This window comes from Rhinatrema bivittatum, chromosome 5 (genome assembly GCF_901001135.1).
Source record: "Rhinatrema bivittatum chromosome 5, aRhiBiv1.1, whole genome shotgun sequence".
Lineage (NCBI taxonomy): Eukaryota > Metazoa > Chordata > Amphibia > Gymnophiona > Rhinatrematidae > Rhinatrema > Rhinatrema bivittatum.
Genome location: NC_042619.1, coordinates 201,896,521 through 202,184,878, shown reverse-complemented (window position 1 = coordinate 202,184,878; position 288,358 = coordinate 201,896,521).

The window sequence follows — 288,358 nt, the reverse complement described above, 5'->3', positions numbered from 1 at the left end:
TCAATTGGCCTACCAGTTCTCCCAGTCCATCTGCAGCTCATGAAGACTCTCCTGGACCTTCAGCCTGAAGGTCCCTCCTTGGAACGGCCCTGGCCTGCCCCTTTTTTACACGTTCAAATTTACTCGCAGTCCATGATTTACTCACGTATGTTGTGGTTTTTTTTAAATAGCATATTTTCATGTATATGGGCACCTGTGTGCTCATTTTAAAGTTACCTTTAGGGATCCTAATTAGGCCATACAACTGTTTGAACTTCACTCGATGTGGGGAATTATGAGCTTTGCTCCTGATGGCCAGCAGGCCATGTCAGGGGTTAACTCTAACTTCCCTTCTCTCTGACCTTTGCACTGAATGCAGCAAGACTAGCACATCTTAAATCTCTAACTTATAATTAACCCTCACTGCCTAAGGAGAGGATACCTAGCTGCCACGTATTCAGATGTGGTGACCAGAGCTGCATACAATACTCAAGATGAGGTCGCACCATGGAGTGATAGAGAGGCATTTTGATATTCTCTGTTTTATTATCCATTCCTTTTCTAATAATCCCTAGCAGTCTATTTGCTTTCTTGGCTGCTGCTGCACACCAAGCAGAAGATTTCAATGCATTTTCAATGATGATGTCTAGATCCTTTTCCTGAATGGTAACACCTAATATGGAGCCTTACATTATGTAGCTAAAATTTGGGTTACTCTTCCCTAAGTGCATCATTTCTTTTTAGTGCATACTAATTTTGATTTAGCATGCAATATTTTAATTTAATCCTCACTATTTTGTTTTAGTATGCACAAAAAAGTAAAGGTGAATTTTCAAAATGTTATATGCATAAAATTTTGCAAATATGTGCATTAGTAGGCTCTACTCGTATATTCCATATTTTATGAAAGTAACCATTATACGTATATGTTCACTTTCACGTGCATATATATATGCATGTAAAAAAGGAGCTGTCTGGGCATTCTGGGGTTTGGCTGACAATTATCCACATAGTTTGCTATTTTAAAAGACACTTCCATGTGTACATTTTCCAACTTACTTACATATTTTTACACCTGCTAATTATCTGGTGTAAGTGAGCTTAAACCTGTTTATCGTGTGTTACTGACTTGGTGGAAGGTTTAGGGGGTTTTGGGGCAGTTCAGGTTGAAGAACCAGGATTGATGAGATTGCTTTGGGCTTTAAAACTTGGAAGGGACCCTTATTTTTTACACCTGACATGTAATGGGGTTAGTTTAATATTTAAACCTTTTTTTTTAATAATTTCATTTATTTCTATTTTGGGCTGCAGTCCCGGAAGTGACATCGCCTCCCTTCTGGGTCTATCCTCATCTTCAGCACCAGGGCTTTCCCCAAGACCCCTGGTGTCATGGCCCGCTGATTTTAGCTTAGACCTTGGTGGCGCAATCACCCTGCTGCTGCTGTTGTGATCTGGAAGGCAGCAGCAGCAATTGCAGCACCTGCACTCTGATACCCCCTCCCAAATTGGAAACAGTGGGGGGAGAGAGAGCCAAGAGGCTCAGGGAGCAGCGATTGCTTCTCCTCAGCCTGGCTGCAGCTCAGCTTTGTCTCTTCTCTGTCTTTTCAAGTCGAGGGAATGCTTGTTTTAAAACAAAATAGCAACTCTGCAACTGTCAGCTCTGCAGCATGATGCTGCTGCTGCTGTCTCTTGCCAGGCTGACTTTCTACCTCCTCATTTGCCTTGGGCAATTGGACTTGGACAGTCCCTTAAGAGGCCCTGCATCAGGTAATACATGTATTTTTCTGGGCTACCTTATTACACATGTGTTTTATAAAACATGCACATATATGTACATATTATAAAATACTATAGCAACTATGATCACGGCCACATGCATGATTATATACTCCACCTTGCACAGTTTGAAAGTTAGCCTCATAAGTGCACAGTAAACAAAGCTAAATAAAGACAATGAATGCACATCCCTAGTGTTTTACCTTAAGCTTAAAGGGAGCATTATCCTTTTCAGAAGATCATGTAATGGCTGTCACATCCTCTATTTCATCTAGTCCAAGCATAGTTCATGCATGGTCATCTGTGAGGCTTACTATCCCCATAGCTATTACTACCTTAAACATATCTGAGAGGGCTCCTAATCTTTGCCCCACTGCATGACTCTTGTTTTTGAAAAGTTGACTCAAGTCTGCCACTGCTTTATTCCTCTTTTTGGTCTTTTACTGTTGTAGGTGATTTTATATCTAAGTTCAGCACCAACCTGCCACATCTGCTCTCACCATTGTTCTCTGCAGGTGTCTAAAGTTTGCTTTGGTTACTCTTCCACTTGAGGCTATTACTCTCATCTGAGTCTTCTCTTCTCCATTTTTATAACATCACCCCCTTATGTTTTATATAGAGAAATCTCTCCCCCTTTTCTACCACTTGAAAGTCCATTGCTGAACTAAATTCTTGAAGTGAGGTTTTACTAGTGATCTATACCAGGGAAGTGTTACTTTCTTTTTTCCTGCAAGTGATACCCTAAGGATAACATTATTCTTCACTACCACTTTATTAACCTGACTAATAAACATCAGGTCATCTGAGATTATTTATTGATTTATTTAAAGTTGTTAAACCACAAGAGGATTGTGAGAACTTTCAAGAAGACATTGTGAAACTGGGAGACTGGGCATGCAAATGGCAAATTAAATTTAATGTGGACAAGTGCAAAGTAATGCACTTAGGGAAGAGTAATTTAAATGTTCTGCTCAGTGTGCAGCAGCAGCCAAGAAATCGTATAGAATTCTAGGGATTGTTCAGAAAGGAATGGAGAATAAAACAGAGAATATTATAAAGAGTCTGTATCGCTCCAAGGTGCGACCTCATCTTGAGTATTATGTGTAGCTCTGGTCATCACATCTCAAGAAAGATATACCAGAAAACGTAAACTGCTGCCCTGTGTTGAAGATTCCTTCCCACTATTAAAGTAGTTGTTAAAAAAATGTAGTCATTAAGCCACTATAGAACCTTAAGATGTTACACAGGTGACAGTTACAATGCCTTCCTCCCTGTTCGGTCTCCCAAAGAAAAGGGAATAGAGGTCCGAAACCCACCCAACAAGTTTTCCCAGGTCAAGAGGGAAGGCAAGAGAAAATCAAAGAATAAGTCCCTAGAAAGGTTTTTAAAAAATGTAATGTTTATTTTTAAGAAACTATGGAGTATCCATGTTCAATATATAACAATAATGTTTGATATGTAGTAACAATGACTTACTTACAGAAATAATATTAAACAACAAATAATAAATATAATATTTACTATGTTTTGCTTTCTTTCAGGCTAGAGCTATCTCTTCAAAATTCTATCTTGACAGCAGAATATCAGATAAGTATTAACACAATTGTAATAACTTTTACTTTACTGTTCTATTTCTATCTTGTAACCTCAAGAATTGATTCTTTGAATGTATTCTATTTTTATTTTTCTGAACACTACTGAAGATTTCACTGGCGACAGTCTCAAGAGTGCTTTAAAGGTAAGAATAGTGGTTCTCTCTTATTTTCTGTCTTTCCTCTTTTTCTTTACTACTCTTCTTTCTTGTTGTCTTTTTTTCCCTCTTTTGTTAGTGTTCTTTTTTTCTGTAATTCACAGTATTTATAAAACAGATCTGTATGTTAAGGTGGTGTGTACACACCTATCTTAAATGTTCTGTTCTTTCTTGTAGCTTGTTGATTTTTGGGTTTGCTGTTGAGGTGTGTTGGTAGTCTTAACGTCACCAGCTTTGTTTCTCGCTTCTTGGCACCTACTGCCTATCGCTTTACAAAATCATTAAAAGAATCTAACTCCTTTTCACCGCTTTATCTTCTGATAACTACATGTGTTCCCTAGCATGTAATGTCTTCAACATTTTAGTGTACTGATCATGCTAACTAATAAAACAAATGATAATTATATAGCTGTATCTAAGCCGGTCAGGAACAATATGGTGTCTTTAATTTTAACCTAAGTTGTTCTCTTTTTTCACATTTCATCCTGCTTTTAGGGTTTGTATTTTTCTGGTTTGGAAAAATTTCTTTATGAGTACACCTTTTATCTTTTTTTTGGCAACAAGTGTATAGCTATTCTCCCTTGATCCCTTTGAAATTTCTCGTTAACATATAGTTGAGAAGTCTTATTTGTATTCAGATTCCTGGCTCAGGGTCTAGCTTTGCACTCTAGACTCTTCCCTGCTATCAAGTTCCAGAGAATCTTCCCTTATCAAATACTAGGGAGTCTTAAATGCAATTCAAGTGTTTCAGGTGTCCCATTCACATTTTCCAACCATACCTCACACTCACACCCTTTTCTTATCAATGCTGACAGTATTCTGTTAGATGCTGTGGGAGGCCGCAGCTGGCCCCTCCTACTTCCTCTCCGAGAGTTGGTGGGGAGTCGCTCCTGCTGCAAGCCTCGGGCCTCCACGCCCGCGGGTCCTGCCGTGGGATCTGTGCCACACTCCGCAGCAGCCGGGATGATTCCCGACCCCCCTCTTCATGGCACCAAGCTACAGGCCTCCGTTCTCTGCAGCCCACGTCAGGCAAGGCCCTCCCTAGGTGCGCGGCCGTGTCTCCAGAGCCTCATTCAGCACCATTTGGCTAAGTTCACACTTGTAAGGTAAACATACACCTGCATGTCCTCTGAAAAATCAGTAAACAATATCTATCGAATCAGCGATCTTAAGACAATGCTTAATGCCATACTATTAATTTATTTTCAACAATCTGTTTTATACCAATGTTTTACATAAATAGTCTATAACATCCAATGGACCATTCCCCTATATCCTCTATACCCATTAACTTCTAAAAAAATATTATCCCATCACACTCAATCTTTCTTTACCTTCCAATCACTACTACCATACCATACATGTATCTCTCATACTCATTCATTCATCCTACATATAAAACCATATTCATGTTAAAACTTCCATTACACAAGTATAATAGTAATAATCTTAATATGCTTATGACACACTATAAGTTTTTCTTCCAAAAGTAATGCTGTTTTTACAGTGAGAATTTTTTCTCTTTTACTTCTCAGGCAAACCAAATGTATTCCTGTAGTTATGTTATACTGTCCTCAGATATTCTTGTTACCTTAGTCCAATGAGAGCCTTGTTTCACTCTGCTGCTCAGGGCTTCTTCAGGGACATCACACTTTTAACTTTCCAGCATATCGTTCTTTGTTGCCTTAGTTGTCACATTAAACCAATATATAGTGGTCTACCATATGATGCTGTTATCCTTTCAAAATCTACAATACAGTGAACATAATCATAGCTACTCATATGCAGCAATTATCAACTTTGTACCATTATTATACGTGATTGGAGGGTAAAGCAAGATTGAGTGTGATGGGATAATATTTTTTAGAAGTTAATGGGTATAGAGGATATAGGGGAGTGGTCCATTGGATGTTATAGACTAATCGTGAAAAACATTGGTGTAAAACAGATAGTTGAAAATAAATTAATGGTATGGCATTAAGCATTGCCTTAAGACCTCTGATTCGATATTGTTTACTGATTTTTCAGAGGACATGCAGGTGTATGTTTACCTTTTAAGTGTGAACTTAGCCAAATGGTGCTGAATGTTGACCTCTGAAAGCATATAAAATTTACAAATTAAAACAAACCACATAATTACAGTAAATGAACATAATGAAATATATGCAAAACTAAAATGAAAGTGTAATCTGTATCTAGCTGCAAATCATGAGATTAGGAAGACTAGACTACTCCATATGCCAGCTCGTCATGAATGTCTGTTAAAAGCCTTCAGTTTTTTCCTAAGCATAGAATAATTCTGAATGCCCCACACATCTGGAGGAAAAGCTTTCCATAATGTGGGTGCAATAACTGAAAAAAATGAGTCTATGCTGCTTATTGGAGCATCTCACCAATAAACCATATGCCAGACTCTTTCATTGTTAAGCAGTTGCTAATTTCTGTTCTAAGTGAGAAGTGACTAATGGTTTTTTGCATCCCAGATGCATAATTTCACAATTGGTCACACTAAAGTACAGCTTCCAAACTCTTGACCATTTATGCAGTGTTTTCATGTCCCCTTTCATTTTTAACACCCCCTCCTGCTGTGTCTACAGTGGCGCAGATGTTTTTCTCTTCAGTTGCTCTGCAACATTGGCAAGAAAGATATTGAAGAGAACTGGTCTCAGCACTGAACCCTAGGATACCCCTCAGGTCACTTTACTTCCATCTGAATGAATGCCATTGGCCAGTGGCTCAACACTCTGGCTTCTGATTGACTCTAACTAGGGGCATTAAATTGTCTGAATGAAGTTGTCACTGTTCCCCGATACTCAGTTCCATTTTAAACATTGAAAGGATTCTAAACAGAAAATAGAATGATAGAAAAGATAAGACATTTTAGTTTGCTCAATACACACAGAGAGACAGAAACCAAACTGCTGCATCAGGAGCTCTTACATGGATGTTTTTGTGAGTTACTGCAGAACAGTAATTCCACATTACAGGCTCAAAATGAATCAACATAACTGAAAAAGCTACATAGCTTTTTACTTCAAAAAAAACCAAAACTGATTGAAATCAATCTTGTTTGTTCTTTCAAGAAGTATTAAATGCTTTTCCTTCCAGAAGCAGAATTCATCTCTGTGCATACTGTAAGTAGTTGATTGGCTTCAATTATTCCTTCAAACATCTACAGTAAGAAAGACAAATCATAGACATAAAAAGCTCCTTTGCTTTTGCATATTCATAATGCCTCAGTGAATGACTGGTCCTGCAGAGCATCTGTCTGAATGCTAATGAAGAGTCCACATCCAGCTGAAGTGTAAAGCAATACAGGCATACTCCAGTCTCTCCCCTTAGATCATACTCACTCACCCTGTCCACTTCACAGCTGCAGTAATTGCTTTTCTTAACTTTCTTTTTTTCATCTCTTGCCCTCTTCCTTAAAGATCTGTTTACACTAAGGCAGAAAGAGTTAAAGCACAAGCAGTTTTCTCTTTGGAAATTAGCATAAAGTACATGTTCTGGGAGCATCCTTTTTAGCCATGTGCATGCATGAGCACGTACACCTGTAAGCATGTGTGTACAAAGTTAGGCCTGTGCTTTATAAACTGGGTGGTGGGAATTAGGCATTTTATAAAAGATCGTGTGAAATCATTGTAACGTGCACTAATTTATAAAGCAGGCGCATGTTCCCCGGATGAAAATACTAGTGCACAAACTTCTTAATCACCAGTTCACCCTAAGCACCCACCCAAAAACTGCAGACAAAAACCAAAAATGATTGCATTTCCGTGACTCAATTAGCAGGTGTGAAAGCATGCAAACCAGGCTGGGAACAAATGTGAATTTATCGCTTACTGGTAACTGATGCACAAGCTACTGAACTTCACCCTGGATCACCTCTTTATTTCATTTACTTTCTCTGTGACGCTGCTTTTACATGCAAACATGCATGCTCCTTATACATATAACTTCCAATTTTACATGCTGAAACCTTTCAAACATTGCTTTCTACCAGCGGCCATGTACTTTGCACCTGTCATTTTGTGTGGATGGTCAAGAAAGGTAAAATAGCACACTTGCTTTTTGAAAATGCCAACTATGTACACTACATTACTCTCCTAACCTAAGCTCGCCCAGGGGAATGCCTTTTTCCTGCGGCAGAAAGTCTTGACACTGCGGGAGTACATGCGGTTTTTGAGCCAAGCAATCTAGGTGCATGAATCCATTTAAAACATGATTGGATTGCTTTGAGAATTGCCCTCAATAAACATATGTATGTAGGCAAATCCCAATGTCCCTGTAAGTCTTTTGCATCTGAGTGGAACCTGGCACCTGTGTCTAATGCTCTGCAAACCTACAGGCCCACACAGTAAACTGCGCTGGAGAGTTGGCGCTCCGAGGCAAGCGCCCACTCTCCCAACATGCGCCCAGGGACCTTTCCTGGGTGCACGATTCAGTATTTAAATTAGGGCCCGTGCTAATAAGGAGGTGCTAGGGACACTAGCGCGTTCCTAGCGCCTCCTTATTGGCGGAAGCGGAAGCTGTCAGCGGGTCTGACAGCCGACGCTTAATTTTACCAGCGTCAATTGTCAAACCCGCTGACAGCCATGGGTTCTGAAAATGGACGCCGGCAAATTTGAGCGTCCATTTTCTAACCCTTGGGCTGCAGGCAGATTTTTTTTTTGTTTTAAAAAAGATTTTTATTTTTTTATTTTTGGGGCCTCTGACTTAATATCGCTATGATATTAAGTTGGAGGGTGTACAGAAAAGCATTTTTTTTCGGCTTTTCTGTACACTTGTCCGATGCCGATTGAAATTAACTCCTGCCTTTGGCAGGAGTTAATTTCCGAGAGTAAAATGTACTGTTTTGCCACACATTTTGCTTTCTGTATTGTGGGTGAATACCTAATAGGCTCATCAACATGCATTTGCATGTGATGAGCGCTATTAGTTTCGGGGGTGTTGGCCGTGCGTTTTCCACGCGCCTCTTACTGTATAAGGGGTAATAATAGCACGTCAAAATCGTGCGTCCAAACGGGGGCTAACGGTGCGCTCGGCCGAGTGCACCGCTCTGTATTGGCCTGACAGTTGGCACCTACAGACTGCATTGTGCCGAGCTGGGACGAGGTGAATGAGGAATCCATCCCTGCATGAGAAGTAAAGCCTCACATCCACTCCCAAGATTAGAAATAACCAGAGGGTCACAAAGTATGCTGTTCTGTCGGATTCACTTTTCAGGATTCGTGATACTTTATATATTTCAATCAAAAGACATTTAGAGGAATATTAACATGAGAACTGAGTTATTAATGACAGAGAACAGATAGCAGCAGGTCCCTGAAACCTGCCCATGGCATTACCTGCTGCTGCACCACTGACCCACCCTGCCTCATCTATGGTGTTATCCTTAGCTTTCTTACATGGTCTCCACTGGAAGGCTCTTCTACGCATCCAGCTCCCTTTCTGGGAGGTCTTTCTTTCTGCTATGACTCCCGTGGCTGCTGACCTCCAGCCTCATATCATGGCCCTCTGGTCCAGAATTCCATCTTCACTGAAAAATGCCTGGAGCTTCTAAATTATTCATATTATTGAGGTAAAATTCAACACCCTCCCCCCCCCCCCCCCTCCAGATAATACATACAGTAGGGATGTGAATCGTTTTAGGACGATTAAAATTATCGTCCGATAATTTTAATATCGTCTTAAACCGTTATAGAACACAATACAATAGAGATTCTAACGATTTATTGTTATAAATCGTTAGAATCGTGAGCCGGCACACTAAAACCCCCTAAAACCCACCCCCGACCCTTTAAATTAAATCCCCCACCCTCCCGAACCCCCCCCAAATGAGTTAAATAACCTGCGGGTCCAGCGGCGGTCCGGAACGGCAGCGGTCCGGAACGGGCTCCTGCTCCTGAATCTTGTTGTCTTCAGCCGGCGCCATTTTCCAAAATGGCGCCGAAAAATGGCGGCGGCCATAGACGAACACGATTGGACGGCAGGAGGTCCTTCCGGACCCCCGCTGGACTTTTGGCAAGTCTCGTGGGGGTCAGGAGGCCCCCCCACAAGCTGGCCAAAAGTTCCTGGAGGTCCAGCGGGGGTCAGGGAGCGATTTCCCGCCGCGAATCGTTTTCGTACGGAAAATGGCGCCGGCAGGAGATCGACTGCAGGAAGTCATTCAGCAAGGCGCCGGAACCCTCGCTGAACGACCTCCTGCAGTCGATCTCCTGCCGGCGCCATTTTCCATACGAAAACGATTCGCGGCGGGAAATCGCTCCCTGACCCCCGCTGGACCTCCAGGAACTTTTGGCCAGCTTGTGGGGGGCCTCCTGACCCCCACGAGACTTGCCAAAAGTCCAGCGGGGGTCCGGAAGGACCTCCTGCCGTCCAATCGTGTTCGTCTATGGCCGCCATTTTTCGGCGCCATTTTGGAAAATGGCGCCGGCTGAAGACAACAAGATTCAGGAGCAGGAGCCCGTTCCGGACCGCTGCCGTTCCGGACCGCCGCTGGACCCGCAGGTTATTTAACTCATTTGGGGGGGGGGTTCGGGAGGGTGGGGGATTTAATTTAAAGGGTCGGGGGTGGGTTTTAATGTGCCGGTTTTGCGATTTTTAGATTTTTCACGATTTTTCACGATATTTTACCCCCCCAAACGGCAACAATACGATTCCCTCCCCCTCCCAGCCGAAATCGATCGTTAAGACGATCGAGGACACGATTCACATCCCTAACATACAGTATGTAGCCTGAAAATGTAACATACAGATCTAATATTTGAGACGCCTTCTTCTGCAGCATTAGCTATTTAACAGATCAACAAACCAGTGCTGGTAATGAATTCAGCTCGCTAGAGGAAACGGTTTCAAACCATACAATAAAGGTTTCCTATTTTTTTCCCCCACACATTAGTTTTTCACTGTGCTATATTTTTAGAAAACATGTAGAGCTGAATTATGTTTGTGCTTCCAGAAGTGCTACAACGCTGTTAAGGATGAAACCGACATTTTATGCTAAAATTCTGCATGACTTTACCCTTTGTACCTTTGGCGTATAAGGCTGTGCAGGGGGATTCATTTTGTTTTGTTGTTGCATTGGTCGAGCTTTTTCAGTTTTCAATAGCGCACACTAAAACATTTCCACCTCTTCAGTGATAAAAACCTTTTAGATAAGTCTCCCATCCCCCAGACTTCTCTTTTCCAGCAGTTTACCCCATCTGTGGATGCAAATGGGGCAGCAAGAAACCTCAGTCGCTCAGGTCCTGCTGACGTCATATTTTAGAAATGGCACCAGCTAACAGCAAAGGAGAAAGGATCAGTAGCAGAGATGCAGCCAGGGCGGGCCAGCCACAGTCATTCTGAAATTCATCTGCAAGTGTAACAGGCACTCAGAGCTCATTTCAGGGTCTGGATTGTTTTCCTTTTCCCTTTCGGTAGCCACTTACCAGCTACTCAGAAAAACAAGTAGAGAGGGAAAAACAGTTACTTGTTTTAATCACAGATCTAACTTTATTTATGTAACTTACACTTGAAAAAGACTGAGGTCTATATTCAACAGTTATCCGTCTAAATGGCAAATATGGCACGTTCAGCCACGTATCCATCTAAATTACAGCTGGATAACTACTTCTCCCACTATAATTTAGCTGGATAAAAAGGGGGCGTTTTGGGGGGTATTCCAGGGAGGGGCTGAGATATCTGGCTAACCTGGCCGAATATCAGGTATATCCAGCTAGGTTAGCCGGATAACTTTAGACCTGCTTCTGTGCAGGTCTAAAGTTATCTAGCCTTGGGGGCCGATGCAATACAGTCCGCTCAGCCGAGCACACTGTATAACCCGCACTCCGACACAGGTTAAATAGGCGCTAATCCACGCCCTAATGCAATAGGGGGATTAGCTCCTATTAACCCGCATCGGACGCGGAGTGAATGCAATAGTGCTCATCACGTGCAAATGCATGTGAATGAGCCTATTACTCATTAGGGATGTGAATCGTTTTTTGACGATTTAAAATATCGTCCGATATATTTTAAATCGTCAAAAATCGTTAGGGCCACGATACAATACCAATTCCCCCGATTTATCGTCAAAAAATCGTAAATCGGGGGAACGGGTAGGGCAGGAAAACCGGCACACTAAAACCCCCTAAAACCCACCCCCGACCCTTTAAATTAAATCCCCCACCCTCCCGAACCCCCCCCAAATGCCTTAAATTACCTGGGGGTCCAGCGGCGGTCCGGAACGGCAGCGGTCCGGAACGGCCTCCTGCAATAGAATCGTGTTGTCTTCAGCCGGCGCCATTTTTCAAAATGGCGGCGCAAAATGGCGGCGGCCATAGACCAACACGATTCGACTGCAGGAGGTCGTTCCGGACCCCCGCTGGACTTTTGGCAAGTCTTGTGGGGGTCAGGAGGCCCCCCCAAGCTGGCCAAAAGTCCTTGGGGGTCCAGCGGGGGTCCGGAAAACGATCTCCTGCCGCAAATCGTTTTCCGTACGGAAAATGGCGCCGGCAGGAGATCGACTGCAGGAGGTCGTTCAGCTGGGGACTGGAACCCCCACTGAATGACCTCCTGCAGTCGATCTCCTGCCGGCGCCATTTTCCGTACGGAAAACGATTCGCGGCAGAAGATCGTATTCCGGACCCCCGCTGGACCCCCAGGGACTTTTGGCCAGCTTGGGGGGGCCTCCTGACCCCCACAAGACTTGCCAAAAGTCCAGCGGGGGTCCGGAACGACCTCCTGCAGTCGAATCGTGTTGGTCTATGGCCGCCGCCATTTTGCGCCGCCATTTTGAAAAATGGCGCCGGCTGAAGACAACACGATTCTATTGCAGGAGGCCGTTCCGGACCGCTGCCGTTCCGGACCGCCGCTGGACCCCCAGGTAATTTAAGGCATTGGGGGGGGGGTTCGGGAGGGTGGGGGATTTAATTTAAAGGGTCGGGGGTGGGTTTTAGGGGGTTTTAGTGTGCCGGTTTTCCTGACCTCCCCGTTCCCCCGATTTATGATTTTTTGACGATAAATCGGGGGAATTGGTATTGTATCGTGGCCCTAACGATTTTTGATGATTTAAAATATATCGGACGATATTTTAAATCGTCAAAAAACGATTCACATCCCTAGTAGTTACCACCCAGGAAAGAGATCTAGGTGTCATAGTGGAGAATACATTGAAATTGTAGGCTCAGTGTCCTGTGGTAGTCAAAAAAGCAAGCAGAAAGGTCTATTTGGTATGCCATTTTGTATTTGAATTGTCGGAAATATACATTGCAGCCTTACATTGCACTTACAAATTACTGGCTTACTTCGATTGTTTTTCGTCTCAACTTATTTATGTAATAGAATGTCCTTGCAATCTTTTGTACTTTGGTCAAACTAAATGTTGTGTGCATATTCATATTTTAGAAAACATGACTTGTATTCGTACAAATAAGGAAGGCACCCCACTTGTTGCCCATTGTCGAACTCTTGGTCACATTGTGGAAAATCTCCGTTATTTTGTTATACATCAGATTAAGTTATATCAGGGAGGAAACATTTCCAGAACACTTGTTCAAAAGAAGCTGAGTTTTATTTATGAATGGCATACTATTGAACCTCATGGGTTAAATTTAGATGTCACAGAAAAACTACTTCCAAAAAGGAAAAACTCAAAAACCACCTCTCCGTCTCTTATCAACACTCAAAATATTTGCTGTAATAGATATTATCAATTTTGTATATACCGCATCAGCAAGCCTGGCAACGTGCCTACCCAAAATTGTGTGGATGTGTGCATATTTAAAGACCCTAACCGCAAATGATTAAAAGACCAGACGGCCTCCTTTAAAAACTTTGGGTAGGCACGTCGCCAGGCTTGCTGATGCGGTATATATAAAATTGATAATATCTCTATTACAGCAAATATTTTGAGTGTTGATAAGAGACGGAGAGGTGGTTTTTGAGTTTTTCCTTTTTGGAAGTAGCTTTTAAATTTAGATGTGCAATGAAATTCCTTTTTGTGATGGTATTATATTTATTTTGCGTTTATGCAGCGTTTATATTTGCATTCATTGGCTAGTTGGTATTATGCCATTTTTGCATACTGACATCACTATAAGGATCTCTATTTAAACTCCCTTTACAATTGTATATGCATGCACATTGTTTTTTTTTTGCTGTGGGCTCCATGCATTTTCATCGATATTGGAAACTCTTTGGGATGTGGTAAGTTATACTTCAGTCTTGGCTACTTTTTTCTTTAGTTGAGCGAGTTTTTTCATTAGTCTAGTTATTCATCGGTTATTATTGTTTATGCAGGTTACTTGGTTCCATTTGCTGTTCTCAGCACAGTTGTCATGTTTTCAATTGATTATGGTGAGATATTTGGGGTAGTCTTTGTACCTTTGAATATGGTGAGTACTCTTGATTTATATATTGTTTTTTTGTTTTAGGGGATGAGATATCTCCGCTCTTGATTTCCATTGTTAGGGAGTCAGCCCTCTAGCTACTCTGGGAGTCCTTTCTGACTACTATTGGTGATATGGACTCCTGTGCAGAGAGGTAGCAGAATGTGCTGCACGTGAACCCATGTAGCTACCCTGACCATGGGCAGAAGTGCCTGGGAGGAACCAATGGGGGCTTCACCTGAACCAGCTGTTATTCCTGCAGGTTTAGCCCTTGGTGCGGATGGTTGGCAGGACTTAGGCAGTTCTCAGTGCACAGCAGAAGAGAGAGTCCAGTCTGAGTACAGGCTGGGGCAGGTGGTGAGCAGCGGAGTCCAGAAGGTGGTCCAAGGTCGTGGCAGGAAGAAAGAAGCAGAATCCAGAAGGTGATCTGAGGTCAGGGCAGGCAGGGGAAATCCAGAAACCAGTCTAGATCAAGGCAGGCAGCGAGTAAGAAGAAGTTGGATCCAGAACTGGAATCAATACCAGGAAGACAGAGGCAGAAGACAGGAATTAGCACCACGCACTGAGGAGCAGGTTACTCAGGAGTCCTGTTGCTGAGGTGCTGGCTGGTTGCAAGAGATTTCCTTATATACACCTAGAGAATATGACAACATCAGCGAATGCCACAGAAAGTCCTGGATAGGGGACCTATAAAGGCCATCCAGGTTTTCAGAAAGTTCTATCCTGGGTCCTTGGAACTGCATGCTGCTGGAAGCTACATCAGGGTTGCTTCGAATCAGAGGTGAGGGGCTTAGCATGGAGAGGCGACTGGAGCCCAACATTCATACCCAAAGAGATAGCTCTTCCTTCAGTAGCCAAAGTCTCTATTAGCAAAATAGATTCAGTACTTGGTTTTCTACTTTCAGAATCATCAGTTTCTTCTTCCCTAAACAGAATGATTGCCAGAAATGTTTCATAGAACCTCACTTCATTGCTCTTGTGGTTTAGATCAAGATATCAGTTTTGCAACACTCTCTCTTCTATTTTTAGAGTCTGAATCCTCAAGTAGTACACCATGGGGAATTCTGGACAAACTGTCTATATCTATATTCTCTTTTCCAGTTTTATGACTGATGGAGAAATTGTTTAAAGACAGTGCTGCCAACCAACTGTGATTTTCTGCATCTAACTTGGCAGTAGTAACTAAGAATGTACATTAAAAGGTTGGTATCAGTAATCACATCTGATCCATATAGGTAGTCATGAAATTTCTCTGATATGGCCCACTTTAGAGCAAAGAAGCTCTCACCCGTGGACAGGATAATTCCTCTTCTGCTGAGACCTCTGCTAGCATATGCAATAACTCATATTTTCCCATCTTGCATTTGATAAAGTACTGCTCCCAGCCCTTGAAGATTGGCATCAGTATGCATAATGTATCCATTTAGCAAAAGCAAGCACTGGTGTTGTTGTCAATTTCTTCTTTAAACAATCAAAAGCCTGTTGACATGCTTCAGAACACAATGTGTAATATCTTGTCTTTGCCTCTTTTTCCAGCTGGTCTCTTTCTTACTAGCCTGACCTTCCAGGAAAGCATTTAAGGGCTTAATAATAATACAATACTTCTCCACAAATCAGGGATAGTAACCTGTAAAACCTAGAAAGGAGCAACATTGTTAGGCAGTGGTAGGCTATCCAAAGTATTTCACAGATCTCTTCAGGACCTTCATCAAATGAGTTTTTCCAGAGTTCCAGATAAAAATAATCAAATCATCCAGAATGGCCACTACCTCTGTCAGAATCAGTTCACCAATGACCTTCTCCATCATCTGTTGAAATGTTCCAGAGGAATTAGATAGTCCTTGTGCCAATTTCACATAGAAGTAGTGAATGCAGTCTTGGGGCAGTCACATTCTTCTACTTCAACCTGATAATATCTGCTTTTCAGGTCTAACAAGTAAGGCATCTACAAGTAAGGCAGATGTTTCTTCTATTTGTGGTAATGCATAAGCTTTATTTACAGTAAGGTTTTTCAGCCATCTGTAATCCACCACCATTTGAAGAATTCCATTCTTTATCAAAACTAATATTACTGAGGATGCATATGAGTTCTCAGATTCTTTGATAACTCCTGTATTCAATGGTTCATATATATATGTGCTGACATAGAACTCAAAGTTTGCTGGTAGGGTAGTACACTTTGCTCTCTATTTAAAAGGAGTATCATCAGTCAATTTAATTTTCTGAGTAACACCTTTAACATGTCCACATCTAAATCATGCTTGGAAAAAGCATCTCAAACTTCTGCCAGTTTCTTTTTCTCAATGTACTGACAATAGCTGGTATCCAGTGTAGAGTTATCAAAACTGAGCTTCAGGAGAATGTTTTCTTTCCCAATTTCAGTGCCAGGGAGCTGTCCTTTAGGGGCAGGTATTGGTTTGACCCAATACACTGCTTCTCCACTAACTATGACTTTCTGGGGCTAGAGGACAATATCTTTTAGCGACATGTTCTCGAACTATAGCAAATCTTTTTTTAACACAGCTGCCCCTAGGAACCTTCACAAATGAATTCTGAATCACTATGCCTCCATGGAGAGTTCCAACACTGGTTGGAACTCAGTCACATCCCTCTGTTTAATTGGAGTCCTGATAGAGAATTCTGCCTCTGAAGTCTCTCCCTAGAAATTCTCATTGGTTTCCTTCCAGCATCTCTCATCAACATGGGGGTTACTCAAAAGATTTCTTCTGCTTTGACAAAATAGGCAAAATAGTATCCAGCTCAGGCCAATCATTGGCCAGAGGAGTTTTCTTCAAGAAATCATGACCTTAGTGGCTTGGCACATTAGGTGCATCTTTGTGGTTATATTTGTGTCTGTTATTACTGGTACAGTCATGTCAGCTTTATTGACTGAGCAAACAAGGGCTAAAACCTCCATTGCTTTTCCAGTGCCACATTCTGATTCAGGAAATTGCACAATCAGATAAATTCTTCCCATGTAAGGCACTTCCTGGACTCCTGCTGCCATAAATTGGATAAAAACTTTCTGAAATGCAGGTCAGTTGTGATCCAGTATTTATAAGATAAGTGGCTTCTTTTGAATTTGCATCCACATAACACTGTAACATGTGTAGGTACTCCCATCAGGTCTTTTCATACCAGCACACTACAGGGCTTCTCCTTTAGTGTTTTTCATCTGATTTTGCACTGCCTCAGTGACCTTAGGCAATTTTCTCTTTCTTTTTTGTCCTTGAGCATGCAGCTTCTGCAACACTAATTGCTGAGTATTCTGGTAAAGACTATTTCAAAGACAGATGTTCACTCTCTCCACAATTATAACAAAAGAATTGAAGTCCTTTGAATATTTGACTACTAGGAGCTGGATTTCATGCATACTGCTGAGGTTTCCATCTGTTCCAACTACTTGATTCTAAACTTGAAACTTCACAAGATGTAGAACCATTTTTGTCTGCTGCCATTAATTTCTCTAGCTGAGATATTCTCTTTCTGTCCTCAATTCAGCTAACTGCTGGTTTAACTTTTTTATCTGTCATGTTCTCTGAGCCTCTGACTCTAGAGGAACCAATACAATCTATAGACTATATACAACTTTGGCTAAGGTAGTTGGTCCTTGCTCAGCTCATCACTAGTTAATTTTCTTTTCTCCTTAGCAGATTTGTCTGATTTCCAAATCCTGAGATTTAGTAGTAATTCTGAATAAGAGTTCCTCTTACCTTGACTCTTATCCAAATGATTTCTGTTTTTATGTAACCCATCTCGAACCTTGGAGGGCGTAGGAAATAAATTATTTTATAGAAATAAATAAATAATCCTGCAATCCCAGCTTAGTGATCATAATTTCATCCCAACATCTATTTATGAATTGTTGTACACCCATTGTTCCTGATTTCGATCTATTAAACTATCTCTTTCTACTCATTTCTTGAGATGTAAGTGTAATCTGCTCAAAAACTGAGAGGGTTTCTCCCCTGTGAGTTGTTGGCCGGACACAAATGGTGTATACAGAAATTGTGAATCTAAAACAGCTCCATATGCCTTTCCAGCTCAAGAATACAGTCCTCTGCAGGGGCAACGACACCCAAACACAAGGCAGTATTATTTAATGCTGCTGGCAAATAGAGATGTGAATCATGTCCTCGATCGTCTTAATGATCGATTTCGGCTGGGAGGGGGAGGGAATCGTATTGTTGCCGTTTGGGTGTGTAAAGTGTGTAAAACTGTTCACTCTCTCATTCCTCCACTTCATAAGAACATAAGAAAGATGCCATAACGAGTCAGACCAAGGCTCCATCCAGCCCAGCATCCTGTTTCCACCAGGTTACAACAAGTACGTGGCAAGTACCCAAACATAAAATAGATCCCATGCTACTCTTGCCAGTAACAGCAGTGAATATTCCCTAAGTCAACCTGATTAATAGCAGTTAATGAACTTCTCCAGGAATTCTTCCGAACTTTTTATAAACCCAGCTACACTAAGTGTCCTAATTACATGCTCTAACAACGAATTCCACAGCTTAATTGTGCATTGAAAAATCATTTTCTACAGTTTGTTTTAAAGTTGCTACTTTTAACTTCATAGAGTGCCAAGGGGGAGCAATTTTAGGCAGCAGATTTTCAGGGCTGGCCTCACAGTCTGGGAAAAAACTCTTTTTACTCCCACAATGATATTTTTCAGATCTATTTTATTCTTCCTTATTCAATTAGAGATTCACATATTCATGCTGTCTACATACAGTCTACATACATATACTCATGTGGTCTTACATATCTCCATGTGATTTATTGATTTATTAACCGCATGTTTATTAACGGTTTAATAGTATTTACTATTTGCTCACTTCTATTAATTTTGTTTCAAAGTAAAAACTTGTTTACTTCGTTTGTTTCAATGTAAAAACTTGTTTACGTCTTTTGCTCAATGTAAAACTTCGTTGTTTAATCCTGTTCTATGTAAACCGCTAATGTAGCGATTGTTACTGTTCTTTGTAAACCGGGGTGATATGTATATTATACAGGAACCTCCGGTATATAAATTATTTAAATAAATAAATAAATAAAGTATCGTGAAAATCGTTAAAATCGTGAGCCGGCACACTAAAACCCCCTAAAACCCACCCCGACCCTTTAAATTAAATCCCCCACCCTGCCGAACCCCCCCCCAAATGCCTTAAATTACCTGGGGGTCCAGCGGCACACTAAAACACGGCACACTAAAACCCCCTAAAACCCACCCCGACCCTTTAAATTAAATCCCCCACCCTCCCGAACCCCCCCCCAAATGCCTTAAATTACCTGGGGGTCCGTAGCCTTAAATTACCTCCGTAGCGGCGGTCCGTAGCTAAATCAGGGGAAGGGGGAGAGCAGAAAAAGCGGCACACTAAATCGTGTAGTCTTCAGCCGGCGCCATTTTGCAAAATGGCCGCCGCAAAATGGCGGCGGCCATAGACCAAAACGATTCGACGCAGGAGGTCGTTCTGGACCCCCGCTGGACTTTTGGCAAGTCTTGTGGGGGTCAGGAGGCCCCCCCAAGCTGGCCAAAAGTTCCTGGGGGTCCAGCGGGGGTCCGGGAGCGATTTCCTGCCGCGAATCGTTTTCCGTACGGAAAATGGCGCCGGCCATAAGCGTATGGCCGGCGCCATTTTTCATACGGAAAACGTATGCATTGAAAGCCTCCCTGTGGCACCGGATGGCTGATGAATTTTCAAAGGGAAACTCTGCAGGGAGTTTCCCTTCAAAAATATCTTAGACATCCTGAGGGCTGTCTCTAAGGGGATCATTTTCAGTTTGGCCACATATCTGCAAAATCTGCATGTATTCTTTACCCATGCATTTTGAATTATTTTTCAAAGTGAATGTATGTGCTTACTTTGACATTGAAACTTGCCCAAGGAAAATTTCCCTCACACATTTACACCTGGGAGGGTAATTTTTCCGTGTAAAAATCGTCTCCAACTGCTAGCAGGAGTACACTATACCCATTGGTCCTGAGTCCATCTGCTACACGCTAGGAAATACCTAAATGCTCTTGAAAATTCAAAAGTATAAGTGCAATTCCACACCTTGCCCCCAAGAATGACTCCCAGCACTTTGGCACTCTGTATGTAATTTTACTTGTGTAGAGGGTGGGGAATTTTCTAAAAGCCCATTTCCATGGGGAATGCCCTGTTTTTCCCATAAAAATGCCTTTGAGAATTACCTCTGCAGAAGGTAATTTTAAATCAGCCCCCATGGGGCTAAAGTCTCCACACACTTTTTACCTGTAGATTCTAACCCTAATTTTGAAAGTGGATTAATGTGCATAAACTTGCTTTAAAAATGTGTGCACTTGTGTAAATCTTTTCCCCATCTAAATTCTGTCTCCATGAAGGCACAAAAGTATGTTTAAAACCAAGTTATGCGAAGCATAGAAATATGATGACAGGGAAAGACCATACAGCCTATCTATGCCCATCCACACCACTGTTCAGCTCTCCAATCCCTCAGAGAACTCCTGTGCTTGCCTCAGGCTTTCTTACAGAAACAGGGAAACGTGACATGGTCTAGTCTACCCATCCGTGCAACTGCTCAACTCTATAATCCCTTCCACTCCCTCAGAGATGCCCTGTGCTTGTTCCGGACCCCCGCTGAACGACCTCCTGCAGTCGATCTCCTGCCGGCGCCATTTTCCGTATGGAAAATGATTCGCGGCAGGAAATCACTCCCGGATCCCCGCTGGACCCCCAAGAACTTTTGGCCAGCTTGGGGGGGCCTCCTGACCCCCACAAGACGCCAAAAGTCCAGCGGGGGTCCGGAACGACCTCCTGCGTCGAATCGTTTTGGTCTATGGCCGCCGCCATTTTGCGGCGGCCATTTTGCAAAATGGCGCCGGCTGAAGACTACACGATTTAGTGTGCCGCTTTTCCTGCTCTCCCCCTTCCCCCGATTTAGCTACGGACCGCCGCTACGGAGGTAATTTAAGGCTACGGACCCCCAGGTAATTTAAGGCATTTGAGGGGGGGGTTTGGGAGGGTGGGGGATTTAATTTAAAGGGTCGGGTGGGTTTTAGGGGGTTTTAGTGTGCCGTGTTTTAGTGTGCCGCTGGACCCCCAGGTAATTTAAGGCATTTGGGGGGGGGATTTAATTTAAAGGGTCGGGGGGTGGGTTTTATGAGGTTTTAGTGTGCCGGTTTTCCTGCCCTCCCCCTTCCCCTGATTTACGATTTTTTGACGATAAATCAGGGGAATTGGTATTGTATCGTGGCCCTAACGATTTTTGACGATTTAAAATATATCGGACGATATTTTAAATCGTCAAAAAACGATTCACATCCCTACTGGCAAAAGACTTTTCATCAGTTTTCTTTTTCTATCACTAGAGGTCAGATCGGGATCTGTCAATACCCGTTGGATCTGTATTTTTCAGAGATCATAATCAACCTTCCCAATAGGTTTAGGGTCTATACCAGAAAAACTTTGCAGTTTGTAAAAAACAGAATTTTAAGGATTAACATTTTGAGTTTTAACCACATGCTCTACAATTATCTTATGCACATCAGTAGGCCTTGTAATAACTAGCTGGTATAGAATGAGCAGGTATAGTTGTGCTACTAATTGGTTTGTGGTTTCTACTTTAAATCTTGGAGTTTTACATTTTTCTATCCCCTACTTTTATCTGAAAAGCTTCGGGTAACAGGTGGCCATGTGAAGGACCTTCCTTCCTTCCCAATGTGTCAATATTCTTAAAAGCTCAAACAACTTTCTCTACATTGGAAAAATTAGTAGGCACTACTACTCGCCAATGAGATTTTGGCTTTCTTTGAGAAGGATCAGCATTTGGATCATCACAGTGACGTAAGATTCTTGCTGATATTGCCCCTTTCAGGTGTTCCAATTTGGTCACATTTCCTTATTCTTTAAGAAAATAATGTGCAGCATATAATGATAAATCAGCTGAGACATCATCTATCATCACAGAGTTTTCTGGATCATAGTGAAAACACTTACAGGCACCATAAGCCAACTTTTCATGGAGTTTCTTCATTTACCTCTCAAGCTATCACTGAAAAAAATCTGGCAAGGGAAAATGTAAAAGCCAATTCAAATGCCAGTTCCTGTTTAGCCACCACTTTTTATAACAAGTCTGGATTATTTTTAGTTTCCCTATGGTAACCACTTACCAGCTTCTCAGGAAAAATTAGAGAAAGGGGAAAACTATTTATTTTAACCAAAGATATAACTTTATTTATGTAGCTTACACTTCAGAAAGAAAGTTTTCTTCATCAGCTATGAAAATATTAAATCAAGTAGTCATTAAAAGAATGCAAATAATCATTTTTGTACAATTATCTTTCTGATTTTTTTGTAAAAACAGTCATAATATCCTAATTGCCAGTCCCTTTCTTCAGAGGTCAGACTTTTTGTTAGCTGTAACTTTCTTCCTTGATAGGGCTTCAGTTCCTGAAGCAATTTTTTCCTTTAGAAATATTCCTCTAGTTCCACAGCTTTTAGGAGTCCATTACTCTATTTGAAAGGAAAGTTTCCATAACTTGAGTCCTGCAACCCCCTCAGATATCCACTGTTCTCTGGCCTACAGCTATCCTGTTAGTAGCACAAGTCTGCCGCCTTCTCCGGGGTTGTGCAGGACTGAAACAACCCCACCTTCCTGCTGGCTATATGCATTTATTCCAAGTGCAGTTTCTCCAACTACTGAGCATGTGTATTGCTCTTAAGCATGGCTGACATAAAGCAACAGCATCTAACTGAGCATGCTCTGTGCCCTTCTTTCTCTCAAGGCTTCTTAAAGAGAAACTCACTGTGCAAATACAGTCAATGGGGGCTACACAAGTACTTCAAAGTATGCAATGAAAGCCTCCCTGTGGCACCGGATGGCTGATGAATTTTCAAAGGGAAACTCTGCAGGGAGTTTCCCTTCAAAAATCTCTTAGACGTTCTGAGGGCTGTCTCTAAGGGGATCATTTTCAGTTTGGCCACATATCTGCAAAATCTGCAAGTATTCTTTACCCATGCATTTTGAATTATTTTTCAAAGTGAATGTATGTGCTTACTTTGACATTGAAACTTGCACAAGGAAAATTTCCCTCACACATTTACACCTGGGAGGGTAATTTTTCCGTGTAAAATTGTCTCCAACTGCTAGCAGGAGTACACTATACCCATTGGTCCTGAGTCCATCTGCTACACGCTAGGAAATACCTGAATGCTCTTGAAAATTCAAAAGTATAAGTGCAATTCCACACCTTGCCCCCAAGAATGACTCCCAGCACTTTGGCACTCTGTATGTAATTTTACTTGTGTAGAGGGTGGGAAATTTTCTAAAAGCCCATTTCCATGGGTAATGCCCTGTTTTTCCCATAAAAATGCCTTTGAGAATTACCTCTGCAGAAGGTAATTTTAAATCAGCCCCCATGGGGCTAAAGTCTCCACACACTTTTTACCTGTAGATTCTAACCCTAATTTTGAAAGTGGATTAATGTGCATAAACTTGCTTTAAAAATGTGTGCACTTGTGTAAATCTTTTCCCCACCTAAATTCTGTCTCCATGAAGGCACAAAAGTATGTTTATAACCAAGTTATGCGAAACATAGAAATATGATGACAGGGAAAGACCATACAGCCTATCTATGCCCATCCACACCACTGTTCAGCTCTCCAATCCCTCAGAGAACTCCTGTGCTTGCCTCAGGCTTTCTTACAGAAACAGAGAAACGTGACATGGTCTAGTCTGCCCATCCGTGCAACTGCTCAACTCTATAATCCCTTCCACTCCCTCAGAGATGCCCTGTGCTTGTCTCAGAAACATTGAAACGTGACAACAGAAAAAGACCGTACAGCCTATCTAGTCTGCCTATCCATACAACTGCTCAGCTCTACAATTCCTCAGAGATCTGCTGTGATTGTCTCAGGCTTTCTTATAGAAATATAGAAACGTGACAACAGAAAAAGACAATACGGCCTATCTAGGCTGCCCATCCACACAACTGCTCAGCTTTGCAATCCCTCAGAGATCCCCTTTGATTGCCCCAGGATTTTTTATAGAGACAGAAACGTGACAACATAAAAAGATGACATCACTTTTCTAGTTTGTCCATCCACACCTCTGCTGTCCCTACCAGTGCATATTTTTATAAGCACTGGCCCTCACTTGATTGTCTAAACTGTATTTAATGTATATAAATCCTTTTAAAATGAACCCCTAAATGTTTTGATGAGCAGTATTTTAAATAGTATGCACTAAAAACAAAAATCTAAATAAAAAAGGTATGAAATGTAATTAATAAGGACACAAAAAAAACACAATTAAAAGGAAACAAAATGAAAAACAAAATAAAATGACAAAAACAAAGTGTGCAATAAACTTAACTAAAATTTCAAAACCAAAATAAATCTAAACAATTCAAAACAATCAACAAATGCTACAAACACTTTTAATCAAAATTATACAAAAATATATCCTTACAAAAAACATCTAATCATATTAAACAATTAATAATTCATTCAGCATATATAACAGAATATATCAACAAAATATATCAATAAGAAATCTATCAATCATAGAGAGGCCCATAGACACATAAAGACACAAAATATAAAAACACAAAAATGCAAGGCAGTCAAAAACCAAAAACAATTAGCAAACTCATTTCAAATTAATGTTTGATCTTAAGATGGTAGCATTGGTGTGTTTGTGATCACCATGTTAAGAGATAAAATGGGAGGGGCCGATAGCAGCCAAAAAATAAGGCAGGGTGACACGAGTGGTATGTGATTAAGCTGGTGGTGGAGTCTCCTGAACAAGCCATTTGTGAAACGTGTTGGAACTCAATTTTTGCCACCTCTGACTTTGAATTTATAAACCTGCTGCTGCTGGATTTGAAGTCTGCTGGTGCTGGTTTCCATGGACAACATCAGGGGTGGATTGGCCTATCGGGGGATCGGGCTTCCCCCGGTGGGCCGGTCGCTCCAATCACGTGATTATTTTTTTTTTTAACTTCCCGGCTAAAGACAAGAAGAGAGTCTGCTGGCGCTGCGGCCCGAAGAGAAACCTGCGGCAGGGTCGGTGGAAGCACTAGGCCTGGGCCTGGGGCGCCGCGAGCAGTGGTATCCTAAGGGGAGCCAATGTCCCTGGGCACAGGGAGGCTCATGCGGCGCTGCGACAGGCAGATCGGCAGGGCCGTGGTGAGGCTCACGTCACCACGGCCTGAAGAAAAAGATCGCGTTTAAACGCGCTGATGCTCCTCCTCCTTCCTGCCTGTGCGGCCCCGGAAGTAAACGCTGCCGGAGCCGCGTGGGCAGGAAGGAGGAGGAGGAGCATCAGCGCATGCAGAAAAGGAGCAGCGCTTACGGGCCGCAGCGAATCCCAAGTCACAGCGGCCTGAGAAGAGGAAGAGGCCTGGTATCAGGGCCGCCGCAGAGCCCGAGAAGATCAGGGCCGCTGCAGAGCCCATCCTGCAGCGACCTGCGAAGAGGAGGCCCAGAGGTGAAAGAGAGGCTGAGGGTCTGTAGAGTGTGTGTGTGTGCGTGTATGAGATGAGTTGAGAGACTGTGTGTGGGAGTGAGGACCTGAATGTTTGCAGAGATAGCACGTGAGAGCCTCTGTGTGTGTGTGAGAGAGACAGCATGTGACAGTGAGAGCCTGTGTGTGTGAATGAATGATTGTATGAGAGAGAGCATGTGACAGTGAGAGCCTGTGCTTGAGCAAGACAGCATGTGAGAGTAAAAGACTGTGTGTGTGTGTGTGTATGTGTGTGTGAGAGAGAGAGAGAGAGAAATGCATGTGAGAATGAGAACCTGACTGTGTTTGAGGGAAGAAGATGGAGAGAAAAGAAACAGAAAAAAAAGACATTAAAGGAATTGGCAAAAAAAATAGGAAAGGGAAGGTGGAAAAAAAAGCCTGTGACTAACCAAGCCTGTGACTAACCAAGATCAGACAGCAAAGGTATAAAAAAATAAATAAATTACTTTTTAGTGATTGGCACATGTAATCTTTGGGAATGTGCAAGAGTAGCACTTTCTCTATGCGGATCTCACAATGTACGAGATCAGCATGGAGGAAGTGGAAGCCCATGGGGCCTGCACAGAGGAGGCAGTAGAATGGGCTTCAGTGTCAGTAGCAGCAATCGGCACCTCCCCAATAGCCATGTGGCAGCAGTGACAGTGGCAGCAGAGGAATGAGAGAGGTTCTGAGGTTGCTGCCAAAAGAGAGGGGGGTCTGCCTTTAGTGTGTGCATGTGTATGAATGGGAGTCTGCCTGGGGGTGTATGTGTGTGAATGCATGGGTGCCTGCCTGGGGGTCTGTGTGTGTGTGAGAATGAATGTGTGCATACCTGGGGGATGGGGAGGGTGTGGTGTGAAAATGAATGAGATCCTGCTTGGGGGTCAGTGTGTGTGTGTGCGAGAATGACTGGGAGCTTGCCTGGGTGTGTGTTTGTGTGTATGTAAGGGAGCCAGTGAGTGTGAGAGCATGAGTGTGTATGAGAAAATCCAAGGGAGTAAGAGTTTGTGTGTGGAGGGGGAGAGAGTGTCTTAGATCCTGAGAGTGTGTCAGTGTCAGTGAGAGCGAGAGGTTATGGTGGATATAAGAGCATGCATGTGTATGTATGTGACAGTGTATGTGTGAGAGAGAATGGACATGTGAGTATGTATGAGAGAGAGAGGATAACCTCCTAATCCTCGACAATATCAGGGTGACTGGAAATCAAGAGCTCCCACAGAAGAGGACAGCAGGGGCTTTTTAAAATCCTTATTAGTTTTAATTATTGAATATTATTTGATGTCTGCTCTCTTTGAAATATTTTATTGGTGTTATATACAAATTTTTGAAAATTTCCCTGAGTTAAATTACTGGAGGTTCTATTCATCAGCAGTTTTGAAATATATATTTTTAGTATGATTTTCCTATTGTGATGTTTTATGGTTCTTGATTTTGTTTGATGTTTTATGAGGAATGATGGTATTTTCTGTTTTTCCATTGCTACATTACATACTGTCTAACTTGTTGTGATTTCCAGTTCAGTTTGTCTGTGCATTTCTGTGTATATTTTATGGTCCCTTTATTCTGTATTTGGTGACTCACCAAATTGTATGTGTAATTGGGTACCCATGGGCCAGTAAGGAGAAAAATCCCCGGGCCACTATTTTCCCACAATCCGCCCCTAGACAACATGGACTTTGAACCAAGTTTAGTTGGACTGTTTAAGTAGATTTTGGATTTATTAATAGTTGCAACATTGTTTAAACATGACTTTGCTATATCCAATTCTGTGATCATATATTTTTTTATTTTTATTGTTCCAGAGGTGCACTGGGATTATTTTTAATTAGAAGCGGGTTCGTTAATTGGTTTTGGTTTTTAATTTTGGTGTGTCTGTCTTATGTTTTTGTTGTTTTGTATTTTGTGTCTTTATGTGTCTGTGGGCCCTTTAAGGTAGATTTTAAAAACCTGGAGCATCAATTGGGGATGCACCAACCGAATTTTAAAAGCCAACCAAATACGCATGTCTCCCACCATGTGCACATCTCACTTGATCTAAAAAAGGACGTGGACTGCACTAGTGATGAGCTGAGCTACTTATCTTATAGCCACTTATAAATACTTTAGCCAAAGTTGTATATAGTCTATAGATTGTATTGGTTCCTCTAGAGTCAGAGGGACATTAGGTGTTTTGGGGTGTGGCCAAGAGATGTGCATGTAAATACGTACATGTCCCGACGTGTACCCAGGTCCTCTTCCACATAACTTTATTTCTGATATGGAGGAGGTATAAGTGTAAAAAACACACACAACCCCCCCCCCCTCCCCAGCAATTTTGGAGAGGTGTAAAGAGTCTGGGGACCTGGGGTGAGTGCAAGCTATTAAACCAAGGGGGTTTGAAGGATCTAGCTCAACACTGGGTGAATTGGTGGATGAACTGGTGAAACTGGTAATGGCAAGGATGCACGCCTGTTATAAAATGCCTGACTTCTACGTTAGAAATTCTATTTATGTGTCTGGGTGCGCACACACAAAATTGTGCACACGTGCACATGGTCAGTCTATTTTATAATGTGTGTGAAAGTTATAAAATGGGCACATATCTAGTCTCGCACTAGCATACATGCATCAAAGTGCAACCGTATGCCAGTTTGAAAGTTACCATCCCTGTGGGGCGGAGTTTAAGAGCCCTGCTCGCCTAAATCCGCCCAAATCCGGGCGGATTTAGGCGAGCAGGGCCCTGCGCGCCGGTGAGCCTATTTTACATAGGCTCACCGGCGCGCGCAGATCCCGGGACTCGCGTAAGTCCCAGGGTTCTCCGAGGGGGGCGTGTCGGGGGGGCGGGCCCGGGTCATCGCGGCGTTTAGGGGGCGTGTCGGCAGCGTTTTGGGGGCGGGTCCGGGGGTGTGGTTACGGCCCGGGGCGGTCCGGGGGCGTGGCCGCGCCCTCCGTACCCACCCCCAGGTTGCGTCCCGGCGCGCTAGCGGCCCGCTGGCGCGCGGGGATTTACGCCTCCCTCTGGGAGGCGTAAATCCCCCGACAAAGGTAAGGATGGGGTTTAGACAGGGCCGGGCGGGTGGGTTAGGTAGGGGAAGGGAGGGGAAGGTGAGGGGAGGGCAAAAGAAAGTTCCCTCCGAGGCCGCTCCGATTTTGGAGCGGCCTCGGAGGGAACGGATGTAGGCTGCGCGGCTCGGCGCGCGCCGGCTATACAGAATCCATAGCCTTGCGCGCGCCGATCCCGGATTTTAGCAGATACGCACGGCTCCGTGCGTATCTACTAAAATCCAGCGTACTTTTGCTTGCGCCTGATGCGCCAGCAAAAGTAGGCCAAATCGCGCGGTTTGAAAATCTACCCCTATGTGTATTGATATATTTTTATTGATATAGTTTGTTGATATATTCTGTTGTATTTGCTGTATGGATATGAATTGTTTAATGTGATTGGATTTTTATTTTTTTTTTGCAAGGATATATTTTTGCATAATTTTAATTTAAAGTTTTTGTAACATTTGCTGATTATTTTGTATTGTTTAGATTCATTTTGGTTTTGAAATTTCAATTAAGGTTATTGCATTCTTTATTTTTGTTATTTATAGAGTAATAGAAGCAATTTTTGAACCACATTTTTGCATGCACCCCACAGGATACATGGTCTCTTCTCAGAATTGGGATATCCCAAGAAAACAATATGTTGCACATCTGATGCTCCTCTGAAAGCAGCATTGCTACCAAAGAAGTCAAGCCTGAATGAAGCTAGAAGTCCCCACCCCAACCATATTGCATTATGCAAGATATTGCATAACAGTTACCTAAACCCCCTGAACTCCAAAGACATGAAAGTCTCTTCTTTCTACCATAAGACCACCCACAAAACCCATGACAGGAGCAATAGAATCCAACATAACCCTAATCCCCCAAATCCAAACCCTTCATCTCCATGCTGCTCTGAACTCTTGAGCACCCTCCCTCTAGCTCCCTCCCTCAAAAACAGACACTCTATGATCACTAGCATATACCACACCAACAACCATCTGGATACTCTCCTTGCTGCCTGCACCTATCTTCTCCTGGAGATCACCACAGCATCTTCCACATTACTGCCACCCTGAAAGTCAGTCTGAATCTCTACTCTTGCAAAGCAGGTTGGACCACTCGTTTGTTGGCAATGCAGTTTATGCTAAGGGGGGCATAAGTACAAACTTAGGTCATGATTTACTAAGGTTTTTCTCCCATTTTGTGTCTACTGAAAAAAGCTTAGTTAATGAGGTTCTTAGATTGTAAGCCCTTTGAGGATACTGAAGTACTTACTATAAATGAATGTAACTTGCTTTGAGCTACTAATGAAAAGGTGTGAGCTAAATCTAGAATAAAATCAAAGCTTGTAGTGGCAACAACCCATATAACTTAGACCAGCATGCGTCCAATGCTTGACTAGACATAGTGTGTCCTCCTCAAGCAAACTTGAACTGAAGACCCAGAGGCATACCCTGGAGTAAATCTGCATCGTCATTGACTGCACTCAGACCTATAGTCCTTCTGTCCTGTTGCAATTGCATCTCCCTTCTAGTTTTGAGCCAACTAGTTCACAGATATAGGGGACTCAGCCACCTGAGTCCACTGATGCAAAACACCCATCACCTGACTGCCACCACCCACCATCCTAACCACCTTCATATCCCACCTGTGGAGGAGCTGCCATCAACACCATTGATACTCCCAAAAGCTAGCCTACCTGCAGGTACATAATTTGTCACAAAAAGCAAAGGCTAAGCTTGCCTTAGCCACTGTTTTAGGAACTCCAAGACCTGACCTGGAATGACTGTGAACCTGGAGTTCCCTGCCCCAGCAGCACCATCTAAATGGGACTGGATCTGGATCACCATCAGGGCTCCAGTCACCAAATAAAAACCACAGGTGGAGATGGGAGCCCATCAGTTCATGCAACCAGTGACTCTGGTGTGACTGACTGCATATTTATACTGTTGCTTCTTTTCCTGCAAAATAATGCAAACATCTAGCCGAATCATCACTACCAGGGTCTGCAACTCCACACACATTCCCTCCTGAGTTTCCCTCCTGTGGCTCTTAACCAACTAACCACAGAAAATCTTTTGTACAGTACAAAAGTGCTGGAACTAGTCACCTTGTGCACATTTATTATTCACTAGAACTCAGGCTTAGTGAAGTATTGAAGGCCGCACCCAGCAGCCTTATTATCATAAGCTAGGAACCCAGCAAGGATCTTATAAGTCTAATGTTTCCAGTTCAGTACTGATACCTCATGTGACATGTGATGGACTTTGAAAAGTAGTAAAAGTAATAAAGAGCAGTCACACTGTATATACTTGTATTCTAAATACAAATTACACATGTAAAAAATTGCAGTGTTTACTTCCTTATTTACACATTGAAAACATCGCAATGTATTTTACCTGACTGTGCAATCTACTATGCTAGAAATCTTCTGGCAATCAGTTGGTAGTTTGGGGTCAGATCAATGACTTCATTGAGGTCACAGTGGGCAAATGTGACAATCACATCAAATCTGTAGGATGACTATTCTTCCCTGGAAAGCAAGAAACTAGTGACTCACCACTTAAGGAAGCTATAATGAAAGGTAATGCTTGATGTTGCTACAAATTGGAATATATCTTATTGCATTCTTGATTTTATTCTTGCAATTTGTTTGGGCATGTGGTGATAAAAGTCAATTTATATAAAGAAAGCTGCCTTTGTATGCCTGTTCAGTGACTTTCAGCTCATATTTGTTCCCTTTGCTGGTACAAATTGTATTTTTGCACTCTATAATTGCAGAGAATAGAAAAGATATGGCTCAGAATGATTTCTCTCTGTTCTGTAACATGTGTCTAAGCTCTTCAGTGTTTGACTATGATAAGTGTTTGTACATAAATTAGAAGTCCTTCTTTTAAAAATCCACTAACAAAGCAATAATGAATCCTCTCTTTATTCCATAACATGGCATGTCATTCATACAAACCTCATCTTCTCATGCACACACGCCTGTGACACAGATCTGTGTCTGGTTTTATGGAGGCCACGTGTTTGTAGATGTAAGGTCAACTAAGGAATCTGTTCTGTAGCACACACAGCTACAATGTACACGTTCCTAAGAGCATTGAGATGGGTGGGGCAGAATCTGCTGGATGTCCCTTCAGGGCAGCAAGCACGTCTAGCTGAGCCTAGGGAAAGTACACTTTTTGTTGCAGGGCCACTTATGTGGCATACTCTACCTGATGACATTAGATCAGTTAGGTGCTACTTAACTTTTAGAAAACATGGAAAAGCATTTTTTTTTACCCAAGCATATTGTGCAGGTGGAACTTAATATATTTCTTAAAGACATTGCTGATTGTTGAACAGAGGGAAGAGACATTTATTGTCAGAGTTTTGTGAATATATGTCTGTATTGCTACATGTTTTTATTACGCATGTATGATTGTAACCAACCAAGTACAGTTAATTTTTTGCCTGTAAAAAGCACGTTGGATCGTGCGGGCTAGAAATTCATTTCATATTAAATTAAAGACTACATAGACACAATTTGATGAAAGATGGGACTGATGAGATAGACTATTAAACACTGAGGCATGCATGCACTAGCGTTTTCCTTGCATATGGAACAGCATGCAATGCACTTGTCAAGTTGGGGCCCCCGCAGTGATAAAGATAAAGTTATGCAACGGGCGATATAAGAATACAACTCAATTTTCTATTCCATCACTGAAAGTCTGGGGCAACTATTTAACCCCAGGTCAAGATCCACTGTAAAGGGACAATAATAAAACTCCATGGGTAACCTTCACTAGGAAGGTGCCTGAAAAATGCAATAAAAGGCTCCCTTTCATCATCTCATTTCAAAATGAAACAAAAAGAAAACTCCGACTTTTCCCCCATTTCTACCTATGACCTTTGGTCAGGGAAAGATGGGTCTGGGGAGGGTGAGAGGATGGGGGAAGAGCCAGGGGGGGGGGGGTAAGGGAAGGAGGAATCTAACCCTTTGTTTCCATTTCTTTAATTGATTTTTTTCATATTTTTTTGATGTGTGTGTTTATTTTGTTTCAAATAAATGAAACAAACTGAGGTAAACATAAAGCAAAATTAAAAATTAATTTAAAAAAAAGTAATAAAACAGCAAATGTTGTGAAGAGCAATTTTTTTTCCATGCACTTCCTTACTTCTTACCTTCAGGGTTTTCACCAGTCATGAAAGAGAAAGTATGTGAGTGGTTTTATTTGCTTTGATGATTGCCCCATGAAAAATACCCAAAAAAACATGTGCCTGCTTTCTCTGCAAGTAAATTTTTCCAATAAAACAATGCACATAGTTCTGATTGTACAACACAATATTATTCCATTCGCTTCCATCTCCCTGCCCATGACAATGCCTCTTTTCATTGCAGGCAAAATTATCAATATTGTAGAAAACACAGGTAATTTTGCCAGCATTGATGGTGGGTAAAGCTATTTTATCTACAGAAAGGGCTTTCATTATTCTCTTCCAAATCTTCACAGCATATACTGGAACAATACTTCAATACACAATGGGATGTGCAATTGTTTGAAATGAAAGTGCAACATGAGATAAATAAGCCCGTTTTTGCATGGTTTCAAACAAACCTAAAATTAAAACAAAAAAAAGTACATTTTTCATTTTTGGAAAATAGTTCATGTTATTTGCTAAAAGTACACACTATTTTCAAATAGTATGCCCTATTTAGGTTATTTTCAAAAGATTTGCATGTTTAAAACTGAGCTTTAGGTGTAAAAGCACGTTCCGCATGTAAATGGCTTTTGAAAATTGATATGATAGTATGTTCATTTACACACGTAACTCCTTTTAAAATTACTTCCAGTACTGATCATGTGCACTATTTGTGCAAAATGAAAAAGTAAAAAAAAATAAATCCAAAAATATAAAAATTCCTGAAAAAACAAAAACAATCTGTAAAATAAATAAATGAAACCACAAACCACAACCTAGACTGTCTTGAATTCTCAATCTAATCAATCACCTCTCCTAAGATGCAAGTCTACAAAATCAACCACTTTAAATTTTCACAAATCCTTTATTTTTTATTATTGCAAACTGTCTCATCTCAATTATACCATTTAAGATACTACTCATTTAAATATTCAAAGCTGACATCTTGTCTTATTAATCTAGTAAAGTGCATAATTCTCCCACCAACCCACCCCTTATAAACCCCACATTTGCTCTGAATACAATTCACATAGACCTCTCCCCAAGGAATGAATGTGATGAGAGGTATGTGAGGATTTTGTTTGAGTGAGTGTGGGGAGAGGTCTGTGAGAATTGTATTCAGAGCGAATGTGGGGTTTATAAGGGGTGGGCTGGTGGGAGAATTATGCGCTTTACTAGATTAATAAGACAAGAAGTCAGAAGCAGAAAAAGTGGGGAAAACACTCCAAAGCTCCAAAAGAGGGCACCAGCAACAATGCCATGAACCTTGATGGCATCTCAGTTGGCAAACTGGCACTGAAAGTGATTAGTGCATCCTAAGGCAGCATGAATGGGGACAAAGCAGAAAGGTGGTAATAAAACTTCCAAGGCAGGCACTGATAAAGAGGCCAAACAGCACAAAGATTGCTTGGAAGGCTCCAGAGCATCATGAGAGGTGCAAAGCAGCTCCCCCAGACTGGCAAGGTGTTAGCTCTGGGGTACGACAGCAAGGCACACTGGCAAAGGGAACTCCAAGGTGTAAGGTCTGGGCAAGGAAGCAAGGCCGAGTGGCACAAAGATCCCCAAGGTGCAGGGTGGGATTTAGATTTTCATGTGGAATGGGTTTGCCAAATGTAAAGGTTCTTATCACAATTAAAATATCTCAAAGGGTTCTCTAATGATTGTGGAGTGGTTTTCCAGGGATATAGTGAGGGCTGCTTTATTTAGAGACCATTTCCCATATCATTGAGCTGCCCTTAACTTGTTCCATTTCCTGATTTTCTGGTTTTGCATGAAATATCTGGCACTACTCTGTGTTTTATCAGATGGGTACATCAAAATGGTTTCTCTTGGGTATCTTTTGTGTTGTGCTAAGTATAATAATAACCAGACCTTAGACCTTGAAGCCTCTCTTTGTGTTACTTAGCTCCTTTTATCAGAGCCTGCCTTTGAGGTTTTACTGCCATCTTTTCTGTTTTGTTCCCCTATTCATGCTGACTTAGGATTGCTAATGTCACTTTCAATGCCAGTTTGCTACTTGAGATACCATCAAGGGTTCATGGCACTGTTTCTGGTAAGTAGCAATCTCTTTTAGATCCTTGAAATGTTCCTCCAATACTTGATCTCTTCTTGATTTGCTATACTGGGTTCATGCTGGTATTTCTAGTGCCAGTGCCAATGCCAACCAGGCCACATTTGGACATATTTACATTTATTTTATCTGTTCTGCCTTTTCCTTTACCTGACATGATATTTTTTATTTCACTGGATTTGTAAAGATTACAACAATTATTTAATATTTTACATTGGTATTGTAATTCCACTGACTGTGCCAGTACCATGCTGCTGTTTGAAGAACACAGAGAAACTGCTGTAGTGAGTGTCACACTGTCTGCTCTGGAGTACTTCTCTAACAGACAGGCTTCACAACGCAGCCTGTTATGCTGCACTCTCTGCCCTACCCTCACTGCTCACTTATGCCCACTGCTTAGTGTCCACTGCCCACACTGTGCCCACTGCCAGGAAAACAAAGAATAAATGACTAATTTCAAATGTACCTAAGGCTTCAATCACCAGAAAGGTAAAACAGAACAGCAACTGCAACCAAAGCAACACAAATCTGTTACGAGACACAGATATTGTGACACAGCGCTACCTCACTACCTTCTACTCTTCTGTGATTGAGTGACTACTGCTGGCACAAGGAGACTATAAAATATGCTGCAGCAAAATTCTTTAGCAAGAATGAGAGAGAGCTCAGAGCATATCCTTTCACATAGACAATGTATTGAGAAGCAATGCAGAACAAATCTCTGAAATGCTCAGTCTTCAAGATCAGTGTAAATGTCTCCAGTCCGCAGTGATACGTCAGATTGGCAAATTGCTTCACTGTGATACAGCATTCCTCTTATCTCCCTAATAACATTCCCATCCTCCCCTTCTCTGCTGACTGCTTGTCCTACACTATCAATTTCTAACTGTACACATGCTCCTATTCCTTTCCTATGATTTCTATAAGTCCATTGATTATAATGGCTTATAGAAATCATTCTATTTAAAATGAATGAAATGAATAGGATTACTTTAATTCATGGGACCCCTTCAATTCATTTAGGGACTCCATTAAAAAAATAAAAAATTGGCCCCTATTCATTTCATTTTTCTATTTCATTTTAAACTCATGCACATGCCTACTCTGTGGCTCTTCATATAAAACTGAGACCTCTAAGCAGACCCTTGTACAAAGCCAGCAAAAGCACATTTTGCCTAATAGCATTAAGGCCCACCATGACCTATATTAACTGATCCGACGTGCAAATATATAACTTGTACACACATGTTAATGAAGAAACAAAAGATGCAAATTATGTTTTAGCAGGTATGCAGAAATAGCATGGTCTGTTCTCATTTATTTGCATTACATTTTCAAAAGAGTCACACACATAAATGTAACAGACTATCGTAACAATTTTCAAAAGCAATTTATCCATGTTAAATGCATTTGACACAGGTAAAGCCTATGGAAAATTCAATGGCATATATTGCAGCAATTTTCAAAAGGCCACTTAAACAGGTAAAGTGCATTTACACTTGTAAAACCCAGTTTTAAGCATATAAATGCTTTTGAAAATCAGGCCCTATGACTTAAAATTTAATTCCTGACTCATATCAGGTGCGTGCTATTTGAATTGCTCAGCTACCAGCAAGTATTGATGCTGAAGATCATGTACAAGAGATGACATTAAAAATATTTATCCAGAGGCACATATTTCCCAAATTCCCTTTAAAAAAGAAAAAGATACCAACACACATTGAGACCTTCCCACTCAAATCCACTTTTATTCATATAAAACACATAAGAAGTGGTTTACAAGGACTAAACCACAAAGGCATGATGGTCTCTAATAAAGGTATGAAGGTCCTTAATTCTATATGATAAGTAAAAGTGGAAGAATGAGTAGTGATTTAGGTGGCAGTTTCTAATAAAGGGCCATTCCATATGGTGCTATAGAATGGAATTACTTTGATGATCATTAATGTCATTGCTATGGTTGCAATCTAAATCCTGAGCCAGAAGAGCGATCTGAGCAACAAGAGCTTCTTTTAGGTCAGCAATTCTTTTTGTCTGACTGAAGAGTTCTTTTTTTTAAAGCTCAGAGCTCTCCCAGAAGCCCCTGCTGTTTCAGCTTTAGCTAGGGCTACAACTTCAACCGAGCCCCCTACATCCTTTTAGACTGTTTCCTTCTTGCTGTTGCAGCCCCAGGCAGAGCAGAAACTGCAACCTCCTCTTCCCCCTACAATATCTTGTGATTATTATTAATACAGGGCACTACTGTGGCAACAGTACAGCATGCTCATAGAGGGTGGACTGATCAGATGCTTGTGCCTTCTGGCATCATGGCTGACAGATTTCCCTCCCTAGCATCAAAGGAATGGATGAGCCAGAGCTAGCCTAGACACTTTCTAATGCCTGTCCTTTTCCTCTTTGGAGAATCTCCTAAATGGATGTCATATGAGGGTATGGGGCCATCATTCTGGATGTGTGGCCTAGTATCCTGGATGATGCTGTCACCTCTCTACTCTGATTCTTCTACACATCCACTCATCTTCTCTAGATCTCTACCTCCTTGTTAAGCATCTGACACATATGCTTTTGGTCTAGTTTTCCCATCTTCTGGAAATTGCCCATCTTCCTCCTTCTCGTCTGGGTTCCAGATTCGCTCCCATGTCTGCTCTTCACATTGATCACTAGCCCATGTGCCAGTGTACTTTTATACAGCTTTGTAGCAAGTAGAGATGTGAATCGGAACCAGAATCGGATCCGATATCAGTTCCGATTCACATCTCTAGTAGCAAGGGGGTTGAGGGAAAAAGATTTGTGTGCATGCTCAGCTTAGTACATAGATATTAATATGTGTAGTGTCTAGTGTCTACATACTAGTGATAAGGTGCATATAGCAGAGAGAACCTATTCTTTTTTAAGTTACCATCTATATTACTAGCATGAGTAAGCTTTAGAAATTAGTTTTCAGTGTGTGTATATGCTAAAAAATGTAGTGCATTGCATGCTAAAGGGCCGACGCAATACAGTGCACTCAGCTGAGCGCACTGTATAACCCATCTCAGATGCGGGTTAAATAGGTGCTAATCCACCTCCTACTGCAATAGGGGTATTAGCGCCTATTTAACGAGCGTCCGACGCAGAGTGAATGCAATAGCGCTCATCATATGCAAATGCATGTGAATGAGGCTATTACTCATTCACTCCGCATTCAAAAAAAAAAAAAGTGTGCGTCTCAGACCCACATTTATCTCTCAGATATTATTGCCGGCCTGGAGCAGACGTTAATAGCTGAGCGCATGTAAAAGAAGTACAGAAAAGCAGAAAAAAACTGCTTTTCTGTATATTTTTTTACTTAAGAAAAAAAAAAATACCTTGGCAGACCGCCAAGTTATGAAGACCGATGCCATTTTCATTACTGGAAGACGGCCGTTTTCATTACTGGAGGAGGGCCGGTTATGAAAACAGATGCCGAGTTTACCGGCGTCGGTTTTCATAACTGGCAGCCGTGGTGGGGTCATGTTAGCAAGGAGGCGCTAAGGTCACAGCGCCTGCTTTCGCAGCTGTTTTTTGCATCGGCCTGTAAACTGTTTGTGTGCATGGGAATTTTTTTTCACACAAACACTAAAAACATTTTAGTACAGGTTTAGTGCAGAGGACCCATAATCAGAGACGTGAAAGTAGAGGTCAGTGGTAAAGAAATGCTCTGAAGCGATTAGGTGTGATTGCAAGCTCTTCAGTTCTAATTATCTTTTAAAATATACAAAATTCAGGAATAAACTCAAGGCAAAAAATGAGTGAGTCAGAAAGAGTACATCTTCCTGTAATAAGGTTATAACGTCCTCTGGGATATGTCCAGAGAATGTAAATCATAGAAAGATGTACAGTACAGAAGTCTGCTCATACTGTACTGCTCTGACTTGTCAGCATACCAGCAGATATGAAAGTGCAATCTGTTAGATGTGCTTTTGCTAGCATTACCACACTTGTGATCTGACTTGATCAGCAGTTTTAATCCTAATAGAGTTGACATCAAGAATGACCTAGAAAGTCATGTGTGCTTTTGCATGCAATTATTTAGGAGCCTATGTATTAAAGGGCATTACTACTAACATAAGTGTTGAGCACAAGTTTAATGAGTTAATGCGTATTAAATGCGTATGATAAATAATACATTTTTGGGGTTAATTTTATAACAGCCTTCCTGAATTAGGCTACAAAATCATGCATAAATTACAGCAATTCTCAAGGCAGACTTAAGTGCATAGACTGCTTTGGAAATGATTCCACTAAATTTACCCATACACTTACACCTGCATTATATGCATGGGAAATTTTCAGGAAATTTCTTATGCTCTTATGTTCTGCAGTCGTTACGTGATGCTTCTCTAATGGCCTCCCTTACACTTGACCTGGTGGGGATGAGTTGACACCATAAAAGTGGTTCTTGCCTCACAACTACATTTTGTACTTTCTATGATACTCATTTTCTTTTCCAAGGATTTTTATCAACAGGTGGAGAGATTACTTTCCCGGTTTCTACTTTCTATTATGTAATAAAGCACCCCATATTGTTTTTTCCAATCTAAAACCAGATAAGAATAGAGGGGGAGTTAATTTTCCGGACTTCTACTCATACCATCAAGCCTTTATGTTGCAACAGGGGTGTTATCTGTTTTTCCAATCCCTTTCACCTTCGGATTGTCCTCGCTGGCAGTCCATTGAAAAGGCATTCCTCTCTCCTTTTCCCTTTGAAGGCTTCCCAGGGATGTATCTCGCATATTCCCGTACTTATTACCCTCGGACTTCAAACGGTCATGCACTTCTAGTACACCTCAATGGAAGCTCTCCCGATTTGCCCCCCTGTGGCACAACCCCTCAATATCTGTAGGCGGCCACTTACTTAATTGGCATATCTGGCAATGTAAAGGCATATGGTTTATTTCTTCTGTGATGCATAATGGAGCCTTTTTACCATTCTCCAAATTACAAGAGGAGTTTTCTCTGCCTCGCTCTCAGTTTTATGCCTGACTTCAGCTTTGCAGTGTGTTACAGACTTCTCCTGTGTCTCTTTTTTGCATGAATGACCATCCCTTTTGAGGAGTGGGCCGATTTTAACAGAACAAAGGACTACCTAAAGAGTGATTGTAAATGGGCCCCACCTTGGAGAAATACTCAGGGGTAGCTAGGGATATTATCATGCTGTTGACATTTATTTTTATTATTATTTAAAGGCTTTTATATACCGGTGTTAGTGGGGACATCGGTTCACATTAAATGAAAGGATTGGAAATTACATTTTAACAGGGAGAGGTAACTGGGACTGGGTGGGGGGGGGGGGGGGGAAGAACTAGACGATACAGCGTAGAAAAGATAGAATATACCAATATCTTTATCATAGAACCATTAAAACATAAGCAAAAAAGCATTAACACGCATTAACATAATATAAATACATCAGTGTAAGAGGGGTGAGCATTTGGGCATGAGCAGTGGGTAGAAAGTGTTGTTGTGTTGTAAGAGCAATAGGAAAGGTTTGGTGTGAAGGTCTATTCAACATAAGCTCGTTTGAATAGCCAAGTTTTTAATTTCTTTTTGAACTTGATAGTACAAGGTTTGAGGCGCAGGTTATGTGGCAGGGAATTCCATAGGGAGGGGCCGGCAATAGCGAAGGCATGGTCACAAGTGGGGCATGGTGGGCAGTTTTTAGTGATGGTACAAGTAGAGAGCCTTTGTTGGTGGCTCTGGTGGGCCGGGTAGATTGGTGTGGGATGAAGGGGATCTCTAACCAGTTGGAGTTGTGGGAGTGAACAGCTTTGTGTACAATGGTGAGGGCTTTGTAGTGAATACGGGATGGGATAGGGAGCCAATGTAGATCCTTAAGTATGGGGGTGATGTGATCGTATTTGCGGGTGTTTGTGATGATTCTTGCTGTGGCATTTTGCAGCATTTCAAGGGGTTTTATCATGGAGTAGGAGAGACCCAGGAGGAGAGAGTTACAGTAGTTGAATTTGGCGGCAATGGTGGCTTGGATCACTGTACGGAGATCCTGAGGGTATAGCAGGGGTCTGAGTTTCTTCATGATGTTAAGTTTGAAGAAGCCATCTTTAAGAATGGAGTTGATGTGTTTCTTCATGTTCAATTGTGGATCAAGGAGAAATCCGAGATCCCTGACAAATGGTTGGGCTGAGGTAGAGTTAATTTTGGGATCGTTGGGGAGAGTGGAGTGGAGGGGGGAATGCGCAGAGATGAGTAGGAGCTCAGTCTTGTTGCTGTTAAGTGCTAGGTGAAGGTTGGTAAGGAGGCCGTTGATGGCAACTAGGCAATTTTCCCAATGCTTTAAGGCTTCAGTGATGGTAGATTCGATGGGGATGACGATCTGGACATCGTCAGCATATAGATAGAATTTAAGTTTAAGGTCGGAGAGGAGATGGCATAGAGGTATGAGATAGATGTTAAAGAGGGTGGAGGAGAGGGATGAACCTTGAGGGACTCCTTGTTTTAGGGGGTGGGGGGAGGATACTGCTTCGCCAGTTTTGACTGAAAAGTTCCTGTTTGACAGGTAGGATCTAAGCCAGGCAAGAGCTAGGCCTGTGATGCCAATGCTTTCCAGGCGTGTGAGGAGGTGAATGTGGCTGATAGTGTCAAAAGCCGTGGAAATGTCGAGTAGGGCAAGGAGGTAACTGTGGCCTTGGCCCATGCCCCTGAGGAGGTGGTCGGATAGGGTGAGGAATAGCGTTTCTGTATTGAAGTGTTTCCGGAAACCAAACTGGGAGACATGGAGGATTGCATGGTTTTCAATGTGCTCTGTGAGTTGTGCGTTAACAATTCTTTCCATTAGTTTGGCGATAAATGGGAGGTTGGAGATTGGGCGGAAGTTAGCGGGGTCTTTCGGGTCTAAGGAGGGCTTCTTTAGAAAGGGTTTGACCACGGCATGTTTGAGGGAGTCTGGGACAATGCCATGGGAAAGTGAGCAGTTAATGATGTCCGCTAATGCTCGGTTATGACGGTAGGAACAGCCAAGAGGGCTTTAGAGGGGATGGTGTCGCTGGGGTGGGAGGCGGGTTTGAGTTTTTTCAGGACGTTTTCAACTTCTTTGGATGAGATGAGGTCGAGGGCGGCCATGGTGGAAAGAGATGGTGTGAGGAGTGTAGGGGGGGGGGGGGGGAAGGGAGGGGAGGGGAGGGGCGGGGAGGAAGGGAATCTCAAAAGAAGGTTAGTAATTTTACTCTGGAAGTATGTTGCGAGTTCTTTGCATCTGGTGGTTGTGTCAGAATCAGGTATAGAGGAGGTCATGGATTTGGTGAGGCTTGCGACGTAGGAGAAAAGGGCTTTGGGGTTGAATCTGTAATCATGGATTTTCCTGGCATAGAAGTCTCTTAAGTTTTAGTGTTGTGATTCTAGCTGTGTAGCGCTGATTTGAAAATGGAGGAGTGTTGGGTGGTTGGGTCCTTTCGCCATTTTCTCTCTTTTTGTCTGAGATTGGTTTTTAGAATTTTGAGCTCAGGTGTGTACCATGGGTTTGCAGATTTGGCGGTGGAGCTTAAAACTCGTTTGATGGGGGGGCAGAGTTTATTTGCTATGTCTCCTGTGAGATTATACCAGGAGGCTAGGACTGAGTCAGGGTCCGGGCAGATGAGATTGGGTAGTGAGAAGTTTAGTGCAGCAGCTAATTCATCATTGGGGCATGATTTCCTGGATATGATAGTGGTGTTTTGGGCTTTGTTTGTGGGGAGTGGGGTATTGGTAGAGAGGAGGCATTCTATTAGGTAATGGTCGGACCAGGGAACAGGGGTAAAGGATGGTGTGGAGTTGGACCGGACATCGGAGTTGATGAACATCAGGTCCATCCAGTATGTGGCCAGCATTGTGTGTGAGTGATGTTATAATTTGCTGGAATCCAAGTGCGCGTAGGGATTTGATAAAGGTTTGGCATGATGGGAAGGGGGGGTGAGGAGTCTACGTGGAGTTTGAAGTCTCCAAGTAGGATGGTGGGCATATCGGTGCTAAGCCAGTCAACGAAGTATTCTATGAGGGGTGAGGGGTTGGACTCTAGAAGGGTGGGAGGGGAGTAGACTAGACAGATTTGGAGGTGGGGGGATTTGAAAAGCCCTATTTCCAGCTTGGGAGGAGGGGTAGTGTGGATCTGTTTGAGTTTTAGATGTTTCGTTGCTGCTAGGAGGAGACCTCCTCCTCTTTTTTTCGGTCTGGGGATAGAGAACATTTCGTAGGATGAGGTAGGGAGTTGGTTGATTAGGACAGTGTCAGTGTCTTTGAGCCACGTGTCGGTAACCGCACAGAGGTCTGGTTTGCAGTTGATTAGAAGATCGCTGAGGATGGGTGTCTTTTTGGTGAGGGATTGTGCATTAAAGAGAATTATGGAGAGTGTGGTGAGGCCTAGGAGTTGTGTAAGGGGGGAGATGAGGATGGGGATTAGGGATTTGCGAGTGGGGTTGGAAGGTGGAAACAGGAAGGGGGTAGTCGGGAGAAGGGACGGTGGATGCGAGGGATGGGGTACATTGTCAATTGAGTAAGGAGGGTGGTGGGGGGGGGGGGAAGAAGAGTATGTCCCTGTGTGGGGGGGTGGGGACGAGGGAGCTGTGGGGATGTTGCAGAGTGGTACAGTAAGTGACTGGAATGGTGCAGCGAATACCACTGTGGGGTGATACAGATACACAACGCTAAGAGAATGATGCTGCCTGGAGCTAGATGTGATAGCAAGTGAACAGAGTGGAGTAGCAAAAGGCAATAGCACAGTTAAGAGAATACGATACAGTTTTTATTGCGCCAGATCATGAGTTGCTGGAGATGAAAGTGACACGGAGTGTTGGTAGATTTAGGTCCAGTGTCCAAAAGGGTCAATGTGGGGGCAGCTGCAGTGCTCGTGATCTAAACTTGCAAGGCTGGAGACCTATTGGAGCACAAAGGGGACGCACGAAGGGGCGCACTAAGGGGCAGGCCCCTTAGTCGCGCTCCTTCGGCGTGCGGCGCCTGGAGGTAGGGCGCCTGAATTTAAATTCCCTTACCACGCTGGGAGTGATGTCCTCTCCGGGGGTGGGCCTTGGGGGCCTCGCAGTGGTACCGATAGTCTTCCGGGCAGGCAGGACGGGGCGGCTGGCCTCACCTCCATGGATCCCGATGGGTCTTCGCTGATCGCGGTGGAGGGAGGGGGCAGAGCTGGAGCCGATCACGAAGCAGCAGCGAAAGGGAGTGCCTGGAGGTAGGGCGCCTGAACTTAAACTCCCTTACCACACTGGGAGTGACGTCCTCGCCAGGGGTGGGCCTTGGGGGCCTCGCAGTGGTGCCAATAGCATTCCAGGCAGTCAGGATGGGGCGGCGTGCCTCACCTCCACAGACCCCAATGGGTCTTCGCTGATCGCAGTGGAGGGAGGGGGCAGAGCCGCAGCCGATCACGAGGCAGCAGCGAAAGGGAGCGCCTGGAGGTAGTGCGCCTGAATTTAAACTCCCTTACCACGCTGGGAGTGATGTCCTCTCCGGGGGTGGGCCTTGGGGGCCTCGCAGTGGTACCGATAGTCTTCCGGGCAGGCAGGACGGGGCGGCTGGCCTCACCTCCATGGATCCCGATGGGTCTTCGCTGATCGCGGTGGAGGGAGGGGGCAGAGCCGCAGCCGATCACGAGGCAGCAGCGAAAGGGAGCGCCTGGAGGTAGGGCTCCTGAATTTAAACTCCCTTACCACGCTGGGAGTGACGTCCTCGCTGGGGGTGGGCCTTGGGGGCCTCGCAGTGGTGCCAATAGCGTTCTGGGCAGGCAGGACAGGTGGCGGGCCTCACCTCCATGGACCCCGATGGGTCTTTGCCGATCGCAGTGGAGGGAGGGGGCAGAGCTGGAGCCGATCACGACATGACAACCAATATAAATTATTCTCTAAGGCAGTCACATACACTAGAATCATGTAACCCAGTACAATATTGTATGTTATCTATAAAAGAAGGATCACTTCCTGTATGTGATGAGATGCTGGTAGTCAGTTTGTCAGAGGCATGGCATCAGCATCTCCCAAGAATACTTATATTGTTCAATAAAAAAGTATGCTTTCTACCAAAATCTAAGTGTTCTTGTCTCCCTGGCCATAAGTGTCATAAAAAATGGCATGGCACTTAGCACTTTTTATACACCATCTATCGGGACTTCGGTACCCAAGGGCATTTGGTATCAGGATTTACAAACTTCTGAAGTCCTTATTTCCCGAGCCTCTAGTGGCTCAGGACTTTAACTTCTGACTTATAAGCAGCTCACTCTAAGAGTTCACATCCAGCCTCTGCTTTATTTATACACAATTGGATGTGATTTTTCTCTGAACTTGGTGGTTGGTGAAACAGTTAAGTATGGGAAAATAAGTTCGGAGCTTGACAGGCAGACTATGTTTCAACAGCCTCTGCTGGGTTTGTATGCTTTATGGCTCTCTGAAATTAATTGCCTTTCAGGAAAGGTACATTGGGAACATTTTTGGAAATTTTCTGTGCGTATCTCACTATCTTCCAATTTGACCCAACTCCTTTTTTGTGTCACATCGGGCAGTGTGGACCCCATGGAACTTTTCCATGCTGGACTAGTCACCTCTCACTCTTGCTGGTCATGTGCAGCACCCGGGGCCACATTGTCCCATATGTTATTATTTTGCCCCACTGTTCTGTCCTTTTGGCAACAAATTTGGAACTCGATTTCCAAAATTTTGGGTCTATCTTGTCCTATTACTTTCTGCATTGTCATAATTTGTGGGGTGACCCCGTCTCTCTATCTCTTCCCTCTGCACCGCAAATTGCTTGATGTTTTATTAATTGTTGCTGTGCACTTACTCCTAACTAACTGGAAGCATAGTGATTTGTTATTAGCTCACTTTTGGTGGAACTCTGTATGCCTATATGGCAAATATGAAAAAGCAATGGCAGTTAAATTAACAAAGTAACTCAGTGGGCACAAGTGTGGAAGCCTCTCGATGAGTACATTGAATCTCTGTAATACTATTTTATGTATGCATATTAGTGACTCTGTCTTATCCACTTTATTCCTGACAACACCTAACGATATCATTCATCTCAAATCGAATTCCCCAATTATGCTATTTTTCTTTCTGTTTATTTGCTTTACATATATGTTATTGCTTTTCCCTGTACCTTATTTTGTTCATGGTCTTTTCCTTTCTAGATAAAAATCTCTGTACCTTGATATCTTGTTTGTTTATTCAATTCTTAACTTCAATAAAAAGTTTTGAACTAAAAACAAGGGTCAGGTTATGGAGCCAGAAGTGACAGCTGAGAAGATAAGACTACAATGGCAAGATGGGTTTACATAGGCGTAGGACTTGGGCGTGGCAAGGGCAGTGAGGAAGAGCTTGACAAGAAAAGGCATACTGAGGGCTTCTGCTGGTGGGGATGCATCATTCAGGTAGGATAAGACTGCATAGCAGGCAAAATCTTAACAATCCAATGTTGAAACTCTAACAATTCCTCCTTTGAAGACTGGCCAAAACAAAAAATATTGTGATGAATGTTTGCCAATATTTAATGTGTTTAAATCAATGAGATGAATAAAAAAATGTCTCCTCAAAAGCTATTACAAATAAATTGGCAAAATCGAGTGCCATAGGTTAACCTATGAACCCTTAAAAAAATATGTTGTTGGAATGAGAAAAAATTATTGTACAAAACTAGTTCAGCTGATTGAATTACAAACTCTGCTAGGTTGAAGTCTCTTATCCATCATAGTTTGAACCAAAGCTAATGACTGATATTGTGACACTTAGCATATAGAGACAATATCCATGGTGATGAACCAGCTCTCTTGTGATACATCAGTGATCTGGTTCAATAATGATAACATTTAAGTTGTATCCTTTATGAACGATCGGGTTTCTTGGAGAAAAAGTTGTAACAATTTATGCACATGGACTGCTACTGATAAAAAAAACAAACGAATATCTTGCTGAAATGATAGGTTTTCCTGGAGGTGAGGTAAATGGTTTATGTATCTTCAGAATGATGCAAAGTACTGGCATCACTGGATTGTCTTGTTTTTTCACGGTAACCCACTATGAAAGAAGGAGCATGAAGGATATATATTTTTAAAATAAATAAATGTAGTTGTAGAAGTAAGTGAAGCATTACACATCTCTTTATAAATGAATTGTGATACTGAGATCAGTGTGGATCACGCCCTGGGGCACAAAGATTGGTTACACATGATGCAGGTGATACAAATCCTGAAGCCCTTTAAGGATGACGTTGCGCTGGGAGTGGATCCTTGGCCTGGTGCAGGATTGGTACGGCCCTCCGGTTGGATCCAGAGAGTGCCTGCCACAAGGGGGCGGAGCACAGGAGGAGAAAGAGGCTAGCTGGATCTTCACCAATAGCAACTTGGTGTTACCTGGGGTTACCTAAGCCGCCTGGTCTTAGATGGGCCTCGCAGGGTCTCCTAGAGAGAAAGTTCAAAGGAGTGCCCACCATGAACAAGGGTGTGCGGTCGGTGCTCAGACAAGGATGTCCAGAGGTCACAGGAGGCCAGAATAGAGTGTCCGAGTGTTAAGCGAGAGTTAAGTCAGAGTCTTGGTGCGGATGGTCAGCCAGGCAGGGTCGGTAGCAGAGGTCAGTCTGGACATAGTCAGGTCAAGCAGGAGGTCGGGTTCCAGGTGGCAGATGAGAATAGTCTGTATTCCAGGCAGAGGTCAGGTCAGGCAGCGATCAAGGAGTAGTCGGAGTTCCAGGCAGAGGTCAGGGCAGGCAGCAATCAAAGAGTAGTCAGGGTTCCAAGCAGAGGTCAGGTCAGGCAGCAATCAAAAAGTAGTCAAGAACAAGCAAAGATCAGTACCGTGAGATCAGTCCAAAGGGTATTACCAGGGATGGAGAGACAAAGGAGCAAGAGATGCTGGGACTGGAGACACAGGAGACGCTGGACCGGGAGACATAGGAGATGCTGGAACTGGAGAGACAGGAGACACTGGAACAGAGAGACTGGAACAGGAGACACAGGATACACAGGAAGGCAAACTTGCTATCACTAAGTGATCAACCCAATTGCCAAGGCAAGGAAGTGAAGTGAAGCACTTCCTTTTAAACTAGATTTAATCTGGGTGCTCCGCAGAGCTAGGGCCCGCCCTTGGCCCTTTAAGAGGGCAGTCAGTCTGCCCATGCGTGCCTAGGGGTGGGGCCTACGCCACGGAGGATGCCGAGCCCTGCCGTGAGGCCTGGCTGGAGCTGGGAGGCAAGGCATTGGGGAATGCTGCCGCAGAACACCGTGGCCATGAGGAGCTGGCTGCAGAGGCGAGGGAGGCCAATCCGGGACTGGCTGGTGATGAGGAAGGGTAAGCGGGCCTGGGAGCGGGTCGAGCGCAAGCGGGACACGCAACTTGACACAGAAGATCCAAATTCAAAAACAGCTATCCTGGGCAAGATCATCCCCATAATCAATATCTGGGAGAAAAAGTTAGTATATTGGGCAGAAACAGGGACTGACACAAGAGGTATTGGTATTTGTGGCCTCCTTGAAGTTGCAATTGTAAAATCAGTTCAAACCACAGATGGATCCTTACATGATGGCCACACACTGCTTGACCCACAAGTCTGACACTCTGGTTCAAAGGAAGGAGAAGCTAGGGTGGCTAGGATTTAGGAATGGGAGTAATAGAGGCAAAGGGGCAGATGGAATGCAGCAGAGGAAGGATTGGGCTACTCATGTAGTACTGTCAGCATCAGCAGCATTCTGTCCTCTACCACTTTGTCCCCCACCTTTATCTGCTAGCATCAATGGCCACCACAGAACGGGCTCTCCTGACACAAGCCATAACTTCAGTAGTGGTAGCAGAGGCCAGTATCCTCTTCCAGCAAAGGAGACCCCTGAACAAATTTCAATCACATAACACCTTGCGGAACCCATCAAGGTCATGACCACAAAAACTGTGGTCTGGCCAGAATTCATCAAGGTCTCCCAGCAATTACTTTACTGCTCAACAACCAGAATGCTAAGTGGAAAGGTATTCAAAGGGCAGAAAGGTATTCAAAGGGCAGGGGATATTTTCATGATGGCCCCGGCCGTCCAGTGCTCCTACCATGTGACAGGGGCCGGCCAATAGCATGGTTACCCTGTCACATGGTAAGGGCAAAGGGCCATCGGCGCCATTTTTATTAGTGGCAGCCAACGGCCCGAGAGCGGGAGATCGCTCCCGGGGCCCACTGGACCACCAGGTAATTTTAAAATATTTTTTTGGGGGTTGGGAGGGTGGTGGAGGCTAAGGGAGTGGTTTTAAAGGGTCAGGGTGGGTTTTTTGTTTATCGGCCAACAGCCCGAGCGCAATAGAATGCTCCCGGGACCCCCGCTGGACCGCCAGGTAATTTTAAAATGTTTTTGGGGGGGTCGGGAGGGTGGTGGAGGCTAAAGGAGCAGTTTTAAAGGGTCGGAGTGGGTTTTTAGGTTGTGTCCTAACTCCCGTTAGTGTGCACTAACCCGATTAATGATTTTTTCACGATAAATTGGTGGAATTTCTATTGTATCGCACTCTTTAACGATTAATGATGATTTAAAAAATATTGGATGATATTTTAAATCGTCAAAAAACGATTCACATCCCTACTGCTCAGGTATTCAGCCCTATTCCTGTGGTGGAATCCCCTTTCCAGCTAACTCCCTTTGCTGAGACACTAGCAAATCCCTGTTCCCTTGCTCTAAAATCCCTCCCTCCTTTGGAATAGAAAACCCTGGACCTCTCCCCCCCACACACACTAACCAACTCCCCCCAATCTCCTTGGCCCTTACCTAGGTAGTCCTTATGATCTAGTCTGGCCCAGAGCACCATTTTCAAAATGGTGCTGACGGGCCGCATAGTGACTTTTGCCCCATTACATTATTAAGGTGTTGAGGGGCAGATGTTTTATTGCTCGTGTCTCCTACCAGCTCCAAGAATATTGTCTTTATACAGAAATGGGTTGCATGCCCAAGATTCATTTCCAATTTGCGTCTTGCCTTGAAGTAGCATTCTGATTTTGGTTCAAAAATAATCACTTTGTAATTTCTGATACAAAATGACTTTTGCTAGTTATATTAAATCAGAAATGATTGGATGGTTTGTCCAGATTTCTTTTTTTTTTTTACTTGCAAATCTAGTATTTTGGACTAAATAAAGTGCCATGATGAGGCACCACCATCTGGAGAATCGTCCAAACCATCTTTCCAGGGATACTTTTGGTTTTCTAACTCTGTGGCAATGAAGGTGCTCACTTCAGACCGTAGATCAGCATCTTAATGAGGCTGTATTAATAAGTAGCTCTGGCTCATGGGGAGCTTGCCTTCTAAAGAAACTGTGGGTCACACAGTCAATCATTCTTATGGGTTTGTGAAGAGCAATCCCACATCTCATTATATGCAGGGATTTTCTCAGTAACCACATACATATTCCAGTGTATGCAGCTGAAAGTAGCAAAATATTGTCTCCTCTAATTTGAATGTATATGAGGAACTGTAAGGATAGCCGAGGAAATTTTCATAGGCTGGAGAAGGAACCAAACTGACTCCATTCTCTCTTCATGCTACTTAAACTTATTATCACATTCTAATACAAATATTAGTGGACTGCCTCTCTTCTGCTAGTAGTGTACTCTTACATAAACATCAGTAGCCTGTCTCTCTTCTTCTAGCATTGTACTTCTCAAATTCTTTCATATAGAAATGATTCAGGAGCTCCTACTCCTGGAGACACAGGTCCTCCTAATCCCCGCTGGCTTACATACTTATTCCCCTCCCAGCATGGTCTTACCCACAGATCTCTCTCTCTATCTCTCTCTCAGTAGGATTTAAGGTGGACCAGGCCAGATGCCTGATCCTGCATAGGTTAAGGATGGGTTTCAGGGCCACTCCTTCACAGAAACGTTTTGGTTTTGTAAGGCGGTCTGTAAAATACCACACTTCGTTAAAGTTTAGCCTAGCTGAAGCATCTGGCCATTTTCTTCTGCCAATACTGCTATACATACTTCCAATCATTCCATGGTTTGAGGCACAACTGGAATAAGTTTGCATTCACCAGACAAAAAACTTGCATTAAATTTTACTTGTTGATCAACTACTCTGAGGAAGGCCTCTGTTGCTATTGCTATCTCACTTGCTCCCTAAAAGATTACCAATTGCAACAGATTGGCTTGAGCCTTCAGATATATGCAATCTTGTCCACTTCATCAGATGAGATTTGCCAAGCCTTCTGCTCTCCTGAGGAAGGGAGTGGGTTGTCCCAACCTGCATGAAAACCAAAAGGGTCAAACATTCCATTTACATTTACGAGCACTCCTCTTTTGGTACCAAGGAAGGTCTTTTTGTTGTTTTTTTTTAGACTGAAAGCAGTCCTTTTTCACATTCCTTCCTAATCCCAGGGATCTCTAAACCAGGAGTTCAGTTCCACTAAAGTCTAGACTCTGGAGGTTGAAGGTTTGGTCTCGGGCTGGTAGAACTCTTAAGATATTTGCTAATTAACTTTACAAACTTATGATGATAAATTCATGCTGGGGGGAACAGCTTTCCTATGTTAGAGATGTTTGGAATGGCTTCCTCTACAGTTTGGAATGCTTATAACAAATCATCAGTGTAAAAGCTACTGTGAACCAGCTGGCACGCAGGTGTCTGCACCCTCATCTGTTGCTCTTTTCAAACAATATTGTTGGACAATTAAAGGTGTGTCAGCCAAGGGATCTTAAGCCCTCAGTTTGGGGACACACCCAATGCTGCTCCAGTTATGATCTAGGGGCATAGGCAGCCCCCACCAACTTGACTAGACAATTGCGAGTGTGGAATTGTGAGTCACTTAGTCTTATGCCTAACCCTCAGAGTCCATGCCCAATGCTTCAGGGCTTACAGGTTTGAAGACCGTCATTTGTGATATTTGGATGGTTTCCCACTTCTACAACCTTTGGAGCAGTAGGAGCTAGCTGCAGTTGATTGTTGTGTGGCTATGACCTGTGACTACTGTTGTAACTCAGACTAGGCCTTTGGGTAGGTCAAAGATTTGGATTGGGGTTGAGGACTGGAGAGGGAGAAACATAGGTTTTAGGAGAGGCTTGGAGCCCACATGTGTTAAGTTTTTCAAATTTGCAGGAGTGTGGAGATTCCTCAGGTTGGTATGGCCCATGATATACGTTTTGGGTGGGAGGCATGGGGACAAGTTGGGGTGCATTTTCCATTTTGCCTGACAACATTTTTGGTGGTTTTGTGAGATGGGTGAGAGATGTGGCCTGCTGACCAGGAAATGTTTATTAAAAAAAAAAAAGTGGGCTAATTCACCAGCAATATTTTGAATATAGCTTGATAAGGTGGATATGTATCCGGGTACTTTAGGGCTGCTCTCAGAACGTCCAGACTTAACTGGCTAACTTAATTCTACCCTGGAATGCTCCAAGAATACTTCCAATATATTCAGATACAGTTGTCCAGCTAATGTCTTACCTCGATACAATTTATCCGGTTAGAACGGCTAGAAATGTAAAATTCAGGGTTTGTCTGGGTAACTCAGAAGTTTCCTGGACCCACTTCCTTGAATATGAACCTCTCAGAAATTACAGAACTAAAAAAAATATAAAAAGAAATGGTACCAAAGTGTCACTGAATGTTTTACATTTTCAACCCTGTGTCTAGTCTTTCAGCCACAGAAGAACGTTTTAAAGTGGTTGTTTCATTGATTTTAATTAAGCCTCCCCTGGAGATTTGTGGTATTGATGAGATTAGTGAGTTTGCTGACATTCAAAAGTTTTGCATGATCTCAGAGCTCAGTGTTTCAGCCTTAGAAAGAAGAAACTGAAATACATTTCCAGACAATAATGCACAGCCTGCAACTTGCCTCCAAGACAAGTCGCTCAAGGTATCCTTTCACGGAGACAGGAAGTGTGCACTTGTTGCCGTCCTTCTCAGGTTCCCTTTATCTTCTGAAATACATCCGTTTTTTTGCCATCACCATGGGGCACCTCTGATGTACCTCTGCACAAGAAAAGAATATTCCTGCAGTAGAGAATTCCTCCATTCTGATTGCATTATTGTTCTTGAATGCTCTCGCTCGTTATCCTTAGGGCTTATAACAACTTTAAAAATGAATGTAGTGAATGATTTTATTACACCAGAATCAATTTCATTTCCCAGTGTTGCTCCTTTTCCTACTGTTGTACCTCTTGTACTTTGAAGCAAGTTCTGAGTGTCAGGGTCTCGGGAAAGAGAGTCGCTTTTTCCACTGGTTGTCCCATGAGGACAACAGTACCGTTAATGTAGCGTTCAATAATTTGAGATGACGGGTTATAGATGAATGATAGGCAACTGTAGCAGGCCTTGCCAATGCTGCAGCAACAGCAGCAGCTGGAAACTGAACATATGGAAACTGAGCAAGTGGAAACTGAACATGTGGAATGCTGTAACAACAGCAGCAGCTGGAAACTGAACATGAACTTAAGAATATAAGGCTTACGATACTGGGTCAGACCAAGGGTCCATCAAGCCCAGTATCCTGTTTCCAACAGAGGCCAAACCAGGTCACAAGTACCTGGCAGGATCCCAAGGGGTAGATAGATTCCAAGCTGCTTATCCCAAGAATAAGCAGTGGATTTCTGCAACTCCACCTTAATAATTGTTAATTGACTTTTCCTCCAGTAACTTGTCCAAAGCTTTTTAAAACACAGCTATTCTAATAGCTTTTACCACATCCTCTGGCAACGAATTCCAGAGCTTAATTATGCGTTGAGTAAAAAAAGATTTTCCCTTATTAGTTTTAAATGTATTAACCAGTAACTTCATTGGGTGTCCCCTGGTTTTTGTACTTTTCAAAAGAGTAACCAACTGATTAATGTGTTGTCAGCAAATTTGATCACTTCACTTGTTCCCATTTCCAAGTCATTTATAAATGTATTAAAAAGCAGTGGTCCCAGAACAGATCCCTGGGACACTCCACTATTCACCTTTTTCCACTGGGAAAATTTACCATTTAGCCCTACTCTCTGTTTTCTATATTTAAACCAGTTGGCAATTCACAATAGGACACTGCCACCTATCCCATGACTTTTAATTTCTTAAGAAGTCTCTCATGAGTAACTTTGTCAAATACTTTCTGGAAATCCAGATACACTGTATCAAATGGTTTACCTTTATTCACATGTTTATTTCCGACCTCAAAAAAATGATGCAAATTTGAGAGACAAGAATTCCCTTGGCTAAATCCATTTTGGCTTTGTCCCATTAAACTGTGCTTATCTATATGTTCAGCAATTTTGTCTTTATGATTGTTTCTACCACTTGCTGCTTCTTCATGGATCTCTTTTCCCCTCCTATCACTGAGCATGATCCCTGCCCAGTCTTGCTCCCCCAGTGATAAATTTAGGCTTTTACTACTCCTCGGCACTGTTGATACGTACACATCCCCACCTCTGTCCTTGGAAGGTTAGACAACTCCTGTGAAATCGGGGATCTGTAGAGGATAGGACAGAACCCCCTATAAAAATCTTGTACTTCAAGTTCTATAAACATAAACAGCATCTAACTCCTCCAACAATGGGTGCAATGCAGAAGTAATAGGCTTCACTTTATAACTCAAGCTTTGAAACAGGTTAATTCCAATGTCACCGAAGTCAAAGCATAGAAAATTCCTCCAGTACCAGGTACTTTGGGAAGTAAAACAAAGCCTTACAAAAAAAAGTCACTTAGAATCTTTTTAGCAAACCTTTCATAACATAACAGTTCTAATTCTCAGAACTCAAACAGCAACGTTACCCATAAAAAGACAGGACTGCAAATATTACACCAGCCCTAGAACACCAATATACCTCCTACTGAGAAAACAGAACAAGTCAGACTGCTATACTAAACACTAGCAGAATCCTTCACCTCTATCACACAGACAACATGTTACCACAAACTAGAAATAGAAACATAAAAAAAAAACCAAATGGGAATCCCAAGAAACCAGACTCTACATGCAGTGCATCCCCAAAGAAAAAAAATAAGCAAATGCATTTCCTTTTAAAATGTGCAAAATACTAACATATCAGAGATGCACATTTCCAAAACTGTCATATTTCAATCACTAAACTCGAAATAAAATGCTTTTGTTCCCTACCTTTGCTGTGTGGTCCTGGTCTCTTTTTCTTGCTTTCCTGTTCACAGTTTTCTCCTAACTCTTTTCCTAGAGTCTCCTTTCCACAAATAGAGGCTCTTTCACATACAATTTTTATCTCTTACACACAAACACACATGCTCTTACACACAGACTTCCTCATACTTTCACTCTCACAGGCTTTCTCCCCTACACAACCTTCATCACACATGAACACATACACACACAATTTCACTCTCACATACTTTTAAATGCTCTCTCTCTCTCACACACACACGCACATATAGGCTCTCACTCTCACTTGCTCCCTTTCATACACATTACACACATAGGGGTAGATTTTCAGAGCCCTGCTCGCCTAAATCCGCCCAAAACCGGGCGGATTTAGGCGAGCAGGGCCCTGCGCGCCGGGAAGCCTATTTTACATAGGCCTCCCGGCGCGCGCAGAGCCCCGGGACTCGCGTAAGTCCCGGGGTTCTCGGAGGGGGGCGTGTCGGGGGGCGGGCCCGGTCGTCGCGGCGTTCCGGGGGCGTGTCGGCAGCGTTTTGGGGGCGGGTACGGGGGCGTGGCTACGGCCCCGGGGCGTGGCCGCGCCCTCCGTACCCGCCCCCAGGTCGCGGCCCGGCGCGCAGGAGTCCCGCTCGCGCGCGGGGATTTACGCCTCCCTCCGGGAGGCGTAAATCCCCCGACAAAGGTAGGATGGGGGTTTAGACAGGGCCGGGCGGGTGGGTTAGGTAGGGGAAGGGAGGGGAAGGTGAGGGGAGGGCAAAGGAAAGTTCCCTTCTAGGCCGCTCCGATTTCGGAGCGGCCTAGGAGGGAACGGGGGTAGGCTGCGCGGCTCGGCGCGCGCAGGCTATACGAAATCGATAGCCTTGCGCGCGCCGATCCAGGATTTTAGCCGATACGCGCGACTACGCGCGTATCTACTAAAATCCAGCGTACTTTTGTTTGCGCCTGGAGCGCAAACAAAAGTAGGCTATTCGCGCTCGTCTGAAAATCTACCCCATAGGCTCTCATTTTCACACACATATATGCTTTGGGGTAGATTTTAAGAGGCGCGCGAACAGCCTACTTTTGCTTGCGCATCAGACTCAAGCAAAAGTACGCTGGATTTTAGTAGATACGCGCGGAGCCGCGCGTATCCACTAAAATCCGGGATCGGCGCGCGCAAGGCTATCGATTTTGTATAGCCTGCGCGCGCCGAGCCGCGCTGCCTCCCCCCGTTCCCTCCAAGGCCGCTCCGAAATCGGAGCGGCCTCGGAGGGAACTTTCCTTTGCCCTCCCCTCACCTTACCCTCCCTTCCCCTACCTAACCCACCCACCCGGCCCTGTCTACACCCCCCCCTTACCGTTGTCGGGGGATTTACGCCTCCCGGAGGGAGACGTAAATCCCCGCGCGCCAGCGGGCCTGCTGCGCGCCGGGCCGCGACCTGGGGGCGGGTACGGAGGGCGCGGCCACGCCCCCGGGCCGTAGCCACGCCCCGTACCCGCCCCCAAAACGCGGCCGACACGCCCCCGAAACGCCGCGTCGACCGGGCCCGCCCCCCCGACACGCCCCCGACACGCCCCCCTCCGAAAACCCCGGGACGTACGCGAGTCCCGGGGCTCTGCGCGCGCCGGGAGGCCTATGTAAAATAGGCTTCCCGGCGCGCAGGGCCCTGCTCGCCTAAATCCGCCCGGTTTTGGGCGGATTTAGGCGAGCAGGGCTCTGAAAATCTACCCCTTTACTTTCATACACACACATACATACACACACACACACACACAAAGCTTCTCATTTTCACACATACGCACACACACACAGACTCTCACATGCTTACACACACACACACACGCTCTTACTTTCACACACAAAGACACACAGGTTCTCATTCTTACACATTCACAAACACATACTCTATAAGGGCCTCCCCCTCTCATCTAGGCCTCTTTTTGGTCCTCTGCAGAATAGGGTTCATGATGCTCGTGCTGCACTGTGGCCTCTTTTTCTTCTTGGGACATCATGAGATAAGGTCCACAACAATCCTGCTACACCACATCCTTCTTTTCTTTTTAGGTCATTGCGAGATAGGGATTGTGGTGGCCCTGTTGCACAGCCTTCTTTTCTTCTTGGACCACTGCAAGATAGAGTCCATGGTGGTCCTTTTCAATTGTGGCCTCCTTTACTTCTTGGGAAATCACAAGATAGTCTGCAGTGGCCCTGCTGCGCCGCAGCCTCCTTTTGATTCTTGGACTGCTGTAAAAAGGGCTCTGCTGCAGGGCCTTTTCTTCAGCTATCGAGCAGCACTGACGGGGCGGGCCTGAGCCCAAACTGGGTGGGACACAACCCACCAAGGCCTACCTGAGGCTACACCTCTGGCCCCATGGACCTTATTGAGAGATGAGATAGGAGCATCAGTCTATGGCTACATTGGAAGGGGGAGGGGGGCACTGTTTCTGACTAATTGCCAGGTTCTTGTGGCCTGGTTTGGCCTCTGTTGGAAACAGGGTGCTGGGCTTGATAGACTCTTGGTCTGACCCAGCATGGCAATTTCTTATGTTCTTATATTCTTATGACTAAGCTGGAAGAAAAAGAATCAAGGATAAAATAATAAACTGCCATGAAAATGTTTATTTACTATCAGGGCTTGGCATCCTTCTGAGAGTGTGTGCACCTGAGGTGTTTCTGAGTCAGCGTCCATCTGGATTACATATCAGATCATTGTGAGGAGAATATCCCTGGTAATTCTTTAGAAGAATAAAATACTTTTTTAAAGGGAAAAAAAAGCAGTAGCACTTTCTTTTTGGCACTCTGTGAGGTGGCTGGTAAGTTATCTTGTATATTAGATTGATAAGGGGTTTTGGTTTACACCCTGGAAGCTTATCTCATGGCACTCATAGTAAGGTAGCATAGATAAAGACACATCTGATAAAGCAGTGCTGTAAATCTCAGTCAGTGCTGACTCGGCCTTTCTGCCTTTTTTTAATGCAAGGAGACCAAAGCAAAATGTTGTACAAAAATGCCATTGAAGAAGAGAAAACTCCTACATGGGCTTATTGAGGGTCCCCCTACCCTTTCCCTGCCCCTCTCCCCTCCCCCATAGTGGTAAAGCCTGAGTGTACAACGTCATGCAGATCTGAGGACTTTCAAAGCAAATTCACACTTGTATGTTCACTTTGAAAATCAGTGGGTAACTGGCCAAGTACACTCAGGCAAAGTTAACCTCCTCTACGCACGTACGTTTTACAAAATCAAAAGTGTGCACATGAGTTCTAACACGACTCCTCTGGAAGTCACCAAAAACTGCACGCCTGAGAGGATTATGAGCGCACTTTTACTGACACCGAGTAGACTTTAAAAAAATACGCACATGCGTCCATGTGCATGCGCTACCTGGCGCGTGCACATGGACGCACTATTTTATAACAAATGCCAATTTGGGTGCGCCAATTAAGGAGTGGACTGGGATGGAACTTACCTCCCCCCCCCCACCTACCCTCCCTCCCTCTTCCCCTCTCCTCCCCGACCCCTTTGAAGACCCTACCTTTTGTAATTTTCTTTATTTCGGAACTTACATCAGTTCCTGAGCTGACGAAAGTTGCACACACCAGCAGCCTGCGGTGCGCGATCCCCCGGCACAGCGGCAAATGGCCGCTGTACTGGTAGCCTCCACCCCCGTCCCTGGGACTGCCCCTTGATAACGGCCTGGCTCTTGTGCGTGTAACAGGGGTTATGTGCGCAGCTGGGCCTCTTCTAAAATACGTGCAGCGCACGCAAGGCCTGGCTGCACATAACCCTCAACTTCCCTACATGCACAGGATTTAAAATTTAACCGTTAATGTAGACAAGTGCAAGGTGATGCATATAGGGAAAAATAACTGTTGCTGTAGTTACATGATGTTAAGTTCTATCTTAGGAGTTACCACCCAGGAAAGAGATCTAGGCATCATAGTGGATAATTAATTGACATCTTCGGTTCAGTGTGCTGTGGCAGTCAAAAAAGGAAACAAAATGTTAGGAATTAATTATTAGGAAGGGAATGGTGAATAAAACGGAAAATGTCATAATGCCTCTGTATCGTTCCATGGTGAGACCCCACGTTGAATACTGTGTACAATTCTGGTCACCACATCTCAAAAAAGATATAGGTGTGATGGAGAAGGTACAGAGAAGGGCGACCAAAATGATAAAGGGAATGGAACAGCTCCCCTATGAGGAAAGACTAAAGAGGTTAGGACTTTTCAGCTTGGAGAAGAGACGACTGAGGGGGGGATATGATAGAGGTGTTTAAAATCATGAGAGGTCTAGAACGGGTAGATGTGAATCAGTTATTTACTCTTCAGATAATAGAAAGACTAGGGGGCACTCCCTGAAGTTAGCATGTAGCTGATTTAAAACTAAGCGGAGAAAATTCTTTTTCACCAAACGCACAATTAAACTCTGGAATTTGTTGCCAGAGGATGTGGTTAGTGCAGTTATTGTAGCTGGGTTTAAAAGAGGTTTGGATAAGTTCTTGGAGGAGAAGTCCATTACCTGCTATTAATCAAGTTGACTTCCAAAATAGTCACTGCTTTTACTAGCATCAGAAGAATGGGTTTTACTTAGTTTTTGGGTATTTGCCAGGTACTTGTAGCCTGGATTGGCCACTGTTGGAAACAAGATGCTGGGCTTGATGGACCCTTGGTCTGACACAGTATGGCATGTTCTTATGCCCCCTATGAGGAAAGGCTAAAGAAGTTAGGGCTGTTCAGTATGGAGAAAAGATGACTAAAGGGGGGAATACGATAGAGGACTACAAAATCATGAAAGCACTTGGTTAATGTAAATTGGCTATTTACTCTCTCAGATAATAGAAGGACCAGGGTGCACTCCATGAGCTTAGCAAGTAGCTCATTTAAAACAAATCAAAGAAAACTTTTTTTCACTCATCACGTAGTTAAGGTCTGGAATTCATTGCCAGAGGATGTGGTTATGACAGTGTGGGGTACATTTTAAAAGAGAGCGCACGCGCGTACTTTTGTTCGCGCATCAGGCACGAACAAAAGTACGCTGGATTTTATAAGATACGCACGTATCTTATAAAATCCAGGGTTGGCGCGCACAAGGGGGTGCACATTTGTGCAACTTGCGCGCAACGAGCCCTGCGCGCACTGCCCGTTCCCGCTGAGGCCTCTACGAAATCAGAGCGGCCTCGGAGGGAACTTACCTTCCACCCCTCCGCACCTTCCCCTCCCTTCCCCTACCTAACCCACCCTCCCGGCCCTATCTAGACCCCCCCCCCCCACCTTTATCAGAAAAGTTACTACTGCCTCTGGGCAGTAGTAACTTACGCGTGTGGCGCAGCAGGCCCCGACACAGACCGCTGTGTCGGGGCTCTCGGCCACGCCCCCGGACCGCCCAAATGCCCCCGACCGCCCCTTTTTGCAAGCCCCGGGACATATGTGCGTCCCGGGGCTTGCTGTACCGCCGAGCCTATGCAATATAGGCTCGGCGCGAGCAGGGTTTTTTTTTAAGGGTTACGCGCATACCTTATGCGTGTAACCCTTTTAAAATCTGGCTCTTAGTGTAACTGAGTTGAAAAAAGTTTGGATAAATTCCTAGAGGAAAAATCCATAAACTGCTTTAATAATAAGCAATAGTAGCTTGAGATCTATTTAATGTTTGGGTACTTGCCAGGTACTTGTGACTTGGATTGGCTACTTTTAAAAACAGGATATTGGGCTTGATGGACCCTTGGTCTGACCCAGTATGGCATATCTTGTGTTCGTATTTTCTAAAACTGCCTTCACGAAATTCAGGTCCAGATGAGAGGAACACAGAGTGCAGATGGCTCTCATGGGGTTTTACATTTGTTTTGCACTGTTACAGAATTTGACTGTGGAAACTGTATTGCCTTCTGCAGTAAAGGTGCTACCATGTAGCTGAAGGTGATGACCCTATCACTTAGCACCGCCTCTGTCCTGGGATCACAGTCACGCCATGTGCTACAACCTGCATGAAAGCATGCACTGTGCATTAGGGCAGCATTTCCCAACCTGTGTGCCGTGGCTGCAGAGTCCATCCTGCAACTCATCTTTAAAAAAATCAATGCTGGGAATGAGGCACAAAAACCACAAGTCCCGTGTGCATCACAGCTGCTGAGCGTGCGAGCAGGAGAGAGGGATCAGGCTCGCAGCGAGACACAGCTATACTAACTGCACTAACCACATCCTCTGGCAACAAATTCCAGAGTTTAATTGTGCGTTGAGTAAAAAAGAACTTTCTCCGATTAGTTTTAAATGTGCCCCATGCTAACTTCATGGAGTGCCCCCTAGTCTTTCTATCATGCGAAAGAGTAAATAACTGATTCACATCTACCCGTTCTAGACCTCTCATGATTTTAAACAGGAAACTGTTTTAAGACTCTGCAATGTGCTTGTATGGCCTGAAATCCTTCCTCCCTCTCTCTCTCTCTCTCTGCCCCTTCCTTCACCTAACCCAATCTACAGAGCTCTTTTGTTGCCCTTAGTTCCATTGCCCCATCATAACCTTCCCCTTGCTCATCCATTCCATCCCACTCTTCCTCTTTTCCATCCATGGAGGAATGGAATGGGGCAATAGAAGTGAAGGCCACAGTTTAAGCAAACTTAATAAATATAAAGTAAAAAATAGAGTGCAGTTTTGTTTTTTATTATTAATAATGTGCTGGGACCAATGAGGTGTGTGTTGTGCAGAGAGGGAAGGACAAGGAGCAGGGGTATGGTGGGCCATGAATAATTTTATTTATGTAAGTGTGCCTTAGGCTGAAAAAGGTTGGGAAACACTGCATAAGGCTTGCTCTGGATTGTAAAGGCCAGAACGTCTCCCTCCAGCTTGCTTGCTCACCTCCGTACTATGCTTTTGAGTTCTTTTTGGAGTAGAAAGTAATTATTTGTTATTTAATGTAAACACTTGCATTTTTAGTTCAATAATTAGAAAGTAAACAAAACAATAAAAAATATTCAATCTGTAGCAGAAAGCACATCTAAAGCTTTAGTGTCTGCTGATATCTATCTAAGTAAGCAGCAAGCTGGTGAAAAACAGTTTCCCTTTTATCTCTGAGCCTCCAGAGTAACTTCGGTTTCTGGTATATTCCCAGATTCATCCTGCATAGCAACACCTTAACCAACTGTCTCTGTAAAGTAGCTGAATACCAATCCCAGGCCTTAATAGCAACTGTACCATAACGTAAACATCCAGGGCCGGTGTGTGAAAAATTGCTGTGCTGCCCCCCACCTGTTTTTTTTTTTTTAACACAAAATGTTTTGTTGTTTCCCCCAATAACCAACGCACAATGCATCTGATGAAGTGACCTATCCTCAAGCTCATGCTTTAATGAGTTGCTTAGTCCATAAGTTGCCATCCGACTCCTGCCATTTCAGCACACAATAGAAACTGTTTTCTATTGTGTCTCTCGCTGTGTCCCAATCTCCCTTCCGCTGCCAAAAAAAAAAAAGCCCTGCTCCCTCCGTCAATCAAAACTATGAAAATTAACACATCCCCCAAACCTATTTTACCCCATCCGCAGGTCCAAAATTTCTAAATTGTGAAGGAATGATCCCCAGGAGCTCCTTCCCCACCTACCGGAACATAAAATTGATGCCGGCTGGGTCCTGTACCCTGCACCAGTTTGTTGCACAGAAAAACATGCACTGCTGTGGTTCCAACCATAAAACCCTGCCAAAAAGACACTTGGAACATGTATAGTACTATTGTAACGTGTCTTAGGTGGGGGTTTGGCCCTTGAACAGCCAACAATATAGTAAAAATCATATTCCAAAACAGTACTAACTTCAAGCACTCAAACAGGAACAACCCTGTCTGTGAAAAGGCAAATATTACACTAGGCCCTAACACCTCCTATTAAGAAAGCAGAACAAACCAGCCTGCTCTAAATTCCTACATAGAAACTATACATACTAGAAAAATACCTCACCTACTTACACATGCAGAACACAGACAGAACCTGACCAAATAGAGAATAAAGAGACCATAAAATATAAATAGAAGTGTGTAGACAAAAACTGAACTGGAAACTCCAAGAAGCTAGACACTGTATATTATGAATAGAAAAACAGAAACATCACCAATCCTCATAAATCAAATAAAATGAAGAAATATAAATCAATCATAATAAGCCATACTAATAAAAGGAATATTGCCAAAAAGATGACAAATAGAATAGCATCAAAGAATTAAGAGCCATATAAAAAGTTTTAAACATTTCCAAATGGTAATAAAATATATAAAATATTTCAAAATAGCAGACACATCAAACACCTAATTGTTGTAATTATGTGTGTTTGTGGATCCTTGGGTGCTGTGGAGGTGACCACGCCCACGAGGAGGAGCCCCCGTGAGGAGCCACAGCACTGGGTTAGACTCGTACTACACAAATGCAAGAGTTCTTTTATTAGTCAGCTTGAAGAGAACCACCAGAGATGGCAGTAGTGAGGCAGTCTAGTAGTTGCAGTCTCAGGAACTTTGGCAGAGGGATATTTTTGCTGTAGATATGTGATTCCACCAGGTCTGTAGTAGATGGTACAGGCAACAAGGCAGGGAGATCAGGCCCTCGAGGAGCGAGTAACTGTTCCCTGTAAGGCACCTGAAATAAAGCAGAGGGCCCCCGAGGAGCGGGTACCCAGGTTTGCATATACCCCGAAGGGCAGAGAGAGAGAGCTTCCTGCAGCAGCACGGAAGCAGCAGAGTAGCGTAGACAAGAACGGATTTGAGTCCTTGCTAACTCGAAGAGCTAGCAAATGAGTGAAGGTAATATACCCAGATGGCGTGACGCCAGCATGAGGGAACGCCCTTGAGGTTCGCGCCAATGGTGGTACAAAGACGTGGGTTGCACACGCGCGCGCACCCTAGTAGGCACCTGGGAGGAGCAATGGCGGGAGGCTGCACCATAGCCGTTCCGGGAACGCCAGAGAGGTCGGCTTGTAGACATGGCGGTAGCCATCTTGCCCAGGTACGCGGGAGGAGCCATGAATAAGGTGAGGCAAACGGGGCGTCCATCGGTCAAGGACCGACGGACGCAACATTTATAATTAAAACAAGAAGTGAAAAATACCTCGCTTCTCATACCTGAAAACATTTGATTTCCAGTCACCTTGAGCTTGTCATGGATTAGTTGGGGTGGCAAACATTTTTCACCCCCCCCCCCCCCAAAGCAGGCTCCCATTCACATCAACCTATCCCAGATAGGCTCCCATTCACACCCAACCACCCTCCCATCTCAGGCAGGCTCCTATTTACAACCAACCAAATAGCCAACCCACCCACCCATCCATCCCAGGCAGGCTCCCATTCACAAGCACTCATTCCAGGCAGGTTCTCATTCACATACACAAACATATCCCCCCATCCCCCTAAGGCAAGTTCCTATTCACTCACACACACACACACACACACCCCAAAGCAGGTTCCCATTCATAAACACAGACACCCAAACCCCACCCCCCCACCCCTGGCAGGTTCCCATTCAAACACAAACACACCCAAACCCCCCCTCCCCCCCCCCCCCCCCCCCATGGCAGGCTTCATTCACACACAATTGCTATGCATGCAGGGTCCACAGGTCTCTCTTGCCGCTGCTGCCACACGCTGCCTCATTCCTTAGGAGAGAGCAGGATTCGTCACCTTGCAGAGCTGTAAGCATCTTTCCTCCAGCTCTTCCATGTCCTTCCTACAGCTCCTCCACATATGCAGGACAGCCCTCGGCACTCAACAATGCTAACACTTCCTGTATGCTCATCTCGTGAGATGGCGATACAGGAAGTAGTAGCACGGAAAGTATTGAGTACTGTGGGGCCGGCCAGCACAAGAGCTGGAATCGCAGCATGGGCTTTCCATTTTCTTCTGCTGCTGCTGCTGCAGCTGACGCCGCTGATCTCTGCATGGGCCTCTGTATTCTTTCACCACCGGTAGTATGGGATCCTCTGGTGGTTACATAGCCCTTTCACTGATCCCCCTTCCATCTCAGCCGCCGCCCTACCGGGTGTGCCGCCCCATGCAATTGCACGGTTTGCACACCTAATCGCGCCAGGCTGTAAACATCCCACAAAAAGGTAAAAAACCCCATTCATACAAAACATAATACTGCTAAAATAAACAGGGCTCTATGCTGAACTTAAGGATACTGGTTGCTAGGTGGCTTCCTGACAGCAGGTCCCTCACTGGGCCAATTCAGACCTGCTCTAATCTCCATCTTGAAGGCTGCAGATTGCAGCAATGCCAGCCCTGTAAAACCCTCCTTCACTCTCAGCTCAGGGCCTCATCATTGAGTCACTCTTGCTCCTTTCTTTGACCCTCCTTGCGATTACATTGCCTTGCTTATGGTTCCTGTTTGCCTTGCCTTACCATTGGCCGGGCCCTGTCACATGGTAGGAGTAATGGATGGCCGGCGCCATCTTTAAAAATGGCGTGGGCCATCCAGTGCTCCTACCATGTGACAGGGACCGGCCAATGGCACGGATACCCTGTCACATGGTAAGGGCAAAGGGCTATCGGCGCCATTTTGATTAGTGGCAGCCGATGGCCCAAGAGTGGGAGATGGCTCCCGGGACCCCCACTGGACCACCAGGTACTTGTAAAAAGTTTTGTGGGGGTTCGGGAGGGTGGGGGAAGCTAAGGGAACAGTTTTAAAGGGTCAGGGTGGGTTTAGGGATTGTTTTGGTGTGCTGTTTTTCCCGCCCTCCCCCAAAACGATAAGAGAACCCCAGGAACAAAATCGTGGGGTTCTCTTATCGGGAGCCCCCGATTTCTGACGATTTTGAAAATATCATCCGATATTTTCAATCGTCCGAAGCCCGATTCACATCCCTAGTTATTACCCTTAACAGAACATGGGGATAATCTGCATGGAGCAGCAGTTGCTACCCTTACAGAAACATGGGCTATTCAGCACAGAACAGCAGTTACTACCCTTAGCAGAAGGCATGGGGTAATCTGCATGCAGCAGCAGTTACTACCCTTAACATAAACATGGGGTTAACCTGCACAGAGCAGCAATTGCTACCTTTAATAGAAACATGAGGGTAACCTGCATATTGGAGCAGTTACTATGCTTAACAGAATGTATGGGGGTACCCTGCACAGAGCGGCAATTACAACACATAACAGAAGGCATCTGGGTAACTTGCATGGAGTGGTAGTTGCTATCCTTAACACAAGGCATCCGAGTAAACTGAATGAAGCATCAGTTGCTACTGTTAACAAGAACATAACAATAACCTCACAGAGTGGCAGTTACTAGCCTTAACAGAAACATGGGGGTAACTTGCACGACGTGACAGCTACTACTTGTTAACAGAAACATGGGGAGTAACCTGAACAGAGCTGCAGTGACTATAGTATCCTTAACAGAAACATGGGATAACTTGCACAGATTGGCAGTTACTAACATTAACAGAAACATGGGAATAGCCTGCCTAGAGCGGCAGTCACTATCCTTAGCAGGAACATGGGGTAACCTGCACAGAGTGACAATTTCTACCCTTAACAGAACTATGGGATTAGCCTGCATGGAGCAGCAGTTACTACCCTTAATAGAAAATGGGGATAACCTGCATGGAGCGGCAGTTACTACCCTTAATAGAAAATGGGGATAACCTGCATGGAGTGGCAGTTTCTACCCTTAACAGAAACAGGGGGGAACCTGCACAGAGAGACAGTTATTACCCTTAACAGAAACATGGGGGTAACAAGCATGGAGCTCAGATATTACCCCTTAACAGAAACATGGAGTAACCTGTACAGAGCAGCAGTTACTACCCTTAACTTAAGGCTTTGGGATAACCTGCACGGATAGGTAGTTAGTATCCTTAACAGCAGTGTGGAGTTAGCCTGCACAGAGCGGCAGTTACTGTCCATAACAGAAACATGGGGGTAACCTCCTGTAGAATAGTGCACTGCATATATCCTACACATATGTAGTTATAGCACTATGAAGCACTGATTACTGAACTTGCCAGAGAATTATCCAGCACAGATGACATCATTCCTGGAAGGATGGAACTAAGTTTGTTATTCTAACTGATAAGAAGAGGCCTGTGGCCTATAGTGAGAGCAAGCTAAAGTACACATGTTAAAATATATATCGATTGGCTATTAAAGGTAAAGGGTGTGGATTATGCAGATGACTGATAATAGCAGACCCCAGACCCTTTATAAGCTGATGCACACGTTAAGAGCTCTGAGCAGATTTTAAACAGACCTTGTACACCTTTGCTTGTACTAAATTCTTTCTGTATTTTTCTGCTCCTAGAGGAATTATCCGCCTTCCTCTATATAATTACCTGTATTAATAAACCCCTTTCTTTATTACCGTCTGAAGCTGGTATTTATTCTGTAATTAGACACAGGGGACGCTCCTCTTTTAACATCTGGAGCCACCGCTGGGATTCATAGGAAAGGATTTGCGCCCCTTTCCTGTGACTTACCGGCTACAGCAGTTTGCGGACCTGCTTAAAGCTTTTGACTAATTAACCAGTTCCACTTAGGGTGACCTGGGGTCATTAGCGTACTTTAGTACTGGCAAGATCGTGAAGTGAGTCCGGTGGCTGCCACGGAGGTCACCATTAAACTCTTCTCACCTTTGGATTCAAGACGTTGATCCATAGGGAGAAGTCCTTCAGTTCATGATTGGGTACGTATGGGATTTAATTTTAATTTTTTTTAAAGAAAAAGTAATTGATTTGATTAATGTTTCAGTTATCTATGTCTTCTCTTTTATTTTTTACTATAGTTTGTTAGTCTGCCAGACCTAGTTTAACTTGTAGTTCGTGCTTCTTTTGAATGACATTCCTTACTGTCTGTGGAATCTGCTTTCGAGTACTTTTTTTTTTCCAGCTATGTGTGTGTATACCAACGAGCTAATTTAGCAGGTTTTGTTCTGTATTATTTCAACCTTTCAGACTTTCACTTCAGTTTGGTGTTCTCGTGCAGATTTTCTGCTCCCCCTCTCCCCCTCCCTTTTTTTTCTCTCTGCTGTTCCGTTTATTGTAGTTGTAAACCTTCTGCATTCTTTTCTCCTTTGCCTTCACTTTCTTCCCTCTCTCTCTGACTGTTTAATTTGCTCTGTTTAAATGCTGTATGTTTTTTTACTTTCTCCCTTGCATTTCCTTGCTTCTGCTTGCACTTTCTTTGTTTCTTGAGGCGGGAGACGCCTTCCCCCCCCCCCCCCTTGCATTCCTTTGCATTCCTGTGCCAAGTGGCGACCGGTTTCTTTGTCTGGTGTTCATCCTTCTATCTGCCACCTCGCTTTCCCTCCTCGCCCCTCCCAACTCGCCCCTCCCTTGTCTCTTCTCCGTGCATGTTGGGTAATTGAGTTTTGCTTCCCCCCCTTTAGTTTTGTCCTTTTTTGGTGCTGTGCGTTGTCACGCCCACCCCCCCCCCCTTTCTTCCCCCTCCTCCTGCACATTCCTTCCTGCTTATGTCAGCGCCTGACTCCCTTTGGGCGTTGGCCCCATACCTCCCCCCCTCCCTGCCATGCTTCGTCCTTTGTAAACGCATTGCATTCTGGTTTTGTTAGTTTTTTTTTTTTCTCTCTGTGTCTCTTTCTCTGCCTGTTTGTCTTCTCCTATTTTTTGCTGTGTTGATTTTCTTTCACTTTCGTTTTCTTTGTGTGACTGGCTTCCCTTGTTAGTTTAACTGCAGCTATTAAAGTTTTCTGGCTTCATTGCTCATGGTCTGTTCTTTTCTTGCCTGCTCCCTTCCCCCTCTCTGTTCCGCGCTCACGGAGCGATAGGCGTGCGTGAAAGAGTTGGTGGTAGCCCCCACCGCAGTGTATCCCCTGTGACCGCATTGAATTCTGGTCTTCTTAGTTTTTTCTCTCTCTGTTTTTTTTGTGCCTGTCTATCGCCTTTACTGCTGGCTGATTCCAGGTTTCTGGTTTCCCCGTGAGGCTGAGAGATCGCCTGCTGTGTTAATTGCTGTTCGCTTTGCATTTCCAACGGGCTTTTCTTCCGCCCACTGCTCTGTTCTTCTTTTACTTGTGCTGTCTTTCCATCACTGGACTGCCCCTACTAACTCTGACCTTAAAAGAAAAAACTGGGAGACGTTACAGCATCAGAGATTATTTTAACTGATCTTAAATATGTTTTCCACGTACATCCAATGCTCAGCTTAGTTCTGACGCTGTTTCTACTGTTCTCTGTGATTCCCCTTCCGTAGTTTACGCTCGGCATTTCTTGCTGCTGAGTTAAGTGCCTGGGTTATTTGGACGTTAGTGCTCGTGCCCCACCCTTTGGAATTTCTTTCTTTGCTCAGAGAACGGAGGTGATCCCCCCTCCCTTTTTTCTGCCTGCTGTCATGTTACAATTTGTGGCTTGTTAGCACACAGATACAGAACGCAGGGGGAGCTTCAGCCCCCCCCCTTCTCCTGCCACTGAATTGCTTACTTTCCTTTATATAACAGTTTTTATGCTTTCCTGCCTGCAAATGTTCTGTTCCTTTTTTTTAGCTCCCGTTAGTTTCTGAACCACTTTTGTGATTTACAGTTACTTTCATTTAATTATCTGTTTGATTTCTTACCCTTTTGCTCCTCTGGGATTTTTTGGTGCATGATGGGAATTGCAGTTTTTGCATGGAAGTTGACTTGCCTACTTTTAGCATATGTTACTGAGCCCTGAATTCTTTTTTCTCTCTCAGGAGACGGACTCAATCACATGCATTTATCGCAACTTGAAATCTATGCGGCTGTCCTTCTTTCTTATTACACCCTTCCATTTCTTTGTTCTTTGTTTCAGATGAGAGGCGCAGGGCAACTCTCGCCTTTCCCATCCCCCCAGCCCCTCCCTCGCACATTCCTGTATCAAGGGGAGAGCGGACCCCATCAGTCTGCTTCGCCCCTATTCGCCCCCCCTCTCTTCCTGTAGTGTTAAGTTGTGAATTGAGAGCCTCAGGTACTGGCCTTGCCTCCTGGGATTGGTAGTCATTTTCTTGTGTCTCCTCCCACTCCCTTGTCCCCTTCCATGGTGCTTGGTGGGAAGTGAAGTTTTGTTTCAAGCTCCTTATCTTAGTGCCTCTCCGTGCCTGTCTGTCCTGGCTCATGCTGAGTCCTCTGGCGGCTGACGTCATGACACCCCCTCCCTCTGCCATTCCCTTTATTCCTGTGTTCACTGCTTATTCTTTTCTGTCTGCATTGCTCTGGCCCGTGCTCTGTCTTTACTTGAACATACAAATACACCAATAAATAACTCTTGAACCTTGTGAGCTCTCTCTCTCTCTTTTTCTGTTTATTATTGTCCTCTGTCCTGTGCTATCCTTTCCATTGCTCCCAGCTCTGCCTGCACGGCTGACTTTTATGGCATCATCTGCTAGGACATATTTTCAGGATACTACACGCCGGTTATTTCTTGGTTTAAGGTATTCTATAATTCTTACATTTTGTTTGCAACAGCTATATTTTCTAAGTTCCGCCCCCGCAGGGCTTTGGCCAGTGCTGAGGCCATCCCTAGTCTCCCTCTCTGGTGGGACAATTTACAGGGTGCCGCAGTTTGCATCTTTTCCTTTCATCCTCCTTGCTCTATACATCCTGGACTTTTACTGTTTTTAGGTTTCATTAAATTCTTTCCTTTCATTTGCCTATGGCCACACCAACATACACATACACACAATAACAAGAGACTCCCTTTTCATACTTTGATCAGTTTAGTTTACTGGAAAGCGTACCCTCCCCTGCACTTTTAGTTTTTTCCTTTCTCTATTTATTCCTGACCAATGTTTGTATAGTACTCTTTCCTACAGGAGTCCGTGATCAGTTGGCATTGAGGGCATTATCTGCTGCAGTTTGCAGGGATCTGCCTTCATGTTTCAAGCTCACCGCTTGTCTCGCTGTGCGGTGACGGAGATAGGGTTTCTCACAGGAAGGTGATAAAGGCTGTACGTGTGTTTAGTTTAACCATGGATTAGCAAGGAATTGAACGTTACTAAGACAATTCATAGTTCTTGGGACATTGAGTACAACTTGAATTCTTTAGCAGTCAGGATTCTGTCTCTTTCACGGTATACAGTGCTTTGGTCATTGCGCTGGCATACTTACAGTACAGTCCTATGTCTTTTCTTGCACACTGGAAAATTGCCCTTATGTATCAGTTATATGTTCTAATTAATGATGTTTCCTCCTTTCACAGAGGTGAAGGTTTTCCCCAGCAGCGCAAGAGTTATCCCGGTAACAATGATTTTGTCATAGGTCTGTCTTTCAGGAAAAAAAAAAAAGAGTGAAAGCTGAATATTAATGAGCACAGCGCCTCCTAGTGGCGCAGTTATATTAAAGAACCAACAGTAGCTTTATGACTGTAGTTTGCTGAATTCATATCAGGATATTTAGTTTCAAATGAGCTGTAATTCCTCTAACCTTTATCTGTTCTCAGATTTTATGTTTCCCCAGGTCAATAGTCGTTGGACCATTTGAAGATTACATTTTCTTCTTTTTCTCCGTTTTTCATTGTTTTTCATTTTTCAACTGATTGTTTTTTGCTTTTTCTTTTGTTTTTATTCTAGATCGATCTAGACATTTTCTCAGTACTTTTTCATGCTTTTTTTTGGCCTACCTTTATTTTTGATTAGGGGTTTGAGCTCATCAGCAGTAAACCATGTGTTTCTTGTTTGTCTTCTGTGTTCTGATGAATGAGTGCCGTTGTGTGTCAAAGTTTAATGTTTTTTGTGATGTGATGTCTGTGGTGAACTCTTCTCCCTAATTAATCTGAATTTGTTTTGCTCTTATGGTAGCTTCTGATCAAGTAACTTACCTACTGTCGAACTGCACGGCTCTGTTTCCTGTCCCTGACGCGCACTAAGCTGAATGACCTGTTTTCCCCCATCTGCATCATTGAATTCAAAGATTATCCTGACTGGGACTGTGAACTGTTTTCAAAGACTGCCATCATACATCATATTCATTGTTTTTGTCTTGCTCAGATGCTGTTTGGTCCTATTTGCAAATTGCCATTATTTGGACAGAATTAATGCTGGTTTTTCTAAATTTTGTAGTATCTTCCTTGTCTAACCCCAACCTCTTATATCTTTATATGATTATGTAATATGCTTTTCTTCACCCATTACCCTTGTCTATGAAAGCTGCCTTGATTACATTACCCACATACTATATCCCACTGATTGCTCTCTTAGAACGAGATATGCCCCAGTATGGTCAAATGTTTTCTTGAATCCCTTATCCCTGGACAATGTTTTATCCACTATTGGGCCTACAGATGTTTTGTCACATGACTGCACTTGCCTGATGTTTCAACAGCCCTTTTTCTTTGCCTTCTTTTCTTTGTTACTATTAGTTTGCTTTTGTATTTTCAGTTTGGTATTCACTTTCTGCATTAACATGTTTATCCTTCTTTGTGCATTATACCTTTGGAATGGCATACTCCCTGTATGCACCACTGACCCGAATTGTAATGCTTGCATCACAGTAACTATAGATGGTACGACTAAAACTTCTACTCTGCTATACAAATTCCCTTATGATTGTGAAGGGACAGTTACATACCGTTCTCATAATTCCACACAATACAGTGTATGTGCATACAACCATTACCTGTTTTGACCCTACTGAAGTCCCTGCCCAACAATGGATACAAGTCCATAAATGAGACACTCCTCAAGATCTAGTTATGACATTTGCCCTTTGACTCTCTACCGAAAGGTCGGTTTCCCTCATTTTTAAGTATATTCCCTACCCGCATTCTGGGATTTGACCTATAGATGTGGTAATGATTTGGCTTGGCCATACACGCTCTTATCCTTTAACTATCAGGTTTTTCTCTGGATCTCCCCTTTTCTTATGTGCATATATATTTCTGCTACATCAGAGTACGTTACATTCATGCTGTCCTATTTGCTGTAAGCTATTTCTAGCATTTTCCCACTCGTCTTACTGGTGGTACCTCTGCATCTCTTTGACTTATTCTTTCTTCTGCAGCCTGTACCTATAGTAATTACTTTGCTGGCTTTTTATATTCCAATATCCTATTCCCTTTATACTCTGATTTCTCTGTAACCTTTTTGAACATTTCTTCCTGTAACACTTCCTCTTAGATTTTACCTGGAGTTTGTTTATACCCTCTCACAAATATTTCCTGGTAGTTTTATGGCCTTTGTGCTTATTCTGAGATTGATCTCCTTGTAGAAATTTACCCATTCTAACTGAGGCTTCCTCTCACAAGGATATGCAACTGTACCTACTCCTACCTATGACCAGAACATGCCTTATGTTTTTGTTGTTTTTCCTTCTCCTCCTTGTCCATTTCAATGGATTACCTCTTCATGTTTTCTCTGTACCTTTTAAGAAGGATGTCCAACTGCTCTGCTAGGTTATCCCTCTTGATTGTTATATTTGTGACCCCCATGTGTAAAAGCACCGATCCTATCTCATGTAAAGCGCAGTGGATATTGGCCCACTCCATCGTTGCAACAAAGTGCATTCATAGACCTTACACAGTATTACACACTATAGCTATAGGCAATTCTTCTTGTTTATCTCAATCTTTTCTCAACTATACCATGTAAGCTCAAATGGTAAATTCTTATTGGCTCAATATTGTAACCTATTAGAAAGGCTCTTGGGGTTATGGAACTCCAATTTATATGTTGAATCGTATTATAAGATTGCAAGCTGTTGTTGAAATAATTACTAATGAAACTGCTAAAGCACTGAGAATATTAGCCACTCAGCAAAAGGGTTTTTGGAATGCTATTTATCAGAATCATCTAGCATTAGATTATATACTAGCTGTAGAAAGAGGATTATCTGGTAAATTTAACCTCAGTAACTGTTGTCTTCAAATAGACGACAAGGGTGAAGTGATTGAGGAAATCACTCGGAACATGATGTCTATAGCACATGTACCGGTGCAAACCTGGAAAGGACTTGATGTCAGTGATCCATTTGGATCCCTTGGCTCATGGTTTTCTAGTTTAGGTTCAGGATTCCAAATTCTAATTGGCTCCATGTGTACAATTGCCTTACTTGGGCTAGTTGTTTGTCTCTGCTTACCATGTCTCTGTATCTGCCTACGAAAGATGCCGTGATCAAGTTTCTGCAATGTTGGTAACACAGCCTAGCGCTCGGATCATGCTTAATCAAGCTGAAACCTTGAACCTGATGCTTCTGGATTCTCATGCTGACACTGCATCATTCCCCACCACCTGTAATGACTATCTGTGAAAAATGAGCATATCGGTACGAAGACGGGTAATGCCTCTCGCCAGTAAGGAGTAGCCTTAACTAGGCTGGGCAGCCTAAGACATGGCGATATGTGACTCAGATAGGTATGAAGGGTTCTTAGCCAATCACCCTTCACAGGGGGATATGTAGAATAGTGCACTGCATATATCCTACACATATGTAGTTATAGCACTATGAAGCACTGATTACTGAACTTGCCAGAGAATTATCCAGCACAGATGACATCATTCCTGGAAGGATGGAACTAAGTTTGTTATTCTAACTGATAAGAAGAGGCCTGTGGCCTATAGTGAGAGCAAGCTAAAGTACACATGTTAAAATATATATCGATTGGCTATTAAAGGTAAAGGGTGTGGATTATGCAGATGACTGATAATAGCAGACCCCAGACCCTTTATAAGCTGATGCACACGTTAAGAGCTCTGAGCAGATTTTAAACAGACCTTGTACACCTTTGCTTGTACTAAATTCTTTCTGTATTTTTCTGCTCCTAGAGGAATTATCCGCCTTCCTCTATATAATTACCTGTATTAATAAACCCCTTTCTTTATTACCGTCTGAAGCTGGTATTTATTCTGTAATTAGACACAGGGGACGCTCCTCTTTTAACACTCCACTGAGCAGCAGTTACTAGCATAAGAAGCTTGCTGGGCAGCCTGGATGGACCATTTGTTCTTTTTCTGTCATCATCACTATGTTATTATGTTACAATATGCAAATTGTCTAAAGAAGATGTGCATGTGTTTTGGAGATTATGTAAAGTCCTGTAATTGCCATTTAGTTTACTTGGGATGCATAGAAACAAAGGTAGTATGTGAGACTATTTTAATGGAACAAGGTAGGAGATATGAAGAGGCATTAGAGAGCCTTGATGAAGGGAAAAATGCTCTTGAAAGTTAATCAGAAAGTGTAATAATTCTTCTCCTCTAACTTGTTTATTGACCCATATTTCCATGACACCATTTCAAGAATGGGTTTATATTAAGTATGTGTTCTTGCAGGCTCAATAACATTTTATATCATTCAGTAGAAGGCATAAGTGACTGAGTAATTATATCCAAGAACTGAATTTTCTCACCAGAGAGATTCCTTAAAACTCTTCAGACTACACATTCAAAGCTTGTTCTAACAAGCGACTCCAATAAAATGAAATGTCTGGAGCTGTATTTTCCTGTCTGTGAGCAGATCTAAAGAGCAGGTGTTTGGCAAGCATCTGGGATCCTGCAGGGTATCTCTGATTTCCAGATCTAGCAGTACACAAACCAATATAATTTATTTCATACCCAAATAAGATGACTTCTTTGTCCGTTGGACCAGAGCATAATACTGTATTTATTTCATTGAAACACCTCCTGGGACTCTGAAGAGTCAAACTGCATGGTCTTTGTAGTCCTTTAAAATATTGTAGTTTGTCTGTTGCCAGATGAATAATACGATTTGGTGGACTGAAATAAACAGCATTGTTTTTGTAAACTGCATGGAGGTCTTCCAAGCTGTGCTTGACTCCGGCTGTAAGGGGCAGTTTCCTTTAGTGTTGCAAAGGACCGGATGCCACCATTTTCTTGTTTTCAATCAGTTAAAGCTTGAAAAGTTCCAAAATCTCTAGCCTAACAGTAAAGGCTTTAAAAGATGAATCATAGCCTGATTTATAGGAATTGCTGCATAGGCAGTGCAAGGGATGAACACAGAATATAAGCAAAATATTGACAGTGCGATCTGATGCAACAAAGGGAATCTTTTTTAACCTTTTCTGGAAAAATAAAATACTCAAGAGCAAAACCCATGGAATACAATTTTATGATGAATTCTAAGAGCTGCGGGCAGTCCGGGTAACTTAAACTGGGTACTCAGCAGCTCATTTACTCTGTTGAATAAACCCAGACAAATCATCCATATAAATGTGTCCGGATCACTTTAGGACTGCCTCGAGGCATGGCCGGGCTTAGGGCCCGATTCACTAAGGTTTTTTTCCCATTCTGTGTCTATGGGAAAAGTGATTAGTGAATCAGGCCCTAAATTAGCTGGATAACTTACCTGGATACCTCTGCATATCTGAGGTATACAGGTAACTTGTCTGGCTAGAAGGGTCATTTATCAAATTGCATTAGGGCCTTATCGTGCGAGATAAGGCCCTAACACACACGATAAATACCGCATCACAAAATGCATATGCAAATTAAAAATTTGTGTTTGAGTGGGAGGAGTTTGGGCAGGTAAATAGAAATGAGGGTGTGCTAATGCGGCATGCAATACAGTAATTCACACTATTTGGGATTTAACACAGGAAATAACCACACCTATTTTTTTTTTTGCAATACGGTGAAAAAAGTATTTATCACAGGAGATATCGCGACTATTATCGCAGCGATTATTGCACGCGATAAAAAGGGAATTTTAAGGGACACACCTAGCAGGCCTTCCTGGCCCAATAAAAACACCTGTTCTTACCTGGTCTACCTAAAGCCATAATGTTTGTGGCAAGATTGATTGTTGTGGGATACTGGATGCATCGGCAGGCTTGCCGCAGATGGCAACAAGCTGAGAAATAACCTCAAGAACAGGCAAGGACAGTTCCAAGCCCTCCTAGGGAAGCCCCTGCACCACTGACAGAGGTACGGGCCCCACAGGCGGCCAAGGCAGAGGAGATATAGGTAGCGTATTTTTCCTCCACGAACATCCTTGCTGGGCATACCAGCGTACTATGTGGTTTGCAGGTATCTCCTCAGCTCTCGGGCTATCCTGGAATTATATGAAGAAATCTGAGAGGATTTGGATCTGGTCACATGAAGGTCCCACGCTGTGCCTGGCCTCACCAAACTGTTGGCCACCTTGCATTTCATGGCAAATGGCTCCTTCCAAACGACAGTAGAGGTTGTGGGGGGGAATGTCCCAAATCAGTTTTTTACCACTGTCTGGAGCAGGTCATCACAGCAGTCTCTGACTGCTTTAATCGCTAGATAGCATTTCCTCAGGACAGGCAGGACTTGATGGACTTGAAGAGAGGCTTTTATGCCTTCGCAAACTTTCCCAATGTTCTGGGAATTATCGACTGCACTCACATGGCCATCATCCCACTCCGTGACAGGGAGGAGATGTACCGCAACAGGAAGCTCTTCCAACAATGTTCGAGTGGTCTGTGACCCTCGAATGCGCATCCTCGACGTGGTGGCCAGTAGGGATGTGCAGAGCAAAGGTTTAAGTTCATATGTCCAAAGGGGGTCCCATTTGCGGTCAATATGGACATAAACAGAATTCAATGAGTTGAGTATATGTCCATATGTGCAAATAAAAATTTAAACCCCTCACCCTCCTTAATCCCCCCCCCCCCCCAAGACTTACCACAACTCCCTGGTGGTCCAGCGGGGTCAGGACGCCATTTCTGACCAACTTTGCAAGGAGCACGTGACGTCGGCGTCATGTGATTCCCCACGGGTTCGCGCCGGAATGCTCGTTCGGCCCAAAAGAAACTTTTGGCCAGCTTGGGGGGGCCTCCTGACACCCCCAAGCTGGCCAAAAGGTCCTTTTGGGCCGAACGAGCGTTCCGGCACGAACCCGCGGGGAATCACGTGACGCCGCGTCACTCCGACGTGGCGCCGACGTCACGTGCTCCTCGGAAAGGCTTTCAGAAATGGCGTCCTCACTCCTCGCTGGATCACCAGGGAGTTGTGGTAAGTCTTTGGGGGGGGATTAAGGAAGGTGAGGGGTTTAAATTTTTATTTTGGATCAACAATCGCAATTTCCAACTTATTCAAAATAGCTATGTTGAATAAGTTGGAAATCCGATCGTTTATGTCTCATCACTTTTTTAAGTTAAAAAAAAAAAAAAGTAGCGTTTTACATTTATGTTCAATACGAATGCACACCCCTAGTGGCCAGGTACCCGGGAGCTGCGCATGATTACTTTATACTTAGGCAACTGGACCTATTTGAAAAATTTGAGGATGGCCTGTTCGGTGATGCTTGGCTCCTAGATAAGACAGACACTTCTTTCTATATTCCATCTCTGGTTATGTGTTTTTGGCAAACGGCATGCAAATCGGGGGTGGCTTGGGGAGAAGAAAAAGCATTGCTGCCATGACACATGGCTAGTACAGTAATGTCTGCAGGTCATTGGCCCAGGGCCTGGCTTTTTCTTCCCATGCAGCAGACGCCTGCAAATCCTGTGACAGCAGGCAATGCACCGGTCCTAAAGCTTGGGGTGTGAGCAGGCACTATATACTTTTAACGTGTTCATTGTCAAAATGGCCCGGTTCCTATCCTCCCATTGGGAGCGATTTCGATCTCACTGGTTAATGACAAGCTTGAAGTGTACGCACTGCTGGCACAGCACGATCATGTGTGCCGGTTAGTGAGGCATCATCCAAATTGTCATGATCCTCACACTCCTCAACCTGAAGCAGTGTCCTGTGCATGGTGGTGGCGTGGCATATTCCCTGTGTCAGGACTCACAAATGGGTTTCTATGGAGGACATACTGCAGAGCCAGCAGGGACATTCTCAATTACAGCATCAGGGACTGTTTTTGCAGCTAACACAAGTGTAGCAGCCCTTGTGTATTACTTCAAGGTTGGCAGCCTGCTACAAACCAGTAGCCTTAGCTTGGTTATGAGGGCCTGGCACACAATTGTTGGAATACCCAGATGCAATATAGTAGTCCTGAACAGCTGAGCTACTTTGGCTACTTTTGGCTACTGTTGTGGGCTAGTACATATACTAGCCCACAACAATGTGATATGCACTTAGGCTAGGCAAATCAGCCTTTAAGGCTCAGGGAAAGGCACAGGCTACCTTATACTGTCCTAGAGGATGTAGTGGTTTGCCAGCCAGATATGCAAGTGACAATGCTATGATTGATGTCTTAAATCTGTCATTGCCACAGGAGATTCTGGGTACGGTTGCAGGACCTGGCTTCTCATCCCCATTGCCATTCCCAACACGCCGGCAGAGACGAGGTACAACAAGGCCTTATGTGCTACATGCTGTGTCCTCGAATGCACTTTCAGAGTTCTCAAAAGTATATTTTGCTGTTTGGACAAGATGGGTGGATCTTTAATGTATGCCCTACCCAAAGTAGCAGATATGGTGCTGCTCTGCTGTGTCTTCCATAATATCGCTCCATGCCATGGACTACGAATGGATATGGTTATGAATCTCCTTCCAGATTCCCCATGTGTCCCCACACGAGCCCAGAACACCACACTGAGTGGCATCCAGCTTCGCCAAAACTTTATACAAAGCTACTTTGACTGATAAGCTTCACATACCACATCCCCTTTAAGGAAAGGGAGGTCAGTAGACTGTTAGAAGCTGCTCTCCTCGCTATCATCTTTCTTTCTCTCACTGTGTACATCAGTGTGTAACAGAAAACACGTATGCCTACTCAGGATTCATCTTGACAATACAGCAGTACATTGTACTTGAAAAACAGTTGTGAAATTAAAGATTACATCAAATACATGTAGCTGCCATAAAGTGTTCTGCCTGATAGTGACAGTAAAAGTGGCATGTTTGGCACATAGGACAGCAAAAGTGGTATGGTTGGCACAAAAGTTTGTGGCCTAGCTAGCACCATGTGGCTTGCCGCTCCTCCCCAGTGGAACCCATTCCAGTGCTCATATGTGGATGTGATAGTGCCACAAGTGTCATGCCACCCCAGCTGCTTCTCAAGTATGGAGAGCTACAGGTCTTGACATGCTGTACATCTCAAAGAGCTCAGACGTTTAAAGGCACAGCCTAAAGGGACAGCTAGACATTTTAAGGTTTCAGTGACAGATTTCCCATTTTAATCCCTGATCCTGTAGCTCAGAAACATGTGCAAGTGCAGTTATACACTTCTACTGGGTTGGCTTACTGTCACATGGGCGTGCCAAGACCCAGCTAGCACCATTCCCTCACCAGTTTCAGAGAGACTGGTGACTCCATTTTCCAACGGGTTCTAGATTCACAGGACATGATGATCAATTCCTGGTCTTACTCCCATGCATGCAGGTATTGATAGTCTTGGTTTAGCATATAGGGAAATCAGATGAAATCCCAGCATATAATAGGTTCCAAACCAGGACAGTAGTAACTGGTCCTGAAAATTGGAGGTAGTTGGCAACCCTACTGCTGACATCAGAGTACTCTAGTAGCACGCCTACCCTTACAGCCTTGTGTAAAGCGCCTGTGCTACCTGGTGCCATTCCCACAATGCACATAGGTCCTTCAAGCTAGCATTGCTCTTGGTGGTTACATGCACCCCAACACAGTGCACCATATTACAACTACCTATGCAATTTATAAATTATAATGTACAGAAGGTGAGGGCCTTGGCCATTCGGGCTCACTGAATCATGTGGTGCAGCTGTATGTATGAATGTATGTACCCAGAAAATAAGCAGAGTATTTTGCTTTGAGCAATAGCTAGTACCTCTTGCAGTCCTGGTTCAATCTTTAACCACCCTTAAAGCACATAGGCTGAGCACTCATGCGCCAAACAGGTTGCACATTGTTCCATTTCCAATGCACTCCACACATTTGCGTCATTTCATGCTTGCAGGACCTTGCAGATCCACATGACTGTCATGACTGGTGGGGAATCTGGAAGAGCTGCTATCCTCTAGGCTGTGCCTCATGTGGTGTAAGTCACTTTTACAGTTTATAGCGAGCAGGGCAAGTGTGCTCCAACACTGTGGGGCGGATTTTAAAAGGGCCGCGCGCGTAAATCCTGAAGGATTTACGCGCGCAGGGCCCTCGCGCGCCGGCGCGCCTATTTTGCATAGGCCACCGGCGCGCGTAAAGCCCCGGGACGCGCGTAAGTCCCGGGGCTTTTGAAAAGGGGTGGGAGGGGGCGTGTCCGGGGCGGGCCCGGGGGCATGGCGCCGGCCCGGGGGCGTGGTTGAGGCCTCCGGACCACGCCCCTGGGACCGGAGGACGGAGCGGGGCGGCCGGCGACGCGCGCAAAGTTACGCCTGCTTTCAGCAGGCGTAACTTTGCAAACAAAGGTAAGGGGGGGTTAGATAGGGCCGGGGGGGTGGGTTAGGTAGGGGAAGGGAGGGGGAGGGCAAAAGAAAGTTCCTTCCGAGGCCGCTCCAAAATCGGAGCGGCCTCGGAGGGAACAGGCAGCGCGCGCTGGGCTCGGCGCGCACAGGTTGCTCAAATGTGCACTCCCTTGCGTGCGCCGACCCTGGATTTTATAAGATGCGCGCGGCTACGCGCGTATCTTATAAAATCCAGTGTACTTTTGTTTGCGCCTGCTGTGCGAACAAAAGTATGCGCTCGCGCAATGTTTTAAAATCTGCCCCTGTGAATGATCTGCTCTGTGTAGAGCATTCTGGCTAGAGAAACTATTGTCAGCTGATGACTTGATGACCCTATAAGCTGCCTCCATAGTTCACGGGACACAGTAGAGATGTGAATCGGAAATGGAATCGGTTCGATTCCGGTTCTGATTCAAATCTTATAATTTTTATCCGGTTCCGATTCAAATCTTATAATTTTTATCGTCCGGCCCGATTGGTTTTTTGTTTATCGGCTGCGCCCGATCCGATAAACAAAAAACCCACCCTGACCCTTTAAAACTGACCCCTTAGCCTCCCCCACCCTCCCGACCCTCCCCCAAAACATTTTAAAATTACCTGGTGGTCCAGTGGGGGCGCGGGGAGCGATCTCCCGCTCTCGGGCCGTCGGCTGTGCTAATAAAATGGCGCCGATAGCCCTTTGCCCTTACCATGTGGCAGGGTATCCATGCCATTGGCCGGCCCCTGTCACATGGTAGGAGCACTGGATCTCTTAAAGAGATCCCCAAGGCATCCCAGAACAGACAAGGCAGCCAGCCTGTGGAAGTCTGCCTAGTTCCAATCAGCAGCAGCTGCAGCAGCCCTGTAGGTCCTGTGCTCTTTGCCTGTGGGCATTCTCCACAAGACACTACTCCCTCACTCCTCCTCCCTAGTTGTCACACACTCAGCAAGTACACATCAAATTAGGTTTAGTGTGAAAGTGAATAATTGTTGGGTACAGATAGCTTTTGAGTCATGACGGAAGGTAGGGGACCAAAGATCGCATCTTCTCCTTAACACCACACAAGCTCTACATGTACACAATATAGTGTGTGCACCAGCTAGCTATTGTGCAACTCAAAGGCAGCCCATGTAAGCAGGAGTTAGCTAAAAATAAGCTGTGTGAAGAAGGGAACAAGAGGCAATAATGGTCCTCAGTAATGAGCTTCTTCTTTAGCTCTTGCTGTCTTCCTAAGGAGCATCCAGTGAGTGTTCAGTTTTAAGGCCTAGGCCATATGGTCTTGCCAGCTAGATATGTGGCAAGTTGGAATGTGCAAGGGCATTCTAGCATGCAAGGTGATATGAAGGGCAAACCTTGCACTGAGTAAACCAGTAACATAACAACCACAGAATAAAGGGAGCCAACCAGGAAGTGTAATTTTTAAACCAGTGACCACTTTATTAGCGAAGACATGTAGTCCACTTTTTGAAATAAAGTCAGTGTCTTAGGTAATCACATTCTGCAAGGACAAGATATCAAAAAGCACAAACCATTGTATACTTCGTGAACAGTACATTCTGTGTAGATCTGTACATATCTTGTTTGAAAAGGCATCATTACATATACAGGCTTATCATCTTATCCTTTTGGCACAATCATGATTACAACTAAGAACACAGAAAGTGAAAGAAGCAATCCCCAATAGCTACAGTATTTCTTTAATATAGCTAATAGCAGACTTGCTATTTGATGGTGAGGAAAAGGCCCCAGAAAGTCCATATTGAAAGAGTGCACTCAAGGGGACAGCCTAATAGCTTAGGCAGTAAAGTTCAAGTAGTGGACCCAGACAGTCCATGTTGAAAGAGTGCACTCAAGGGGGCAATGTAAGGGCCCAGTAAGCAGAGTTCAGGTAAAGGCCCCAGACAATCTATGTTGAAAGAGTGCACTCAAGGAGACAATCTAAGGGCCCAGGAAGTAGAGTTCAGCATGGCGGCATCAGGACCTGGAACAAAGAGCACAGCATGGAGGCAGCAGGACCAGGAGGAGACCCAGCAGCATGGAGACAGCAGAAGCAGCAGGAGGAGTTGAGATGAAATGGAAAACCAGCAGCCAGAGCAGGAGATGAGACATGGCGAGAAGAGGCAACAGCTGGACCGTGACTGGAGGCTGCTTCAAAGAGGATGGAATATGGGCAGAGCATTGAGGAGGGCTTTACATTTAGGAAGCTGGACCACAATGGCTGACAGTAGACCATCCTTTCTGTGGTCTGGTACAACACATCTGTAGTGAGGATGAACCCAGCAGGCTTCTCCCATCTAGACGGCACAGGAACTCTGTATAGAGGCCTAGCCAGGCTTGTGCTACAAGTCTTGTTCTTCAGCCTTAGAGGCCAGGTGTTTCCAGTCTTTATGGCCCATTGCCATGTCATGGTTTGCCATTTGGAGAGGGCATGGATTTTGGGGACTACCCCTCTGGTGTCTGTCAGCCCGGGGGGACTGCTGCGGGGTGTGTAACCCAGTAGGGATGTGCATCATTTTTTTGACGAATTAAAATATCGTACAATATTTCCTAATTTGTCATGTATCGGGGGTCCCTGAAAATGATAGGAAAACCCCACGAAATTTTGTGTGGTTTTCTTATCGGGTTTTTTTTTTTTGGGGGGGGGGAGAAATGGTATACAGAAAAAAAAAACCCAAACCCACCCCAACCCTTCAGATCTAATTGTTTACAATCCCCCACCCTCCTGACCCCCCCAAAACTTGTCTAAAGTCTCTGGTGGTCCAGTGGGGGTCCTGGGAGTGATGTCCCCCTCTCGGGCCATCAGCTGCCACTAATCAAAATGGTGCCGATGGCCCTTTGCCCTTACCATATGACAGGGGCTATCAGTGCCATTGGTCGGCCCCTATCACATGGTAGGAGCAATGGATGGCCTGAGCCATTTTTTAAGATGGCGCCAGCTGTCCATTGCTCCTACCATGTGTCAGAGACCGGCTAATGGAACTGATAGCCCCTGTCACATGGTAAGGGCAAAGGGCCATCGGTGCCATTTTGTTTACTGGCAGCCGACGGCCCGAGAGCGGGAGATCACTCCCGGGACCCCTGCTGGACCACCAGGGACTTTAGGCAAGTTTTGGGGGGATCAGGAGGGTGGGGGATTGTAAATAATTAAATCTGAAGGATTGGGGTGTTTTTTTCTTTTCGGATTGAGACAGCTGAAAACAAAACGGTCAGAACTGTGGGAAACAAAATTTCCTGCGGTTTTACAAAAACAAAACCAGAAATGATTGCCAGTAAGATACACCAGTGATGCTGGGGAAGACTCTGATGGTGGCCCAGGCATCCTTTGCAGGATCTGCATCAGAACGTTGGTCATGCTGTTCACTGCTGCAACTAGCGTGGTCATGTTCTGTGTGTTGGTAGTGGTTTTATCTTGGAGGATCTGATTCTGCATGTTTACAGCCCTCCTGAGGTGCAGTAGCTATGCTCGTATGTGTCTGAGGTGTAGCCCATGCCTCCTTTCCAGCTGGTCCAGCTGCTCATACATGGACTCGTCTGTTGGTGGTGGAGATGTCGGTGCTGGTGTAGGACCTGGTGCCAGTACTGGTGTGGATGCTGGAGCCAGTGCTGGAATTTAAGCCTCCAAATTTGGCATGCCTGGGCTTGTGGGTTGCTCCTGCCATGGGCGTGGTGCTTTGGGCTGGAAGTATGGTCTGCTGGTTCATGGTTGTGCTGATTGCATAGGCTCCCACTGAAGGCTCTGCTCCTCCCTGAAACCAGAGAGGGTGAGGGACACATTGAGTGGACTGGGTGCGCCCAGGGGTTCCAGCATCACCATGGCTCCTGAGCCTGTGCCTGCTGCTGCTGCTGCTCCTCCTCCTCCTCCTCCTCACTGACCTGGGTCTGGGCATCATGAGTTAGGGCCTGTGCAAAGGAGTTGGTGTGCTGCTGGTCCCTGGGGCTTGCTGACTTGTCCCTGGGGCTTGCTGACTGGTCTCTGGGGTTTCCTGACTAGAACCAGCAGCTTCATGGGTGAGAGCTGTGGAAACAAAACATAAGACATAAAAACCAATGGCAGCAAGTATCTTTTTTTAATTTGGAATCAGAGGTGCGCTTTGCTTCTTAGCATTGTCAGCATCTTATGCCAAATGATGTGTACACCCATTGCTGCCTGCCCATTTATAGGTGAGGTGAGCTTACCAGCTGCAGCTCGAGTGGTGTCTAGCCACTCAGGCATGCCCTCGAAGACATCAATCCCAGCCTTTCTACAAGGTGCTCCTCCATGGTGGTGTGGACAACGGGACAAGGGACTCCTCCTCTGGTCCACCTTTGATATTTATTTCTCGCTGCTATCTTGGCTTTCAGCTGCACCTTGATGTCCCGGTACCTATGTGCCACCTGCTCTGCGCTTCATTGGACTCCGCTGTGGGTGCTGATGCCCTGGGCTATGTTGCGTCATATCTGCCCCTTGCCCTGCCAACTCCCTCCCCCTCTGCCCTCTCTCTCTATTCCTAGCCTGCTGTCCTCCTTCCTCGCCTGCCTATCCCCTTCCCCCTCCTGCCTTCTCCTATCCCTTCCCACCTGCCTCTCTCTGCTCCTGTCTCTGTCCCTATTCCTACTCCTCCTTCTCCTAGCACTCCTGTCCTCATCCTCCTACCTCCTTTCCTTCCTCCTCCCCTCCTCTCCTCACGCCTCTCCTCCCCTCTCTCCCACACCTCTCACGCTCCATCCTCTCCACAACCTCCACTCACCTTCTCACTCCTCTACTCCTCCTCCTCCACCACACACCTCCTCCTCCACTCCTTCACTCCTCCATTACTCCACTCCTCCACACACTTCCTCAGTCCTCCACAGAAAATAACAAACTGAAAAATGTGATAAACACAAACTTTCACACACACACAGAGACAAAGACAAAGTTAAAGGTAAACAGTAAGAACAGGACAACACACTCAGAAATCACAATACCAACTAACGCCTAATCCACTGACCACTACTCACCTCCTCTCCTCTAACCCATGCCTCAACACACCCTCAAAGAGGCAGCTGCAGGAAACCTGTATATATAAACTGGAAAAAATAACGCACCAGGCATTAATTAACACCAAACGTATCAAATGACACGGCATGCGGTGACTCAACGCAGCATGCAGTATTTACAATGCGATGCGGCAGGTTGCTAATTTGCCTAACCACACCCTTTTTTAAATCACAGGTGCTATTATATTTATAACAACTTGATGAATCTAGGTCTAAGTCTGGCCCACCCTGAAACACCTCCATAGCACCCCAATTTATCTGGGTAAATTGTACCCAATATTCACCTCGGCAGTAAATTTGAAAACCGCAGACTGTCCAGCAAAGTTTCTAACATCTCAGTATGGACTTCTTATGCCCAAATAAACTCTTACTTTTCCTAGTACTTAGCCTCCAGATGTGCCCTTTTCCTCACCCCTCACCCAATCTCCAGGCTGGACATTGTACAAAATCAGTCCCCCTTCTGCTCTTCTCTAGCAAGAAGGTAATCCCTCTTTTAAGCCTCTAATAGTAAATCATACAGGGGTAAATAATCAAACTTTGCAGGTACGTTTGACCTGCGGGGTGTACAGCATCATCAAAGTAAAAGAACACAGGGCTCTTTTGCTTTGATTATTGCCCAAGAAAAAATGACCGGCAGAGATGTGCACCTGCTTTCCCTGCGGGTAATTTCTCAGCACAAAACAACACGCCAAGGTTTCAATCATGAAACCTGTAGCCGCTCTCTCCTCCTTGCCCTCTGCCCCCCCCCCCCTACTCCCTGGAACCACTCCAGAGGCCACAGATGAAGCTCTGTCTGTTGTTGAACAAATGTACATACTTTTACCTGCAGACAGGTTGGGCAGTATTCAAAGCTCCCATTTCTATGGATAAAATGCTTTTTTTTTTACCCACCATGGAAATGGCTTGGAATCATGCCCTCAAAATCCATGCCCTCTCAAGATCAACCTAATACTTCAAATCCAGAATTCTGGTCTTTTAGGTCTGTCTGTAGATTACTTTGATTCAAGAATATAGATTCTGCTGCTGCCAGCAAGGTTTTCTTGTGCTCTCCCATCCAGTGAATGTGCAGGAAGCAGCTCTGAAATTCATCGCTCAGTGGCAGGACTGGAGCTGTGGACAGTGAAACATGGCACCATCTGCTGAGGGACAGAGGCTGCCGCGCTCAGAATAGCTTGGAATATTTTAAGACTTAAGCTAGCCAATGCTGATTTCAGAATGCCATTTGAAAACTATAATAACAATTTTGCTTAAAAGGATGTACATAGGCAAAATTTTTTATTTAGTTCATTTATTTGTTTCATAGGTCACCTCCTTTTGTTTGCTTTTTTTTTAAATGGGGGGGGGGACTGTTTCAAACTGGAGGGCAAGGGGAAACTTTGTTTATTTTGTACTATATGTTTTTCTGGTTTTCCATTAAAATCAATGAGGAAACAATGCAGCCTTTATTGAGCTCCAAAATTTGGGTTTTCTAATCAACTCTAATGAAACTTGTAGGTAGACATCATCAGAAGGGGGAAGAGGACTGCAGGGCACCAAGACTGTGGCAAAGTGACATCAAAAGTGGCATGAATAGGCTAAGGCACCATTAAAAGGTGAAAGGGTACCAGCAGTGGCAGGAGTTCTCCACAGAACTGTGAGAGGAGCAAAACAGCCACAAGAGTGGCAACAACCACCCAAGGCTTCAAAAGTGGTCAAAGATTTGGCAGCAGGGATCCAATGCCAAGAAGTGCAGAGTCCTGCATCTGGGTTGCAGTAATCGAAAATACCTGTATGTGATGGGGGGGGGGGGGGGGGGAGGGGAGGTGAAAGACTGATGTGCACAGACGAAGAGACGGATCTTGGGGTGATAGTGACTTGGGATCTGAAGATGGTGAAGCAATGTGAGAAGGCAATGGCTAAAGCCAGAAGACTGCCGGGCTGCATAGAGAGAGGAATAACCAGTAGGGATGTGAATCGTTTTCCATATCGTCTTAACGATAGAAATCGTGTGGCAGGGCAAGAAAATCGTCTTAGGCACGATTTTTTAGTTAAAAAATCGTTAAAAATCGTTTTTTCCGATTAGTGCGCACTAACGGGAGTTAGTGCGCACTAACTGGGAGTTAGTGCGCACTAACTGAAAATGATACAATTTGACACTTTTCAGGTCAGTTAAGGTCAGTTTAGGAATGAATATGTATTCCTATTGGCTGCCCTCTTATTTATTCATGTTACCAAGTTTCCTACTGACAGTATATGGGGGATGGGAAATGGAAACAGTTGGTAGCTTGACAAAACAAGTAATGTGATCAGTCAATGTGACTAGAACTTGTGCCCTAACCCTGATACCAGGGGTATTGTGATCTTCCTGCACACAGTGCCCTATCCCTATTAATACCAGGAGTGTTGTGATCTTCCTGCACACAGTGCCCTATCCCTAATACCAGGGGTGTTGTGATCTTCCTGCACACAGTGCCCTATTCCTGATACTGGGGGTGTTGTGATCTTCCTGCACACAGTGCCCTATTCCTGATACCGGGGGTGTTGTGATCTTCTTGCACACATCCCGATATCAGGGATAGGGCACTGCATGCAGGAAGATCACAACACTCCTGGTATTAATAGGGATAGGGCACTGCATGCAGGAAGATCACAACACTCCTGGTATTAATAGGGATAGGGCACTGCATGCAGGAAGATCACAACACCCCTGGTATCAGGGATAGGGCACTGTGTGCAGGAAGATCACAATACCCCGGAGGAGTGAGGGTCAGGCAGCTCCCCCCTGTCTGTGAAGCCAGCCTCTCACTAGTAATGCAGGGAGGGAGCTGTCTCAGACTTCACCATCCTCCCCCCCCCCCCCCTTACCCACACACCATTCACTAGCTGGGACATGGGGGAAGTCAGGAGTGAGGGTCAGGCAGCTCCCCCCTGTCTGTGAAGCCAGCCTCTCACTAGTAATGCAGGGAGGGAGCTGTCTCAGACTTCACCATCCACCCCCCCCCCCCCCTCACCCACACACCATTCACTAGCTGGGACATGGGGGAAGTCAGGAGTGAGGGACAGGCAGCTCCCCCCTGTCTGTGAAGCCAGCCTCTCACTAGTAATGCAGGGAGGGAGCTGTCTCAGACTTCACCATCCTCCCCCCCCCCCCCTCACCCACACACCATTCACTAGCTGGGACATGGGGGAAGTCAGGAGTGAGGGTCAGGCAGCTCCCCCCTGTCTGTGAAGCCAGCCTCTCACTAGTAATGCAGGGAGGGAGCTGTCTCAGACTTCACCATCCTCCCCCCCACCCCCTCACCCACACACCATTCACTAGCTGGGACATGGGGGAAGTCAGGAGTGAGGGTCAGGCAGCTCCCCCCTGTCTGCGAAGCCAGCCTCTCACTAGTAATGCAGGGAGGGAGCTGTCTCAGACTTCACCATCCTCCCCCCCCCCCCCCCTCACCCACACACCATTCACTAGCTGGGACATGGGGGAAGTCAGGAGTGAGGGTCAGGCAGCTCCCCCCTGTCTGTGAAGCCAGCCTCTCACTAGTAATGCAGGGAGGGAGCTGTCTCAGACTTCACCATCCACCCCCCCCCCCTCACCCACACACCATTCACAAGCTGGGACATGGGGGAAGTCAGGAGTGAGGGACAGGCAGCTCCCCCCTGTCTGTGAAGCCAGCCTCTCACTAGTAATGCAGGGAGGGAGCTGTCTCAGACTTCACCATCCTCCCCCCCCCTTCACCCACACACCATTCACTAGCTGGGACATGGGGGAAGTCAGGAGTGAGGGTCAGGCAGCTCCCCCCTGTCTGTGAAGCCAGCCTCTCACTAGTAATGCAGGGAGGGAGCTGTCTCAGACTTCACCATCCCCCCCCCCCCCCCCTCACCCACACACCATTCACTAGCTGGGACATGGGGGAAGTCAGGAGTGAGGGACAGGCAGCTCCCCCCTGTCTGTGAAGTCAGCCTCTCACTAGTAATGCAGGGAGGGAGCTGTCTCAGACTTCACCATCCTCCCCCCCCCCCTCACCCACACACCATTCACTAGCTGGGACATGGGGGAAGTCAGGAGTGAGGGTCAGGCAGCTCCACCCTGTCTGTGAAGCCAGCCTCTCACTAGTAATGCAGGGAGGGAGCTGTCTCAGACTTCACCATCCTCCCCCCCCCCCCCTCACCCACACACCATTCACTAGCTGGGACATGGGGGAAGTCAGGAGTGAGGGTCAGGCAGCTCCCCCCTGTCTGCGAAGCCAGCCTCTCACTAGTAATGCAGGGAGGGAGCTGTCTCAGACTTCACCATCCTCCCCCCCCCCCCCTCACCCACACACCATTCACTAGCTGGGACATGGGGGAAGTCAGGAGTGAGGGACAGGCAGCTCCCCCCTGTCTGTGAAGCCAGCCTCTCACTAGTAATGCAGGGAGGGAGCTGTCTCAGACTTCACCATCCTCCCCCCCCCCCCTCACCCACACACCATTCACTAGCTGGGACATGGGGGAAGTCAGGAGTGAGGGTCAGGCAGCTCCCCCCTGTCTGTGAAGCCAGCCTCTCACTAGTAATGCAGGGAGGGAGCTGTCTCAGACTTCACCATCCTCCCCCCCCCCCTCACCCACACACCATTCACTAGCTGGGACATGGGGGAAGTCAGGAGTGAGGGTCAGGCAGCTCCCCCCTGTCTGTGAAGCCAGCCTCTCACTAGTAATGCAGGGAGGGAGCTGTCTCAGACTTCACCATCCTCCCCCCCCCCCTCACCCACACACCATTCACTAGCTGGGACATGGGGGAAGTCAGGAGTGAGGGTCAGGCAGCTCCCCCCTGTCTGTGAAGCCAGCCTCTCACTAGTAATGCAGGGAGGGAGCTGTCTCAGACTTCACCATCCTCCCCCCCCCCCCCCTCACCCACACACCATTCACTAGCTGGGACATGGGGGAAGTCAGGAGTGAGGGTCAGGCAGCTCCCCCCTGTCTGTGAAGCCAGCCTCTCACTAGTAATGCAGGGAGGGAGCTGTCTCAGACTTCACCATCCTCCCCCCCCCCCCCCTCACCCACACACCATTCACTAGCTGGGACATGGGGGAAGTCAGGAGTGAGGGTCAGGCAGCTCCCCCCTGTCTGTGAAGCCAGCCTCTCACTAGTAATGCAGGGAGGGAGCTGTCTCAGACTTCACCATCCTCCCCCCCCCCCCTCACCCACACACCATTCACTAGCTGGGACATGGGGGAAGTCAGGAGTGAGGGTCAGGCAGCTCCCCCCTGTCTGCGAAGCCAGCCTCTCACTAGTAATGCAGGGAGGGAGCTGTCTCAGACTGGTATCAGGGTTAGGGCACTGTGTGCAGGAAGATCACAACACTCCTGGTATTAATAGGGATAGGGCACTGTAAGAGATGACTGTAGTAGATTGAATAAAGATCTGATGTTTCTGCTCTCCTCACACCAAACAAAAACAACACACAAGCAGAGAAGCCCTTCTTACAAAGCTGAGCTAGTGAGTTAAGTAGGAGGAAAAGTAAACATACTGGTGCCAGTGTGGCTACTTAAAAAATACACTTAGCAACAATCAATTACATATATTTGAACTGTGTACAGTTCCAGCCAGGACCACCTTTCTAAAATGCACAGTGATTGGCAAATTCAACATGCACTAGCATTTCAGGTGCCTGCTAACAAAAATAATAAACAAACAAGTTCTAGTCACGTGAGTGCTGATCATTACATTACTTTTTTTGTCAAGCTTCCAACTGTTTCCATTTCACATCCCCCCAACCATATTGGTAACATCAATAGATAAGAGCACAGCCAGCCAATAGGAATACATACATACATATTCATTCCTAAGTGACCTTTACTGACCTGGGAAGTGTGAACACTTTGTTTCATTTTCTGTTGGTGTTCGTTAGTTTCCAGTTCCATTTCCCATCCCCCCAACCATCACCTCAGTGGTAACCTTGGTAACATCAATAGATAAGAGGGCAGCCAGCCAATAGGAACACATATTCATTCCTAACTGACCTTCAGTGACCTGGAAAGTGTTTATTTGTATCATTTTCAGTTAGTGCGCACTAAATCGAGTTAGTGCGCACTAACGGGGAGTTAGTGCGCACTAACACGATTTAACGATTTTTAACGATAAATCGTTAGAATTTCTATTGTATCGTGTTCTATAACGATTTAAGACGATATAAACATTATCGGACGATAATTTTAATCGTTGAAAAACGATTCACATCCCTAATAACCAGTAAGAAAAAGGAGGTGATAATGCCCTTGTACAGGTCCTTGGTGAGGTCTCACTTGGAGTACTGTGTTCAGTTCTGGAGACTGTATCTCAAAAAGGACAGGATGGAGGTGGTCCAGAGAAGGGCAACAAAAATGGTGTGGCATCTGTATTGGAAGACCTATGAGAAGAGGCTGAAGGATCTGAATATGTATCCATGCCCTCTCAAGATCAACCTAATACTTCAAATCCAGAATTCTGGTCCTTTAGGTCTGTCTGTAGATTACTTTGATTAAAGAATATAGATTCTGCTGCTGCCAGCAAGATTTTCTTGTGCTCTCCCATCCAGTGAATGTGCAGGAAGCAGCTCTGAAATTCATCGCTCAGTGGCAGGACTGGAGCTGTGGACAGTGAAACATGGCACCATCTGCTGAGGGATAGAGGCTGCCGCGCTCAGAATAGCTTGGAATATTTTAAGACTTAAGCTAGCCAATGCTGATTTCAGAATGCCATTTGAAAAACTATAATAACAATTTTGCTTAAAAGGATGTACATAGGCAAAATTTTTGTTTTAGTTCATTTATTTGTTTCATAGGTCACCTCCATTTGTTTGCTTTTTTTTTTTTTTTTTTTAAATGGGGGGGGGGGGGGAGAGGGTACAGAGGAGATATGATACAGACCTTCAGATACCTAAATGTTTTCAATTATGTATGGACTTCCAACCTTTTCCATTGGAAAGAAAACAATAGAACTAGGGGTCATGAAATGAAACTCCAAGGGGGTTGACTCAGAACCAACGTCAGGAAATATTTCTTCATGGAGAGGATGGTGGAGGCCTGGAATGCCCTTCCAGAAGAGGTGGTGATGAAGAGAACAGTCAAAGATTTCAAAGGGGCATGGGATAAACACTGTGGATTTCTAAAGGCTAGAGGACAAAAATGAAATAAGCGTGCAGGGGGTAACTTGCTGGTATGGCGGTTACTACCCTTAGCAGAAGGCAGGGAGATTACTACCCTTAACCGTAATGCTTTGATGCTTTTAATGCAACAGCAACATTGCTCCCCACTTAGACCGTGGGGAAAAAGGGGGATTGGATTCAGAAGACAAATGTGGGTCCAAGATAATGCTTGCCTTTTTAAAAATATTTACCCTTAAATTAACCGCTCATAGAATATGAAGATTTTACTTTGATTTTGCCTCATATTAGTGACTGATTGGTAAAATCTATATTAACATAGTTAGTACTATGTTAAATTTCTTATTAGTTTTTTTTTCTTTTTCCTTTTAAATATGGATATCAATCAGCTGCTATGATATTGTAAAATGTAACAGATTATTTGTTGTTGAAATAATTTGGAAAGCAATAAATAAAGAATTGAAAAAAAAAAAGAAGAGAACCCAAGGCCCCGACGTCCATGTTCTGGGATACTGATATGCAGACATAAGAGAAAAATCACAGGACTAAAGGAAATAAAGAAAGCATGCATGGGGGCTTCGTGCTGGTGCGGCGGTTATTACCCTTAACTAACAAGCCTAGATACTTTTGATGCAACTCCAACATTTGCCATCTGCTTCAATGGCAGGGCAATAGGAGAATTGGATTTAGATAACAAATTAGGAGGGCCCCGACTTTTACGGTTTGGGAAACTGATAAACATGGGAGTAACCTGAACAGAGCAGCAGTTACTACCCTTAACAGAAGACATGGGGGATTACTACCATTAACAATTAAGCCTTGATGATTTCGATGCAACTGCAACATCGCTCTCTGCTTCAAAGGAGGGGGATGGGGTGGAGGAAAAGAGAAATTTGAATTCAAGGCCAACCAACACGAGCATGGCTTTTTTTTTTTTACAGTGTGGAGTACTATTGTGCAGACATTAAGGAAAAAAAAACAACACAGGACTGCTTCTAGAATATAAGAACATAAAAACATAAGAAATTGCCATGCTGGGTCAGACCAAGGATCCATCAAGCCCAGCATCCTGTTTCCAACAGAGGCCAAACCAGGCCACAAGAACCTGGCAAGTACCCAAACACTAAGAAGATCCCATGCTACTGATGCCAGTAATAGCAGATGCCATTCCCTAAGGCATCTTGATTAATAGCAGTTAATGGACTTCTCCTCCAAGAACTTATCCAAGCCTTTTTTAAACCCAGCTACACTAACTAAACTAATCACATCCTCTGGCAACAGATTCCAGATCTTAATTGTGCATTAAATGAAAAACAGTTTTCACCGATTAGTCTTAAATGTGCTACTTGCCAACTTCATTGAGTGCCTCCAGGTCCTTCTATTATCCAAAAGTATAATAACAGATTCACATCTACTTGTTCAAGACCTCACATGATTTAAACACCTCTATCATATCTCTCCTCAGCCATCTCTTCTCCAAGCTGAACAGCCCTAACCTCTTTAGCCTTTCCTCATAGGGGAACTGTTCCAGTTCCTTTATCATTTTGGTCACCCTTCTCTATACCTTCTCCATCGCAACTATATCTTTTTTTAGATGTGGCAACCAGAACTGTATACAATATTCAAGGTGCGGTCTCACCATAGAGTGATACAGGACCATGCCCATAAACATTGCACATCAAGCAGCACTGACTGATACATGGGGGTAACCTGCATGGCAGATACTACCATGGGAAACTTGCTGGACAGACTAGATGGACTATTGGTCCTTTTCTGCCATTATTTCTATGTTTCTATAATAGTGGTAAAAACCTCCAAAGGTAACACAAGAGGGGCAAAGTGGCATCAAGAGTAGCATAAACATCCTAAGACACCATGAAGGGGGAATAAATTAGCAAAGGTGGGAGAAAAAAGGACCGATAAAAGGACAAAGAGTAGTATGAACCCCAAAGGTACCATGAGAGGTGCAAAGAAGTCACTCACAATGGCAGGAGCACCCCAAGGTATCAAGTCTGAGGCATGACTTTGAGGAAGAGTGGCAGCAATACCGTCAAGGTACAAAGTCTGGGGTATTGCAGAAATGCTAAGTGACAGAAAAATCCCCAATGTATATGATAATCTATCTGGCAGCAAGGTTGAGCAACATCAAGATGTGTAGCATAAGGTGTATAACAGCAAGAAAGAGTAGCAGCAAGATCCTCAAGGTATAGAGTTTGTGTTATGCCAGTAACATTAAGTGGCAGAAAGACACCTAAGGTATAGCATAAGGGACATATTAGCAAGGCAGAAAGTCAGAAAGACCCCCTAGGATGTAGCATAAGGGATATAACAGCAAGAAAAAGTGGCAGCAAGAACTCCAAGGTGTCTGAGACATGGAAACAATCCTGAGTGGCAGCAAGACCCCCAAGTTTAGAGTCAATGGTATGCCAGTAATACTCCATTGCAGCACAGTCCCCAAGTGTAGAGTCTGTGGTATAGCATAAGGGGTATAGAAGCAAGGCAGAAAATCAGCAAGACCACCAAGATATAGCATAAGAAATTTAGCAACAAGAACAAGTGGTAATACTGCCCTAAGGTGTAACGTCTGGAGTATGGCAGTAAGGCAAAGTGGCAGCAGATACCCAAGGTGTAGCATAAGTGATATAGCAGTAAGGGAGAGTGGCAGCAAAACCCCTAAAGGTTAGAGTATGGGATATAGCAGGAGAGCTGGCAACAAGACCCCAAGTAGTAAATCATGGGTATGGCAGCAAGACTTCCAATTTGTAAAGTCAGGGGTACGACAGCAAGAAATATTGGCAGTAAGACCCCAAGGTAAAAAGTCTGGGATATGGCAGTAAGGTTTAGTTTTAGTAAGACCCCCAAGGTGCTTTCAGTCATCCTGCCACTCATGGAAATTTTTGGAAACCCAGTAAAGGCAGATTGATTTTCAAGAAGACCAACTTGTCTATCAATTCTACTTAATTTTATTTATTTATTTATTTATTTAGAACTTTTTTTTATACCGGCATTAATGATGTAATCATATCATGCCGGTTTACAGATAACAAGGGGGTGCAGTAACTTTGTACATACAACAAGTGCATAAGAAGCAATAAAGTTACAATATAACAGGGTTGCTTGAACTGGTAGAGCAAGGAGACAATAAAGAATTTATACAGAAGTAACTTATTTACAAAGAGCAGCATTTACATTGTGCAGCAGTGGTCTGTTAATGGATATTAGACTCGGGAAAGGCTTGTTTAAATAGCCAAGTCTTAAGCCTTTTTCTGAATGTTAATAAGCATGGCTCTAGTCTGAGATCAGGTGGTAATGTGTTCCAGAGGGAGGGGCCTGCTGTGGAAGAGGCCCGGTTTCTGAGTTGTAGATGGTGTGTGGATTTGGTAGGGGAGATGAGCAGGGAACCTCTGTAGGCTTCTCTGATGGGTCTGAATGATGTGTGTAGTCTGAGGGGGATTTGGAGGTTGAGAGGGGCTTGGGAATGGATGGTTTTATGGATGATGGTGATGGACTTGTGTAGAATTCTGAAGTGTATTGGTAGCCAGTGTAGATTTTTTAAAATGGGAGTGATGTGGTCTCTTCTTCTGGAGTTTGTCAGGATTCTAGCTGCCACATTCTGGAGCATCTGAAGTGGTTTTATGGATGAGGCCGGGAGACCCAGCAAGATAGAGTTGCAATAATCTATCTTGGAGAATATAACGGCTTGTAGGACTGTTCTGAAGTCCTGAAAGTGTAGGAGTGGTTTCATTCTTTTTTATTACCTGTAGCTTGTAGAAGCAATTTTTGGTAGTATTGTTGATAAATGTTTTTAGATTCAGGTGATTGTCTATTATTACTCCTAGGTCTCTTGCTTGTGTGACTATGGTATTAGATGGGGTAATTTGCGGGGAGTTGCTGAGTTCGGGAGTGATGAGGAGGAGTTCTGTTTTGGCTGAGTTTAGTATTAGGTTTAGGTTGGCAAGGAGACGGTTGATCTCTCGGAGGCAGTTATCCCAGTGTTTCAGTGTTTTGGTGATAGATTCTTTGATGGGTATCAGAATTTGTACATTGTCGGCGTATAGGAAATGTTTTAGTTGTAGTTTGGTTAGCAGTTGGCATAGAGGAAGAAGGTAAGTGTTGAATAAAGTAGGGAGGAACCTTGAGGAACTCATAGCGAGGAATTGTAGCGGGGGGATTCTTTGTTATTGATTCTAACTTTGTAACCTCTGTTACATAGGAATGTTTTAAACCATGTGTGTGCAGAGCCTGCTATTCCAATGTCTGATAGGCGATTGAGGAGGATGGTATGGTTTACAGTGTCGAACGCCGCCAACAGGTCTAGGAGAATTAGTAAGAAAGACTGTCCTTTGTCCAAACCCATGGTGAGGTGGTCTGTTAGTGATAAGAGAAGGGTTTCTGTGCTTAAAGCCTTGTGGAACCCATATTGGGAGGGGTATAGTATTTCGTGATCTTCAAGGTAGTCCGAGAGTTATGAATTGACCAGTTTTTCCAAAATCTTTGCTACAAAAGGCAGGTTGGAAATTGGGCGGAAGTTGTTGGGATTCTTGGGATCCAAATCTGGTTTCTTTAGTAGTGGTTTAAGAGAGGCAATTTTTAGGGTGTCAGGGAAGATTCCCTGGGTTAAGGAACAGTTTATGATGTCTGCTAGTGGTTTGGAGATGGTTTCAGGTATTAGCAGAAGGAGTTTAGATGGTATGAGGTCAAGGGGATGGGAGGAAGGTTTCATTTTCTTTAATAGAGACTGGATCTCTGAAGCGGTGGTAGGTTCGAACACATCCAGTGAGGTTCTTTTGTTGAAGAGGTGGTAGGAGATATTCGGCGATGTGGGGCTAAGGGGTAGTAGGGTTAGGAGATTGGAGATTTTGCTTTGGAGAATAGGGCTAGTTCATCGGCTTTGGCTTGAGCTTGTTCATTAGGGATAGGTGGTGTGTTAGGATGAGTTAGCTCGGAAACGAAGGAGAAGAGGGCTTTTGCGTCAAAGGTAAGGTTGTGAATCTTGTAAGCGTAGAAATCCCTTTTTGCCTTTATGGTTGAGTTCCTGTAAAGATGGAGGGCAGATTTGTAGGCGGAAAGTGTGTTGGGACAAGGAGTTTTGTGCCATTTGTTTTTCTTTTTTCTGAGGATTTGTTTGAGTTTCCATAGGTCATTAGTGAACCATGGTTGTCTCTTTGGGGAATTTGAGTTGAGTTTTTTTGTTGATAGAGGTCATAATGTATTTGCTATTTCCTCTGTGATATTGTTCCATGATGATAAGGCTGAGTTGGGATCTGAGAGGTAAGTTGCTCTCAACACCATCAGGACCATCCACTTCCTCCACCTCCTTACTGGAGGCTAATATGCTACTGATTAAAGCTCTCAAATTCTCTTCGATTACTAGCACTTCAGTATCTTCTGAAAATGGGAATCAGCTTTTAAAAATGCTGCATCCATTGCCTCAGAAGCAGTAATCATGAAGGAATGTGCTGCTGGTTAAGGGTGCTGCAATTCTGGTGCCCTATCCTTGCCCCTACCCTGCTAATGCCAACCTTGGATGTCTTGCCCTCACTTTGCCTCTGCTCCAAAGCAAGATGGAAAGGAACTGGCGGCAGTGGCACATGCTCTCCCAATTTTATTTTCCTATGACTTGAAATGGCTTCCACTGCTTTAGAACAGATCTAAAGTTATCCTGCCTTGTGTTGCTAATTTATTCCCTTGCCAGTCACTAGTAAAAATAAAAGAAAGGGCCCGAGGTGCCCAAATGTATCTTTAAATTGCTGGAGAGCAAACATTACCAAGCCATCTTGCCTCCCCTCCCAATTTTTTAGTTTAAATTTGTAATCATGGAACCCTCCCCCCCCCAAATAGTCTAAAAATAAATTAGCCCATCTCCTTCTGGACCCACGTTTCTCTTGGACCACCCTCCCACTGACAAAAATCATCCCTGCTGGATTCGAGAAGTAGCTCTGGAGCTGCTCCCAGCAGCTCCAGAGCTACTTCTAATAGGCAGTGGTAGAAAAGTAAACTTTGCTCAGTTTATGCTTCCAGTGTTCCCAAGTGGATTAGTGAGTGGGAAAGTTAACTGGGTGACTTTACCCAGATATTCAGTGGAACTTAGCTAAACATACCATTTTTGGGCTTACTGAATGGTGGCTGATTTCTCCCCATTCCCATATGTAACAAATTGTTGGACCAAGTGGTGTTGCTCCCTCCCCACCCCTTCCATTCCCTATGAAAATATTCTGGACAAATATCCCTTCATCCATATAAGAGAGAAATTATTCACAATATTTTGTGCTATAGCATGAAAACTCAGATTGGTTAAACTTTTTTTCAAAAGCAGAGAAAAGCTGCCAATTATGAGGAAAACAGAGCATGCATGTGTTGTATCAGAGATTATTTATAAAAAAAATGTTTGCACCCACAAATCACAGCAGAAATTGAAGGATTAGGCTTGCAGTTTTTTGACTTTCACACTTGTCACACAGCACAACTTTTGTCAGCTTTAAACTCTTGCTATAATATGTAAATTACATCTAAGAAATGATTTGTAAGTAAAATCGGCTAATTAACAAAAATGTGGGAATGGAGCATACATTTTTCTCATGTTACAATATTATAATGAGATTTAAGATAGCTGAGCCTTCCCTATGCGTAAAATTCCCTTTCTGTCTTGGAAACCAGTATCTTCTCACACCAGGAGAATATAAACCTGCTATTATTTTGACCTGGCTGCTTCCTATGGATTTTATTTTTGGTAATTATCATTTTTCTGTGGCTTTTTATGTAATTGTTTTATGATGATCTGCTTTTTTTTGCATTTCTCAGTTTTTGATCTCTGTACGTAATCTTTTTGATTTTTTGAATCTCTTGGTTACTTCATGATTACAAGCAGGGTTTTATCCCCTTACTAGAGATGTGAATCGTGTCCTCGATCGTCTTAACGATCGATTTCGGCTGGGAGGGGGAGGGAATCATATTGTTGCCGTTTGGGGGGGTAAAATATCGTGAAAAATCGTGAAAAATCGAAAAAACGTAAAATCGCAAAACCGGCACATTAAAACCCCCTAAAACCCACCCCCGACCCTTTAAATTAAATCCCCCACCCTCCCGAACCCCCCCCCCCCAAATGACTTAAATAACCTGCGGGTCCAGCGGCGGTCCGGAACGGCAGCGGTCCGGAACGGGCTCCTGCTACTGAATCTTGTTGTCTTCAGCCGGCGCCATTTTCCAAAATGGCGCCGAAAAATGGCGGCGGCCATAGACGAACACGATTGGACGGCAGGAGGTCCTTCCGGACCCCCGCTGGACTTTTGGCAAGTCTTGTGGGGGTCAGGAGGCCCCCCCCCCAAGCTGGCCAAAAGTTCCTGGAGGTCCAGCGGGGGTCAGGGAGCGATTTCCCGCCGCGAATCATTTTCGTACGGAAAATGGCGCCGGCAGGAGATCGACTGCAGGAGGTCGTTCAGTGAGGGTTCCGGCGCCTCGCTGAACGACCTCCTGCAGTCGATCTCCTGCCGGCGCCATTTTCCGTACGAAACTGAACTTTCAAAATGCAAAATCCTCTGCAGGCAAAATGTCTGTGTGTTATGGCACAAGGTGCATCGTTTTATTTATTTATCTTTTACATTTGTATCACCTCTTAATTCAAAGAAGGTAAAGCAATTTGCAAACACAGTACAAGCAAGATTTTCAAATGCAACAGCACACAAAAGTTTACAATTTTACCTGCCTATAGGTGAGCAAATTTTCAATAGCAACCTGCTGTAGAAATTGCCTTGCTTGAGAGTTTTCATGACATTTTGAGTGCATTTATCTATGGGGATACCTCAGCAGATCAAGTCTTTGTGGTCCATTTAACAACTTAGCCACTGCAGTACTGCAGGGCTCACCCAGCCTTTGGCTTTATTTTAAAGAAGAAAGACAACTGCTAAGATTAAAAAAAAAAAAAAGACTTTCACTTGCCACTTTTGTAGCAGCAAATTCTGGCTAGAATTGTGTGTACATCTTTCACTTCCTGTATACTAAAGGTGACCAATGACATTATTGGAACTGTGACATTGGCATTCTTTATTTCTTGTACGCACTGGGGGCATGCATTAATCAATCATGGAACCTCACTTTCCCATACTGCTGATAATTTACCTTCCACATTCTTCACAAGCTTTATTGCAATGCTATTATGAATTATTTTGGCCATGATAATGTGTTAACCATGACCAATAACTTTTGACTTTATTGCACTAAACACTAGTCCCGGACAGATATCTCATATTTCAGTTTGGCATTCTGTTTATATCTTTTGTACCTATAATAAATAATTTGGAAGTCTCATACTCAAATTGAATTCACAATGTTTCTGCACTCTGCTTGCTTAACTTCCAGCAACTAATAGCCCCATCTGAGATGACTATTTATAATCACATAGGTGTTGCTCCAATGAAAAAGACCCTTCTATGGGCTCCGGAGACCTTTTCATCTTGGTTTGATATCTTCAGCTTTAGTGCTAGTGGACATTTAGGCTTTTCTTACAAATTATAATAAAGGCAGTCATTTAAATGTATCTTTTAGGTGAGTGTCCAGGGCAATGGCAAACTACCTATCATGAATAGTACTGCATAGGCACCACCAACTTAGAAAGGAGGTGAGCCATGCAATGCATCACCAACCACAAACCACCAATTCTTTTGGGCATTAGGAAAATGAGAAGTGTTCACATGTGATTGAGGATCAGCGTCCACTGGCAACATGAACCTTCCCCGAGGCCTCCCTGAGACTTCTTTAGGGCTTCTCAGGTACCTTCTTGAGGTTTCCCCAGGGCTGACTCTAGGCTTTCTTGGGGACATCCCTTAGGCTTCCCCTTACAAGGTTGCCAGGATCTGGTAAAGACCACAGGGCCCCCCGAACCCCCTGCCAAACCCCCCCCCCCCCCAAGTTGCCAAGCCAGGCCCTATGACCCCTCCCCCTCTGAAAAAGGTTCTGGGGTTGGAAACCACCCTGGCCCCATTTACCCTTTCTATGTGAGTAGTAGAAGGGACAGGAAAGATGCCCACTCGCCTTTCTGCCCTCTGACATCCCTTACAAATGGTGTTGGTCGGCCCTGAGACTGGAGCCAAAATGAAGTAAAAATGGCACCGGTCTCAAGGTTGACAGGTGCCATTTTGTTGTATGGTCATATGCTTGTACGGTTGAATATGGCACTAGCTGGCCCTGAGAACAGCACCATTTTGACATCACTATGGCACTGGACTCATGGCCAACTGGCACCATTGTTAAGGGACATCAGAAGGGAAGGAAGGGAGTGGGTATCCTTCTTGCACTTTTTACTAACCAGGACTCCCATAGAAAGGGGAATGGGGTCAGGATAGTTTCTGGCCCCTGTACATTTTTCAGGGGGAGGGGCAGCAGCAGGAAGGGCCTGGGGAGGCTTCAGTTTGGTTTTTTGTTTGTTTTGTTTTGGGGGGCTTCTGGTGAACATTAACTTTAGCAGTTACCTTTGTCCCTGGACCCAGTATTCATAGCCATCTGCACATGGAAATATTTCTGTAGGCTCTGAGCAGCATAATATGCCTCAGAGAGAGGGGAACCCCTGAGTTTTAGGGGCCTGGTAGTATTGTCCCACACAGAGATGTTATGAACATGCTTGGGTATAGTGTGTTTAGTCTGAGAGGTGTCTTGGTATTTGAGTGTACTGAGAAGCAGCATGCTCCAAGAAGTGAGAGGACAGTATTTCCAAAAAGCCTGAGAGAGAGGAAAAAGATGGCTCATGATGAAGCTGTATCTCTCAGGAGGACTATGAATCTCAACAGTACAGTACAGCATACAAGATTGGAATTGTGAGTACATATGGAAACTAGGGATGTGCAGAGGGGCGCCTTACGTTGCCTTCGGGATTCGTATTCGTCGGGGGGCAGATAAGTTGCATTCGGCAAGAGGGGCCCCCGATACGTTCATGCATTCATTCTTATTTGTTTCCCAGCTAAAATTGAATTAACTACAACCCCCCACCCTCCTGACCCCCCCAAAAACTTACCAAAACTCCCTGGTGGTCCAGCGGGGGTCCGGGAGCGATCTCCTGTACTCGGGCCGTCGGCTGCCAGTAATCAAAATGGCACCGAAAGCCTTTGCCCTTACTATGTCACAGGGGCTACCGGTGCCATTTTGAATACCGGCAGCCGAGGGCGTGAGTGCAGGAGATTGCTCCGAGACCCCCGAATGGACCACCAGGGAGTTTTGGTAAGTTTTTGGGGGGTCAGGAGGGTGGGAGCTTTGTTTAAATTTGCTCCTTTAGACGGCTGAATAATTCGGCAAAGATTCGTTATATTTGTGGGGAATCGCGGTACGTTTCGCTTCCCCACGAATACAACAAATATGGCCCTATACTTTGCGGATTACCAATACGTTGGAAACGAATGCACATCCTAATGGAAACCCATCGACAGTGCAATCTGGAGTTCCAACATAGGAATGAGATCTACATTATGGGATCATCCAGGTACTTGTGACCCTGACCGTGAGTACTGTCAGAGACAGGACGCTGGGCTTGATGGACCTTGGTCTGATTCAGCATGACAGTTCTTATGGTATGTGAGCTCATAAAGGCTGGAAGAAGCAACTCACAAGTCTATCCTTAAACACTGCTGTGAAAATATGATCTGGAATTGGATTGAAGCAAAAAAACAAACACATCTTTGCATGTTGGAATTGTGAATCTGAACCAATCTCAGCAGTTTCTTTTGAAGTGTGCCCATTCGATTGATCCTCTGGAGCAACTTGTAAATTCTTTTCTATAAATAAATATCAGAGCAGTTTTGGAGCCACACTTTTGTGAGTGTCATTCAGTGGAACCACGGAGAGGATTTGAATGCTTTCACCCATAGTGCACTCCACTTAAAGAACCCTTAAACTTTCAGGAGCAAACAGCTTTGTATTTTACCGTCAGATTTCCAATTCTCTACAATGCATTTCCCAAAAGTACTCTACAAAGTTTATATTTAAAGCATTTATTAGCCTAATAAAGGCTCAAGTTCAACTTTTACCCTACTGATCTTTCTTCCCTTCAATACATTTTATTTTGCTAGGCTAACACAGTATTCTTTATCTACAAAGTATGATGATTTCCAGCATTTTTTATGGTAGATAGCAAGTGATTGCTCAGGAGCTTTTAGACAGGAATAGATACAAAGTAATTTATCAAGCGTACCAGTCAAATTCATGCATTTTAAGCAATAGTTAAGCAATATATTTTAATGAATGAATTAGCGAAGTTTCAGGACTTTGCATTACATTTAATACTTCTTAATTCAAAGGAGAGCGTATTCTTTATCAAAGTGAGTTATTAACTTATTTCCCAGTGACAAGTTTCTAAGACTTGTAAATACCCAGAGGATAAAAGGACAGATAAACCATTAATGTAATCTGTCTGCAATATTTGACACCATGCTTAACATGGCCATTATCTACTATAGCTCTTCTTTCTGTAATAAACTGTATTCCATATTTTCCCATTGCATTGCTGGAGCACCATATGGCTAGACTTGTTTTCCTTCAAATAATTTTTTACATAAACAGCTGGTGAGCTATTTTCACTGTAACAATGCACACATTTTTAAGACAGTTAGGATTGATGCAAGCATGGTATTTGCCCTGCTTTTCATATTAGCATTATATGGAAATCTCAGATTTATAATTCAAAACTGTCATATTTTTTTCCTACAATTTTCTCTGTGTCTATTGAGAAAAATATTTCACTCAGTTTGTATTTCTTTTCAGATTTCTAGACATACATCATTAATCAACAATTAGATATCAACAATAAAGTTATATATATATGATTCTAAACCAGGGGTAGCTCCATTCCTGGAGTGTCACAGATAGGTCTGGTTTTCAGGATACATACAATGAATATGTATGAGGTATTTTTGCATGCATTGCTTCTATTGTATGCAAATATATCTCATGCATATTTATTGTGGTTATCCTGAAAATTAGACCTGTCTGTGGCATTCTAAGTCCAGAACTGCTTATCCCTGTTCTAAACTTTGGTCGTTGATGTATAGCAAAACTACAGAAGCATATAAACCTTTCACATCTATAGTAGTGACATAGTGATTCTCAGCAGAAAAACACAAAATTGGGCCATTTACTCTGTCCAGCTGAGAATCTTAAAATTGTGCTAGATAAGCATTTAAATTCCCATATGCAGCTCAAACTAACTCCCCCTAATTTGTCTTTTGCCAGAGTTCTCAACCCTTTTCCTATCTCCAGCCTCCATACTCCATCCCAAGCATGCCTAGAATCTGTTGAAGTACTGGACTCTACCAGGAAGCCATGCCAAGCCTTAACCCTTCCTCTATGATTCTTAAAGGACTCAAACTAAATCCAACACATCCAAGTCTTCTACCATGTCTTATTTACCAAATTTTCTATTAATCTACACAGCCAACAAAACTAGCGAAGCTATTGTAAAAAACATTCAGCCTCTGTTCTGGGTTCTGACCACAAACACTATGAGTTTTATTGAAGGGACTTCTGCCTGCATGCCAGCAGGATTATACCTTGGGAGCTTATCCAATGTAAACACACACCCTCAATTACTGGCTTGAGCCCAGGAACTCATTCACCACACAAATATTCACTCATACTCTGACTCAGTACATCATGGTTCCGGGTATTTCTGATAGGTTTACTTAAGCAATAAGAAAAGATAGAACAGATAATAAATACAATCAGATAATACTAATGAGCATACCTATATATGTATATTTATATAGATATAGATATATATGTATATTTTTACAGCAAAGCTTATATTTTCCAAAGTATCAGTCTGTTTTGTCATGTCCAGGAAGCAAACTCTTGCCACCTCTAGTTATTTTCACTCTTTATTTCAGAACTTGCTGCCTGTCCCTCTCCCAATTATACCCTAGCTGTATATCTGAAACTATGTTATGAGAAATGCATGCAGAGTTTCAAAATACAGTCTAGGCTGTCTCTTGGAATACTGATCCCCTCTCATTAGATTCTGCATACCTGGTGTTTACCACTTATTCTCACAGTAGTCATAATCATGTGATGTGAGTCTGTATGAGAACTCTGAATTCACTAAAGGCCTAACCTCTAAATACGTCCTCAGCCAGAGTAGTCAAAAGTAATTCCATTATAACCTCCCCTCATTCATTGAATTTTGGGGTTTTAATTAAGGTCACTCCATGCAGGTTACCTTTCGCACCTTCTTGGAAGCATAGACTTCCCCTATGAGGAAAGACTAAAGAGGTTAGGACTGTTCAGCTTGGAGAAGAGACCGCTGAGGTGGGATATGATAGAGGTGTTTACAATCATGAGAGATCTAGAATGGGTAAATGTGAATCGGTTATTTACTCTTTCAGATAATAGAAGGACTAGGGGGCAGTCCATGAAGTTAGCATGTGGCACATTTAAAACAAATCAGAGAAAGTTCTTTTTCATTCAACACACAATTAAACTCTGGAATTTGTTGCCAGAGGATGTGGTTAGTACAGTTAGTGTAGCTGGGTTTAAAAAAGGATTGGTTAAGTTCTTGGAGGAGAAGTCCATTACCTGCTATTAATTAAGTTGACTTAGAAAATAGCCACTGCTATTACTAGCAACAGTAACATTGGGTACTTGCCAGGTTCTTATAGCCTGGATTGGCACTGTTGTAGACAGTATGCTGGGCTTGAAGGACCCTTGGTCTGATCCAGCATGGCATGTTCTTATGTTCTTATGAACTGCTCCTCTGATTTTACACATAGCTATGTTCTAAGCATTTATACAGATATTTAATGTTACTTTCTCAAGTTTACTACAGTTTGTATCTGTTTTTTCTTCTTTTATTTTCATTGCTTTTAAGTCAATTTTCATTGTTTTAAGTCAATTTTTTAATCTTAATTTTAATTTTAGATTTTAAATCTATAATTTGTATTACCCCTTTTAGCTTTAATGTATGGTATGTTTATTTTTTAATTTATGTACATCACATTGATATATTTATGTAAGTATTGTGGTTCATCCAGCCTAAAAAATAATAATCATCTTCACCACCTCTTCCAGGAGTGCATTCCATGCATCTACCACCCTTTCCATGAAGAAAAATGGTCTTATATTGTTCCTGAGTCTTCCTAATTGAATTTCATATCTTGACTCCTAATTTTGTAGCTTTTTTCCCATTGGAAAAGCTTTGAATTTTGCATCTGACTAATCTCTTGCTTCAGAGTATATACTGAGCAAAATTCAAATTCTTCCTCACTTTAAAGTGCCTTCAGATCAGGAATTTCTTCCATGATCCCTTTTCTACATTCTTGGAGGCTGATGGTGGCTCTGGAGTTGAGTTAGAAGTTGGACACTGGAGAAAAATGCCAGAGACATTACTCACTCATTATGCACTGTGTGTTCTTTCTAGAGGTTGATCTCAACATCATCAGTTTCATTTTATCCCCCATTACATCACTGGAGGTTGAGTTGCTTCTGACTAAACTTCCCAAATTCTTTGGCTACCAGATCTAATATCTTCTGATTCAGAGATTCACAGATGATGTTCTTCCTCTGAATCAGATGATGCAAATACTGCCTTCATTGCCTCATTGGGTGTTGCACCTCTGCTAACCTCATTGCCTCATTGGGAGTTGCACCTCTGCTAACCCTACCTTGCTAATGCCAGTCTTGTATGATTCTGCCATCTTTTCCCTCTGCTCCAAAACAAGAGGGAGCCGCACGAAGCTGCCTTCCTTTCCATTCTGGAGCTAAAAAAGTCCCTCTTCAATTTAGTTGCAGAACTGCCTTTTTTTATTTCTGCCACTGCTAAAGGTGCCAATCCTACCATCATTCCTTCCTCTCTCTTTTCATGATATGACAGAATTTGTTGAGGTGCACTGCTCCTGGGGGTTTGAATAGTACAAATTAATTTTTCAAACCTTAACTGTGCCCCTACTCACAGTACCACTCATTGTATGAAGAACTGTGTCTGTATGTCTTTCTCTCTCTCACACACACACATACACACACACGGTATGCGTTCTGTGCTGTATGCAGTAGTGCTGACTGATTCCATACACAGTCTCTGAGCATGCACTGCTCAGTGCTCACCTCACTGCTATCCAGACAGACAGAGATAAAAAGAATCACTAGCACTGTCACAACGGCAATCTCCACAGTTTCTCCCACTCTGACCCTTCCCCAATATTGAGACAAAAATCAAAATCTGCAGTAGTGCACTGCTTCTCTTTCTCACACAGTGAGTGTGTGGTACCACTGTGGTATAAAGAAGAGCATAAGTACCCCTTACCAGTACCAAATCCCAAAGTTTGCAAGCTTTTCTAAACTCTGTGAGAGGTTTCAGTAATATGTCCTTCTCTGCCAACAGCTAGTGAGAGAATACAGAAATTCTTGAACATGCTCAGACTTTTCATAGGAGGATGTCAATGTTACTTGATCCAGATAGCTGTTATTGGCTAGTGAAAAAAGATGCACCATAATTTGTCCTCTGTCTAGTCTCCTTGCCAACTTTTCCTGCCTTGGCTCTGAAAAGATGGTGAGATCACACAGCAAAAGCTGATTGCTATAGTTACCACTTGTTTTACTTCTTAGCAGTACATAGCCATAGACTTCATAGGGCCTGTGAAGGAATATATTGAAAACTCCCTCAGACTACCTTATAGGACTGGGCACAGCTGTCTCTCCCAGACCCATAGGGAATCCTGAGAGAAAGGAGGAGCCCATCACCAAAGTTTAAGAACTCAGGGCCTAGAAGGGTTAAACAGACCCCCATGGAACAAGCAGGAAGTTAGCCTATGCTAAAACCTCCTATGTTTGATATGTATACTACCTGAAATTAAGGTGAGCTGCATTTTAGTTTTGATTTGCTTTTCACTATAAATGAATAGCACATAAAGGAAAAAGCTAGAGTTAGCCTCTTTATTCCTCCTGGCACTATTGCCCAAGTTACCTCATATGGTGGTAAATGTGGGATCTCTTGCCTAAGCAAAAAACACAGGCAAGAGTGTACAGATGTAGCAATAGAAAAAAAAAACTTGCATTTTTTTTCTCTTTTTCTTTGGGCCTCTCAGTTCCACCCAGTTAGTTTTCACACAACAGGCGAAGGGGGCTAGCCCTACCTGTGTAGTCAGGGGTCAATCAGTGAGTAAGGGCCGGACAAGACAGCAGGTTTTATTTTCCCTTCTTCTTTCCCAGGAAAGATACCCAGTTTGGAGACAGCTCAGTAAGCAGGGAAGATTGAGGAAATAATCCAGGTCCTTTCTATAGGGCAGCAACAATTACAGAATGGCCTTAAAATGAAAAATAATCAGCAGCAGGCATTACAAGAGCAGGTGGTGTAGCAGCATATGGTGCTAACCCAGACAGCATAAGCTGTTCAAACCACCATAACCAATCCCCCTCCAATGTCACTGACACTACTTAAAATGACCATAGGAAAAGACCACGATCATTTCCTGAAAAACCTGGAATGCACAGCATGACTGGCAGGCTGGCCAGAGGACAGATGGGCTGCCTATATAAGGAATCTACATACCAGGAGTAGTCAAGATGTTTTCCAAAACTCCAATTCAGAAGAGAGGGCCACATACAAGGAAGTCAAGGTAGCCATTATAGAGAGAGTAGGACTCATCCCAGAAGCCTATCAACAGCAATTTTGGCTGGGAGTTCTACAGACTGGAGAAAGCCCAAAGAACCTATTCCACAGAATTAAGAATGTTGCTTGTAAGAGGCTGCACCCAGACAGGGAAGACAAAGATCAAATTAACCAAAGTGATTCTGCAGAAACAGTTCCTAGAGAGCCTCAAACAGCCTATGCGGCAATGGGTCTACCAACACCCAAACTTTATGGTTAAAAAAGTGTTGAAAATAGCAGAGACTTATTATCAACTCCAGATCATGCCTGTGTTGCCATGTTTTCCAGAGAAGCCACTCAACCTGGCAGAGTCCTAAGAGTCAGAGGTCTCGACAACCTGTAACTCAGATCTGGCAGGTCTTTTTACCTCATCTGCAAACCTCACCTGGTCCGCTATGTTTTAGCTGTGGAGAAAGGAGCCATTTTGCCAGAGACTGCCCCCGCAGGGAAGATGAGCCAATGGACGATAATGCCATGATCCCACACTTTTGTAATTTTGAGGATGTTCCCAGCCAGGGAGTCTCTAACTTTTGTCATTGTAGTTGAGCTGGATGGAGTACCAACCCAGGCATTAGTGAACTCTGAGAGTGTGAAAACTCTTATATGAAAAGAGTTAGTGAAGTGAGTCCAGATTGACTACAATAGAGTAGTGATCCTGGCATGCATCCACGGAGACCAACGGCAGTATCCAACAAATTGAGTACAACTAAAGATCTCAGTCAGAAAGACAAAATTGAGAGTTCTTCCTTGGTTACCCTACCTGGTGGTGAAAGGACGGGACTGTCCAAACTTAAAGAGTATCTGGAACCAACCCACAATAATGAAGAATTGGAATTTCCAGAACTCTTTCCTTTGGAGGATCTAAATCTGTATCATAAATACTCCTAAGTTCTGGAGGCAGTGCTGATAGGGCAAATAAAGTTATGCAGCTAACTTAGAGACAGCCAAGAGGGGAGGGGGGGGGAGGAGAGAAAGATCACAGTCAGGAGCATTAACCCACCCAGAATGTCTTTCTTGGTCCTTTTGATTGGAAAAGGAGGGGGGCAGACCTTGGGAGTTTCAGGCGGACCCAGGGAGAGGATGAGTCCTTTAAGTGGGCTCAGGAGCTTATACAGAGGGTGGATGGAAGGCTAGTCTCTGGAGCACAGATTATAGACCATGTTCCCCCTTATTTTGTGATGAATGGGGATCTATTATTCAGGGACATAAACAAAAGTGAGGAGGGGGAATTGATGAAACAACTCCAAGTTCTCAAACCGTATTATCAGAAGGTCATGCAACTAGCACACAGACATCTTCTAGGGGGTCACCTGGGGGGAGGGGGGAAGAACCAAGAGAAAATATTGCCACACTTCTTTTGGCTGGGCCTACATAAACAGGTCCACTTTTATTGCCAGTTGTGCCCTGTCTGCCAAATCACAAAGCCTAGGAGTGATTAGGGGTGTGCATTTGTTTGCAACGTATAGCAATCCGCAACGTATATGCCATATTCGTTGTATTCATGGGGGTTACAAAACATATGGCAACCCCCACGAATACAACGTATCACTAACGAATAAACCCCCACCCTCCTGACACCCCCCCCTCAAGACTTGCCAAAAGTCCCTGGTGGTCCAGCGGAGGTCCTGGAGCAATCTCCTGCACTCGGGCCATCAGCTGCCAGCCCGAGTGCAGGATATGGCTCCAGGACCCCCGCTGGACCACCAGGGAATTTTGGCAAGTCTTGGGGGGTTCCAGAGGGTGGGGGGTTGTAGTTAATTAAATTTAAAGGGTTGGGATGGGGTTTTTTTTGGGAAACGAATACATATGTAACTAATGAACGGATCGGGGTCCTCCAAGAATGGATGCAATGGATTAGGGTCCCGACGAATACGAATACCGAATGGGACGAATCCGTTCCTGCTGCACATCCATAGGAGTGATACCTAATAATAAGAACATAAGATATGCCATACTGGGTAAGACCAAGAGTCCATCAAGCCCAGTACCCTGTTTCCAACATTGGCCAATCCAAGTCACAAGTACCTGGCAAGTACCCAAGCATTAGATAAATCACAAGCTACTATTGCTTATTAATTACCGTAATAACAGTTTATGGATTTTTCCTCTAGGAACTCATCCAAATCATTTTTATACCCAGTTACACTAACTGCTGTAACCACATCCTCAGGCAATGAATTCCAGAGCTTAACTATGTGCTGAGTGGAAAAGAATTTTCTTCTATTTGTTTTAAATGAGCTACTTGCTAACTTCATGGAGTGCCCTCTGGACCTTCTATTATCTGAGAGAGTAAATAATTGACTTACATTAACTTGTTCAAGTCCTTTCATGATTTTGTAGACTTCTATCATATCTCCTCTCAGTCGTCTCTTCGCCAAACTGAACAGCCCTAACTTCTTTCGTCTTTCCTCATAGGGCAACTGTTCCATGCCCCTTATCATTTTGGTTGCCCTTCTCTGCAGTTTCTCCAGTGCAGCTTAATCCTTTCTGAGATGCAGTGGCGAGAATTGCACACAGTATTCAAGGTGTGGTCTCACCATGGAACGATACAGAGGCATTATGACATCCTCTGCTCTATTTGTCATTCCCTTCCTAATAATTCCTAACATTCTGTTTGCTTTTTTGATTGCCACAACACACTAGGCTGACAATTTCAATGTATTATCCACTATGATGCCTAGTTCTCTTTCCTGAGTGGTAACTCCTAAGATACAACCTAATATTGTGTAACTACAACAAGGGTTATTTTTCCCTATATGCATCACTTTGCACTTTTCTACGTTAAATTTGATCTGCAATTTGGAAGCCCAATCTCATAGCAATGCCCATAATCGAGACCCATTTTGAAAGGGTGGACATGGACCTAGTAGGGCCACTGGAGAGATCTACTCGAGGAAATAAATATCCTTCTAATTCTGGACTATGCCACAAGATATCCAGAGGCGGTACTGCTACGGAATATGAAGACCCCCGACTGTGGTGAACGCCCTAATGGAGGTTTTTTCATGATTTGGACTGCCCAAGGAGATCCTCACAGATCAGGGAATCCTTTTTGTGTCCAAGATAATGAAACAACTTTGCACCTTGCTGAAGGTAAAAACTCTACATACCTTAGTGTATCACCCGCAGACCAATGGCCTTGTTGAACGTTTCAATCAGATGCTTAAACAAATGTTGAGGATATTTGTGGATGAAGATGGCAAGAATTTGGAACTATTGCTACCCTATGTGCTCTTCACAACCTGTGAAGTACCACAGAGCTCAATGGGGTTTTCTCCTTTTGAGTTACTTTATGGGAGGAGGCCAAGAGGAATCTTGGACATAGCTTGCAATACTTGGGAAGATGAAGGGAACCCCAGGCAAAATCTTGTTGACTAAATTCTCCAAGTGCAACATAACCTAAGAAAGGCTGGGGAGGTTGGCTGCCTATGCCTAGAAAAGGCTCAGGATATCCAAGTCCGAGCTTACAATCACCCCACATTCCAAAGAGTATTCCAGCTGGGGAACCATGCCCTTGTACTCCTCCCATCTTTGCAAAGAAAGTTGTTAGAGAAATTCTGGAGAAAACAGGACCCATTGTTTCAAAATAGTCCAGTCAGATAAACAAAAGAAAAAGTCTACCACATAAACCTCCAGAAGATGTGGGTTGTACATGAGTGCGGAGTGGTACAAGAAGGAGAGTTTTTGCTCAGAGGTTGGACCTGAAGTGGATTGATCCCAAATTCCTTTTGGACAGCAGCTGTCAACTGCACAGGCAGCTGACAAAGCAGCTGGTAGAGCAAACAATGAGATTTTCTCAAACCTGCTGGGTCATATCCACCTGGTGCAGCATTACATCATTTCATTCCCAGGAGCTGTGGTATGCCAGCGACCCTATCAGATTCTTGAGTCAGGTGCCACATCATTGAGATTGAGGTAAAGGAGATGCTCCAGCTTGGGTTTATACAGGAGTGTAATAAGGAGTTGTTGATGCCAAAGCCAGATTGGAGCATAACGTTATGCATTGACTTTAAAAAGGACAATGAGGTCTCATAACTTGATGCATACCCGATGCCATTTGTGGATGATCTGATTGAGTGTCTGGGATCAATCCAGTTCATCTATACCTTGGACCTTACAAAGGGTTTTGTCAAGTGCCTCTCATGTCAAGGATAAAGGAAAAGACTGAGTTTTCAACACCAGGTAGATTGTTCCAGTTCATCGCCCTGCCTTTTGGACTCCATGGCACCCCTGCAATGTTTCAATGCTGGGTCATTTTGAGGAGCCATGAATGAAACAAATATGGGCACAATTGTTATGTTTTATCCATCCATTTCAAACAAATGCACATCCCTAATGGTAATTTGTTTAATGGTGAGGTGAAATATGCAATTAAACCCAAAAGGGGCATAGTTCAAAAATGGAACACATGTACTTTCACTTTGAAACGTGCAGCCAGTACAAAGCACCCAAGAACATTTTAATCTGCTTTGTGTGGATAGTTTTTCCATGGAAACTAATGCATACGAGTACATTTCCAAAATTTAAAAAATTAACCAGTATCTGCATTTATTCTATTTTATAAACAATGAGAGTATGCATGTATTTTTGGTTGCAAGCACACATTATCCAGCACAAAAAGGGGAAAGTCTAGGATTGTTATAGAATAGTTCAAGTGATACACAGAAGTTGCTATTTTTTATAACAGATATTTGCATATAAATTATCTAACTTATTCATGTAATTTTGCATCTGTTAATTGGCGCAATTTATATCAGACTTTTCTGTTGTCTACAATTTTTGTGTGGGAGATCTGGATGAACTGGTAGAGATTCAGGATGAAGTGCTAGAGGGTCCAGGTGAACGAGACAGACTTGGTAAACTAGCAGAGGTATGAGCAAACTGGTGATTTTAAATACAAGCACAAGAAAGTATTTATATGTGCATAAATTATAAAATAGCTGGTTTTATGCATACATGTATTTATTTATTTATTTTTAACTTTTTTATTTTTTACACACCTAAAATATATATGCATATGTTTATACAATAGGTAGGAAAAGAAAGTACTTCATTGCAGTGGAAAGATACATGTGTTCTGAAACAGACTCATGTACTTTTGAAGGATAAGTACCCAGTATTTTATAGCCTGCACAGCTCCCGCTATTCAATTTATAAAATACTAGGATAAATCTCTGCACGTCCACATATGTGTGCACATACAGTAATGTGAATAGTTTTGAAAGTTATCCTCGTAGAGTTATTTTCTAATCCCATCCAAAACATGCCTCTGGCAACACTTCCCATAAATTGCTATTTACCTGTAAATCATCTGCCTGAAAATTGTCCATATCGAGAATTAAAAGGAGGGAGTGGGTTTAAGTCAGGGAAGGAGAAGTATGTGCAAGATTATTTACTTATTTGTATTTATATGCTGCCTGAGCCTAGGCCCTAGGCAGCTCACATCAAAATACACCCAGTGATTAAATATATAATATCTCAAAAGTAAAAACATAACAGATGAAAAAAAACATAGGTTTGTCTGAACAGAAAACTTTTAAATGCCTTTGTACAGTCTGTTGTCCTTGGCTCCTGAAGAAAAGAGTTCCATAATGCAGGTGCCACCAACCAAGAAGGCACATTCCTGTCTGGCCTGGCGAATGCCCGGTATATCCAAAAAGCTCTTTTGTCATGAGCGAAGTGCCCTTGGCTTCTTAAATATCCATAGCATCGGGTTTACCCATGGAAGTCAGTTATCAGCAATATTTCATGCACCTACATTGCTATTTTAAATCTGGTTGTCCAAGGAGCAGGTGCAAGTGACCGTACATCCCTTGTACCTGTGGTAATTTTTAAAGAGAAAATCTCACTTTGAAAACTGGGGCAAAGGCTAGAGATAAAATGTACACACAGTCTGTACTCCATTGTGTCCCCTAAAACAAATACACAAGCTAGTAGAGAATGTCACCTGCACGAATGGATCTATACAACACAGGGATACTCAGCTCAAAAATACCCACAAGTTAATAATCAAAAGAGACAAAAGAGGTGAATATAAATTTGGATTTGTTACGTAAGGACCATCATACTTGATTCTTCTCTTCTGGATATTTTGCCTGAAGATTTCTCTTTCCTTCCTGATTTCTTATTGCACAGTTTTCAAAGGAATTTGCCAAGGTAGTGAATCAGATACTACCTGAATTCCCCAGGCTGGAGATTTCCCTTTCTCAGTGGAGGAAGTTATGCAAGCACTTTCACAGTGCACTTTTATAATCTTACGCTGTGAGTAAAGGGGGCTGGACCAGGAGTCTGTGGGGGAAGGGAGGCCAGGGATGAGGATTTCATTTTGAAATTATGCAGACCTGCTGCAATGCAGGTGCACAGTCCATGGGTCCATTTACACTTTTGTCAATGACTGGAAAGAGAAGACATTCAGAAAAATGTCAAAAGGCTTGTCTGCAGTGAGATGGAGAGGCAGTGCAACGAATGGCATGGACTTTGTATCTTTAGCAGTGTATGCTTTCATGTTCTGAGGTATTAAGCAAATCTCTTCCTCTGCTGTACCATTATTTCCACCATAGTTTAAGGGTGTGGCACTTTACTGCTAGCTGACCCCTGCATACCCCATCAGAGAGATGATAGGTCCAGTGGTGTGTTCCCTAATATTAAAAATGAGGGAACAAGAATTCCTGTTTTGTATTCAAGGACCCAAAATACAGACAAATATTTTATAAAATGCTATACTTTAGTGCTGCATTCAAGCAGAGGGCATTTCAACATGGTTGACTATTGGGTTGCCAAACTGAAGTGCCTCACTAAACATTCCCTTCCTGGTACAGAAGACTGCAGTTTGGTGTGTGATAAAATAAAGAAATACCTATTTGAAGCTCTCAGTTAGGAGTAATCCAAAACAAAAGCCAGAGAAGGAATCTATCACTGCTTCCTCACTGTAGAAAGCAGCTAACATAATGGCACTGTACTATGAACTGCTTAGATTTTATACCAGCCATTCTTCTGATATGTCCAGTTTAAGGCTTTTCATGTCATTCGGGGTAATTTTCAAGGGGATATCTGCATGTAAAACAGTGTTTAATGCACAGAAATGACTTGTTATAAACATGCCTGCTCAACATGCAGGTAAAATTCCATGCATGGGTTATGCTCACGCATAAGCTTCACACGGACTGAGCAGAGGTGTTCCTGGAGGTGAGATGGGAGGGGTTTGGATTTATTTGCATAATTTGTACATTTCTGCAGTATGTGCATACGTTTTCAGGAAATATTTGTGTGCCCCAAGTAGCAGGTGAGAGTTGTGTGGAAAAATCAGGTGCAAGTCCTCTTTGAAAGTTGCTGTAAATTTGGTGTGTTTTTGGCACTGGCTGTTTGCTGGCTGTTTGAAAATGACTCTCCCTAGGGGCACATACTATGCAAAAAAAAAAAGAAAGAAAGAAAAAGAAAAGAAATAATATGATAAAAGCATTTTCTGATTAGAAAGCAAAGTCTAGTGAGCAGGAGTATATTCCTAACCCTCTGCTCCATAAATCAAAGTACATGCACAGTGCAGGGACTGCACAACATATTCCTTTTTAATCCAATCTATTTTAGTAGAGTATTGATTCACCTTTTGTGAGGAGCAGTGTAGAAAGTTTGTCTAAGCAAAACACATGGAGTCAGCAAAGAAACCACCTCTTTGAACAAAAGAGAAAGTGAACGGAGTGATTTTCAGACGGAAGAAGGGCATTTATCAAAGTTTGCGTCCAGTGTAAAAACTGCTCACATTTCTATCAGCATTTTCCCCTTCCCCCCATTGAAAACAAGAGAAATATAAATTAAAAGCAACGGTCCCTCCTTACAGCATCATTCAAAAATGACTTTCCCCATTCTGTAAGAAAATGTTTAATGATTCATAACATAGAATATGAGAGCTGAGCATGATTAGGACTATTTGCTTCATCCAGTCTGCCCAATTTCAATCTATGGAGTCCAGTAGATCTCTGGCTTCGATATTCCTTCTTAGTCCGAGGCAAAACTAGAATGACCTCCAAAGGGACTTCTCTGTCACTGCAGGCCTAGCAAACATGTTGGGTGCTATCAATTGCACTGGCATAGCACTGTTGCTCCCTCATGAAAGGGAAATGGTTTAGCGCAATAGAAAACACTTCCAGTCTTTGAATGTGCAAATAAATTGTGACCAGCACTGGGAATTATTTATTTGCTGGCCATGTACCCTAGATTTTGCCATCCTGCTTCATATCTCTTCCAGAAATTTGACTGAATCATGAGATCCTCTAAAATGCAATGCAGAGATAGAGGACCCCCATCAGGAAAGGTAAATCAGAGACTCTTTTGCTATGTAAGTTTGTCTTGATTAGATGGTAAACTCTACTGAGCAGGGACCTTCTCTTATATGGCTTTTTGTACAGTGCTGTGTACGGCGGTAGCACTATAGAAATGATAATAATAGTAGTAGTAGTAGACACAGACTCCAGAAAGATAATCCAAAGATGTCACTAGGAATAAACTCTAAAGAATTATATCAAATGGGGATGTGAAAGAAGGTGATAAAATCATGAGGGGGTAGAACAGATAACTAGGGAACGGTTATTTACCCTTTTACATAGTACAAGAACTCGGGGTCACCTCCTGAAATTAACTGATAACAGATTGAAAACATCAGAAAAAGTATATATTTTTTTCCACTTAATGCACAATTAAGCTGTGGAATTTCTTGCCAGAGAATGTGGTCAAAGTACCAAAGCATAGCTGGGTATAGAGAGGATTTGGACACGTTTCTAATTTGTGGTTCCTTTTTGCTGAGGATCTGTTCTCAAGTTAATTTTAAAACACCCTACATTGATGAAAAGTCTGCAGTGTAATATTCTGCAGTGTTGTCTTTTCATAAATGGGATTTTTGTTGTTTACGTTCCTGAAGTTACTGCTGTTTTGATATGCCAAGTTTGCTGTACAGCTTCCGAATGCCTTTTTTTTCAAAGACTTTTCTGTTTAATGCACACAGGGGCCGATGTAATAAAGCCCGCACCGAAATGAACACAAAATTATAGCACCGATTTTTCCTTCCACACACACATTAAAAACATGCAGCCCTATGCAATGTAGCAAACAAGTGCCATGCAAATCAAACCGGTGCTAAAAATCTGTGGTAAACCCAAAAAGTGTCCCCAAACCGGGGTTTTTTTTGTTTTGTTTTTGTTTTTTAATTACTTCTTTATGCACTTTTACATAACTTCAACAAGACAAATCTTCGGGCCGATACAGTAAGGAGCGGTAGGAAGAGCTGCGTTAGTGCTGGGCACACCCGCGGTTGCCGCACGCACAGTCCGGCTCACCTACCGCTCGATACTGTATGTAAATAGCTTGCAAATGCAAGCCGCGTCCAAGAAGCGTCCGTGAAGCGTTAGGCCCGCGCAACCCATTTTACTGTATAGAGCGCTATACAGTATCCTGGGTGCACTGGCCTAACGCTTCACGGACACGCTGGTATCTGTCATTTCAAATGTCATTTCAAATGACATTTGAAATGACAGGTACCAGGAAGTGGACGGTTCTCCTACGCTCGGGATTGCCAATCCTCTCTCCTCTCCTCCCGAACCAAGCAACGAAAGTGGAAAAAATGAAAAAAAAAAAAAAAAAAGTAGCAAGAGAGAGAGGGGAGAGAGGACGGGCAATCCTACGCTCGGGATTGCCAGTCCTCTCTCCCCTCCTCCCGAAGCAAGGCGCGAAAAGCAGCCTTGCTTTTTGGGAGGAGGAGAGAGAGGACTGGCAGTGAAAAGCAACGAAGCGACTTACTTTTTATGCAGCCCCCCCTCCGGAGACGGACATCGGCGATGAGGCTCCCCTCCCCTGCCTCCAGCTGCCCGCGAAGATAGACACATCACATGGGCGAAAGCGGCCCCTGTGCGTGCAATTGGCCGCTCAAGACGTGACGTCACATGCCGTGACGCCAAACGTCGTGACGTCACATCTTGAGTGGCGCAATTGCACGCACAGGGGCCGCTTTCGCCCGTGCGATGCGTTTATCTTTGCGGGCAGCTGGAGGCAGGGGAGCCGCGTCCATCGTCGCTGATGTCCGTCTCCGGAGGGGGGCTGCAAAAAAAGTAAGTCACTTCGTTGCTTTTCACTGCCAGTCCTCTCTCCCCTCCTCCCGAAGCAAGGCTGCTTTTCGCGCCTTGCTTCGGGAGGAGGGGAGAGAGGACTGGCAATCCCGAGCGTAGGATTGCCCGTCCTCTCTCCCCTCTCTCTCTTGCAACTTTTTTTTCGCTTTTTTCCCGCTTTCGTTGTTTCGTGAGGAGGGGAGAGGACCTGGGGCTGCCCCGGAGACCAGCACCCATGGACGCGGCCAGGGCAGGTGAGCGGGGGCTGGGGGGAAAGTTTGCCGCCTACCCTTACCCCTGCCTCTAACGCAGGGGTAAGGGTAGGCGGTAAGTTAGCAGGTTAAACGCGCGGCAAAACGGCAGGGTAAAAAAGCGATAGTCGGGGCGCGCGTTACTGTATGGGAGGGAATAGCTAATTCGATCGTTTACATGTAATATACATGCCGCGGGCGGAAGGGGTTACCTGGTGATTTAAGGATGCGGTAAGAGTAGGTTAAAGGGGATTGTGTATCGCAGGAAGGGCTAACGCGGCCGAAAAGTGGGTAGAAAGCGGGTTAGGAGCAGGGTAACCGCGGCCGCACTTTACTGTATTGACCTGCTTGATAGGAAATACAGAGACAGAAATATCAGATTCACATTTAGGATAATAATTTTCTCAAACAAAACAATCATTCTGTCCTGAATCTAGCCCTCAAATAAAGGGGGTAGGAGATACACTACCTAAGGAAATTTGTAAATAATAATATCAAGGAAATAGAGACTGCTCAGTAGCTTCAAAGATTTACATAATTCAGGAACTAAATAGTTGTCCCTGGATTCTGTGGGACTTGGGGGTACTTTCCCTACCAGAAATTGAGACAGCTGTGGGGAGGGGGGGGGGTCCAAAAACACATAGGAATTTCCTTCGTGCTACACTAAGCACTTGCAGGGATACTTCAGGAAAAAAGCCCCCCCCCCCCACAATTGTAATACCTGCGGTCTCATGAGGAGAAAAGATTTTCGCCTCTTCTGCGTCTCCCTTGCAACGTCGGGAAACACCCTGACATTGCATCCCCAAAATACCACATTTCTTTTTCTAAGACAAAGCTTCAATAGCCACTCTCTGTCTGGCTCTAATGCTAAGCTGACAATCAATGTTGCAGGAGTTGCAAGTTCAGTGTCTGAGGTCTCTAGGAACGCAGTTATATCCAAAGGTTGTTCACTAACAGGAACCAGAGACACCATCCCTCCAGCTTGTTCAAGAGATCTCTTAAACCTGGGAAGAAAAAATAACTTTGATATTGGTGGCTTCTCAGTGTCTTCTATACTTAGTACTTCTCGAAGGTATCTTTTAAAAAAATATCTCGAGGGGGTATCATTGATATTTGTGGAAAGTTAATAAATCTCAGGTTTTTGTTCCTGGTCACATTTTCCATATGTTCCAATTTCAATGATATGCTCTTTCTTTCCCTTATAGAAATTCTGGACTTGTTGTATTTTCCTTATCTGATTTCTATTATTTATTATCTGCTGCTCCAACTCAGTTCGAATTAGTCACCATCTTTACTTTTTCTTCCAATTCTTTAACTGTATCACTTAAAGGTTTCATTTGAGCCAGTATAGAAATTTTCATTTCTACTATTGTCTCCCATATAGTCTCAAGTGTAAATACAGCTGGTCTTCCCGCGGTTAACTCAACTCTTTCGGGAGTTCCTCCGACAGTCCCTCCAGCTTGCTCCAGCAACGCTTCTTCCTCCTTCCCGACCGGCTCCGATGGCATTTCTGAGCCTTGAATCACCATTTCTCTTGGGTCCTGTCCTGCTGAACTCTGCCGAGAAACTCGTCGCTCTAGCGGTGTCGTTCCAGGTTCAGGAGAGTTCCTGCTAACAGCTGGATTGCCGGGGGGGGGGTGTTCCCTTCCACAGGGCTTAAAGGTGATAATGAACCTGGGAGAGAGAGGGTAGCTCATCTTCCCCTCCCCCTCTTCCCAGCGGCTGCAATCCATCGGACCAGCGACGCCGGCTGTCGGAGGGGCTGCAGGATAAGGCTCACCTCACGGCTTCCTCTTGCGTCCCATGATTAAAGAAAGAAGTTCGCAGGAAATATTTCAAAAAGTTTCATCTTCTGGAGCACACACACAGCGTTCTGCTACTGAACGGGCATCTTACTCTGCCCCCCCCCCCCCCCCCGGTCATGCTCCCCAAACCGGTGTTAAAACCAACCTGTAGAGAACCAGGGTGAAACCAGCAGTAAAAATGGCGCTAGTCTGAAAAATGCTGCAGTGTTCCCTATTGGTTGACAGAAGTGACGTAGGCTGGCCTGTGGTTTGATTGGTGGTACAAAGATGCCCTTCGGTTTTTCAGGCCCATGCCTCCTATCAGGGAAATAAAAGGCAGCTTCTCCCAGGGCCCATTTTTTCAGTGCTGCTTGTTGTTAGGCGAGCTTTGGACTGGGAGTTGGTGGTTTTGTAGGTGTTGTAGTTGGCGGTTGTTGTTCAGTTGTGATTGCAGAGTGGTGTCATTTGTGCTGCTCATTTTCACCCTGCTGTTTCCCCATATTGTACAAGGCCACCCCCTCCGAAAGTGCAAAAATCCCCCCAGGGATCTGGTTATATCCCTGCCGACCCACACCACCACCACCTCTAGAGGTGGCACAACTTCAAAAATAAAATAGCATTTATAGTTGTGCAGCAACGCCACCCCCTCCCAAATCTCTCCTCTTTACACAAAGGTTGCACCCTCAACAAAAGATCCCCCCACTGGATCCAACTCTCCCCCCCCCCCCCCACGCTGACTCCCCTGTTAGACGCATATTGCCTGGTAATCTAGAGCCCTCACTCTCCCCCATCGCCCCTTATACAGAAGAGACACCCTGGTGATCTTGTGGCTGACCCCCAGGACCCCCTCCCTTACCTCTAGGCTGCCACTGGACCACCAGGATATCTTTTCTTATGTAAGGTGGTATCTGAGGGATGGGGAGGCCACCAGACTATAAAATGGGGGCCAGGGTCAGGGGGCCTGCCTCTGGGGGAGTGATTGGATCTGAAAGGGGTCTATGGTTGGGGGGACGACATTTGTGCAAAGGGGACTGGGCGTCGCAGACAATGCAGAATTGATTTTTTAAATGTTTTAAAAGTTGTGTCACTTCGACAGGTGGTGGTGGGTGGGGGTGGGCGGGCAGGGGTCTACTCAGACTTCCAGGAGGGATTTCTTTTGCATATTGTAAGGGAGAGGGATTCCAGGCCTCGAGGCCCTTTATTTATTTGCCCAATCTCTAAGAATTCCAAATCCTTCTTCCTTGTACCAGTTCTACCATGCAAACCTTAGGTAAAACTGGGTTTTACCAGTGTAAATAGGCTTTTGACAATTGCTTCAATGTATGCTATTGAATTGTCCATAGGTTTCACTCGCAAACGTGCACTTATGCAAGTAAATCGTATTGGAAACTGGATGCTGGGCTTGATGGACCCTCGGTTTGGCCTAGTATGGCTACTACTTCTTATGCTCTTATGCTCTTACTTGTATACATGGCTTTTCAAAATTGCTAGGATAATATGTCACATTTACATGTGTAACTCCTTAAAGTATAGAGAGGAAATTGCACTGTGTGCATTGTGATATTGCTTCTTTCCATGCGGGTCTCTCATCTTTTACTGAGCTTAATCTCACCCTTTTTCAGATCTGAAAGCATATTTTAGCACTCTGCTTGTTGACCACATTGTCTGCTGCACATCTGTTGTGCCTCAGGAGCTCATATATTTTATAGCCAGAAGACTGAATGTCCTAAATTGAGCAAGCAGCTATACATCACTGTAAATCAGTCCGACTCTAGAGAGCAAGAGATATGCCACTCGACCAATTAATTATAAATATGCTAAATACAATTTAGTAGTAGTCAATGAAATGAAAATCTCTGTCTTGTACAAAACACAGATGTGAATGTAGCCCATAATCCAATCATGCTTAGTATGCAGTCACAACCTTGTAATAGCAAGATATTCATTAGAAAGGTTTCATGCTTGATGGAAGTATATGCAATAATGAGCTAGTAAAAGTACATCATCATCCCATTTATTAGTTGTATTTTTCTGTCTTCATAGATGAAGGTTTTGTAGGTAAACAGAAACTTTTAAAAGAATGGCTTGAAGACTCCAGTATAGTGGCTGAAGGCTCATGGGACTGTAGTCTTATTTCCAGGCAGATTCCAACTGGGCCTGAAGTCCAAAGGAACAGCTGTTCAGCTTAGAGAAGAGATGGCTGAGAGGGGATATGATGGAAGTCTACAAAATCACGATAAGACTAGAAGAGGAAATTTGGATCGGTTATTTACTCTTTCAGATAATACAAGGAGCAGTTAGCAAGTAAGACATTTAAAACAAATTGGAAAAAAAAAAAACATTTTTCACTCAGCGCACAATGGAATTCATTGCCAGAGGATGTAGTTAAGGCAGCTTAGCTAGGTTTAAAAAGGTTTAAAAAAGATTTAGATAAATTCCTGGAGAAGAAGTCCATAAATTGCTATTAGTCAAGTTCACTTACAATTACATTTTAAAATGAGTGCATTTGTGCCCAATGAATAAACATCCTCAATTTTCTATTATGCATGCAAAATAGCCCTACTATGAGTATGAGAAAAATGGAGAGAGAGAGAGACTCTTTTAAATAGACAATCTGACGCGCTATATATCTCCCACTATAAGAGGGGCACTTTCAACTCAGAGTGAGTTTTGAGGTGGCAGTGTTACAGCGCCCTTGGCAGACAAATGTAACACCGTCCTCCCTCCCAAACCCACCCTGAGTTGAAAGTGCCCCTTTTACAGTGGGATATATAGAGCGTCAGATTGTCTCTTTAAAAAAGTCTCTCTCTCTCTCTCTCTCTCTTTTTGTTGGACCAGTAGTAAAGTTATGCAGGCAACATGGTGTGCCTTGGGGAGCATGTACATCTTTTCCGTGCCTCCTTAATCTTTATGCGCATGTATGGGGTTGCTTTTGCACGAGCAATGCTTTTAAAATCTACCTACTAGGGAACAGTCACAGCTTATTAGTAGCATGAGATCTATTTAATGTTTAGGTTCTTGACAGGTACTTGTGACCTGGATTGGCCACTGTTGGAAATAGGGCTTGATGGACCTTTGGTCTGACCCAGTACCAGTATGGCAAGTCTTATGTTCTTAAGTTCTTAGGAAGTTGACAAACACATACCAAAACACAAAGCTGAGCAGGTGGTTATAAAAGAATTTTGTGTTCAGCAAAATGTTCTGCTCACAGCTGTTTACTCAGAATGAATTTTACCTTGTCGCTATCTTAGCAAGTATTTCTAGTGCTGGAAAAACAACAGGAGCTGCTCTGCATTTCTAGCCAGCTTTGTATTTTGCAGTACAGATGGCAGGAAAGCAAATGGTGAAACCCAGCTCTGGCTTAGTCTTTACTCTACAGATCAGGGCCTGCCCAACCCCACCAGACAGAAAGGAAACTTTGTTCCTAGTGTTGCACGTAGCCACAGTCATAGGTGCCATTACAGGAAGGATGCCGGGCATGGCACCCGGGACACAGAGCCGCAGCTGCCACAGTCTGTGATCCTCTGGGATTCCACTTCCTCCCAGGGCCGGTTCAAGGAACCACTGTGATGCTTGCAGCAGACGCAGGTACACGGGCAAGGTTCCTGCTGCAAGCAGGAAACACACGCACAGATTGCAGAGACAGCAATCACTGCACAAGGAGATCGGCCCCACCACTGCTGAGAGGCAGAGAGAGAGAGAGCAAATGCAGGGCTGGCTCTAGGTTAACTAGCACCCTTTGTGTTAACTGACACTGGTGCCTTTCTTGATGGCAACTCTGGTAGGTACTTCCCTCCTTTGACAGTGGTGGTAGTTTCATCAGAGGGATAACCATCCCTGCCCAGCACCAGCATCCCCTCTGCCTTCTTCTCTCTATCCCCTTCCCCACATTGCCCAGATTCCCCCCTTTCCCGTCCAGCAGTAACCCCCTCCTCTTTTTCCCCTTAGGCTGATTCTTCAGCTATCACCACAGAGCAGCCACTCTCCTCCTGACTCTTTTGCCTGCAGACATGATGTGGCAGGGTGGGGGACAGAGGGAGCAGCCACAGTTCCTTAAGCAAGGTTCTCTTTGCGGTTCCACAGGCTGGCCAGGATCGAGCGTGAGGACCCTGGAGGACTGGCTGCCTCAGCTGACATTAAAGCAAGAGAGATGAAGACCCACGGTTGCCATGGAATGAGGAATGAAGAGCAGTACTGCAGGAGCCACCTCCACCTGGTAGGAAGAGAATAAATTAACTCAGAAGTAGATTCCAGAGGTGATCTCAAGCGAATCCAGACTCCAGGTTCCACAGACGCAGCTTCCAGAGGCCTCTTCTGCTGCCTCTTTCTCACCCCTTCCTGCTCAGCATCCCCTGATCTCACTTTTCCCCCAACCTAGCAAGCCCCTCATCTCCATCTCTCCCTCCACTTCCATCTGTCCTCCCTGCCCAGTAGTCCACAGTACCTCTTTTCCTCCACCTCTCCCTACCCAGCAACCCCAACCTCCTTTCCCCCACCCCTTCCTACCCAGCAGAATCTGACTCCCTATCTCCCAAGGCCTTCCTTCCCAGCACATTGTCCCCTCCTCCTGGCTCCCAGCCAGCATAAGCCTTCAGTCCAATCCATAGTCTCCTTCCCGCTTTACCAGCAGCAGATGAGAGCATTGAAGAGAGGAACCACCTTGCTGGAGTAGTGCAGGATGAATTGCCTGTAGAAGTTGGCAAAACCTAAGAATCGTTGAAGCGCCTTTACTCCTATGGGTTGAGGCCAGTCTCAGATGGCAGATACCTTTTCTGGGTTCATCCTGAACCCTGTAGCTGAAACAATGTAACCCAGGAAAGGGAGTGACTCTTGCTCGAAGAGGCATTTCTCCAACTTAGCGAACAAGCGATTATTCCTCAGAATCTGTAGTACTTGCCTGATGTGTTGACAATGAACCTTTAGATCAATACATCGTCTAGGTAGACAATGATGGAGGAGTTGAGCATTTCTCGAAGCACCTCGTTAATGAGGTGTTAGAAGACTGCGGAGCATTGCATAGCCCAAACAGCATTACCAAGTATTCGTAGTGTCCATCCCGGGTATTGAAAGCAGTCTTCCATTCGTCCCCAGGATGGATGCACACTAGGTTGTATGCCCCATGAAGGTCCAGCTTGGTAAATACCTTGGCTCCCTGCAGATGGTCAAGGAGTTCGGGAATCAAGGGTAACGGATACTGATCCCGCCGGGTGATGCTGTTCAGGCCCCAGTAATCTATGCAGGGTCGGAGGGACCCATCCTTCTTCGCTACGAAGAAGAACCCGGCTCCAGCCGGGGACTTGGAGGGTCAAATGAATCCTCGGTCCAGGTTCTCCCAGATATAGGTGGACACGGCTTGCGTCTCTGGAAGGGAAAATGGGGTATTACCCATCCCCATGGCGGCGTGGTACCCGGAAGCAAATTGATTGCACAGTCGAAAGGGCGATGCTCCGGGAGGATTTCGGCTTTCTCTTTGGAAAAGACATCGAGGTAGTCTGGGTAATGCAAAGGCAGGGCAAAGGAAGTCGTCAGGAGAGGTACCGGTGGACGGGGAACGGCAGCTAAACAGGAGTTGAAGCATGATGGCCCCCAGGACGCAACCTGGAGGGTATTCCATGAGATTACAGGAGCGTGCTTCTGCAGCCAAGGTAGCCCCAGGATGACCAGGTGCATGGATCTCTCTAGGATGAGGAACGAGATCTCCTCCACATGCAAAATACTGGTGTGTAACGTGAGGGGCCTAGTACGGGTATCGATGGTTCCTGGAAGGAGTCTCCCCTGAATGGAGGACACCCGGAATGGGGGTCTTTGGGGGTTGAACTGCAATCTGGGGTTGTTGAACCAAGTCTTTGAGGATGAAGTTTCCCCCGGCTCCAGAGTCGATCAGGGCTAGCGATCAAACACTCCTTCGAGAAGGAGTAAGGTCACCGGGGAGACAAAGGTGGTGTGACCCAGGGTTAGCTCCATGACTGTCCCTAGGTCCGAGCGTTTCATGGACTCTTGCTACAGCGGGCAAGGAAGTGGCCCTTGCCGGCGCAATACAGGCACAGGCCCAGTGACCGACATCTTCTCCTCTCTTCTTGACAGATAGGCCCCCGGCCTACCTGCATGGGTTCGGGATCTTGAGCCCCCGGAGTGGCAGACGGGGAGTGCCCACTTCGGGAAGGAGTGGTTCCAGAGGTCCCAGGCCTAGGAGCCGACCTCCTCTCCCGGAACCGGCGTTGGATGCGGCGGTCCATGCAGCCTGCTAGATCAATGAGATCGTTCAAATCATCCGGGAGATCCCTGGATGCCAATTGATCCTGAAGTCTTGGGGAAAGACTTTCCAAAAAGATACCGTGCAAGCTATCACTTCCCCAGCTCAATTTGGTGGCAAGAGTCTGGAAGTCCACGGCGTGTTCCGCCAAGGGCCGGTTACCCTGACGCAGCTAGAGCAGTTCCGATGCAGCAGTAGGTCTGCGGGAGGACTCCCGCTGAAAGGTGGTGACGAACTGTACCAGGTTGTCCAGGCAGGAGTCCTGACGCTCCCAGAGGTTGGAGGCTCACACCAGGGTCTCCCATCCAGCAGGGAGATAATAAAGTTTGTCTTGACCCGGTCCGTCGGAAACTGAAGTGGAAGGAGGTTGAATCGAATATAGCACTGGTTCAGGAACCCCCGGCAAAGCTTCACGTCTCCCGAAAACTGCGAGGGTACTGGCATCTGTATGGGTGCTGTTGATCTGGAATTGGTCCCATCTCCAGGTACCGAGGAGCTGGAAACAGCGGCTCCGCCAACGCGGTCGGCTAATCCCTGTGCTGTCGCCATCAGGGAGTCAAGGCAGGTTTGCTGCTGTTGCAGCCTCTGGGCAATACCCAGGATGGCTTTCAAGCCTGCAAGATCCGCCGGGTCCATGGCCTTGCAAACTGTTATGACTGTGGACCCTTGGGCCGTCTGAGACGGTAGATGGAATACTGTGGGAACCCACAGGAAGCGTCACAGCCCAGAGGCGGCGCTGAAGAGACTCTGGAGAAGACTTCACCACTGGAAGCCCAAGGTTCCCCCAGGAGGAGCCCGTAGGAACCCAGGCTTCTTGGACTTAGGCGGGACCCTACGCAACCAAGGATCCGGGTGGCGTCCGGAGAGGTGGACGGAGAGGACGGCTGGGCCCAGGAGGCTGGAAGAGTCTTCACCTTCGGAAGCCCGCGGCTCCCCCGGGAGGAGCCCGTGAAAGCCCAAGCCGCTGGGACTTAGAAAAATCCTCTGGACCAGCAAGTACCAGATACCTGAGGTGGTGGAAAAATCCGAAGTTGGAGTGCAAGAGTGAATCCGGGTCAGAAGCCAGAAGTCAGAGATCCAAACCAAAGCCAGGGACGAAAGGTGAAGATGGAGTCGGGAGACGAAGCCGGGTCAGAAGCCAGAAGCCAAACCAAAGCCAGGGGCGGAAGCTGAAGACGTAGTCAAGGAACAGAGCCAGATCAGAAGCCAGGAGTCAGCAGAGACGAACTGAGTCCAACGCAGCAACTTGAGATACAGAGGAACTGTGTGAACATCGTTGCAAGGCGAGGTAATGCTGCAGCTGCCGGGTTTAAATAGCCCGGCAGTGTCTGACGTCATCAGGGACTGTTCCCGGGTTTTCCCACGCTGGCCCCTTTAAGACAGAAGCCCCGGCGTGTGCGTGTGCCTAGGGGGTGTGGCCAGCCATGGATCGGCGCCGGCGTCTCCCTTGCAGGGAGAACGCCACAGAGGACTGCATTTTCGGCCTGGGAGGCCGGAGGGAAGGCGTTCCTGCGGCCGGACCAGCCGCGTGGTGAGTGTAGGTCCCGGGGCATGGCCCGGGACCGTAACAAATTTACATTGATATGCAATTTCATGTATACACATCTGCATCATATCAAGTGAGATCTCTATAGGGTTTTGAATATAGGTATTCTTTCACTTTGGGGTTTTATTGTTTAGAACATTTCCTGAGTGTCATCCTTTTCTCTTCTTTTAGCAGGCCCTGATCACCTTCGGCCTTAGACAAGCACAGACCTGTGAGGTCCCAATGCACCAGTAATGTTCTGAAATTACTGTTAGCTTGGGCCTCTAAGTTATTTATCACATATGGGGCATTGTTCCTTCAGGTGCCTATATGATTCTAACTTGCAGTGCCATAGAGCTGATCGATCGCAAGCAATGTGTTGTGCAGGTATTCCTTTGAATGAGAACAGTGAAGAGCGAGCTTGTCAGGTATCTCTGCCAATAGCATTATACTGGTTCAAGACCCTACATATAATATACCTCTGTAGGGGTGTTCTGGGACAGGCCCCAGTTGTTCTTCCAAGAACCATCGTATTAGCTAATGGCAGTTAATATTAATGTAGGACAGTTCTTTGAGTGTTCAACAAGGCAAAACCTTAACTTGTGCAGCATTGGTGTTATCTTGTGGTTATTTCCCCTTTGAGCACTTGAATTTAAGTGCGGCTAGTACTCATCCTTTGTCTGGTTTTTAATGCAGTTAGGCAAACTCAAGAGAAATCAGGAAAACAACTGGTAGTGTCATGGACATGTCATCATCTCTCAATTTCCAGCATGCATTTCAATCTCCCTGTGTTCGCAGATATGGCCACAAGTTCTTTGGGATATCCTGTAGCTCTTGTAACCTCCACACAAAATAATAATTATTAATTCTTCCTGCAAGGCTCTTGAGCTAGCCCTATGTGATTTGGCAGATAATCTAGGCATCTCGCACTGCCTTCCTGAATGGGTCTTTGTTCCCGATGTGAGTGCCATAGGTTGGGCTGGTAGAGTTACTAAAGGGGTTCTGTCTGTGTCAGTGATCTACTGCCCAGCTGCAAGCCACCGGGAGGGTGGCAGAAGTGGTGTTTTTCTACTATTGGCCCTGGCCCATATTGTTCATGCCTTGCTGTGTCCAGATATCTTGGGATGCCAGCTCAAATATGACTCTCGCCCATATTCAGTCTTAGGGATGATTTCACATGGTACCTGGATGAGGAGGAGCAGACTTTGGAAATCCTGGAGAAGCAATGTAGGAACATGGCAGCCATGTCAACATACCTCTGGCCAATGCCACCAGATTCACAGATCCTCTGCTGGGGATGTCAAGAACTTGTCTCATAGGCAAGGATGTGACTTACCACATAGTCTATGGATCCACCAGCTTCTCTATGTGAGTTCTATTATTGCATATCCAATTGGCTATGTATCCTCCTCTCTGAACCTGGCTGCTGATGTGGGCTCTACTCTGCAGGTAGATTGGCTTGTGTTTGCATCCCCTTATATGTCATGTGATATTCATCTATTTTGAAAAATGTGCTTGATGGACTCCCCCTCCCCCCCCTCCCATACACGCACACACTTTGGTGTTGGTTAATTCAGGGATGCATATTCCCCATCTGTTATTTATTGCTGCATACAGCACCCCTGCGTAATAACCCTTATGGGATTTTTGGAACGGGAGTTTGACAGATGCTTGGCTATATATGGCATGTATTACCACTCTTGAATCACATAGGCTAGTGCCAATCTGCAATATCCTACTTTGCCTCTAGAAAGGTTGAACTATCTTGGCAGCAATGTTCAATGTGTTTGCAGCATTAGTTGTAGCTTACTAAGCTGAATGGATACAGTCACATCTGTGAGTGTTGAATTATCTTGGCAGCAATGCAATAAATATAAAGCATTACCTGTCGCTTACTAAGATGAATGGGTGCAGTCACATTGTGAGTGCCATCCTGCAAGTGTCCTTTTTGGGTTGCAAAAGACCCTTGCTCTCAGCAGTAATATGCAGTATCTTGTGGAATGAGCATGGCATGCCAAGTCCTGAAAAACATCCCCAAAGGGAGTACAGCTGGAGTTGTTTTCAGCGATTCAGTGGGACTATACCATGTTGGGGCATTGGGGCTGGAAAGCCCTTACTGCATTGTAGGCAGCATTGAAGTTATTGGAATATGGCTGCAGCTAGGTTGAAAGAGTCGCTACCATGGGGCTTGTGGCAAGATCGTCTAAGCCCTAAGAGTGTACTGTAAGGGCTATTTTAAAGAATACTAAGCAGGTACTCCTGTCGCTTCATTGTGCATGGCATATGTGATGTCAAAGCTGCTCAGGCAGTGAATTCCAAGCAGGTATCTCCTGCCACTGTGTTGCATGGGGGGTGATCAGGCCGAGATTGGCCTGATCACCCCCCAAAACTCCGCTGCAACCTGAACAAGTGAGTCCATCTCTTGCTACGGACCAGGACATTGTTGGAGGGGAGAGGTTTCAACAGCTCTGTGTCCCTAGCACCAGAATATTGCATTAGTATGATACTGTTATGAGCCTTTATTAAATGCACCTCAGGTGAGGGCGTGGTCACCCTATATGGATTGTAAAATGTTCAGGGTTTAATTAATGGTTGAATTTAGTAGTGTAATTTGACCTATGCTGCGGCCATAATCATCCAATAAAGATCTTCTTTTGTGAATAATATTGTGCCAGAGAGCTTCATTCATGGTGAAATTAACTGTAATTGGCAGGGGGGAGGAATGGGGGGGGGGGGGGGGGAGGGTTGGAGATATCATATGGGATTGAAAGAAGGTGCCGAGTACACACCTGACATAGTTTAGTTTTTCTGTAGAGATCTACAGTTCAGCTTGTTCTATGTTCCCAGTAGGAGGTGTATCAGTGCTGTAGAGCCCTTTACTCTATTTGCAGGGCTGTCTTTACATAGGAAAGTTTGTTCCTGTGTCAGTCCTGGGTGTTAGTGCTGTATGGTATGACAGGTTTGCTACAAAGGTTCCAAGTATATTTTTTGGCAGGGTTTTGTGGTGCATCACAATGTGCGTGGTAGTGGAGGAGGCTGTTAATGAGATCTAGAATCTAATTAGTTTAATATAATAAAAAAAATCCTATGATTCAATAGAAGCAAAAAGGCATGCTTATTGGAGCCATTACCTCCAGTGATTAAGGCTATCATGAGCACTTGGCTTACAAGTTAATCATCACTTGCCAAAAAACACTTCTTTAACTGACTTTTGTAATGGCTAGTCTTTAAAATGTTTGTATTTTTCTGTTAATGTCCTTGAAAACAAATGTTTTTTGTCACATTTAAAAATTACTTATTCAAAATAGTTCATGGTGATTTTGATCACTGTAACTGTAAATTCTCAGGAAAAAAAAGAAAACATTTCCCTATGAGTCTCTCCCTTGAAAGAGGTTAAGGACTACATCTAAACAAACATAAGGGTCACACTTTTGAGACCAAGGTTATTCTTGTGATAGATGAAAAATAAAATAGTGTTAACATTTAAATTTAAAAACCAAATACTTAACCAAGGCTCCTAGCTCATGGCATTGGGTGTTGTGTACAGATGAGGGTACTGTTTTCACTTGATCATAGGGGCCAAATTGTCTGGCTGCAGCTCTGTTTATTCTTGTGTTATATGCATAATACTGTTGTGGTTAGAAAAGTGTAAATAATTCACTATCATACTCGAACCAGATAGATTTCAGCCTGGTTGATGTGAAATGTAGATTTTCCTCAGATCCATTGGGAAAATCTATTAGTATTTTCTCAGGGAAATATCTCAAGAGGATCCAAAAAATCCAAAGTGTATCTACCAGTTCACTGAAACTACAGTTTCCTTGGAATTACTTCAGATTTTTCCAAAGATTAATAGGTCTGTATACTAATGGGCTTAAAATCAGAATTTAAAATGTTAACTCACAAATTATAATACCTGCATTAAGAGCTATGTTAATGCACAATATACTAAATAATGAAATGCATAATTTAGCAGTCTATACATCCATATTAATCGCTTAATGCCTGCAAAGTAAATTGCATGTGTTTAGGGATGTGCATTTGTTTGAAATGAAACAGACAATGCCAACAAAATTGTCTATTTCATCGTGTTTCGGGAGCGCCCCGAAACAAAAAAAAATTGACGAAATGTCATAGAATTTCATATTTCGTGTTAGTGAGCACTAACGGGACTTAGTGCGCACTAAGTTCCGTTAGTGCAGACTAACTATAGTTTTCTTATTTACAGGCTTAGGGTAAATTTAAATACATGCGCGCGCGTGTCCATGTGCGTGCGCTTCCTGGCGCACCCACAGGGACGCGCTGATTTTATAACATGTGCGCGCCAGTGTGCACATGTTATAAAATGTTTGGGCTGCATGCACATGTGCGCCGTATTTTGTAATCCGTGCATGCATGTGCACACGGCGCATACAAGGATGGGGGGAATTATGCAAGTTTCACGCGGTGACACGTTGTGGCCTTCCCCAGTTCCCTTTCAGTTCATTTCAAACCGGCATGATGTGCTGCACGAATGTCGGTAAATAAAAGTTAATAAATAAATAAATAAATAAATTAAGGAGCAGACTGGAAGGGAACTTCCCTACCCCCTACCCTAACCTCCCTTCCCCTCTCCTTCCCACCCCCTAAACCCTTTCCCTTACCTTTTTTTTTCTTATTTTGTTGCTTACTGCACCAACGGAGCAGTAGCAACTTGCGTGCGCCAGGATTCCCTGTACCGGCCGCCCCCCCAGACTGCCCCTCCCTGCCCCCGGACCACCTCTTTTCTTCGGCCTGGCACTTCTGTGTGTAACCCTTCTAAAATGTGTACGGCACATGAAAGGCCCATCCACACGTGTAACCCCCATTTTTTATGTGTGCCAGGCATTTAAAATCGGCTCATTAGTGCACACTAACAGGGCTTAGTGCGCACTAACTACATGTTAGTGAGCAGCATTAAGTCCCATTAGTTTGAACTACCTAGTTTTCTAATTTCAGAAAGTCCTAATAGGGAGCACTAACAAAAAATGTTAACAATAAGTTAAAATGTGTCAAGTGGAGAGTAGTTCATTAGCTAGAGGTATGGTTCTGCATTCCCATTGGCTGTCTCCTTACTGTCTCTTTAGAAGGATTAGGGGTCTGCTGGCTCGGCCTTGCCACTCTATAACATTCATAGCAACCAGCTCTATAATAAGCTGCACCAGTGGTGAGCCGCAGTCTAACAGCCACAAGGGGAGAGGAGAATAACCTACCAATGCTTCCTAGTGACTCCACTTAACAGAGCCACTAGTGACCACCTCTGTTTCAGGCTGTGGATGGGGCTCTGCTGCTTCTGCTCCCTTCCTAACATCATCCACATAAGCCAATATCATAAGAAGCTGCACCGAAGGGCCACACCGAAAGACATACCTCTTTGTGCAACTTTGTACACACCACCATACATAACATACACTAAATCTTGCTGCAAAGAATCTATAGAGCAACACTCCCCTGAGGGAAAAAAAACCTTTCAAACATTCTGATAGTGATGCGCTGCTCAAATCAATCAGATAGAAACCATTTATATGTACTGAATGTGGTACAGCCAATAGGAAGTGGAAGTGATGAGCGGTATATGTTAGTGGTGATTAACCATAAGTAGAAATGCTACAGTGCTGAAAGATCATGGGTCCTTGTGGTGAGCTAATAAAAAAATGAATATGCAGACTTAAAGCAAATATTTCCACCTTTTATTCAAGGATACTTAGAGTGAAATTTTAGTCCCCCAACACAGGCCATGTTTTGCTACATGGGCAGTGTCAGGAGGAACAGGAGCCCAGAGGACACTGATATTAAATAATGTTCCAAAAAATCAGTAAAAGGGATTGCCAAAGGTTGGAAATGGGCGCCTTGTGGAGGAATATTCAGATGAGCTGCTTCCAGGTAGCCAAAACCGGTGGCTTACAGAGAATTTCAGCCCTTATAAAAGAACGGCTTACTAACTTGCAGCTGAGTAATGATTGTGTCTCTGCAAGGGATGGTACACCATTCAATCTGAAAAGCAACCAACAAATATACAGAGATACCATTCAACTAGTGAGAAACCATTTAACTGTACCAAATGTAAAAAATTTCAACCCAAAAAACTAACAACAGAAGTACAGAAATCAATGCACACTCCCAAACCTTAAACTCTGAAAGCCCTATCAACCAGCAGTATGAAACCATTAACTAATGTTATGGGACTCCAGATCAACATGTTATATATATTCATGTACACGCTGAACAAATCTGATATCCCCTCTCTCCTACTGGGATACAAATATGAACAACTTCCAATGTCTGTGTTCCCATACAAAGAATAAACTCACTCTCCAAATGCTAAGCAATGCTTTATTTAATATTTTTCTAAATCTGCTTTTGTAATATAATTTCTTCATCTGTGCATGATTGTTCAAATACCGTTGCTAATATTGTTCTCTTAATCTCAGTCTGCTTTTGAAATATAATTTCTTAATCTGTGTTTTTGGGAATATTGCTACTAAAATTGCCGAATGCTTTCCTTTTTTTATCTGATTCTGAGTGCTTAAAAAATGTTTGCTCTTCTCCCTGTTTATGTAAGTGTATTTGAAAATCTGCAGGAGTAAACTAAGGTGTTGTGCTGGTGAACCCTTGGACCAAGGGGAAGTTGGTGCTACCTTTGGGAGAGGAGCCACACAGGTCCCCACCATCAGTAGGTGAGGCTGGTGGAAAGCAGAGGCCCAGCTGGAGCTTCACTACTACCAACTCACACACCCCTTAGGTTGAGCCCTTGGGTGCCGGGGCCAGCTGGACTTAGGTGCAGCCTCTGCAGCGATGGAAGTCCGGGTAAAGAGATGAAGCTGGTGCACAGGTCAGAGGCAGAAGCAGGCAGTAGCTCAAGGTCATAGGTCAGGCAATGGACGAGGCAGGCGGTGTGGCTCGTGGTTGAGTTCCAGGCAAGGGTCGTGGCAGGTGGTGTAGCTCATGGTCAAGGTCCAGTCTGAAGTCAAAGCCAAAAACAGTCCGAGGAATGAAGAAGGAGGACAAGGAACACAGGAAGTAGGAAGGCAGGAAAGTTGGAATACAGGAACTCAGGAACACAAGAATTCAGGAATGCAGGAACCCACGAATACAGGAACGCAGGAATGGCAATCCACTCCTCTGAGCGAGGAGACCTATTACCAAGGCACTGGAGGGGTGTCCAGGAAGTCCTTATATACTGTAGAGCTGATGATCTCAGCAAGGAGGGCGGCAAAGCGTTTCCCGCCATGGGCCCTTAAATCTAGAGGAAGGGAGTGTGCGCATGCCTAGGGAGTCCCACTGCAGGAGTGGAGTCAGCGGCATCCTGCTGCCACAGAAAGGGAGCACGGTGCTGCAGGTGGTGTTCCATGCCGCATGGAGATGGTAGTGTCAGCGGCACCCTGAGTGCAGCAACACTCAGGGCCATGAAGGAGGAACGGTACGTCAGCAGCAACTCCCTGCCGCTATGAGGGAGCCCGTGGCAGGCTTCATCGTGGCATTGCGCTGTCAAGTGAGTGAGGCTGGCCATGGAGCACTGTGGCTGGCAAGCATAACAACTGTTTTGTTCTTGAAATTTCCTTGAACTCTCTCTTGTGAAAAAGGGATTTTGGGTAGCACTCAAGCAAGCTAGTTTTGGGATAAAGTGCCTTGACACTTAAAAACCCTCCCACCCTCCCACCCTATCCCATATTCCACCCACCCCTGACCTTGTCTTCCTTATATAGTCCTAGGGCACATGTAAAAAGGTTTAATTAAACTAGAGTGGTAAACAAGGTATTTAGAAACTCCTTATCACAATATAGGTCTTCTATATTAAAACAAATCAATATAATGGCTATTTAGTGTAACATTTGCAGTGCCTTAGTCTTAAGGCAGGCTAACTGGAAGCTCAAGACTTGTCCTGTTTCCCTTTAGCTGTCTTCAATAAAAAAAGGTACTGCCTAATGTGTGGTTATGTGCGGTAGCCATATATATGAAATAACAACCATGTGATTATGCCTTTTTATGGCTGCCGTCTTTATTCTCAAAATATTTTTTTCTTTTTTTCTCAAATCTTTAATTTATTTATATCTAATCCCTGATTTCCACTCTCCCTGGCGGTCAACCGACTCCCATGTAGCGCACGCGCTTCTTCAAATCAATACTTATCTATCTCTGTGATGTGGGTCAAAGCCTACCCAACTGCTGTTGTCTCTCACATGTGTCGAAGCCGCAGCTTCGACGCATGTGAAACTCATGTGAAACAAAAAACTTCCCCAACTGTTCAGCATCAAAAGTATCTGTCCCCTCTCCCACAGAGTATTCAGAAATCCAGGAACAAATGGATTACTGGGGTTCTGGGAGAATACAACCTGTGACACAGAGGCATGATACTCATATAAACTCTCTTTCCGCATTGGATAGTGATGATGCTCCAGAAATGGAAATTGACATGGTATCTGAAAGGAAAGGTATGCAATGCACATAGAAACCCCAGAATACCTTCATCATCATAGCAGAAAGCACCTTCTACTGAGAGACAATGTCAGCTGAGTCCCACAGAAACTGCAAAATACAACCAAATACTAGCCTTACAAAAAGCTCCATCTGATAGACTCCATCATTAGAGGCACTAACTTGAAGACTCATTTTGAAGGACACAGAATAATTAAATTACTTCCAGCATCCTCATCTGGCAGAAATGTAAACAGATTGTCATTGCTATTAAGAAAGAAAATAAGGACTATAAAATCAATGTAATCATCCATGTGGGGACCAGAAAGAGCATCCAAGCAGTACAGAGAGATTTCCAGACTCTGGAGAAGCAGCTGGGGAATATGGCGAAGACCATTGCCTTTTGAGAAGTGCTACCTTTTCACGGAAAGGGAAAAGAAAGGCTAAGCTGTAGAGACAGCTTCCAGCCTGGCTCAAAACCTGCAGTAAAGAAGAACGATTTGGATATATTGGGGGCTGGGGCTGTGTATGGAATAATACAAGTCTATATGATAAAGATGGCCTCATCTGTCTGTAGCAGGAAAAAGGATCCTAAGTGAGAAACTCAGAACATATATCATTAGGATTTAAACTAGAGGACGGGGGTTGACAGAAGTAATTCAACAAATTTGGTTACACAGTGATACAAAGTATTGAATCATTCAGTTTATCAAATTGTTCCTCAAAAGCTGATTCGACCAAAATGGACGCATGTTGCCCCTTAGTATAATAACAGCACTAGAGAAGCAAAGAAGGATCTGAGCAAGGCTGAAAGAAGGTTATGTAAATCCCACACTCCCTCTGATAAGCAATCTTATCTGGACTATTTTAAAATCTACAGAGAATGCACTGAAAAAGCAAAAAAGCCATATTATAAAAAAGTTCATGCTGCAGGCAATTCAGTTAGTGAATTATTTAGAACTGTGAAATACCTAACCCGTGATTCAAATTGTCAAGGAGCTGTAACTGCGCAACATACTTTGATCACTAGTGAAGCTTTTGCTGAATCTTTTGACCAAAAATCTCTTGCTATTAGGGTTGCCAACTGGCTCCAGATTTCAGGACAGTTTGATCAAGTCCTGGTTTTACCCCATTGCATGCTGGGATTTATTATGATTTCCCTATTGCATTCCTTAAGAAAAGGTCCAATACTAAATTGGAGTACACATATAATTCCTAATACTGATAATCTATATAAATGCATAAAGGAATATTTTAAATACAAATTTATAGAAATTGCCATTTTCTTACAGAAATGAATTAACATCCAAAATGCAAAATATTACGTGTGTGTATATATATATATATATATCTATAAACAACCATGCATGCTACACATACCTCAAAATATTTTGCATTTAAATCACAAAAATGGAAATGATCATCACCCACCATTCTTACATTTGTACACAACACACAAACTCATGCATAAAAATCACTCAGTATTGCTTGTAGATAAACAACATACATCTGTTAGGTTTCATATTTACATAAATACAATTTTTTAAATCCTTCATTTTCAAATTCAGTGACGTCTACCTCTTTACATAAATACAATATTTTAAAACCTTAATTTGCCAAGTACAGTGATAAATCTACCCCAACAATGGGCCCTGCTGTTTCGCCTATTTGCCTTCTTCAGGGGGATCATCTTCACTTTTTGCTCTCTATTAAATACAGTTCATAATCATATTTTATGCATGGGTTTCTAAGATGGATGTCACCACATAACATTTGAGTGAAGTGCTGATTGCTCAAATCACCATTTGATTGGAGAACCAATTGATCAAGTAAATCCTCGATATTCAAAAATTGTGAGGAAGGACACATAGATATTCATACTCTCACAACTTTATCTTTTGTATCAGCATGGCCCTTTCAATATCTAAAAAAATATTTTTTGTAATCGTTATTAAAATCTTAAATATTCTACTCTGAAAAGAGTGGTAAGATGAATTACACATTCCCGGCAAAATCCTGTGATGTCTCATCAACCGTTTTCACTCACAGCAATCTAGCACATTCCAATATCATAATCTACAAATAAATAAATAACTGGTCAAATTTGACTGAATAAATATGCGAATCTGCATCAAATCCACAATACCCATATATTAACCTCATATTCGATATACCGCTGAAGACTAGTGGATAAAAGTCAATGTATGTTGGAAAATAAAACACTGTGCATGCGCATACAACATATCCATGTTTTAACATGACAACCAGCAATTGCAATAAATAATATCAACTTATCAGTTCCAAGAATCATCTAGAGCCCACCTACTCACTCGTGGGTCTATCACACACTATTTGAAAGGGAACTACAAAACTTTGTAGATATGGCACATACAGCTACTCAAAGTGTTTGCAAGCATATAGTAGCCAAAATATCTCCTGATCACTGATACATTCAACAAGCACTATCTAGTTTGTGTGTGCAATCTATCAAAATACCCAAATTGTCTATCTATACATATGAGAGTTCCTAATTGAGAATTGCATTTTATCTTATTGCCATTAAACAGTTAAATCTGCAAAATAAGAACATAAGAGCATAAAAAACATAAGATATGCCATATTGGGTCAGACCACGGGTCCGACAAGCCCAGTATCCTGTTTTGAATAGTGGCCAACCAAGACACAAGTACCTGGCAAGTGGCAAGTACCCAAACATTAAATGAATAGATCCCCAACTGCTAATCCTTATTTGTTAATAGCAGTTTATGGACTTCTGCTCCAGGAACTTATCCAAACCATTTTAAAACCTAGCTGCACTAGCTGCCATAACCACATCATCTGGCAATGAATTCTAGAGCTTAATTATGTGTTGAGTGAAAAAGAATTGTCTCCAATTTGTTTTAAATGAGCTACTTGCTAACTTTATGGAGTTCCCCCTAGTCCTTGTAGTATCCGAAAGAGTAAATAACCGATTCGCATTTACCCATTCAAGTCCTTTCATGATTTTGTAGTCTTCTATCATATTCCCCCTCAGCCATCTCTTCTCCAAGCTGAACAGCCCTAACCACTTTAGCCTTTCCTGATAGGGGAGCTGTTCCATCCCCTTTATCATTTTGGTCACCCTTCTCTGTACTTCTCTAGTGCAACTATATCTTTTTTGAGACAAGGTGACCAGAACTGCACAATATTCAAGGTGTGGTCTCACCATGGAGCGATACAGAAGCATTATGACATCCACCATTTTATTCGTCATTCACTTCCTAATAATTCCTAATATTCTGTTTGCTTTTTTAACTCCCACAGCACACTGAGCTGACGATTTCAATGTATTATCCACTATGACACCTAGATCTCTTTCCTTGTTAGTAACTCCTAATGTGGAACCTAACATCAACCAAAGCATCACCTTGCATTTGTCCACATTAAATTTTATCTGTCATTTGGATGTCCTATCTTCCAGTCACACAAGATCCTCCTACAATTTATTATAAGCCACTTGAGGTTTAACTACTCTTCATAATTTTGGGTTATCAGCAAATTTAAGCATCTCACTCATCGTGCCCCTTTCTGGATCATTTATAAATATATTAAAACGCACCAGTCCTAGTACAGATCCCTGAGGCACTCCACTGTTTACCTTTTTCCACTGTGAAAACAGCACATTTAATCCTACTCTCTTTTTCTTGTCTTTTAACCAACTTGTAATCCACAAAAGGATATCGCCTCCTATCCCATGACTTTTTAGACTTCTTAGAAGCCTCTCATGAGGGACTTTGTTGAACACCTTCTGAAAATCCAAATACACCATATCTACAAGTTCACCTTTGTCCACATGTTTATTCAGTCCTTCACAAAAATAGGAGATTTGTGAGGCAAGACTTCCCTTGGGTAAATCTGTGCTGGTTGTGTCCTATTAAACCATGTCTATCAAAATGTTCTGTGATTTTATTCTCTATAACAGTTCCCACGATTTTTCCTGGCACTGAAGTCAGGTTCACTGGTTTATAGTTTCCTAGATCTCCCCTGGAGCCCTTTTTAAATATTGTTGTTACATTGGCCACCCTCCAGTCTTCAGGTACAATGGATACTCAGGGACTGCCGCTAAAACCATCTAAACCCAAAAGGGTAGATTTTATAAATATACGCCCGCGCATACTTTTGTTCACGCACTAGGCGTGAACAAAAGTACGAGAGATTTTATAAGATATGTGCTTAGCTACGTGTATCTTATAAAATCCGGGGTCGGTGCACGCAAGGGGGAGCGCATTTGTACACCTTGCGTGTGCTGAGCCCTGCGCGCGCTGCCCGTTCCCTCCAAGGCCGCTCCAAAATCGGAGCGGCCTTGGAGGGAACTTTCCTTCCATCCCCCCCGCACCTTGCACTCCCTTCCCCTACCTAACCGACCCCCCGGTCCTATCTAAACCCCCCCTACCTGTGTTTTAAAAGTTATGCCTGCCAGAAGCAGGCGTAACTCGCGCACGCCAGTGGGCTGCTGGCTTGCGATTCCCTGGCCCGGGACCAGTTTTGGAGGCCTCGGCCATGCCACTGAAACACCACCGGGCTGGCATCACACTCCCAACATGCCCCCCGGAACGCCTCGAATGACGTGTCGGCCCCGACATGTCCCCCCCGACACGCCCCCAACACGCCCCCATAGCGAAGCCCCAGGACTTACGCATGTCCTGGGGCTTGCGTGCGCCGCCGAGCCTATGCAAAATAGGCTTGGTGCGTGCAGAGGGGGGTTTAAAAGGGTTACAGGCATAACTTATGCGTGTAACCCTTTTAAAATCCGGCCGAAAGTGAATAGATCATGCTTAATACCAATCAAAACAGAACAGAATATAGAAAATCCAGTCTATTACCTGTATGTATTTTAATGCTAGGTCAGCTGTCAACAAGATCCTACATATTCTCCTGTTATGGTCTTCATAGTAGAAAATGAAGGAGCTATTCTATCACAACTGATCCCACCATTATATAAAATCTGCATTCAACCGAGAATAGGCAAAAGGGGGTCTCAAAAAAAGTAGAACTCATCCATAAAGACAAAACACAGTTTTAAAAATACAAACAGTACACCCTACAGAATAGGAAGGACACTACATGAAACTGGGATATGGCTATAAACTAGTCCTCCTATTATTGTAACGCCCAACATCACTAAACAACAAAAAAAACCCCAAACATCTCATTGTGTTGGTGACTTGAAATTCTCTTCCCCCATTTGATGTTGCCTAGCCATGCCTTTCATTGGAATTGATTAGAAAACCCCAATCTTGCAGCTCAAAATTGGCTACGTTGCATCCCTGTTCATTTTAATGGGAAACAAATAAACAAAGAACATTTTTGGGGTATTTGAAACTAATGAAACAAATAGAGGTGACCTACAAAATGAATGAACGAACCAAAACAAAAATGCTGTCTCTGCACATCCCTACAAATTACTAATTGACTGCAAAAAATACATTTAAATTGAATAGGCGACAAGCTGAACCCAGAGGAGCCCCGGTATTAATGCCTTAACTGGAGGAATACTGGCTCCCCTTGTTGAGAACGATATGGTAAAATTGATTGAAACCATTGCAACACCCGAAAAGCCAACCCCAGGGGCTTTAAACAGTCCAATAAAATAGAGTGCTTTACTGATTTAACAATGTCCAAGAAAATTACCAGGACAGATCCCCCCCTGCCCGATCCAGATTCATCCATAGGGAATCAAGTAAAGGGACCAGTAGAGTTTAGTACAATGCTCCCTGCAAATCGCCCAGCTGAGAGTGGTCAGTGACACCATGGCCCTCCAAGAACTCTTGCAATTTGGGAAGGGTTAGCTTGTTCCATTAGTTTCCCCCCAAAATGGCAGATTAGTAATGGGATGAAAACGTCATGGGCCAGCAGATTCTAAAGAGGTTTTCTTGAGTACTGGGCATACAACTGCTTTCTTTAAAGCAGGGGTAAGATAACTCTCTGTTAATGAGCAATTAATAAGAGCAGTGAGATCACAACTAGAACACCTCATATCTGATGAGGTTAAAAACCTGAAATAGTGATACAGGACACAACTCTTCCAACCTCTCATTGATTATCAAAGATAATGGAAGCTGATTAATAATAGAATCTAGATTAAAAACTACACAAAGTGAAAAAAGTGAAAAAAAAACAAAAAGCCAAGACTTTACTTCAATTGCTGATTTAGAAAGCACATTAAATTGTTTTTTCATGACTGATGCACAGATGCCCAAATCCTTTTTGATTAAACAGATTTTTAACCACATCAATTGCCCACTTATTAGTGATGTGCACAGAACAAATTTTTGTTTCAGTTCATTCATTTTTTTTGTCTCCATAATTTGCTTCGTTTGAGTCATTCATTTCCCATTGAAATCAATGGGGGAAGCAATGCATCCTAGTTTGGTCTCTAAAACGTGGGCTTTCTATTCAAGTGCAATGAAACTTGCAAGCAGATAGCAGCAGAAGGAGGAGCAATCCAAGACTCCAAGACTGTGACAAAGTGGCAGCCAAAGTGGCATAAATAAACAAAGTCTTCTTAATAATGCAAAGTAGATCAAGCAGAGCCATCAACAACATCCCAAGGCATGGTGAGAGGAGCATAGCAGCACTAAGAGTGGCAAGAACACCCCAACTCTCCAAAAGAGGGCAAACAGCACCAGCAATGATGGCATGAAGAACCCAATTCACCAAAAGAGATGCAAAGCAGAACCAAGAGTGGCATGAACAACCCAAGGCACCATGAGAGGGGTAACGAAGCAGCAAATGTGACAGGAAATACCCCAAAGTATTAATAGATTGATATTTTTGTATGTCGAACATTTCTGGTGCAGTGTTAACATACAAAAAAGGGTTAAACTCTGAGAAAAAATGCCAGTGGCCACACACTGATGAAGGACATTTGTCTGAAACACGGACCCATTTCGGGTATAAGAGGTATATATAAGAAGGCTTAGGAAGCACATACAGGATAAAAAAACAAAGGAACACTAAGAAAAGTGTTATTTTTTCAAATAAGTACTAGTGGTATAACACTGAAGCCATTTAGATTTTTATTTGCAAAACAATTTTGCTGAAGGAAGTAACATACATATACTGAGTCTCTGACCTATGATTATATAGAAGGCAGAGATTAAAAAATGTGAACTGCATTTTCGATGACACCTAGCATGTTGGTTACTTTATTAGGGATGTGCATTCATCCCTAATATCCTGTTTCAGCCATCCTGAAAAACGAAGGAAATTTCGTTTTTTGGGGTTAGCGCGCGCTAACTCCAGTTTGCGTGCGCTTACATTGAAATGTTAGCTCGCGCTAACCCAAAATTCAGGTTGGCTGAAAAAAAAAAATGAACCGTGGGAAACCGATACCGAAGCCTGAAATGATCTGGCCATCTGATACACATCTCTACACTGTGGGGCGGATTTTCAGAGCCCTGCTCGCGTAAATCCGCCCAAAACCGGGCGGATTTACGCGAGCAGGGCCCTGCGCGCCGGGAAGCCTATTTTACATAGGCCTCCCGGCGCGCGCAGAGCCCCGGGACTCGCGTAAGTCCCGGGGTTCTCGGAGGGGGGGCGTGTCGGGGGCGTGTTGGGGGGCGGGCCCGGTCGTCGCGGCGTTCCGGGGGCGTGTCGGCAGCGTTTTGGGGGCGGGTACGGGGGCGTGGCTACGGCCCGGGGGCGTGGCCGCGCCCTCCGTACCCGCCCCCAGGTCGCGGCCCGGCGCGCAGCAGGCCCGCTGGCGCGCGGGGATTTATGTCTCCCTCCGGGAGGCGTAAATCCCCTGACAAAGGTAACGGGGGGGTGTAGACAGGGCCGGGTGGGTGGGTTAGGTAGGGGAAGGGAGGGTAAGGTGAGGGGAGGGCAAAGGAAAGTTCCCTCCGAGGCCGCTCCGATTTCGGAGCGGCCTTGGAGGGAACGGGGGGAGGCAGCGCGGCTCGGCGCGCGCAGGCTATACAAAATCGATAGCCTTGCGCGCGCCGATCCAGGATTTTAGTGGATACGCGCGGCTCCGCGCGTATCTACTAAAATCCAGCGTACTTTTGCTTGAGTCTGATGCGCAAGCAAAAGTAGGCTGATCGCGCTTCTTTTAAAATCTACCCCTTTATGAATGTATATATTTTATTGCATTAAGGTGGTGTGAAAATAGAGTCGGGAAGGAATAATTTTTTGGGACTATTCAGTAATCCACCTGTCTCTATTACAAACAAGAGGAGCTGCTCATCTGGTGATCAACATATGACAGGTTTTATTTATAGCTGGTGCACAAACATTGTGCGACTCAGGCTTACATGATTTGCTGAAGCACTATGGAGCGACAGATACTACCCGTAACAAAAACATGGGGTAACCTGCATGGAGAGGCAGTTACTACCCTTAACAGAAACATGGGGGTAACATGCATAGAGCAACAGTTACAACCCTTAACAGAAACATGGGGTAATCTGCACAGAACAGCGGTTACAACCCTTAACAGAAACATGGGGCTATCCTGCACGGAGCAGCAGTTACTACCCTTAATAGAATCATGGGAGTAGCCTGCATGGAACATCAGTTACCATCCTTGATAGAATCATGAGGGTAACCTGCATAGAGCGGCAGTTACTACCCTTAACAGAAACATGGGGGTAACCTGCATGGAATAGCAGTTACCACCCTTAACAGAAGGCATGGGTGTTTCCTGCACAGGGCAGCAGTTACTACCCTTAACAGAAGGTAGGGGGGTTTCCTGCACAGAGCGGCAGTTACTACCCTTTACACAATCATGGAGGTAAGCTGTATGAAGTGGCTGTTACTACCCTTATCAGAATCATGGGGGTAACCTGCATGGAGCAGTAGTTACTACCTTAACAGAATCAGGGGGATAACCTGCATGGAGCGGTAGTTACTACCTTAACAGAATCAGGGGGATAACCTGCATGGAGCGGTAGTTACTACCTTAACAGAATCAGGGGGATAACCTGCATGGAGCGGTAGTTACTACCTTAACAGAATCAGGGGGATAATCTGCATGGAGTGGCAGTTACTACTAGCACAAGAGACTTGCAGACTAGTTAACAAAGTTCTGAAAGGCTAAAACTGCTTTTTCACCCTAAAGAAAGGGATCGTTGTTACTTGGTCCAATTAAGTTCGAAATGCTCAGAGCAGCAGTGGCACTGGCATTTAAAAGCACAAACAATAGGTGGAGAGCCAGGACAGAAAAATCATAGCCAATACCTGTGGAAAAGAAATGAGAATATGTGAGTAGAATAAAGGCGATTTTAGTTATGTGCTCAGAACATGCCAGATAGAGGTATTCCTAACCCCAGGATGAGACCTTGTGAGAGGGAGACTTTGTTCTGGGTGCTTCGCAGTGCAATAGAAAGCACAATTGTGAGCTAAGCTTTGAAAAATATGATGCATATGCATCACATCATCATGGCAACGATGATGTGTGTAAATGGTAGGAAGTGTAATTCATGATTTTTTTAAGAACTGAAAAGCCTGGTAGAAAAAAGCAGATTGATGCAGGGTAAATGAGTCATGGCAAGATCCTGGATTTATGACCCCTGCTTTCACAAAGTTCATGTGCATTGAACCCTTAACGGGGTGTTTATTCCTGGGGCACACAAACTTATTTATCTCTTCAGGGCTTCTCTGGCTAGCGCCCCTCCCATGGCTTGCACTCTTATGGGGGAAGCTCTCGCTTATGGCCCGGGCAGTGGAGTGTTATTCCCTGTGTGTGTTGATAGCTGCAGCATCCCCAGGGAGAGATGCTTGGACAAACCAGGCAGGGCAAGGCACTGGGTGTTAAATTACAAGTTTACTGATTTCTTAAAAGTCAAATTAAAGTCCATTTTATCCATAAGTAAGATGTTACAGCTGAAATTGATACAGATATTGTTTCTCTTCTGGTGTCCTTCACTTCAGGTGTGTGGGCAGATCTTGCCATGGAAGACTGAATATCCAAATGGCAGATAAAGTTTAATGTGGACAAGTGCAAGATGATGTACATAGGAAAAAATAACCCATGCTGAAGCTATACAATGCTAGGTTCCATTTTAGTAATTTCCACCCAGGAAAAAGATTTGGATGTCATAGTTAATGTTACATTGAAATTGTTGGCTCAGGTGCTGTGGTGGTCAAAATAGCAAACAGAATGTTAGGAATTATTAGGAAGGAAATTTATTTATTTATTTATTTACTTTTATATACCTGTGTTCGATTTTACATATCACATCGGTTTACATTTAAACAAAATTTGCAGAAACTTATGCATTACCTTTGTCAAATACATTAAACATTTAAATATGGGGATTGTTAACAAGGGATATAAAAGAACATGGGGAATGGCTAACACTATGGGATGCACGAAGGGATGCACAAAGGGGAGTGCCCCTTCAGAGCGCGACGCCTGGTGTTCTGGTGCCGTTTAATGTCCGTCACAGTCCTCAGTGACATCAGAGGGGGGGCGGGTCTCCCAATCAAGGATCACACACCGCCCCTCCCCTCTCAGTTCCAGATGGAATGGCAAATAAAATAGAGGATGTTATAATGCCTCTGTATCGCTCAGTGGTTAGACTGCACCTTGAATACTGTGCAATTCTTGCCACTACATCTCAAAAAATATAGTTACATTGGAGAAAGTACAAAGAAGGGTGACCAAAATGATAAAGATTATGGAATGACTCCCCTAAGAGGAAAGGCTAAAGAGGTTAGAGTGTTACGCCAGTCGGCAACGGACACCGCAGCCAACCGCACTCACCTTCCTGCAGCGACTTCCAGCGCTGCTGCGGGCCCTCGGAGAGGCTCGTAGCTCGTCGCTTCTCTTTGCGGCCTGCTCTACGGTCCAGGACCCTTGATTCGTGACAGGAACACCGCCGCTGAACTAGGCCCCACCCAGGGGCCTCCACAGACAGGCGTGCGCGCGCGCCACTGGGAATATATTGAAAGGGCCCAGGGCGGGAACCCTGGGCCGGCCCCATTGATGACATCATTGATGGGAGCTCTATTTAAATCCTTCATACTCCCCATTCAACAACTTGGCAACGAGTTCCCTCTTGCTGAATCTGCTTCGCTAAGGACATTTGTTCCAGTTCCGGTTCCTGCTTTCTCGGCGTGAGATGCTACGGGTACCTGCTCCTCAGTGGCCCTCTTCCTCGTCTCCTGGCTATCCGGTCCTCGGAGGGCCCTTTGCCTAGGACTTCTGCCTACCCCATTCTGGGGCTTGTTCTGGAACCAACGCTACTCTCTGTGAGTACCCTGCTGCTCTGTGAACCCTTGCTATGCCATCTATTGAGGGCCTCTCTTCGGCATACCCCGCTCCGCGGACCATTGATGTACCACCAATTGAGGACCCCTCTTCGATGTACCCCGCTCTGCGGACCATTGCCGTAGCTTCTATTGAGAACTCCGCTTCAGTGCACTCCGCTCTGCGGACCATTACCGTACCATCTCCTGAGGACCCTCATCGGTGTTCCCTGCTTCACAGACCTTGGGGCACCTCTAGGTCTGAGTGACCTACTATCATACTCCCTACTTCCTGGGTAGTGTAACACCACCTCTGACAGAGACTCGAGGACACCTGAGCTGTATCTACTTCAGCTCCCTATGCTCACGCTGCCAGGCTCCTACCCCTGGGGCCATCATCTCCAGCTCTCCCTGTGGCTCACTCTGCACTCTCTCTCTCTCCAAACTGTTGTACTGTGGATCTCACAGCTGAGACCTCGCCTCCTGATGGTGAGGCTCACAGGGCTCTCCCCATGGTCGGTGTCATCTCTCACCTTGGCCCAGGGGCCCACACTCACGCACAAATCCTAACAGATTGCCAAGTCCATGGACCTGGCACAGGTGTCGGTGATCCAGGCCATACCTGGCCTGGCCCAGCGCATTTCAGAACAGCAGAAGATTTTGGAGACCCTGGCTACCTCCATTGATCACTTGAATGCTCGCCTGGACTCTCAGCTGGTGGATTTGACGGTGCTCAAGTCTGTGCCCGGCCTTATCCAGAAACTCCAGGACCTCCAGTCAACCTTGGAACTGGTAGTGGCAGACGTCAACTGTTTCGCCGCCCATCAAGACATCCTGTCCCAACTTAAACCTCCGCTTCTGGCAACTCCCACACTGGCTTCAGATCCATGTCGATTGGCTATCCCACTGCTTGCACCGCCACGCTACTCGGGAGACCCTTAATGATGTCAGGGATTTTTAAACCAATGCCACATGCATTTCATCCTTCAACCAGCGTTTTTTCCAAATAACTCGGTTAAAATGACCTTTATTCTTTCCCTCTTGGATGGCAAGGCCTTAGCTTGGGCCTCTCCCTTGTGGGAGCACTCCGATCCCTTGCTCTCAAATCTGAAACACTTCATCTCGGCTTTCAAACAAGTGTTCGAGAAACCTGGCAGACTGCCCACCATGGGTTCGGATCTCCTTCGTTTGCGACAAGGCTCTCGCTCCCTAAATGATTATGCCATCGAAATTCCAAACCTTGGCCACAGAGTTGAACTGGCAGGGGAACAGCCTTCACGCCATGTTTCTAGAGGGCTTAGCCCCTCAAATCAAGGACGAACTCGCTGCCTGAGAGCTTCCTGCTTCCCTCAATGGGATCATCTATCTTACGGGGAAGATTGACCGAAGACTCCAAGACCAGGCCCAGAAGGTCCGCTCTACCCACCAGGTACACACCAAGGACCCTCTCTTCCTAGATGTTGATCACCTGCTGTTTCCTGAAGAACCGATGCAACTGGACCGAGCTTGCCTCTCGGCGGCCGAGAGTGCTCGTTGCTGCCAGTTGGGGCTTTGCGCTTATTGTGGTAATTCTTTACACTCTCTGTCCCAGTGCCCTGAAAGAAAGAGGGTGAGTCCTCATCGAGAAACTGCAGAAACCACAACCCTTGGCCTTACTACCATTTTGCCTCTGTTCCTGTTGCCTGCCTTCTTGGAAATATCCTCCACTTGTGTTTCCAGTCAAGCCCTAGTGGATGCCGGCACTGGGGGAAACTGTATTTAGCAAGAACTCGTGGATCAGTATCCTTCCCACGTGTCCAGTAACACCCCTGTGGTCCTTTCTTCCGTACTCGGGAACTTCCTCCCCGGGGAGGTCACACGAGCCATGACCTTTGTCTTTGTGAATAGGACCGGATCACTCCAAACCTATCTCATTTTACATCCTCCCTATGGCCATGAGCCCAGTAATTCTGGGTCTGCCATGGTTACAGAAACATCAGCCACAATTCAACTGGTCTTCGCCTGACCTAATCCAGCGGGGGCCGCGTTGTTTGGAGACCTGAATAGAACCCACAAAGCCTTTTTAATCTTTAACTGTGGCTACCGTCCTCCCTAAACCGCTTCTTCCCTGCAAGACATCCCAGGAGATGCAGACCCAGCCTGGTTCCCTCCAGGAGAACTGCTCCTTCAACTGCTTTCGCCCAGTTGAAGGAGCAGTTGGCACACGAGATGTCTGAACATGAAGGCCTTGTAAAGAGACACAATTAAGCCACGAAAGGCTTTATATTTGTGCTGGCCTACAAGGAGCAGGAGATCCAGAGGTTACCTGATCTCTTGTAATTTGAGAGCACCCCTCTCGGTCTCTCTCAATGCCCCTGGAATTCCCGGGTCCTCCTCAGGATACTTTCGAGATGGTGATGTTTCGGTGCTCCGCTGAACTTCGGCTCTCGAACTCGAGTGTCATGGGAAACACCTGGCACCTGGGCTACTCCAACCCTCTTGGGGAGGGCCTTGAGAAGGGTGTACTGTTACGCCGGTCGGCCACAGACACCACAGCCGACTGCACTCACCTTCTTCCCGCAGTGACTTCCAGCACTACTGCAGGCCCTCAGAGAGGCTTGTAGCACGTTGCTTCTCCTTGCAGCCTGATCCACAGCCCAGGACCCTTGATTCGCGGCAGAAACGCCGCTGCTGAACTAGGCCCCACCCAGGGGCCTTCATAGGCATGCGCGCCACCGAGGATATATTTAAAGGGCCCAGGATGGGAACCCTATTTAACTCCTTCACTACTCCCCATTCAAGGACTTGGCAACGAGTTCCCTCTTGCTGAATCTGCTTCACTAAGGACGTTTGTTCCAGTGCCAGTTCCTGCTTTCTTGGCGTGCTCTTCAGGGGCCCTCCCTCATCTCCTGGCTATCTGCTTCTCGGAGGAGGATAGCCCTTCGCCTAGGACTTCTGCCTGCCCCGTTCAGGGGGCTTCCTCTGGAACCAACGCTACTCTCTGTGAGTACCCTGCTCTGTGAACCCTTGCTATACCATCTATTGAGGACCTCTCTTCAGCATATCCCACTCTGCGGACCATTGCCATAGCTTCTACTAAGGACCCGCTTCGGTGTACCCCGCTCTGTGGACCATTGCCGTACCGTCTACTAAGGACCCTCATCAGTGTTCCCTGCTTCACAGACCTTGGGGCACCTCTAGGTCTGAGTGACCTACTACCACACTCCCTGCTTCCCGGGGAGTGTAACACCACCTCTGACAAAAACTCAAGGACTCCTGAGCTGTATCTACATCAGCTCCTTACACTGATGCTCCCTGGCTCCTACCCCTGGGGTCATCATCTCCAGCTCTCCCTGTGGCTCACTCTGTACTCTCTCTCTCTCCAAACTCTGTTGTGCTGTGGATCTCACAGCTGAGACCTCGCCTTCTAATGGTGAGGCTCACGGGGCTCCTCCGCGTGGGCAGTGTCATCTCTCACCTTGGCCCAGGGGCCCACAGTCACGCACAAATCCTAACATTAGAGCTGTTCAGGATGGAGAAGAGATTGCCAAGGGAGGATACAATAGAGGCCTACAAAATCAGGAAAGGACTTGAATGGATAAATTTGAATCGGTTGTTTATTATTTCTGATAATACAAGGACTAGGGGGCATTGCATGAAGTTAGCAATTAGCACATTTTAAATAAATTGAAGAAAATCTTTTTCACTCAATGCACAATTAAGTCTGAAATTCATTGCCAGAGGATGAGGTTAAGACAGTTAGTGTAGCTGGGTTTAGAAAAGGTTTGGATAAGTTCCTGGAGAAGTCCAAAAAGCGGTATTAATCAGTAGGAAATAGCCACTGCTTCTTGCCGGCATTAGTAACATGGGATCTATTTAATGTTTGGGTACTTGCCAGGTACTTTTGAATTGGATTGGCCACTGTTGGAAACAGCACACTGGGCTTGATGGACCCTTGGTCTGATCCAGTATGGAATATCTTATGTTCTTATGGTGATATTTATGTGCACAAAAACTCTCCCAGTAACCTAACGGAAATCCTACTAGAGGAGTCTCCTTGAACACAGAAAAAAACAGTCCTACCGGAGTCTCCAGCTCATTCCTGAACACCCAGCTCTGTGTCCTGGTCCCATATGGGTGGAGATCTGGATGGGAGTCTCCAGGTCTTACTTCTTCTCCTTAGAAGGAAACTCCTTGTGCTGAAAATTCTTAAGATTGAGAACCTGCTATACTAGCCTGGCTCCCAGTGAGAAGGAGTGACTAAAAATCATCCTCACATCAAAAGAGTAAATACTTCCTTAATCAAAAATCTTCCTTGACTGGTGTTTTACTGTCACAGGTGCTTGCCACATTCAAGGGGTGAATGGGCTCACTCATTTTCAGCCCCTGTCCTCTGTGACCGGCCAGCAAGAATGACCTTCCCCATGGGAGCAAGGTTTAAACACAGTTCCTTCTCAAAAGAAGATATCTTCTGACCATCAAACATCTCTCACTGCCAAACCTGTCACCAGTGCTTCCTATATTCAGGGAGTGAATGGTTCTGGCAAAATGTATCTCTTACTGCAACTCAAAAACAGAGGGACTCTGGCAGGAAATGCACCATGCAGGTCCTCTTCAAAAAACAAAGGCTTGATGAGGCTGGGAGGCCTCACCATCAGGGAGAAACCAGACATCCTTCTTGCTCTGTGTCTGACAAAAATCTAATCACCACCTTAAAACCAAATTGGCTGGGTTATAAAGGCAAAAGCAACCAATCCAAGCTCTCCAAGGTGGGAGGAGGTCAAGGGGGATGGAAGACTCAAAGAGTTGACATATCTAACTAAGACCTAGGGATATCTAGTAGCGGACTGAAGGTTCCAGCCACATGCATATCACACATTATCTGCTACATTCAGGAAATAAAAGTTCCCGTTCCCTGGCACATGCTTGTAATCTTTGCCCAGCACTGGTATAAGGTTCTGACATTTTTGCTTTGGATAGGGCTTCTACCCTCTTTCAGTTTGTTTCTGCACATATTTCTCATCAAACTTCGGTCCTGATTTACTAAGGTTTTTATGCTATTCAGTGTCTATGAGAAAAAGCTTAGTAACAGGCCGTTTATCATATATCATCAGATAGGTAGACAACAGGAGGTTAAGTCACTGAGACACAGCAGATATAGGCCACCAAGTGCTGATGGCCATACTTACTAGTATTGAAAAATCCTAACTCATCTTTTCATGGCCTCTAATACCTGGCTATTTCTACCAAATATAGCCAGAGAGCCCAGGGTGATCAAATGTACCGATCTCAATAACTTGACAAGGTCAGGTATGATAGGAGACCTACCTATCAGAAGTCCTTATACAAAACCATGATGGACACTGCTTTCAGTCGATGCCTTCTTATGTACATAAGAACACAAGACATTGCCATACTGGGTCAGACTGAGGACCCATCAAGCTCAGCATCCTGTTTCCAACAGTGGCCAATCCAGGTTACAAGTACCTGGCACCTGCTTTTCTGCAGTCCAATCAGTGCAGTGTGGGAACAGAAAATGACCTCCTCTATCCAAGCTGCAGACCCTTCTCTTCCCTCTCTTCCTTCATCGCCATAACTCCACCCTGTTTTCTAGGGATGTGAATTCATTTGGAAAGAAGCAAAAATGTTAATGAAATTTCCCTTTTTTGCTTCAATTCAAGAAAGAAAAATTAAATTGTCATCATTTTTGTTCGCTTTGTTTTAAAAATAAATGTCACTGCCACCATTGGTGCCAAAAAAATTAAAATCTCCAGGTACCCTCTCTGATCTCCCCAACCCCCCACAAATTCTCTTACGCTATTTCTCTTTCTTCTTGGTTGCTCTTATGCTTAGAAATTGTGCTGGCAGACCAAGGGTGGCCCCGGCCAGGCCCAGACACAGGCTGCTGTCACTTTGTGCAGAAGAGGACGCCTGGGAACTTTGACTTGTTCGCTGGGCTCTGCCAACTCTTTGTTTTGCTTTTCATTTTTGTTTTATTTCTTCATTTTGTATTTTCTTTGCTGTTTCATTCTTTTTTAAATTTTATATAAATGAAAAGAAACAAAACAAGCAAGAAACAAAAAGAAGGGGGGGGAGCTCTTGAGCAGTGACCAAGATGGCTGCCTAGTTCGGCTGCTCTCCAGTATCCAGCATTATTCGCCCGATCCATTTCTGCACTAGCATCTCTCTGCCAAATTTAAATGTGCGGCATCATGTCTATTTCCAAAACCAGATTGATGCAGCTTTCTTGGCTGCCACTGGCACAAAACACCCGAAACCAGACCTACCTACACCAGACAAATCAACCGCGGAGAAAAACATGGCGACCACAGGTCTGGTGTTATCCGAACTCAGACTACTTAAAGCAATGTTGCAGAGAAATATAGATGCAACTACAGCACTTCGGTCTGAACTCTCCTCTCTCACTCAACAATTTGTGTCACATGTGGCCCGTCTGGATGATGTTGAGTCTCAAACGGCTTCTCTCTTAATGAAGACTGCCATTATCCCGCAGTTAAGCGCCTCAGTGGAGCGCATACAGGCGGAGATAGAAGATCTGGCAAACCGTAATAGATGGAACAATGTAAGACTTTTGGGAATCCCGGAGGGCCTTGTTTCGCTGTTCTCCTCCTCTTTGCAGCTAAAATTTAATCAGCCATGCGAAATAGAAAGAGCTCACCAGTTGCCTTCCAGACCTCTTCCGAAATCGAGGTATCCAAGACCGATCATTTTTAAAATGCTGAATACCCACAAGCCATGGAAATAATTAACATTGCTCACTCCAAGACTCCACTCACTTACCAAGGTCATTCGATTTTATTTGTGCCGGACTTCGCAAAGGCCACTGCGCTGAAAAAGAAAGCTTTTCTGGCATTCCACCCGCGTTTATAAGCACTAGAGGCCCAGTATGGCCTCATGTATCCCGCAAAACTGCACATTACATACCGAAATCAGTCAAAGATCTTCAACGGCCTGGAAGAGGCAGAAGTCTATATCTCATCCTTGGAATCCTCTGTAACCTGAGGTTTCTTTTGTTTCACAATCTGACTTTATTTTTGGATTCTTAATTACACTGATTGCGTCGAACTTCAGAATATGATTCTATTTCTCCTTGCTCTGCTTTCCCACCAGGGATATTTTTTTTCTTTTTTTGGTTCAGACAAACTTTGGACCCGTTTTAAATTTTGCCATGGTGCAATTTAGTTTTGGGGACACGCAGCCCATTTTTTGTTTTTTGGTTTCAAGTTTTTCACACTTGATAGTGAACAAAACTATTTCTTAATTTTTTTCTTTAATTCAGCGCTGGTTTGAATCCAGTTTCTATAACTGAAGGGCATACCAGATATGGTCTTTATCTATGTTTTCCTGAGGAGTAGCTGGATCTGGGTTTCTCAGCCTCTGGCGTTGCCTAGAGTCCCATTTTTTTTTCTTCCTCTATTATGCCACCGAGGTGGCATGAGTGGCTAATATTTTCTTCCTTCACTATGGTGTTTTATATGTGTTTTATGTGTATTTTAGTTTTTATTCACCCAATTGCAATTTTGATGATGTTTTCGGTCATACAGCTTTATGTTGTGCTTTTCCTAAATTATCCTTTTCTAATTTGTCAATATGTTTTCAGATAATAATTTGAAATTAGTCTCTCTTAATGTAAATAGAATTTCACACCCCATTAAGTGTAAAAAAACTGCTAAATTATCTTCAATCTTTACGTACAGACATTGCACTACTCCAGGAAACTCACTTCTCTCCCACAGAATCACTTAAATTAAAGCAAATGTGGGTAGGTGATGTGTATTACAGCCCAACACTTTATTAAAAAAAAAAAGAGACGTAGCTATCCTTACCCGTAAAAAGTTAGATGTCCAAATTATTCACAACTCATCTGACATTGAAGGTCGCTGGGTACATATTACAGCTTCCTTTAGATCCTATCATTTCTCACTATTCAATAATATCTATGCTCCTAATGAGATGACCAGGCCTTCTTTCAATCACTCACAGTGCAAGCGCTAGCCGCAGGAACCATTACAACAATTATTGTTGGAGATTTTAATCAACCCTTAGATTTAATACTAGACAAACAATCCACTGCACCTATTTCCATCTCCAGAGCCCATACAGTGATACATAACATGATGGAAAAGGTGAATTTGGTTGACCCCTGGTGCCTTCTCCACCCTATAGATAAAGATTTCACCTTTTACTCATTCCCTCATTCCACTTACTCACACATTGATTACTTTTTAGTTTCAGGCTCTCTAATTTCAGATATCCCTGCAGCTTCTATATTACCTATAGTCATTTCAGCCCATGCTGCAGTCACCCTAACTTTGGTAATACCCTCCTCTTCCCCAGCAGAACCCCTATGGAGATTGAATTTTACTAGAAGATGAAGCTTTTCATCAATTCTTAAGCATTAAAATTATAGGCTATTTTATGTATAATGACTTAGTCAAAGTATCTCCTCTGACTTGGGCTGCTTTTAAAGCTATGATTCATGGAGATATTGTTAGTTAAAGCATTGGGATGAAAAGAAATAAAAAAGCAGAACTCTCCCGGCTACACTCTCTTATAAGCTTTTTGGAAAAAGAACACATTCAACACCCATCATCGTCTACCCTAACTCCTTTGATCAGAGCTCGCTATGAATATAATATACTGCTGAGTCTCCATGCGGGGAAAGCCCTTTTCTCCGAAAAGGCCCATTACTACACAGAAAATAATAAATGTAGCCACTTACTGATGAGTTACCTGAAAAAGAAAAAAGAGTGAAAGTGGATCACTGCCATTAAATCCCAGTCTGAAGATTTGTCCCTCTCTGACCCAAGTATTATAAAGGCATTTAGAGAATTCTATGTTAAACTATACTCTTCAGTGCTCACCTGTCTACTATTCACCAATTCTTTTCACAGCTTTCTAATCCATCTCTCACTCCGGACCAAGTTTAAGATCCGGACCGCTCTATTTCAACAGCTGAAATTTCTGCGGCTTTATCTACGCTGAAAGAAGGGAAGACTCCGGGCTTGGACTTTTACCGAGCATTTCAAAAATCTCTTATTCCAAAACTTCACAAATATTTAACAGATATGGTCTCCCACTGTGAGCATAACTCATCATTCTCAGAAGCATGTATTGTAGTCAGTCCCAAATCAGAGAAGGATCCTCAGTTGGTCTCCAATTTACCGACCTATATCCATCCTCAATATCAATTACAAAATTTTAGCTAAAATTCTTGCTACTAGAATGGCAAGAGTGATCGGGAACCTTGTTCATCCCGATCAATCAGGATTTCTTAAAAATCGCCTCATATCCAGTAATGCTTGTACTTTTTTACATGTTCAGGCATTAGCTAAATCTCATAAAGCTCCAATCATTGTGCTTTCATTAGATGCTGAGAAGGCCTTTCATAGGGTAGAATGGCCCTATCTATTGGAGGCAATTAAAATGGTTAGAATTTGGTCCTAATTGTTTTGATATGGGTACAACTCTTATATCACCACCCGTCAGCATTTCTCTATTATAAATGATTAGCGATCTCAAGTGTTTCATTTGGGAGGAGCACCCGTCAAGGTTGCCCTCTCTCACCCCTAACTTTTAATATAGTGCTTGAACCATTATTAATAGCAATTTGCTTAAATTCCCTTATAGAGGGCACCTCAATTGGATCTGAGACAATTAAGTTGTCAGCTTATGCAGGTGATGTGCTATTATATATTGTTAACCCTATCACCTCTTTACCACATCTAGTTACAACAGTCACTTTATACTCATCGTTTTATGGCTACAGCATAAACTGGCATAAAACTGAGCTTTTGGCATTAAATTTTCAAGGTGTCCATGGTTGATATATCGACATACCCCTTTTCTTTTTCCTCTCATGGCCTGAAGTACCTGGGTATCACATTTTTTTATGATAGCTCAGATACTTCAACTCATTGTGAGTCTTCTTTATTGATCATGATAAAAGAAGCTATTCTGCAGTGGTCTCCATTACATTTAATGTGGTGGGGCAGATTGAACACAATAAAAATGATTCTTGCCCCTCGCATTAATTTTGTTCTCTCCATGATTCACATATTTTTCTCTAGGGATTTTTACACACATAGGGGCGGATTTTAAAACCCCTGCATGCTGGCGCGCCTATTTTGCATAGGCCGCCGGCGCGCACAGAGCCCCGGGAAGCGCGTAAGTCCCGGGGCTTCCTGTCGGGGGCGTGGCGGGGGCGTGGCGGGATGACGCGTTTAGGGGGCGGGGCGCGGTGTTTTGGGGGCGGCGATGTGGGCGTGGTTTCGGCCCGGGGGCATTCTGGGGGCGTGGCTGCAGCCTCCGGAACAGCCCCCAGGACCGGACCACGGAGCGGGGCAGCCGGCCGACAAAGGTAAGGGGGGGTTTAGATAGGGCCGGGGGGGTGGGTTAGGTAGGGGAAGGGAGAGGAAGGTGGGGGGAGGGAACAGGCAGTGCGCGCTGGGCTCGGCGCGCACAGGTTGCACAAATGTGCACCCCCTTGCACGCGCCGACCCCGGACTTTATAAGATACGCGCGGCTACGCGCGTATCTTATAAAATCCAGCATACTTTTGTTCACGCCTGCTGAGCGAACAAAAGTACGTGCTCGTGCAAGTATTTAAAATCTGCCCCACATTGATCGACTGCTATCTTGATTTCTATGGCATCATAAGTCTCTGTGAATAGCTCTCTCTAAATTAAATGCTAATAAGGCTAATGGCAGGGTTAATTTCCCAGATTTTTGTAATTACCATTAGGCTTATATTCTCCAACAAGGCTATTTTTGGTTTTCAGATCGCCTAAATATCCTAGACCCTTCTCATTGGCTTACCATTGAGAAGGACCTTATTTCTCCCATTCCTTTCAAGGCAATTTTTGGCAAGTCTTCATCATGGGCCTTATGAGCACATCCCAATTCTTGGCTCTGCACACAGAGCCTTTAAAGAATTTGATTCTTTGCAAGCACCCTCAGCTGTCCCTTGACCCTTTCTTCATTGGTTTCAATTTGGTTGCACCCTGAGATTCAAATTGGAGGTACTTCTCTAAATTGGCGAATTTGGAAGAGGAAAGGCATTTGATTTCTTTTTCAACTTATTCTCAATCAATCCCTCCTTTCATTTACTGACCTTAAGCAGAGTTACTTTCTTCCATCAGCTCAGTTTTATGCATGGTTTCAGTTGCATGCCTCTCTCACATCTTCCTTGTTCTCTCACTTTCAACTTACTAAACTTCCTTATCTGATGATGCTTTATAATGATTTAGGTCCTCTGGGGCATTTGGCTTCCCATTTTTATTAAATTTTGAGGAAATTTCTCTCTTGTGTTCCAAAAGCGCTGCAAGCTTTCTGGTGCACTGAATGTAACTGTGACATAAAAGATGTTGATTGGGGATACTTTTGGACTAGCTCATTACGTACTTTGCTATCTTCCAGCCTTCACTAAACTTTTTTTGTGACCCGTAGGGCTGTTTGGACCCAATGAAAACTGTACAGAGCTGGGTTGGCAACATCTCATGCTTGTTGGTCATTCTTATTGCCTAGGGCCACCCTTTCTCATATGCTTTTTTTTTTTTTTGCCCTCTGGTGTATTCTTTCTGGAAACAAATATGGATTAGTATTTCACAAATCTTACATTTAAATTATCCTATAGATTACAGAATGGTAATTCTACATGGTGCTGCTTTGTCTCATCCTCTCTCAACCCCGAAACGCAGGTTGTTAGATTTTTTCCTCATGATCACTATTCACTTAATATTATTATTTGGAAGCATAGCGAATTACTTAGCAAACAGTTTTGGTGGAACTCTGTATTCCAAATATGAGAAAGCGGTAGCGCTAAAATGTCACTGGCTGGCCATATAGTCTCGGGTGTGGAAGCCACTAGATGATTATCTTAACACTGTTGTAAACTTACCAAGATGCACAACTATGCCGTTGTTATCATGTTGCTAATGACCGGAAGCTCTGTACATTTCTTATCCAACTTAAGGGGTGGTTGTTTGAAGAATCTCTTCTTTATTATCCCCCTCGCTCTGTGGCGTCAATTTGTCTGTATTGTCTCCTTTAAGCTGTACTTGTCTCTCACTTTTGCACATTTGTAACTTGTAAGCATTTATGCTATTACCTAATAAAAATATTTGAACAACAAAAAAAGAAGAAACAAAAAGAAGAAATGAAACAGAACAAAAATGAAATAAATGTTTGTGTCTCCCCTTTCTGATAGCATGGGGCAGAAAATCCCGCAGCCAGTGAAGCTGCAGTGCAAGCTTTCTTAGGGAAACCATGTGACACACCTGCTAATGCAAAAACTTAACATAAAGAAGTTAACTACACCTCTAGAGGTATAGTCATTTTCTACTTTAATGAGTCCACGTTAGAACCTTGAAGTATTTAATTTGTGTTATCAAATCACACATTAGCATGTAATGAGTGCATTTGTATAATTTTGCATCTCATCAACTCCTTAACGTGCGTATTGGTGGCACTTTAGGGCATTAGGTTTTAAAGCAGGCGCTAATACAGTAAGAAGTGAGGAGTGGTGCATTGACTAACATGGCCATTAACACCCGGTAAATGCCTGCAACAGCACTAGTGCACTTTATTACAAAGACTCCCAGATGTGGATTGTGCTGCAGTTGTTATTTGTTCTTTAAAGGGCATTCACTGAAAGAGTTCAATAAATTAATGGCTCATCTAGCTCAGTGGCAAGCCTCAGGAGTTGCGAGTACCCATAATGGTTTAAGCAGTATTCTGCACAGAAGGGAAACCAGGGTTCAAATCCTGCTGACACTCTTTGTGACATTGGGTAATTCACTTCACCCTCCATTGCCTTGGCTTCAAACTGGTGAGAGGTAAATTCTTACTGTACCTGAATGGCTCCTGCTTTGAAGTAGACAGCCACTCACAAAAGGAAGAATTTAAATCAAAGCAAAAACTATTGAGCCTGATCTTCAAACAAGACTTAGCTGGATAATTCAGGCATGGGGAATGGGCAGATCAGGAAGAACTCTGTGGCACGACCAAAGTTAGCTGGATAAATTATCTGGCTAGCTCTGGTTATGCTGCAGAGCTGACCTAAAGTGAACCAAATAAACTTAACTGGTTAATTTTAGGGTAGCCGAGTATATTTAGCAATGCAGTCATGCTGCTGAATATTCTGGCTGACTTGCTGAGCTGCACAGTAGTTGAATATGGACCCCCTTATTAATTTCCATTATTTACTGATGTGTCGATTATTTCAATGTATTTTGGATACAACCATATAGACTTATTTCACCTTCTGATGTCAAGATAAATGGGCAGACAATATCAAACTATACTCTGAATTCTAAATCCATGCGGTTTGCATTTTTGTGACATTTCTGTCCTTTGCAGCCAGCTTTCATGATGAGAATCATGTTTTCTATTATTATATAATTTCTGCAATTTGTCTAGCAAATTATTATTTTTTTCATTTGTGAAAGTACTCAGTGGTTGTAAAATACAAAGATGTTCTTATTCGTCTTACTGCCTATTGTTAAAACAAAAATAAGCTGAGCCTTTTCTCCAAAGATGGTTCATTTACAATCTTAATTCAATAAGGGGCTGACTCACTAATGCTGTTATCCCTTGAGAAAAGAAGCTTAAAGGTGAATTTTCAAAAGAATTACTTGCAGGAACTGAGCATATATTGACCATAGGTGTGCACATCTAATTTTCCAAACAGCTCACATGTGCACATATATCCACCTTCATGAATAAATATATGCATGAGATTGTTAAGGGCATATCAGGGTGTGGTTTGCATGTACTTTATATTCTGCCATTGGGTGCTTCCAAGTGGATTACATGCAGGTACTGTGTTATTCTTCTGTTCTTGGGGGGGCTCACAATCTATGGCCTGGATTTATCAAAATGCAGTAAGTACCACATGCGATAGCAAAAGAGGTGTGTTTTATGCTAATATAGTATTTATTGCAATTTGCACTAATTACCTGTGCAAAGAGCAATACCATTTCAGATTCTGCAATAAGTGCCAGACCTGTTGTATTTCCTGCATTCAACCACTGGGGCACCATTTGTAATGAGAGAGAAAGAGAGAGAGAGACTGGCCATAATATCATAGCCCATAGGCAGGTATTTGTATCCCTAGGGTAGGCCCACCTAGTAACTCGAGGTGGGGATTAGGTAAGTGTGTAGGGGGTTAGGGGCCACTTTAACATGCTACGTGACACCTACGAACAGAACAGTGGTCTCTTGTGAAGATTTGCTGGCATTCGGAGTGAGGAAACTCACTCCAAGATGAGATTTGGGCAATGTTCTCTCAACCTAGCTTGATGTTACCCAGGTAGAGAGTCCATCAAGCTAGGTTGAAATAAGCCTTACAGGACACATCGCAAATGGCGATGAAACCTCACCGCATGGTCACAGCTGCTATCGCACAGCCTAACGCATTTGAAAGAGGTGTAGTTAAAATCTGCGTTATGGCTGTGCGATAGCTCTTCGCAGACAGGCTAGCCCAGCCCACTCTCCACCCCTAACTCCTCCTATTTTTAGAATTTGCATCGCACCATACGATATGGTGCGATCGCATGCGAAAACGCCTTACCGCATTTTGAAAAATGACCCCCTATGTTTGTACCTGAGGCAACAGAGAGTAAAGTGAATTACCCAAGTTCACAAGGAGCAGCAGTGGGATTGGAACCCTGGTCTCCCTGATTCAAAGCCTGCTGCTCTAACCACTAGGCTCCTCCACTCCTATTTACAGCAGCTTAATATCCCGCACTCATTACCTAACAAATTGTTCAAGGCGGATTCTACATGTGCACGAAGCAATTTTAAAAGCGACTTATATGTGAACGTCATCAGCACTGCACAAGTAGATTTCCTACAGCTATTTTATGTGCCAAGTTCAGACTTTCATGGTGTTTTTCGACTGGGTGTTTAGAGGCTGGCTTCTCCAGGTGAGTGCACACAGCTGCAGGCTAGGGGATGAGAGTAAGTGTGACTAGGCCATATTGAGGACAGAGAGTATGCCTAGGACAAACTGGGCCACACTAGAGAGTGAGAGAGAGAGAGTGTGACTTGGACAGACTGAGCCATACTGGGGGCTGGGAGTCAGTGGAGGTAGAAAATATAACTTAAAAAAAGACTCTAATAGACTTATGGATACTCATCGCGCAATAGTTGAGGAGAGGAGGAGGAGGAGGAGGAAGAGGTACCCATTAGAGTATTCAGGACTTGAGTACAATTATTGGAACTGTCAGGGAAGCAAGTCATGCACAGGCACACATTCAACAAGGAAACCATACTGAACCTATGCCAGCAGTTAGAGCAGGACCTGCACTCTTCCACCTGCAGGGATCACGCCTTGCCAGTAGAAGTCAAAATCATTGAAATGCCTGAAAAGCATAATAGAAATCAAATAAATAAATAATAAAAATGCCACAGCACCCCTAGAGGGGTGCTGTGGCATTTTTGGCCACAGCACCCCTCTAGGGGTTACAGCTGGAATAAACCAGTCTACATCCTCCATATGTATCAAGCAGTTCCTGACTGCATTTCTTATGAAAACACAGCACTATATAACTTTCCCTCAGAGCAGACAGCAACAACAGGAAATAATGACTACCACATTGCACACTTCCCATCTGTCTTGGGTGATATCAATTGTAATCACATTCCCATTAGGGCCCAAGGGGCCACAAGGCCACTTACTGAAACCGCAAGGACTCTCACTCCCTCAATATGCAGGTAGTCTGCAATGCCAAAGGGATCATCATGGATGTTGTGGCTAGGTTTCTAGAATCCGGTCATGATGTCAACATCTTCTTACAGTCAGGAATTCATGACCAATTCCAGGAAAGGCACATCACCAGGAGCTGACTTCTAGGTAGGAATTCACTTCTTACTACCACCACAACACAACTAACCTTTTCTTTTTGTCTTCCTCGTATCTAGGTGGAGTGACAGCATTGGATGCATTCTCAATCAGTGAACTTCCCTGCTGCCCAACACTAAAGGATTAAGTCTGCTCTTTGTGTTCTTCCCTAAAGGTGATAGAAAATATCCATTCAAAACCTGGCTCATGATCCCACTAGCTAACCTACAGACAACTGCAGGGATTCACTTCAACAGGTCCCACTGGCAGACCTTAGCAGTCATAGAGACATTGTAGCATAATCAGGCTGGCACAACCTCAGGAATTTCCAAGAAACACAATGAGATTGACTAACCTGGTTCTGGTTCATGTATTTATTTACAGTGCTTCAAAGTTGCAGAAACCAAAATACTCGATTACAGGGCCTAGGCTAGCTGAGTTAAGACTGTGCTTTGTTGCCTTAATTGGTCTTGCAGCCACTGCTGTTTATCTATTTGTATTTGTACAGCATTCTGTAGGTGTTGCTGGCTTGTACCCAGGACCTGAATTACTTGCTCCATTTTATCTCCCTTTGCTGCCAGCTCCTAACTTTATAACTCCTACAAGGTGGAAAAAAGAAAAAAAAAACCTGTAGGTCTGTCTGGCCCTAACTTTCTACTTGACCCCTAACTGTTCAGGTAGGACTAGCTCTCTTGGGCTGCTGTAGCAAAATTTGAAGTCAGAAGGCCCCAGGAAAGAACAAAACTCTGCAATGAGATTTTTTTTTTATTCTGTATGGCTGTGGGTTTTAACTTCACACTTAAGCATAGAAAAAAAAACCCAGCTCTGACACCATGTGTAGCATATTTGGGCCAGCATGGTCTTGGGTATAGCCAAGGAACACAGCGAGACTTTACTAACCTGGTTCTGGTGCAATTATTTATTTACCGTGCTTCAAAGTTATAGAAAACAAAATAATAGCACACCTTACATCATCACAAATGTCTGTACGGATATACAATGAGGTCCTACCAGCTCCCTAGGGCCCCCTCAAGCTCTCTGGGCCTGGGCTCTTATGGTATGGTGAAGGGAACCTCCCTTCATAAAGAAGGACTATGTTAAAAACCTGAACCGGGCTCCATAAGGTAGAATGAGGGAGTTGTTGGTACATTCCGTCACAGAGAGCCTTTGGCCTACTCAAAATATGTTTCCTTTACCTGGACATATCTGGGGGATGCCTTCTTTACAACCCCAAAAAGGTCTGTGAGATCTTTCTAGCCTGCTATATGCTTTACAACCTTGCCAAAACCAGAGGCCTGCCTCCTCCAAAGGGACTAGAAGATCATCTGGATGAAGAGCAGGCACACAAGCTGAGTCAGGAGGTATTGCAGGAGATATATTGGCAAAGTCAACAGCAGGCTATAAAGGAACAGAACATTCTGATACAAAGACATTTTAGAAGATGAAGGAGCATTTATTTGCATAAGAGATAGAAGTGATGCAAACTATATGCAATTAATGCTTCCCTGGCTGCCTCCCATTTTTTTGAGGGGAAGATCTGCTGCCTTTGTCTGTCCTAATTGCATGCTCCTCTGCAACATTGCCAAATCACTACTGACCATGCCCTCAGAAGGAAACTGGGGGCAGTGGCAGAAGCTGATAGCTGCTGGAAGACTCTGAAGTACTGTGTTGCTTCTTCAAGGGAATGTGAAGCTGCAGAGGAGATGGCCTGATAGCAGTGGTGGGCCTCTTCTCTTCAACCACCACACTGACGTCATCCCCATCATGGCAGTGGGAGAGGATCCCAACTGTGACCTCAGAGATTGGCAGCCTCTCTCTCTCTGGTGGTGGTAATGTTGCTGTTGGCATGTGAAGAGACAGAATCATCATGGATGGTGGTGGAGCAAGAGGAGGGGCTGTCAACTGGGTAAATGGAACTCCAACTTGGGAAGGTATTACCAGGGTGGTGATATAGCAAAGACTGGTGGAGGCTGCATCCAGGGAGTCCTTGTATACCAGCATCTCCCTCCACAATGCAGTCTGGGCATGCATTTCTTCAAGCATGCTCCTTCACTCTTGTCACAAACACCCTACACATCCTCCTGCACTACAGCCCTATTTGTCTTGCCTGAGGCTTGCTTTCTCCTCCAACACTAGAGTTCCTTTGGAACATTTGCCTCTTTGCTGCAGTGAACTGTACTTCTACTTCTCTTCCTGAGATGATATCTTTCTCCACTGGGCCACCCTCTCCCTTGCCAATTGCCAGTGTGCATGACATAGTATAAGTTGGCTAGGGCTCTGTCTCCTCCTTCTCCATTACAGAGTGATGATGTTTAGGTGAAGTTTACTTATCAGTTAGTCCTTCCTTCTCATCAGTGTCCTCTTCTGGGCTCTTGAGCAGCAACTGTGAATTCTGCCTTGCCGATCAGAGGCCACTGGATCTAGAAGCATCATGTTGCACCTTGGTCTGAGGTGGGGTTGACGCTACCCGTAGGAGGGGGTCCTACGGGTCCCCACCATCGGCAGGCGAAGTGGGCTGAAGGATGGAGGCCGACTGGCACTTCATCAATACCATCCCTCGTTCCCCGCGGGTTGAACCTTTGGGTACCAGGGCTGGCTGGGCTTAGGTGGGCCTCTGTATGTTGTCGTCGATGGAAGGATCGTGAGGTCAGCCCACATGCAGCTACAGCAGGATGGTGAAGTCTGTACTGGATGAGGCGGAGTCAGAAGGAGCGTCGTGAGGCAAGCTGGTGTCAGGTCCGGAGGCAATCAGGAAGTGGTGGCAAGACAGGCTGAGGTCTGGATGAGGAGAGAGTCAAAAACGTAGTCAGGCAATGCAGAGATCTGGGCTTGCAGAGAGTCAAGAGCGTAGTCAAGCAATGTAGAGGCCTGCTTGGAGTGGTCAGGCAATGCAGAAGTCCGGGCTGGAGAGAGTCAACGATGTGGTCAGGCAATGCAGAGGTCCGGGCTGGAGAGAGTCAATGATGTGGTCAGGCAAAGCAGAGGTCTGGGCTGGAGAGAGTCAACGGTGTGGTAGGACAATGCAGAGGTCGTGTCCGAGAAGGCAGTCAAGGGTAGATAGGAATCAGGAATGCAGGAACAAGGAGAACTGGAAGAGGAGACAATGAGGAACAGGAACCAGGAGAGGAGAGGAATTACCAGGAAGCAACGAGTATACGACCAGCATGGAGACCTGTTGAAAAGGCAATCCTTAGGAGCGGAGCCTGGCCTTAAGTATCGGAGCTCCGCTGTTGTCATCATCTGGGGCCACAGACAAGTTCCCACTGTGGGCCCTTCATAAGACTGGAGGATGAGCGTGCACGTGCCTAGGGAGGGGCACGGTGCTGGACGGCAGCGTCTCTCCGTGGGCCATGTGGAGAGGCCCGACGCAGAGCACAGGGATCAGCAGTCGAGCCAGGGGCATCAGGGGCAGCCCGAGGATGGAGCCGGTGGCCCACCGCCACCAGGGATGAGGAACCAGGCACTGAATTAGTCTAAGAAAGGTGAGGGGGCCGCGTAACACATCAGAGTCTTCACCTGTCTTCTCTCCTGCAAATAGTAAAGTGTACATAATTTAAATATAAATGCTACATAGGGTTTTCTCTTTACAGTTACTGGACCTTCCTTTTTGGCTAATAGAACTGTTTCATGGACCCTACTCTAGCACCTCCTGCTACTCCACACATTTATAAAGCCTTCCCATGGCTGAGAAAGGTACCATGAAGCATTTGTAAAGCACCAGCAGGCATGGACAGAAAAAGGACGTACAAATAGATGTGGCTCTTGACTGCTGGCCCTATCAGCCTTATGCATAATTTTATATTAAAAGAAATAACATTTATATGTAGAGGGTAGCCTTTCATTGAATACTGGAAAATACCACAGTCTTTTGCAAACATTCTGTATGTGACTTCAGCTGGTCTGAATGCTCTCAGGATGACAAAGATCCCACCAGACGTAGCCTGTCTGATGTCACTTTTGTGTCAGTGGTGCATGGCGTAGCAGCACTTCCCTGTAAGTGAGGTATCTCACTGAACAGCAGCACCGGGCCTGTGTCTCTACAGATAAGGATCAGAGGAGAGTTGTAGAGAAGGGTTCTGGGATAGAAATTCTGTGAAGTTCAGAAAAGTGAGAGAGAAAGATGGTCCAACAAGCTGGAAACTAGTGTACAGAGCGGTGCAAGAAGTAGGGCCATCCTGCCATGGAATGGTCCCCAGAGTCCGAGCCTGATTCTGCTACAAGCAGTCCTAGACTATAAGGGAGGGAAATTGCTTAGCAGAAAAATATTTTAGCTAACATCTACTGGAGTAGGTCAAGTTGGAAGTGGAACCTGTCCTGAAGACCTGACCTGTTTTGTGATTAGAAGGTGGAAAGAAACAATTTTATTATGTATTTTTGAACAGAGATACTGATTGAACACTATACAAAAGAGATTCATATTTGGACATTCATTTTCCAAACATCAGTCAGTAAATCATTCTATTTCAGGTTTGCAGAGTGTCTTTTAGAGGAGATTAACTAGTGAGCAGGAAGAGCCTCTGTGAATAAAAATTAATTATGGCCATGAAAAATATTCTGCTTTTCCCCTCTGTAAAGGAACCCCAGAAGGCCCTTGAGACCTTGCATGATCCATGGCCTTCCATGTGTGTCCATATGCCCAGGAACTTACCTGGACAGGGTCCTACTTAATATAAATGTATGGTAGTTGACATTCTTTTAGTCATTACATTCAAGCACTTTACATGCCTTTCTTGTATAACTGCTCACCTGCTGGTTTTTATGGCACCTCTCACAGCTGCCTCCAAACTGCCTGCTGAGTATCATCCATTATGCTGCATAGAAGGTGATCTGGCTTCAACAGGCTTTAGAGGCCTCACCACTTGTGGCTGAGGAAGACCACATTGAGCCTGTGGCAAATCTTCTCCCAGGTTCACTTCTTCCAGTATGAGTACACTATCTTCAACTCCTGCCTATATAGGATATTCTGGAAATTCATGACCACTTGGCAGGAAGTTGGGTTTCCTAAGTGTGGTTCCTCTCCTTCGAGACATGGTGCAATTAAAAGATAAGCATTGGGAGCAAGCCCTTTATGCCCACATGCATGCGAGAAGTAGAGAGATAGTGAATGCCCTTCAAGGTGCTCTGTTCAAACAAGTGCTAATGGAACCCTTGAGGAAGGGTGTGATCCTCGATATAATACTCACTAATGGAGATAATGTCTCTGATGTTGAGGTAGGGGCTTACCTGAGTACCAGTGATCATCAGACGTATGGTTCGATACTGCAAATAGGATTCAGAGAAGTTACACAAAGACCCGGTTTTAAATTTCACAAATACGGACTTTGTCAAAAGGGGGATGTACCTGGAGGAAGAGCTTGAAGACTTGGAGAAAATGGGTGAGGTGAAAAAACAGTGGGCCAAGGTAAAAGGAGCTATTACAAAGGCAACAAATCTATATGTTAGGAAAGTAAATAAGAGGAAGAGGAAAAGAAACTGATCTTGTTCTCTTAGAAGGTGGCTGAAATAAAGGCAAAAAGAATAGCCCTATTGTCTTCCTTCTGGAATAGAGACACTGGTCAGGTGTGCAATAAAACATAACTGTGTTCCTGAGGATGATATTTCCCTTACTTAGTGCTTTACTGTACTTAGGACCTTAGTCTATCATTAGCCTTGTTTTCCCCAATCTTTTATAAATGTCTTTCAGGTCTATACATTTGTTACATAGGTCATGCTATTAATTCAATACAAAACATTTTTAGCTTTCATATATTACTATTGCCTATTTCCCTACCAAAAGCCCATAGTTGCCTGTACCCACTCCTGATACCACCACCCCATTGCCCACTCCAACCCCTAACACCCCAACCCATACCCCTTATCTTTGTCAACTCTACCCACATTCCTACCACCCGCGGACTCTCCTCTCTCACCTAGAACCCCCTACCCACATTCTCACCCACGCCTAAAATCCCTCTCCCCACCCGGACTCCGCTAATGTCTCCATCTCCCACCACCTTCCTAATTCCCACAGGGCACTTACCCTTTCAAGGTAGGAAGCCAGGAGATTATAATGGGCCTGCAGGTCCCTCCAGGTCTCTCCAGGTCTACCTAATCATATGATTTTTTTTTTCTACACACCCCCCCAGATGGAAAAAAGGTGTGCCTTATCCCTCACCTCCAGGGTCACCAGGAAATGGATTGTCCCTTGGATAGGCTGCCTTGCTAGGAAGGCAATCTTGAAATAAGCCCAGCCCAGAAGAACTGGAAGTGCATATAATTGTCATTTGTGCAAATGAGTTTGCGTAAATAACTATTGTATGTATATGTTTTTTCTTTTGTGCATATGTGTATTTTATAATCCTCAGATATATGGATGCAGATTATAAAATACGAGCATACTGCTGCACAGCCTCATATATGCATATATGGGGCCTAAAATAATTGTTTGAAAGTTATCCTCTTAGTGAATTAGAGCCTAAATGAAAGGTTTACAGAAATAGCAAATGAATTGGGAGATGCATCAAGCAGCAATAGGACTCTAGTGCATGATATACACTATTTATCGCACTGTATAGCCCTATCATGACAATATCATGCAATACCCAAACAATGAAAATATCAACTTACACACCGCAATTGTGTCTCACTTATTCGGAGATCATGACCATCATATAGGGCATTGTCATTTAGTGTAGAAACACATTTCAAAACTATGCCAGTGTTTAATCATAGGTCATTTGTTGTTAATTTTTTGGATTTTTTCAATTATGCTTGTACATAAAATGTGATCCTTAATCAAAATGGTGATTTACCATAGTAATATTATTAAGATGTTCATTCAGGATCACATTTTATGTACAAGCATAATTGAAAATATCCAAAAAATAACAACAAATGTGATCCTTAATCAAAATGGTGATTTACCATAGTAATTTTATTAAGATGTTCATTCAGGATTACATTTTATGTACAAGCATAATTGAAAAAATCCAAAAAATAACAACAAATGACCTATGATTAAACACTGGCATAGTTTTGAAATGTGTTTCTACACAAAATGACAATGCCCTGTATGATGGTCATGATCTCCGAATAAGTGAGACACAATTGCGGTGTGTAAGTTGATATTTTCATTGTTTGGGTGTTCACCATAAGGCTACTACCTTCTTATTTCATCCATAGAGCCACGTTGTATTTGATACAATATCATGCAATATCCGTGATAATTTGCATGGTCCTGCTCAGATTCCCTCCCTTACTGCAATGAGCTGCTTTGCATGCATGAATTTTGCAAATCCATGCAAACCATCTCATTAATAGACAATTTGATGTTGACGTATCACTGATGACTTAGAAAGTTTCAGCGTGATAAGTTAACAACTCCCTGGAAATTGTTAATCTAATGCAGGAGCCTTGGAACCCTAATGTGTGTCCTGAGGTACCTGCATTAGATGAAGGGTCATGACATTAAAAAAAAACTGTACTAAAAAAGAAAAGTTGAGTTGTCACTGGACTGAGGCAAGGTCAGTTTGGCGCCATCTTGAAAAATGTGTCTAACAGGCCTGGGCCTGGGGGGGGCCCTGAGCCCCATTGAGGATTCTTTGCAATATTTTCAGGTTGGAAGTACAGGAGGGGATTTTGACAGGGTGGGTACCACTTGACACTAGAGATGTGAATCGTGTCCTCGATCGTCTTAACGATTGATTTCGGCTGGGAGGGGGAGGGAATCGTATCGTCGCCGTTTGGGTGTTTAGAGTATTGTGAAAATCGTTAAAATCGTGAACCGGCACACTAAAACCCCCTAAAACCCACCCCCGACCCTTTAAATTAAATCCCCCACCCTCCCGAACCCCCCCCCAAATGCCTTAAATTACCTGGGGGTCCAGCGGCGGTCCGTAGCTAAATCAGGGGAAGGGGGAGGGCAGTAAAACCGGCACACTAAAATACCCTAAAACCCACCCCCGACCCTTTAAATTAAATCCCCCACCCTCCCGAACCCCCCCCCAAATGCCTTAAATTACCTGGGGGTCAGTGGCGGTCCGGAACGGTCTCCTGCAATTGAATCGTGTTGTCTTCAGCCGGCGCCATTCTGCGCCGCCATTTTGCAAATGGCGGCGCAAATGGGCGGCGGCCATAGACCAACACGATTCGACTGCAGGAGGTCGTTCTGGCCCCCCGCTGGACTTTTGGCAAGTCTTGTGGGGGTCAGGAGGCCCCCCCAAGCTGGCCAAAAGTCCCTGGGGGTCCAGCAGGGTCAGGGAGCGATCTCCCTGCCGCGAATCGTTTTCTGTACGGAAAATGGCGCCGGCAGGAGATCGCTCCCGGACCCCCGCTGGACCCCCAGGGACTTTTGGCCAGCTTGGGGGGGGCCTCCTGACCCCCACAAGACTTGCCAAAAGTCCAGCGGGGGGCCGGAACGACCTCCTGCAGTCGAATCGTGTTGGTCTATGGCCGCCGCCATTTTGCGCCGCCATTTGCAAATGGCGGCGCAGAATGGCGCCGGCTTGAAGACAACATGATTCAATTGCAGGAGGCCGTTCCGGACCGCCGCTGGACCCCCAGGTAATTTAGGCATTGGGGGGGGGGGTTCGGTGAGGGTGGGGGATTTAATTTAAAGGGTCGGGGTGGGTTTTAGGGTGTTTTAGTGTGCCGGTTTTCCTGCCCTCCCCCTTCCCCTGATTACGATTTTTTGACGATAAATCAGGGAATTGGTATTGTATCGTGGCCCTAACGATTTTTGACGATTTAAAATATATCGGACGATATTTTAAATCGTCAAAAAACGATTCACATCCCTACTTGACACCAATGACGTTTTAGTACATTTGGGGGAAGAAGGAGAGAAGGAGAGGGGTTATTGTGAGGGTCCCTCTACCTCCAATGATTTGGTTTGACCATTGGGATGGCAGGAAGGGGAACATGTCAGCCCTTATTTCTATGGAAAGAGGGAGTGGGGGGGGGACTTTATATTCAATACAGATAGGGTTGGGGGTTTGGGCAACTGACATTGTGTGACTATTAATTCTTTGATTTTGGTGTTGGGGCCCACCTAAGGTAGTGGACCTGGGGTGAGGGGGGGTCAGCTATGACCCCCTCAAACCTTTTTCCTTTTTTGGGCACATTTATTTAGGCATCATCCCTTAGGATGATGGCGGTCCCGTGAGATTGGAGCTGCCATCATGCCTAAAGGTGTTGTTTTGTCTCACTGTGTTTTGCCATAAGAAAAAAACAACAGTGCTACACAGCCACACTGGTTTTTGGAGGAGGGTCCCACTATTGTGGCAACACCCACCCTGCGATAGTGGGAACCCTTCTGTGATAAAAGTTCATGGCTTGATGAATCTAGGTCTAACAAGAATAATCTAATAACAGACACCCAAATGATTCCTGGTCATTGGTTAAAACAAAATGCCTTTACTACAAGTCCTGTTTCCAAGCATTTGGTTATGCTTCAAAGTCAAGAGGCTGATCTGGTAAATATATTTGTTTTCAAGAAATCATTCATATAATTAGAGCATTTTTAACATAGCCCAGTTGTAGCCTTTCTAAATGTCAAATGTAGTTATGCAAATTGCCAGCACATTCTATTTTGAATTAAATAATTTGTTTTTGTAAAGCGTTAGCATGCCCTTTACTTGACAACAGAGCTGAGATGGTCTTTGTGCAGTTCACCCATGTAATCTCAGCATAGCAAGTAACATTAGTAGATCAAAGTTGAGAATGTGCAGGAATGCTTAAGCAGTCCTTTGAGAGAAGGAAATACAAATTGCCTGCCAACTTGGCACCAACAAGAATAGCTGAGCTTTACGTAATATACAGGAAATTTCAGGCCCTATTTAACAAAGCAATTTTTCAATCCTATTATTTATTTAGCTTTAATTAGATGTATTTCTGTTAAGATTAAAACAAACTATTGACTTCTCTATGATTATGACACCCTAACATTGTAGAACTACTTATGAGTTCAAGCAAGGTCACCTGACCCTCCATAAAATGAACTATTGACTGATGAATAGAAGAACTGACTAGCCAGCAGTTTGAATCATTTATGCATCATTAAACTTCCAATTCATGCAATTTTCCAATGTAGCTATGTAAACTGTTATTTTTTCTCAACTACAGAAATAATACACTGGCCCCACCTGAGAACATCTAGAGGACCAGAATCAATATCGTTGTTGGCTGGGGTTTTTTGGACCAACATTTCTCATTGATGAATCAGACTATGGACCGATTACTCTATTCATTCTGGACCTATGGGACAAAAGCTTAGTGAAAGGGGCTTGCTATTTACCAAATATAATATTAATTTGCTCGCATTGCTTCCTTCTGCTAGTTAAAGAAACATTTATACATTTCCTACTAAGGGGGTCATATTCTAAAGGGATCACATGTGATACCTAGATCGGGGCGGAGTCGGGGCGGCATCGGGGAAGACTCCGCGACGACTTCGCTGACGGCGAAAGGTAAGACTCCTTATCGCCGCCAGTAGCTCACTTTTCACCCAATAGTGCCACCTTTCACGATGGCACTATTGGGTTCGAAAGCCGGCAGCGATAACACTGCGGGTGGTGCGATCGCTGCTGGCTTCGCAGGCCCGCCCCCCACTTCGCCCCCCCCCCGCCCCCAGTACCGGCGATTCTCAAAGGCCTGCGATTTTAGAAAATCCAGGCCCAAGTTTGTCATTTAAAGGGGTAGAAACCACCAAAGGCTTCTTTTCTATGGACTAAGTTTGCAATGTCAGAAAAAGGATATAGAGTGGCCAGTCTGTTTTGCCTTAGAGACTCTGCTACATTACATTATATTTATGTATTTATTTGTTTTCTGGTTCTTATATCCCACCAATCAAGGCCACAGGCTACAATGATTATATAAACATTTCAGTGAAACCAGCAAGGACATATGACAATGAAACATCCATTAAGATTACAAAAAAAAACATAAGACGTTTAAGCAAAAGCTAGTCGAAAGAGGAGAGATTTCAACATCTTTTGAAAGAGCTTATAATCATAAATTACCTGAAACTCCAGGGGCAAAGCATGCCACAGAGCTGGAACCAGCACCAAGAAAGCACGTTTTTGCATAACCTGTAACAGAGCTTCCTTGAAGGATGTTTGCCTTTGGACAGTAGTAATCGCTTGGAAACATATTTATGCAATATTTCCTTCAAGTACTGTGGATCATCCCCTTTCATGGTTATAAAAACCAAAGAGAGACTCTAAAAAGTAATCCTGTAAACTGTGGAAAGCCAATAAAACTGATGCAAAATGGGAGAAACATGATCTCTGAAGGCCCAGGGCACAATAGGCCCAGTACATTTGGATGGCACAAGTCATAAATCCTTTAAAATAAATAAATAAATAAATAAATAAACAGGCCGGATGGCAGAATTTTGCAAAAGCTGCAGTGCTCTGGTGTGGGATGCAGGCAGACCTTCATGTAATGAATTACAGTAATCAATCAAAGTTATGACAAATTCTTGAACTACAGAATGAAAATCCTGGCCAGGAAGAATGCATTTCAATCTTCTAACTGACTGTATCTTAAAAGAAAGCAGATTTAAAAACAGTATGCTGTTGCTGTACTTTTAACTTGAAAAAAAGCATCAAATAGAACTCCCAACTGTTCCTGAATGCTCAAGTGACACACCATCTAAAGATAGATTAAGAAGAGCAGGAGACATGGATTGCCACATTAGAAGGAGCTCCATTTCAGATAAATTTAAAAGCAGCCAATTCTTCTTAAGCCAGTTATTGATGGCCTGCAAACAGTTGGGGAGAGAATTCACTGCAGTAGCTACCTCCTGACTGACGGGAAAAATTAACTGTACATTTAAAAATATTCTGTGAGAAGCATTGGTGCCACAAAGAGGAGAGTGAGGAACCCTTTGGCAAGTGGCAAGGGGGCTGTGTAGACTGTAGAGGGCCTCCCTCTCCTATGTGCGGTATCATTGCTTCTCCCAGAATCTTTTCTGCTGTGGAGGTAGCCTCTGCAGTGAATTCTCTCCCCAACTGTTTTTCAGGCTATCAATAACTGGCTTAAGCAGAATTGGCTGCTTCTAAATGTGTCTGAAATGGAGCTCCTTTTAATGGGGCAGTCCTTGTCTACTGCTCTTCTTAATCTGTCTTTAGATGGTGTCTCACTTGAGCATTCAGGAACAGTTGGGAGTTCTATTTGACTCTTCAAGTTAAAGGTACAGCAACATTTTCCATGAATATGTTTCCAGGTGATTAAGGGGGAATTTACATTTCTGGGCAAATAGTACTCACTATTTGCTAACAGTGTGCATTATTTGTCAAAATAAAAATGATTGGGAAGGGAGGTTTAAGAGGTACTGGAGATTCATTTTATTTCAAGTGAACTAAACCAAAAATGGGCTTTTTTTTTTGGTTCAGAATGCACATTCGTTTCAAACAAATTCATATCCCTAATGAGAAGATGAGGAAATAGAACACCAAGTCTGCACATGCATATTCACAGTGAGAGCACACCATTTAAACTTGTTAGATGAGTCCAGCTGCAGGTCCTATGTACTAAACTTCCATCAGTATCACTAGGACCACAAAACCCCTTTTCTGAAGTCACTTTATTGCCTTTCCATATGCTTTCACATACAGTTCAAGTATTTCTTTCTTACTCAACTACAAATACATTCACTCTGAAGTTCCTCATTATCTACCTACTCTTCTCTTAACCTACACCCTTTGTCATGAACTTTGTTTATTGGGAAAGTCACTCTTACCTTTGACCTCTCCTCTCGACTTCATGCTTTCCACCTTGCTGTATTGTAAGCCTGGAATAGACTTCTTGAGATGGTGCAGCGATTCTCAGTGTTTTGTCACACACCACTGTGACACGAAGCACAAGCTGGTGTGTTGCTGCCTCTGCTTCAGAATACCGAGATCCCTGGTCTCCAGCTGATTTGGCTAATCTTCCCTCCCCTTCCTCTGCCCCAGCAGAATGTAGAGATCTCCTCCTCCACCTGGGCTGTCAGCATTTTCAAGCCCAGGCGGAACATAGTAGCAGAGCCAATTGCAGCAGGAAACAGCCATCTACAAAGAACATGTGGGGGTGGGGAGGGGGCATGCAAGTGCTATGGCCTCCTTATCTGCATGGCCAGGAAGAGGAAGTGAGGTTAATCCACACAGGAACAAGAGAAGGAGCAGTGCTAAGCCAAATTTGAAGAGGCACAGTGTCAGGCACTATGGCCCCAAGAAAGAGAATGAGTCCCAGCAGTCACAGGGGCTGAAGGAGGATAGGCTGAAGGTTTAAGCTGTTGCTGCTGTTACTTGTGTATCCAGGAGGAGAGAAACAGCATGTGTGCATATGTGTGTGTATGTGTGTGTGTGTGTGTGTGTGTGTGTGTGTGTGTGTGCCTGTATGAGACTGAGTACATGAGAGTGAGAGACAGCCTGTGTGAGACTGAGCATGTGAGAGTGAAGATAGCCTGTGGGTATGTTTGCCTGTATGAGGCTGAGCATGGGAAAGTGAGAGACAGCATGTGTACGTGTGTGTGTGTGTGTGTGTGTGCGCGCGCGCCAATGTGAGACTGAGCATATGAGAGTGAGAGACAGCCAGTGTGTGTATGCCTGTGTGAGACTGAGCATGTGAGAGTGAAGAAAGTCTGTGGGTATTTTGCCTGTATGAGGTTGAGCAGGTGAAAGTGAGAGGCAGTGTGTGTGTGTGTGCCTGTGTGAGATTGAGCACATGAGAGTGAGAGACAGCCAATGTGAGACTGAGCATAAGCAAGAGACAGCCTGTGTGACTTTGAGCATGTGAAAGTGAAGAGAGCTTGTGAGTGTTTTTGCCTGTGTGAGGCTGAGCATGAGTAAGAGACAGCATGTGTGAGACTGAGCAATTAAGAGTGAAGAAAGCCTATGGGTATGTTTGCCTGTGTGAGGTTGAGCATGTGAAAATGAGAGACAGCATGTGTATGTGTGTGTTTGTGTGTGAGAGTGTGTGTGGGTGTCTGTGTGAGACAGCATGTGAGAGTAAGAGACAGCCAGTGTGCATAGTTCTGTGTGAGGCTGAGCACATGAGAGTGAGAGACAGCATGTGTGAAACTGAGCATGTGAAAGTGAGGGTGAGCCTGTGGGTGTGTTTGCCTGTGCGAAGTTGAGCATGTGAAAGTGAGAGACAGCATATGTGTGTGTGTGTGTGCCTTTGTGAGCATGTGACAGTGAGAGACAGCCAGTGTGTGTATGTTTATGTGATACTGAGCATATGAGAGTGAGAGACAACCTGTGTGAGGCTAAGCATGTAAAAGTGAGAGTACTATGCATGTATGTGTATGTGTGTGTGTGCACGTCTGTGTAAGACTGAGCATTTGAGAGTAAGAGATTACCTGTGTGTGTGTTCCTGTGAGAGAGAATGAGTGAGAGGCAGCCTGTGTGAAGCTGAGCATGTGAAAGTGAGAGACAGCATGTGTGTGTATGTGTGTGAGTGTGTATGTCTGTGGGAGACTGAGCACATGAGAGTGAGAGACAGCCTGTGTGAGACTGAGCATGTGAGAGTGAGAGAGAGCCTGTAAGTGTGTTTGCCAGAGTGAGGCTGAGCAAGTGAAAGTGAGAGACAGCTTGTTTGTGCATGTGCCTGTGTGAGAAGGCACATGCAAATGAAGGTCCTAACCAGAGGGTGAATGTTTCCTTACTTAGCTCCTAATGAATGGAATAAATTTCCAGTTGACTTGAGGTTGCAGCAGGATTACAAGGTCTTTAGGAAACAATTGTATTTATTTTATTTATTTATTTGTTTTTGTATATCGACATTCATAGAAAAATAGAAACATAGAAATGATGGCAGAAGAAGACCAAACGGCCCATCCAGTCTGCCCAGCAAGCTTCACACTTTTTTTTCTTCTCATACTTATCTGTTTCTCTTGGCTCTTAGTAACCTTTTGGTTCTATTTCCCTTCCACCCACACCATTAATGTAGAGAGCAGTATTGGAACTGCATCTAAGTGAAATATCTAGCTTAATTAGTTAGGGGTAGTAACCGCCGCAATAAGCAAGCTACACCCATGCTTATTTGTTTACCCAGACTATGTAATTCAGTCCTTGTTGATTGTTCTCTGTATATAGATCCACTTTTCTTCATTCCCCCTGCCGTTGAAGCAGAGAGCTATGCTGGATATGCGTGAAGTATTGGACTTCCTCCCCTGCCGTTGAAGCAGAGAGCTATGTTGGATATGCGTGATGTATCGGTCTTCCTCTCCTGCCATTGAAGCAGAGAGCTATGCTGGATATGCGTGAAGTATCGGTCTTCCTCCCCTGTCGTTGAAGCAGAGAGCTATGCTGGATATGCGTGAAGTATCAGTCTTTATCCCCTGCCGTTGAAGCAGAGAGCTATGCTGGATATGCATTGAAAGTGAAGTATCGGTCTTTCTCCCCTGCCGTTGAAGCAGAGAGCTATGCTGGATATGCATTGAAAGTGAAGTATCAGTCTTTCTCCCCTGCCGTTGAAGCAGAGAGCTATGCTGGATATGCATTGAAAGTGAAGTATCAGTCTTTCTCCCCTGCCGTTGAAGCAGAGAGCTATGCTGGATATGCATTGAAAGTGAAGTATCGATCTTTCTCCCCTGCCGTTGAAGCAGAGAGCTATGCTGGATATAATATCAGACTTATTTGGTTTGGGGTAGTAACCGCCATAACAAGCAAGCTACTCCCCACTTTTTTGTGACTGCAAATCCTTTTTTCCACATTTCCTCTTGCCGTTGAAGCTTAGAGCAATGTTGGAGTCGCATTAACCATGTGTATGTTTATTGAATAAGGTTGGTTATTATCTCCAGGTAATAGCCATCATACCCGCGAGCCACCCACTCTTCATTCACGTCCTCTAGACTTTATGGATCCACACTGTTTATCCCACGCCCCTTTGAAGTCCTTTCTTGATATCGAGATATCACATCAGTTCACATGAAAACTGAACATAAATAAGACATTAGTTGCTTATTTTACATTATAAACTCATATAAGAAGTTAGGAAGGTTAACTTACATAATAACTTCGAGTTGATAACAATTAACAGGTGATTTGAAAATAGATAGATATAAAAAGAAATAAAAAGAAAACAGATTAACTATTTACAGAAACTTTACAAGGGGAAGCATATAGGGTAGCAGGGAGGCTGGGTAGGGGGGGTGACAGGGAAGACTGGAGTATCTTGAAATGGAGGTAAGAGTATGATGAAAGGGTGGGGGTGCATTTACAATATGGAAAGGGAATTAAGGGGGGAGTAGGGCAGGGGAGGAAAGCGGGAAGGGTGGATATGCTTGTGCCAAAGGAGGGGGAGGTAGATTACGGGTTGTCTTCAGGTTTGTTGGAGGATGCAATTAGCGGGGTGCAATGGGGGAAGTATGGATTATTTCTATACAGGGGTGGTGGCTGGGCAGGGGCTACGTTTCTGGTGGGAAAGCTTTCAGGAAGAGCCAGGTTTTTAGGTGTTTTTTGAAGATTTGAGTCAGTTCTGGTCTGAGGTGGGGTGGGAGGGAGTTGCAAAGCATGGGTCCGGCTACTGATATGGCGCGTTTTCGGGTAGAGGACAGGTGCGCTGTTTGGAGGTGGGGACGGTGAGAGTCCAGAGTCAGTGGATCTGAGGTTCCTGTTTGGGGTGTATGGGAGCATAGCAGAGTTTAACCAGTCCACCTTATTGTTGATCATTTTTTTATGTATGAGGGTTAGAGTTTGTATTGGATTCTGTGGCCGATGGGTAGCCAGTGTAGATCCTTGAGAGTGGGGGGTAATGTGTTCGCATTTCTAGATGTTAGTGATGGATCTGGCAGAGGCATTTGGTAGTAGCTGTAGTGGTCTAATGGTGGTGTTGGGAGGCCAAGGAATTAAAGGCAGTTTTATTTTGTGGAAGCCTTTGGATGAAGTGATCAGGTTTAATCATATCAGTAAGGGGAAAGAAGAAGAAAGAAAGAAAAAAATGGTTTTACATTTTATATTTTTATTGATGTGTATTGTCCGGCATAGAATGCATATGTTTAGATTGCATTATTTAATGAAAAAAACGTATTATCCACACTGAACTAATCTCTGAGGGCAGTAGAATATAAGAAATTTTAAATAAAGACTGAGCACGAGTGAGAGACAGCCTGTGTGAGGCTGAGCATGTGAAAGTGAGAGATAGTGTGTGTGTGTGTGTGTGTGTGTGTGTATATATATATATTTCTGTGTGAGACTGAGCACATGAGAGTGAGAGACAGCCTTTGTGAGACTGAGCATGTGAGAGTGAGAGAGAGCCTGTGGGTATGTTTGCCTGTGTGAGGCTGAGCAAGTGAAAGTGAGAGACAGCCTGTTTGTGCATGTGCCTGTATGAGACTGAGCATGTGAGTGTGAGAGCCAGTGTCTGTATGTGATTGTGTATGTGTGTGCCTGTGTGAGACTAAGCACACGAAAGTGAGAGACAGCCTGTGTATGCCTGCCTGTGTGAGGCTGAGTATGTGAAAGTGAGAGACTCCCTCAGTGTGTTTGTGCTTATGTGTGTGTGTGTATATGCACAAGACTGAGCAACAGCAAGTGAGAGACAGCCTGGTGTTTATGTAGGTGAGACTGAGCATACGAGAGAGAGGGAGACAGTACATGCATATATGATATAAGACACCCTCCCCCCTTTTGTCCTCTTGCTAATCCAAGATAATCTGAGGGCACTGTGAAATCAAAAGTTCTTAGATATGGAGAGCATGGGATATTTTTAAATCGTTATTAGTTTTAATTATTGGATGTTTGTGCTGCCTTTTTAAAATGTTTTATTTGTGTTTGGAACATTTTTATGAGTTTTTAATGGTTGGATGTTATTCTATTCTTCAGCTGTTATGAAATATGTATTTTTTTATTAGTATGATTTTGTTACTATTTATTTTATATATTTTTATTTTTTTTATGAGAAATGGTGATTCTGTTTTTCTATTGTACTGTTGTGGTTTCCATTTCAGTTTTTGTCTGTATATTTCCATTCATACTTACAGTATGTTCTTTTTATTCTATATTTGGTGAGGGTCTGTCTGTATTCGGTATATGTGACCAAGGTGAGGTATTCTGCCAGTGTATAGTTTTTGTGTAGGTATCTATTGTTGCGTTCGTGCCTGTTCTCGCCCTCGCTCCACCCTCTCTACCTTTCTGGTGACTCCCTTTGGGTCTGACGGACAGATGCTGCCACGGCTTCTCCTCGTCACTTCTCCCTGGAATCCTCGGGCTGGCCTGACCCTGCGGATCTGCCATGTTTCTGATGACGTAAAGGCGCGCATGCACGCTCCAGAGTTTGTACCGGCAAGGGCGCGAACCTCTGGGGCGTTCCCCCATAGTGACGTCATCCGCTTCCAACTTAAAAGGTCTTTGCTTGCAACTACGAATCGAGTTAGCAAGGGGTTTGATTGCGGGGATCATTCCGACCCGCTTTATCCTCCGCTGCTCTGCCTCCTCAACTTACCAAGGGGTACCCGCTCCTCGGGTGCCCCGCTCTCTCTTCTTGATTTCAGATTGCTAAAATTTGATCCAGTACTCGCTCCTTGAGGGCCTATGTCCCTGGATGCTCAGAAAACTCCTTCCTGCCTAGAAGCGATCGCAGGCGTGAACACTGTGAGTTCTATTACAGATAGGAACCAGTACTCGCTCCACGAGGACCTATGTTCCTAATCTCCGAAGACTCCCTTCTGTCTAAGACGTTATCACAGGTATGGAGATCGTGATTGTTTATTGCAGATTGCAGATAGGAACCGGTACTCGCTCCACGAGGGCCCATGTTCCTAAAACCCTTAAAAACCTCTTTTCTATCTCCAGAAGCTATCGCATACCTATATCTGGTACATTACTATTTCATATTGCAGATAGGAACCGGTACGCACTCCATGAGGCCCATGTTCCTAAACCCTTCACAGACTCTCTTCTATCTCAGAAGCTATCACATACCTATACCTTGTGAATTACTATTACAAATTGCAGATAGGAACCGGGTACTCTCTCCACGAGGGCCTATGTTTCCTAAAACCCCTCCAAAGACTCTCTTCTATTCCAGAAGCCATCTCATACACAGATATTGTGAGTTCTTATTCCAGACTGCATATAGGAACCAGTACTCATCTACAGCTCCTGTTCCTGAATATACTGAAGACTCTCTGTTGCATAGAAGCTATTACTGATATCTACAATTGTGAGGTATCATTTGCTACGGTTATGTATCCTGCATACCCTGTCTACTCACTACCTATAGCCTCTCTCTACAGCTCAGTAACCCAGAGACCGCAATTCCTGAGGGACTTCAGCCCTGCTGGGCATATCAGCTCACTACTGCCACCTCTGGTGGATCTACTTCCTGTCTAATAAAGAACTATCTGTGTTTGCCTCCATACTCCAATCTAGCTGGTGGTCCCTCTCAGGATATCCTCCTGGGGGCACTGTCATTTGCCATCGGCCCAAGGATTCACCAATTTACATTAAGTGTTTATTCCTTACACTACTAGAGCGGTATCATACAGACTGCCACTCTGTGGAAGCCACCCACAACAGATCATTAACTCCGCCTACGGAGTATTACCAAATTGCTAGCTCCTCCCCTTGGGGGAGCAGCATTGAACAGATTGCTAACTCCCTAGCGGACAATGAACATCTATAGCACCCTGGCTTGCTCTATTTTCCTACTATGAGGTGTATTGGTATATTAGGGCCTGGGTGTAATATCAGCACTTCTACCTTTTCATAAGAAGGGTTGTTACTGTTTGCGTGATAGCACTTAGTTTTGTTTTAGTATGGAGGTTTTACTGTTTTGTTATTGTTATAATTCTTTTACTCCGTGATTTTCTGAGTGCTAAACCCACACTGAACATGTTACAATAAGCATGGCTTCCATGTCTTTTTTTTCACTTTTTTGCAGGGTTTTCTGGTTGGCACAACAGTGCATTCACATATAATATACATGTTGTAAGTGATATTTTTTTACTTCAGACTGTACTTTTGTCATTTTTCATATAAAATCTATTATAAATGCACAATTTTTAATTTGTGTGGGGAGGGAAGGTGCGCAAGGCTGTACTGTCACAAGGCAGACTTCTTCACCCACTGAGCCAGTAGGACACAGCTCTTGTCCTCCATTCCTGCTGGAGCCCAGCGAGAAATGGAAATCCTCTTCTCTTCTGTGCTGGTGATAACTGATTCTGTCTTCCCCTGCTGGCCCGAGAGTGACAGCAGAAGATAAAAGGCTGGTGGCCTCCAAGAGGACCGAGAATGCAGCTTGCACAAAAATGTATTTCTGTTCAGAGAGAATACTCTTATCTTTCCCTTGTGTCATTCTTAACAATAAAAGTAATACTGAGGCTTTTTTTTTTAGTTTAGCTGTGGATTGTTGTGAGTGGTGTGTCACACAAGTGAGCACTGACCATCAGGTGTGTTATCACAGGAAAAAGGTGGAGAACCACTGGCTTAGGGCACCAACAATTCGGGGAAGGCAAAGAGCAGCAGTGTGGGGTTGCAAACGGAGCCCATCCCACATGCAGCTGAAGATTTGTGCCAGCAGGGTTGTGGACAAAAGCCATCCCATCTGCAGCAGAAGAGAGAGAGGGGGGGAACCTGGGAATGGCCGAAGGCAGAAGAAATAGGCCAGGGAGAGTTGGGGATAGAGCCCATATACCTGCAGAAGGAAGCAGGAGAGACCAAGAGAACCTGTGAGCCAGAGAAAGATTGGAACGATGTGTGTGTGTGTGTATGTGTGTGTGTATGTATGTGAGGCTGCCTCTGTTTGTGTGTATATGTGAGATAAAGTGAGGCAGTCTGTGTGAGGAAGTGAGAGAGAGCATGTGTGTGTGTGAGAAAGGGAGCCTGTGTAAGGGTGTGTGCCAGAGATTGAACCTGTGTGAGGGTGTGTGTGTATGCAGAGATAGTGTCTGTAAGAGGGGATATATGAGAGAGAGACAAAGGGAAGGGGTGTGTGTGTGTGTGTGCGTGTGTGAGAGAGAGAGAGAGTGAGAATGGGAGCCTCTATGAGGGAATGTATATGTGAGTGTGTGAAAGCCAGGGAGCTTATATAAGGCTGCATGAGTGAGTAAAAGACTGTGTGTGTATAGAAGAGAGCAATAGTGCTAGTGAGAGAGAGAGAGGGAGCCTGTGTGAGGGTTCATGTGTGAATGAGACAAGGAACCTATATGTGAGTGTGTTGTATGTGTGTTTGTGTGTGTATATGAGAAGGGGCCTGTCTGAGTGAATGAGGGTGTATGTATGTGAGGGAAAGAATGTGTGAGAGTGAAAGAGCATGTGTGTGTGTGTGTGTGTGTTTTTGTGTGTGTGTATCTGGTAAAGTGTGCATGTGTGGGAGAGCTGTGTGTATTTCTGTATGAGAGAGAACAAACATGTATAATTATGTCTGTGTAAATGAGAGAGAGAAAGGAGAAAGTTGTGCACAACTCCTCTCCCCACGCCATCAGTTAATCCATGACAATCTCAGGGCATCTGGAAATCAAAAGTCCCCAGGTATGGTGAGAGGCTGATTTTATATCCTTGTTAGTTTTAATCATTGGGTGTAAATATTTGATGTGTGCGCTGTTTTTTCAATTTTTGTTTTGGAGCTGGAACATTTTATTTTTATGAGTTTTTAATTATTGGATGTCATTCTATTTGTCTGCTATTTTGAAATATTCATTTTACTAGTATGGTTTTACTATTGTTGATGTTTTATATTTCTTCATTTTGTTGTTTGATATTTTATGAAGTTTGGCAATGTTTCTGTTTTCCCATTGTTGTGCTGCATCAAGTTTAGTGTATGGTTTCAGTATAGTTTTTGTCTGCAACATTTTTTTATGTTATGTTTTAGTCTCTTTATTTCGTATTTGGTGAGGTTTTGTCTATGTTCTGCATGTGTGAACAAATGAGATATTCTGTTAGCATGTAGTTTCTGTGTAGGGTTGTATAGTTGCTGGGCTTGTTCTGTTTTCTAACAGGAGGTGCATTGGTGTTTTAGGGCCTGATATTATGGGGTAGATTTTCAAAGGGTTACGCGCGTAAGATACGCGCGTAGCCCCCGAAAACCTACCCCAACCCCCCCTGCGTGTACTGAGCCTATTTTGCATAGGCTTGGTGGCGCGCGCAAGCCCCGGGACGCACGTAAGTCCCGGGGCTTGCATGGAGGGGCGTGTCGGGGGTGTGTGTCGGGGGCATGCCGGGAGTGACGCGGCGTTTCGGGGGCATGTCGCAAGTGATGCGGCGTTTCGGGGGCAGTGCCGCGGGGCGTGGTTTCGGCCCGGGGACGTTCCAGGGGCGTGGCCACAGCCTCCGGACCAGCCCCCGGACCGGAACATGGAGCGCGGCAGCTGGCCGGGCGCGCGCAAAATTAGGAGGGGTTAGATAGGGTCGGGCGGGTGGGTTAGGAAGGGGAAGGGAAGGGAAGGTGCTGGGGGGTGGAAGGAAGTTCCCTCCGAGGCCGCCCTGATTTCGGACCGGCCTCGGAGGGAAATGAAGGCAGGCTGCGTGGCTCGGCGCGCAGAGGCTGCCGATTTTGGGCAGCCTTGCACGCGCCGACCCCAGATTTTAATGGATACGCGCGGCTACGCGCGTATCTATTAATAATAGTTTCCATGATTTTTCCTGGCACTGAAGTCAGGTTCACCGGTCTATAGTTTCACGGATCACCTCAGATGCCCTTTTTAAAATATCGGGGTTACATTTACCACTTTCCAGTTTTTAGGTACAATGGATGATTTTAATGATAGATTCAAATTAATTGTAATAGGTCTGAAATTTCATTTTTTAGTTCTTTCAGAGCTCTGGGGTGTATACTGTCTGGTCCAGATGATTTGCTATTCTTCAGTTTATCAATGTGGTCTGCTACATCTTCCAGGTTTACTGTGATTCAGTTCAGTAATCAGTTCATCTGAATCATAACCCTTGCAAACTGTCTCCGGAACGGGTATCTCCCCCACTTCCTCATTAGTAAACACCAAAGCAAAGAATTCATTTAGACTTTCCGCAATGGACTTTTCTTCCCTAAGAGCCCTTTTAACCCTTCAATCATCTAACCATCTAACTAACTCCCTTGCAGGCTTCCTGCTTTGGATATATTTTTTAAAAGTTTTATTATTATGAGTTTTTGCCTCTATGGCCAACTTCTTTTCAAATTCTCTCTTAGCCTGTCTTATCGATTTTTAACATTTAACTTGCCAAAGCTTATGCTTTTTCATATTTTTTCAAATGGATCCTTCTTCCAATTTTTGAAGAAAAATCTTTTAGCAAAAATAGCCTCTTTCACCTCATTATTTAACCATGCTGGCAATTGTTTGGCCTTCCTGCCACCTTCCTTAATGCGTTGAATACATCTGGACTGCTCTTGTAAGATGGTATTATTTTAACAGTATCCACACCCATTGTACACTCCTAACTTTTGTAGCTGCACCTTTCAGTTTTTTTCCTATTTCATTTATCAAAGTTTCCCTTTTGAATGTTTAGGGCTAGAACCGTAGATGTACTTATTGTCCCCCTTCCAGTCATTACGTCAACTTGATCATGTTATGATCACTATTGCCAAGCGGCCCCACCACCGATATCTATTTCTCCAAATCCTGTGCTCCACTAAGAATTAGATCTAAAATTACTCCCTCTCTTATCGGTTCCTGAACCAATTGCTCCATAAAACTGTCATTATTTATTCCATCCAGGAGGAACTTTATCTCTCTAGCATGTTCTGTAATGCTTGGGGTAATTGAAATCTCCCATTATTACTGCACTACTAATTTGGTTAGCTTCCCTAATTTCTCTTAGCATTTCATTGTCCGTCTCATCTTTTTGGCTAGGTGGAGGGTAGTATACTCCTTTCTCTATTCTCTTCTCTGACATACATGGGATTTCTACCCATAAAGATTCTATTGTGCTTTTAGTTTCTTGCAGTTTCTTTAAACTGTTGGCCTCCTTGCCATTGCAGACATAAAGCACCACTCCCCCCCCCCCCCCCCCCACCATCAAGTTTCTCCTCTCTATCATTGCGATGTAATTTGTACCCTGGTGTGGCACTCTCCCATTGGTTATCTTCCTTCCACCATGTTTCTGAGATGTCAGTTATATCTATCTCATCATTCACTGCTATACACTCTAACTCATTTATTTCATAGACTTCTTGCATTGGCATACAGAGATCTTCAAAAGTGTGTTTTTGTTTGTATTAAGAACTGCTTTTTTCTGACAGGAATAATTTGGAATCTTTTAGCTCAGGTGATTACTTATAGGCACTTGTACTACTTCTGCTTTTATTGGTAATCTCTCTGTTCGGACTGTCCTAAACTCTCATGCTCATAGTATCTTTCGAAGCTAACCCCCCTCCAAATCATGTGCTGCTGAGCGACTGTCGGCTTTTCCCCTTTGTTCTAGTTTAAAAACTGTTCTATCTCCTTTTTAAAGGTTAGTTCCTGCAACCTGGTTCCATCCTGGTTAAGGTGGAGCCCATCCTTTCAGAAAAACTCCCCCTTCCCCAAAAGGTTGCCCAATCCTTACAAAGCAGAATCCCCTTCCTCCCTGCACCATTGTCTCATCCATGCATTGAGACTCTAGAGCTGTGCCTGTCTCTGGGGACCCGTGCGTGGAGCAAGAAGCATTTCAAAGAATGCTACCCTTGGAGGTTCTGGATTTCAGCTTTCTACCTAAAATCCTGAATTTGGCTTCCTGAACTTCCCTTCTACAGTTTCCTATGTCATTGGTGTGCCCCTGACATGGGCTGTATTTCAGTCAGGCTGCATCAGGTGGGTTCTTGAATCAGTGTTTAAACACTCATAGATAATTTTGAACTTATCTGTAACCTCATGATGAAATGGGTGTGAAGATATCTACGGACTCTGCAAATTATCCCATATACAAGTTGGCTAAATCGGGGGACATAGGTGACCCTCCTTGCAGTTCCTTCTCCATTCCTGTCCGATTTATTAGAGATCATTCTTACAAAACAAAATGTTTGCATTTAGATAAAAGCAGTATCAGTAGTTCTGTGAGACAAACCTCTGTCCAGAGAGGAAAACCATAACAACAGATGTCATTCTGTCCCCTGAAGCAGTCCCAGGACAAAACATCGGCTGATGTTGGGATACTGAGCCATATTTTGGGACACTGAGACATTGGTTATTTTGAGATATTGTTTGAGACATTATTAAGGCATTTTGATGTTTTCATTGGTACCAATTAGTATATATGGTTGCTACACAAATGTAATTAGCCACAGTGATTTTTAATTTTGTTAGGAGACACTTTTACTTGCAATAATTTTAAAAAGCTGAAAAAGAACATTCTTGAAATGTGTAAGTAGGTGAATGATAGTAGGAAGACTGGCAGTGCGGAAGTATAGTGTGCACTGTCTGGCTTGCTGACCTCCCATTAGCAGCTAACTGACAGGTCATTCATCAAGCTACGTTAGGCATCATCACATGCTAGCAGGGTCCAGGGCGCAGATAAGCAATGCAAAATGTGTTGCTTATCACAACATGTGTTAGTATTTAAATATGATAATAAGCATGCAAAGTCAAAAAAAATATACAAATGAAGGACTCCTATCACAATTTGCTGTAATAATATCACATACTTATGCCCAGATATTTAATGTGGGAAATAATAACACTTCTTTTATTTGTGGTAGGGTGGCAAAAATGTTTTTTATTGTACCATAGCCCCGTATCACAAGTTAGCAACAATTCTCATGTGTGATAAAATGAGGCCTTATCTATGACACAGCCCTGGTGAAGCCATAAAAACACCTTTTCTTACATGTCTTCCTAAAGCCAGAATTTTAGGAGGAAGTGTACATAGCAGTGGGGACACTGGCTGCTTCAAATCATTGAACAACAACAACAAAACAGGCAAGGGAGGTTCAAACCCTCCTAGAAGAATACCCGTATCAGAGCTAGAGCAACAAGCCCTGCTGGTGGAGCATGATGGCACATATCAGGACTTACCATTCAGGAGAGCATTGCAGGCGGGTACCAAGGAGTGCATCTTTCATCCTCATACCACATTGCTGGAGATGCCAGAGGACCATGTGCTTATGAGGTATCACCTGAGTTCTCAGGCTATCATGGAATTATATCAAGAAAGAGGGCATCTCTATCCAGTCACAGAAATGTCCCACGCTCATACCAGGCCCTCACAAAACTGTATTTTGCACCCTGTGTTTTATGGCATCTTGCCTCATTCTAAACAACAATTGTGATCATCAGGGAATGTTGCAAAATCTTTTTTCCCGCTGTCTGGGCCAAATCATAAGATCTGTATGTAGGCTGCATAATCATTATATAAAATTCCATCATGAAAGAGAGGACTTGGCTAGACTTGAAGAGAGGTTTTTACCATAGTAATCTTTCTAAATATTTTTGGAGCTATTGATTGCACTCACCTAGCCATCATTCCACCCTGTTGCAGGGAGGAAATCTGCTGCAACAGAAAACTCTTCTACTTCATAATGTGCAAGTTGTCTAGGCACTTGACTGCGCATCCCCTTGATGTGCTTACCAGATATGCAGGAGCTGTGCACCAATTCCTTTATACTTAGGCAATCTGGCCTGTTTGACACAATCTAAAGATGGCCTCTATGGTGATTGGTTGGCTAAAAGGTAAGAGCTGTGCACCTTTCTATCATCCCTCTCCAGCTAAGGTGTTTACAGGCAAACAGCAGTGACATGGGGGGGGCTGTCAGGGAGTGACTGCAATGAGTTAGATGACAAGTGGCTGCAACATTTAGGTCACCAAGCCATAATGCCAGGGGCCCAGGTTTCTCGCTCCATGCTGTAGAGGCCTGCTAATGTTGCATGTCCATACAATGGCACTTTCCACTTGCCAGTATGTGACCGAGGACTACAGAATTTCAATTTGTCAGTTTTAAACAAGTGGCTGTTCAAATCCTTTCTCTAGAAACTGTTGAAATGTCATTGCCAACCAAAACCTTTTTGGGTCTATAGTGGCAGGATTTCCAGGTCAAGGTGTGCCCTGTTTGTGCTCTGTCAGCCCTCAGCTAATGGGGCCAATAATGATATCCTGTCTGCAGCGCTTGTGCTCTGACAGCCAGGATGTCAGCCACAGTTTGTCTTGACATCATAGGGGTACATGGGTTCAATTGAAGCTGTAGGATATGCATTTTGGGCCAATGCTATTCACCGCATCATGTCTGACAAATGTGTATCTCTGGAAGACATACTGCAGAACAGCCAGGAGCATGAACAATCATACCATGAGATTGATGTCTTTCTGCAGTGACATGTGTGATTACAGCTTCAGTGTTATAGGAGTGCTGGAAATGGGTAGAGATTGCTTGGTAGTGAGTGACATATACACATTGTTTATGATCCCCAGATGTATTTTTCCATTCATGAAGATCTGACAATGCATAACAAAGTGCTGTAGTGTACATATAATGTTACAGTAAAAGGCAGAATGGATTTAAGGTTCAGAAATAGCTTTTTATGGCACATGTCAAGCAATAGCTTAGCTTCTAGTGTCTTATAGCATGCTGTGGGTTGGCAGCGCTATAACAAAGTCATGGGATTGTGAGTGATGCAGCCATTCTCTCTTTGTAGCGGGAAATTCAAGATATGATTGCAGAACCTATCTTCTCACACCTGTTGCTATTCCTAACACACCAGCAGAGATGAGGTATAACAAGGCCTTATGTTCTACCCTCTGTGTCATTGACCATACCTTTGGAGTTCTCAAAAGTAAATTTCACTGTTTGGACAAAACGTAGGGAGCTTTAATGTATGCCCCAGCCAGAGTAGCAGAGATAATGCTTGTCTGCTGTATATTTCATAATCTTGCTCTAGGTTATGGCATCCCAGTTAACATTGTTCCAGATCTACCTGTGTATCCCCCTATGGCTCCCGGAACAAGCCAGGGAGACCACATGGACTGGCAGACAGCTTTAGCAAAGTGTCATACTTTGCCTATTAGTCATCATAAAGTCCTTCCCATTACATGAAAGAAAGCCCAGCAGAGTGCTTCTGGCTTCTCACATCTGTATCTTTCCTTTACTCAATGATCCTCCATCTGAGTCATTGTGTAACAGAAACCACTTAGGAATAGTTAGGCAACATCGTGAAAATTCATCATCTGCTGCAAGTGACAATAGTATACAAAGTTGACACTAAATAAACATAACAACAAAGAGAAGTAGCTTTCCTAATGTATTCATATAGAATGTCAGTCAGAAAGAGTCACGTTTCACCATTGCATTTGTGTAGGACTGCCAAAACAGTGTGCTTAGCATGGCATAGCTAGTGCCTTCATGCTAGCTTGGCTTTGCCTTTGACTCTGTCAAGATAGTTGCATATGTATGATGGAAGTCCAGCGGGGCCTAGAATATGGAACTGAATGTTCTATTTGTATAATAACTCATAAGTAGCTCAGCTGCTTAAAGGTATTGCTTGAAGCTACAAGTTAACAGCTACAAGTTAACAGCTACAAGGATTAATCAATCAATGACTCTACATGTTACAGCCAAATTCCCTGTCTGGCATACGTGTGTACCTAAATATATTTATATATATCAGATTCATAGTTTCAGATGGGCATGCAAAGACATAGGTATTAGCACCACCTCATCATATAGCAGGCCTTCACTTAGTGCCATTTTTTAAATACATGTCCAATAACATGGGAACCCCAAGCTTCTCGCAGGTGATTGCAAGCTAGCATATTTCATTGCGGTTGAATACGACCATGCACAGCTGGGCCTTGCTATACCTATAAACAAACAGGCGACTCTCATGAACAGATGGTGAGGGCCTTGGCCTTTGGTCTATCCTGTTGGTTATGTTAGCTGAAAAGGGATGCTATTGAAGGATGCTGTTCTGACTATCGAAAGGTTGGATTGGGAATAGGATGGTGCCATGCCTTCAAATGGTGTTGAAAGAAACCTCTGAATTGTATAGCTGTTTTTTTTTTGGTGTTGTTTTGTTGTTGACTATAACAGCACCCATATATGACATCAAAAAAGGTCACCACATTGAGCCAAAGACAAAGCTGTATTAAAAGCTGTTAAAGTAGCCTGGCATGTCATAGGTAGTTATTGAGAAATATTGAGATATCAAGGCCTAGCAAGGACCTTTTCCTGTCCAGCTCTGGCCAACATTTTGTCCTGCGCTATGTAGGTCCATATAAAATCTGCAGAGTAGTTTGATTGTTCTGATTGCTAATATCAGTTGCAGTCCTTATCCTATATGTGGCCACCTTTAAAATACATAGGCTGAGGACTCTGGGGAGACATGCTATCAGAATTATAATTGTCCAAGCAGAGGCACAATCTTTCAGGTGTAGACATGTTTGAGGTCTTTGCGTTTCCATGTGGCTGACTCGCAGGAGTTAGAAAAGCTCATGTTCTGACATAACTTCGGCCAACATAGCAGAGTTGCAGTCCTATCGGATGTTTCTCTTGTGGTGTTAGTGTATTTTTGACTTTGTGAATACTGAGACTAATACAGGTGTATTGATAGACTCCCAATCATCAGCTCCGTGTATAGCACTAAGGCAAGACCAGATCTTGTCAGCTGATTACTTCATGAACCAACAACAAGCCGTTTTATGAAGACTGCCACAGTGAAAAATGCATAGCCTAATTGCTTCCACCTTACCCTAGTTTATCCTACTGAAAACGGTCCAGTCCACACTCCCAATGATATTATGTCAGTATTTATACCAGTCACTTTAGATATATATGTACATTATTATTATATCACTTAGCAACCCTGATTGGTTAAATTATAAACCTGTTACTGCTGCACGAAGCAAATATATTCTGTTTAGCTGTTTTTGTTAAAAACATTATACTGTTATTATAGTTACTCTGTAAAAGCTGTTAAATGGGATACAATGTAAAGCTATGTTGCTGACTCCATGTTGACTGTAAACCGATATGATGTCCAACAATGAATATCGGTATAGAAAAACCTTAAATAAATAAATAAGTCATGTTTAAAGCATGATGTCTTCTCACTTTCATTGTTGTTTTGTGGAAATACAGGCATTTATCGGCAGCTCTGTCCTGGAGGTACCCATATCTGTTACAAAGAATATTCAGTGAGGATATATGTCTGTCAGGCTGCCTGGTGTAGACAATCTTCTCTGAGAAGTTATGACTCTGACTACCTCATGAGTAGATAGGGACAAGCTTGGCACAAACATCACTGATGTTTTATGATGAACAGGCCAGGATTAAAAATGTATAGCCTCTGTAGGTTACCAAAGTGCTGGAGAGAATCTATAAACAAAAAGTTCCTAATGTGTGTGTGTGTGTCTGTATGTGTGTGTGTCCGTGTGGGTGATGTGCTGTGCAAACCTCTGTCTATATCTGTGTTTGGGGGTGATATAAGTCTTGTTGTGTTCTTCCTTACCACACCAGTGCATACACCACAGCATGCACAGTGTGTGTACTCAATGAGCACAAATTGGCTTTAGGTACAAGCATTCCTGTGCTTCCACTCTTTAGGATGGAAGCTACAGATATGGTAATGTGTGGCCTCACACATTGTTACCTATGATTCCATCTTGGCCTGACACTGTTTATTCATTCAGCTAAGAAGGGGTTGAGAACAATGGCAGTGTAAGAGCTCAGATATCCACCGCCACTTTGCTGGATGAATATGAAATTGAGTTGAGATTTGGCTGTAATTGCCACTATGTAGCCACATCTTGACAACTCCTACAATGTAGCTTGGGCACTGTGCCACATAGGTAGAAACCTACATACTTATGAGGCAAAGTGGCAGCTGAGTGGGTAATGTAGTGGTCTGGGAGTGGCCTTACAGCTGTGCTGCCAAAGTACACCACACTTTGCACCCAGACTTTCAAATCCTCCCATTAAATGGATGTGTGTGCATCCACCACTGCTCACTGGGTTACAATGTGACATATAATGGCCTCATGAGCATAGAGTTCACATGTAGGGTGCTAACATCTTTTTTGTTTTTAGAAGGATGAAGCTGCTTGCTGCATCAGCAAGTTAAGTATCCACTCACAATATGAGGGTTCAAGACCTGCTCCACGTGTTGCATGAATTCATAGCACATCTCTATACTGGCCTGTTTGTGTGGTAAATGAAGTAATTGTGCCTGTCTGCCTGTGGGCTTGCTATGGTTATGAGGGTCTGGTGGTTGGAAGAATTTGTCACTTACTGTCATGTGTCGGTGGCACTGTAAGTATATCTGGGTGTCTTGTGTCGCTCTCTGGCAATCTGGATGTGGGGAGGAGGGGGGGAATATGCTCCTTGAGTGATTGCTTGCAGCCTATAGGCCCGTGTGTGTGTGTGTCAATGCAATCTTGCAAGCAAGATGAATATATAGCCTAAGGGTCCTTTCCACCAATATGGAGCCATTTAGCTGCATTGTAATTATCTGACATGTATTAATGATACACCCAAATACACAAATATATGTTCCTGAAGCATTTTGGGAATGAAACCACACAGCCAGTCTGGAAATGTCCATTTTGAGAATTAGGAAGGTACCCAATGGAATCCAATAGCATATACTCATTTATATAAAGGCAGATAGTAAGCAGTTTTGGAAGCACTGACACCACACACCCTGTGTAGCAGAGAGCGAGATACGCACATCCAGACATTAACATCCCAAACATATATGTATGTTTGCATGCCTGGTGTCTGCATATATGTACACATTTACACATGCTTATCTTTACCTTGGTTAGGAAGCCAATACTACTCAATGTGAATGAAGGGGGTGTGACCCTTTCCTATGCCCTGACTGAGTCACAAGAAAATAGTATATACTTCATCAGACCCACAGTAGTTTATTAGGCCTAAATGTGGTAGAAGACACTTACAGAGAAGATGTAAACATGCACTGTGCTGCAAACATTCTGGTACACCTTCTGTGGAAATGGCCAAGGATACACATCAGCTACTTTGTTCCTGTCCTTGTAAACAGACCTCCTCAAGAGAGTCTACAAGCATCCTATGGTTTTTCAACATGGAATGCCCATGTATGGTAAAGTCTACACTCTTGGCGGAGTGTAAACCTGATAAAAGGATATGATGATCAAGAGTGTCGAAAGTGGCAGAAATGTGTAAGAGAACTAGAATGAAATCAGTATTAGAGTTGAAGCCTTATAATATTAATAATGAATCAAAAGAGTACTCAAAATGAGACCTCACCAAGGACCTGTAGATGGCTCATTGTTTGGTCAGAGGTGATATATCTTTGCAATGGAAGAGGGCAATGTTTTGTAGAGATGAGCTTAGTTTTTCCGTGTCGGGTCAGATTTCAGTTCGGGAGCTTTGTTGAAAAAGTCGTTTTTCCACGGGTCGTTTTTCGGTGGCATGAATGGAGAAAATGGAGTTGGAAAACGAATTGGGGGAAAAAAACGAATCAGGAAAAAAAATATCGGAAAAAAAAAATGGCAAGAAAAAAACTACCCCAACCCTTCAATTTTACATTATTACAACACACCCCCCACACACACACTATCCCGATCCCTCCCCAAGACTTACTAAAAGCCCTGGTGGTCCAGCGAGATCCCGTGAGCGATGTCTCCCTCTCGGGCCGTCAGGCCTACCATGAATCAGTATTCAAAATGGTGCCGGTGCCTTTTACCCTTACTATGTCACAGGAGCTACCAGTGCCATTGAATGGCCCCTGTCACATGGTAGGAGCAATGGATGGCTGGCACCATCTTGTGCTCCTAATTGCCTAATTCGTGATAAAATAATGCACATCTCTAATGTTTTGTTATAGCTGCACTGTGACATGAGCATAACTATACAACCTATTGGTCACCAAAAGAGTGAACACATTGCTACGTCACATCTAGCTAAGTTTTTCTACATCTATTCCACTTGACTGTACATGGAGGTGAACACTAGCTAGATAGTGCCTATCTCACATACATACCCATGTATCCAAAGTTAGCAAAGAGTATGCTCACCGGAGAAGACAACATAAGCCACTTGTGAAGCTCCACAGTAAGGAGTTTCATGTTTGGCTTTTGCTGCTCTTCCTTGAGAGCATACAATTAGCTTTCCTTTTTAAGGCATAGGCCACATGGTCTTACATGTGAGAAATTTGCCTAGTTGGAATGTCCAATAGATCTCTAGCATGCAAGATCATGTGGGTCCCAAACCTCTAACCTAGTGAAATCTTAAGACAAAAACATACAATAAAAAGACACAACCAGAAAGTAACATTTCAAAATATGACCTCTTTATTAAACATTTGTAGTCACAACATTCAAAGCAATTCAATAACTTTGGTAATCACATTCTGAAAGGACATAATCTCAAATAGCACATGGTATTATAATTGAAATAACCAGCACATTTTGTGGATACATGTACATACATTGTTACAAATGACAACACTACATATACAGTTAAATGATCTGATCCTTTGGAAAAATAATGATTACAGCAAAGATTCTTGGAAGTGAAAGTGACAACCCATATTTCTACAGTACAGCTTTAATGTTAGAGCTGAAGCCTGCACAACAAAGTGATGGCAAGAGAAGGCCCCAACAGTGCATGTTGAAAGAGTACACTCAAAAGGGACTGCAAAGGGCCACGGCAGCAAAGTTGACATATCAGGCAGCAGGACCAGGATTGGAGAGTGCAGCATGGCGGCAGCAAAACCAGGATTGGAGAGAGCCGCAAGGAGGCAGCAGGACTAGGAGATGAGACAGCAGCATGGAGGCAACAGGAGGATGAGATGAGCAGTAGGACCAGGAGAAAAGACAACAGCATGAAGGCAGCAACAGGATGAGATGAGACACCAGCAACATGAGAAGAGACACCAGCAGCACCATGACTGGTGACTGCAGCAAGGATGCAGGACTATGGGCAGAGCATAAAGGAGAGCATAAGAAAGAAGCAGCAGGACAACACTGGCAGAAAGTAGAACTTCCACATCAGCAAGCCAGTACGGGAACTCTGTAGACAGGACGAGCCCAGCAGTCTTCTTCCATCTAGCTAGCACAGGAACTCTGTAGACAAGATGGGCCCAGAAGTCTTATTCAATCTAGCTGGCATAGGAACTCTGTAACAGGATGGTCCCAGCACTTTTCTTCCATATAGCCAGCACAGGAGCTCTATAGACTTGACAGGCTTGGCTTGTTTGGAAATGTCAACTTTGAATGCATTTTTTGAGGTTTTTCACCTGTGTGCCTCATGGTCCTTTTCCTTCCCAGGGCTTTTTGATGGCTGGGAGTGGCATTTCTTTCTGAGGCCTTCCACTGGGCCATCCTGAGAATTAGGGACTGCTTTTGTGAAGTGGATTCTTGTGAGGATGGGGATGGTAAGGTTGCAGGCTGTGGAAGGTGCAAAATTAGCTGCAGTACCACTGTGGTCAAATTATTGATCAAAGCTGATATGGTGATTAATCTCTGTGTAAGGGCTGTTGTTACTGCACAGCATTGGTGTGGCTGATCTGACCCTCTCCTCAAGCCGACCAGCTCTGCCCATATATAGCTTAGCTGCAGCCCATGCTTCCTCTTGATGTGGGCAAGGGTGGCCTGCACAGTTAGATCCACTACTGGTGCCATTAATGCTGCTGGTGATGCTGGTCATGAGTTTACAGGTTGTAGAGGTGGTGTCTGTCACTGCAATGCTGGTATTGCTGGGTTGATGGTTGAGCTGGATGTCTTGTTCAAAATCCTGCAGGACACATGGGGGTGCTAGAGGCAGCTGGTGACTGGACATGTTCTTCCCATGGCAGGGCAGATCCCTTCATTAGGTTTGAGAGGTTGAGGCTGGCGAAAAGAGGTAAGGGCAATCCAAGGGTTGAAGTAGCTACTGCTGTGGCTGCTGCTGCTCCTCCACATCCTCTTCCTCTGTCCACTGTGTCTCAGCATCCATGAGAAAGTGGCCACTGAGACCTGAGGCTGACCTGCTGGTACCTGGGGCTGCACTGTTGGGACCTGGGGTTTCCTGGGCTAGAGCTGTGGAAACAAAGAAGAAGATATAACTATAAAATGCACATTTACTGTTTGGCATAAGATGTGCACTTTGCATCATTCAATGTGAGCATCCTTTGTAAAAAAAAAAGTATAGACATCTATAGCAGACTAAACATTGACATGTGATGTGACTTAATGGCCCTGGCTCACTTTGTGTCCAGGGCCTCATCCATGCTCTCAAAGACTTCCAATTCCAGCCGTTGAATGAGCTGACATGAGGATGATGGGGCATGAGGCTCCTCTTCCAGTCTGGCACATGCATGTGTTCCTGCTGGCCACCTTATTCTTTAACTGTGCCTTGATGTCCCTCTAACAGTGGGCCACCTGCTCTCCAGTCTTCTTGATGATGCTGTGTTGGGATATGCATTGCCTGTGCAATGGTCCGCTATATCTGGCCCTTTGCAGCCCTGGAGTTCTTCGCAGCCTGGTTACTGAACAGCATGTTGTAATTCTCTAAGACTCCATGGATAAGCTTCTCAGTATCCTTTACACTGAACTTGTAGACATGGACACGCTACTGCCTGCTTGCGTGCCAGAGGATTGAGTTGCCACTTCCACTTCCACTTCCAGAGAGATAGTGTCATACTCCTGAATCTTGCTCCCACTTCCTACTCCCCTCTCTTCCTCCCCCCATCCATACTTGCTGTAATAACTCCCCCACCCTCTGTCCCCTCTGTCTAGCCCTACTTCTCATCCCTCCACTCTTCTCCCCCACCTCCTCCTATCCCTTTCATCCTCCTCACTACCTCTACTACTATCCCTACTCATACTCATTTTAACACTTCTGCCCTCCTTTCCCTCCTCTCCTCACACCTCTCCTCTCTCCCCACATTTTCCATGCTCAATCCTCTCCTGCTCATCACCACTCTTCTCCACTCCTCCACCAGTCCTCCATCACTTTTCTACTACTCTTCTCCTCACCATTCCTCTCCACACCATTCCTCACCACTCCTCACCGTCCTTCATCACTCCTCTCTGCTCATCCATTACTCCTCCACTCAAAGGGACAGACAGACAAACAAAACAAATGCACACAATCTAACACTCTTCTTTCACACATAGATATATACATAATAGACAAAGTTAAAGGTGAACAGATGAGAAACAATAAACAGGACAACTAATTCAGGTAATCATTAGAACTCTCCTCCAAAACTCCAATTATCCACCAACTAAACTCCAACTATATCTCCTCTCTCTACAGCTCTTGACACACCCTTCAGAGACATCTGCAGGAAGCCAGTATATATAAACAAAGAAAATAACACGCCATACATTACTAAGAGCTAAGAGTAACAGATAAGTATGAGAGAGAAAAAAAAAGAGGAAAAGCTTGCTGGGCAGACTGGATGGACCGTTTGGTCTTCTTCTGCCGTCATTTCTATGTTTCTATGACATGTGACACGTAAAATGACATGTAATGTATTAGTGCATCATGTGATGCAATAAAGAAAGTATTGCATGATGAGATATTTACATATGTGATGCAGTATTTCATTAATATTCCTAACAACACCCATCTTTTTATCATGGGACTCCAAAGTCATATTTTTGCTATATTTACTGTGGCTTGATGAATCTAGTAGTGACTTTGTTTGGTGTGATTAATAAAATGTTGATTTTAGGCATGGTAAATTTATAGTTGGTTTCTCTCGCTCTATTTGTTTGTAACTTTGAGACAACTTGTTTGGCTCTTATTTCTGGATTATTATGGGGCCTTGTGGTTAGCCATGGGAGGGGAAGGGTGTTGGAAATGAACTAAATAAGGGATCATGCTCATTTACCCAGAACATTGGGGTACAAGGGAGAAATATAGCAAAAATTGTCTTGGATAAGGAAGGGTATCCTACAGGTAGTGTGGACAGAAATAACTGGGTAAACTGAACAGGTTGATAGGGCTTTTTCTGCCATCATCTAATATGTTATGTGATTATATTAATTTTTAGAGATATAACTTTAATCAAAGCTGTCATAGTATAAATCAAATTTAGAGGAAACTGTTATTTTGTTGAAAAAATTTAATTATTTCAAAATAGTCATAGGAATAAGTGTTAATGAGTGTTAAAACTACCACATAACAATTTTGTGTCAACACCAACTGCTAGTAGATTGACTGCTGATTCTGTCATAGCAGGCATAGAGAACAGATTCAGATACCCTCCTGTTTACAGTGCTTTGTGTCCCAAACAGAGTGTAAATAACTATAATTAGTGCTCAAAACAAGACTGACAGCATTCAGGAAGCAGAATCAAAATGATAAACATCAAGGCAGCATTGCTTAAAATTCACATGGTGCAGACATGTGCAGGATCAGTAACTGATACAACATCTGTGTGTGATTTAACACAAAAGGTGCTGGACATGCCATGCAGTAGGGATGTGCAGAGCAAAATTTTATGTTCATATTTTTTATGTCCGAAAGGGGGTCCCACTTGCGGCCAATATGGACATAAAAAAAATCCAATGAGTTGGGTATATGTACATATGTGCAAAAAAAAAATTAAACCCCCTCACCCTCCTTAATCCCCTCCCCAGACTTACCACAACTCCCTGGTGATCGAGCGAGGAGTGAGGACGTCATTTCTGCAATCCTTGGCGAGAAGCATGTGACGTCGGTGGCACGTCGAGTGACGCGGCGTCACGTGATTCCCGGCTCGTTCGCGCCGGACGGCTCGTTCGGCCCAAAAAGAACTTTGGCCAGCTTGGGGGGGCCTCCTGACCCCCCCAAGCTGGCCAAAAGTTCTTTTTGGGCCGAACGAGCCGTCCGGCGCGAACGAGCCGGGAATCACGTGGCGCCGCGTCACTCAGACGCGACGTCACGTGATTCCCGGCAAGTTCGCGCCGAACGGCTCGTTCGGCCCAAAAAGAACTTTTGGCCAGCTTGGGGGGGCCTCCTGACCCCCCTCAAGCTGGCCAAAAGTTCTTTTTGGGCCGAACGAGCCGTCCGGCGCGAACTTGCCGGGAATCACGTGACGTCGGCGTCACGTGATTCCCGGCTTGTTCGCGCCGAACGAGCCGTCCGGCGCGAACTTGCCGGGAATCACGTGACGTCGCGTCTGAGTGACGCGGCGCCACGTGATTCCCGGCTCGTTCGCGCCGGACGGCTCGTTCGGCCCAAAAGAACTTTTGGCCAGCTTGGGGGGGTCAGGAGGCCCCCCCAAGCTGGCCAAAGTTCTTTTTGGGCCGAACGAGCCGACCGGCGCGAACGAGCCGGGAATCACGTGACGCCGGCGTCACTCGACGTGCCGCCGACGTCACATGCTTCTCGCCAAGGATTGCAGAAATGGCGTCCTCACTCCTCGCTCCATCACCAGGGAGTTGTGGTAAGTCGGGGGGGGGGATTAAGGAGGGTGAGGGGGTTTATATTTTTATTTTGGCTCAACAATCGCGATTCCCACATATCGAACATATCTATGTTCGATATGTGGGAAATCCGATCGTTTATGTCGAATCAATTTTTTAAGTAAAAAAAAAAATATGAGTTGCGTTTTACTAATGCGGTCAATCCGAATGCACACCCCTACCATGCAGTACTTAGGGAGGGTGAGATTTTTAAAGGCATTCCCAGGGTAAAGCTCTGCTTTACCTGTCCAAATGGCCTGTTTATTAAATTGCATGCCTGATGTATGGGTAAACTTGCATGCATATGTTCTGTAATTGATGTAAGCTTGCCTGGACTGAGCAGAGGGGTTGGGGTTGTGGATTGGTTTAGACTTGTGTGCATGATTTTGCATTTTCAAAAATATGCATGAATGGTTTCTGCGCACAGTTTAGCAGGTGCAAGTGTATGTGGGTAGTTTTGGTGGAATAATTTTCAAAAGGCAAAGTATGCATATATTTCCCTTTACAAATTACTATAACTTATGACCATTTTTGCAGTCTAAGTTATGCAATTGATAACAAAATTACCCACCACAGAAGGGATCTGAATTCAAATATTTCCGGTTATGTTTGTATCATTCAGTTGTGGCCTGTTTTTTTGGATGAATATCATTTCTTTTGTTTGTCACATTTGGATTTTTTATTTTGGCAAATAGAAGATGCTATTTGCCAAACCAAAAATCTGAAAAAGCTTTCTTTTGCAAAAATGTAAGTGGCCTTATTTGGTTTGGAATGTTCCTACCTCTGAGTGCCATGGTCTTCATTTCTTCAGAGTACAAGGGATTTATTTCCATTTCATTCCGTTCTTAGCAGAATTACAGCCTCCTGTTGCATTGGATTGGGTCCAGTTTGCAAAATACCATTTCTTTACAGCAAGTATTCTTGCTTTGATGAATATTTTAAACATAAATACTTCTTTTGGAATTAAGAAACTTGTTGGAAATCCATGTTTATTTAGTATATAAAAGATAGTTGTTTCTATTTAACTTCCAAAATAAGTGATGAGTGAACACAGTGGCAGAACTCAAGCATGCATGGCTCAGATTCTGATAATGTAGCAGCTATCAATAATGAGGTCAATAGTCAAAAAAACATTGAGCAGGTAAATTATCAGAGTAACTCTACCTGGATATTCAGCTGCACTTATCCAGATAAAAGGACTACTGGATATATCTGGATAAAGGTACCTGCTATTTATCTGGCCAGACTTATTGGGTCCTATGTATGGGCAGCACTGAATATCAACACTGAATGTTCCCAGTGCTGCCTCTTTTTAACCTAGGTAAATGTCCAGACAAAATTTAGCTTGGTAACGGGTGAGAAATTTCAATTTTAGGAATTTATAGAAACAGAGAACATGATGCAAGATAAAAATCCTACATATCACCTAGTCTGCCCATGACCATCCACATCTCCTGATTAGCTTTACATCCCTTCCTCTCCCTCAGAGATCCTCTGTGCTTCTCCCATGCTATCGTGAACTCTAACATTGTCTGTTCCATGTATTCATCACCACCCTCTCAATAAAAAAATATTTCCTTAGATTACTCCTAAATCTAGCCCCCTTTTACTCTTATCCCATGACCACCCTCTTCCATACCCTTCTTTCTATTGAAAAAGGCCCTTCTTCTGTGAATTTAATCCTTAGAGATATTTTAATGTCTCTATCATACCTCCTCTTTTCCTCCAGGGTATTCAGATTTAGATTTTTACAGAAAGTTTGTCTTTGTATGTTTTATGCTGAAGAACATCAACCATTACTCCTGTGGACCAACTCCATCATTTTGAAGGTGCAGTCTCTAGAATTGTGCATAGTCCAAGTGAGGTCTCACCAGGAACTTATACAGAGACAATTGGCTAGTTTTCTTCCTGTTCACAAAGTATCCTTCTAGATACTCAGGTTGGAAAACAGGTATCTTAGAGGGAACATGATAGAAATCTATCAAAATATGAGTGGGATTGAATTTTGGTAGATCTCTGTAGACCTCCTAGCCTGCAACAATAGGGTTCTTTTCAAGTACAGAAGCCCTGCAAGAGCCTTCACACACCTGGAGGATTCTGACTCGTGAATGAAGAGAAGAAGAAGATTTTGGATTATAGGAGCTTTTGCTATTTTTTCTGACTAGTTCCCATCTCAGAAGAGTAGACCTCCCTGTCTGGATTTTGGTTCCTGTGCTCTGTGCCCAGTTAATACTATAGTAGAAGAACCAACAAGGTGAATAATCACATAAACCAAAATACAATAATTCACCACCAAAGTGAACTAGAATACTTCAAGTGAACGCTTCAGGTGATCTTCATATATCAAGATGCGGTTGTGTGGCCTATGATTTGACCACTTCGATAAATTATAATCACTGGTCACCATAGGAATGCTTATTTTTTTATTTTTCACATTTGCAAAGTAAAAATAACTTATGTTGCAAAAGCAATTGCTGTTGTATAGTTCCTCAGTTCAAAATCCTATCACCCACTTAAAGCAGCCCCATTAGGACCAAGGTTCCTCATCGCCCTCCACCCTGTGAAAGTGGGATGTGTGGATTCCCAGAGTAAGAACTGATGTTTATGAAGAGCTCTTTTGTTGACTGGGGTTTTCCTTTTGCTTGGAGGGAGATATTTTTCCTTCACCATCTCCATACCATTTATTTTTATTTTTATTTTATTTAGATTTATATTCCACTTTTTACAGCACTTCAAAGTGGATTACATTCAGGTACTGTAGGTATTTCCCTATCTCCAGAGGGCTTACAATCTAAGGGCCAGATTTTCAAAGGGGTACGTGCGTAAGATACGCGCGTACCCCCCGAAAACCTGCCCGAAGTTCCCCCCGCGTGCGCCGAGCCTATGTTGAGTAGGCTCAGTGGTGCGCGCAAGCCCCGGGATGTGAGTAAGTCCTGGGGCTTTCCTAGGGGGCGTGTTGGGGGGCGTGTCGCGGCGGTGTGTCATTTAGGGGCAGGACTGTGGGCATGGTTCCAGCCCAGGGGCATTTCGGGGGCGTGGCCGAGGCCTCCGAAACGGCTCCCGGGCCTGGAAATCCCGCACCGGCGGCCGGCCTGGCGCACGCAAGTTATGCCTGCCTTGGGCAGGCATAACTTGTGCAACAAAGGTAGGGGGGGTTTAGGTAGGGTTGGGGGGGTGGGTTAGGGAGGGGAAGGGAGGGGAAGGTACAGGTGGGTAGAAGGAAAGTTCCCTTCAAGGCCACTCTGATTTCGGATTGGCCTTGGAGGGAACGGAGGTAGCCTGCGCGGCTCAGTGCGCGCAGGCTGCCGATTTTGCACAGCCTTGCGCACGCCGATCCAGGATTTTAACACATACGCGCGGCTACGCGTGTATCTATTAAAATCCCGCGTACTCTTGTTTGCACCTGGTGTGCGAACAAAAGTACGCGTGTGTGCAAATTTGTAAAATCTACCCCTAAGTTTGTACCTGAGGCAATGGAGGGTAAAGTGACTTGCCCAAGGTCACAGGAGCGACAACGGAACTCCGACCCTGGTCTCCTGGTTTACAGCCTACTGCCCTAACCACTAAGCTACACTCCAGCACAAGGGGAAATGGTACCCACCAATCCATTGAAGCAAATCCTTGGTGTCACATCACATACTCACACCTATGTCAGCTCCTTAGCTTGTCGCAGGTCACACATCCTCCCTCTGACTCTATCCTCTCCTCTGTTCTCGCAGCCCAGAAAAGAGAGGTTCATCTTTTCTTTTACTGGGAAAAGTATTTGGAAGGAGTCTGGACATTGATCCAGAGGTTTAACATAGACAGAGAGACTCTGGCCCTTGGGGGTTATCATTCTTCTTTTCCTTATGATGATTCTTGCCATTCTTTTTAAGTTGCAGTAAATGATTTTTGTTTGAACACCTCTCCAAGTCTCTGCCTGTTTTCTTCCAACTGAAGACTCAGCATACTGAACTGCTAATATCTGCAAGTTCATTTATTTATTAATGTTTGGCATTTGTATTCCACTTCTTCTAAAACAAGTCAATCAGTGCTGATTTAAAAAAACCCCATAAAATAATGACAAACATCAACATCTTAGAAAACAATACATACAATTCATTAAGCCTCATAAACCTTCTTAAATATTTCTGCCTTTAATTTCTTTCTAAAAATAGTGTAAGTACTATTGGGAGAGTGGTTAAGTGTTGAAAGACACAGTACCAGATATCCGCCCCCAAGAGCGCAGGGCACCAGATGCTTGTCTTCCTCCCCACTGTTTGTACCCTGGCTTCCCAGTGGTTGGTCACTGCTGAATAATTGGAGGGTAAGCTTGAAATTTCAGTAGTATATTTTTTTTAAATAATGCTATAGGTGACATAAGTCTAGTATTTGGAAAGTTCAAAAGCTGTAGGTTTTTCCTTCTCTGGTTATTTTCAAGTCTCTTCATCTGATTATGATGTATCACAATGGAATTTGTTGCCAGGGAATGTGGTTAGTGCAGTTAGTGTAGCTGGGTTTAAAAAAGGATTGGATAAGTTCTTGGAGGAGAAGTCCATTACCTGCTATTAATTAAGTTGACTTAGAAAATAGCCACTGCTATTACTAGCAACAGTAGCATGGGATAGACTTAGCTTTTAGGTACTTGACAGGTTCTTATGGCCTGGATTGGCTACTGTTGGAAACAGGATGCTGGGCTTGATGGACTCTTGGTCTGACCCAGTATAGCATGTTCTTATGTTCTTAAAGGAAATACTAGAGGTCTGAAGAGATCCAAGGGTAGTAACTGTAGATTCTAAAGCAGATATACGTAGATCATGGTTCTCAAATTTATTTCTCATGAACTGCATAAATTGAGATGTGGATTGGATTAAAGTCCAGTCCATTTTTTGATCATTTTCCACACATCCACAAGTGTAACATTAATAGGCTCAATATCTTCCTCTAAGTTATCCAATACTGGGGAATCTCTAACAGGTGAGCCCCTTTGATGCATGGTTTTGCAACGCTAAGCTGGTCTTTTATGGGGAGGGAGGTGGGTACCACAAGATGATATCAAGGCAGAGCCCAGAAGGAGAACCAGCCAGCCAACTTCTCATAGGTAGTAATGGGCTCAAGGTAATCCCACAATTCCTCTCCTCCAGCAGTCTGGGCAGTAGGTCTCCTTTCTTTCACCCCCTATTGCTATTCATATTATTTCAATGAATTTTGTTCAAGTTCACTCATAATGGCGGTAGGGCAGGAGTGAGCTTTTACATCTTGTGTGGAGCCTCTGTACAGCACAAAAAAGAATGAAAATAAAGTCAGATTGGGAAAAGTGTGGACATCACCTGCTGTTACAGATTAAATAGGACCTGCTTATCCTAAGTATGCATAAAAACAAAAGTTTGAAATGTAGGGAGATCTGGCATTACTTGCTTTGAAAAAAAGAAACATAGAAGCTTAATGGCAGAAAAAGACTATGTGGCCTATCTAGTCTGCCCATCCACCCATTAATATAGCTTTATAATTCCCATCACTAATCAGAAACCCCTGTGTTTATTTCATGCTTTCTTGAATTCAGATACTAGAAGGCTCTTCCATACATCCTTATTCTCTCTGTAAAGAAATATTTCCTTAGATTATTCTAACCCCTTTCGCCTCATTCCATCACCCCTCATTCTAGAGCCTCCTTTTTGATGAAAGATACAACCTGTGCATGGAAATCTTTGAGATATTTGAATGTGTCTATTATATCTTCCCTATCTCGCCTTTCCTCTAAGGTATACATATTTAGATTTTTAAGTCTATCCCCATATGCTTTAGAACAAAGACCACTGATCCTTTTAGTAGCCACCCTCTGGACCGACTCCATCCTGTTTATAGCACCATCATGAATTAAAAAAACTCCTCAATCAATTTATATTATTTTTATACTTCTTTTTTATCCTTATTCACATTTGTTAAACACAATTTTTTGTTAATTTACAACATAAATTCATGCTTAGATTGCTTGGTAAGTTGCTGCTGATATTGTTCAAAAATAGAATAAATGCTGTCAGCATTTCACCTGACTATGGCTGCATCAGGGTTTGTTGTAGTGATTCTTTGCAATCTACAAAACACATTGTTTCTTTAAAAAATCAGTTATAAAAACTGAAAACATATCAATGGTGCTAATAATTAATATTTCAACTCACCAAAATCATGCCGACTTATATGCACCAGCTTTCTTCTGTGCCCCACGGCTACACATTCTTGAAATAATAAATATGGCTGAAGGGTGTCTTGATGAACAATATATGCTTAATTTGTAAATGCCCCTACCCAATGGGAACAAAAACACATGATCATGTAATTCAAAAGTTGAATAAAAGATAATAAAAAATATATCCCAAGCTGTCAAATTTATTTTACTCATGCAGTTATTTACTAATGCTTAAATATGTTTTGAATTTACAAAACAAAATATATTTTTCATAAAACATTTGCTCTTTGACTGAGGGCAGTCCCAAACCAGAAGCTGATGTCAGTACCTCTACCATGTGCACCACAAGTGACTACTACAGCCAAGCAAATATGTTTGAACTTCTATGCCTATAGTGGATTCACTGGATGCTTTACTGCAATAAAATCTTAAAAATTCAAATTCGTAAGCTCTAAATATATCTTTTCAATTGCTAAACATTTTTTTGATACTCAATTTCTGGTTTTATAACAAAAACATTAATATGCATGGTTTATCCCTTAAAGATGTAAAAATCAACGGAATGATCAATAGGCAAAAAGATGATAACCCTATACAAATGTTTAGCCCTTCAGGTTGTAGACTTCTTAATTCATATATCAATTTTTGTTCACGTTTAATTAAAAGTTTGTCTTAATCTCCCTCTCCACCCCCCTGGGATGTTTAAAGATGGTATCAATAAAAAAAACAAATCTGTATTCCGCAAACAAATGTGATGCCTCTACTGAGTATGCCACCAACTGTGCTTCTAGATAAGTAAATTTATAACAACTTCTATGTCTAGATATGTTCATCTTCAAACTTCTTGAGGTTTTGCCAACATAAACTTTCTTGCATGGACCAATGGCTGCATATACTACAAAAGAAGATGTACAATTCGTAAAATGATTTAAATGATACTCCTTACCAGTTTTAGGATGGACAAACTTCTTGATGTTCAGTATTAAGGCATATCTATGGCAAGAACCACACTTGAAATGCTCAACAATTTTGTTTCACACAAGAATCTATTGGTAAGAAGGAATAACTCAATTTTTCTTTCAAATTCCTCCCTCTGCTATAAGCAAACCATAATTTTTTTTTACATTTTAAATGTTTAAAGTTAAAATGTCCCAATTTCTTCTCAGAATGTTGCTAACTTCTCTCGAACTAGTTATATGTTGTAATATACTCATGAAAATTTCACCTTCCACAGAGTTATTATCAGATCCTTTTAAATTCTTCTTTGGGATACCACAAAGCCCTTTTATAGGCTTTGCATATTACTGGTAATGGATATTCTCTATGTTGAAAAGAACTAGTCCAAGGACCAAGCCCTTAGGCATAACACTAGAAAGAAACCCTTTCTTGTACTGAACTCCATTTACCATTTCCCTTTGTTGCCTCCCACTCAATCAATTTCTAGCCTAGTCATTCTAGAACTCATACCAAGGGCACTCAATTTATTTATAAGCTCCTGGTGCAGATAGCAGAACCATGTCAAAGTCCTTACTGAAATCCAAGAACGCTGCATCTAGCACTCTCCCTTGATCTAAGTCTCTGGTCACCTAGTCAAAAACGTGAATGGGGCCTCCCTTCCTACCCTATGATAATAAATGCTGCCATTGCCATGTGAAACTCCCCTCCTCCCAAGGGAGAGAGGGTTAAAGAGCATGCTACCATTTAAGTGAACTACAGCAGAGATAAAAAAGGAGGATAATGCAGCTATGTAACATGAGCAGGGAGCCCAGGGAATTCAGAGTGAGATTGAAAAGGTTGTCAGCCTCTTACTGTGAAGATGCTTAAATGACCATTGAATAGATGAGTCAGAGATTCAGGTAGGGGATTTGCATGTCATAGCCCCCTGGACTACTGGTAATTTGCAGTGAAATATCACTTTAAATTCAAGGAAAAAAAAATCCTAAATTACAGAAATATATCTGGAAAAGTCCTACATTGGAGAATTCTGAATGAGAGAGGGATTTGTGAGAAAAATGTATTCTCACCCTGACTAACAAGGGGAGTCAGACCCATGTGTACCCAGTTCTCAGCCAAAAAAAAAAAAAAAGCCAGGCAGGATAGAGGGGTGTTTATATATTCTCTTCCCATAGGCCTGCCTGGATCTTGGTAGTTTGGCTCAGAGAAGATGTCCCATCCAGGGTCAAACAACAGAGGAAAAAAAAACCAGGTAGATTAGAAGGGTTTGTGCACAGTTTCTTCTCATGGTCCTGCCTCGGACTTGGTCTTTTGATTGAGAGAAAATAATCTATCCAGAATGGGTAGCAACAAGTTACTGACCATGAGCTTAGTGGAGCTAAAATCACTAAAAGTTAAGACTCTAAAGGGCCTGAAACACTGAATGTTAAGTATACCATGTGTCTGGTGGAGCTGTAAACCCAAGCCAGGAAATGTTTTCCTACCAAGGGAGAGGAGCTGAAGGACAGTGGCAGATCCAGAAATGGAGAAGTCCCCTAAGAGGACAGGGGCCACAGCGGCAGATTGTGAGGTGACTCTAAGTCCCCCTTGAGCAAAGGGACCTCAGAGGAAGATCAAGTGGTCCCCCAAGAAGGTGTGGACCCTAGAGGTAGATCAAATGGCCTCCAAGAAGGCGTGGACCCCAGCATCAGATAAAGTGGTCTCCCAGGAGGGTGTGGACCCCAGCAGCAGATTGAGCGGTCCACCTGGAGGGTGTGGACTCAGCAGCATTCCAGGAGGTAGAGTTGGGTCCCCTAGGAGGGCATTAACCACAGCAGCAGGTTCAAAAGCACAGTTGGGTTCCACAGGAGGGCGTGGACCCCAGCATTGGCACGAACCTTTCAGTAGAGTGAGAGTGGCACCAAGGAGATGGCAGCAGTTTAGATACAATGGACCCCCCCCCCCAAGCCAACACTGCCCACCAGCCCAATTGCATTTTTTTACATGTGTGAGACTTGGGGGAAAAAAAGGGGGAGGATAATAATAACACTTGATTAAGCGGGAACTCAAGAGGTCCCTTCTATTCTATATGGTAGTATACTATGGGTCCAACACCCCCAAATTGCCAAATATTATATGTTCTTGCTACCTGGTAGAAATGTAAATAGTTGTGTGGCATGAGACTAATAACCATGAGTAGATAAGTGTGCTGTTTGACATCCTATTAGCGATGTACATAGTCATATAGAAATGTATATACTTATAGTCTAATAAACCTATATATATATTTGTACATGCTGCTAGCCTTGTTCACAGTCCCATTTTGTTTTCCTAGGGTGAAGGGATGGAAATCCCATCCACTAATACCTTCTTCCCCAGGTGGAGGCACCAGGTACCAAGAATGTGAGAATCGACGGAATCTGTCCTAAGGGGGGGCTCCTGCCAGGTTGGTCCCGGACTCAGGAATGCAATGCGAGGTAAGCGGTCAAGGGGGCGTTACACATGAAATAAAAATAAAATTAGGTCAGTTCACTCTATGATCCTCAGTGGAAAATGACCACTCATAGTTCTTGGGGAGGTAGGGTTGCCAACTGGCTCCAGATTTTCAGGCCAGATGATCCAGTCCTGGTTTTACCCCATTGCATCCTGGGACATATTCTGATTTTCCTATTGCCTTCCCTAACAAAATAAAGACTATACGTATTTGTATGGAGGGGAGTAAAACCAACACTGGTGTTCTGAAAATCTAATGACAGATAGCAGCACTATGGGGCGTTGCAAATAAAGACTGCTGTATACATTATAGCAGTTTCACAAAATGCCTGGTTAGATCCAGTATATTATTACTACTAAGGCTATTACTACTTACACTTCTATAGCACTACCGAACGTATGTCCCTTCTCTGTAGAGCTTATAATCTAATCAAGATAAACATACAAGGTGTGGGAAACTGAGCAGTGTTTTCCAGGCTGGAGGCACAAAGCCACATGGACTCCAGCCTTTCAAAGGCAATTTTCACTTTATTTAGCAAACACAGCCCTCGAACAGTGTATGGCCTACCTTGGCAGTGTTCCAGTTACACACACAGGGCTTGCAGGGCAGGCTGCCTTCTCTCTGAGCACTATACCAGCACTCCCTCTAGTTTGCTCAGGACAGTTTTACAGGAGCTGCCTCTCCTGGAGATGCGGAGGCCTCCTAATCCCAACTGGGCTCACAAACTTATCCTGCTCCAGCTGGTCCTGTCCTCAGGACTTTCCCTGCCCAGCAGGGTCCCATCTACTTTGCTCCCTCTCCCTTTGTGAGATTTAAGGGGGACCAGGCCTCTAGCCTCCAGCTAACTTATTCGCCGGCTAGAATTTAGCTGGATATGTATCCAAATATTCATGTCTGAGTTAGCTGGCTAAATTCTTCTGAATATAGACCTCTAAATAAACAAGGGATGGATTTTGGTGATGTTATAGAGAAAGAAATGGCACCTTTAAGCAGTGTTTTGGATATGTGTAGAGATGGAAAGAGAGGAGTTGAAGATGATTCCAAGGTTATGGGCTAAGGGGACTGGGATGTTCACAGTATTATCCGTAGAAATAGAGAAAGGAGGAAGAGGGGAAGTGGGCTTGAGAGGAAAGATAAAGATGAGGCACTGAGGATACTGTTAGTGAGGTTCTTTTAGGGCCGGCCTTGCTGAGTCATGCAGCCTTCAAGGAGGTGGCTAGAGCAGGTGTGAGTGGGTCAGTGAGGACCCCTGCTGGCGAGGAGGCTGCCTAGCATCTAGAATCCTTACAAGGAAGATCAGACAGAGGAAACATAAAGCGGCCGATGCAATTACAGTGTGCTCAGCCGACTGCACTGTATAACCAGCAGTCAGACGGGGGTTGAATAGGCACTAATGAATCCCCTAATGCAATAAGAGGATTAGCACCTATTCAACATGCATCCAATACAGAGTGAGTCTCATATCATTAATCACATGCAAATGCATGTGACTGAGGCTATTAGTATTCACTCCAGATGCAAAAAAAAAAAAAGAAATGTGCGTCTAGGACGCACATCTAGTGCTCAGCAATTAACGCCTGCCTGGAGCAGGTATTAATTGCTTAGCGCTCCTTAAACCAGTACAGAAAAGCAGAAAAAACTGCTTTTCTAAATATTTTGCCAATATTCTTGCAATATTAAGTAGGAGGAAAAACAAACTTAAATAAAGTTTTAAAGAACAGAAAAAAAAAACCCACTGGCAGTCAGGTGCAGGAAACAGACGCTTGAATGACAAGCGTTTGTTTCCTGAATCCCCTGGCTGTGCCGCTGTGCTGCTGTGCGGCGTTTAGGGAGACCAACGCTGATAAACTCGGTGTCGCTTTTCCTAACCAGCGGACTGCCAACGCCGATTGGGTTCATGTTAGAAAGGAGGCGCTAGGGGCGCGCAAGTGCCTCCTTACTAATGCAACGCCCTAATTTAAATATTGCATGGCACCCCCCTTGGGGGCGACTGGGGTGCAATAAGAAAGCAGGCGCTGACTGTTCAGAGCCCGCTTTCTACGCAAATTTATTGCATCAGCCCCTAAAAGTGCAATGGGAGAGGTAAGAAGAGAAACAAAACAGGACAGAGTCCTGAAATCCAAGTGAGGACAGAGTATCATGGAGTAGGTGGTGATCAAGGAGGATAAGGACTAAGAATTTGGTTTTAGCCAATTATAAGAATTTGAAATACAATAAAAAAAAAGCTGCAGCAATGTTATTCTCCAAAATAGAGAGTCCTTGTTATTCTTTGTATGAGCTCAGATCTAAGAGGAATAGGGGTGGGCAGAGGGTTGAGATAGGAGTTAGGAACCTGGGCTGGGGGCTGGGACCACAGAGTGTAGATATCAGGGTTGTGTATTTTATTTTATTCTTGTGGGAAAATGAGTCTGATGATTTGAAACAGTTTGAGACTGTACTTAGTTATTTGCTGTTTCTCTATTTTTAAATCTAGGTGTTGCAGTGTGACGGCCAGCAATAGCAGCAGCCACTGCTGTTCTGGGGCTATTTACAGGTACCCACATTAAAATATAGCTAGAACCACACAGGGCTCAGATACATAAACCAGGGCATTGGACAGCCAAACTAGAGGTTTTTGCATCATTAAAATAATGTCCTTCTACCAGCAAACAATTCACTATTTAATGAATAATTAATGTTAACACATGCCTAGCCTTGAAAGAAGAGCTGTCAATGAGCACTCTTGTTAATTTATTATCTAATATTATACTAGGATCTTTTTGCTGATTTATTTCAACCAGCAGTCAACTACTGAGTATATAATTTGCTTGCCAATTATTATGGTCTAGGTGCATCACCATCCATTTGTCAAAATTATCCCCATCTGTACTGCCACATCACTGAGTACCTTTTAAATCACTATTACAAAGTTGTCTTTTCCAGCCATCCCCTAAACTGTGGCTCTAATGCCATTTTATGCCATCAGCAAGTTGTTATGCAGCAGCTAGTGTGAAGTGATTTGGGTAAAAATGCTATATTAATAAATAAGCATTAAACATATTTTGCTTAATTTGAAAACGCTTCCAACTGAGGAAACATGGTGCTGGTACTGCTAATCTTAGCAGTGTCTGGTCCTTACACTATGAGAAAATGATCCCATAGGTCAGATCATTAGTGTTTAGAAATTCAGATACCCCCAGGCATAGATCCAAAATACACTGGGCCAAATATTCAAAGTGCGTTCAGTGCTATTTAGCCGGATAAGTGGGACTTATGCAGCTAAGTAGTGGTGGCTGATTATGTGCCTATGATCAGTGGTCGCTGCTTAGCCATATAAGTCCTTTATATGGCTAAAAGTTACACATAGATAAAGTAAGTGTGTACATGGCGGATCGGGGGCAGAGCAAGTTAGCTGTATAACTTATATAGCTAACTACCAATATTTGTAGTTAACTGCATAATTACGTTTTAAGTTTAGATGCCCCATAGAACAAGTATAAACTTAGCTGGGTAGAATTTTCTGGTTAAGTGTGTACGTAGACGCGTTTAGGGGTCAATTCTAAAAGACGCGCCGATTTTACAACATGCGAGCGTCGGCGCGTGCATGTTATCAACTACGGTTCCTGCGTGCATGTGCACACCAGATTTTCATGTCCACGCACGCATGTGTGCGTGGGTAGCCTCATCTGCACGCAGGGGAGGGAATTTTAGAAAAATACGCGCAGCAACACGATTGGGCCTAGACCAGTTCCCAGCCAGTCTGCTCCAATTAAGGAGCAGATTGCGAGGGAACTTCCCTAACCCTAATCCTATCCTTCCTCCCTCTTCCCCTCTCCTCCCTGACCCCTAAACCTATCCCCGAATTGTTTGTTTTTCTATTTTCTGTTCCTCCAGAGCAGAAGTAAAGTCTGCGCGCCGGCCAGCTACTGGGGTGCACTTCTCCGGGCCAGCATCTAATGGCACTGTCCCGGCCCGCCCCCACCCCGCCCCTCCCCGTCCAATCCCTGTCCCACCCCTTTCTTCAGGCCTGGTTCTTGTGTGTGTATATCATGGGTTACGCGTGTGGCCAGGCCCTTTCGAAAATGTGCGCAGCACATGCAGGGCACAGCCAGGCACGTAACCTTCAAATTTTATACATGCCGGGCTTTTAAAATTCGGACTTTATTCAACAGCTTTGTCGTGCCACTGAATATACATCTTAATTTAGCCGGATTATTCATATCTGGCTAAGGCCTGGATTCATCATTCTTCGCAGAATGATGAATCTTGCGAAAATGGGGGGGTGGGGTGGTGAAGGGGTGGCAGGCCTGCGAAAGCCTGCAGCCTTCGCACCGTGGTGGTGTGCCGGCTGCCGGCTTTCGCACCGAATAGTTCCACCATGAAAGGTGGTGCTATTTGGAGCGCTACTGCCGACTCTGCCCCCTCCCCGCCCCCTCCCCTCCCCCTAATGTGCATTATATCACATGTGAAAAGGCCCTTTTCACATGTGATATGGCCTTATCAAGTGCATTAGGGTGCAGATGCATGCGATAAAGCTTTAGAAAATAACCCCCTAAGGCCTGGATTTATCAAAATGCACTAAATATCGCCTGTGATAGAAAAAGGGGTGTGTTTTATGGTAATAGGCAGTTTATTGCAATTTGAGATAAGTGCCAAAATGTGGTATTTCCTATATACAACCACTGGGAGGGAGAGAGAGAGAGAGAGAGAAAGAAAGAAAGAAGAAAGAGAGAAAGAAAGAAAGAAACTAACCATAATGTGCTCACCCTAGATAGGTATTTATATCTCTATGGCAGGCCCACCAATGTTCTCTCAACCTAGCTTGATGGACTCTCTACCTGGGTAACATCAAGCTAGGTTGAGAGAACATTGCACAAATCTCATCTTTGGGTGAGTTTCCTCACTCCAAGGGTCATCAAATCTTCACAAGAGAGCACTGTTCTGTTCGTACATCTCACTTTGAATGTCAAAGTGGCCCCTAACCCCCTACACTAATACCTAAACCTCACCTCAAGTTACTAGGTGGGCCTCCCATAGAGATATAAATACCTATCTAGGGTTAGGGTACTATAGCTACTCTCTCTCTCTCTCTCTCTCTCTCTCTCTCTCTCTCCCCCCCCCCCCTACTAAAACACATCACAAAATGAGATAATGCAACTTATCACATGGCTTAATACTACTGAAAAAGGTGTAGCTAAAAGCTGTGTGATAGGGGTTAATCATTTTGCAAAATCCTAACTCCTCCTCTTTTTCAGATTTGCATCGCACCATATGTAAAGGCATTTTTGCATGCGATAAGCCCTTAATGCATGCAAAAACGCCTTATAGCATTTTGATAAATGACCCCCTAAGTTACTTAACCGGCCAGTGCTGAATATTGGGCCCACTATGCTTTAAGGGGTAGATTTTCGAAGGGTTAGGCATGTAAGATACACGTGTAACCCTCGAAAACCTACTCCTGTGCGCACCGAGCCTATTTTGCATAGGCTCGGCAGCGCGCACAAACCCCAGGATGTGCGTATGTCCCGGGGCTTTCAAAAACGGGTGGTCCGTGGACATGGCTGGGGTCAGGGCGGCAGTTCGGGGGCGGTCTGTGGTCATGGCCAGGGGCATGGAGGCAGTCTGGGGAGCGGTCCGGGGGAGGTCCTGAGTCCTCCGGCACAGCAGCCTGTGCCAGTTGGCACCCCGGCAGCCGGCGTGCGCAAGTTACGCCTGAGGCAGGCGTAACGCGAAGAAATAAGGTAGGGGGGATTTAGGTAGGGCTGAAGGGGGTGGGTTAGATAGAGGAAGGGAGGAAAAGGTGTGGGGGGGGGGGAGCTAAAAAAATGTAGGAATTAAAATCGGCCCCTAAATGTTTTCCAGACATCTAACTTTCCTAGCATTCACAATCAATGGTAGTTTCACACCTTGCTTAGCTAATCATGACTAAATTTCCTTCCTAGTATGTTACATTTTCTGCTAAATTGCTCCAAGGTAGATTCTAAGGCAGATTCTTGAAATTCTTTTTCAGGAGAAAGCATGTGGTTTAAACTATATTCAATTTCACATAAACAGGGTGTATATGAAAAACATGTTTATTTGAGTTTGAATTTTCAGTTTAGTTTTCTATTTCATTCTGGTTTGCAACAGAAGCTAATTTGTTTCATTCATTTCCATTAAAGTCAATGGGGGAAGTAATATGTCTTATTTTTTAGCTAACTTTTTTTTAATAAGAAATTTGCTGGCAGACATTAGCAGCAGAAGAAACTGCACCTCATGGCACCGAAAATAACATGAACACCCTCTGGCACCAAAAAACAGGCAAATGGCACCATGTGGCATGAACAACGTAAACCACTGTGAGAAGGGCAAAGTTGCACAAATATTGGCATGAACACCCAAAAGCATCAGAGGAGCAAATGAAACAAACAATGGCATACAGACCCCGAGGCATAAAATAAGGGATATGGTAAGAAGCACAGTATTATTAATGCCCCAGGGGACTCTTTTTGACTATTTAAATTAATGTAGTAGCCATGCACAGAAGACTTAACTTTTATACAGGGAAAGCAAGATGACCTATCACAGTCAGTCACTGGCCACTATATATATGCTGATTATAAGCACTTTGCTTACTACTCTAAATCTAAAACATTTTGTCCTAATCTTTTCTTTAACTCTGGAACTTTAAATCGAGAAGCTTCAGAATCTTTGTCTTTTAGAGATTCAGCAGACAACTGATCACTGGCTGTTCAAAGGGCTCATAGTTTCACTTTCACCAAAAAAAAAAAAAAAAATGATGACATCAATCCATCTGGTTGAGAAAGGGCTGATTGATCCTGCTCCTTCCTTGTCTCATCCCCAAACAATATTTCTATGTCTGGTTTTGTTCCCCTATAGACTTTAATGGGACTAAACCAAATAAGTACAAAAAGGATTCAGATTGTTCAGAAAAGTTTGTCCATTTGTTTCAGATCACCTAAACCGAATTGAAAATTTGATCAAATTTTACATTTGGATCATCAGAATGCTCATTCCTGATAAACATAAATATAAAATAGTGTGTGGTGGGTAAGAAAGTGAAATGGTTAATATGAAATGTTTAAAATGAGCCATTTTTGTTAGTGCTGAGTTGAATCAATTCACAAAAAAATATCTGGGACTTTTTTTAGATTGGCAAAACTGTAGTTCCGTGATGACTGATGATCTTGGGCTTTGGAATATTTTGACTCATTTGTATGGGAGATCAAGGACCAGGTGCTGCTTGAATTGATGTCTATTATTCAGTGATGGGCACCCATTTCTGTAAAGCAGAATAGAACTAATACCCTAGTATAAAACTGAGGGCACAGTTCACCTGAAGTGTCATTTTTCAGATGAAATGCCAAATCTAGTTTAGTGTACTGTTCTATATCATTTTCTCAGGTGCTATTCAACTGTTATCTTCATTGCAATATATTATTGAAAGTCACATATTCCCTTTAATTAAAAGTGTAAGAATCTGGGACAGAATCTAGGACAGCTTTAGCCACCATCACAGTGTGTGTGATAGTGGCTATAGCTGAAGCAGATCAATAGTCTATTGGAACCATTTCAGGGCTGAGAATATCAGAAAGTAACTTTGGCTTGTTCCACGTTGATTTCAGTATATATATACCTACAGTACCCGAATGTAATCTGCTTTGAAGTGCTGGTAATTCTTTTGACTATATATATATATGTACAGTCAAAAGAATTATCAGAAAACCTTCCCAATCAATTAAGTTATATGTTAATATGCATTTATAATTTGCCTAAGGTAAACCAGCACTCATGTAGCATCTAAAGAACGTTATACTTGCATCAAAACTTTACTGAGAAAAATACAAAATTTCACAAAACTTAAAAAATGTGCAATAACTGTATACTAAATACTTGATATATTACTTAACAGTATGGTTAAATACATACATTTAAAAAAACCTGGCAAATTTGCTGAAGATATGGGCAAGAGAATACACATAGAATACACACCTACCACACACACACTGATTGCTGCTTAAAATACCATAAACATTCAATGTAAGGGATTACATATACTGAAACTGATGAGCATAAACATTTTTGTATGGCACGGTGTTGAAATTCTACTACGAAGAACCCCAAAAAGGATCCTCATTTCAACAGCAGGCTTCTTCGGGATGGATTTAAATAAAAAGAAGCGCTGAGAAATCTCAGAAAAACTGTAATTGCTTGAGCCAGCAGAAATATGCAGCTCAAATGGCATCAACTAGTTTAAAGCGGAAAATATACTTTAAAATAAAACTCACTTCTTAATTTAAATGGTTTAAGTTGCCATGCTCAAAAATGTTTATTTTGTTTTTAAATAAACTTACTCTAGTAATTTTCTGAAAAGCTATCGTTGTTTGTACAACAAAAGTCATGCGATTCAAAGAACATAACTGTTCTGAAGCGAAAAATAGAAAAGTAATAAAAATTAGTCTAACCCCCCTGCCCTTTTGGGGTAATACGGTGACCCCCCCCCCCCCCCTTTTTCCGCTGTAGGGGCTAGGGAGTGATAATGAAAATGGGGTTTCAGATGTTATTAGAGGAGTCACCATATGAAGGAAACCAAGAAGGGGAGGGCAGAAAGGGAATTCTCCTTCCAAATGAGTCTCCCTTAAAATGGAGAAAAATGGGTCCAAAACGCACCCAGCACATCCCTCTGAGGTAGAGGTGGAAGGCAGAACCCCACATTACAAATGCAAAATGTAAATGTAACCAGATGAAAACCCTTAGAGCATTCAATACTTCAAAACTGATTAACATTGGCAGCATGTACATCCCTACACCCCACTCCCCATGCCCCCACCCACCTAGCCCTCAATGCATAACCCCATAAACACAGGAATACAGTCAATAATAACACCATGAAACTGTGTTAGAAAAAACAGGCCGCAGCTTTATTGACTAGTAACATAGACTGCTCCCCCCTAGTACTCGAGCCACCCATGACTATTCTAAGACACCGGGGATCGAACATCCATCTGCCTTGGTACAGCAAGAGACAGCCTCTGCCCACCAGCTCCTCACATTGTATCCAAGCAAGGGGGCCACAACATTCGGACTAGCTATACCCAACCAGAACTATCACCCTGAAGGACATGTTATTTGTCCGAATCCTTGGCACTCACCCCCAAGGTGCCTACCGGCTCGGGTTTCCCCGCCACAGACCTGGGACAGTGTCTTACTTGCCCCAGGTGCCCCTACACCTTACTTACTGAGGCCTGAATAACCTATCACCCCAAAAACTACCTCTAAAACATCGTGAAGGGCATTATTAAAGAGGTCCTATCCAATGTCAGACAAATGCGCTTTGTCCAGCCTGTACAGCCCCTCATGTATCTCATCTGCCCACTAGTACCTCACCTGGAGACCTCCCAACTTTTGCACCCAGACTCCTACCTACCTATTCACCTTCTTCCTGCCCTGCCGCATAACTTCTGGTCCCACCATTTAATGCGAAGTATGATGTTGTTCCAGACCAACTGTGTCATGCGGGCCAATTCCCCAATCTCTACCATGTCCCTCTTAATCAGGGCGATTAACTGTGTGCACAAATACTCTCCCAGGCCATTGTCACCCAGGTGCATCACGACAACATCAGGACTAGCGAGCACTTCCAATTTGCGATGTAAGTTTGATAACAACTGCCCCCCCAAACCATTCCATGCCTTCCCATCCACAAAACTCGCCATGCCGTATGGGGGCTAAACCCAAATGCATGCCATAAGGCCTCTCCCATGCCCTCCTGGTCACCTAATGGATGAAGGAGTGTCCCAAAATCCAGATTGTCCTTTTGCGAAGAAAGCAAAACCTGCTATGGATGCCTTGATGCCAAAGATAGATTGGGGAACACAAATTTTACTAGTTTTCCTTAAAATATAATTTCAAGCAGTTTTACACAGACTGAGCCTGGAAAGTACAGATATTTAGGTAAATTTGTCTCATCTCAAACAATTTGTCTTATAAACATGATTGGTGTATAAACTTAGAAAGAGGTCCTAACCTTTCTTCTAGGTTTTCCTTTCTCACCTCTATCGAAACAAGGCCTTCAGGAGGCAGCATCAGGAGCTTTGCTAGACACAAGCCTACAGCCCTCTGCTTCCTGCTCCAGCCACTCTCCCAGGTAGCACACAAGGAGCAGGAGAGAAGTGGTGAGACTAGAGTGGACAGAAAAGGACAAGGAAGGACTCGGTAATACCACGCCTTCCCTTGCTGCTGGGAACAGTAAGGGAGGGGGTGAGGCTGGAATGGACAGAACAGAGAAAAGCAAAGGAGATTTCAGGTTTTGGCACATATTTCTATTTCTAATTTGTGGTCCCTTATTCTGTATTTGTCAAGGGTCTTTGTGAGGTTACTTTTAAAAATACCTGCAGTGTATTTTTGTTGTTTAATCTCTGGGAGTTAGTGCTGTTTTGTTATCACAAATTTGCTGGGTAGCTTCTGAGTGTCTTTTTTTTTAAAGGTTTTGTGTTTGTGCACAAAGAGCTCGGAAATGGAAGGAGTTTGTGTCCCGATTACTGAGGTGACAATAGAATTTGAATATCGTTTTATAGCAAGCAGTAGAGATGTGAATCATGTCATCGATTGTCTTAACGATCAATTTTGGCTGGGGGGGGGGGAGGGAATCGGATCGTCGCGGTTTTAGGTTTGTAAATATCGTTTAAATCGTGTTTTAGTGTGCCAGGAAAACCGGCACACTAAAACAACCCTAAAACCCACCCCGACCCTTTAAAATAAATCCCCCACCCTCCCGAACCCCCCCAAAATGCCTTATATTACCTGGGGTCCAGGGGGGGGGGTCCCGGTGTGATCTTTTACTCTAGGGCCTCCGGTGCATTGTAGAAATGGCACCGGCGCTACCTTTGCCCTGTCATATGACAGGGCAAAGGTAGCGCCGGCGCCATTTTGTTTTTTGTCCCCCAACGTCAGGAGCGTATGAGATCGCTCCCGGACCCCCGCTGGACCCCCAGGGACTTTTGGCAAGCTTGGGGGGCCTCCTGACCCCCACAAAATGGCGCCGGCCGTACGGCAACATGATTCGACTGCAGGAGGTCGTTCCGGACCCCCGCTGGACTTTTGGCAAGTCTTGTGGGGGTCAGGAGGCCCCCCAAGCTGGCCAAAAGTCCCTGGGGGTCCAGCGGGGGTCCGGGAGCGATCTTCTGCGCTCTTGACGTCGGGGGACAGGAACCGAAATAGCGCCGGCGCCATTAACGCAGACGTGGCCCGAGAGTGGAAGATCACATTGGGATCTCCCCACTGGACCCCAGGTAATTTAAAGCATTTTGGGGGGGTTCGGGAGGGTGGGGGATTTATTTTAAAGGGTCGGGGTGGATTTTAGGGTTGTTTTAGTGTGCCGGTTTTTCCGCCCTCCCCCTTCCCCTCCCCCTTCCCCCGATTTACGATTTTTGATGATAAATCGGGGGAATTCCTATTATATATCGCCTCTAACGATTTTTGACGATTTAAAATATATCGGACGATATTTTAAATCGTCATAAAATGATTCACATCCCTAGCAAGCAGTAAGAGGAATCTTCTTAGTTTAGGCTTGCCAGTTCAAAGATTACCTTCAAGCAATGCAGCATACATTTCTTTAAGTTATTCCTAGGTAGCATTAGGCTTTTTTAGATTTTGAGGTCCATATTCAGAAACACAGTCCGACAGCCTACAGTCACTCAGCAGTGCATGGTTTGGAGGAATGTATCTTTGAAGGATACTAATGGAACATGAGAGTTAGGGAATCCCAACAGAGAGATTCCAATAAAAGCAAAAGTAGTCCATGTGCCTATAAGTAAAGAGCTAAATAATTCCAAATTATCCCTATCAACTGAAAAACAAGTTGTTATTACTACCAAATGGCCAAAATGATCAGACAGATGATGAAATGCTAAGACAAATCAGGGAAGCAAACCAATTTGGCAGTGCAATAATAATAGGAGATTTCAATTACCCCAATATTGACTGGGTAAATGTAACATCAGGCCATGCTATAGACATAAAATTCCTGGATGTAATAAATGACTGCTTCATGGAGCAATTGGTTCAGGGACCAACAAGAGAGGGATCTGTTTTAGATTTTATTCTTAGTGGAAAGCAGGATTTGGTGAGAGAGGTAACAGTGGTGGGGTCACTAGGCAATAGTGATCATAACATGATCAAATTTGAATTAATGACTGGATGGTAGACAATATGTAAATCTACAGCTCTAACACTACATTTTCAAAAGAGAAACTTTGATAAAATGAGGAAAATAGAAAAAAAAAACCTGAAAGTGTAGCTGCAAAGGTTAAAAGTGTACAACAGCCGAGGACATTGTTTAAAAATATAATCTTAGAAGGACAGTCCAGATGTATTCTACGCATTAAGAAAGGTGGAAGAAAGGCAAAACAATTACCAGCATGCTTAAAAGGTGAGGTGAAAGAGGCTATTTTAGCTAAAAAAAAAATCTTTCAAAAATTGGAAGAAGGATCCATCTGAAGACAATAGGAAAAAACATAAGCATTGTCAGGTTAAGTGTAAAACATTGATAAGGCAGGCTAAGAACGAATTTGAAATGATGTTGACTGTAGAGGCAAAAACGCATAATAAAAACTTTTAAAAATATATCCGAACCAAGAAACCTGTGAGGGTGTCAGTTGTACCGTTAGATGACCGAGGGGTGAAAGGGGCTCTTAGCGAAAATAAGGCCATTGCAGAAAGACTAAATGAATTCATTGCGTCTGTGTTTACTAATGAGTATGTTGGGAAGATACCAATGGTTTTCAAGGGAGATGAGTCAGATGAACTGAACCAAATCACAGTGAATCTGGAAGATGGAGTAGGCCAGATTGAAAAACTAAAGAGTAGTATATTACCTGGACAGCATGATATGCACCCCATGGTTCTGAAGAAACTAAAAAATGAAATTTCAGATCTATTAGTTAAAATTTGTAATCTATCATTAAAATCATCCATTATACCTAAAGACTGGAGGGTGGCCATTGTAATCCCAATATTTTAAAAAGGGCTCCAGGGTTGATCCGGGAAACTATAGACCAATGAGCCTGACCTCAGTGCTGGGAAAAATAATGCAAAATATTCTAAAGATCAAAATCACAGAGCATATAGAAAGACGTGGTTTAATGGAATAATGGATTTACCCAAGGGAAGTCTTGCCTCATAAATCTGCTTCATTTTTTTGAAGGGGTTAATAAACAGGTAGATAAAGGTGAACCAATAGATGTAGTGTATTTTGATTTTCAGAAAGCATTCGACAAAATCCCGCATGAAAGGCATCTAAAAAGTCATGGGATAGGAGGCGATGTCCTTTTGTGGATTGTAAATGGTGAAAAGACAGGAAACAGAGAGTAGGATTAAATGGTCAGTTTTCAAAGTGGAAGAAGATAAACAGTGGAGTGCCTCAGGGATCTATACTTGGACTGGTGCTTTTTAATATATTTATAAATGATCTGGAAAGGGGTACGATGAGTGAGGTGATCAAATTTGCAGATGACACAAAATTATGCAGAAAAGTTAAATCTCAAACGGATTGTGATGAATTGCTGGAGGACCTTACAAGACTGGAAGATTGGGCTTCAAATGGCAGAATGAAATTTAACATAGACAAGTGCAAAGTGATGCATATAGGGAAAAATAACCCTTGCTGTAATTTCACAATGTTAGATTCTATCTTAGGAGTAACCACCTAGGAAAGAGATCTAGGTGTCATAGTGGATAATACATTGAAATTGTTGGCTCAGTGTGCTGTGGTGATCAAAAAAAGCAAACAGAATGTTAGGAATTATTAGGAAGGGAATGGAGAATAAAATGTAGGATGTCATAATGCCTCTGTATCACTCTATGGTACAGAGAGTGATACACATCTTGAATACTGTGTGCAATTCTGGTCACCACATGTAAAAAAAGGATATTGCTGCACTGGAGAAAGTGCAGAGAAGGGCAACCAAAATGATAAGGGGCATGGAACAGCTGCCCTATGAAGAAAGTCTAAAGAAAATAGAGCTGTTTAGTTTGGAGAAAAGACAACTGAGGGGTGATATGATAGAAGTCTACAGTATCATGAAAGGACTTGAACAAGTTAATGTAAATCAATTATTTACTCTCTCAGATAATAGAAGGACCAGGCGTCACTCCATGAAGTTAGCAAGTAGCTCTGAAATTCATTGCCAGAGGATGTGGTTACAGCAGTTAGTGTAACTGGGTTTAAAAAAGGGTTGGATAAGTTCCTAGGGGAAAAATCTATAAAATTTTATGTTAATTAATAAGCAATAGTAGCTTGTGATTTATCTAATGTTTGGGTACTTGCCAGGTACTTGTGACTTGGATTGACCACTATTGGAAATAGGATACTGGGCGTGATGGACCCTTGGTCTCACCCAGTATGGCATATCTTATATTCTTATGTTCTTATGTATAGTGGACAGTAATTGAACAAATTATTCCTACTATACGGGGTGGTGATTATAAAAAGCAACTCAATTGTCAATAACAGTTTTGGAATTTACACTGCAAATGATTCATCCAAGGGGTTTGAATGATGATATAAACTGGGCTTCATTGTTATGACATATTGTTTGCTTATTGGCTGGGTCCAAGTCCCATGGTTTCTTATTTAAATGGACTTATTCAGAGTATGTTGCTTCAGCCATTTTGATGCTGTTCGCCATTTGAATTAGATGAGAATTTATTTCTTTGTTGCATGCCGTATGAACCAACTAAGAAGAGCTCCATTTGCTGATGAATCCCCTGATGAAGGACTTGTTCCGAAACTTGGCCATGTTGGGAATGCATCATTCAACTAAGTATACTTGTGGGCACATCACGGAGAACTTTTTCAAGTTCGTGAGTGTACTATTCAAGCCTAGTGTGTTTGTGGATATAATACGGAGAATTTCTTCTAATTCATCAAAACTATTAAGACTTAAATATTTTTTTTTGGACATCTGTATTTCATGTACAGCAACATTATTTCTAATGGCAAAACGGTGATAACAAATATTTTTTATTGAATAAAACATATTAAGAGTGTTTGACAATGTATTCATGTTTTTTGGGGTTCTGCATTTGTTAAAATTATCAGGTGGTTGGTGGTTTGTTAATGATTACACAAGCACATTGAGTAACCTGGTTGGGTACTTTTAAGATGTATATATGAAGCAACCACTGTCCATATTCACATATATTTTTCATATGTGAGTTTTATTTATTTATTTTTTTTGCTGTTTTTTCCTCATAAACATGGATTTTTTTAGATTTATTGTGATTCAGTGGGCTCTTTTTTATTTGTTTACTATTATAATTTCTGAGTTAGCCAGATAAAATGCTTTTGAATATAGACCTTTTTATGTCCTCACTGGTTTTTGTTCAAAAGGTGACCAGAGCCACTGCAAAGCTAGACACAACCCGGCTCTTTTACCTAGAAGGGGGAATGGGAGTGGAGGATCATATATTAAGGATCTGGGTGTTCCTCCTATGCCATGGTCTGATTATGTTATTGTAAATTGTATTTGATTTTGGTTCCTCGGGTGGAGGAGAGTAAGGGGGAGATGAGAATGGTCGACCCTAGTGAGGCTTTGGAACCACAGTGGGGATTTATTTTTTTCAGCAAATCTTATATCTTTGGGGTGTCAAATGCAAAATAATTGTATGGAAGATATGGTGGGTGTATGGAATCATCAATTACAGAATGCATTAGAGTTGATTGCTCCCCTTAAGCTGATGAAGATATGAATTAGGAAGATCTCTCCATGGTTTCCAGGGTTATTATGAAGTCCATATTCAATAAGCTGGCTACCATAGATATAGCAAGGTAAAGAAAAGCAGTCAAAAAAGAGCATATTGTTAGGATTGTGGACCCTTGTGTTGGGGTGAGATTGGCACAACCTATAGGGGGATGTCCTGTAGATCCTCATCACCAACTGATGGAACAGATGGTGCAGAGACTGAACTGGAGCTTTGCCTGTACCAACCCCTTCCTCCTCAGGTTGAGACTTTGGGTTCCGGGAGCGGAGGTCTTAGGAAGCGGTTTCTGGGGCGCAAGCAGAAGAGGAAATCTGGAGTCAGGCTGAGGTCAGAGGTTAGAGGTGGGTGGCCAGAAAGGGTAATGAGACTCTAGGCTATGGTCAGTGGCAGGCATCAGGCAAGGGTAATGAAAGCACAAGCTATGGTCAGTGGCAGGCATTAGGCAAGTATAACGAGAGTCCAGGGGAGGTTGATACCAGTAATCTGTCCAAGGGTAGAGATGTGGTAGCTAGAGTGAGGCTGGAGAGAAAAAGGCAGGCTTGGCAAGGCTGAAGAATCGAAAACAAGCTAGACAAGACTGAAGAGACGAAGGCAGGCTGGGTAAGGCTAAAGAGATGAAGGCTGTAATAGGCTGGAGAGATGAGATGTGCCAACAACTAGCACTTCAGGCTGAAGGCAACCCGTTGCTTAGATTATGCTACATTGCATGGCCAGGGCATGTGACATCACCCAAAGGTGCCAGCAAGCACTGTTCTTGCCCTGGGGCTTTCATGGGTCAAACTATTTTTGATTAGAGTGTTTGTTCTAAAGCATATGGGGATAGACTAAAAGATTTAACATGTAAACCCTAGAGAGAAAAGGCGAGATAGGGGAGATATGACAGGTACACATAAATTCTTCCAAGGTTTCCAAGCACAGGAAGCAGATCCCTTTCAAAGAAAGGAGGATCTGGAACGAGGGGTCATGGGATGAGGGTGAAAGGGAGTAGACTCAGGAGTAATCTAAGGGAATATTTCTTTACAGAGAGGATGATGAATGCATGGAACAGCCTCCCCATGGAGGTGATGGAGACAAGGACAGTATCTGAGTTCAAGAAAGCATGGGATAAACACAGGGATCCCTGAGGGAGTGATAGAGTTTATAAAACTGAAGAGTTGGTATGGATGAGCAGTTTAGATGGGCTGTAATGTTTTTTTTCTCTGCTGTCATGTTTCTATTTCACATTTATAAGAAAACCGAGTATCAAAAAAGAAAAATGCATGTTTGAGATTGTGAAAGACTGTATGATAGGTATATTTCTATTTTATCCTTGAGTCTGTGTCATTGAAATGTGAGCGTGTAGGCCTCTCTTGAGATGTGCAGAAAACTTGAGGTTGAAGTTAATGCAGGTAAAGCAGTTTTCAGATTTTCCCCACATTCATTAGTTGAAATGTCTTCAGCAAATCTGGGAAACTGTGTTCAGGTTTGATACAGATTCACTGTAGATTCACCAATTTTTGGGAATCCACAATAAATCTATTTACTGCAGACTCAATGAATCAAGCAGAGGTATTCAGACTTTGATACATATTGAATAATGTGAGTGGCTTATATCAAAATTTGTTTAATGAATTCAACAACCAATAAAATATCTTTGTGAATTTGTGAAACTAATTTGCAAACTTTAAAAAAGTTTTTTTTTAAACTTCAGAGCCCAGAACAATTTATGGCCAGAAATTATTCACCAGTTTTGATGATCACCTTGAAACCAATATTCAGCGGTGCGGTTTCTAGCCAAGTTAGCCAGATAAACTCATCTGGCTAATTTAGATATTCAGTGGCATGGACACACCACTGAATAAACCTGGCTATCAGGAAGTTAGCTGGAGGCATGCCTAAACTTAGCCAGATAATGCTGAATATCAGCATTTATCTGCCCCTGAAATGCCTCTGGGTTATCTGTACAGAACTTTAGCTGGCTGTGCGTGCGCTTGGAATAGACTTCCTGAACTGGTGCGTCATGCTCCCTCTCTTGCCATGTTTAAATCCCATGTAAAGAACCACATTTTCGAAACCGCTATTAAGCCTTATGCCTGATCGTCTGCTTTTAGTCTTGTTACGTAACTTTCTTTTCTTTTTTTTTTTCTTTTTAACCATTGTCTTGCTTTGTGAAACAACCCAAGTCTCTTGTCCTGTATGTTTGTCTTATTAGATTTGCAAGCTCTATTATGCAGGGACTGTCTATTTGTATGTTTGTACAGCGCTGCGTATGTCGTGTAGCGCTATAGAAATGTTAAATAGTAGTAGCAGCAATAGTATAAATCAGAGACATTCAGCATGTGGGAAATTTGAATCACTGATGTTTGTTCAGCTAAGTGCCAAAAAGGTGAATTTTAAAAACCCAACACGCGCAGTACTCAGGGGATATGCGAATATGTCAGGCTGGAATGTGTCGAGTGGATTATAAAAACTCCCTGGATACACACATAAATGCCACTGCGTGTACACCTTGGAACTTCAGAAAAAGGGACAGGGTGTGGGTGTAATCTGGGCGAGGATTGGCTGTTTCAGGATATTTGTGCGCAAATACTTGCGCGCCAAGGTCCCCAACCGCGTAACTATACTTCCGCTATGGATGATGTGTTATGTGATAAAAGAAAAAAATCTTCACAGATCAGTGAGGATTTAAGAGTCAGGGCTAACAGTGGGGAAGGAAGGCTATTAAAACAAAGTGGTTTGGAAGACTTATTCCTTAACTGGGTGAACTGGGAATACTGGCAATGGAATTGGCGCGAGTCCTTTTTCAAATTCCCTCACTTACATGGTAGAAGCGGGATTTGCGTGCACGTGCACTCGCCCATTTATAAAATTTGGTGTACATGTGTGCGCGGCCAGGCTATTTTATTACATATGTACATATACACGCATATGTTATAAAACAGTCTTGTCCCTGGCCATGGGCCAACAAATGCGCACACAAGTGTGCCCACGTGCCAGTATGAAAGTTACCATCAAAGGTACTTAGGTGGTTCAACTTCACAGGAATGAATTAGGGAAAAGAAACAAGAAAAGAATGGGGCAGATTTTAAAAGGGTTACGCACGTAATGGAAAGCCATCGGGGATTCCCCTAGGGCTCGGCGCTTGCAAGGTGCATAACTATGCACCCCCTTGCGTGTGCCGATCCCGGATTTTATAATATGCGCGTGGCTGCGCGCGCATGTTATAAAATTGGGCGTAGATACGAAAATCTGGCCCAAATTGTTCATTCTTTGTACAAAACACAATGTCATTTTTAAAAGAAATTTATATAAGGAACCTTTGGTTTCCTTACCAAAAGGAATGTATTATCTAGCTGGGGAGGTTCAGAGAGATTAGTGGAGAGAGGTGTGAGTTCTGGCTCCCCCATGTGGGAGCTGCAGATGGTATGCTCTAGCAGTATATAAACCCCAGCCACCATCTTAGGGTATGGATTGCTTGCTGGATTATTTCAGTTAATCTTTCAGAGTGCAGGGGGTTCTCTGTTCCTGTTGTTATTGTGTCATCTCATTTGGATTCTTGAGTTGGCTTTTTGTAGATCAGCCTTTTCGTTTATTTTGGCTTAATAACGCTTTTAAGCCCTCTTTTTGGTAATCTCCCTGTGAGAGCCTTGGTTCCCTTTCACAGAGGATTGTGGCATCCTTGTGTAAGGTTATATTGGGGATGGAAGATTCTGCTGCTCTCTCTCTCTCTCTCACCCCCAGTGGAGAGATCAGTCAGTGACCCCATGCCGGGAATTTTCAAGTCTGAGTTGGTTTTCATTAGTGACTTTTCTTCCTGTCTCTTATTTTGTTTTTTTCCTGGGTGTCCTTGATACCAGGGAGCCAGTTTCAAAACCATTGGAAGAAAGAGGTGTCTTTCACCTAGGAAGAGCCTGGGGAGTGGAGGTTTCATCAAATTGGAATGGATTGTTGTCCATTACCAGAGGGAAGGTGTTGAAGGATTTTGCTGTCCTGAGTGCCCTACATTTGGGAGCAAAGTGTTAATCAGAGGGAGCTCTCAGATATTGAAGAAGACTGCAGGAGAGGTAGGAGAATTTAAATTTGCTGTATTCTGATAAGTAATTGGGACTAAATTCTAAGCATTCTACAGTGGGGAGCAGCTTCAGATAAATTTGGGAGTTTGAAGAAGCATTAAGCATTTTTCAACCTGAGTAATTGAAAGGAGAAGGAGATCAATTGTTAAGGATTGGTTTCTATAAAGTCAGAGAATTTACTAGAAGAGTGAGGTCACACATTTATTAATCTTTATTCTTCATTATTGATTATCAGTTTTATTTAACATCTAAGTGCAGTAAAGAATCTTCAGTCATTTAATCAACTATCAGTAAAGGAGTTGGAAACCACTTTGCCTCTCAGTGTGATTATAGATTGTGGAGATTGTCAGTGCTGTTTACAGAGACTGGGAAAAGGCTGTGTACTTTGATAAATGCCAAAGTGCCTTGAAGCTCTGCTTCCCCTTACAGGGAGCCCTGGACCGCAGAAGTAAAATCTGTCCATGGAGAACTGGCTGCAGATAGAGTCTATTTTATCTAAGTGTGCTTCTGGGTCCAGTATCTGGGTCTTATCCCACCCAGGGGTCATAATAAAACAATATGCTATACAGGAACGATGAGAGGCATACATGTACGTGAGCTCACCTTCATTTTTATTGAAATACTTTTTTTGTGTTCATAGCAGATCAACGATCCTGACCAGATTAGAAAACTAAATTCATAATAACAATCAAGGGCAATAATAAAATGCAAACATTGAAACATGAAAAACAAATATCCATAAAACATGCATTTTACTTCTTCACAACTATATCTTACCCCCAAAATGTAAACACAGGCAAATGTTTCCTGAAACAAGTTTGCATTGGCTAAATGTACCGAGTATGCCTTTGTATTTGTTCAGGACATGACAAATATTTTAGCTTTGTGTTAACCATCTTGTGACTATTTCCTTGCACAATATTGCTGTTTAGGGAAATTTATCATTCCGGTCTACAAAAGCACTTTTTGCTGGGTTCGCTGCTTTAGCTGTATGAGTACAAAACCAGACCACAACATTTTTGGAAAGTGAACAGATCAATGTTGTTCATGCTCTGCTGCAGAACACTTGCAGGAGCTGCTGAATGAGCGAAGATATAGCTTTGAAGTTTTAACAGTAAGGGAGTGGGAAGCCCACAAAGGCTTAAATTGTCAGTGAAGAATGAATACCTGAGGCTACACAGCATTTAAGGCAGAAGCCCTGAGAAAACTGCTGCTAATTATTATTACTTGCAAATCAGCAAAACTGCAGTGGGCCATCTCTAGCCGAAATGACAATATAAAGATTTATTTAAATTATGAGATAAAAATGGATAAAAAATAACTGATGTCAATATATATATATTTTTTCCCTGAGGGTAATTATGTCCAGGCCCCTCAGGTAGCTGCTAGTTCATGGTTACAGAAACCCACAGTTGAACTTGCCTCTTGCTAGGGAATCACAACAAAGTGCCTTCTCTGCTGCTGTTGTCACAATCTTCTTTGTCCTTATTACTAGGGAAATGCAAAACAGTTTGCATCAGGGTCAAACCATCTGGCTTCCACTAACCTCAGGGAAATTCTCTGTGAATCCATAGAAATCCATGCCAAATTTGCTGTGTATCTCTGCCTATAGATTTCTGTGCATCCATTGCAGTATTTGCTCTTTCAGAAAAGGCTCACAAATAAATCTGACAAACCTGTGGATTTCTAGGCTTGATAAAAATATGCCAGGGAACATTTTCTAAAGTTGGAGCTCCCTACTTGGCGCAGCCTTCTCTCACCCAGCCGCTCCCCTTTGACAGCTCTCATTATTAGCTTTTCTCTGTCTGCTTGCCTGCCCCGTGCCATCTGGGAGAGACGAGCCTCCTGCTGATTCTTGCTGCCGCTGCTACCACATGCTCCCTTCGCAGAGCCCGGCCATCTCACCAGTACTCTGTGGCTCACCACCAAGGTGCCAGAAGTGGTTTCAAGCACAGCAGGCAGAATCTGCTGAACGACTGACTGTTAGAGTGGAGAGACTGTGGATGCAGAGGGAGAAAAGGAAGGCGTGATTGGTGGGAACAGAGGGAAAAGTGGCAAAGAAAACAGGAGACAAAGAGAAAGAGGGAGGAAGAACCAGAGAAAATAGTATAGCACAGACATGAGGGAGACGACAAAGTGCTGAAGAGAGAGAGAGAGAGAGAGTGGCTATAACAAGTGTGAAGGAAGAGAAGAAAAATGAAAGGAAGTGGGAGAAAGAAAAGCATTTGAAAATAGTAATAAGAAATGAAATAAAGTCAAGAAAGACCAACTGAGGTCTATGCATTGAGCCAAGACAGAAACTGGGCAGACTGAATGGCCTTATGGTTCTTCTCTGCCGTCAGATTCTGTGCTAAGTTTTTCTTTCCTGAACGAATGTTTTGCTGCATACTAAGCCCTGGGGAGCACCACTGTTATGTGATGTTCCTCAGGGCTCTTTTGTTGTCTCTGGTCCTCTTTAACATCTTTCTGATACCCCTTACAGACATAATTCGGAAGTACAGTTTAAACTTTCGCATTTATGCTTAGGTTACTCAGATTGTGCTATGGAGATCAAAAAATTAGAATGTAAGGGTTGATCTGAAAAAGAATGGAGACTAAAACAGAAAATATCATAATGCCTCTGTATTGATCCATAGTGCGACTGCACCTTGAGCATTGTATGCAGTTCTGGTTTCCCCAGCTCAAAATCAATATGGTGGAACTGGAAGAGGTGCAAAAGATGCTAAAGAGGATGGAACATCTCTCCTATGACGACAGGCCACACAGGCCAGGGCTCTTCAGGCTGGAAAAGAGACGGCTGAGAGGGAACATGATAGAAGTTTATAAAATCATCAGTGGGGTGGAACAGCTAAATAAAGGAGGGTTATTTATCCTTTCAAATACTAAAACAATGGGACCCTCCATGAAACCAAGAACCAGCAGATTCATAACTTTTCCATGCAGCACACTATCAAGCTGTGGAACTGGTTGCCAAAGGACATGGTCAAGGCGGGTTTTAAAAGAAGTCTGGACAAGTTCCTCACACATTATTAGAGCCATATTATTAGACTAAAGAAATCTACTGTCTATCCCTAAGAATGCTTAATGAGAAATTTGGGATCTACGTTTTGGGATCTGCTGGGTACTTTGGGCTATAGAGATCGATGGATCTTGGTCAAGCCAGCATACCATTTCTTATCTCCTTTATGTCTTTTGGAGGCTAAGGCAGCTGAAGCCGTTGCAAATACAAATTTGTTTTTCAAAGCTATCTGGAACAGGTCTGTAGTTATTAGCCTGAAAATGAATCCAGATAAATCAGAGATTTTAATTGTTAGTGACCCTGCTCACAGTATAATGCCAGCAGAGTTAAGAATGAATGGTAATATTCTTTTCTCAGAAAACAATTTCTCATATTCCCAGAGTGCCTTTATCAGCTTAGGTTTATTAGGAAACTAAGGCCTGGATTAACCTTCATCGCAGGCCTTTGAGAATCCCGGTGTTAACGGGGGGGTGAAGCAGGGGGGGCGGCGGGCCTGCGAAAGCCGGCAGCGATCACACCACCGTGGTGTGATCGCTGCCGGCTTTCGCAAACCAATAGCGCCACTGTGAAAGGTGGTGCTATTGGGCATGTTACTGGCGGCAATAAGGGTTCTTACCTTTTCGCCACCAGCAATTTCTCCGCCGTGCCCACCCCGGTGCCACCCCCGACTCTGCCCCAATTTAGCTATCACATGTGAAAAGGGACTTTTCGCGTGCGATCCCATTAGAAAATGACCCCCTAAGACTGTTTTTTGACAGCCCATTGTTACAAACACCCCGGTTACATCATGGTTAGGCTACTGCATCACTTTGCATATGGAGTTACCCAAAGCTACTATGGAGCATCTTCAGTTGGATCAGACTGTTGCTGCTCCAGTAAGGGTGGGTTGCAGCATAACGGATCACCTTTCACTGAATCTTGAGAAGCCCAAGATTAATAAAATTCAGTTCAAAATTCAGTTTAATCTTTAAAGCTTTACACAGTACACAATATAGGCCCTATGTACTTGAAGAAGCGACTCAAGCTCTTCATGCATGGTAACTGAGGTCTCAAGATGAAGTCCTTCTGGAGGTTCCTTCAATAAAGTTGAATGGCCCAAAATTTGGAACTGTATTAGACTCTCCTCAGCATACCAAGCTTTCCGCAAGTTTATAAAGACATGGCTTCTTAGCCAAACATTCAGCTTGCAGGAATTTGATGTTTTGTAGTTGCTGGATTATTGTTGAAGTCTGTGGGATATCTTTGCTCATTGTTGAAGGATCTGTTATGTGTTTGTTTTTAACTTACTTTAGAATTGTGTTGACTCCTTATTAAGTGTCTATTAACTGGGAGTTCATTATAATGGAGAAATATGGTGGGTCATTTTCTAACGGGATCACACGCGAAAAGGGACTTTTCACATGCGTTACCTAGATCGGGCCGGAGTCGGGGCGGCGTTGGCACCGGAAGGGGAGGAGTCGGGGCGGGAGCGGGGTGGACGCGGCGGAGACATTTCTGATGGTGAAAAGGTAAGAACCCTTATCGAAGCCAGTAACACGCCCAATAGCACCACCTTTCACGGTGGTGCTATTGGGCGTGTTACTGGCTATTGGTGCTATTGGTGCTATTGGTTTGCGAAAGCCAGCAGCGATAACACCGCAGTGGTACGATCGCTGCCGGCTTCCGCAGCCTGCCCCCCGCTTCGCCCCCCCCCTCGCCCCCAGTACCACGCGATTCAGAAAGGCTTGCGTTGTTGGAAAATCCAGGCCATAGTTTGCTGTGACCTGCTATTTTTTTATCTTGACTATTTTTTAATTTTTGTTTTTGTTTCATAATTTATGTTTATAAATTCAATTATTTCTGTTAATTTTGATAGCTTGTTATTTGAAGTATGATTTATTAGATTTTTTTTAAATTTATTGATTTGTTATGCTGTATCTTGCCTTGGGTGTTAGTGCAACAAAGCAAGTAAAACAGGTATCCAAAATCAACAATGTAAACTGTATGCAGATCTGCAACAGCATCTTTGGCACAGAATTTATTGATCCTTTCACAGAATCAGTCCAGGAGCTGCAGGAAACTAGGAGCCTTGTCGATAGACCACAGATCTACAATGTGAATGTGTGTCCTTTTGACAAAACTGTTCTTATTGTATTATGCTTTGGAACATGTCCCAGATTCCGTGAGAGAGAGGAATAAGACGAAAGTAGACTAACTAGCAAAAGAATAAAGAAAAGATCCTGGAGAAGTAAAGCATAATGAATCCGTTTCAGGGGTCACTGTGCTTACTCATTTTTCTGGTAACGAGAACACTGGCATAAGGCATAGCAGCAGCTGAATATCAGTAGAACAGCTATATTACATTTTTTATTTTGAATCTTTTCTTGGCTGACCCATCTAAGAAACAACATGTTATTTTCTAGACACACATTAATTCAGACAATACATTTGAGACTAATTTATTTTGTTATATTATTTCCCAGCATTCATCTTAGACAATAACTGATAAAGCTAGCATGACCTGCCCAATGAGCTTAATAGGCATAATTTAGCTTTGTATCTCATCTCCTTAATATATTAAGTTAATTCAATATGGTGCCAATACAGAACACAGAAAATGGGTCTCTATGTTAACAATTCCATCTAACGTAAGACTTCACAGGACGCTGGTAATATACTAATCAGCTGTAAAAGATGATCCTTTCACTTTGAATTAAAAAAATGTAATACTATGCTAACCTGATACTTACTGACTTCCTGTGTTGTGTAAAAACATATTAGACTATACTTGTAAATATTTCTCTGGCATTATTAAAATTGAAAATTGTCTTGGACACTTTGGCAGATCCAAATGTAGACTTTGGGAAATTAATTGTCCCAAGGTATTTGGTAAAATCAGCATAGAAATTATGTTAAGATTCAGGTCTTGAAACCATATTGGTCCTGGGGAAAGTTGATGTTTAGGAAGAACAGGTTTCAAAGTCTCTTACGTGGAAAAAAATGATTTGCCTGATTAAATTGGCCATCTGAAAATTGGCCTTCCTTACCCTGGCTGAATGAATGCACATGTAGGGCAGGCATTCCCAGGGATGTAATCTGGGCAGGAACAGACATTGTATTGTTATTTTTACCTGTGCAAAGAGCAGGTGCTAAAGTCTGTTGTATAGTTTTTACCTGCCAAAAGATTCAGAAGTAAAAATTCAAGCCTCCTTTCTATTTGAAACTTGATGCAAGCAACAGTGACCTCCTTGATATTCATCCAGGGTGGAATCTAGGGAAGCCTCCTAGATGTTTCCTAGAAGAAGAGTAGAATGATTCCTAGATAAGGCTACCCTTAGAGGAGGACTACCATTTTCTAGAGGTCTTCTGACATCATAATCTTGCAGCCAGCCATGCAATGGGAAACCTTCTCCCCTTACAAATGCAAATTCTGTAGCATAGAACTGAAGACAGCTTTGCATTGCATGGCTGGTTGCAAAGTGCTGATGTCAGAAGGCATGTATACAGAAAAGCACAAAGTAGTGTTGCTCATCCACTGGAAACTGTGCAAACCCTGTAACATGGCAGTTTTAGAGAAACACCGGGATCATGATCCCATTATTGTCATGTACCAAACTATTTAATATCTGCTGAAGACAAAGACCATCTGGTTATCAAATTAGACATATGCATCGTATGAGATCAAGAGCTATATAGGGAGACAACTCAGTTTGTCCTTATTTTGATGTTATATTTTAAATTGTTTTGTGTTTTATATGTATTTATTCTGTTAGGTTGTTATGAACATTGTACTGTACCTTGCCTTGAACCTTGGCCAAGTGTGCACTATAAGCCAGTAAAATAAATAGGCAAATAATTAAATAAATAAATACACACCCCCCCCCCCCCCCCCCCCCAATAAATAAATAAATAACTGCACAGAATGAAAAGTTGGATGAGATTCTCCAAGGCTTTTCTTTCATTCTTGTCCATGGGAAAAAAACTTAGTGTTAATCTGGTTCGATAAAATGGGAAATTCTCATTCAAGAGAGAAAACGTTTGATGCTAAAATCCCTTACATAGACTTAGTGGCAAAGGAGAAAAAGGTGAGAATGACATTGCTAACAGAAGTGTCAATACCAAACACCTATTTTGTCTACGTAGGGAGAGAGAGATCATTGAAATTGTATATACTCTTTTTATACTTTGCATGTATTAAATATTATGTTTTTAAATATATTTGATTATATTGGATGTATGTGATCATATAATTACTAGGTATTTGATTTTGATGCATTTGATTATATATAATGCATCATATATCTGATTATGTATATCTAGGAAGATTAATTTCCAGGTGTGCTAAACTCTGCACATACTTGCATAAGTCTGTATTTAATACTGTGCAGCGGTAGCCACTATCACCACCCTGAAAGCATACACATATGTTTCAGTACATGCACATTTATTTTTAATGCTGGATCTGCATAGTTTATGTACCTATTTATAAAAGTATGTGCCATATTATTTTATGTGTTTAATACTTGTTTCATGTATATGTAATAACCATCAGTTCATGCGTGGAGGTAGGTATTTTGTAAAGTTGGCTGATATATTGTTGCGCTCCCTGGTCGGATCCAAGAGTGCCTGCCACCAGGAGGCGGAGCACAAGAGGAGACAGAGGCTGGCTGGAGCTTCACCAATAGCAACCCTAGGTACCCCCGGGTTGAGCCCTTGAGTACCTGGGCCGCCTGGTCTTAGGTGGGCCTCGCAGGATCTCCTTGATAGGAAGTTCAGGGGTGTGCCCACTGCAATCAAGGGTGCGCGGTCGACACTTAGGCCGGAAGTCCTGAGTGCCTGAGAAGGCCAGAAGAGTGTCTCTGAATGTATAGCAAGGATCAAGGCCAGGTTCAAGGAAGCGTGGTCAGCCAATGCAAGGGTCAGTGCCAATAATCAGTCAGTGGATAGTCAGCCAAAGCAGGGGTCAAGTTCCAGGAGGCAATCAGACGTGGTCGAGTTCAGGCAGAGGTCAGTTCTAGGCAGCGTGCAGACGTGGTCGTGGAAACAGGCAGAAGGTCAGAGGCAGGCAGCAGTCAAACATGGTCAAGGAAAGCCGAGGTCAGTACTGAGAAGACAGTCTGAAGGTGTACTACCTGGGGAGACAAGGAGACAAGGGATGCTGGAACAGAACTGGAATGAGACTAGAACAAAGGCTGGAACAAGACCGGAAAACAAACTGGAACGCAGAGGCAAACTAGAAACACTCACGGTGTCGACTCGATTGCCAAGACAGGGAACAGGGGAATGAACCCTGCCTTATATACTGAGGGCTCCTGACATAATCGAGACCTATACCAGTTGACCCAGATTTTAACGAGTTCGTCCACACTATCCGCTACTTGCTCCCAGACCTCTACCCAAAAACTGCAAAAGTCCTATTTCTTTTCTGCAACTTGATTGACAGGTGTAAAAGCATGCACGCATGTTTGATGACATATGCACGCATATTTCATATGTAAATGTGCATGTCCTTCCAAACCCTGCCCTGGTTTACCCTCGAAACTTCCCCTTTGAATGCACACACTTTTCCATACAGCTGCAACAGTCACAGGTAAATTTTAAAAGGGCTGTGCATGTGCCCAAAAACTCACAGTATTTTATTTTATAAAGTATATGCGTAGGTTTCAAAATACTCTTCACATGTGCATGTCTGCAGCATCTACACACATGTGTGAGAGAGAGAGAGAGAGAGACTCTTTATAAGGCTCAGCCTGACAATACACGGACCATTGTAAGGGGGCACTTTGATTCAGGGTGAGTTTTCGGCAGGTGGGTAGGGGTTAGGGGGGTGGTATTACAGAAACATTCAGAGGTATTGATTGTAAATTGACATCATTAAATAATTTTAGACCTCATAATTGATGAAAAGGAATTGATTTGTACAATGCAGCTAGCAGAGACTGCAATCTAGAAATCAACTCCCCTTGTTACAATTATTTTGCTTATAAGATCTAAAATTATTTAATAATGTCAAATTTACAATGAATACCTCTGAATGTTTCTGTGGCAAAGGCTGGTCAGTAGCATTTTGGAAAATGGTGGTGTCTGACCCAGACACTAGGGGGTGCTCTGGGTCCCACTAGACTCCAAAGATGCCCACTTGACTACCAGGACGTCTTCTGAGAAAGGGGGACTGTGTTATGTTTTGTAGGGTTTGGGTGGACCCTTGGACACTGTGGCAGCTGACCACGCCCACGGTGGGAAGTCCCGTGAGGGACCACAGGTCAGGCTCAGCTCCAGACATACAAACACAGATTATATCTTTTATTAGACAGTTTATGAAGCCACCAGAGTAGAAGATGGAGCCCGGCTGGGCTAGTATTCCTCAGGGCGCTGGAACAGCGGCTTCTCCGGTAGCAGTGCTGTAGGAAGAAGAACTGAGAAAATGAGTACACTGAGATATTCACAGAGTCCCCAGTATGGAGATGCTCCGAGTAGGGAGAGCTGGCCCTCGAGGAGCGAGTACCAGATCCCTGGGAGCAGAGACTCGTTGGCAAGTACTCACACAACAGTTTTCCGTGGAAGATGGCACTGGTGCTGGAATGGAGGCAGGCCCTCGAGGAGCGAGTACCTGGTTCCAGGGTAACAGCTCTGAGGAGTAGATGGTAGTTGTACTCACAGATGGTGTCTGTAGCGAATTCTTCCAAGTAGAAGAGGAGATGGACACAGGCAGCGAGTCAGGGAACATGGGCCCTCGAGGAACGAGTACCGGTTCCAGGTAGCGACCTGAAAGAAGCAGAGAGGCCCCTGAGGAGCGGGTACCTCGTTAACAGCAAAGAGTCCAAAAAAAGGTTGGAGGCAGAGTAGCTGGGTACAGAGAGCGAATCCCATCCGTAGGAAATCCCTTGCTAACTCAAAGGCTAGCAATAAACAACAGGCTTAAATATCCGGGCAGCGTGATGTCATCACAGGGGGATGCCCCTGAGGTTCGCGCCATAGAGGAAATAAGAATGAGGGCCGTGCGGTGCTCGCGCCCTAAGGTACCTGAGGAGCATGGCGGGAGACAGCGCCCAAGCCAGTCCGGGGATGCCGGAGAGGACGGCGGGCAGACGCCGCGGCAGCCAGACATCCACAGGAAGCAGGAGGAGTCGCAGAAAAAGAAAGGTAGGCGGAGTGAAGCCGTCGGGCCGCGACGGTTGCAACAGACTGGAGGGAGGTAGGGAGCAAAAATGGTACCTATGATAGGATAAAATCCGGGGGGGGGAGGAGATGTATTTCAAAGGGCATGGGTTTGGGTAGGGGAATGGGGTGTCACTGTGTGGCTTTCAAAACAAAATGTTTTAACTTTTTATATTTACGCTGTCTCTACAGGTAGCAGGGGGTGGGCTGTATTTTACATGATGGCAGTGGGGTGTTTTGGGCCACTGATGGTGCAATGGTAATGGCCCCATGTGAAGGGGGCTGCTATCATGCATTTTTCCATTTTCCCCCAGAATATATTTCTCATAGTTTTAACTTAAGAAAAACTATTGGAAGGAGTCGCCATAATAGTTTTTCTTGCGAGGGGGGGGGAGGGGGAATACAGCAGGAACGCCCTTCTTGTGATAAAATATTGTGGCTTAGTAAATGACCCCCTTGGTTTGGAGTTCTTCTTCATTTAAAACAAATACACATCCCTAGTGGAGAGTAAAAAAAAATGCAAAGTACTTTCCAAAATGCTTTCCAAGAATCCAAACTGTTTAAAATTATGCATTGCATAATAGGTACAATTTGAATTGTTTAACTTATATACTCAATGTTTTATGTTTTTATTGTACTTATGTTTATGTTGTATGCAGCTTTTTATCCTAATGGGCTGATCAGTATGGCGTGACAGTTACAGCCCTAAATTGCAGTGGTATGATTCCATTAGGCACCCAAGAAAGCATTGTGGTAACCTGGATGGAAAAATGGTTACAACCCTAAACAGCAGTGGTACAGCAGCACTAGGCTTCTAAAAAGGCTGGGGTGAACTGCATGGAACCCAAATTTCAATGAGCATATAGAGTCCGTATTTTTTACAACTAACATTGTTGGTTGCCTAGATTGCTATAAAACTTGGTTAGTAGACATGGAAAAAAAACTGTGTGTTCACCTACATGTTGGTCATATGGGAATCAGGATTAAAACAACAAGACCTTAAATAGTCGAGGAAGTATGGCAACTTCTTATCCTCTGGAATTCATTGCCTGAAGATGTTAAAGGCAGTAGTGTAGCTGGGTTTAAAAAATGTTTGGTGAAGTTCTTGGAGGAGAAGTTCATAAACTGCTATTAATCAATAGGAAATAGCCTCTTCTTGTTGCTGGCATTAGTAGCATGGGGTCTATTTATTGTTTGTGTGCTTGTCAAATGCTTGTAACCTGGATTGGCCACTGTTCATATGGCCCTTGGTCTGATCCAGTATGGCAATTTCTTATGTTCTTAAATAGAAACCATTACTGTAATGGATTTTTGACTTATTTGGGAGAGATGTGGAGTGCAGTGGTAGGAAAAGGATTGAAAAGCTGAGGATTAGAAGGAATCCAAGGGTAGAATGGGATCTCCTAGCTTATGTGATTCTCCAAAAAACTGAATTTCTCTGCACCCTGTTCTTCCTGGGTAGTGACTGTTGTGAAGGGTCTCCATCCTCTTCATTTTTGCTCCAGATCAAATCTTTGCACTTCTCAGCACTCTTTCCAGATGTTAAACTTGAACTTTTGAGACAGATGATCCCGAAAATCAGCATAGCAGGAACTAATCCCTCCACCAACCACACACGCACACACACACAAAATCCTATATTTCCTCACAGCTGGAGTGGGCAGAAAACCTCCTCCCATGACAGAAAATCACAAAAATCTGTTAAGTCTCAACATATGGAGGTATTCCACTCCAACCAGTGGGCATGAATTAGAAAAATTATTATTTTTTTCTCTTTTGAGACTTTCCCTGAGCAGGACTAGGGGAGCCAGGAAAAATCAAAATAAAATTCAAACACTTCTTAAAAATCCAGAATTCTGAAACAGACTAAAGCAGTAAGGGGTGTGGACTGGCAAGGCGTTTTCTGACTTCCTGTCCTATGTAGCCAGGAGAGTAGGTTCCAGGCAACACATCCATATAGGAATAAAGAAAAGAAAAGGTTCCTCTCACTTCAATGTCTTAATCAACAAGCCGTCCTGATGGAAAGCACCACCTGCTCTATAGTAGGCAAAAGCCCTCCACTGCAGCAACTTCCTCACAGGGGTGCGATAGCAAAGTGGTATTCTCCAAACTCTACTTCCCTCAGAGGTCCTAGACTAGGATCTACTTCTAGAGGAGATCAAACGGGGGCCTCTACATGAATGAAAGCTCACAGCATCAGACCCCAGCATTGCTTCCAACTGAGCTAGAAGTACGAAGAACTCTCCGGTCAAAATAAAAAAAAATATCTAACTATTTATCTATCTATCTATATACCAGTTTTCACACTTCCACTTTGAAAATAATCCCACCAAATGCACCTACACACAATTACTCCTGCTATCATGTGTGTGGAAAATTAGTCGCATGCTTTTCAAAATGCAAAGTATGGGTGTAAGTGCAAATGCCTCCCCAATCCCACTCCTGTGAAACCCTCCAAGCAGTCCAGGTAAAGAAAATAAATGGATGGATTAAATGACTGGAGCAATTGGTTCAGGAACTGACGAGAGAGGGAGCCATTTTAGATCTAATTCTTAGCGGAGCGCAGGATTTGGTGAGTGAGGCAATAGTGATCATAACCTGATCAAAGTTGAATTAATGACTGGAAGGGGGACAATAAGAAAATCCATGGCTCTTGCACTAAACTTTCAAAAGGGAAACTTTGACGAAATGAGAAAAATCTATATAAATAAAAATGTTATATAGTTTGGACAAAATCGCTAATCTCAGAAACCACTGAACCGATTGCTTTCAAATTTGGATACAACCTTCATTTCACATACAGGAAGGTTCTTCTGTACTTACATTACAGATACGTCACACCTGTGACAGGTAAAATAGGTTTAAAAGTTTTTTTGAGAAAACAGCGACATCTGCTGGACGTAAGCGCCATCTGTGGGGGTGGTAATGAATTTATTGCGAACACTGTGTACAATTCTGGTCGCCGTTGCAATGGAGAAGGTACAGAGAAGGGCAACCAAAATGATAAAGGGGATGGAACAGCTCCCCTATGAGGAAAGGCTGAAGAGGTTAGGGCTGTTCAGCTTGGAGAAGAGACGGCTGAGGGGGGATATCATAGAGGTCTTTAAGATCATGAGAGGTCTTGAACGAGTAGATGTGACTCGGTTATTTACACTTTCGAATAATAGAAGGACTAGGGGGCATTCCATGAAGTTAGCAAGTAGCACATTTAAGACTAATCGGAGAAAATTCTTTTTCACTCAACGCACAATAAATCTCTGGAATTTGTTGCCAGAGGATGTGGTTAGTGCAGTTAGTGTAGCTGGGTTCAAAAAAGGTTTGGATAAGTTCTTGGAAGAGAAGTCCATTAACTGCTATTAATCAAGTTTACTTAGGGAATAGTCACTGCTATTAATTGCATCAGTAGCATGGGATCTTCTAGGTGTTTGGGTAATTGCCAGGTTCTTGTGGCCTGGTTTGGCCTCTGTTGGAAACAGGATGCTGGGCTTGATGGACCCTTGGTTTGACCCAGCATGGCAATTTCTTATGTTCTTATGTTCTTATGTTCTTATCTTGGGGAGGGATCACGAGGGGGGGGCAGGTTTCATTTATTCGGCAACTCTGGGGGGGCAGGGGGTGGGCTACTGTTTTTCGCAGGGCTGGGGGAGGGGGGCAGGAGAGTGTGGGGTGGTTAGTTTAAGAGAACGTTTCTCATAGGGTTGTTTTTTGGGGGGAAGGGGGAGTTTCACACACAAACACATACACTAAACTTGCACGATCTCGGGAACGCACCAAAATAGCCCTCCCCAGACCACAAAACAAATTTGGGAGTGCAAATTTGGTTAGGCACTCCCCTATTTGGCTACATAATGCGCACAGATGCCCAGGGACAGACCACATGTAGCACCAACAATTTTAATTTCCCAGGTCTTGGAGGGGGGGCAGGAGGGTGGGGGTTATTATTTGATTTAAAGGGTTGGGATTGGGGGGGGGGGTTTGGGGGGTGGGGGGATTCCCACAGAAATAGAAAGACAAAAGTTTTCTGATCTGAAGGGTAGGCAGTAGGCGGGGGGAGGTGACTGAGGGGAGGGAGAATGAGGGGGGAGGTGAGTGTCAGGGGAGGGAGAATGAGGGGAGAGGTGAGTGTGAGGGGAGAGAGTTGGAGTGGGGACAGGGGAGGGAAGGGGGGTGAGTGACCAAGGGGGAGGAGGATGAATGACTGAGGTAAATGAGCAAGGGGAAGGAGGAGGGAGGGAAAAGAACCTGACTCTGTCTCTGCAACGCGTGGCAGGGTACCGCTAGTAGTTAATAAAAAAACTCAAATGTGCAGCTACAAAGGTTAAGAATGTACAAAAGGTATGGACACTGTTAAAAAAATACCATCTTAGAAGTTCAGTCCAGATGTATTCCACACATTAAGAAAGGTGGAAGGAAGGCCAAACAATTGCCAGCATGGTTAAAAGGCAGAGGTGAAAGGGGCTATTTTAGCTAAAAGAACTTCCTTCAAAAATTGGAAGAAGGATCCATCTGACGAAAATAGGAAAAAAGCATAAGCACTGGAAAATTAAATGTAAAACATTGATGACAGTCTAAGAAAGAATTTGAAAAGAAGTTGGCTTTAGAGACAAAAACTCATAATAAAACTTTTTTAAAATATATCCGAAGCAGGAAACCTGCAAGGGAATCAGATGGATCATTAGATGATGGAGGGGTTAAAAGGGAACTTAGGGAAGAAAAATTAATTGTGAAAAGACTAAATTAATTCTTTGTTTCAGTGTTCACCAGTGAGGATGTTGAGAAGATACCCATTTCGGAGATAGTTTTCAAGGGTGATGATTCAGATGAACTGAACTAGGGATGTGAATCATTTATCTAACGAATTGAAATATCGTACAATATTTCTAAATTCATTAAAAATCGGTTAAAAGAAGGAAACGATCAATTTTACCCCCGATTTTTCATAAAAATCGTTTTTCGGGTTAGTGCGCACTAACAAAAAAACGTTTATTTTTGTTACTTTTTGTTATTTTTTGTGCACTAACTCCCGTTTGTGCGCACTAACCCGAAAAATGATTTTTCACTAAAAAAAAAAAACCCGGGGAAACGCGGGAAAACAATTTTTTCCCATGGCCAGATGATCCCGATAGCAGAAACGATTGGGCACCGATTCACATCCCTAAACTGAACCACACAGTGAACCTGGAAGATGTAGTAGGCCAGATTGACAAACTGGAAAGGTATGCACCCCAGGGTTCTGAAAGAAATAAAAATTGAAATTTCAGACCTATTTACTATTAATTTATTTTGTATCCTATCATTAAAATCATCCATTGTACCTAAAGACTGGAGGGTGGCCAATGTAACTCCAGAGATGGTCCAGGAAACTAGAGACTATTGAATCTAACTTCAATGCCAGGAAAAATCATAGAAACTATTGTAAAGAACAAAATCACTGAACATATAGGTAGACATGGTATAATGGGACACAACTAGCATGGATTTACTCAAGGGAGCTCTTGCCTCACAAATCTGCTACATTTTTTTGAAGGGGTGAATAAACATATGGATTAAGTAGAACCAGTAGATGTAGTGTTTTGGGATTTTCAGAAGGTGTTTGACAAAGTCCATCATGATTGGCTTATAATAAAACTAAAGACTTGGGATAGGAGGCAATATCCTTTTGTGGACTGCAAACTAGTTAAAAGATAGGAAACAGAGAGTAGGATTAAATGGTCTGTTTTCTCAGTGGAAAAAGGTAAATAGTGGAGTGCTTCAGGGATCTATACTTGAACCGGTGCTTTTTAATATATTTATAAATGATCTGGAAAGTAAGGTGATCAAATTTGCAGATGACACAAAAATATTCAGAGTAGTTAAATCACATGCGGATTGTGATAAATTGCAGGAGGAACTTGTGAGACTGAAAGATTGGGCATCCATATGGCAGATGAAATATAATGTGGACAAGTGCAAGGTGATGCATCTAGGGAAAAATAACCCTTGCTGTAGTTAGACAATGTTAGGTTCCATATTAGGAGTTACCACCCAGGAAAAAGATCTTGGCATCATAGTGGATAATACATTGAAATCGTCGGCTCAGTGTGCTGCAGCAGTCAAAAAAGCAAACAGAATGTTAGGAATTATTAGAAAGGGAATAGTGAATAAAATGGAGAATGTCATAATGCCTCTGTATCATTCCATGGTGAGACCGCATCTCGAATACAATGTGCAATTCTGGTCACCACATCTCAAAAAAGATATAGTTACACTGGAAAAGGTTCAGAGAAGGGCAACCAAAATGATAAAGGGGATGGAACAGCTTCCCTATGAGGAAAGGCTAAAGAGGTTAAAGCTGTTCAGACTGGAGAAGAGACGGCCCAGGGGTGATATAATAGAGATCTTTAAGATCAAGAAAAGACTTGACAGATGTGAATTGGCTATTTACTCTCAGATAATAGAAGAACTAAGGGGAACTCCTTGAAGTTATCAAGTAACGCATTTAAAACAAATTGGAGAAAATTATTTTTCTCTCAATGCACAATTATGCTCTTGAATTCATTGCCAGAGGATGTGGTTAAGGCAGTAAGCGTAGTTAGGTTTAAAAAAGGTTTAGATATGTTCCTGGATGAGAAATTCATAAACTGCTATTAATCAAGTTGACTTTAGGGCAAATTTTAAAAGCCCTGTGCATGCCAAAACCAGGATAAATGTGCCCAAGTTGATCTGGTGCATGCTGAGCGGAATTTAAAAGCTGCTCGAGGACGTGTGCATCTCCCACTGTATGCATAAGGAAAAGGTTTCCTGCTCATAAATACTTACATGTGCAGACACTTGCCGGGGTCCTCTGCTGCATAACTTTACTACTGCTATGGATGGTGTATAAGTAATAAAACAGAAAAATCTAGATTAGTCAGCAGGGTTTTAAGGGTTGTGGCTAACAGGGGGAAAGGGAGGCTATTAAATTGGGTGGGTTAGGAAGTCCTATCCCTTACCTGGGCGAACTGGGAATGAACTGGGAAAATGGATAATGGGGTCGGCGCATGTCCCTTATAAAATTCTCCTACTTAAATGGTAGAAGCAGCATTTGCAAGCACATGCGCAAGTCAATTTAAAATTGAGCGCACATGTATTAGCATCCAGGCTATTTTATAACATGCACACAAATACATACATATGTCATAAAATGGACGCATCTCTGGACGTGAACTGGCAAACATGAGCACCTCTGTTCTAATATTAAGGTTACCTTTCTTGGGAATACCCACTGCCATTATTGGCAAGAGTAGCATGGGATCTATTTAATGTTTGGGTACTTGCCAGGTACTTGTGACTGTACTTGGTTTGGCCACTGTTGGACACGGGATGCTGGGCTTGATGGACCCTCGGTCTGACCCAGCATGGCAGATTTTTATATTCTTAAAGATGCGTACTTGAAACACTGCTTTAAGCATGGAAATCGCCCCTTGGAAATGGCCATCCCTATGAGCTGCCTGTGAGATTGCTGCATCATTAGGGGGCTCCAGCTGCTTCTGGCCTCTGGCGTTACCACCGAGCACCTCTGAGCATTTTCAGCTCTTTGTCACTATGGCTTCTGCTCTGTTTTCAACCTCACAGATTTCTCAGGGAAACATGAGCTTCATTTCTCAAAGATCTTACCCAGTTCCATGCCCATAGGACAAACAGTGGACAGTAAAGCTGCAGAGCACTGAAGAGACGAAGTTTGAATGCTAACCAATGATGCATATTAATCATGATTTTTTTTTTTATTGTAAACTGCAAGGTTGTACCCAGACAGCAGAAGCAATCTAGCACTCTGTGAGCTTGTGAGAGCTAAGGGAGATGTTTATTTATTCAATAGCAAATTGGATTAAGCAAGATTAGATTAATTTCCAAGTGCCTGATTACATGTCTAAATATGAAACAGAATTGAAATGAATTGAATTAGTAGAACAAAAATATTCAATATACTGCAGTTCCACTTACCTAAACTTTTCTTTTATTCAGAGATGATAATTGAACCTGGCTAACACACTGTAACATCTTTACTGGCCAAGAGATGTCTGTCAATTTCAGCTATGAATTCCATTGCATCATGGCCCCCAGCTCCCAGTTATTGTGGCAGCTCAGGAGGAGATTCTGTAGCAAAGTTTCAGAAATACTGTGGCATTTTTGCATAGATTTACATAATTTATTATGTATGTAGCCCTATTTATAGTGGCTGCTCTGAAGGCAGGAGTCACACTCAATGCCAGGGCTTAATCCCTGGAAAGTCCCACTAGTATGGATTCTCTGAATAGGGGGATGGGAGGTCGGGAAGACAGACCTCCAAGTCAGTGTAAGTGTCTCCTTCTGTGAGTGCAACTCAGCTCTTAGTCTCTGTGCGAAGATGATGATGCGTAACCATGTTGTACACGAGTAGGAGGTTCCAAAATTAAAAGTTTAATGCTAATTAATTGGCACCACACACAATTTCTTCTTGTTACATCCATAGCTATTTCAATAAATAAACTCTTTGTCTCTTCCTGAGAGTCAGTCCTGGGTAGAATGGAATGGATCTCCCCTTCCAAATCCCAGTGGCCGATAGCTTGACTAAATCTGCGACCTCTTCTTTCATCTTTCTTCTTAACAGAAACTCCTGGAAAAAGCCTCAGGTTTCTCCTTTCTGCTGCAGGTGGTATCCTTCCACTGTCTCAACCTTCTCTTAGAAGTCAATGCAATCCTTGAAATTGAAAAATCCAAAATGAATGCAAAAAGGGAAAATATCCTTTTTCTTCCCCTCTCCTCTGTCACGGGCAGGAGGGGTAAACTGAAAACGTCCCCTCTAATAAGATCACCAAGCGCCAAAGCACTCAAAACACTGAGAGCCACTGGGGTATGGCTCACTTGATGTGATTTCCTTTCTTCCTAACCTACTCAGCATATGGTTATAGCCAATAGTAGGGATGTGAATCGTTTTTCAACGATTAAAATTATCGTCCGATAATGTTTATATCGTCTTAAATCGTTATAGAACACGATACAATAGAAATTCTAACGATTTATCGTTAAAAATCGTTAAATCGTGTTAGTGCGCACTAACTCGAGTTAGTGCGCACTAACTCCCCGTTAGTGCGCACTAACTCGATTTAGTGCGCACTAACTGAAAATGATACAAATAAACACTTTCCAGGTCACTGAAGGTCAGTTAGGAATGAATATGTGTTCCTATTGGCTGGCTGCCCTCTTATCTATTGATATTACCAAGGTTACCACTGAGGTGATGGTTGGGGGGATGGGAAATGGAACTGGAAACTAACGAACACCAACAGAAAATGAAACAAAGTGTTCACACTTCCCAGGTCAGTAAAGGTCACTTAGGAATGAATATGTATGTATGTATTCCTATTGGCTGGCTGTGCTCTTATCTATTGATGTTACCAATATGGTTGGGGGGATGTGAAATGGAAACAGTTGGAAGCTTGACAAAAAAAGTAATGTAATGATCAGCACTCACGTGACTAGAACTTGTTTGTTTATTATTTTGTTAGCAGGCACCTGAAATGCTAGTGCATGTTGAATTTGCCAATCACTGTGCATTTTAGAAAGGTGGTCCTGGCTGGAACTGTACACAGTTCAAATATATGTAATTGATTGTTGGTAAGTGTATTTTTTAAGTAGCCACACTGGCACCAGTATGTTTACTTTTCCTCCTACTTAACTCACTAGCTCAGCTTTGTAAGAAGGGCTTCTCTGCTTGTGTGTTGTTTTTGTTTGGTGTGAGGAGAGCAGAAACATCAGATCTTTATTCAATCTACTACAGTCATCTCTTACAGTGCCCTATCCCTATTAATACCAGGAGTGTTGTGATCTTCCTGCACACAGTGCCCTAACCCTGATACCAGTCTGAGACAGCTCCCTCCCTGCATTACTAGTGAGAGGCTGGCTTCACAGACAGGGGGGAGCTGCCTGACCCTCACTCCTGACTTCCCCCATGTCCCAGCTAGTGAATGGTGTGTGGGTGAGGGGGGGGGGGAGGATGGTGAAGTCTGAGACAGCTCCCTCCCTGCATTACTAGTGAGAGGCTGGCTTCACAGACAGGGGGGAGCTGCCTGACCTTCACTCCTGACTTCCCCCATGTCCCAGCTAGTGAATGGTGTGTGGGTGAGGGGGGGGGGGGGAGGATGGTGAAGTTTGAGACAGCTCCCTCCCTGCATTACTAGTGAGAGGCTGGCTTCGCAGACAGGGGGGAGCTGCCTGACCCTCACTCCTGACTTCCCCCATGTCCCAGCTAGTGAATGGTGTGTGGGTGAGGGGGGGGGGGGAGGATGGTGAAGTCTGAGACAGCTCCCTCCCTGCATTACTAGTGAGAGGCTGGCTTCACAGACAGGGGGGAGCTGCCTGACCCTCACTCCTGACTTCCCCCATGTCCCAGCTAGTGAATGGTGTGTGGGTGAGGGGGGGGGGGAGGATGGTGAAGTCTGAGACAGCTCCCTCCCTGCATTACTAGTGAGAGGCTGGCTTCACAGACAGGGGGGAGCTGCCTGACCCTCACTCCTGACTTCCCCCATGTCCCAGCTAGTGAATGGTGTGTGGGTGAGGGGGGGGGGAGGATGGTGAAGTCTGAGACAGCTCCCTCCCTGCATTACTAGTGAGAGGCTGGCTTCGCAGACAGGGGGGAGCTGCCTGACCCTCACTCCTGACTTCCCCCATGTCCCAGCTAGTGAATGGTGTGTGGGTGAGGGGGGGGGGTGGATGGTGAAGTCTGAGACAGCTCCCTCCCTGCATTACTAGTGAGAGGCTGGCTTCACAGACAGGGGGGAGCTGCCTGACCCTCACTCCTGACTTCCCCCATGTCCCAGCTAGTGAATGGTGTGTGGGTAAGGGGGGGGGGGGAGGATGGTGAAGTCTGAGACAGCTCCCTCCCTGCATTACTAGTGAGAGGCTGGCTTCACAGACAGGGGGGAGCTGCCTGACCCTCACTCCTCCGGGGTATTGTGATCTTCCTGCACACAGTGCCCTATCCCTGATACCAGGGGTGTTGTGATCTTCCTGCATGCAGTGCCCTATCCCTGATATCGGGATGTGTGCAAGAAGATCACAACACCCCCGGTATCAGGAATAGGGCACTGTGTGCAGGAAGATCACAACACCCCCAGTATCAGGAATAGGGCACTGTGTGCAGGAAGATCACAACACCCCTGGTATTAGGGATAGGGCACTGTGTGCAGGAAGATCACAACACTCCTGGTATTAATAGGGATAGGGCACTGTGTGCAGGAAGATCACAATACCCCTGGTATCAGGGTTAGGGCACAAGTTCTAGTCACATTGACTGATCACATTACTTGTTTTGTCAAGCTACCAACTGTTTCCATTTCCCATCCCCCATATACTGTCAGTAGGAAACTTGGTAACATGAATAAATAAGAGGGCAGCCAATAGGAATACATATTCATTCCTAAACTGACCTTAACTGACCTGAAAAGTGTCAAATTGTATCATTTTCAGTTAGTGCGCACTAACTCCCAGTTAGTGCGCACTAACTCCCGTTAGTGCGCACTAACTCGAGTTAGTGCGCACTAATCGGAAAAAACGATTTTTAACGATTTTTTAACTAAAAAATCGTGCCTAAGACGATTTTCTTGCCCTGCCACACGATTTCTATCGTTAAGACGATATGGAAAACGATTCACATCCCTAGCCAATAGTACTGGGTAAGAATAGTGGAGGTATAAAAAAGTTAGATCCTTCTTATCCAGCTCCAAACCAAAAGTACCACCCTGAACTTAGGGATCACCTGTTCCTATGCAGCAACCTGCAATGCTGCATTCCTTTGAAACACTGCTTGCCCTAATACTAGGCCAGAATCATGGGATCACATGGGACCTCTACATGTACGAGGGATAAGCATTCTTTTTTTTTTTTTTTCTTCACTTTCATTACTGTGCACACTAAGTTTAAACTGAAAAAAGAAACAAATGAAAGAAATAACAAAACTAGGAATAAAAATAAAAAGGAAATGAAAAAAAAAGGAAGAATTGTTGGGCCGCGCATCACTTTATTTCTTATAATAAAATTACCTATTTCCCGACCTTGCTTGTGTGTCTGCAGAATTTTTGTTCTGTTCATGGCTTTATGGGTAGAAGTATTAGTCTACAGCTGGAGAGGAACTCAGGACTGGGGGAAGTGAGAAAAACCGGAGAAATTTGCCTAAACTGCTAAGAGGTGTGCCAGGTGGCAAAGAAAGGGTAGGGGGTGAAGAACACGAGCACATTTGTATAATCAAAACCAGGTTGTACATTTTCCGACAGATAAATGACCCACGGAGGAATCAGGCACAATTCTCTGAGAGCACTTTTTCAGGGGGCAATAATCAAAGCGAATGTGGCAAACCCAGTGGGTCAGCATTGTCTGCAGGGCTTGCACGGGCAGGGGCTCCTTTGTCCAGTGATTAACTCTGCAATATTCATGTCATCCTGTACACTTGCAGTGATATAACAGATTGGCCGCTCGCATTATTCATGCAGTTGTTTGGGTTGTCTCTTTTCATATTGAGCCCTGGTATTAGTTTCTGGAAAACCTTTCTTTTCCTATGGTTTATTTTCTTCTTTATTATTCCCGTGTATATTCACTGCATTTCAAGAGGTTTTCTGGGGTTTCATTTCTTTACAGTCAATACAAATAAAATTAGAGAAAAGTGTGTTAGCCACTAAGAACAGTCTGTAGTCAACTTTTAAACAAATGCAGTTCCCAAAGCATAATCTTTCTTCTCAAAGCTATCTCTCTCTCTCTTTCTCAATTAGCACCCACATGCTTTGCACCTACTTTTGGAAGATTTGGATTTTTGAGTAATTGGCCACTTTAAAAAAGCAGAGCTCAAAACAAGTTTCAGTCAGGAATGCAGCTATTTCCCTATCCCAGGGATCTTACAATTTAAAGTTGCACACTACTGTGCCATTTTATTGTGAGAAAGTTACCGCACAATCGGGCCGATACAGTAAAGTCCGCGGGAGAGCGGGCGAATGCCTGTTTTCCCGGCGCACGCACAGGCCACTCTCCTGTGCGCACGATTCAGTATTCAAATTAGGCCTGGCAGTAAAAAGAGGTAAAAAGAGGCTCTAGGGACACTAGCACATCCCTAGCGCCTCTTTTTGGACAGGAGCGGCGGCTGTCAGCGAGTTTGACAGCCGACGCTCAATTTTGCTGGCGTCAATTCTCGAGCCCGCTGACAGCCACGGGTTCGGAAACCGGACGCCGGCAAAATTGAGCATCCGGTTTTCAACCCGCGAGCCGACTTCAAATTTTTTTTTTTTTTTAACTTTTTGTACCTTTCGGGACTGCTGACTTAATATCGCACAGAAAAGCACAGAAAAGCAGTTTTTACTGCTTTTCTGTGCACTTTCCCGGTGCCGGAGAAATTAGCGCCTACCTTTGGGTAGGCGCTAATTTCTGAAAGTAAAATGTGCGGCTTGGCTGCACATTTTCCTTTCTGAATCGCACGGGAATACTTAATAGGGCCATCAACATGCATTTGCATGTTGTGGGCGCTTTTAGGTTCAGGGGGGTTGGTCGCGTGTTTTCAACCCCTTACTGAATAAGAGGTAATGCTAGCGCGTCGAAAACGCGCGTCCAATACAGTTTATTGCATTCAGGCCGATACAGTACAGTGCGCTCCAGCGGACGCGCACTGTACTGTATCGGCCTGAATGCAATAAACTGCAGTAATGGAGTAAGACAGTTTAATAATGTCAGTGAGTTACTGTGGCCAGGAACATTGCGCAGTCCTGGCCCCACCAATGCGCAATGCCAGTCCCTCAACCTAGAGCTTCCATTTTTTTTAAAGGGGCCCCTGCTTCCCAGGAAGCACAAGCCCCAGCTAAGGTAGTGGTGTAAGACTAGCCTGCCACCCCCGGCACACCTCAACCTGGCCCTCAGAAGTAATAAAAAGACCGCCTCAAGCCACAGCCCCAGGTTAAAGGGGATGGGCTGGCTCCCTTGGGAGACCCACTCCCGCCTTCTGACCATCAGAGAAAGGTAATGGCAATTTTTATTTCATAGAAACTTTTCCAGAGAATACAGAAGTGGCAGGAGCAGTCCCCCTCACTCCTGTCCTGCTGGTGCTATTTTAAAAATGTTGCCAGTTGAGCCACGATTTTCCTTTGCCTCTCTAAAGGGGAGGGGGGGAGCAGGGGTAAAGGAGCATCAGGGATCAATCAACGCCATTTTGAAAATTGGCACCAGTGGGACAAAAGCAATTGGTGATTGCTTCTGCCCTTACTGAACCCCCAGGAACTATATGATACCTCTGTCTTTGGGTTGGGGGGGGGGGGGGTGGTTGTGGGGAGGGGCAAGAAAAGGAGGGGAGGGTGAAGTGGAGTGGAGTGCGAGAGCCTCTGTGGTTCCCCACATAATAGACATCTATTTTTACCACTATAGAAGGGTCAACTAGTAACTTGAGGTGAGGTTTTCATGCTGGTCTAGGGTTTTGGGGCCAGTTTTAAATGTATGAACAACACAGTACACATCAGTGAAGGCTGGATGTGATTTGGAATGAGGAAAGATACAGAAAGATGAGATTTCTACAATGTTCTTTTGGCCTAGCTTGATGCACCTGTACCTGGGTACTATCAAACTAGGGCGAGAAAACATTGTTCACTACTATAAGAGTCTTAGGAAGAGTCTCTCTCTCTTCTCTCATGCACATTGTGATAAAATACCTATACAAAGCACACTAACCACACCCCTTTTCCTTATCACAGGCATTATTCATGCAAAATTTATAGCATTTTGAATCTAGGCCTTAGTAACCTATGTTATTGCCCTAAAGCAGCTTAGTAAATCTGCCTCTAAGCTTGTACATGTTGTGCACCTGTACTTGTTCTATTTTTTGCCCTGAGCTAAACACCCACAGGAATGGTTCTTTGCAATCAGATTAAAGGTACGCATGCTGTTGAAGTTGCTCTGGAGAATGACAATCTTCAACCAGGCCATTTTACCCTTCTAAATATTTTCTGGGGGAAATGCCTCTGACAGTTTTCCTGCTTTTCTTGTAACCTTGCCTCTATCTTTCCTCTTTCTTCAGTTTATTTTATCTTGCAGTAATTCCTTTCCTTGCCAGTTCTCCCTGCATTTTCCACAGCATTGGCATACAAACCCCACTTGGAAGACGGATACTGACAGGCAGACTGTGTGCCAGGGCCTCTGAGAGGTACAACAGCGCTCCAGTGCTGGAGAGGAGGGAAATGGAGTCCTCTGTAAGGTGTGCCAGCAGCCCATATGGAAGCACATTTACATACAGACAGATGCATTTGGCTCCGGGATATTCATGGGACTGAACTGTACTGCTCAACAGCTGGCACATTACTATGCTTTAATAGGCAGGAAAGAGGCTAATGCAAAGAGAAGACAGAGAGGTGCAGCCTGGATTTAAATTGAGCTTCTAGTACTTAGCAGAAAAAACCATAAAAGGAAATAGTGTGTGTGTTTTTGTGAATATATTTATTGAGGTGAAGTTTTTGGTTTAACCAATAAAACTCCCTGGATGAATTCACCCCCTTTCTTGCCCCCTTTTTCTGGCTGATGGCTCTTCAGAAGCACAAGTTCTTATTGGCCAATGGGTCTCTTCTCCCTTCCTCATTCTCCACTTCTATGTCCTGTCCTGCTTCTGTGATAAAGAATCTCCTCTCTGAATTGCATACAGTCTCATCCTGTGGCCTTGTGTCCACCTGACCTGTAGTAGATTACCCACAGAATTCTAAAAAGATAGAGGCGTCTGGAACGCACATGGATGTGAGTGTCGCCGACAAATCATTTTAGTGAGCAATGCATCATGCAATCTGTTTACAGGGGAATGCCCCCAAAACTCATACAGACCCCCATGTGTTTTTCAGCTCTCTGCCAGTGTCTAGATTTTAGACTTAGGACATAAGTAATAGAACGGAGACCAGGAATAAGTAAACAACATGGAAGTTGGTTCATTTATAGGCGTGAAAAGGTGATGAAAAATGTTACAAGCACTAGTATCCAGAGCCCCCTGTGTGACTTGATTCTATTGCTATGGCAACTGTAATAATGCAGAATGATTAATTCTGGTTCTGGATCCAGTAGAGGTCCTCACACTTTTTTCAGGTCTCAGAACTATTCAATCGGCCCAGCAGCAAGCACCTCATAGTCTGCTTCCTGCTAGTGGGATTATGCCCCTTCTTGCCCCTTCTGCTCACTGCATGACTCTGTATATTTACCACTACACTGTCCTCTCCCAAATATAAAGACTGAAATCTCTGAATGCAAATAATAGTCTCAGAGTCTATACAAATGGGAGCAGATACTTTTCCATTTGAAGTAACTGAATGTTTGGAACAAAATTGCCAAGAAAACACATTTATAATGCAGTCCGTAAAGCAATTATTCATCAAGCACTAAACATGGTAGTTAGTAAGAGAATTTTAAAAGGTTTCTCTTTGCAAGCTGAACAACAGCAGGCTCTCATTCTTCAGTTGTAAAGTGATATTCTGCACAGTATTGCAAAATAACAACAGTAACGTAGTAATAGGGTAACAGAGTAACATAGTATCTCAGAGTTACAGTAACATAGTATCACAGTAACACAGTAAAATAGTAACACAGTAACATAATAGCATAGTAACACAATAACATAATAGCACAGTAACACAGTAGCACAGTAAAATATTAACATAGTATCACAATAGCAATAAGATAGTAACAGAGTAACAGAGTAACACAATAATATAGTAACATAGTAACACAGTAATATAGGATCGCAGTAACACAGCATAACAGTAACACATTATCACAGTAACACAGCAACATAGTAACAGTGTAACAGAGTAACACACTATCACAGTAACATAGTAACAAGTAACACAGTAACAGAGTAACGAAGTATCATAGTACTACAGTAACAGTATAATAGTAACACAGTATCACAGTAACACAATAGCTTAGTAACACAGTAACATAATAACATAGTAAAACAGTAACACAATACCATAGTAACATAGTAAGATAGCAACAGTACAATAATATAGTAACATATTAACACAGTAACATAGTATCATAGTAACACAGCATCATAGCAACACATTATTATAGTAACAGTAACATAGTAACAGGGTAACAGAGTAACATAGTATCACAGTACTATAGTAACATTGTAACACAGTTACACAATAACTTAATAACAGTAAGATATTAACACAGTAACACAATAACACAGTAACATAACATAGTAATATAGTAACATGGTAATATAGTGTCATCGTAACACAATAACATAGTATGCATAGTAAGATATTAATACGGTAGCAAAATAATATAGTAACATAGTAACACAGTTATTAATATAGAAACATAACAATAAAGTAACACAATAACACAGTAACATGGTAACATAATAACATAGTAACACTAACATAGTAACATAGTAACACATTAACACAATAACATAGTAAGCATAGTAAGATAGTAACACAGTAATACAATAATATAGAAACATATTAACACAGTAACATAATAACATAGTAACATAGCAACACATTACACAATAACAATAACACAGTAATATAGTAACAGTAATATGGTAACATAATAACATAGTAACACTTTGACATAGTAACACATTAACATAGTAACACAGTAATATAATAAGATAATAACACAGTAATATAGAAACATTAACACAGTAACATAATAAAAGTAACATAGCAACACATTACACAATAACATAATAACACAATATAGTAACACAGTAATACAGTAACATAATAACATTGTAACACAGTAACATAGTAATATAGTTACATAGTAACACTAACATAGTAGATGATGGCAGAAAAAAAACCAGCTGACCCATGCAATCTGCCCATTTATTTCTATCTACTTTGTGAGGAAGGATAAATCCCAGCTGCCAGCCATACAACATTACTTTTTGTATGGTATCTCCCCTAATCAAGTCAATTTTTGTCAAATTTCTCATTTGTACCCTACATCTTGGAGAGATGTGCATACAAGTTCCCCAGTGAGTTCTTACCCAGCACCCCTGTCTTTCTATGTCTAAATAGTAGAAAGCCCACCACTTCTTCCAACGTTTCCCACTTGTTGCTATCTCAACATATTGTGGCAAATATGTTAAAGTGGCGGGCTTTCTAATATTTATTGAAATACAGTTGAGAATATACTTGCTATCACATGCTGAGATAGTGACAACTGGGAAGTGTTTGAAGAATCATGCTTTCCACCAGTTGTAGAAATAAATAATTTATGAAGAAGAGTTTCATCATCATGAGCACATTTATATAATAATATTTTACAAAGTATTATTTCTTCTATTGTTGCAATTCTATATATATGTATATTATATGCACAATTTTATATATGTATATTTTTTGTATGAGAAGCATGTATGAGTGAACTGTATGAATGGTGAAATTGATTAATATTTGTAGAAAGTTTTAAGTTTTATAATTTATGGAAAAGATGACATGTTGTTCATATTTTATGATATCTAAGGATATATATTGATGTACATTCATGTGTATATTGTAAAAACTTGTGAGAAGTAATTGTTAATATTTTTAATTTCTGTATTAAAATACATTAAAAATACATTTACAATTTTTTTAGAATTATCATTGGTCTCTCTTTTTTGATTTTATTTACATTTTGTGAGAGAATTTAGTTAAATTCCTTCACATATCTTTTGTTCTAACATTGACCCAGGCTCAATGTGGGGAAAAGAGGAGGAGAAATCCAGTTTTATGGATACATTTTCAAGCAGTAAAGAGAGGCGTCCCGGAGGTCAGACTTGGAGTGTAGTAGGCATTTATGTGCATTGATTTTAAAAAGTATGCAGATAAGTATACGCATGTGAATAACACACTCTGAAGAGGATGAATAACTTTACACCAGTGAATTTGTGAATATACTGGACAGTAACCCAAGGGTTTACAAAGCAGGCTTATGTGCAAAAGTTCACTTTGCAACTACTCAGTAAAATCTGAGTGTATATATAGTGTTTACACAGACTTTATCTCTATGTGAGCTCTTATCAAATTATCCACTAAATAAAGTTCCCTCGTTCATCATGTATAAAGTCTCAGTTCAAATTACAGATCTTTTATACCAAAGTAATAATTGATCATAAACAATTTCTGTATCTGAAGGGCTCTGCAGCATATCCATGAATTTAGCTGTCATTTAGTCAATGAAACTGCCTATCTTCTTAAGCAGTAATTATTTTAAATCTGAGATAGCAGTTCAATACAACTCAGATCTTCCCCTCCCCAATCACTTCCACTAGAGTTCAATTTACTAAATAAGTGAACTCACATCAGAACTGATCTCACAGAATTTTCTGTTTTTTCACTTTTAAACATCAGCTGCCGGACAGCCCCCCACACCTCTCATAGATACGAGGGAAATGCATTTATGACATAGGTCTATGGCAGATAATTGTGTAATTGTGGCACTAACATTTATTCAAGATATCTGAGGGATAAGAAGTTTGGACTAGAATGAAACCAAACTTTATAAGGATCACTTTGAAAAATTATTGTTTTTCAAAATAAAAGTACTACAAGTTAAAGATGTACACCCTGTTGGCCATGAGAGAGAGAGAAAGAGAAACAGCCAGAGAGAGTACAAGATAGACACTCAAATACATTGAGGATATAAATAATACACAAAAGACAAATATTCTTCAGTCAAAAGGATGTTTTTACTATTAGAATGGATAGGTAAACTCAAAAGTAATGTAAGGAAATAATTCATAGAAGAGAGTTGAGCTCTGTATCCAGACTTTACTCCAATGAACCTTCCTATAGGGGGGAGGTAGAATTTTATACAAAGCATGGTCACTTGTAATCTTTCACAGCTGAGCTCTAAGGAAGGATTATTAAAGAAGACATATTACCAGAGATTTAAAATTCCTTCACATTTTACTATACTCGAATGAAGTTAATTCGCCATGTACTCCCCCGTAACTTACTTTTTGGAGGGGCAGCGTAGCAAAAGTACATGGTGATTGCATAGCTCTATCCCTTACCAGTACAGCCCTATCACTTTCTTCTTCTCCACCCCACTCCACCCTAGTACAGACCTCTCTCCTTTCCCTTCCCCTCCTCCCTCACTCCCTTTCTTTCAGCCAGTCCTGATGCAGCCCATTCTCTCCTCCTTCTAGCCCAGCTGCTGCCTCCCATGCCCCCTGCTCCTTACGAGGGCCCCAAGACTCAAGAACATAATTCTCCCAGACCTGCCACTGCTGCCATCTCCAAGGCTTCTGACCGAGACCAAAAATTACTCCTAACTTCCATTCTACTAATCTGCACTGAAGATGGCACTCCATGTGCCATGGTCTATCTGAAGAGCTGGAAAAATCCACTCATCAGGAGAAACGACGCCGATAAACTTGGCGTAGGTTTTCATGACTCGGCCGTCCGCTGGTAAAGAAAACCGATTGGGTTCTTGTTAGCAACCCCCTAATTTAAATATTGCATGGTGCCCCTCTTGGGGGCGCTCACTGTTCAGCGCCCACTTTGTACGCAAATTTATTGCATCTGCCCCACTGTGTTTGAGTGCTAAAGTTTGCAGGCTTATCCTAAGTTATTTGCAGTTCAAAGAAAAGCTGCTAAAGCCACAGTCTTAATTGTTCAAACCAGCTACTTTGTAGAAATGCTAGCATTGCCTTAAGATTATATAGACCCTGGAGAGTGTTACTATTTTGATAAGACTGACTCTGTACAATACAATGGAAATGTTTTCTATCCCTGGAGTTCTTTGCACATACAGTGCATTAAAGGGCCTATTTACTAAGGTGTGCTAAAGGAGCAGGAGTGATGCCCAGTCATTCCTGACCCACTAGCCTCAAAATGGTGCTGGGTGACCTGCAGCTCCTGTTTGCCCCCTTCTGCCCCAGAAAACCTCGTGCATTTACTGGTTAAGTGGGATTAAGGGGGTGGGGAGGGTATGGGGGCAGGGTTACCTCATAACTTTGCTGGAGTGCTGGGGAGTTAGAGAGCTTATGCTGGGGTGGGGGTGTGGGGCCAGTGGAAAGCTTGTCTTTGCAGAGGGGAAGTTTGGTGCTGGGGGTGAGGGGATGAATTTAGGGCTCCCTGCACTTTTAGAACATTGCCACAGCCAGGAACATTGCATCTGATTCCTTAAGAAAAGCATGCCTAACGCAATAAAGGAAGAATACGGAGCGCCTCAGCCTTCCCCTGATAACATAAACGTCAGTTTCATTTCTTGTTCTAGGGCAGGGACAAGGCCCGATTGACCTTTTAAGTGCCGCTGGGCGTAGAAGAATACAGGATCCCTTCCCTTAGACCCCCCTCCAAGAATATGAGAGCGAGGGTGGAAGTCCTCTCCAAGGATGTTGGATTGGCAGCAGGGGAGTCGTCTTACCCTGAACGTATGGCGTGCTGAAAGAGACCCCGACCTTTCCTCTGTCTCACAAGTACTGCTCAGCCTGCGTGGTAGTGCCACATCAGAAGAGCCCCCTCAGCTGGTGCGGGGGGAGGGGGGGGCAGTGGCATTTCTAGTTCATAGTGCTCGGAATGCCTCCAGCCCAGGAGTCTTATGGCTGCTGCTGCTGCGCAGGTTGTGTGGCGCTTCTGAGAATGTGTTGAGGGGGCAGAAACCCTTCTCCTGTATTTCATCAGCTGTGAAATCCTGGCCCAGGATGCAGCATATTATTATTATTATGATTATGCGGACAATGAGAATGAACTAATCCCAGAGGCTCGCCTCTGCGAAATACATGGGAAGTGCATGTCTACTTTCATCTAAGAAATGCAAGGACAGCAAAAACCTCAAAGGCATTATGCCCTGTCTTAAAACAACAGACTCCCAGCTCGTGGCGAGGAGTTCAAATATCATCAATGCACCAAGAAAGAAAGAAAGAAAGAAAGAAAGAAAGAAAGAAAGAAAGAAATTAAAGTGAGTGTAAGGATAGGAGGGATGTGCATTTGATTGATTTGATTCATCTCAAGTAGAGCACACTCTCCTGGTCAAGGAAATGAGTGAAACATTTTCTCTTTCTCACAGTTAGGGGGTGCTGCCTGAGACGCCTTCTTATCCTTCATTCTGGTGCAATCGGTTCTTAAGTCTTTCACAACCTCATTCTGTAGCCAAGTCTGCTAGACTTCCCCCCTCTGCTGGCACATCTGGGGTACTCTCCATCCCTTTGCCAGGGACATTGTGCAGTTTTAGATTTCCTATTTGTTCCTTATTCACCGCCTCGGACATTCGTCGGTACAGGGAAGGGGATTATGCAAATTGTGATAACTAAGTAATACATTACTAGACCATTGCCTCGTTATTAAGCCAATGAAGGAATAGGAATTCCATGTGCATCAGGGAGATAACTTTCAGCTGGGCACTTAATTGCTTTATGTGGCTTTCAAAGCACTCGCTTTGAAAGCCACATAAAACAAGCCATTTTTTCAATTCAAGTTACCAGTAAACATTAGGTTTGAATATTTGGTGTTTTTCCGTGTATCCTTATAATGATATAAGTTAGGCGCATTTAATGGCATGCTAACAACATGCCTACTTTCTAAAGAAATAAAGCGTGCACATGTACTTTCTGAATATTTCTCCAAAATATCCCCAAAATGCTTCTTTTCTGTGGAGCCAGAAGTCCATCCATGCTTTCAAGTGGTTAAAAATCCCCTTAACTGGGGATGGCTGACTTTGCTGGATTAACTATTTTTATCTGCATTAAAGGCACAAAAACCTGTGAAAATGAAGCCCAGAATGCATTTTACTAGCGTCCCCCTTCAGAAATTTGCATGCCTTCATCATTCAGGTGCATGGTACACTAATTTATTTCCTGATATCCTCATGAATTGGAGTCCGCAGCTGGGAGAAGGCATTGTATTATTTTTATTAAAAGCAGAATGTGTCTGTCAGCATTCAGCGGTAGGCCCCAGCACGGTAGAAGCCTGCTGAGGCTCTGACATCATTTGGCATTAAATAAATGTCTCTTTTTCAGATTCCATTTTCTGCAACTGACGGTCTGTTGGCCCGCAAGCAGTAATGCCAGATTCTTCTCCTTCCCTTTAACTTGCCTTTAGCTCAGGACTATTGACAGCGTACACACTATGCCCAAATTAATGTCACATTGGCCCCAAAACTGTCTCTGTCCCACATGATACTGAAGCTATGTAGCATAAGCTACATATAAAATAAAATATGAATATCATATATGCTACTCACATCAAAAAGGAAAGGCATAAAAGACCATGCAATAAATGTTATCACACATGCTAGGATCCTCTTGTGCATGTTTTAAATGCTGAGCCGTACATAGTGGGGGACGGGGGAGATGCTGGTGTACGTTGATCAGGAGAAGGACCTCAGGTTGGTAGTGTCTGATGATCTCAAGTTGGTGCAACATTGTGAAAAGGTGATGGCTAGAGCCAGAGGGATGCTAAATTGCATGGACAGAGGGGGTTGAAAAAAGGAGGTACGTTTTACCTGCAGCTTTCACGCCGATGTACAAGTAAACCAGTCTCTTGCAAACTGAGATTTAGCAGAGTCCCATGGGGGATAGTATGGCACTCCCTGCACAACCGCTCTTTTGAGTGGGTCAAGTAAAGGTAAAAAGATCCGAAAAGGAAGCTTTGACACCAAGAAACATACAATCAGATGTCGGGGGAGGCTCTTCTGGGGGTCCCGAAGCCCTGATGAAGGGTATTATATGCACCCCTTTGAGCAGGACGGGATAATCTACTGCTTGAAATTGGTTGCACATCACTGGAGAAAGACAAACTGAAAGTCTGAAGAGGTCGCTTTCATGCTTCCTGCACAGCAGCAACATCTGCGGGTCCTTGTTACCCGCCGTATCACACTCCTTGCAAAGTAAACTTGTGAGTCAACTTTGAAAATTGCCCAATTACAAAGGAACCGCACAGGTTGGCACCTGTTTTTTCTGGGGGTAATATTTTGGCCAAAACTATGTCTTTTTTTTAGGGGGGGGGGGGGTTGTATTTAGGATTCAGTTTGTTTAATGCTTATTTCACATTTGCTGAAGTGGAAAAAAAAACCCTCAATTCAATTAAAAAAAGAAAAGAATATCCCTCCAGCTCCCCAGACCAATCTTTCCCCACCCACAGGAGTCTCCAGTGTGGAAAGGGGTAGGAATGATCCTCAGGTGCTTCTGCTCTGCCTGCTCCTGATTCAAACATGATGCTGGCCCAGCCCTGACACCAGGGTCATTTTGTTCCAGTGGTGTACACACAGCTGCAGAATTAAAGGAAGTGACCTCAGGGACAGCCGACACCTTTTTTCAAAATGGTAGCCCCTCTCTCACACACATGCCCCCTCTCTCTAATACACATACACACACCCTCATACAGGCTCCTTCACTCCCTTGCACACTCACATCCCCTCATACAGGGTCCCTCTCTCTTGCATACACACCCACACAAGCTCCCTTTCTCTCTCACACATACATCCTCACACAGGCTACCTATGTCTCTCTCTCACGCAGCCCTTCACACAGGCTCTGTCTCACACATACTCAATCCCTTCACACAGGCCAGCACCCTCAAATACACACAATCCCTTTTTCATACACACGAGCTCCCAATCTCTCTCACACATACACATTCCTTCACAATCTCCTCATATAGGCTCCCTCTCTCTGAAACCCACACTCAAGCATCCCCCCTCTCTTACCTCCCATGCTCTCTCCCACCCTCCTGCTCTCTCTCACTCTCCCCTCCCCCCCTCTCCTCTCTCATACACACACACACACACATTCTCTCTCACCAGGGCCTTCCATCTTCACCGCGAGCAGGGCACACTCTGTACATGGCACACAGGGGCCTTCCATCTTCACTGCGAGTGGAGCACACTCAGTTCGCGGCACATGGGGGCCTTCCATCTTCGCTGCAAACGACGCACCTGGGCCTTCATCTTCACCGCGAATGGAGCGCGTCCTGCGGCACACGCGGAAAGCGCTCCGTTCACCGCATGCTGGGGTCTCCTCTACTATTTTCTGCACAGAAAATGGCGATTCTGCTCAGGGGGGGAATTCTGCGCAAATTCTGCGCTCCACAATAGCACAGAATTCCCCGAGGACTAATATAGAGAAAAATAACCTTTGCTGTGTTTACACGATGTTAGGTTCCATATTAGGAGTTGCCACCCAGGAAAATGATCTGGGCATCATAATTGATATTCAATTGAAATTGTCGGCTCAGTGTGCTGTGGCGATCAAAAAAGCAAACAGAATTTTAGGAATTATTAGGAAGGGAATGGCAAATAAAATGGAGGATGTCATAATGCCTCTGTATCACTCCATGGTGAGACTGCACCTTGAATACTGTGTGCAATTCTGGTCTCCACATCTCAAAAAAGATATAGTTACACTGGAGAAAGTACAGAGAAGAGGGCCCAAAATAATAAAGGGGATGGAACAGCTCCCCCTGTGAGGAAAGGCTGAAGAGGTTAGGGCTGTTCAGCTTGGAGAAGAGATGACTGATGGGAGATATGATAGAAGTCTATAAAATCATGAGAGAATTATAACTAGTAAATGTGAATCAGTTAACTCGTTTGGATAATACATGGGCTAGGAGGCATTCCATGAAGTTAGCAAGTAGCGTGTTTAAAATAAATCACAGAACATTCTTTTCCACTCAATACATATTTAAGCTCTGGAATTCATTGCCAGAGGATGTGGTTAGCATAATTAGTGTAGCTAGGTTTAAAAAGGTTTGGATAAGTTCATGGAGAAGTCCATAAACTGCTATTTATGAATAAGGAATAGCCACTGCTTGTTGCCGTCATTAGTAGCATGGGAGCTATTTAATGTTTGGGTACTTGCAAGGTACTTGTGACTTGGATTGGAAACAACAGGATACTGGACTTGATGGACCCTTGGTCTGTCCCAGTATGGCAACTTCTTATGTTCTTATGAAGATTTCAGAATCACTAATGCTCTGACAAAAAAGCCCACTGACAGTATTTTTTCATGGATGATGCCTGTTTCAGGGGTTTAATTGACAGTCTAGCAGTGACAAAGCCTCAGTTTTGGGTGTTTCGGTAAAGGACAGTGGGCATTTTTGCCAAAGAGCATTGGCCTTTCTGCAATCTTCAGCCAACATTGTCTATAAGCTAAGTATTGAGCATTCTTTATTTGATAGACATTAAAGAGCCAATGTAGTAAGGTGCGCTGAAGCTGCCGTGGGTTTGCACATGCATTTTCCCGCGCAACGCCCTATACGGGCATGTAATAAGGGTTTTGTGCATACGAATACGCTCACAGATCCATGTTTTTTTCCTGCGTGAATGCATACTAACAGCAGGCAAAGGAGGCGATTAGCTAATCATAGGCAATGCAGGGAGCCACGCTAGTGCTAGTGTGGATTTTTTAATGCAGGTTTTTTACCGCCATAGTCAAGGTACAAATTAAGTGTCAGCGCCGGCTCAGGGGGCCCATATCGGCATCCAAGCATCCTGAAAACCACCTAGCTGAGAGCCTATCTCAGCATCTGAGTGGCCAGCTTAGCTAGGCACTTTTCTGGGTGTTGGAACGTATAGATTCATGAGCAAGTAAGGGCCTAGCTCAGCGCTCGAGCGGCAACGGTAGCTAGGCGCCCAGAAAGGCCAGGCGCTTTACTAGGTCGAGAATGTATGCTGTTGGGTGCCCAGAAAGGCGCCTAGCTACCGTTGTCGCTCGGGCACTGAGCTAGACGCTTACTTAGTCGCGATATAAGAGATGGCTAAGCCCTTATCTCGGCTTCTGAGCGGCCAGCTTTTCACAGCATCCGAGTAGGCGCTTTCCTGGGCGGACAGATACATGGCCAGAAGAGCGGCAAGATTGTTCTGAATTACTACCCATGAAAATATTTGCCATTTTCTGCAGCACAGTTAGTTGAAATATAAAAAATAATTTCCAGGGTCATACTTTCACTGAATAGGGAGACCCATTCGCTCGCTCACTCGCTTTTATGCACGGATTATCACTCTGGGTTTTGAGTGCTGATGCGGCCGCTTATTACATAGGCCCTGTACCACACTTAGGTACGCGCATTTTTCCATACATGCGCGGATTTCTGCGTGCAAATCATTTGCATAATTTATTTGTTTTGCATCCCACAGAAGCGGCAGCTTCAGCCGCGCGTGGTGATGAAAACCCGCGCATATAACGAGCGCCTGTTTTGCCGCGGTTCTTATTACATCTGCCCCTAAGAATGCTATGAATACGTTTTTGTAAGAAAGACGATATGAAGACTGCTCTGGTTTTTATTTACAAAAATATAAACAAAAAACAAAAATTCAAACTCACATTGGTATATGATTGTCTCAGTACCTGTCTATTCACTCGTTCTAGGCTTGGTGCCTGGTTGAGTGTCATGATGCAGGATTTTATGATACCAGTGCTATTACTGTAGTTTATTGCTCTACATACCTTCTTTATGGTTTGTTATATTTTTGGGTTAGGTACTTTGGGTATTCTTTTGTTCAAACAGTAGATGATGACAGAAAAAGGCAAGCAAGTCCCTTTATTTCTGTCCACACTGCTAAGGAATGGTCCAAGGAAGCAAACCGGTAACCGATCCAATGTGGCGAACAACAGAAGAATGAAAAGATGGATCGGTAAAAATGGACTTTTATTGGAACTTGCCCGACTCTGGCCGAGTTTCGCTCTGCCGAGCTGCCTCAGGGGCTTGTTGAGCCAGAAACTTGGCTCTATATACTTTTGCTGATTTCCTAGGATGAAGGAGTATGAGTGAACACACCGAATCCGGGCTTGTCACTTGTGATTCATCAATCACTTGTGTGAGCAGTATTGATACAATTCTTTGTTGAACTTGCACCGGTCACATACTGCTCTGACAACCGCTGACCGGTGCAAGTTCAACAAAGAATTGTATCAATACTGCTCACACAAGTGATTGATGAATCACAAGTGACAAGCCCGGATTCGGTGTGTTCACTCATACTCCTTCATCCTAGGAAATCAGCAAAAGTATATAGAGCCAAGTTTCTGGCTCAACAAGCCCCTGAGGCAGCTCGGCAGAGCGAAACTCGGCCAGAGTCGGGCAAGTTCCAATAAAAGTCCATTTTTACCGATCCATCTTTTCATTCTTCTGTTGTTCACACTGCTAAGGATACATCCCAACTGCCAGTCACAGAGCGTGACCGCATGTAGATAGCACGCCTTATCCAAGATAGTTTGTCTTCTTCCTCCACTGTACTACACCCTCCTGGGTAGCTAAACGTGCCAGATTCTTTTTTTTTTTTTTTTAGTTTACAACCAGTATCCCTCCCCTCCAACATGCTGCCGCAAGGTCCCACAATAATTCAGCAGCCACCAACACTAGCACAGCTGTTACCCAAACATCCAGCCACCCAGGTCCCTGCCACCTGCTGGTGGGCTAATTGCCCACCAGCCAACAAGGGCAAAAAGATGCAGACAGTTCACAGCACGTGTCCTCAAAGGGGAACGGGGGTGAGGTTTGGCCAGGGCAGGAAAATAAGTGCGGGATTTAATTTTGAATTCTGTATATCCCCATTCCTCCACTGGCCCAAGTTTTCTTGGTAAATTCTGCAAGCAGTTTTCTTTTAATAATGAGATGGACACATGGGTACAATGAAACGGTGGGTCTCAGATAGACATAGGGGGAATTTTTTTTTTAAACTATCCTTGTAGTCTGCCAAATAGACAGAGACTTCCATTAGGACTTTTAGTGATCCATTTTTTAAAAAACATGTTCACTTGGGTGCCTAAGTTTTAGGTCCCTAAATGTAGGAGAATTTACAGCTGAAATTGTTCCCTAAATTTAGGGTCGTAAAACAGCAACCTAAATTTAAGCCTATACATTATTTGCTTAGATTTAAGCACCTAAGGGTATTATTTCCTAAGGGGTGAATTTCAAAAGCATTGTTTGCGTTAAAAGTCCCATATACGCGAGCATCCGGGCTGCGCACTAGCAACGCATATTTTTAAAGTTGCAAATTCCAGGTGTATAAACGTGGGCACAAGTAAAAGAAAAAGGGGCAGAATTAGGGTGTGTCAGGGCATGATAGGGAATTCTGGGGCAGGCCCAAAAGTTACGTGCGTAAATCTGTATTTTACTTCTGGCAGCTACATCGTGTGGCGGCTTGTTAACCACATATATTTACTGCTGCTCCTCATAAGATTTAAGAGTGCAGAAATCTCTTTTGAGGTGAAAGACAACAGGCAATGGGTCTGGGTGAACTGGGAAGAGTGCAGGCTGGAGAACCAGAGGGATCGGGTTGACATTGAGATAGACTGGGCAAACTGCTAAAATCCACTTACCTGCACGCGTTAAAGCCGACAAAGTCCTAAGGAAGATACACAAAGTACGTTTGCTCAAGTAACCACGTTACATTAGGTGCACACATATGCGTGCTGGGCATATTTTAAATCATACATATGCAACTACACACATGATTTAAAATTCCAGTGTATGGCCGCTTGCAAGCTCATGCACACGTATATGGGTGCCTGCACTTTGGTTTTAAAGTTATCATCTAAGCATTTTTTCCCATAGACACAAAATGGGAGAAAACCTTTAGTAAATAAACCCCAAAGTTAGATGACTAGTACTGAACATATGCACTGAACACTATGGGCCCAATATTCATAGCGTGTTCAGTGCAATTTAGAAGAATAAGTGGAACTTATGTGGCTAAGTAGCAGCCGCTTAATATTCTCCTATGCTTAGCGGCCAACACTTAGCTGCATATATGAGGGTGTGTGTAAGTGCATTAGAGAGGGGGAGCATGTGTGTGAGAGAGAGAGGGACAGTGGGAGCCTGTGTGAGGGGCAGTACTGAGAATGGGGTCAAACTCTGGGAGTGGCGATAGAGTGGAAGGGGTTGAGCCTAGAGGTGGAAGGGAGAGATACTGGCAAGTGACGGAGTTGGGGCCTGAGAGGGCAAAGTGGCCAGGGGAGAAGGGAAAGCGAGTGGAAGGGACGCTTACATTGAATTTCTAAGGAGATTCTGCTCAAAACATTTACAATTCTGCATCTTTAAGTAATACATTTTTTCTGTATTGATTTAAAATGTAATTACTTAAAGACTATCATGTAAATTGTGTTATTTTGACCAATATAAAGTATGCAGAATTTTAAGTTCCTGTAGCCTGTCAGACAGACCCAGTTATTAATTAATGATATGCTTACAGCCTGCCAGGCCAACCCTGCCATGTGGGTGCCTATGTTTTTGCAGGGATTTCTAATGTTTGTTATAACTTCTAATTAATTCATCTACTATCTCATCATTTTTGCATCTCGGATAATCTGTATTTATCTCGTGCCTTCTCGTAGAAGATACTGCTTTAACTCCACCACTCACTTCAGAAGGAAATTGCAGTCATTCGCCACCCTTTCTGTGAAAAAATATTTTCTGTTGTTGCTCGTGAAAGACCTCCATGTAGCCTCTGTGCATGGAGGTCATTGTTGTATTCAGTTTATAAGCCAGTTCACTCCAGGAAAACTCCGGGCACTGACTGGATCTGCCCATAGCGATCTGCAGCTGCTGTTGCTTCGAAGCAGAGAGAACTCCTACATTTGCTTTATCATCTGCATTGAATGGGCTCACCCCTTGGAACTGAGGAAAATAAATCCTGAATTAAATTAAATTAAACTGCTCATACTGTACTTAAATCTTTTGCTTGTAATCTATAAAAACACTTTGAGGTTTACCTTCAAAGAATTTATGAGCCTAACATTCGTGCCGATACAGTAAAGTGTGCTCCGTTTGGCCGCGCGTTTTTGACGCGGTATTTTTACCTGTCGAAAATGCGTGGCCAAATCCCCCCCCCCCCAAAAAAAACAAAAAAACTAATAGCGCCCACAACATGCAAATGCATGTTGTGGGCCTATTAGTTATTCCCGTGCGATACAGAAAGTAAAATGTGCAGCAAAGCCGAACATTTTACGTTCAGAAATTAACGCCTGCCAGCACCGGGCAAGTGTACAGAAAAGCTGCTTTTCTGTACACCCTCCAACTTAATATCATAGAGGTATTAAATCAGAGGCCCCAAAAATTAAAAAAAATTAAAAATCTGCCTGCGGCCTGGGGGTTGGGAGACGGATGCTCAATTTTGCCGGCGTCCGTTTTACAAACCCGTGGCTGTCAGCGGGTTTGAGAAACGACGCTGGTAAAATTGAGTGGCGGCTATCAAACTCGCTGATAGCCACCACTTTTGTCCCTAGCGCCTCCTTTTACCGCGGGCCCTCATTTGTATGCGGGCCGATACTGAATCGCACGCACAGGAGAGTGGCCTGTGTGCTCGTCGGGAGAGCGGGCGCTCGCCGGCTCTCCCATGCTTCTTTCTGTATCAGCCCATTTGGGAATTAGGATCTTAAATTGGTCCTTTGAAATTTGACTAGGACTGAGTGCCTAAGTTTTGGCTCTTTGGTTTAGGTGAATTTTCAACTGAAAACTTAGATCCCTACCTTTGGATGAAAATAAATGCCTACCTTAGACATCTCACATTCGGTGTCCGTGGGAAAAGTGCTTAAATGATCCCTCATAGGTCCCTAAATTTAGAAACTCAGAATTTTTTGAATATAAACCTGTCTGATTCTATTATGATCTTTCCTCTAGGCCATTTTAATATTGGTTCTCATGGCAGAATTGTTTGCTGGCCTTATGTCACAGGGATGGGAAATGTCCCACCTTCTTCAGTAGTTGTTGAATAAGAAAGGCTCATAGGAGGTGGGCAGTAGGTTTAGAGATAGCTTTCTCCAGGGCTCTTCCTTCTTTAGCAAGATCAAACATATTAGGGCGCTTTCGTCAAATACGTTTCTTATTAATTAAACCAATCTGATCTTCCTCCACATTGTAACTGCTTTAGTACTGTATAATATTAAAAGACTGCTTATCCATTAGCTGAGGAAACAGAGCATTGTTTCCTTACCTAGTGTTACCACTAAATGCAATCACTATTGGGTGGATTTTAAAAGGGCCGCATGTGCACCCATAAACACGCAAAGATATGCACTATTTTATAAAGCAGATGCATAGGTTATAAAATACTCTTCATGTGCGTATGTCTGCAGTTTTACATGCGTTATCTTATGCGCGCTCAGGGGGGGAGGGGGAGAGAGAGAGATAGAGAGAAAGAAAATTCTAACAAATGAAGTTGATTTGTACACTGCAGTCTCTGCTAGCTGCATTGTACAAATCAACTTCTTTTTCATCACTTAGAAGGTCTAAAGTTCTTTAACGATGTCAGTTTTACAATGAATACCTCTGAATGTTTCTTCAACACCACCCACCCTAACCCCAACCCACCTGCCGAAAACTCACCTCAAATCAAAGTGCCCCCTTACAATGGTCCATATATTGAGTGTCAGACTGAGCCTCCCAAAGAGTCTCTTTTTCGCTCTCTCTCTCTCTCTTTCTGTCTCTCTCCTCCCCCACCCGAGGTTCACTGGACTCCTAAACCTACTGAGGAGGAGCTGGCTGAGGAAAATTAGGGGTTACATGAATCAGTGCTGTCCCCATCTCTGGGATGCCCTTTTCCGCCTACTTTTTCTGGGCCCTTCCTGGCTTTTTAAAATTCACGTAGCTCCTGCGTGGCCCACTTACGCGCGTATGTAAAGATCTGAGTTACAGAATGGGAATAAAGCCTTAGTAAATCTGACCCTAAGAAGTGGACAGTCCATGAGAAGATGGTTGGAAAAAAATGATCATTCTGACAGCATGTGCAAGCCAGTGGGAAATGCAGGTCCCAGTACTTTTGCAGTCTGAGTTAAGATGAGATCCATGCTCATTATTTTTTGTGACTTCTTTAATACTGGTTTTGTGTATAATGCATGAACTAAAACAACATTTCTTCTGCGGCAAAGCTTTCCTTGACCATCTGATGTTATACCGCAGCTCCTAGAATTGTCTTTGTGGTTAATCATTTCAGAACCTATCTGCTTTCCCTGAACTGAACAGCTCCCATTCATTATATAATGTTTTTTGTTCATCCTGGGGGCTGTTTCATGACAGCAAACAATATTTTACACAACTTTCTGCAATTTATCCAAAGATTCTGGGTTTACGTCTTCTCTTAGTCATCAATCAACCACCACTGTTATATTGATCAACCCTGCCAGAAGATTATTTTGTCTGGCATAATAGTAAGATAATTTGTGATCCATTTTCACCTTGCTTTCCATATATACAGGGCAGCATGTGCTTTCAACTTACATTAATATTAATAAAATATAATTAAAAAATAATGCACTAAACCAAGATATTGGATTGACGACTCCTTATGGGAGCCTTTGACACCTTCTGCTCTCTCTCCTGATGAGATGCTACTATAATTCTGTGTTCACAATAAGGTCAAGATTGAAAGGGTTTTTTCTTGGTGATTTTCTGAGTTGCCCAGACAAAATTGCAAGTTGGAATATTTTTCCCATTCTCCTGCTAAATTGTATCTAGGTAACTGATTATCCATACAAAATTTAACTAGATAAAACATTGTGATGGAGGCATTCTCGGGGGCAGGGGACTAAATATTAGCCAATGAGCACTGATATTTAGCTATAATTAACCAGGCAAATCTGGTCAGAAAACTTTCTGCCCTAAGGTTTCCTGGATAACTTAACCCAGGTAATTTTATCTGGGTATATTATCTGAATATGTTCTGCCAGCTCATTGAAGAGCTGCCTCAATATTCCTAGCACCTCCAGTGACTAAGCTTCGGCTAATTGCTAATTGATATCAATCCAATCTCCACCAGTCACTCCCTGAACACTGCTACAGTGAGAATTCCACCTCTCTTTCTCTGGTTATAAAAAACCTCCTTCTTTCAGCCCTGCAGTCACATCTGAAGGAGGGCCCTATGCGGTCTCCAAGCTCATTTATTTTGCTGGTGCTAAGTAAAAAGGCTATCACAATCATCTTATAGCAGCTATCTTTATAAAGACTCCTGTTTTCTCCAGGCCCCATGTGGGTGGTAGAACTCTGTGCTGTGGGATTTCTGTGGCAGGTATCTCTCTGCACAGTTCAATAATACTAGTTCTTAAATGATTAGCAGCTCATTAGATGAGTTCTTTTCAGAACAGAGAAAATCTGTCACACATTTTCAGAGAAATTGCAATGTTTTCTCAAGTAAAATGGGTATAATGAATGATAGTGTTTTACAGTATCCAATGCTGTCAGAACTGCCTATCTATAGCAGACAGAATTGGTGGATGAATATCAGAAAATAAGATGACAGTGGATTTCTGAGTGCCTTTTTTATGATTTGAAACTACTGTGGCTAGCACAGACATGAAATGTCTGTAAAGCTGAGACACAAAGGGCCTTAAAGATTTTTCCATGGGAAAAACTAGCTTTTGAATAAGACCCATTGTCTTGAAGGAGTTGCTACAGGTTTATGGAGAGCACTTGCCACTGATGGATTATAGACTTCACATTGAATAGACAGGGAGAACTTGAGCAGCTGTGGAGACCTGAAACATATTAATAGCTTTCCCCTCGGCTAAGAAAACAAACTTTATTTAACATATTAATGACAAATGCAGAAAATAACTCATATGTAGGAAAGCAAGACAATAGTTTGGAAGTTACGTGTGACTGTTGTACTTTAATATAGGGACTGAACAATTTAAATGGCAAGAGATCAGAACGCATTTCTTCCATAGCTGTGTACTGAGTGAAAGGCATTGGTAAACATGACCTTATGTTTCAGGTGGCTCTTTGCTCAGTGCAGGAGTAAATTCTTATTTCTGAGCACATCTCCTCCATATTCCAACCTTCAAGTACCACCAGAACTTACATTTTTTCTGACTTGGCAGTCTCCTCCTGCTCCTTTGAGTAAGCAGCTCAGTCAGAACAAGAGCTGGCACCCTGGCATCAGGAGCTTTCATTCACAGTTACCCAGGGATTTTTTTTCTGGTCATTGCGGTGACAATCCTCTGTCTGGCCATGAACCAGAGCTGCTTCGGGAACTCCCTGTCTATTCAATGTGAAATCTATAATCCATTAGTAGCAAGTGCTCTCGATAAACCTATATCAACTCCTTCAAGACAATGGATCTTATTCAAAAGGGAATTTTTTCCAATGAAAAATCACCATCATAATGGACTGCATCATCCTCCTCCTCCTCCTCATCATCATCAATAAGACTTGAGGAGGAAGGTGAAGAGTGATGACTTCTGCAATAAGAAGGCCACAAGGAGAAAGATGGGTCCTGAGACATCTATTATTGGCAGGCTGGTGATGGCCTAGACCTATGTTAAATATGTGCAGAAACAAACATGATAGCTTTATCCCAGTTTTCATGTTTTGCTTAATTTTGTTATGATTGAGCCTCAGATTTTGGGAACTGTAAGTGAGCTACATTTTTTATTTATTTTCTGTATTGTTAATTTATTTTATGTATGACTCATTTGTTATTCAAGTAATTACATAAGAAAATATGAATATAAGATATGACATACTGTGTCAGACCAAAGATCCATCAAGCCCAGCATCCTGTCTCCAACAGTGGCCAATCCAGGTGACAAACATTTTAAATAAATAAATAAATAAATAAATAAATAAATACCTGGCAGGAGGTCATCCCACCAATGGTTTCTGCTGTGCAAGGTGGGACAAGAATCCACATAAGCTTGGACATCGTGTTGCATCATGAGGTCTAAGGACTCTGGAAGGTCACGGGCCACCAATTCAACTTTGATATGAGCCGAAAGCCCCTCCAGGAAGATGGGGTATAAGCAATCCTCCCGCCAGGAAGCTCAGTGGCTAGGATGTGGAACTCTATGGTGTAGTCTGTCAACGAGCGGTTTCTCCTGTCAAAGATAAAGTAGATTCTCACAAGAAGCTGCTTGACGGCTGGGGTCATCGAAGACCCTTTTGAAGGAAGAGATGAATCAATGTAGGTCCTGCAGAAGTGGATTAGAGCACTCCCAGAGCTGAGAAGACCAAGCCAGAGCCTTTCCATCTAGACGAGGGAGAATAAAAGTGACCTTGGTGCTATCGCCAGGGAAAAGGGCTGGCTGGAGAGAAAAGTGCATGTAGCACTGATTTATAAGCCCCCGGCACTGCTTTGGATCTCCACCATATCGAGTGGGTGCTGGAAGAGGAATCAAAGGGTGAGGAGGTGCAGCCAGAATCAGAGGAGTTGCTGGTGGTGGTGGTGACGGGATGGCTTGAATCATCGTAGCATCCAGCCAGGCATTGAGGTGTTCTATGGAAGCAACCAGAGCCTGTAGGAAGTGCAGTTATTCCTGTATCTTATGAACGAGTCCTGGAATGGCATGAAGGGTGGAAGCCTGCGCCGAGTCCATGGCCTTGACAACCTGTTGCGATGTGGACCCTTAGACCGAGGGGGAGCTGAGGCAACCTGCAGGGAAGAGCTCTGCAGGGCCTCACCATCAGTAGGTGGAGATAGTTGGAGCGAAGGTCCAGCTGGAGCTTCACCACCACTACCAGTGCACATTCCCTTTTGCTTGAGCCCTTGGGTGCTGGTGCTGGCTGGACTTAGATGGGAGCCTCCATGTGGATGAATCCTATGCGATGCAAGGTGGCCAAGTGGGATGCACAGCATCAGGTGCAGGCTGAGATCAGGACTGGTAGCGTTCCAACAGTGTCATGATCCAGGCAGAAGGTCAGAGCAGGCAGCAGTCAGATGGAGTTGGAAAACCAGGCAGCAGGTCAGTGGGAGGATCAAACCAAGGAAAACACTGGAAGCAGGAAGCTGGAACAGCGGAACAGGAAACAGTTCCAGGAAATCACCAGAGCAGGAAGCCAGCAACCACTGGTGAGGAACCTAGTTGCCAAGACCCAGAGGAGAGGTAGAGTTGGCCTTAAACATGCTGGCTCTCCTGTCGTCACTGAGGAGCCGTCACTGACTGTTCCAATCACTGGCCCTTTACATGTGCAGGAGATGGCCATGCATGTGCCTAGGAGGTGGAGCCTAGGCGCTGGGAGGAAAGAAAGCCTGCGCAGCAACCCCAAAGGCATCCTGATGCATTGGAGAAGTGTGATGCAGCCTCCCGCCGCGCTCAGCAGGGAAGCCACAAAGGGGCCGCCATGGGCAGGAGGAGTACAGTAATGTGATACCACGCGGCCAGTCCCAACAGAAGGGTAAGGGCAGCAGGCTGTGGGGTTAACATGCAGACTGCCGTACATAACAGAAACAGAAACAAATAAGACAAAAATGTTTGTTTAAATTCATGGGCATCCTTTATTTCTTTTGGGCATCCAAAAATGAAACAGAAATGGACTCATTCATTGCATTTTTCCCATTGGTTTCAAATAAATGCACATCCTGTCCTTTGGGTCAGAGAAGGTATCACCTATTACTTGTTTAGTGACTCTTAATTCTACATATCCAAGTGGATTAACACAACCATAATTCTTCGCTACTAGAAAGGGGAAATTATAATATATACACACACTCACTGTACTTTCTACAGCAGCATAGAGAGGAGACATTAATCAAGTAGCCTTCATAGAGAAGGAGGCATTAATTGTTCATCCACTAAGAAGTAATTATCAATAATGATGTATCTATTGATAGGTCATAAATATACAATTTGTCAATAAATATATCCTCCATCATATGTTTTGGTAAAGGAGTGCCTGTCTCAAGGAGATCTTGAGGCAGTATGCAATTCCCTTTAACTGTTTAGCAGAATGACTCTAGATATACAAAATAAAATAATTTTTCAGATGTGCAAAATATAAAATTACCAATTCTATATTCAACAATTGCCTAAATAGTAGACACCCATCATGTGACAAAGAAAAAATACAAAAAGTTTCAAAAATCTGAACAAGTCACATGTTAATTATTTATTTTATTTTAATTATTTCTATTCTGCTGATCCACAAATCTCAGCTGATTGCATGACACACATAGTTTAATTACAAAATGGCAAAAAAATAGCAATCAACATATAACACATCCAGAATATCAAAACAGCACAAAAAAAACATTTCAAAACAGACAAAAGCAATAAAAATAACATACATCATTGCCTACCACATTGAGTCTACTTTATTGGAGCACCTCCAGATGTCTAATTTGACTATATATTGAAAGTGTGGGAAAATAGGACAGCTTTTAGTAACCCCTTGAAGTGAAGCAAAGCAGTCTCTGACCTAATCTCAGGTACCTTGTTCCACAGTATTGGGGCAGCCACACTAAACATCCTGAGGCCAATATTCAATACGGCATTTAGTGGACAAAGTTAGCCAGATAACTTATCCCATATATTCAGCAGGATAAATATAAGCTACATGCAGCTGGATAACAAAAAACTGAACAGGCTATTTTTTTAAAATAGTTGGGTAGGTTGATAGTTATCTATACATATCTATCGATACGATGTGCAAATGGTTATCGGTATATAAAAACACTAAATAAATAAATAAATAAATAAATAAATAAACCTAGCCAGATAACATGCTATTTAACCAGAAATCTTTAGAGATATCCAGCTAAGTAGCACTGTCATATAATGAAATAAAAACATAAATAACTGGGCCAGTGGGCCAACTCCTCCATCCCCTCCATCCCCTCCAAACTATCTTCTAAAGGCCCTGTCAGGCATTGTCCACCTCACCTCCCAAATCCTTAAAATGTCCCTGAGATCCTCCCCCCCCCTTTGTAATGATTTATGAGATTCCCGTTCCCCAACCCTACTAATACCTTATAGCTAATTGCCAAGAGCAAGAGACCCTCTGCCCTGCTCCTGGTACTTCCGCGCTACTCTAAGACCAGAACTCCTAAATTCTGAGCTCAAAGAGTGATAGGAATGGACTGGCCTTCAAACACGAAACAGGTTGGCAAGTGAGTCATCTCAGTACAGCCCATCAGCAGGTGTTCAGTTTTTCTAACATTTAAAGCCAGTTTGTTTAGTGAGAGTCAGTTTTTAACTTTAGTCATGTGCACAGACATGTTATCAAATGCTGCATGTAGAGTTATGGTTATGGGAAGGAAGAACTGAATGTCACCAGCAGACATTTTGAAAGAGACTTCAAGGTTTCAAGGAACAGAATAGAGAGGAGAAAGATAGATATAAAGTAATGTTGCAGACAATCAAGATCCCTTTCAAAAGAGTACGTGAGTTAGAGATTGCGTCTCCTATCATTGTACAAAATGATTGGGAAGAAAAGTAGGATGAGAACCAGAGGAGAATTGTCAAATAAATGCCCAGAGATTCCAAATGATCTGGTAGAATGGAGTGATCCAGTGTGTCAAACGCCAAGGAGATGTCAAAAGGAACCAACAATTTAGAGCATAAGTGAAATCCTCAATGGGTGATCTCAAAAGAGGACAATAGAAGAACTTCAGTATTGTGAAAAGAACAAATACAAAATTAGGGCTAGATTTTAAAAGCCCTGTGCGCATAAATCCTCCCGGATTTACGCGCGCAGGTCACTCGTGCACCGGCGGCCTATTTTGCATAGGCCGCCGGCGCGCGCAAAGCCCCGGGACGCACGTAAGTCCCAGGGCTTCGTAAAAGGGGCAGGAGGGGGCATGTCTGAGTGCGTGTCCGGGGTCAGGGGGCGGGCCGGGGGCATGGTGACGGTTTGGGGGCGGGCCGGGAGGGCGGTCCCGAGTCCCCCGGCACTGCGGCCTGTGCCGGGGGATGCGAGGCATAACTTGCCCAACAAAAGTAGGGGGGGGGGATTTAGGTAGGGCCGGGGAGTGGATTAGGTAGGGTAAGGGAGGGGAAGGTGGGGGGACGCGGAAGGAAAGTTCCCTCCGAGGCCACTCTGATTTCTTAGCGGCCTCGGAGGGAACGGAGGCAGGCTGCGCAGCTCGGCACGTGCAGGCTGCCGATTTTGCGCAGCCTTGCATGCACCGACACCGGATTTTATAAGATACGCGTGGTTACACGCGTATCTTATAAAATCTGGCGTACTTTTCTTCGCGCCGGTTGCGCGAAGAAAAGTACATGCGCGCGTACTTTTTAAAGATCTACCTCTTAGCATTCATCCAATGATGTTCAATATCATAGCAACAAATCAAGTAGAAAAAAAACGTATGTATCGTTAAATGGATCAGTGAATGCGTTCTTTTTTCTTTGTATATTTTTGTTTTGAACTTTTTAGGTACTGATATGACTATATCCTAAGAAATGGACTCCTTATAACACATCTCTGTGACAGCCACAATATCTAATTCTGCCTCGCCATTAGTAGCTCCAAGTCCAGGATAATTTTACTCAGATGGGGAGTATTATTGGTATTTTAAAGATACTGTTCTTTCCAATTGCACATCTACCCCTCATTCCCTCCCTATTCCATGCAGGGAGATTTTGAACTTTGAGTTTTTTTCCACTTCTAATTTGCTAAGGATGACAGCACAGTTCGTTCATCCTCCAAACACCACCTCTCATCTAGTTTAAATTCTTGTCAGTGTATGATCTGGACAGTTCTTTCTTAGGCCTTGATTTATCAATCTGCAGTAAATATTACATGCAATAGGAAAAGGGGTGTGTTTTATGGTAATAGCCTAATTATCACAATGTGTATTAACTTTTCGCACTGATACCTACATAATTGCATTTTCCTACCTGCAAAATGCTCATGGGAGAGAAGAGAGAGTGAGTGAGAGAGAGAGACTGAGACTATCTATAAGGCCTTTGTAGTAGTTAGCTATTTATGCTACTATAGGACGCCCACCTAGTAACTTGAGGTGAGGTTTAGGTAGTAGGGATGGGAATCATTTTTTGACGATTTAAAAAAATCATTAGATATATTTTAAATCGTCAAAAATCGTTAGAGTCGCGATACAATAGAAATTCCCCTGACGGTCGGCCCCTGTGACATTCTGAGGGCAAAGGTAGCGCCGGCGCCATTTTGAATACTGGCAATACGGCCGGAGTGCAGGAGGTCGCTCCCAGACCCCCGCTGGACTTTTGGCAAGTCTTGTGGGGGTCAGGAGGCCCCCCCAAGCTGGCCAAAAGTCCCTGGGGGTCCAGCGGGGGTCCAGGAGCGATCTTCTGCACGCGGGCCGTATTGCCAATATTCAAAATGGCGCCGGCGCTACCTTTGCCCTGTCACATGGTAAGGGCAAAGGGCTATCGGCGCCATTTTTTTTAGCGCAGCTGATAGCGTGGGAACAGGAGATCGCTGCCCACGGCCCCCCTGGACCACCAGGTATGTGTAAAAAAATTTTTTTGGGGGGGGCGGGAGAATGGGGGAGGCTAAGGGGGTAATTTTAAAGGGTCGGGGTGGGGTTTTTTTTATCGGCGCGGGCCTCACTAAAAAAAATTAGTGATGTGAATTGGAATCGGAATCGATTCCAATTCACATCTCGTAACGATCAGATTCCCCCCAGTCGAACCCGATCGTTAACGATCGGGCACATGATTCACATCCCTATTAGGTAGTAGTGTAGGTGTTAGGAGCCACTTTGACATGCAGAGTGAGACAAATGAACAGAACAGTACACTCTTGTGAAGATTTGATGTCCTTCAAAGTGAGGAAATTCACATAGGGGTAGATTTTTAAAAACTGCGCGATCGCGTACTTTTGTTTGCGCAGCAGGCGCAAACAAAAGTACGCTGGATTTTAGAAGATACGCGCGTAGCCGCGCGTATCTTCTAAAATCCTGGATTGGTGCGCGCAAGGCTGGCGATTTTGGGCAGCCGGCGCGCGCCGAGCCGCGCAGCCTGCCTCCGTTCCCTCCGAGGCCGCTCCAAAATCGGAGCGGCCTCGGAGGGAACTCTCTTTCGTCCTCCCCAACCCTTCCCCTCCCTTCCCCTCCCTTCCTCTACCTAACCCACCCCCCGGCCCTATCTAACCCCCCCCTTACCTTTATCCATGGATTTACGCCTCCCGGAGGGAGACGTAAATCCACGCGCTCCAGCGGGCTGCTGGCGCGCCGAGACCCGACCCGGGGGCGGTTCCGGAGGGCGCGGCCATGCCCCCGGAACGCCCCCGGGCCGGCGCCACGCCCCGGGCCCACCCCCAAATGTTGTGTCATGCCCCTCAAACGCGGCGTCACTCGGCGACACCCCTGACACGCCCCTTTTCAGAAACCCCGGGACTTACGCGAGTCCCGGGGTTCTGCGCGCACCGGCGGCCTATGGAAAATAGGCGCGCCGGCGCGCAAGGCCCTGCTCGCGTAAATCCAGGCGGATTTACGCGAGCAGGGCTCTTAAAATCCGCCCGATTATGATGAGATTTGTACAATGTTCTCCCAACCTAACCCCTACACTACTATCTAAACCTCACCTCGAGCTGCTTACTATGGTGCCACTCCCAGAGGTGCTCTCTCTCTCTCTGTCCCTCCCTCCCTATCTCAGGCCCTTCCCCAGCCTAAAAATGCACAAAATGTAATTTGCGAAAAAAATCGCAAATTGCATTATGGGCATAACACATGAGATTGCACCGCTTAATGCAATTGAAAAAGGTGTAGTTAAAACTGTCTATTATGTCTTCACAAAGCCAGTCCACTTTTGTGGAAACCCCGCTACTGACTCCTCCCCAATCCTCCCCCTTTTAAAAATTTGCATCGCACCTTGTGTTATGGTGCTTATCGCATGCATTAAGGTGTTTTTCTCATGCAAAAACGCCATAATGCAAGTTGATAAATGACCCTGTTAGATAGCTGTAAATGATCGCTACTATCAAGTAGAAATAGATATTTACTCCTTCCCCTCTGCCAGTTGAGGCCAAAAATAATCAATATACGAAAATAGAAACCTAGAACTGTCTGAGAAATAAAGCTGGACTTTGGCTTAGATAGATCAGCCATTTTCCATTTCAAATCTCTGTGCAAATCATAATGTTTCCTCAGAACACAGTGAAGAAAGTTATATCATGCATTACCAAGTTTACAAAGTGCACTCTCAAGTGAAGCCTGGTACAGGACTGAGGCACCAAAGACTTCTCGCACTTAGAGGATACCTTTCAAACATCTGTGTGCAGCATCATATACATGTGCATGTGTTTGTGTGCATATTTTGTTACGATTCCTCCTGTAGCTGTGACACAGGAGGCCTCTCACCTTTTCTCTGGAGGCCGCACCAAAGTAGGGGCCTTGCCTGGACAGTCTATCACGGTTTTGCTCCATGGCCTGGGAGGGTTTCCTTGTCATCTGGGCCTGCCTGAGGCCTGCTCTGCTTCCTCCTGGACTCTGTTGTTTGGGCCTCTCCCCGTCTTCCTAAGGGGCCGGCCCGCAGCTCTTCCCTTTAGTTATAGGGACAGCCAGGTGTGGCCCATCTAAACTCCTCTCAGGGAGTTGCCTGCTTCCTGCACTATAAAAGGACTTTGCTTTCAGTTCTGCGTGGCCTTGCATTGGAGTTACATGCCCCTGGTTGTCTCGCCTTCCAGCGCTCCATCAATCCTTTGTTCTTCGTTGGAGCTCCATGTCTTGTCTTGATGTCCGTCGCCTGTTCCTGATGTCTGTGATCCAGTCCTGATGTTCCTCGCCTGTTCCTGATGTCCTGTACCCCAGATTCCTCATTGTCTCCTTCTGGCATGCCATGTTGTGGTCCGTGGCCAGCCCATAGGTAGGAGCTGTGTAGGGCGCTCATGGTACAAGGCCATCTTCACCTGCGCAAGTACAAGCCTCCGAAAGACTTCCGCTTCAGTCCTGAGTTGTCTTAGAATCCTTGCTTGCTTCTGTCCCGGTCTTTGGAGTTCCTTGCACTGCGTCCGTCCATGCCAAAGACTCTGAATGAACCTGTGCCATTCCAGCGTGGTCCGCGACCAGCCTAGGATGGGCTGTGTAGGGCGTGCCTTGGTACAGGCTTCTACCAAATCTTCACCATGTTCCAGCTTCAGTTATTCCACACCTCGTCTAGAGCCTGCTTCGCATGCAAGCGTGGTCCGCGACCAGCCCATGGGTAGTGGTTGTGTAGGGCACGCTGCGTCGCAGTCTCAACCCAGTCCTTGATCCTGCTTCTGAATACCTTGCCTGCAGTACCTCGTTCCTGAGTCTTCATTTGTGCACTCAAGTACCTCGTTCCTGAGTCTACGTCTAGAGTCTCTATGTTTCAGAGCCTCCGTCTGCCCTCATCCTCAGTCCGGCCTGCTGCTTCTTGCCGTTACCTTGTGGCAGGTTCGAAAGGGCTGGGAACGATCTAAGGACTTTTCAATAACCAACACCATTGTGTTGGCTCCAGAAGCATGCAGGTGAGGCAGAGGGTCAGACCATCCGTCTCCACCCATGCTGGGACTCGGCTCACCTACCCTCGGTGCTGCCTTGGAGTTCTCTGGGGTTGTGCTGAGGCCCAAGGGCACACAATCCCCTCAAGATGGGATCACTCTCCTAGCGCTCCCCTTCTGTAACAGAATGCAAGACCTTCTCAAACAGGAAGGCCCTCTTCCCTAACATATTTACTATAATATTTTATAATACACACATATACACCTGCATAATTTTGTGCAGGCGTATAAAATTCGAGTAATTCCAACATGCAATATACGCACATACATAGGCATGCATGAATACATGCAATGCATTGAATCCAGATATACCAATGGATTGAAGGTGTGTACTTTACACACCTATTGTATGCATGAAAGTAAACTAGGACTTACTTGCATAAGTTCCAATGTACCTGCATAAATCAGCCAACTTTAGAACATGCACCTGTCAAAGAAATTAATCGGTTTACCAATTAGTTTACCAGTTCACCCAGTCCTTCTCCAGGTCATCAAGACCCTTCTGGTTCTTCATCCTAAACTGCCCCCTAGTTCAAGCAGGCCTCCCACCCAGTCAATTCTACACTATGTTTAATATCCCTTACCACAGATAATTAGCAGGTGTGAAATTACACAAGTAATTGGGAAAATGTATGTGTGTAAGTGTACCTTAAAATAGCAATTTTCACACGTATCTGTAAGCCTCACCCCAGAGTACCCCTAAACCTCCCTTTACGCACATGTTATATATTACACACATGCAACATTGTGAACATTCTCTTTCTAGTGTTCAAGCTAATTAGCAGGCTGCTCATTAACAATGTATTGCAAGCAAAAATCTGCATTATTTCAAGGTTGCATGGCATGCTAAAAATTAACATACATGCAAAATATGCAAATAGGGTGATCATAAACTCATTAGCTTCTGTCACCCTATGCATAAAGATTTGCTAAATGTCAGAAAGTCATTTTGCTCCACCAGATCACTGGTGGATATTAAACTGTAGAATACTGGTCCTGATCAAGGCAGTAGGTCTAGTCCTCGGAACCTCCTTCCAACAAAAGGCCCCCTGTTCTCTGAAAGCATCAAATGATCTGCCAGCACCCCCAGTTCTCCTCTAACCCCCCCTCCCCCAAGTCACTAAAGGTCCTCTATGGCTTAACTGATCTGCTTCCTCCCCCCAAGACATTACAGGGAATTTGTGGCTCCTGATCTTCCTTTCTAACCTCCCATTCAAAGCAACAACATAAATGACTTTTGGACCCTGACTTCATCCCTTCCAGCTTTCCATACCTCTGGAGATCCAAACTCACAATCCCCTCCAGCTCTTCCTCCACTCTGAAAATGGCCTGCTTTATGGTGTTTCACCATATGTCGCAATACCACTAAGTAAATACATAAATAAATAAAAAGATTTGTGCACATAAAACCCAATTTATACACATAAATCACCTTTTGAAAACCAGCCTGTGTATACTG